The sequence below is a fragment of the Ambystoma mexicanum genome, chromosome 5p (assembly GCF_040938575.1).
Source record: "Ambystoma mexicanum isolate Mex_15411 chromosome 5p, UKY_AmexF1_1, whole genome shotgun sequence".
NCBI classification, from domain to species: domain Eukaryota; kingdom Metazoa; phylum Chordata; class Amphibia; order Caudata; family Ambystomatidae; genus Ambystoma; species Ambystoma mexicanum.
In genome coordinates this window covers 1074241451-1074529808 of record NC_090930.1, presented here as the reverse complement: position 1 = coordinate 1074529808, position 288358 = coordinate 1074241451, and positions in this window count along the sequence as shown.

The following is a 288358-nucleotide window of genomic DNA, read 5'->3' as shown; positions in this document are numbered from 1 at the left end:
TTTTTTTCGACATTATGACTTTTTACATTAAAAGTATAGAATGTCGACATTATTATTTTCGACATTATTTTTTCGACATTTTTGTCTGTCGACATTTTTTTGTCGACATTATGACTATAAACCGGGATCCTCATCACTCATTGATCAATAATTACCAAATCGTAGGAAACCGCACACACACACACCCTTACATGTGGTCGCGACCTAGGCCAATCAGTGTCTGCGAGCGGCCGCACGTGTTGTTTTCGTGCTCCACCCCCTTTTCTTCCGTAACGTAGCTGACTGCTCTCGCACTTGTCCAGCTACCATTCATTGCACCGTCAACACTAATTTATCAAACCTTCCCCGCGCACCTGTGTAACACCTCCCGCCTCATGTATTCAGTTCCTCCCCCCTCCCTCACAATTTCACATTGCTTGTTGTGCGTGGCATACTCACCAAGTTCTCTTGATGCGGGGCCGCTCGACTGCGTGCACCCCTCCAAGCGGCTCGCCACCTCCCCTCGTCTGGACCACGTCTGGACACTCGCCAACCGCGGGCGGGATACTTCTCAACCGGCTCCCGAAGGCCAATATCCGGATTGCGCTGTCCGGTCTTCTCGCAGTTCCGCGATGGTCCTGTAGTCCTCAAAAGGGGGCAGCGGCAGAGGGGGCTGCACCGCCGGGCCTCCTCGCAACAGGAGTACTCAGAAAAATAAAATAAAAAGCAGACCTCAAACAGATCTCAGCAGTGCCTCCAACTTGACGGGGGGAAATTCTCCCGGGGTCGGATGGGCCGTCCGCGGACCTCCGGGCAGGGAGGCCCCAACTCCTCCCGTATATCCCAAAAAATGAGTATGAGACACACGCAAGAAGCAAGGTGATTCTGCTGTTTATTAAACAAACGGCAGGGATGGGTGAAGGATCGTACGCGTCCGTCCTGACACTCTCTTTTTAATCGTGAGGCTCACAGGCCCTTTTTACCTTAGTATGACGCACTACTTGCGTCACCTGGGAAAGTTAGCAAAAAACCTATCGTCACTCTGGATTGGCTCCTCGAGTGGTAGGGTTAGTATAGCATACGTATAGAGAGCGTTATTAGTGGTCGAGGGTTAGTCAGGTGGTATACTTGGGTTGTCCCTTCAATTTGATACATGAAAATTGTTACATGAAGACCCCTGAGGATTGGCTAATGTTAATGGCGTCAGTGATAAGAGCCCCATGTTCTGATTGGTCCACTCGCGAGCCCCCCAGTCTGGGACCATCGCTGTTCCCAGCTCGCGGTGCACCTGTCATTTGCAACAATGTATCACTATGGGTATGTGCAGACAATGTGAGGATTTATTCATATGCTGGAAGGCAGACTACTCCCACCGCCGCAGATGTCCATTGAGTCGCTTAATTGTATCTGCCTGTGTCTTGAAACGTGGGATCCAGGCGCCTCCCTCCTCCTGGGCCTGGCACCCTGTCAGGTTCGGCTTGGTCACGTGAGGTGAGACCGTGCTTGAGGCAGAATTCTGCACAATTAATATTGCATTTTCCACTGTGTGCCTGGCTTAATTTGCAGGTGTGGCCTTGGCGTCGGCTTGCGGCATGCGAGTTTGCAACATTGTGCCCTTGACTGTCTGCTCTCGCCGGGCTCATTCTGCAGGGTCAGCAACTGTACTCTTGCTCATTCAATGTTCATGGAAGCTCTTGCTTGCGGCCTACTTGGGCCTGGTGCATAGGTGGAACCGTTTGATACACAGCGCTTTGGGTTATGGTGTCATATTGCTTTATCCCCAGTATCAGGTCTTCGTTATATTTCTCATTGTAATGCATGGGTTTAGGAGAAGCGTGAGCAAGCATTTTAGATGAGTTCATTGTGCGTCTTGCGTTTCTGCATTTTGAAAAGCCTATGTGAAAAATAATAAAGATGCGCGCCGGTGGGTGTGTCCGTCACCTACGTCATAGCACTGAATATGTTCTTCATGTGGATTGGTGTGGGAGTGTCCAGTGTGCATGTTTGCACGGGTGTGCTGACCGTTGGCTAGGTCGTCATGGCATCTCTAACGATGTGTTGATTTAGTGTTGGATGGTTCAGTGTCGGCATGGGCAGGGCAGGCGGGTGGGCACGCGGGTGGGCACATCCGTATGTTCCTGTACCAGGGTATTTGGTCGTCTGGTAGATGGGCAAACTCCTCTCGTGGCGGGTGCCTGGGCCGTGATCCTCTAGGCCAGGAGTGTGAGGGGATTGGTGGGAGCCTTTTGTTCCATTCTCCCACTTCATTCCTCTATTATCGACATGGTCAACCACACCATCTTGATCAATTCACTCTGTGAGAACCTGGGCATCCTGGATCAAGCCCTGGAGTGGATGACCTCCTTCCTCTTGGACCTCCCCTCCATCTGCGGCGGTGGGAGTAGTCTGCCTTCCAGCATATGAATAAATCCTCACATTGTCTGCACATACCCATAGTGATACATTGTTGCAAATGACAGGTCCACCTCTGTGGCGTTCTCCAGGGCCCTATCCTCTCACCCTGGTTTTTCAACCTCTACTTGGCCCCTTTGTCCCACCTGATCTCTACCTCTCCTCTAACTTACAGTGTTAAGCAGATGACACTCATTCCTTCAGGCTCCCCTCAGCCTATTCTCCTCTCTCGCTCATTCCTGGTGTCATCTTCAACTCCACTCTCACTTTCTCTCCTCACATCTCAGATGTTGCCAAGAAGTCCCACTACCAGGTGCACCTCCTCAAAGGGATCCTTCCCTTTCTCACTTTCCCCCAGAGGCTCACTGTCTCCAGAGCTCTGGTTCTCTCTAGGCTAGACTACTGCAACAGCCACTTTCTCAATCTGCCTTCCTCTACTCTCCATCCTCTGCAACTAATCCAGAACAGGACTGCAAGACTTATTCTTGGCCTCAAGCCCAGGGACCGTATCTCTCCAGCCATGAAATCTCTCCACTGGCTCCCGGTGGCTGCAAACGATCAAGTTCAAGACACTTTGCATTGTCCACAAGTCTTTCTGGGACTGCGATCGGCACTACATCCAACGCTCTCTTAAAAAAAACTTGCCTCTCGAGCCCAAAGGGTTAGATGCTTCTCCAGCCAGAGAGTGGGGGGGTGTATCCTTCTCCCCGGCAGGTGCCTCTGGAATGGCCTCCCTGCCCCACCCAAACTTGAGCCGGACCACCTGAAGTTCAAAACATTCATCTTCTCCTCTGCTTTTTCTCTCTCCATCTCTCTCTATCCTCTGCTAGCCTACCTGACCTACCTGTCTGCTGTACCAACTGGTTGCTTTGCTACCCTCAGTCTCACTGAGTCCAGGCTCTTTCTTGATCAGTCACCCTTGCACTGCCTCTGGGCCTACCACGCAGTTACGGGCTGTAAGTGTAACTGTAACCCTACAGTCCCTCGTTGTCCTTGCACTACCCAGAGCCACGCTACCCTGGCTGCACATACTCACAGCATTGCTGCCCTGTTTTCTTGTCCCCTCTCCCTTGCACTTCTCGTTCTCGCACTTGCACAATCTGAATGACACAAGGCTTAGTAAGATCATTTGTCTTGTCCTCCCTCTGTCTTCCTTCCCTTGTCTTGTTGTGCCTAAAAACACTTGTGTACAGGTGCATTATATATGGCTTATCATATCATATCATACCATTTTATCACAGATGCCCAGAAAAATATACAGTGCCGCAGTAAGAAATGGCTAGACTGCAATGCCCCAATGCCACTCTAGCCAGGAAATTACACTTAGCAGGACTGCTTTGTCAGAAATGTCCAGTTAAATAAAGTCATACCGAACTGGGGAATGACTAGACTGGCTGCACCAAAATGCCTCTCTAGTCACTAATACCACATATCATGCCTGCTTAGCATGGACATGGACGACCATTATGATTTATTGTACAATCCCACCCTCCACACATCCCCTCTCCCTCCCACCCCTACCCCGACCTCCAAAATCAGCTAATTCGCCCAGAATTACCTCCACATCCCTCTTCCTTGTCCCAGTGCTTATTTATGAGGCTCCTTGCCTCATTGGTAAGTACATGGATTAATAAGAGTGGGACTAGGAGTAATGAAGATTACAGGTAGCTAAGTCAGGCATTACCTTCATGTACCTCTACCTCATCCCAGTACTTGTCTATGAGGCATGGTGCCTCATACACAAGTACTGCCTCATACACAAGTACTGGGATAAGGAAGAATAGGGCTAGTAGTAATGAAGATTACCAATAAGTAATCAAGGCATTAAACACAAGTAGTGGTGCACCACCATTGAGCTGACTGGGCTTCAGCACTCCCCCTGCTCCCCCACTGAAATTGTGGGCTATGTTGACTTGACCTGGCTGAAATACAGAGCAGTTGCTGGACAGAAAAGGACACAGATGTTAAACAGCACCTGGGTCTCGCTGTTAACAAGCACCCGGCCCAGCAATGACTAATGTACAGCATTCCACTGTTAGTACCTGCATTCAAATGCCACATTTTTAAGCAATTGAAATTGTGATGTGGGTGTAGTACTTTGTAAGGATATTTGGCGTGTTACAGCACAGAGTACAGCACTACGGCACAGGTAGCATTTTTTTTATGCAGCACCACCACATGGGTGTGGTGCATTGCTATATGTGTTGCCAGAGTAACATGGACATATAAGTAAAGACAGGCTATTCAGTCAAAAACGATTTTTACATATAAGATGCAAATCTATTTTTACAGTTAAAAGCACACATGTGCACATTCAAAATGCACACTATTTTTCACCTGAAATGCCTATGTTGCAAGAGACACATTTGAAAATTATTAACTAACCTTATTAATAACTAACCTGACTAATAAAACTTCATTTAACATAACCCACTAATAAAAATGGGTCTCCACTGCAGAATTAGGCCTACCCTGAAAGTGAACTTTTAAACGCACATTCATTTTTTTTTCTCTGCTGCTCTGTCCACATAACTACAGGAAGCAAAGAGCTCGAAGGAACAGGAAATCAGTTTGTTACAGTTTTTACTGTAGAAATGAGCCATTGTGTAGTGAGGGAGGAGATGACATGATTGATTCTGATTGGAGCAGCGTCATAGCAAGTATCATGCTAGAGGCTGTGATTAGAGTTTTGCTGGGGAAGCTTGAGGAGAGGGGGAGATCAATCGAGATCTTGCAGAGCTGGGAGAAGGACCTGTTTCCTGGCTGAAGCATTCCTGCTGCAAAAGCTGAGAATTCCAGGCAATAACCCCGGTTTGAGAACAGCAGACGCTTGTTTTCACTGGGGTTAATTTTCAATGCAGCCAAATTCAGAAAGAGAATAGCCGGAGAAAACTCATGCTGAACAGATAAGGTAATTACAGAAGCATGTGGGAGCTGTGCGAAAGTGTGCGAAACTGTTCAGTCACTGTATTCGAGGGAGTCCCAGTCACTTATCAGCATATTTAATGTTACCAATTGAACATGTTCTCGCAGCTCTCTGTTCATTTTATCACAAATAATGTTGTACCATTTCATTTATTTCTGTAAAAAAAAGTTAAACTGTGTTTAAAAGAAATTTCTATAATACAAAAATATCTGAAAACAGATAGCTAGTGTGTATTATTTCTCTCTTTCATTTTGCATGGGAAAAGGTTTAAACGTGGATAGATTTTTAAACAGTGCAATTGTCATTTTAAAACAGATGTGTGCATGATTATATTCAGTATGGACAGTTGTGAGTGACTGTTTGTAGCATAGCTTGTTGGAGGTACATGAGCCAACGGGAAGAGAGACTCTCTGGACATAGTTCCATACCGTATATAAGGTAGTGGAAATTACCACAAAAATACCGCAATAGCCCATGGTGGCACACAACACTAACACTGAAAATGTGGTATCCCTAAAATGAAGGCCTGAGGTCTCTCTAGTGATCAAGAACAATCTAGATAAAAAACAAGGGATGTTGGATATTGGGGCCACAAATAAACCAACCACGCAAATTACCGTGCACATCTAAATAGGTCTGAATTCTGAAATAATGCAATGTATTATTGTTATGTGTGACCCAATATGAATACAGAGAGTGATTATTGCTAAAGGTATTTTGGCGGTAAGAAAATACCGCAAAGCCCCAAATATCCACAAAATACCCAACAACTTGCATGCCAGAGGAGTGATTGGAAGGGTAGAGAGGGAACAGGAGACCAGTCATTCTCACAGCAGTCCATACGTGGGTGCTTTCAGACTTGAAGGAGAGAGTTAACTGCTTGTAACATTAAAGCTGCACTAGAATAATCTCATTAAAATGTGTAAAGAAGTTAGATGCCCCCACACAAATAAGTTTGCTCCTCCCCACCACATGTGAAGTTAGTGCCTCTCCCAACATTTGAAGGGTTAGCCCCCCTGAAATGTAGGTTTTGTTGTACCCCTGAACACAAGTACACACACCATTCACCAAATATACACACACACACACAGCCATCCATATATTTAAGTGTGCACTCTTCCACCATACAGGCACACCAAGGCAGCCACCCGTACATTTAAGTGTGCAACCTTTCACCATACAGGCACACACACCCAGGCATCTACCCATACATTTAAGTGTCCCCCCTTTCACCATACAGGCACACCGAGGAAGCCACCCATACATTTGTGTGCACCCATTCACCATACACTCACACAGGCAGCCACCTATACATTTAAGTGTGCACCCTTACACCATACACTCACACAGACAGTCAAATATATGTTTAAGTGTGGACACTTTCACCATAAAGGCACACCCAGGCAGCCACCCATACATTTAAGTGTGCATCCTTTCACCGTACACGTACACACGCATACCCAGCCACCCATACATGTGTGTGCACTCTTTCACTATACACTCACACACACACACACGTCATGGGGTTGAGGGGAGCCATAATACCTCAAAAATAAATAGTTTCTTTTTGAAGTCACTCTCACTGAACCATAACAGAAATAATGGGCCTCATTACGACCCAGGCGGTAAGGGGTTTAGGGCAGCGTAAACAGCGCCGACCCTTACCGCCTGATTCTGAGGTCCCTTAGCGCCATGGAGGATTTAACACCTGCTTATAGCAGGTGTTAAAATCCATGGCGCTAAGGGACCTTGTTGTTAATTACGCCACCGTAATTTACGGTGGCGTAATTAACGCCTTCCCCACTCCCATTATGCCCTATGGGGCAAAAATGGGAATGGGGAAGGGTAAATGGGGATTGGGGACTTACCGCCCCGCCAACCTCGGAATGGGGCGGTAAGTCCGCCAACCACCATGGCGTAAACATAGTTTACGCCATGGTGGTAAAGGTACGACCCAGGCGCTAACTTACCGCCTGGGTCGTAATGAGGCCCAATGTCTTTATGAAGGCAGAGTGACTTCACAAATAAACTAGTTATTTTTTAAATCATAGGGCTTCCCCCACTGCATGACATGGAGGCCTCCAGCCTAAGGTCGTCATGTCATGGGGCGGGCGGTAGCCCCCTGACTTCAAAAGAAAGTTTCTTTTTGTACTCACTCCGCCTTCATAAAGAAATTATTTCTGTTACAGAAATAACTTCTTTATAAATGCAGAATGAATACAAAAAGAAAATGTTTTTTTTAAAAATGTCGTAAAAAAAGAAAATCTTTTCTTTTTCACTCCAAGTCGGGCCCCCTCCCAGAATATGTGGTTGCAGGCCCTGTTACGCCCACCCCCATACTTACCCTGCAGTGGCACACTGAGTTGTGTGCGGCTGACTCACTGTGCCCCTGAAATGCCTGTTCCCTTTCACTTCAGTGTCCTTTCCCTTTTTTTTGTATCTGTAAGCAGTCGGGTGCAACCCCTGCTGACATTAAAGTGAACAAGGCCCTCCCAGCCCACGCTCCGCTTGTTCACTATAATGCCATTCGAATGGGAGTTTTGATCGTAATGTTCGTATTGCAACTAATTTTCGATCAAATCTCACATTCGAACCACTTTTTCTGGTCCAATTCGGTAAACCGCTCTAGGACTCTCTGGCTCACTCCTCGAAAAGGAGGTTTTTAAGGACTATCATGAAGCCAGTCACTTTTAGAAAGTCCTTGATTTCATTCGGTGGGGAGCCAGGCAGTTATGGGGTCAGTATCAGGATATATATACTGCCAGGTATGGAGTGGGATAGCACATGAAAGGACTTACAAGAATAGGGAATATGAATAGCGAGCAATTATATGTGGATATACATCCCATGTGAAGACAGTGCATGGAGGTAGGCTATGCACACAGGATGTTGCAGAGGGCATGGTAGAAAAGTTCAGTCAGGTGTTAACAAAGGAGTAAAGACAGAATCCCATAAGGAGATTGAAGCAGTAATCAGCCTACTGAGGAACAGTAGCAATTAGTGTTTTGGTCAGTGAATGGAGAGGCAGGGACAGATTTTATAGATGCAAAGGCAATTAAGCCCGGCAAGTGCAGCAGTAGAGGATTTGCATAGATGAAGTTTCAGTTAGCTGTCAAAGGGAAACCCCCAGATTGTAAGCCTTTTGAGATGGGGTGAGGAGGTGAGGGAGAAAGATTATAGGAGTCATGAAGTATGGCATATGAGGCTGGGAGGAATATAATTTCACGTTTTGAAGAGCAGAGCATCAAGCAACAGTAATGAATAGCAGATAGGCATCTAGTGATGCCAGGGGATAGTCCAGGAGTGAATGTGGAGAAGGAAAGCTTTTGGAGGCAATGAGTTTGTAAAGTCTTCTCTAGATGCCTCTCCCCAGGCACCCACACGGACTCACTCAGGTGTAACACGCAGCGAGGAGACGGATACGAGAGGATGCAATGAAACATGTCTTTATTGATTCAACTCTCCTTAGGAACTGCATATCTCCTCCCACCTCCCGCCCCTCCCCTCTCCGCAACTCTGTGGCCCCTCACAAGTGACAAAGGAGTACTTGCAAAGTTTTGAAGTCACACCCCCCAGTACTAAACACAATGACGTCTCTAATTCATCTCCTCAATCAAACGCCAAGGCCGATTACAAGCTCTCTGAGGTGTGCTTGTCAGTCTCACAGGCTCAGAGGCCTCGTCGTCTTCTGGACCGAAGGGGGTTCACTCACCATAACAGTCTTCTCCATCTCCTTCATAGGGTGAGTCCCACCCTGTGATGCTGGCATCTGAAATGGGGGTGAGGTCTGGAATGATGCCTGGCATTTGTCTAAAGTGTGAGGAGTTCTGGGTGATGCTTTTCCTCCCTCCTTTGGCTGTGATGAGGGAGCCCTTCACATTCGTGACGTTCAAGGGCTCTTTGTCAAAAGCGGCCATCGCCTTCCTTCCTTGTGGCTGACGTGCTATGCCAATGTCTCCAAGTTTGAGGGTACTTGGTTGAGCTCTCCTGTCTCCATCAGCCTGCTTCTTCATTTGTTCCTTGCACCTTGAGTCTTGCTCTAGCATTCCAGCATCTCCTTTGTAGCGTTCGTTGGGGCTGCTTGCCTGAGACAACCTGGTTTGTATGTTCTGGCCGAACATTACTTCGGAGGGTGTCTTCCCAGTCGTGCTGTGTGGGGTATTTCGATAATCTCGTAGTAGCTGGTATTGTAGTTTCTCCACTGGTTCCCCATTCAGCCTACCGATTTGTACGTTCCTCTTCATGTTGCTCATGAAACGTTCTGCTGTGGTGTTCGCTTGCGGCCACAGTGGTGTGATGCGGCGATGGGCAACACCCATGTATTCAGAGAAGGCCTTGAAGTCTTGTCCTGTGAAAGGTGGTCTGTTATCTGATTTTAGGATGTGTGGGATGCCATATGTGGTGAACATCCTGTCAAAGGCAGGTATGGTGTGGTATGCAGAAGTTGATAGCACTATCTGTAGATCCGGGAAATGAGAGTATTTGTTTACGACTACGAGGATGTGTTCACCCCCTTCCAATGGTCCGAAGTAGTCTACTGCAATTTCGCCCCATGCTTTCTCCGGAAGTACTGTCATGCACCGGGGTTCTGTCTGGCCGTGTGTGTGGGTTGATGACTGCACAGGTGGGGCAGTTCTGGAGAAGTTCTTCCACCTGAGTGTCTAAACAGGAAAACCATCCCTTTTGTCTGAACATCCGTTTTGTGAATAATATGCCTCTGTGGCCTTCATGAGCTAGGTTTAACACTTTGCGGCATAATGCTCAGGGAATTACTAATTTGGCTCCTTTCAGTAGGAGTCCTTCGGGTGTCTTGCTTAGTTCGTCTTTGACGGTCATCAGACAGGTGATGTCTTGCTTTGTTCCCTCACAGGTATTCTTCCCCGCCTGTTTAGCTTGCTTCCAGTGTCCTTTTTCAATGCCTCAAAGGATTACTTGCAACCCTTGGTCATTTTCCATTTCCTGTAAATTGTGGTGAGGGTCCAGCCCTTTTGGCCTAGTGCCTTGTACGATGAAGTGGATGTATTGATCCACAATGGAGCAAGTGATGTGAGGTTCTGTGGAGGGGTGTTGTGACAGGAAATCCGACAGGTTGTGCTCCTTTCCTGGTCTGTGCACTATGTTGAAACTGTAGCCCTGCAGCCTTAATGCCCATCTAGCTATTCTTGGTGGCATCTTGGCCTGCAGATTCCCATAGAGGAACAGCAGTGCCTGATGGTCGGTCACGACTGTAAATGGTTTTCCATATAAGAAAAGATGGAAATGCTCTCAGGCCCACACCACTGCTAGTCTCTCCTTTTCCGCCTGCGAGTAGGCCTGCTTCGTCTTCGAGAGGATCCGGCTGGCATATGATAGGATGTGCCTCAAAGTGCTTTCTTTGGTGTATATCTACGTCAGGGTGGCACCTAGGCCAACAGGGCTAGCATCTACCACCAGTTCGTGTCTCTCTTGCAATTGAAATAAGACATGTTCTTGGTGTCCGATATGCGTTGTTTGATTGCTTGAAATGTCTGCTGGCACTCCTCTATCCATGTGAAATCGGCATTCTGTTTTGTGAGAGCTCTGAGGGGCTCATTGACGGAGGCAACATTTTGTATGTAGTGGGTACAGTATCTGGCAAGCCCGAGAAATGAGCGAAAATCCATTACATTCTTGGGCGGCTACCCGGATGAGTGTGTTATCGTGCTGCTTCTGGTCTTGTCCAAACACTAGTATATCGCCGCTATAGTTCAAGCAATTTTGTATCTACTTTATTACGTTGTGAATCTCAGATTGAAAAATATCAGCTGCCGATGAGACTCCGAAGCTGAGCCTTTTACACCTGTATAAACCTAAATGAGTGGCAAAAGTGGTAATGTACCTGGAGTTTTTGCTCAGTTCCAGTTGATGATATCCCTTGTTGAGATTTAGTTTGGAGAAGGAAGTGGCGCCATTTAATAGATGCACCATGTCAGTGATGCGTGGGGCTTGGTGTCGTTCTTGCAGTATGGCTCCATTCGGTCTGCACATGTCCACGCATATGTGTATGTTTGTCGAGTCCCTGTTTGGTACGGGGACAATGGGAGATACCCATGTTGTGGGTCCTTCTGCAGGTTCAATAATGTTCGCCTTGAGCAGTTTTAGGAGTTCTTTTTCAACTTATTTCTGTATGTTTATCAAAATTCCTCGATAATGTTGAGCCACTGCAGGAACTCTTGGGTCGATGTGCAGTACTATTTGGCATTCTTTTAGTTTTCCAAGGCCCTTGAACAGAGCTATGAAGATTTGTTACATTTTTGCTGTTGGGTCCACATATTTATGGACCATCAGTCTGTATAATATGTGGATCAGGCCCATGTCATTTGCTGCCTTGTAGCTTCGGATGCAGCCGCTCTCTGTGGCACTCTCAAGTATGTGCATGGGGATTTTCTCTGACTGGCCTTTGTATGTGCATGTTGCCATAAAAAACCCTTTGCATGGCGACTGTGACTTTGATCAGTATGGGTAGATATGACATTTTGCTGGTTCGAGATGCAGGGCTTGCAGTATGATGTCGTACACCTCCTCGCTAATGACTTTGACAGTTGCTCCAGTGTCAACCAGGAACTCAGCTGCAGTCTGATTTATTTGAATGATGAGGGTTAGGCTGTGTTATTTTGCTGTTGGGTTGCCTAGTGCGTATATGTATCCTTTCCTCTTCGCTTCTTCTCGATTACTCCTCCGTGTGTCCTCTCCGGATGACAGACTTGACTTGCTGTCCGATTGTGAGTGCTCGACTAGATACCGTATGTACCTCCTGGGTTGTCTTCTCGATCTTTTCGGTGTGGGTTTGTTCTCCCGCCAATCACTTGACGCGTTGTCACGTAGCCTTCTCTCTGATTTTTCTTCCTTGGGTCTATGCTGGGAAGGCTCGAAGATCTGGCTGGATGCTCTCGGAGGGCTGTGTGCCGGTCTGTCTCTTACAATGGGTTGTTTCCCTTCACCCTGCATCTGACTTCAATACATGCGGTACACCGCTTTGAAGTGATTGGGCCTCATTACGAGTCAGGCGTTAAGGGTTTTACGGCGCCGTAAACGGCGCCGACCCTTAACGCCTGATTACAAGGTCCCATTGCGGGATGGTGATTTTAATGCCTGCTTTTTGCAGGCGTTAAAAACCATGCCGCAAAGGGACCTTGGTGCTAAGTACGGTGCCGCAATTTGCGGCACCGTACTTAGCGCCTTCCCCATTCCCATTATGCCCTATGGGGCAAAAATGGGAATGGGGAAGGGCCATGGCGGAAGGGGGAATTACCACTCCGCCAACCTCGGAATGGGGTGGAAATTCCCCATTCCGCCATGGCGGAGTCGGAGAGTTACCGGCATGGACCATGGTGCTATTAGCTATTAGCACCATGGTCCATCCGCCAGGGTCGTAATGAGGCCCATTGTCTCCCCCACAGGCTGAGAACTGTTGGTCAATGGTGGGGCATGGGCCCTCATGTGGGATTCGTAGTCGCACCTGTAACAGAACAATTCGCCATTGCCTCTTGGTGGCATCTCTAGCTTGTTGATACTTTCCCTTTTGCCATGAGTTATTTTGATTTCACCCCGGCCTTTCTCTTGTGAAGCTAGGGCTGCATCTGAGCGTGCAAGACGTAAAATTCCCTCTAGCGTGCGTTGTTTCTGTAGTAGTCTTTTTCTAAAGTCTGCACATTCACAACCCACTATGATTTGGGATCTCAGTGCTTCGTTGTTTGAGCAGTTGTTGAAGTAAACATTTTTCATTTTCACTTTTAGCCGCATGACGAGGGCATCCATGGATTCTCCCTTTAACTGCTTTGTTGTGCAGAGTACATGTCTTTCGTAGTCCACATTTGTATGTGGAGTGAAATAGTCTGTCAGGGTCGATTTTAGGTTTGTGTACGTGTCCTTTGTGTCGTTAGAGAGCTTATCGACGATGTCTCTGACATTAGGGCTGATGGACAGGGTGAGGAGGCTGTGTTTCTTTTCTTCATCTACAGGTCCAATTGCCTTGATGCACACCTCAAAGTCTCTAATCCATGTCTTCCAGCATGACCCTCGGCTGCTGGATTCAGTCAGGTCGAAGTGTGTGGGTAGCTGTGTGATGAGGCTATCCTGCATTCTTGTGAGTAGGGTTGCTGCAGGTGTGAGTGTCATTGTGAGTGTTTCATCCCCCGACATTATTGGCTTGATGGTGCTCACTTTATTTCTTGTGCTGCGGTGCTTGCCGCCCTTTCCCCTTTCTTTTCTTTTTTTTTAAGTCATCACTTGTTTCCAGACTGGCGTGCTTTCTTATGCAGTCGCACTGCTTCCTTCCCATGCTGCAGTTCTTCGTCTGCCAGCGGTACCTTTGGATCACTTGTGTGGACGGAGCCGTGCTCCACACCCTGAGGGATCGCTGAGGCTGTGGCTCACGGAAACACTTTGTCGCCAGTGTAAAGTTTTCTCTAGATGCCTCTCCCCCGGCGCCCACACCGTCTCACTCAGGCGTAACACGCAGTGAAGAGACGGATACGAGAGGATGCAATGAAACACGTCTTTATTGATTCCACTCTCATTAGGAACTGCCCATCTCCTCCCTCCTCCCACCCCTCCCCTTCCCAAAACTCCCTGTCCCCTCACACGTGACGAGGGAGCACTTGCAAAGTGTTGACATCACAGAGTTGTTCTAGGAAGGAAGTGCAGTGCGTGAAGAGGAGGGAACCAACAGCTGTCCCTTGGAGCACTCCTACTGAGATGCTCATGACAGTGGATGGTCCAGGAAATATGAAAAAAGTTATCTGCCAGAACCCAAGATGTGAGACAGTCTGAAAGGACAGTATCAAACAGCACAGATCGATCCGAGGAGAAAACGAGGATATATCATAGGTGCTGTGGAACCTGGATTGTAGGGGGTTACTTGCTAGCTCTTGTGCTACCACTTTCTTAACCAGACATTAATAGACATAAACAATAGATTTCAGGCACACACTAAACCGCCTGTCTGCATTTCTGTGTGTTTGCCCTTCCTTCAAAACAAAAAACAGACTATGGGGCTCATTATGAGTTTGGCGGTCTAGGAAAAAAGTGGAGGTAATACTGCTTACCTCCATTTTTTCTACACTGCCAAAATACAAGTTTGCCGGTATTACTAGACGGTAATACCAGTGTTTATTTTAGGTAAAATGAAGGAGTTACCTTGAAGTTGGAGGTAACTCCTCCACTGTACTTCTAAAAGTCACTGGTATTACCATCCAGTAATCCCAGCAGAGGTAATACTGGCAAAAATCCGACTCCATTGAATGGGGATTAACACCGACAAAGCGCCACGTGGTATTATCACTGGATGTAATGCTTCCAGTGGTAATACTGCCTGACCAAGTGGCGGTATTGGTAACTCCGTTTGCAGGTATTCTAGAGGATTTACCATCAGAATACTGGCAAACTCGTATTGGTGCTGTATGTCCAGTTTCATTATAAAGGGCACCAGGTAAACTCTAGAGTGAGCTAATCTTACCACATCAGCCATTACACAGAGATCCAGAGGAAGAAACTGTTTCTTCCCTGCCTCAAACATTAGCACACTCATTAGATAATTCTTGAAGAGCATGTTTTAAGTAATTCCTAGACCTAAGTTTACTCTTTCCATGACACAATCTTTTAGACGTATTAATAGGGACACTTTATAAGTCATAAGTCATAAAGAGGAAATCTGACCTGGCAGCATCTACGCATACCTGAAAGCCTAAAGGTATTCAAACAGGTATTCACCTTGTATGTAATCAATGACTTTATTCTACATACTGATTTTACCATATATAAATATTCAGTAGAATTCGGTACTCTTTGTGTTTACAAATTTGCAAAGTGCTCCTTGGCAAGACTCTCTTCGACAAGCTATATTGATCCTTACAGGATACCATGGCAGCCTTCCAAACTCCATTACTATTCATCTAAGTTCGATCAGATACATGTCTATGTGCTGATGCCTCTGAGACAGAAAGCACAAACCCGTGTATAGGACTATAACAATAAGGCCTGTGATCTATGTTGACCAATGTTAAACCCTGACATTTGTGGCAATGCAACCATAATGAAAAATGCATGAGAAATGTATTCCTGCACTAACCGATTAAGCCAAATACGCTGCTGATATTTATTTAGTATAACACATTGGTATATCAATATAATTGTACTTTGCATATTAATCCGATCTGCTGTTCTGTTGATTCCTTTGGACACACATATTCACCAGAGGAGTGGGCAAATATTTTCTGTGGGTTGAAACTTGTGGGGCAACTGTCTTAGGATAGGAAAAGGTACAGCATAAAAAAGGATGCCATATTGATGTTCTAATTATGTTGAAATGCCCACTTGCAAATACGATGTGTAAGCAATCATATGTTGTGCAATTTTGGAAAGTGTGAAAAAACAAAATCAATTGTAATTGTTTAAGAAATCACATGCACAATATTTGTGTTTTGCTTTGAAATATGTGTTAGTTATTAGTCCTACACATGTATTCTGTGTACGACATTTGAGACTACATGGATTTATTTGTAAGTTTAGCCAGTATCACTGGAAAATCCTGTTGAAGAGCTGTGTAATGACACACGTATCCAAGTGAAATGTGTTTCAAACTCCAGCTTTGTTATTGGTTTATGGTGAAGGGATTGGCCAAATACCTGAAAGATTTAAGGTGTAAATTACAATCGTTAGGGAAATTTCAGTTGCAAACTGTGCCACAATGGTGTGCCACAATGGTACACATTAAAGTGTGGCTTTCCTGGTTTTTAGCACCTTAGACAAATAGAATTTTAAATCATAAGACAAACACCTAGTATTGGTAGTCCTTGTTCCTCTTTGAACACCGTATTTTAAAATAATGTCCAAAGATTGGCCAACACAAACGTTTCATTTCTAATCCTAACACGTTTTTCAGCCTTCAGACTACACTAACAACAAAAGGACTCCAAAATGTGCCCAAGGAATGAGTCCTCAAAACCTGTTCTCAAATATGCATCCACATGCTAATCAAAACAACAAACAGCAAACTGAAGTTTACAGTTTGACTCTCCTTCTGTCTCTACTCTCGCCATGTGATTTAAGACCCATCCCAGGTATTCTGTTACACAGGATACTCTTCTTGGGTCGATCTGGCCTTTACAATATTCAATTGTTGCATCTCCCCACCTTCAGATGTATGGGATACAAAAGAGGTATATCCCAGACATTGTTTTGACTAGTTTTCATGCAAGGTCCCTCCTAGACCTTTGGTATCCCCACATTCACCTCCTGTCCCTCCTGGACCTTGGGGTTCTTCAGAGTTCACTCCAGTTCCCTTCTGGACCTTCGCATTCTCAGGATTGTATTGTATTGTATTGTATTTGTCGTTTATATGGTGCCTTTTTTCCATTTGTATGGCCTCAATGCGCTTTGTGGTTGGAACGCCCCCGGTGACTGCAGTCCATGTGCACGAGGTTCTAAGAGTTTAAATCAAATATGCTTGTGTGCATTTTTGCCGGGTTAGGACTTAGGTGGGCTGGCTAGGCTCCTGTAAGCTTCCCAGAGGCCAGGCACACCGGTGGGTTCTGTTGGTGGATTAGGATAGAGTTCTAGTGCTGAAGATTCAATGTGTGCCCAGTTAAACCGAATTTTATTTTGTTGGTTGTCCCTAATGCAGAGGTGTTTTGATACATCAGGGGTTTCAGTGTGGACGGCTACATGTACTGCTAGACCGGAATAGCATAGCCATAGCTGCATTCTAGGGTGCATGCATGTGTGACTGTGCCAATGGCCTGTGTCCACAGATGTGGTGTAACATATATGTACCGTAGGCTTGGGTGGAGTTTGACGGCAGTGTTTTATCTTGGTCCAGTGTGATTGGCTGATCTCACTATTTGTGGTCTCCCTGGAATGAATGTCTGAGCAGTGGGAGAAAGCCTGGAGTGATGACGGGCCAGGGTTTGAGGGGAGGACAATAGTTTGCTACAGTGTGCCTCTGTAAAATCTGCTGGCATCCGTGGGCTACTGGTGTTTGGGAGAGTTGTGTCTGGGAAGGAGGAGTTTGTCACCGTGTGCTGCTGCAACTGCTGCCGGCATCCGTGAGGTATTGGTGAGTAGGATTGTTGTGTTTGGGACGAAAGAGTCTGTCATGGTGTGCCGCTGCAAACATGTCCAGCATCTGTGGGGTAATGGCAGATAGGAGTGTTGTTGTGTATGGGTCAGTGTTTCTGTGTGCATATTGAAAGTGCAGAATGGGGGGCGGTTTCAAGAGGAGCGAGAGAAAAGACAGGTTTTGAGGGCCTTTCTGAATGCCAGGTGATTGTCAATATTGTGGATGTAGAGGAGTAAGGAGTTCCAGGTGATCGGCACTTGGATGGAGAAAGAGGATCCGCTGAGTCTGGAGGAGTTGTACTGTGGGACTACTAGGAGAGATGATGTGCCAGAGCCCTTGAGGCGTGGTAGCGGGTGACTTTGTCTTGAAGGAATTCCAGCCCTGTGTTGTGGAAGGCCCAATGGGTGATGCACATGGCTTTAAAGGTAGTGTGTCGGCCAATAGGGTGCCAGTGGAGGACTCTCAGTTTAGGCCAGATGTGTTCTCTGGGAGGTAGGTTAATGAGCAGACGGGCTGCACCATTTTGGATTCTTTGTAGTTCCCTTAGCTGAAACGCAGGTGCACCTAGTTTAAGGGAGTTTGCGTAGTCTAAGCAGGAGTGGATGATAGAGATGATGGTGGAGAAACAGTGAGGATAGGTGAGGTAAGGGAAGATACACCTTAGGCTGCGTAGGTGGAAGAAACAGGTTATGGAGACATAGCTGAATTGTTGGGAGAGGGATAAATATGTGTCCAGCCAGACTGCATCCAAGGTTTTTCACAGACGTGAAGGTTGCTGATGGGGGGCATCGGTATTGCGGTCAATGATTAGGTTGAGGGAAAAGCTATGTTTTCCACAGACAAGGATATCAGTCTTCCCAGGATTGAGGATGAGATGCTTGGTCATCATTCAGTAGTCAATATCCGAGAGACATGATGACAGATTTGGACGGTAGGGTCTGGAGATTTGGGGATTTTAAGGACAGTCTGTGTAGTTGTAGCAGGTAAGATTGTGGGAGCAGATGAGTGCGGGCAGAGAGTTTAGATAGATGTTGAAGAGCAGGGAAGGTGGGGATGATCCTTGTGGGACCCCTTTTGCTACTGGTCGTGAGCTGGAGCTGAACGGGTGGAGGAGCATTATTTGTGAACAATTAGAGATGAAAGACGAGATCCAAGAGAAGCTGTGTCTTTGATTCCTTACGAGTGTAGCCTATCTAGGAGGATGATGAGAGCAATGTTATTGAAGGAAGCAGAGACGTCAAGAATATGTACAGCAGAGACTTATGCATCAGCTGTTCTTTTTAGGTTATCCCAGACGGACACTAGGGAGGATTCTGTTCCTCAAAGCGGTCTGAAGCAAGATTGTGCCGGATGGAGGAGGTTGTTGGCTTGTATGCTGTGTGGTCAATCAGTTTGTCCATGAAGCGGGTGTTGGAGATAGGCCAGTAGTTCTGGGGGGGTGAGTTGGTTGAAGTGTACGTTTTTTGAGGAGGGGTTTGATGTATGAGGGTTTTAGGGCTTCCGGAAAGTTCTTAATGTTCAGGAGTGGATGAGGATTGAGAGGGCGATACTGCGTGCACAGGTTGAGGCTATAATGTTTTTGAGGAGGTTGGGCGGACAGGGGTCTTCAGGGGCACCTGATGGGCAACTTTGTGCTAGGAGCGAGAGGAACTCATGGTGAAAGGGGTGAAAGTTTGAAGCAAAGCTGGGGTTTGATTGGGGGTAGGGCTGTGGGTGGGTCAGAGGTGGGGGCATGTGTTCCAATTTAGAGATGATGACCGAGTGTCTGTCGATAGCGACATTGTGGAAGTGTTCTGACAAGGTGTCACATAGGGATTGGGAGATGGGTGGGGAGGCGTTAGAGCAGGCTAAGGAGTTGAATTTGGAAAAGGTTTATAAGGAGGTAGAGCACCCATTCAGGTGTCAGGGTGGGCTGGGAGATGGGTGGGAACACAAAAGAGGGCAAAGTAAGCTAAAGGCACTGTTAATTAAACTTTTTATAGAAAAATGCTGTAGTGGGTGCACACGATGTTAAAGCACTCACCCAGCTGTAAAAAAGCTGTTAATTCCACACTGAGCATTGCAAGGCCTTGGGAAGAATGCCCACTTATGTGTCGGGGTGGGCTGGGAGGCAGGCAGGAGCACGGAAGATGGCAAAGTAAGCTGAACAAGAGCTGCAATGTGGCAAGGCCCTGCTAATGCAAATTTGTATGGAAAAATGCTGCGGCGAGCGCACAAGATATTCAAACACTCACACAGATGTAAAGAAACTGTTAATGTCACGTTGAGCAGCGGCAAGCCTAGTGGTTGTCCACGGGCAAAGCGCCCAATCAGGATTCACATGTCTCACCTGGAGCTTGACTTTCTTGCGTAACTCAGTATGAGTATGACTGGGTATGCCCCCATTCAGAGTCCTTTTCAAGCAGCAGATATCATGTCCAACTCTTAGCATGGGTCTCAGTCCTTTCCTATCTGTCATTAGAGGACAATATTTGTCTCTGGATTTCCAACTCTCCCAAAGACTTGCGATGAACAGTTAAACCCATCTGGTCAACCTTCTGACTCCATGTCTTCCAGGGCTTAGCAGCTCTCCACCTCTCCTTCCTGCCTGTCCAGGTGTACACTTCCTTCCTCCGGGCAGCAGTCCTTCCAGTATACCTCTCAACAGCTATGCTTCCTTGTAATGAGTGAGTCCCAGTTGTACATCTGCTTCTGTCAGGTACAAGACACTGCATTTACTTTCCAGATCCTTTTATATCTAGCTGTGGAGTACTTTTAGAGGTTGACTAAAATTGGTTATTTCCCAAATGATTTTATTTCCTTCCCTGGATTGGTTCTCCTTAATTACCCTGATTTTATGATTATTAGATAAGGTTGGTAATTGGTTTATGCTTTAATAGTTTCTATTAGGGTTTAATAGGAATCCTGAATTGTCATAAGCATCCGAGGTGTGCATTGCCTTTTGGAATGCTCTTCCTTGAGTTTGGCAACACACCAGCTATCTGCTGTCTCTTCTGCTGGATGCAATGACTGCTGCAGTGAGGGCGGGGGAATACATGGTCAGAGATCACCCCTCTGTTTGTTTTCTCATTCCAGTCTGTACGCCAATCTGCTTCTTTATGGTGCATTCTGAGGAATGCAGTTCCCAGATGTTAATTGCACAGGGCTTTGCTTGAGGCCAGGATATGGTGTCTCTGTTGGGACAGTGAGTCAATGAGATTCCCCTCGTTCATATTGGGTAGGGGCATGGCACACTCCATCCCCTTGGTCTTACTCCCCTCATAAATGATTGTATTGAGTTCCTCCAACTCATCACGCAATCTCTAGTCTCATAAAAAATGCCTGGGGCCCATACGTATGTTCATGACAGTGGTATTTAATGACTGAATAGGATGGAATTGTACCACAGCATCCAATGCAGCAATGGTATCATTCTAATAATGACAAGAAAAGCATGCTAGGAGAGTCGAAAGTACATTCCCCCTTTTGACGTGCAGTAAAGCATGATCGTAATCACTCATCCATGTTTCCTAAGTGCAAGCAGAGGTATGCACTGTCCTGTCACACGATCATTGCATTTCCTACTATACGTTTTGTTGCTCGGATTGTTGTAAAAATGTCTCGGCCTCACAGGATTGTTTCAGGTTCACTGCTATGCTCACGTGTTTTCTTGTATTTCATCTGTACACTTACAGAGAGGCACATCTCTGACGACGGCTACTAGAATATGGCACCTGCTAGTTTCCGTAGGTGTTGGAGTGATTACTTTTCTTGTGCCCCGAAGCAATAACAATCATTTGTCAGGTCAGATGATAGGCACGGGCCATTCAATGTTCTATGGGCCCTGTAAATAACGGTGTGCTGTAACCTAGTTGAACCCTCTTGCTCTGGTTCCACTGCACAAGAGAGCACTGCCCGCTATGTCTTACATCCCTGTGGAAAATATTTAAGCACATCAATCTCAGCCAGTTGTGGGGGTGTGTATGGAGGTTTTCTGGCCTACTTGTATAATCTGATTCCTGGGTTCCCTAACTGTTTATTGAGGTTGATGGTGCGGTCTAGCTGTGTTGACATCAGACAGGAGACCAACACCCACTTTCCTTACATCCTGGCAAACAATGTTTTAGCACGTCGAGCTTACTTTTGATTAATGATTATAAAGGTCCCTCGTTGGACTATTCAATAAGTAGGGAGTTTTGGTTGTGCGCCCATTTCACTTTGAATGTATATGTTTTACTTGAGCCCATGATAATTCGGGATGGTCGTTTGCATACTCATTCGCTTGTCATGAAGTATGTGCCATACCTGTGCAAGGCCTTCCAACTTTCACATATTGACTTGGCTTCTGCAGGTAGCTCGGTGCACTCACATCATCATGTATCACAATTTAAGTGTGCATGCCAATTGCTTTTAATGATGCAACACGGCTCAATCTGTGCGCACTGTGGCATAACCTGTACAGTGTAGTGTTGTTGCCCTAACAGTCATGGCTTCACCCCAGATTCCTATGCATTGTGTACTTTCGACGAATCGTAACTAAACCATAGTTGGATACGTGTGGGCTCTACAATTGCCTTTTTGATTACCCAGGGCATTAATATAAATGTGCCAGATTGTCTATGAAGAAATCTGTCTGCCTTAGTTTAAGTTATGCCCGAGGAAATCTTAATGTGTTCATCCAATAACAAATTTGCTGCTGTTACAGGAGAGCAAAGCACAATAAAAATACTAGAATGCAAAAAAGAATATGCTTTTGTGAAATGCAGACACTGAAATATAACCCGCACATTCAAGAGGCATCCACCAGGAGTGGTCATTCAACAGAATTCAATTTACAGACTATAAGCTCCAGATATTAGCTGAGGAGTTGATGAACAGGCACCAAGGTTATTTGGCAACCAGTTGGACAGTGTTATCACTACCGGCAGCCCTATGGGAAAGGTACTCCCATGAGTGTGGGATCTCCTACCCAGTAATCGCCATTTAATCAAAAAGCAATGGAATGGTCCAAAGCTTTGAGTGAAGGGGAGCCAGTGCCAGCCCAACACCTCTCAAGGAGTACCTGGCCGTAAACTTGCTATGATGGCCTGAGAGGAGAATGTGGCCCAGTAATCAATTTCTATTAATTCCTGGCCAGGATATTGTGATTGCCACCTCTAGGTTAGTATATTTACATTTGAAGGCAACCGGCATAGTGCTTCTACCATATTAGTTGTGTAGCTTCTACTGTGCACATATACATATTCTATGTGGAGTTGACATATTAAATGCCTACAAACATCACAAATGTGTGCAGCCAAAATAGGAGATGCAAAACTAGCCAACGCATCTGCACAGAATCAACTATAAAAACTATACAGAATCAAACATTACAGATGCAAGAGACATACAGTTGCAAATCATTCATTGTGGTATACCTCATCCAATACAAGCAATGTCCACAAGGAAAGTATGTTTGTGAGTCTTGCAAGGAACTACTGAAAAGAATGAACCACCATCTTGAACCACAAAACAGAAACAGTGTTGGTAAACACTGCGCACAGAGTGGGCATACGGTGCATAACCTTTCAGTGATGGTACTGAAAGGTGGTCTCTTGAAAACCAAACAAAGAAGAACATGGGACCTCAAATACGTAACAATGCTCAACTTGAAAGGTTCTGGTCTGAACATTGACACCGGGTTTATGACACGCTATTGAGCCTGGTGTTAAAGTATATTTCACATAATACCTCCTGATAACGAACATTGGCCTAAGTGCATTCACATCGCACTGAAAATCGCATTTAAATGAACCTGAATAAGGCTGACTATGCTTCCATTTTAGAATCATCCGCCATTTTGTTTAACTCCTGTTTTTGCCTCATGTTAAACTTTGTGTTTGCAGCTGCAGCAGGGAAAAATCATTTTTGCATTGTGTCAACACAGATAAACGTGTTGTGGCTGCTGAGAGTGTATTGTTTGTCCTGAACTAAGAAACCTTGGAGCTAAACTAGAGTTGAACTGAACAGTAATTTAGATGTTGCCTGTACCAATAGTGTCATCCTCATGCAAAAAGTGAATAGAATGCTGAATAGCTAAGACTGTGTACCTTTGCGGAAATCTTTCTTATTCTTCCTTGCAACTGGACTGACTTTAAGCTTGAAAACAAATGTTACCATTGTGCTATGTGTGCAGAAAATATTTTCTAATGTTTGAGGAAAACATTGATTCTGTATTAGCAATGTGAACCCTAGTGAATTATTAACATGAAGATGGGCTGGATGATGTAACCAGGATTGTGGCCAAGTGTATATAAACCCATGACTTTGTAATGTCCAGCACTCTCCCCCCTCACAGTGTCTGCTGGTACACACTGTGAAGCGCTGAGAGCCAAATAGCTATCTGCATATTAAAATTGTACATGTACTTCTGAACTCGTGACTGGCGTATTTCATTTTTGGTGGTACTAAGCCTCGATATTTCTTTGGTCTTTCACTGGGACCTTCAAGGCAACCACATCAAGAGCACCTTAGGATGACCTGCCATTGCTACCTTTCATATACAACATTTGGACACAGTGTTTAGATCCCTGAATGGGAAAGGACAAAGGCATCATGTACAGAGATGTTGGATGTTTCCGTAGAAATTATTGGCAACCACTATCGAATAAGAGGCATACCTAGACAACAGTGTACAACATTTCACCATTCCTACAGTGGTAACATATTTTGATATTTGCCTCTTTGTTTGTGTGCCAGTAAGGCACTGTCAAACATGAGGTACAACTAGAATATATTTGCACATGGTACCTTGGAAGCATAGGGTATATGTCTGTATTGGTTCCACCATATAGATTCAATACTAGGTATGGAGACTATTCTGCCCAGGGGGGTTACTTATGAAAACAAAATTACAATTGAATAGGTCCAGAAAGGATTTTGCTCAAAATACTCATACTTCTTATCACCCTCTGCATCAAAAGAAAAAAAAAAACAAAAACAAAACACTCTATATATATATATATATATATATATGTGTATATATATATATATATATATATATATATATATGAAAAAAATATATTGATTTTTTATATAAGGTTGTATGAATTGACATCAAATGGACGTTTTTTAGAAATATAATATCACACGGTCGCTAACCAGATGTACAGATAAAAAATAAATATTTACATCACACACGGCCACAGCATTTTTGTGGTATAACAGCTAATTTGTGTGTGTGAGACAAACTCAATCACAGTCGTTGTTTGTCAGAACAGTTCACAAAATAAAATACATAACAAGACCATTTAACATAGTGACAACAAAACGCAGTTGTGAAATGACAATAGTTCTCTTTGTGGTGGACAGTGACAGTACACTGTAGTTAGGGGTAGTGCATCTACACCGGGGTGTTTCAGCCGTTTAGGTGGGCCTGTTATGCCTCATCTTGCACACGGCCTTCATCAGGACAGGATGCTGTACGGTGTGAAGTTTGTGCTATGGGTAATTATTTCCACAAGCAATATTTATTGAGATCTGCTAGCCGTGGTGGGTATCTTGGTGAGGTCCTCTTAGTAGAGGATTATGCCTGTGTAATCTCGGTCTGCTGGGTGATTTTAAATTGTTCGCCCCGTGAGGAAAAAAACCTGTGAGACTGGTCACACGCGGCGAGCCGGTCGAGCGAGCTGCTTAATCGCGAGGTGCTGAGTCACTGTGTTGCTCGGGGGGGCCTGGCAGAAGAGCGTTAGTAACATTATGTATTTTATTTTGTGAACTGTCCTGACAAACAACGACTGTGATTGAGTTTGTCTCTCACACACATATTAGCTGTTATACCACAAAAATGCTGTGGCCGTGTGATGTAAATATATATTTTTGTCTGTACTTCTGGTTAGCGACCGTGTGATGTTATATTTCTAAAAAACATCCATTTGATGTCAATTCATACAACCTTATATAAAAAATCAATATATTTTTTCATATATATAGTGAATGATTTTTTTTTCTTTTGATGCAGAGGGTGATAAGGAGTATGAGTATTTTGAGCAAAATCCTTTCTGGACCTATTCAATTGTAATTTTGGTTCCACCATATGCATACAATACAATAAGGCATACATCACTCTGCCCTATTGTACCACCCTACCACAGCATGAAGGCTGCAGAAACACGTATCATACTCTGGCATTATTTTATTCCCAGCACAATGGTGCACAGTATGTGTGTTTGTCCGGTTGGGGATTACAATCCCTGTAAACATCTATGTGGCTATGGCTGGTAAGGAGATGTTGTAGTTGGAAATACGTGAGGGCTGGTTATAACATTGGACAATGAAGGCCACCGTACATGTGAAAAACCTTACTGTGCAGGAAAAGTGTGGACAATCATATTGTGCCTTTGAATCTAGACTTTTGGAATTTCTTTACAATAGCAATGCTGTTGTTTATACTCGGTTCCACTTAAACATGTTGCGCTTAAACGTTTGGACACATTACATGCAACACATTGGTTGAACAACATGGCCCTTCTTGAAATGCAAGAAATGACTATGTGTCTGTTTAGTTACCATTGTATGGCCCTTTAGATTAAGGGGCTTTGCAGGACTGATTTCCTTGCATACTTCTTTGTGGGGCCCATAGAGTTTACAGTGGGAGAATCCCTTGACTTTCTTTCATGCAAAAGTGATGTCCAGTTCTTTGTGTTTTTTTCTTTGACGCTCCATTATTGTGTGACCACCACATGATTAAGAAGTCTATGGGACTTCAAAAGCTAAGCGAAATACCATCAAAGCATAATATTTTCAGTTAGTGCAAAATAGTTGTCTCGGGAGGATAGCTCAGGGGCTATGTTCTCGCCTTGAAAGCAAGACAACACTGAGCAACAGAGGCTCGATCCCCCGGTCGTGCTTAGAAACCTCTTGGTATTAAGCGTGTTATAAATAACCTATCATATCATATCATAAGCTATCAAAACTTGGAAGTTGTTTCATTTTAAAACTGGACTAACAGTAGCCAAACCCCTTCTCTCTGCATGCCTTAAAATGTAACAATCAGTGAATCATAAATGCATTAGAAGCTCCAGTGAAACTAACCCCATCACTGTGTTCATGTACCCCATAGTAACAATGCTTGTTAGCTGATCAATTTAGTTTTGGTGCAATAAGCATTTTATTAGCACTGACGGTACTACGAGTAGGGCATATTGTACTGTATACTCTCTAATCAGAACTTCTTCTGCCTGGCTGTTCACTGGATCCGGCCCATTTGCTGGGATGTCTACTGAGAGAGTAATAGAAGAGAAAGATAAGCTTACCGTGGCTGAAGCCACTGCCACAACAATGGCCATGTCACCACCACACCTTCTGCCTACAACGGCAACTCTGCCACCAGCACCCTTATATCAGAACATGCCACATCACCACTTGCAGGTCCAATTGCAATCATCCACATACATATGTGGGAAGATTGGGATGGTGGGGAAGATGAGGATGGTGCCAGACACCGCAGATGATACAGACATGGCAGGGGAGATTGCACTAGATGCTGGCAACAGTGTTCATCCCGTTAACATATCCTCTCCCTCATTAGAGTCCTACGAGGGTGTTGTGCTTTTGCAATAGTTGGTTGAGCCATGCATGTTGTATTTTATTTATTTATTTATTCGCATTTGTTTTGTATTTAATTACCCCCGTGAGTGCTAAGGACGAGATTGCTCGCCTTGGGTGCATGGGAAATACCATTAGGATGAATGAACAAGGATGTCATTTTTTATCAGAAATTACTTACAATAGCACAGTCACAGATGGTGACGGCAGTGCTGTGATGGGTGTCTGCATAACAGCAGATATATGAGAACAAATAGTGAGCCAGTTTATGAAGATGTACAGCAAACATGGGGCATATACTAGGAACAAAAAAAACAGAACTATATATGCATGTCTAAGAAACAGGGGACTTACAATGGTAACATTAACCTAAAGGGCCAAGAGTTTAAACTAAAAAGGAGTATTACACAAACATTAACATTACAGTGTCATATCGTGATAGAATGATTAGTAAGATTAAGCAAGACAGCATGTGGTGACACTGACGTTTTTTTTTTCTCTTCTTGTTTTCAAATAATGAGGGAGTTGTCACCTGCCATCCACAATATCGACAGACAGGATAGGGGACACACACAGTTCTCCTGCAAGGCACCGAACCTAGTTGCTGAAAACAGTGCCAAACAGAGTAGGAGGATGGAAGTGGTAACACAAGCTATCTGTTATGGATTTGACATTGGTTCCTTTGCCCTTCAGTAAATAGAGAATGCTATCACAGAGGTTGCTTTGGGTTTGGCATGCAACTCTCTGACGTTAACTACTTGTAGGTTATCGTCCATCTTAAATGACTCTGTGTTAGTGAGGGGCTGAAGGTTGTGTTCTGCGAGAGTAGCTGTAATTGTTCCACCCACTAACACCGCCCATGTGAAACAGCCCCTGGGGAAACTAACTTGGAGGGGCGGTGGGTGTTGGGGTTAGGATGGTGGTACGTGTGTGTGTTTGTGTGCTCTCACGTGCACTTTGGAGGTTATTGAGATTACGGTTGAGGAAAGAGATGGGGTGTTCTGGGTGTCATGCTGGGGTTAGAGTGGATGATTCAGGGTGTGGGTGTTTGTGTATCCGCTGAAGAGTTTGTTGGAGCAGTTTTTCAGGGAGGAGGGGAAGTGCATCAGGGATAGGTGTGGAGAGGAAGACATGGGTGTCCTATTGAGTCTTGTTGGAGTTGATGTGCAGGGAGGAAGGGGGCCTGTACTTGAAGTCTTTTTGGAATTAGAGGTGTGTGACATTTCTTTGTTTTGTTGTGGTTAAGTTAAGGTTGAGGGAGGAGGAGAGTTTAGCTGTTAGATTTGGGTCAACTTAATACGTATTTTTTTAACCGGAAATTGCTGTTGTTCATGGTTTTCATTACGATAAAATGTTCCCGATTATATATTTTACAAAAAATGTAATAATGACTTCTTGCCATGTTTTGGCAATGACAGAGCTGCCCGCAACATGTGTTGCTTTAACATCCTGGCCCACTAGGTGCACATCACCTGCATACTGCAGTGCATGTGAGTGGTCATCCACATGCTCCTGTTTAAAACCTGAGGGAAGGGGCAGACTTAGGTCACAGAGCATCCAGTATTTGTTGGGCTATGTGACTGCATGGCTATTAGACATAATCATGAAGTCAGATGTATGGACATGAAAATGCTCACACTTGTTTTTAATGCCCAAGTTAGCACCAGAGGCCATCTGGATCTTTCTGTTACTGGATACCTGGTTGCTTGCGTTTAAGGAGCACAAGTAATGTCAATACAGACAGGGGTGGAATGGGTAACAAAAGAGGCCCTGGAAATACTTTTCAACGTGGCCCCATGTTTCACATTTTCAGCAAGCCCAGCCCTTTTCCTATGAGAAAATGTGAAAATAAAGCAGGTTGCCACATAAAAGAGGCCCAGGTTGCAGAGGCCTACCAGGAAATCTCCAGAGTGCCCCATGGGCCAGTCCAGCCCTGCATGCAGACCCAAACCGAAATAATGTTGAGGAAAGAAGCGAAATAATGTTGAGGAAAGAAGCGAAATAATGTTGAGGAAAGAAGCAATGGCAAGGAAGCTGGCTTTTGCAAAATTGATTTGTCCTCAGGTTTTCGGGAGGGAGACATATCTGTGAGAATGGCGCAAGAAGGCATCCATGAGGACAAACAGGGAGGTTGGCAGCAGAGCACGTGATGAACTTCAAAATCATGCATTAAACAGCAAGAGGCAACCAAATATAATCCATGTCTTCCAAAAACCTGTGCAGTAGGACGGGGTACAACATTTTTATTTGGAGAGACACTCCTTTACCAAAGCACTCCTTATACTAAGAAGGACGTATCATGAGTATAATATTATATGAAGGGTTTCTTGAAATCAAATGTCAAATTCCTTTTCTGCTTGGCATTGTTTGAAACAATATATTTGAACATGTATCTTCATATTAAATGACTTACTTTGTATGATTGAAAATGTTACTTTGAAAAATATTAATTTAAAAACTGGTACAAGATCAAATCCTCAATCAACTCCTAGAATGTATGAGTCATGGAGCACCTTTTACAAAAAAAGCGATAAACCTGCACAAAGTATTTAGCACGAGAGACAACATTGCCGGAGAGTCTCTTCCCCTGACTGGAGGGAACAACCAGTCACCTTTGATTTTTCTTCGCCCAGGACGCAGTGGTCGAATTGCCCGTGCAGAGCACCTCGGCAACCGGATAGCCACTACCCCTGTACCGTGACCAAAAGGTGGTGCCTTGTGACGGAGCACTCCGCGGCTGGCCTCTTCCCTGGTGGTGCACCGGACTTCACTTTCCTTCGACGACGAGATCATCTCTACTCTTGGCAAAGACCCGACGTGCATCCACCACCAGGAACAACTGCCCCCGCCGGAGCTGTCTCTCCACAAACAAGGTACCGTGTCCGCCTGGCTTCCCTTTCTGCCGGATAGAGTGAGATGTCTTAATCCTCGCCTTTCCATTGGGTCGCCTCCAAGCTTTCTTTAACTAGTTGTTCTGAACTGGTCCAATCTTTCCATAACAATTTGCGATAAAGACTCGAAGCGCATTTCCACTAAGATACTTTTTGGGACATACCGCCTTGCCTCTCTCCGAGTGGGCCTGGCCTCTGAACTTTGGAATCTACAGTGGTTCCTGTCTTCTTGCTTTGCATTTGTTCTTAAAAATATTGGTATCGAGTTGATTTCTTAACCCGCCTTTTCTCTCCTGTCCTAACGAATACTAGAGTGCCATCTAGGTTAAAGCATACACCTCTGTCTGCAAATAAGTGATGCCGTTGAACCTAGACTTGTCGAACTATTGTTAGGGGGATTGATATTTCCTTCGTATAGTAATTGTGATTGAAATTGTTTGCCGTATTAGTGCCAGAGAGTTTTCTATAGATGTGTTCTTATAAATAAAAAACTATATATCTTTACACCGAAGCCTTGTTGCGTGTTTGCTTGTCTTACTGTGTAGATTGCCCTATTTTGTATACTCCACATACTGCCTTACTCTTCTTGAGGGAAGTCTGACTGCTCAGCCACAGCTACCAAGTGAATCTGTGTGGTACAGACTGCTACCAAGTGGGTTTACTGCCAAACACCTGCAGTCCTAAATCTTTTGCAGTGGTCCCAGAGGGAACTGCACAGGTTTCCACCTAACACTCTGTACCCTTCGTGTTGATACATGCGCCAATTCTGGGCCCAACCTTCTAGTTATCTTCTCACAATGAACTGCTGCATGAAAAAAACATGTGTGTGTGGCCCTGCTGCTAGAAATCAATTCCTTCTATTTATTAATTCTACCACACACTTTTATTCATGACCCACAAGCCCTGTGGTCAATGGGGGCACTGTTGCACTTCTCCTATTGCTGTATTTTGACATTACCATGACTTGAGTCACCTGATGCATCATACTGTGTCCTTCACAATCACTGTGTATTCATTATTTTATCATCTGGGAAGGCACCTGCTGTCTGGACAGCAACTTAATGCCCATGAGAAAATACTCACTTGCAACAATTAATTGGACCCCGTTTCGCATCACTTTCCATTCTGACCTTTGCTCTATGAGCTCCTCTGCCCGACACCGAAAATAAAATTCAATTAAACAGATACTGCGCCCTTTAGCTAAAGCATGATACTCTGCCATTTTCAACACTGGACGTCTCCAATATGGTGTCCTCTTGTTCCCTGCAGCAACCAACAATGCTACTTAACATGGTCCTCCCTATATTATAAAACTAAGCCCCACCTACATGCCATTTTACTTAATACTATAGGTGTACTAACCAAAGTTCCCTCTAAAACTACTCTTCTACACATGTGATTTTCTGCTCAGCCCCCCACCCTACCAGCTCCCTCATGTGTGCCACAACTATATATGTATATGTGTATTACCCGGTGGTGTTGTCGGAATTGAAACAATATTATGCCTCCTATCGCAACAATTGTATGAGTATTGGCCTACGCCAAGTTGTCTAAACATCATATGCGAACAAACTCCACGGCAAGGTCTTGACCTTAGAGAAAGTAATGTAAGTCGCCATCTTGGATTAAACTGCCATTTTAGGTTCTTTTGTTATATGGAAGTCACACTGAACATCAAAATGGAGGCCGAATGACATTCTGAGCAAGATTCGGGCCGTTGTGACCTCTGTACACATGAATAACTAATATGCCTGCAGGCCACTTGTCGGGGTCGCGAACTGAGACCTTGTCCTACCGTTGACCTATATGTAAATGTACAACTATATCAGTGAAACTAATCAAAATGCATATATTAAAGGATTGACCTGGCAAGGAACCCATAGGCCCGGCTCACGGAATGGTTAACCCGCGAGAGAGTTGGCCAAGGGCTGGACAAATCGTATAAAAAACCCAAGTATTCCAATGTGCGGTCTCTCTCACTAACGCATTGAACTCTCGTTGAAGTTTGTTATGTTACTCTGAGAGCCGAATAGCTATCCGTTTGTCAATTGACTTTGATAACTGTTGTAGCTTTTAAATAAAGCACTTGTATGTTCTTTGTAACCTGTGTTGGTGTGTTTCTTTTTGGGCTTCCCAGCCTCAAATTATTTCTCTGTTTCCACAGTCGGCGCCCGAATAGGGACCCTCAAGATTGATGCCGGATCATTGAAGGTTGACGCAGACTATCGAACCGGGATCGGACGGTGTGATACTGTGGGCCCGACCGAACGAGACGCGATACCTCGGCAGCGCTGCACGATCCGATCCTTGGACGATAGTCGTGTGGTCTGACACGGCATCTTGACGAGGGTCCATTTTTGAGGCGGGTAGATTTTTCGAAACCACCAAACACAAGGTAAAATTTGTTAGGTAAGTTCTTTGGTAAACCGTACGGTCCTCCTTAGGTTTGGTCAGGTGTAGTCGTGACCCGACTCTTAATTTAACCCTGACAATTTGAATTTGGCGTATTGTATCGGCAGACACAATTATTGACCAGGTAACACCAATTTTTTGTGGAATGCCTGGGAAATTGTCTAGCTGCTTTAGGGCTTTGTTCCGCAGTGATCGACAATCTTTGGAATTTAGCCACCCGGCACCACAGGAGGGGTCACCGGCATGTACTATGTACTGTAAGTATGGCATTGGAAGTATAGTATTTAATGATATTTGGCACAGACAAACCAGACATGCCTCTGAATTTCAGTGGCCAATCAATGGTAGTTTCGAGATCCCCCGTATTGAATACCTAGAATCGGTCTTGCTAAAAAAGAAGGCCAGACCTGCAGCATTTGATGTTTTGCAGAATTGGAAAAAAGAAGCATTGCAGCAGCTTAAAAGTAGGGATAAATATGTACGCCGTCATAAAACAAATGCCGAAAAGGCATTGTTATATGATAAAGAAAAACATTTAGAGTCAGTTAAATATATGGATAGGGCCTTTTCAATCGGAATCCAGAAAATGTATCCCTCTAAAGATTTCCATGTTTCTGAAGAATTTATTGAAAAATTGTTAAACGAACGAAGGCCTGGTGCCTCTGCGCCACCTCCGTATGATCCTCTCCCGGGTGCTCTGCCCATTCCTGCTGTTGTCCCTGCTGTTATTCCTGTTCCCCCTGTACAACCTATTGTTCCTATTCCTCTAGTTGTTGTTCCTCCACCTATCGCACCACCCCTTCCTCCCGCGCCGATAATTGCACCCTTATCGAATTTGCCCGCACCTCTGCTCCCGAGTGGTTCCGTATTGACTGAAGTTGATCAAGGTGCAGGGTCAAAGATTGTCACTCGTAATACTGTTTCTGTAGACAAGAAACGGGAATTGTTTGCGTGGGATAAGCACTGTATGGAGAAAGGTGATCAAGTTAATGTTTTTTCCACATTATCAAATTTGAACAGTTTTCCCGAGAAAAATGTTTTTATCGAAGGTTTGGGGACTCATTTATGTGTGATGTGGGGTAGATTACAAAATTCGGATCTCCCACAAGGGGTGAGGGATCTAAATACTTTAGCACTTTCGAGGGACACAGAGAAGAAAGTACATGGTCATGTTGAAAGATTGTTTGAGTATAGGAGGGACTTTGAAAAATCACGAGATGAAGATGATGAAGACGACAGTATGTATGTACAGAAACGGTTCCTTCCGTGTCGTAGATCAGCACCTGAGGAAGTACGAATTTGTACCAAAGATGCGTTTCAATGGATCTCGGATTCATCGATATCGCCAGATGAAGCATATGACACGTATAGTCAATATACAGTGGAAATGCAAAAGAAGGTGATTCAGGTAATGGTACAGTACCTGCAGGAAGAATGTGTAAGGAAGAAGGTTAGTTGCCCTATAGAGTTATTGGGGATTTGTAAAAGGGCTTTTTCGCCCAATACTTCTTCGACTGCCTTAGCGCTCGACCTGGCTCTGTTGCTTAGTCAGCGGTCGGAGTTACCTATATCTCAGTTGCCTATGAGAGAGGTTCCTCCGACATTTGTCCCAAAGGTTGAGATTCCCGCTAACGCTGGGACTGGTGCACCCGCTGTGGATATCCCTGCGCATTATGTATCGCAATTTGTTCACGTCCCGTTTTCACGACAGGAAGTGAACACTATTAGACAATCAATTCCCGATATTAGGAAAAACCCGACAGGGTTTTACAAAGAGATAGAGTCCGTTTTGCAGTCCTCTGTGTTCACCTTAAGTGATATTGACTTGCTATTCCCTGTACTCCTACCCGTAGATTTATGGAAGCAGGTTCGGACAATAGACGATGTGCCAGGGTTGGGAGATACGTGGGCTAACATGACTAGGTTTGATGGGGAAAGACCAGCTGGTGAGAAACCACCTCAGGTAATACTCACTTTGCCTGATAGAATTGTCGCAAAATTAAAAACTATAATTCCGGAGAAAATAATTATTTGGGACAAGCTTACGGCCTGTGTTCAAGGAAAAACTGAAGGCGCCACCGAATTCTTTAATAGATTCAAGCAGGTATTTTCTGACTTCAGTGGACAAGACTTGGGTACAGAGTCTGGGAAAAGGTTGTTCGTGGACAAATTTGTAAGTGCATTGTTACACGACATCCAGTCACAGATTATGTCCTCTGAGAGCGCTTGGCAGGCGAAATCTCAATCTGAAGTTCTGCACATGGCTCAGTATTATGAGAACCGTGTTAATAATGAAAAGGAGAAAATAGAGAAGAGCAAAGGAGATCTGAAGACTAAAGTATTGTTGCAACAAATTGTTAGAAACCCCAGAGGAGGTACGATGCAGACCAGAGGTCAGTATGTCCCAAAAGGAAACGCTCCTTTGGGTTCTGTGAATATTAATCAATGTGCCTATTGCCGCCAGGAAGGTCATTGGCAAGCACAGTGCCCCGTCCTTCGACAAAGGTCAAACAATGCGTTTGGGAGTATGGGTAGACGACCTAGAAGTCGCCCTAGAGCAGGGGGCCCTGATAGAGGTCAGTTTTCACAAGATCCTCAGCAACCTTTTTCACAGGAAAATCAGACTTTGAGTGTGGATGCAAGAAACATATTTGATCACCCTTCTGCTGCCTACCTTTCTGAAAATCTTCCTTCCGACGACATTTTATTTCGTTAGGACTGCCCGAGGCAGGGTTTGGAACCTTCACCTATTCCCGTTAATCAGAAAGGTCCCTACGTTGAATTGTTAGTTGGGAATAGGAAACACCAGTTTTTGATAGACACTGGAGCACAGAAGTGCTCCATTGATCATTCGCGGGTTCCAAACATTCCACTGTCAGGGCAAACAAATGTTTCTGTAGGGTTTTCTGGTATACCAATTGTTTGTCCGGTTTCTTCACCGGTGTCTGTTTCTTTGGGTCCCTTTATGGACCATTGTCCCTTCCTTCTGACTTCGAACTGTGGAGAGAATTTGCTGGGGTTAAATTTGTTGAAGAAATTGAATGCAGTAATTCATTGTTCCTCTGATGGAGTACGGCTGACGGTTTCACCACAGCAACTTCCCAATTCTCAGTTTCTGATTCGACCATTGCCTCCTGAGTTTAGCGTTGTTCCGGAATGTTTATGGGCAATTGATGACAATGATGTTGGGGTACTAGAGATTGTGCCCGTTAAAATAGTTTTGAAGCATGGAGTTAAACTACCACGCATTCCGCAGTATAAAATATCAGTTGAGGGCGAGCGTGCTTTGAAGTGCATTGTCTCCGATTTTGTGCATCCTGGGGTGATTGAGGAGATTACAGGTAGTTTATGTAACAGCCCGATTTTGCCTGTATACAAGAAAGGCGACAATGCAATCCCATATCGGTTCATAATTGATCTTTGTGCTATTAGCAAAGTCGTCGCACCACAATTTCCAATTGTGCCTGATGTAACAACGATACTAACAATGATCCCTGCTACGGCTACGCACTTCAGTGTTGTGGATTTAAAAAATGCTTTCTTTAGCATTCCTATACACAAGGAGAGTAGATATTTGTTCGCGTTCACCTTGGGAGGATGCTCATTTACATTTACTCGGGCACCTCAAGGGTATACTGAAAGTCCAAGCATTTATAGTAGAGCTTTGAAAGAGCAGCTTATACCCTTGAATTGCCACCTACTTGTACACTGCTTCAGTATGTCGATGATTTGCTTTTGGCTGCAGATTCTGAAAGTGCTTGTAAAGAAGGCACTGTACTGTTGCTTGTTCATCTAGCTAAAAATGGTCATAAAGCTTCGCTCAGAAAATTTCAATATTATTGTCAGGAGGTCGCCTATTTAGGCGACCTCCTGTCAAAGGAGGGGAGAAGATTGACACCTGAAAGAATAAAACACATTTCTGGCATGTCTGTTCCAAATACACAGAAGGAAGTCAGAGCCTTAATAGGTATGGCCTCTTACTGTAGGTTGTGGATCCCGAACTTTTCACTAGTGATAAAACCGATGTTGGCTTTGACGAAGAAGGGCATTTCTCTGCCACTGCCATGGAAATCGGAACATCAACGATCATTTGAGCTTATCAAAACCGCGTTATGCTCTGCACCGGTTCTGGGTACTCCAAATTATGACAAGGCCTTTGTGTTGTTTGTGCATGAATGTGACGGATGTGCTTTGGCTGTGTTAACGCAGGAACATGGAGGGAAGAATAGGCCGTGCGGCTACTACTCCTCCGCCCTTGATCCTGTCGCATGCGCTTTGCCTAGATGTTTGCGAGCTGTTGCTGCTGCCACGTCTGTAAAACAGAGTGAGGGAATGGTCCTAGGCCATGATTTGATTTTGATGGTACCTCACTCTGTAGATATCCTATTGAACAAAACCCAAACGCAACACCTCACCTCTGCACGGCTAACAAGGTATGAATTAATTCTGTTTGCCCCTCACATTCAAATTAAGAGGTGTTGTGTTCTTAATCCGGCTGAACTTCTACCTTTCCCACAAAATACTGCTTGCGGTGACGAAGAATTACATGACTGCCTGTATACCACTGAACAGGAAACGAAGGGCAGGATAGATCTTATAGATACTCCTTTGGGCAATGCGGCAGGGGAGCTGTTTTGTGATTGCTCCTGCTTCAAACTTCCAGATGGTACATCTACAGCTGCTTACGCAGTTACTACGTTGAGTACGGTTGTTGAAACTAAGAGAATTTCGTATAACTCCGCGCAGGCCGCAGAGATTATAGCGTTGACTCGAGCTTGTGAACTCTCCGGAGGGTGTATAGTAAACATATATTCTGATAGCCAGTACGCCTTTGGGGTGGCTCACAACTTTGGGAGGCTCTGGTCGGAAAGAGGGTTCCTGACCTCACATGGGACCAAGATCCAGCATGGTCCCCTGATAGTGCAATTGCTCTCGGCACTCTCACTCCCTAGGCAGTTAGCGATCATGAAATGTGCAGCACATCGTAAGGTCATAGATGATGTGGGAAAAGGGAACGCTTTTGCTGACCAGATAGCCAGGTAAATGGCTACAGACCTTAGCGCAGACATGTATGCTCTAAGGGAAACAAAAGATGCCTATGTAATGGATGAAGGTATTGGGTATGTGCGAGATATTCAAACTGATGCCACAATAGAAGAGTCTAAAAAATGGGCTGAAGGAATGGGGAAACTGGATGATGATGGGTGTTGGGTGGATACATCTGAAGGAAAATGGTTGCTCCCTGATTCATATGTGCTGGCAATGGTTACGATGGCATACGGTCCTACGCATGTGTCCGCTCAACAGATCACGAAAATGCTAGAACAAGTCTGGGTGAATGATAAAATTCTGAAGACTGCACAACGACATGTTCAGAATTGTATGATTTGCTTACAGCACAATGTGGGGAAGGGGACAGTCACTCCAAGGGGAAGCTTTGGGCCCCCTTCTGTTCCCTTCGAGGTCATCCACTTTGATTTTATTGAGATGGAACGGTGTAACAATCTAAAATATGTTCTTGTGATTATTTGTGCTTTTAGTAAATGGGTCGAGGCTTTCCCCGTTAAAGATGCTACTGCCATGACCACTGCAAAGACTATGGTAAAAGAATTCTTTCCACGATTTGGGCTTCCAAGGGTAATTTGGTCGGACAATGGTCCCCATTTTGTTGCAGCAGTAATTTTGCAGATATGCACAGCGTTACACATTGAAAAACGATTTCACTCAGCTAGACATCCTCAAAGTGCTGGGTTGGTAGAGAGACATAACGGTATCTTAAAGAATAAGCTTGCAAAAACATGTGCCGATACCAAATTGAAATGGCCAGATGCCTTACCTATTGTATTATTGGCCATGCGTACCACACCTCAAACTAAAACCGGGCTTTCTCCATTTGAGGTAGTAATGGGGAGACCTGCTAACATTTGGGGTCTTCCGAAGCCTAAAGCCCTGAGGGAGGTAGAAAATGTAATGCTTGTAGACTACTGCAACCAGTTGACAAAAACCTCTATTTCATTTATCATCAGGTTCACTCAGCCTTACCTGTACGGTACACGGGCCCAGGACACGATATTCAGCCTGGAAGTTGGGTCCTAGTGAAGGTCTACGAAAGGTCTTCCTGTCTCGCTCCTCGCTGGAGGGGACCCTACCAGGTGCTGTTGGTCACCCGGACAGCAGTGCGGGTGGCTGGGAAATAACACTGGATCCACACGACGCATGTCAAGAAACTTCCTGACCCGACGCCACACGTTACAGAAGAAGCAGAACCCCTCGCTGATGCTACAATCTCTGATCTTGGAGTAGCAAACAGCGCTGTGAGTGCGTCAGAGAATTTCTCTGAGCCCGTGGAGCTTGGGGAACAGTCCATTTTGTCTCCGCACTCTTTGGAAAAGTCACTTCCGGAAAACACTGTTTCAAGTTCTGCGACTTCCATCGCCTCCGATACGTCGCTTCCCTCAGGAAGTGACAAAGCTTTGTTTTTGGATCAAACAGTTTTGGGTACCACCAAGTACGACCTTCGGTGAAGAAAATAGAACCACGGTACAGGTTTTTCCCTGCATTTGGAAAGAAGAAGTGATTAAAAGTTTTCTCTTGTAAAAGAAAGTTCCTCTCGAACAAAAAAGGGATTCTGCTGGCAAGGGTTGGGAAGGACTAAGAAGTTGCGCGACCGTAGTGTCGCCAGCAACGAACATTGGGGTCGTCCATTGAGAAACTGCAATGCCTGCCACCTCCACCGCTGCTCCCCGCACTGGACTTGTGAATAAGGGGGTGCCCAACTAAGACAACGAACAATGTGCCTGGGCCCCGAAAACGTATTGCAGTGTTGTGTTAATAATACTTGGAATTTGCGTAATTACTGCCGTAGGACTTTGGTACTTCGAAGAAATTTACCTTCTGAAACCTCTACTGTCAATTGAGATTGTACCTACTGCTTTGACTCCCTCTGTACACCTTCACACTCTGTCACCTAGAGATTCCCAGCATAGACGAAAGTATCATAATAACACTTTAATGATAGTAATGAATGCAATGCAGGCCATTTTTAATAAGAGTAATTGTTGGATTTGCACTCATTTACCGCAACATGGAAACAAGGGGCTAGGATGGTATATTCACCCTTTACCTTTAACGACTGCTTGCTATGCCTCTCTTATAGCACTATTCTTTGGCCGTTGGAATGATAGCATCTCAGGGAACTTTGATGGAACTAATTTAAATGATTTTGAGAAACGTGAATTGACTCCCCTGGGATGCTCGCTTTTCGCAAATAGAAGTAAACCCAATGTTGCTTCTATTAGGCCGTCTGATAAACTATCTTTTCCCTTTCAAACTCTAATTTCCTTTAAAATGGCTCTGATAGGCAATAAGGACGCCGTGCCTCCTTCCTACTCTATTAATCATAGCCCTGATTCAGTCCCCTTTTGTGTACAAAGAAATGGCACTCGGCCAATGGGAGATTTTGAAGGTTGTATAAACATTGTAAATTTGACTGGAGAGAACAGGCCTCTGTATGTAGGGGGCCTGTTTATTTCATTTGTGGTAGTTTAGCATTTCCCTGGTTGCCCAAGGATTGGCAGGGAACCTGTTATTTAGGAATCCTGTTACCTGGGGTATTTATAGCTAGTACATTGGAGGTTTCTAAGGCTCGCCCACGGCGGGACGAGAACGGAGATACCCCTGGGCAAGTATTGGGAGATATAGCAAAATCAGTTGTGCCCTTTTGGGGACAGATAGCAAACTCTGAAAACATTAGGGGACTAGCAAGAGTACTGGAGAGGACAATCAACCGGACCACGAACATACTCTACATTATGACACTAGAACAAAAGGCAATAAGACTGGTAGCACTCCAAAATCGAATGGCATTAGATGTCATTTTGGCAGAAAGTGGTGGAGTATGCAATTTAGTGGGGTCCGCTTGTTGTGTTTTCGGTCCAGATTCCTCGCCGATGATTTTCAAAGCAATACAGAACCTGCACATCCTTAGTTCTGAAGTGCATGTTCCTGTGGGAGATTGGAATATTAGCACCTGGTTCTAGGATTCTCTACGATCTTGGGGTTGGAAGGTGCTTTCTGTCATTCTGGTTATTTTGGGGATCCTGCGATTCCTTTGTTGCTGTTTTCAATGTCTACCTAGAATATGTGTAATGCTAGGGGGATGTTGTGCTCAAGCAGTGAGCACAGTAGGGCACAGAATGTATGCCCCAGATACAGCATCTAAAGAGTTTGTGCTACAAAAGGTTCTGATGAACGACCTAATGGCTATAGACATTACAGATAATGATTCAGGATGTATGGACAATAATGCATGGAGTTATTTGCAGAAGTATTAGAAATGATATTAGCACTTGGCATAGGCCAAAAGGAGGGTCTGTCGGAATTGAAACAATATTATGCCTCCTATCGCAGCAATTGTATGTGTATTGGCCTACGCCAAGTTGTCTAAAACATCATATGCGAACAAACTCCGCGGCAAGGTCTTGACCTTAGAGAAAGTAATGTAAGTTGCCATCTTGGATTAAGCCGCCATTTTAGGTTCTCTTGTAATGTGGAAGTCACCCTGAACATCAAAATGGAGGTCGAATGACATTCTGAGTAAGATTCTGGCCGTTGTGACCTCCGCACACACGAATGATTAATATGCCTGCAGGCCACTTGTCGGGGTCGCGAACTGAGACCTTGTCCTATTGCTGACCTATGTGTAAATGTACAACTATATCAGCGAAACTAATCAAATTGCATAAATTATAAGATTGACCTGGCAAGGAACCCTTAGGCCCGATCCCAAGAATGGTTAACCCGCGAGAGGGTTGGCCAAGGGCTGAACAAATCATATAAAAGACCCAAGTATTCCAATGTACGGTCTCTCTTACTAATGCATCGAACCTTCGTTGAAGTTTGTTACGTTACTCTGAGAGCCGAATAGCTATCCGTTTGTCAATTGACTTCGGTAACTGTTGTAGATTTTAAATAAAGCACATGTATGTTCTTTGTAACCTGTGTTGGTGTGTTTCTTTTGGGCTTCCCGGCCTCATATTATTTTTATGTTTCCACATGGGGACTAGTCTATTGTGATCTCCGACTGTGTCTCTGCCAATGCTGATTCCCTGTACACCCCCACCGCTTGCAGGCAGGCCTCCGTTGTGTCCTGGAGGGCTGGCATGGCTTCCCTCATCTCAGATTCTATCTCCTTCACTGCCCTGCAAGACTCCTCCAGGATGGCAGCCGGCACAAGGTGCCAACCTTTCTTTCACCTTGGCCCTGGACCTGACTATTGCTGCATCACGTGCCTGCTGCCTCTCCTCCTCCTGCTACCAAAGAATGTGGGCCTGGGCCGACAACAGGGCCCGCAGGTGCTGTTGTGCCTCCTGCCTCACTTGCATCATGTTTGTGCCTGCTTGCCTCCTCCTACTGATAATTCCTTTTCAGGATTTGCCTCCTCACTGTCACCTTTTCCTGCTGCCTGGCATTGAGTGTGCAGTGCAGGTATTCCCTCTGATAGGATGACATTCTACGTCGGGGGAGTTCAGCAGCTTCATGCCCTCTAGTGCCTGGTGTACCTCCACAGCCTATTGCCTGTAGGCTCCTGGGCAGACTCAGTGACAACCTAATGTGCCATTGAATGGACTTCCACCTCCACCAGGGACACAGGCACATCCAGACAGTGCAATGGTGAGGCAGGTGCACAGACGGCCATGGTGGTAGTTGGCATGGAGGCCTCAGTGGAGTATCACTGGGGCAAAGGTGGGGAGGATGAGGAGGAGGCCATTGCAGTGGCCTGTCCCGAGAGAATAACAGAAAGAAGTGCTGCTGCCAGTTCTGACAGGAGGCGGCCCATCAGCAAGTGATGCTCTACAAGCTGCTCACAAGATGCTTGCGCAGCATCACACACAGAAGCCTGCCACCTCTAGCCACCCATCAGCAGAAGCAGCACCTCATCCCAGATGGCCACATCCGCTGGAAGTACAGTCCCTGTCTGGGTGAAGGCATCAATGAATGTGGGTAGGGATGCAGCAGATGTCCGTGGGACAGGAGGATGGGCAGACCCCTCTGTGGTGCACTGCACATCCTCCTGTCTCCGGGCCATCTGGGCAGCCTGCACACCCTCCACGGTACCCCTACATGACAACGTGGCCAGGCCTGCTATGGTCTCCTCCTCCTTCTCCTCCATCAGCCAAGATACCACCAATGATGTCACCATGGGTTGAGGTCCCTGTGTGGCAACGTCAACACCACCCAGTCCCACAGCTGCCAAGGTGTCTACCACAATGATGTAATCCTGGCCCACACCCTCAGCAGCATTGCCCGATGCATGGGACGCTCCCCCAGCCATAACACCCTCCATAAAGGTGGAGACAACCCAGCATGGTGGGGCTCTGCTCCTGGCTCTGGGGGCCTTGTTCCTTGCTTTCTACTCCACAGCACAGCTCACACCGTCTTTGTCCGCTGCAACATCTGTGAACAATGGAACAAAGAACATAGTGATCAGTCAACAGTGCCAATGCATGTATAGTTACTACAATAGTAACAGTAGCATGCAATCAGCATGTGTCAACTAGCAACTGCCACACATGGCCCACAATCAGAATGTATACAGTCACACAAGTGTAGGAAAAAAGATGAGTCACAATGTGGAGACATACATATGTGAACCCATCACATTGACGTGTGGCCACATACACATGGCAGCAACTAATTCCACATTAAAATATCAATACTGCAGTGACCCAGGTGTATACTGCAGGCAGGGTCATGGGACGGGCACCTGGCCACATGTGTCTTTCACACCATAGGCAATTCGCCATCCAAACACATCTTGCTGCATGCACCCCTGACAGTCCGACATGAAAGAATGAAGCACGTTCATGCACCTGTTGTATTCCCCCTCAGTCAGTGGCCTGACAGATCGCAATGCTGTTCCCAATATTCACATGCACTTAATTGGCCTTACCACATATCCATGCACATGTGTCAGTCTCAGCTGTTTAATGGGGATGATGCAATCCTCATACGCAATTGAACAACCCATAGAGGAGGTGTGCATGAATGTACCTCAGATGCTCACAACGTCTCAATCTGGCAACTCTTCCTGCCTGAGGCCTTGCTGTCTGCATCTCACATTGCATGTACAGGAGTAAAGTCTGTCACCAAGAATTGACATAGCACATCCCTACACCTGTCCACTTCACAGATGTGTGCCATCACATATGCCCAGTATCGGCATGAGGCAGCATGCCATTTAAGAATTGTACAACACACACACTGTGTGAAGAACATACTTGCTCAAATCATGCATTCCCCTGCAGGACACACAAAATATGTTGAAAGGTTCTCCCTGTGGGTTCTCACCAGCAGCCTGGATCCATGCCTGCAGGTCAAGGACCTGGGCATGGGTAGCTGGATGAACCCTCTCCAGGACCCAGAGGTGAAGGCATGGCATTCGATGGCGGGCTGCATGGTACACTTCCACAGTAGCACCTGCAACGAGGGCACCATTCACCTTCGCCTGGCTCTGAATCCTCAGGTCGACCCACTGCTTCTTGGTGTGGTCCATGGTATGGACTGCCACCCACTCTACCTTGATGTCAGCCGTGATGTCTGCTATGATCTTCTGATGCCAACAAGTCCAAAGCTGCTGCTACAGGTTGAAGAGGACATCATAATGGCCCAGGACCCGCTCACCCAAGATGCCATCTTCTAAAGCAGTGAAGTTGACAGCACTCATCCTCGACTTGGGGGTGCTGGTTGATGTGCCAGAGAGTCTCCCCTTGAGGCTGGAGGTGAAGTTGGTCCCTGAAGATAGGTGCTGTGGAGCTCTGGTGGTGGTACTGAGGTGTGGAAGTCCCAAGAAGGCAGATGGCAGGTGAGCCACAGGAGAATAGGCTATAAGGGAACTTCAGGCTCTCCAAGGTAGTGACAGTGATCAGCAGCCAGTCATGCACTATCAGGCAGCAGGAGATGGTGAGACTTGAATGCAATATAGAGCAGGGGGAGACAAGAAATGGCACGAGGTAGGAGGAATAGGTGTCTCTCATACATGCACGAGGCAGCAGTGTGAAGTTCAGATGAAGGAGCATATGTGCATAATTTACCTGCCACATGCAGCACAGCTACACGCTTAAATGTGTATATGATGTTCGCTCCCTTGCATGCGCCGTGGTGGAGACATTTAGAGGGCTAAACATGCATATCGTGTAGTGCACAGAGACAGAGATTGTTATGGGGTGCAACGTGCATTTCGCAGTGCTGGTTATGTTTTGGGGGGTGCCTCTTGGAGTATGCACCCATATTTATGAGTAGCTTGCCCTAATTGCACTCTGAGTGGGAGGGCTCCACAGAGAGCAAAAGGACAAGGACAGGGAGGAGGGTAGAAAACAAGACCACCTGCTACAGGTGGTGGTGATCCTACAGGTGCCCCTGCACCACCAAGGTCCACAGGGGGCAAGAGGGGCCAGCCTGCAGAGCACGACTAGGCATCACCCAATGAAGAGGCACAGCTGAAGCAGAAGGGGCCTTCAAGGAAGTAATGCTTTTCAGATGTGGAGTTTACAATCCTCACTGATTATGTCGATGAACACCAGGTCAGCCAGTACACTTGGGCTGGCAGTACCTTTCCTGTGACCCAGTGGTGGAGGATGTGCCACGAGATCGCAGACCACATCAATGCCTCTGGTGTGGAGAGGTGCACTGCGGTAGCGGTCATGCGATGGACCAAGGAGAACCTTGGAAGCAATACAGCCTCTGCCCAGGCTACTAAAGGCAGATAACCACATGTGGATGAGCTGACTTTATTTGAAGAGGTTGCCAGGGGACCCATAAGGGGGGAGCAGGTGGAAGGCATGAACACCCATGCAGCGACATCAGGTGAATGACATGTGTGCATGTCATATCTGCTTTCATCTATGCATGATATACTGTCAAACGTTGGTGTACAGTTGGCCTGGCTCCTCCTCACCCATCCATGGATACTGTAGTAATGCTACCATGGTCACTTCCATCACCTGTTGTGCATTCCAGGAGGTGGATACTTGGTGTCCATGCGTGGTTGACATTGATCTCACAGTGCACATCACTGTATACAGAATGTTAATGCCACGCCAGGCCACCTATGTGTTGCAAGGCAAGACACATCTCATTGGACACACTCACAGTGTCATGTGTGTGGATAGTGCATTATGTATGCAAATCATGACTCACAGGGAATTACACCAAGGTGTGGATTATGTCAGAGTCAGACTATATATAAACAATAGATCAGGTCAACCTTGGTTGTACAAAAACACACACAATTGCACAGTGATTTAGAACATAAAAATCTTATTTTGCATTACAAGTAGGCAAAAATGTCACATGTGGTGATTGAACCGAATACATTCCCTATACAAGAAACAGATACATCTCTTTATAAATAGATCGGCAAAAGATATCACCGTTAGGTGACTGACAATATACATCCCCTTGTGAATTATGTAGGCTTTAACATTGGTATAAAACTAAACAATGGATAATTTGTATCCCGTGTCTGCTGCAGACACAAGCTATCATAAATAGTCGACACGTCTGTATTTCGGCCTATAAAGCAGTTGAGCAAACTATTGCTATCAACGGCCTTCATCAGGCCTGGGAATTGTTTTCCAGGTTCTTGACAACCTTTTCTGTGGTGTGACTCATGCTTCCATTTAGTTTGCACAGTCTATCATGACGCAGTCAAGTTTGGGCCATGTAGTCATTTGGCTTGGACTCCTCGTTGTGCCCCAGTCAGGAGATCGGGACAGTAAGGTGCTGGCGGGAGGGTCCTCTCTGATCCCCGGACCTGCTTGAATTGGTCCTAGGTTTTCCTGAGAAATGCTGCAGTCCATACCCGTTCACGTCTGTAGCACGGCTCAGTCATCTATTCACTGGCCTTGGCCGACCAGTGGACATGGGTGAGCAACAATGTCAGTGCAAAGACGCATGAGGGTATGTTTCAGACAGGAGTTGCAGTGGCTGGCCAAGTGATGTTTGAGTGATGTTCATTCCACATTTTGACTGTCAATGGTTCATTGGCCATGCAAGTGCACACTAGTCATGTTCATGTCGCACTTTCCTCACACATGATTGAAATGCATTTGAGCATGGCTAACCAATTATCTGTCTGAGGGCAATGTTGCAAATGGGGTTACGGAGTTTATGGCAGCACATATGTCTGCATTCAGGTTTGATTCGAAGAAGTACATGTGAGACTTCCACATGTTGCTTGTAGACAAGGTTAAAGTAGACTAGGAGGCTCAGCAATGATGCAAGGACCACCATCTGTCCACCGGTGGGACTTCCACACTCAAACATTTCTATATGTATGCATTGTCTCATACTCCTCCGAAACATGGCATGTTGCAGAGCCTAATATGCACCAACTTGATTGCGCAGGTCATCAAATGTCAGTCACTGTGCCTTTCAGGTCACAGTGGTCTCATTTGCAATGTGTAATCTATGTGTGGCTGGCCCTATTGTATCTATATGCATTCTAATTCACGTATGCACATCCCTTTTCTTGCATCACTGAGGCAGGTGAGTGGAGATGTGCCCCAGCGACCCCTTTGTTTTGCCCAGGTTTGTTGAGCTAATTGCCCCAGGCCCCGCATACCCCATGACCCCATCTTGCCCAGTATTGCTTTGATTTGGAGGCCCCCAGCCCCGCATCCCCCCGACCCCATCCTGCCCAATATTACTTTAATTAAAGTGCCCCCAGCCCCTGCGTCCCAGCGTGATCCCATCCTGCCCAATGTTGCTTTGGTTTGGGTGCCCCCAGGCCCTGCGTGCCCCCGTGTCCTCATCTAGCCCAATATTACTTTCATTTAAGTGGCCCCTAGGCCCCCAACCCCACCTTGCCCAAAATTACCTGAATTAAGCACCTCCAGGCCCTGCATGCTATATGTATCTCCCCCGCTCCCCTTCCTGGTCTGCGCTCCCGCCTCCCGTCCCACCCCCACCCTCTGATTGGCTGTGCTTCCCGGTGCATCAAGTCCAGTGACCCGCTCGTCCCCTCCTGCTTCCCTTTGTATCGCTGAGGCAGGTAAGTGGAGTTGTGCTCCTGCGACCCCTTTGTTTTGCCCAAGTTTGTTGAGCTTATTGCCCCAGGCCCTGCCTCCCCCCGCATCCTCATCTTACCCAATGTTGCTTTGGTTTGGGGGCCCCCAGACCCTGTGTGCCCCCGCGATCCCAAAATGCCCAATATTACCTGAATTAAGCGCCCCCAGTTCCTGCGTGCTGTATGCATCTCCCCGGCTTCCTTTCCTGGTCTATGCTCCCGCCTCCCGTCCCACCCCCACGCCCACCCTCTGATTGGCTTACTCACCTGGTCATAACTAGCCCACCCAGGGCAGCCCTCTGCCCGGCAGCCCCTTCAGCTAAGGGCCCCAAAAACAAAGGGCGGCTCCAACAGAGGCAGCTCCAGAAAGTATCAGCAGGTGTCCACAGGGGAAGCCAGTGAAGCCAGCAACCAGCCGTCAACCAGCAGCAACCAGAAAAAGTAAGTGTTGCATGTTTGGGGAGTAGAGCAAACGGAAAACCCTGCCACTCAACACTACCTTTTGAACACTAGCCTATGCCAGACCCAGACAGGATTGTGAATGTTAGCAATGCCGCACTTGGTTTGAACTGTGAACATTAGCCTGCGTTGCATCTAGATATGATTGTGATTGTTAGCAACGCCACACTTGGTTAGAGCTGTGAACACTAGCCTATGACAGACCCAGACAGGATTCTGAATGTTAGCAACGCCACACTTGGTTAGAATTATGAACATTAGCCTGCGTCGCATCTAGATGAGATTATGAATGCTAGCAATACCACACTTGGTTAGAATTGTGGACATTGGCCTGCATCGCGTCTAGATGGGATTGTGAATGTTAGCAATGCCACAGTTGGTTAGAATTATGAACATTAGCCTATGCCAGACCCAGACAGGTTTGTGAATGTCAGCAATGCCTCACTTGCTTAGAGCTGTGAATATTAGCCTGCGTCACCTCTAGATAAGACTGTGAATGTTAGCAGTGCCACACTTGGTTAGAACTGCTCCCCATGCTGTTGCTATATATCTGTATCCCCCCTCCTGTCACTGTAAGCCCAGCCCCCTGTATCATTGTGTCCATGTGTCTCTCTGTTCCCTGCCATCCTGTTCACGTGCCTGGTCTCGGACACTTTAAAAATAAACCATCATATCACATCACTACACTTACTCTCTGCTATACTCCATCATTCAACTAGAACACAGCTATATCCTGACTAATTCGGCCTAGCTGTTCACATATGAACAGCTAGGCCGAATGAACACCTCATCACCCTAATAAAACACAGCTAGCCGAGCACATTCCGGCCTAGTCGCTCATATATGCGTTTTTCAGGCCTAACGCAGCCAGAGCCCAGTCTGGTGTCCAACCACCGGGCGGCACACATCCAACTGATATCTTCAGCACCACAGCTAAAGCTAGCATGCAGCTACCATCCGGCAATTACATCAGCTGCACACATATCTGGTGCATCCACGCACCTTGTGACTCTATCTCTCTCTACTGACCAGAACTACGGTTCTGGATGGCGTTCAACCTACCAGCGCTTTGAGGTCATACCAATGATATATAGAGCGCTATATCAATGCCAAGTAACATAACATATTCTTCCAGGTAGTCATGGCTCTGTAAATTGTTCTCTCTCTTTGTGCAAGTGATGATGCAGCAGTTGAGGTAAGGGAGGTGGTGGAGGAGCAGGATAAGGCACAACCATCCACCAGTATAGTCCGGGGTGCTGTGCCAAGTGAGAATCTCCACGTGCTTCAAAACATCATGATCAGGACTGCCGACTGATCTGATGATGCTGTCAATTTGGATGTGGAGGGCATTCTGAGGGACATGGAGGAGGGTCCACCAATGAGTAGTCTGGATGCCATTGTGCTCCTTGAGTTCCTTGGGGCAGTTGAGTCTGAGGAGGAGAGCCAGGACACCCAAGCACTGGCACTGGGAAGCCCTGCATCAATGGTGGATTCAGTGTCTGCAAGATTGCCTCCACCCATAATGGAGCCAGCAGCAGAGGCTGGTGTCATTCTGAGGGTTGCAGACTGCCAGCCAATGACAGTGCACTCACTGCGACGGGCCTGGGCTACGTCATCCCGGCTTGGTAGATCGTGCATACATGGTGAAAGTGTGCCTGCCAGACACTTCGAGTCGAGTGGGAGGAGGAGTTGCTGCGTAAAAAGTGACTTACGGGGCAATATCCTGCAGGAGATGGGCAGCGACATCCATCGCCTGGCTGCTGAACATGTCTCTCCTCAGCTGCTGCACACACTAATGAACAACATCTATTGTACCAGGAGGGGAGAGAGGACATGCAACAACTGGGGATTTGTGTGGCTGTTTCGGGTCTCAGGTAATCCCTGCATGAGTTTTTGGCCTGCGGGGATGTCCAGCAGCAGGTGATGGACACTTTGAGGGAAACACTTCATGTGGAGGTGTTAGCCTCAAGGGAATACCAACGTCAAGATGTGGAATCCCACAGTAAATGCCTGCAGGCAGAGATGTTGTCTTTAAGGCAATCCTGGCAACAAGAAACAGATACCTTGAAGCAGTCGCTGGATGATTAAATGTTTACTACAAAGGACATCCACCACCAAGATATGTCTTTCTTGAGACAATCTCTCAAGGTGGAGTTTGAGACATGAAGGGTCAGCATGCATAATGACTCTGTGACCACTCATGAAATACATCACGGTCAATGGATTGGGACCCTCATACGTACATTCCTCTCACGAGTGGCCATGGCCAATGAGGAACAGGCTTTGTCACAGCATGGTAAGAGTGCACCATCTGAGGTTCCACCACAGGATGGTGGTCCCAGTTGAATCACAGTGTTTCCGTTGGCCACGTCCACACACAAACACACCCCTATAATCTTGCCCCTGCCACCTCTTCTTCATGCACCTTTGTGTCCAGGAGTCTGTTTAGGGGGCATGATTTTTAAACTGATTTATTAACATTATATACCCCCCATTCATTGTGGACTATTTTAGTTTTCTATTTGGACTGTTGCTCCCATCCAAGGTGGAATACATTTCCTTTCTGTCCATGTAGAGGCTAGACTGTAATTGTTTTTTACCCCCAGCAAAGGTGGACTATATTTAATTTTTGTCCAAGGTGGACTGTGTAGTAATTATTATCCCTCATGTCAGTGCCGTTGCCCTCTCGAGGGCATTTCAAGCTGGAGGACTGGTCACGTGGCTGTGCTCAGTGGAGTCAACCGATGTGGTGTTGTGGACTGATGCAGCCTCAAACATACAGGCAAACATTCCATCAAACATGTTCAGTTTTGTATGACTGACTCCTTTAGCTGGTCAAAACACATGGCCTATGTTGTTTCAGGTATCTTGTATCATCCAGTGCCCACACTCACTGAGAGGACCCTCCAGTACAATATTTCCACCCATGTCCCCATTAATTCTCTCCTCATAACACCAATTCACCAATTCCAGGCCCATTGTTAGGTAGAGGTGGTGAGTGATTCACAGCACCACAGCTATACCAGCAGGTAAGGTTGTGCACTGTCAATTGTGTTCATGGCTGGTGACATATACACTCCTATAGTGACATGCTGTGGCACACATAGGGCTTGCATGGATGATGTAATTGGTCACTGAAGATGTGAGTTGGTCTATATGTCTGTGTGTCTACTTGTCTCCCTGAGCAGCTATGCATGTGCTTTGGGTTTCTGGTGCACATCCTTGATGTGCTGCTTGGAGACAGTATCCTTGCAATGTTCCCGTGCACATGCTTTTGGTGAGAGCTGATGCAGTATGCAAGCTTAATTCTTGTGTGGCACTCCATTTACACATTTACACTGCTTGCATGTCAGCCTTGCATGCCGTCACCTGCAATGTGTCTTGCACAGGAGCCACTCCGTGATCATGGGACGACTGACCTATTGGATACTCTGGTAAGCTCATGGTAGGCCTCTGCGCCCTGGGCCTCCTTTGCCTAGTGTTTACACTTTTTCTCATGGGAATTGGGTTGGCTTAGCAGTTGAAGTGTGATATTGGGTCACTTTGGGTATCATTTTCATGACCTATTTTGGTTCCAGTCCGAACCTGTTTCATGGGCATACAAAACACCTGACAGTCTCATTCTTCATAGGTGGTTGATCCAGTTGACATGTATGCATGTCGTTGATGTGTGTAGTGTCCGGTGTCTTGCTGGTGAGGTCCAGGTGTTGGATCAAAGTATGTCTTTCTAATGTGTCATGTTGCTGATGTTTTCTCATTAATATGGTCAAGAAATGTTGAGGGATAGGGGTGTGTTACCTTACCTTTTTATTCATGTGTGTGTGTCCTGTGGTTGGCTAATTTGCTTTCTGGTATTCCTGGAAAGCATCTTCATGATTGGATTGGGGACATATTGCTGATGTCAGAGACATGCATTTGGAGGGGGTGGGTGGGCAGCTGTTGAGTTTACCCATTGCAGGAGCACATACATGGCAGTGGTGTGTGAAGGTGAACAGGTCCAACAGCAATTGTGCGGAGGAAGACATCATGAAGATGGCAGTCAGATGAGCCCTTTCTTGAAGTTGGTGCATACGACTCAGGGGTGCACATGGTATGGTAACATTGTGCCTGAGGGTTGGCTTCACTTTGTTTAGGATTCTGTTCCTGTGACAATGATACTTTTATTTCCAGTTGCTATGACTGTGTAGGTGGTTTGTTTCACTTGATGTGATGGATGTCACAGGGTGGCCTTGTGGTTTTCGTGTTATGGGCCACACACAATTTGCCTCTCAGAGACACATATTATAATGGTATTGTTATGGGCAAGGTGGACTGGCCCAATTGCATCTTTGAAGTACATCTGGGATGTGGCTTCACTGCGTGTGCTCCACAGGGGTTGCAATTCAGGTGAAGCATGTTTGTACAACCTGATTGTGTGTATCCTGTCCCTGTGTCCTTTGGCCTACTAAGGGAAAGTGTGGTGCCCGTGGATGAGGGTGTTGTCCCTCCTGAAGCTCTACTGTTATACCACATGTGTGACAATATTTTTCAGGACACAACATGACACAATGATCATGCATACTACATGAGGCACATATAGCAATATGCCACCTGAGTGATCAAGGAGGCAGAAGCTTGACTGAACAACACAAATGTTCACTCAACTATGGCCCTAGTGGGTATGTGTGTTATGTTGTAACTTGCCTCACCTGGGGCGGACAGATCCCTGATGGGTGTTAACTGGAGTGTTTGTTTGTTTGTTTGTTTGTTTGTTTGTTTTATTCACTTTTTATGTGCGCCAGACCCTGGGGTAGCAGGGTGCAGCGATAAGAAAATGCAAACCTTACATGGTTACAATAATGGCCTGAAATCACAAATAATTACATAATATACAATGTACAAGGAATGGTCAAATTGGAATTGCATAAAATATACAGTGGAGATAGATGCAAATGATTACAGTGGGATGTAGATGACAGTTCAGCTGAGGTCAGTAGAGGTTAGGAGCTGAATAACATTTTTCTGAAATGGAGGTAGGGCAAGTCCACTCTTAAGTCTTGTGGCAGTGAATTCCAGGTTTTTGCAGCCTTTACAGGGAAGCTATTTCCTCCGATCGTGGTGAGTCTGAAGTTAGGTATTGTCAAGCAGTTGGCGTTGACAGCTCTGGTCGGTCTGATAGATGTTCGCCTATGGAATTTGTCAATCAAGTGTCTAGGGGCAGAGTTGTTAAGGGCTTTGTGGGTCAGAGATAGCATCTTGAGTTGTATTTTATTGTCAATGGTCAGCCATTTGTGATGGCGTCTAGCGGAGGGGATATGGGTACTTTTATTTATACCTAGTGCTGCTCTCAGGGCATTATTTTGTAATATTTGTAATCTTTGAATTATTGTTTTATTAGCTCCTGAATATAGTGCAGTGCAGTAATCAATTCTGGAGAGTATTAAGGCTCTGGCCAAGATTAAGCAGCTATTATTGGAAAGGAATGGTTTACCAGCTCTTATCAATTTGCAGGTGTAAGCCGTGGAGGAGGCCAAGGATTTTACCTGTTTATCAAGTGATAAGGTGGAATCAAGATAGAATCCAAGGGTTTTTACATCCTTGGACACTTGGATGATATTCCCGTCTATATTGAAGGAGGAGAATTCCTGGCCTAGTTTTTTGATATTGGCTTGGGAGCCCAGGATTATCAACTCATTCTTATCATCGTTCAGACAGAGGCCATGAGTAGCCATCCATGCCTGGATGATAAGATATACTTTGTTTACCAATTCCGTCTCCTTTTCATGATCCCCAGAAAGCGGGAGGAGGATCTGTGTATCATCTGCATAGTTAGTGTAGGTGATACCGAGATGGTCCAGATCATCAAATAGGTGCTTGGTGAAGATGTTGTATAGAGTTGGGGAGACACAAGAGCCCTGGGGGACACCACATGAGATGGGGGTGGGATCTGCCGCTGCTGAGGGAGAGAAGACTCTCATGGTTCTTTCACTCAAGAATGACTCAATCCATTTAATGGCTTCCGGGGAAAAGTGGGCGGCAGAATCCAGATGACTACAAAGGACTTTATGATCCACTAAATCGAAGGCGGCTGAAAGGTCCAAGAGTAGCAGGAGTACTGTCCTACCTTTGTCCCTCAGCTCATCGATTTGGGATTTCAAATCAATTAGGGCAGTTTCTGTTCCATGTAACGGACGGAAGCGCGATTGTCTCACTCCTAAAAGGTTATGTAGTTCAAGATGTTTTTGAATTTGGTTATATGCAGCTTTGTCAAGTATCTTGAGAAGAAACGGTACTGTAGTGATGGGGCGGTAATTAGTAGGGATGAGGGGGTCTAAGGTCTGCTTTTTAAGGAGGGGGAGCACCCAGGACTTTTAAGGTTGGCCGGGATGGTGCCTGAGGCAAAGGAGGAGTTAATCAATTTGGTGATAAAGGGAGATAGTTCTCTGGCAGCGTCCTTTATTAGTTGCGCTGGGCAGATGTCACCTTTACAATTGGAAGGTTTAAGTGAAAGGATAATTTTTTCTACTTCCAAGGTAGTCATTTTAGAGAAGTGGAAGGAATTGCCATTCACCATTAAATTATTGGTGTGAAGGCATTTTAGGCGAGTCCTGAATTTTAAGCGTTTCTTTTTTTTGCTGAATTTTATTTTGGAGTGTGATGATTTTATTTGCTAGGGCTAGTTGGATATCTGTGCACCAGGATTTATCCTTGGTGCAGGTATCCTGTGTGGCAATAGGGGACTCGAGTTCCTTTAGGATGGAAAAGAGCTCTCTCATGCTAGAATTAGATGTGACTATACGATCATCATACGAGTTGCGTTTTGCCTGGCAAACTTCTTTTTTGTATAACGAGGAGAGAGAGGTTAATTTGGCTTTGTTGCCAACTGAAGGGCAGAGCCTCCAAGTGGTTTCGCTTTTTCTTTTCAGGATACGTAGGTCTCTTAGCTGTGGTGTAAACCATTTGTTTAGATGAGCTTTGGGTTTGCTTGATCTAAGTTTAAGAGGTGCCAGTTTATCTAGAGTAGAAAGCATAATATTATTGAATTCTTGCACTAAGGTTCTAGGATCTAGATTTTCTGATAGTACGTTGAGGGTGGGTAATATAGCTGGGATGACTTTCTCTGCAGTAATGCATTTTTTATTTCTTGTTAAGCAAGGGGGCGCTAGTAGAGGGGCCATGGTGTTGGGTATGGCGGTGGCTAAGTTAAAGGACACCAATGAGTGGTCTGTCCAGGGTAAGGGCATTTTGGAAGAAATAGTGACTGAGCAGTTGCAGTCTGCCATCCAATCTAACGTTCTCCCCTTCAGGTGTGTGGGCTTGTCAACTTTTTGAGTTAGGCCTAGTGCATGAATCATGTTGGCTGTCACTAAGGCATTGGTATCCGTCCTGTCATGGAAACCTAAGTTAAAGTCCCCAAGAAGGATTAGTTGAGAGCAAGGTTTGAGATTTTTGGTAAGTAGTTTATGGAGATCCTCTTCAAATGTGCCTAACAGGCCTGGAGGTCTGTATACTAGGTGAATAGTGAGTGATTGATTATTATTTATCTGAAATTTGGCAGATAAGGCTTCACAAGTTTTAAGCGATTGGGTGGGGACTACTCTGAGGGCGAGGCTCGTTTTGGCGATTATGGCGATACCACCACCTCTTGCACCTTCTCGGTCTTGTCTGACTATTGTGTAACCATCAGGGATGGCTAACATAAGCGAGGGCCTGCGGCATTATGTAGCCAGGTCTCAGTAATCGCGAGAAAATCAAGATTACCTTCAGTGATTAGGTCGGCTATGTCAAGCGCATGGGCGACAAGTGATCTCACAATAAGGAGTGCTCCTGCGATGGGAGGGGTCTTAGTGATGTCTGTAGCTTGGCTAGATTGAGTGGTAGATGTGTTGGATGGCTTGGGTTTGTTATTATGAATTGGGCAGGCCTTGGAATTAGGTGTGGGAGGTTGCTAAGGTAGCCTAGTATGGCTCGGTTTGCTAGTCTGCTGATCGTTAGTTTTGATGTTGGTAGGGGGGTGAGACCTACGGAGAGGTTTGTGCAGTTTAGTGGTGAGAGTGGGTAGGCACTGTCCCCGGCAAAGTTGGGAATGGCTGTTTATAGTTATTGTAATTTCTTGTGTTTCTGTTTGCATGTGACTGCTTGTGTGTGCATGATAGTTGATAATCACGGATGAGCCACGTGTTGCCAAATGTTCCAGATGCAAGGGCCTGGGATACTGGTGAATGGTGGAAGATGTAGCTGTCATGCTTGCATCCTGGGTAATTGGCATTGACATGCATGATGTGTCCCTTGGCATCACAGATTACCTGCACATTAATGGAATTCCTATGTTTCCGGTTGCAATATATGTGCTTAGTCTCTCTGGAGGGGCTTCAGCACTACAAGTTTGTAGTTGATGGCTCAGAGGCACATGGTCAGTGTGCAACTGCGTAGAATACCTTGCACACTCTCTGCTTTGCCTGCAGTGTGCGTGGCATGTTTATGTGCTTATGTGCCTATGCACATGTGCTAGGGCGCAGTGCAATACCTCGTGGAGAAATCTGGATTGTGTGGGCTGTGATATGCCCCCACTGATGGATGTGGTGTAATAGAATGAAACAGTGGCCAGGCAGTGTAAGGTTGCTAGTACCTTGACCAGAGGTGGCACAGATTGTGAACACATGGTGGGTGATGCCAGGTCATTCTCCGACTCCCTGACCAAGTCTACTATGACATGGGGAGGGTAGAGGTATCTTATATTCACCTCCTCGTCTCGCATCCCAAACAGTGTTATTCTAGCCCTCCTCGTCCACCTACTTTCATGCAGTTGGATCAGTGTTAACAATGCAGGACCCGGCATTTTGGCAATCCTAAATTAGTTGGGGTTTCATATCGCTTTTCATACCTGGCCTTTCATTATGCTTTGTGCTTTGTGACAGCTTCAGGATGACGATAAGATAAGTTTCCTTAGGAGTCTGACAGATTCTGCAATATATTCTTTGAATAGGGTTTACTTAGCGCTTAATGGTGTGTGTTGGTTGTTTGTATGGTGCCCTGCTGCCCACGCCCAGGTTCTTTCTCATTTTCCACAATTAATGAGGATATTGCATGTTCTGCACCCTTTTTCCTTCCTTGCCCTATCTTTCACGCAACATGCTCCTGCATAGCGTGAAGTAGGAAGGGCCAGCTCAAAGTTGGATTTGTGAATCGTGTTAATTCATTTTGCCCGGCGCAAAGTTTACTTTTGCAGCTCAAGCCACTTTGCGCTGTGCAAAACCTTTTGTAAATGAGGCCCATGGTGGTAAGCATGTATGAATAATATAAATCTGAGCACAGTTGTGTTTAGCAAACCAAAAAAAGGTGTACAATGTTTTTATAAAATTGACATTTGAACTCCTTTTCGTGGTTTAAAGTTGAATAATTTCGAAGTACATCTTTTTTCCTAACATTAAATTTAATCAGCTCCTTTGCAAACTGAAGACCTGACGTGCTTAAACCACACCATGAGGTATAGACTGCAGGTAAGGTGATAATCCCCTCTAAGCCAGGCTTTAAACGCCAGTAACCACCCACACTATGCCAAGGGAATGGCGCAAATGAAAGGATGGATATCACGGTAAAGGCACAGGTAGCCACATCAGCTTCTTTGTCTCCTCAATCAGTTGATAATTGTCATTAGCACAGTGGTCAATGTCAAGGGTGTAAACTTTTAAATAACTTTTCTTTGATGAAAAGACATCTGCTGCTGATTCGATGACAAGAAAGGAGGCTCATATTATGCATTTAAATCTTTACTCTGAAACCACAGCAGCAAAGAAAAAACGTTTACAAAAAAAAAAGTTGTAACAAACAGAAATACATAGAGTTCAATGTCAATGTAAGAGAGCTTCCCAATCCATCATGGAGGACAGGTTATGCCCTGCAGGAGACTAATGAGCAGGGACCCTTCCTTATTTAAGTCCATTACTCTAAACCCATTCCCTCTTTCTTTGCTGCTGACACCACAGCTAAGTCACCCCTTTCAGTTGTGTCTTGCATGTTAGTCAGTGGTAGACCTTAATAGTACATTAAGGCCTTAAAATGTATAAATATAAATATGTTTTGTGAATTTAATATTTAGGTTACCTTTATTATGTGAAAGATGTTTTACTGTTTGAGGGCATTGTATCTGAGAGGCCGGGTGCGGCTGTTGCTTTATTATATGTGTTTTTTGGTTAAAATGTGTTCTAACATTGGGCTTATAGGTTGGCTGCTGCCACCTGCAAGTTAAGTTTGTTATAATGGTAACAAATGTTTCAGCATTTGTTGACATAAAGACTGATATTTGTCAAGCCATTGTGCTCTTATTACTGAATATAATATTTGAGTTTTGGGAAATGAATATTGAATATGCACTACACTCGCGCTGCTAATTCTCTGGTTATTAGGAGCGTATTAAGTTTAAACCCATGCGAGAGCTGAAACTTCTGCTTCAGACACGATGTGCACGGGTTTCTGTTTCTGTTTCTTTCATGTTGAGCCTCGTGATTTATGGGGCGGTTATCCTGAAAGAAGCTGTGAAGCTTCAGGCCGGCGCAGGGGGGTCTTGTTTGTTTTCTTTGACCTTTTTTATTTCACTTCATGCACTTTATGAGGCGGAGGTCCTTGGGCCTCCTTGTTTGTTTAATTTGGGAAGACACTTCCAGGTATTATAGAGGATTGCCTGCCCTTTTATTGTTACGTGAGCATTGGTCTGACAAAAGCTGATAAAGCTTCAGACTCAGCGCCACGGACTTGTGTTTATTTTAGAACGCCTCACTGTAAACAGTTGCCTGAGAATTCCAGGGGCTGTTGGCTGGCCTGCCCTTTATGGTCACACACAAGCTCATAGGACGCAAAAGCTTCCTTTTCACTCCATAAGCTGGTTAGCTCAATGATGAAGCTGCATGTTTCTCATGCAGGAGGACCTGGGTTCGGTTCCCGTTATATACATTTTAAAACATATATTTTAATTCCATATTTTAAACAATGAGGACTTTTAAATTTTTCTTTGACAATAGCCTGCAAGAGGCGCTGCCAGTATGCAGTTTCTTTTAGCGCTGCATATGGAATAGGGGATTACCTTCACTATAGGTGGGCCTTAACTTGCTTGGTTTCAGGCGTTGCCTTGGTTCTACTGCGAGGTTCTCCCTCGTGTACTGCTGGTTGACACACCCTGCTGGGGTGAGCAGTTTGGGGTGCACTTGCTCAGTGTTTTCCTCCCTTAAATCGGCAGTTTTGTTTAGGTGCCGCATATGGCAGAGGTCATTATCTTCCCTGGAATGGTGCCGTCACCTGCTCGGTGGCAGGTTTTGCCTGGGTTCTAGTGTGAGGTGTACCCTCGTGTATTATGGGTTGCCACACCCTGCTAGGGTGAACAGTTTGAGGTACACCTGCTTGGTGTATTCCTCACTTAAAGTCAGCAATTTTGTTTGTGTGATGCATATGGCATTGGGGATTACCACAACTATTTGTGTGCCATAACCTGCTCGGTTTCAGGTTCTGTCTGAGTTCTAATGCAAGGTTACCCCTCGTGTACTGCTGATTATCATGCCCTGCTCGGGCGAGCAGTTGGAGGTACACTTGCTCAGTGTATTCCTCCCTTAAAGTTGGCAACTTTGTTTAGGTGCTGCATGTGGCAGTTGTCATTATCTTCCCTGCAGGTGTGCTGTCATCTGCTCGGTGGTAGGCTTGCCTGTGTTCTTCTGCGAGGTGACCCCCTTGTATACTGCTGGTTCCACACCCCACTAGGGTGAGCAGTTGAGGTGTACTGGCTCAGTATACTCTTTTGCTAAGCAATAGGTTTAAATGAGGCCTGGAACACAGTTGCGTTTTCAGAATTGTCAGTAGGTATCACTTTCTATAAGGGCCGGGGTTCGGACCCCTGTGAGGGCATAACCCCTCTTCCTTGGATATTTTATATATTTTTATATTATTTTATATTATTTATTTAGTACTTTAAAGAAAAGAGTGTGTGGAGGTAGTGGTAGACATACCCATGTGGGGGGTTGTACCTTCCTCTCTGGCCATCACTCTGGTGTTAACCTTCGTTTCAGTAAAATTCTGTCGTCCTTTACCTTAGCTAGTTTCAGGACAATTCAGTCCTTTCCTTAGGTTTTGCTTTCCCCAATAACAATTGCTCCACCCAGTACTCATGCTGATTAAGCTGCAGAATTTTTCTCTCGACATAAGGAGGAAAAAATCATACTTTCTGCCCCTATGGAGGTCTGCAGGGCTTGAGGCTCTCTTTTGTGGGGACGTGCTTTCCCTTACTATTTGTCCCATTTTAACATTCATTATACTATTGGACTATTGGTGGAGACAAGGTCAGCTCGAGGGTAACTGTTCAGTTTTGTTGCATGGCAAGTTGAGCAACCATGTCCTACTTGGATGGAGTGTTGGAAACACTTGCTGGTATCAGATGGACGAGTTGCCAAATAATAACTTTCTGGCGCCTGCCCCATGGTTTTCTTCCTGAAACTTGGCCTGTTGTTCAGCTAACCGTTTAGCAGTGTGTTACAATTTCTCCTCTGCTCAAGGAGTACAAGCAGTACCCTCAAGAGAGTTGTTTAACCTCTTTCGTTATTTTTTTCTATAGTGCAGAAAATAGGGTGCTGGCTTTCACATCCGTGCTGACCCTACTGATGCAGGTTCCTAATTTAGAAAGGTCTAAATCAGTCTTTCATCCTGCTGCAATCGATAAGAGAACACCTCACACCACACACCGTTGATAGTAGTGATGAGCAACACACATATGCCTGAGGGTTTGTAGCACTATAAAAGTGTTATTTTGCTATTGGCAATGTGCTTAATTTTTTTCCTTCCCCTGATTCCTTTAGTGGCCAGTCAGCCTCACACAAATACAGAGACTCAGACCTCAGGGTTTGAGGGGCAGTGGTCCCAGTATTCTTTCACAACCTTTCATTTACGGGGCATTAATAATTATCCCAGAGTCCTTTCCCCCTCATTCCCCTTCCCGCCATCCTTGGGGGAGATTGCATCATAATATTACACCTCTTGGAGTAACACCCGATGGTTTCCGTCTTTCGTTATACAAGAGTTCTGGCTCGTGACCAGTGCAGACTCGCACTGAGCATTTCCCTCCCGTCAGTTTACTTTCCTTTGCGCTAATTTCTGGTATTTCAATAAGTTAAGTGGAGCCCTCACACGGTCAGGGGGTTGGTTACAAGTGCAAGAGTGTAATTATTTTAAGGGTGTAAAGCGGGGCTTTAATGTGGCCCTCAGGGTAGCCTTCTTCGCAGTTGCAATGTTTTCCTTAGATAAGTGGGGGAGGGTTCTCCTCCTTTGGGAAGGCTCAATATCCCTTGGTGGGATAATGGGGTATGGGAGTGCTACTAACCTCCCATCCAAGTTATTACGACCCTCTATCACAATGCGTTCCAGCGTCTCTACATTAACTGTCAGAAGGTGTCTGTCAATGCGATTCCCAGAGGGCTGGGATATATTTAGTTAATGACTTGATTCTCCTAGTCACTTGCATAGCAGGTGGACCTTTGGGTTTTTCACAGGAGTTTGCTTTTGCAATAAGGTGCCAGCTCAGGGTGCTGTGAGCTTCAAGGTTCTTCCAATTGGCTAAGATAGAGGTTAGTCCTCTTCTGGTGAGCAACTTCAGTTTAACTGTTTAATGATCAGTTCTTTGCAGTTTAGAGTCTTTGTTAAGACTTTGGGATTTAGAGGTCCTCCTTCAGTCAGTTTTTAATCCTCTAGGGGAATTATCAACCATGGAGGAGGGAACAAGGTTCAAGCACCGGGCATATCTCCAAGGGGGTTTAGGTATCACTATAATTGTAGCGATTGAATGTAAGATACATTTTTTTCTCCTTGCCAAGTTTGGTCTCTTAAGCATCAGGTTTTTGTAAATATCTGCCTTTTGTCATGGTAGCAGAGTCCTTCTTCAAGAGCTCGGGAGGTCTGAAGGCCTCTGTGTTGATGGTGTGACAGGCTTAGCTTTTCAGGTGGCGCCTCTCTCTTCCATTCTGCTTCTGCCTCCAGAAGACATACCTTTCCTTAGTATACGCATATGTCTGAAGGCAATTGTGTGTTAAGTCTATTGCTTTTCAGCTCCGCTCAGGATGGGTCGTCCTATTACAGATTAATAAAATAATCTTTTACTCCCATTTTACATTTTATGAAGATTTTTCTTTCCCACTTGGTTCCCCAGTGTAGTTATGTGACATGCCTGTTTCTAATGCGATATCTTCCTTTAATGCATGGATGGAACCTACAAAGCTTTCACCCCTAAGGGGTATTTTTTCTTTATTTTCAGGAGAGCTAAGTGCTTATCTTCTTTGGTTTGCGGTCTAGGTTCCGAAAGATGGTATGAATTTAAGTGTTTTAAATGTTTTGATTGGACAACAGAGGAATTTATTGTTCCGATGGGTTTTGTCCTAACCTATTAGTATAGGAAAACTTTGTTCAGTGTTTTCCCCCCTCTTTTTAACCAGTTGGTTTTGGTGGCCTGTAAGGGACGCTGGAATTGGCACATCTTCCAGTTGTTTTTTCTTGCAGTGGATTTGGCTATGCCTTATAAGACAGTTATTCGGCCAGCTTAGTCTTGGGCAATTCTCTTGCGGTCAACTGATTGATCTAATGAAAGCATTGAAAACGTTTTCTTCTCCTATTATTTCATTATATTATTTTATTATAGTGTCTCTATCTAATTGATCATGTTATACTAATGGGATGCTAGGGCTTAGAACTTGCATAATATGAGCCTCCTGTCTTGTCATAGAATGGCTAATTCCCCACACTAACGTGAGATGGGGGTTTAGATTCTATTAAAGACAATGAAGCGATTATTAATACCACCCACCCACCCTTGATATGATATGATATGACAGTTATGACACCAGGGGAGTTGCAAGGTCTGGAAAAGACCCGGGGCTAAACTGATGTCGGACCTGTTGGGACTGCGGGCTAGCTAGTCTTTTGGCTGTAGCTCCTGAGATTCTATCTGGGGCTACAACCAAACGATCAGGGGCTATAACTCCCTTAGCCCCCCCCTAGCAACGCCCCTGTATGACAAGCATGTAAACAGGTGTTTCAAGAGAGAACATTCTTTGGTTTGTTGTTCTTCCCATCCACCCACCCTTCTTGCTTGTTGTTCTTACAGCTACGAGTTTAGGTTCTGATGAGGAGTGTGGCTCGCAGTTCCAAGTTATGGAGTGCATAGTGCGAGAGCTTCGCTGGATTTGCCTTCATCGTTTATCATCCGATCTGTGCAGTGGACGTCTGGTTCAAGACAGCTACAGAAAGGGAAATTGGGTTTAGAGTAATGGACTTATATAAGGAAGGGTCCCTGCTCATTGGTCTCCTGCAGGGCATGACCTGTCCTCCATGATGGATTGGGAAGCTCCCTTACATTGACATTGAACTCTATTTAGTTCCGTTTGTTACAACTTTTTTGTTTGTAAAAGTTTTTTCTTTGCTGTTGTGGTTTCAGAGTAAAGATTGAAATGCATAATAATCGCCTCCTTGTCTTTAATAGAATCTAAACCCCCATCTCACATTAGTGTGGGGCATTAGCCAGTGTCCCTTGGAAACTAACTCAAGAAAACAGGTCTGATTTATACATTTGAAAAGGGCACTTGAAAATGTAACCCCTTTTCTCTTTCCATGGGGAAGAGTTAGGACAAAGGCAACTATCAGTACAGCTGGAAAGACCAGATTAGTCAGAAGATGTTTTTATTTTGTTATTCTCAGGGTGTCGGAGGGGGGAAGAAGAACGAGATGAGATGAGGGGAAGGGCGTGGTGGGGGGCTTTCTAAGTAAGGAACGCATGCATTGTTCCAGTTTATGACGCAACGTTGTGCGCATCTTTCTTGTCTGAGAATGCCGCAGCTCGTGCTCATGATGCAGGTGCATGTTCACAGCTCCATGCTATAAAGCTACCTTGATTATCTCAGACCAATCTTTTTTTTTTTTTTTCTGTTAGTTTTCCCTCCACTTAAACCCTTCAGGCGTTGGTTGGTCTAAACCGCTTCCCTCACTGTTCAATATGGAGACGGTGTGCCAAAAATAGTCAGTGCTTCTTTTTGGTTGCCATTTCAACCGTGTTTACAATTGACGCACAGCTGCTGCTCACACAGGTGAGCCATTAAAAGAAAGAAAGGCAGTTAAGGACTCCATCATTCCCTGCATAAGACCGTTAGGCGGCCATCTTTCTTATCACTTGTAGTGCTCTCCACTTTCTCGTTTTTTTTTCTCCAAAGAATGAAACCAGGCAACATTTTTATAGCCATGAAGCAATATCGGGGAGGTGTCAAACACAACAACTGATGTGTTTGCGTACGTAGAGGGCATAGGTTTGGAAGAACATACCTCGCCACTGCCAGAGTTTATTATACGGTTATACTCTGGATTGAACTCTAAAATATTGTGAAAAGAAATCAATATTGCATAGTTTGAGAAGGTCAAAGTTCATTGCCCCGCAAATGGCTTCTGTAATTTCTGTGAGAGTAACCTTCAGCTCGGCTGCTCGCTTCTCGGCAAGCCCATCGCTTCGGTATTTCTTACGTGGCAAGCCTTGCTGGAGGGCATTTCAGATTGGATATGGAGAAACACCATAAATTGTGCGGCTCCTCTCCATTATTGTAAAACAAAACCTTGGAGAGCTTTACGGAGTCTAGCAGAAGCTGTTAACGAGGGTTTATAAACCCAGGACACAGCAGCATGAAATAAAAGTATAATAAAGCAGACGTAGCACCGGTGCTAAACTCTTTTATAAATGGTTCTGTTTAATGCTGGTTATAAATGTTCCGGCTGTATAGAAATGAATTCAATCTTTTGAATATATTTCAGCATATTTTATAACCATGCTCTGTTTCCATTCCCATATGCTCATATTTGCATTCACATCACAGTCGAGTTATGCTGCTTCCGGAGCCTGGGCAGCACATGCTCTCTCGTTTCCGAACATCATTGGCATCAACTATTTTTGGCGGCGCTATTTTTTCGGCTGGTGGTAAATTAAGCGAATGCACATTTTGGAAACATTACTAAGTGAGAACTTGATCGGCGCGTTTGGTGCTTAGCCAGCTTTAAGGAATACCTTCAAGGTGTTATCATTGTGCAGTCAAATGTTGAAAATTGAACAAGCTGCAAGTATTTTTTTTTTTAATAAGGGACAGTAGGTGCTTTTAAATAATACCCTATTGACCGAAGGGGGTCACTATCCAAGAGAGCACCTGCCCCTCCTACCAGAAATTCTTTCCCAGGTTCTTCAGAAGCTGGGAGTGGGAATACAGCCTCTTTAAACAGAGAAGGGTCACCCTAATAAACTCGAATATGCGGGTTCACAGTACTTTTAAGGCAAAAAATGAGAAAACATTTCTTTGAGTCACGTGACATCATATTGCTGCAGGAAACATGGCTGGTAAACCCAATTGAGATAGAGGGTTATACATGTCATTGCCTGTCTGCTTCCCAGAAAGCCAAAGAGAGGCCGTCAGGGGGTCTCCGGATGTCTTTTAAAAATGTTACGGTAAATTCTATTATTTCCATTTTTAACAACATAAAGGGAATTCAGGCATGCAAAATGTGCTTAAAATGTGTTATGCCAGATCCGGACCTTATTGTCATCAATATTTACTCGAACCCCGCGTGTTCCGATCTTCAGGTCTTTCTTGCCCTGTTGGCCTCGTTATTGGGGAGAGTTCAATTGGACTTTGGGGGGACTAATATAATTCTTGCAGGAAACCTAAATACCAAATGTATACAACAATCAGAGGGTAAGAAGAGTCCAGGCTCTCAAAAAAGATTGAAGGGTAAGAAGAGTCTAGGCTCTCAAAACAGTTCGAAAAAGAGGTGAAAATGTGTGGACTTTTTGGATTCCTGGGATTTAAGGATGTTACGTTGTCCATCTGAAGGTGAGACAGCCCCTACCCCTACGCCAACATGGCATGGGGTAAACTATCATCTACGCTAGACTATATCTTTGCTTCCCCTGGTCTGTTTTTGCGACCCTCTTCCTTGGCCATAAAACATGATGGAGGGAGTGACCATTTGCGTCTTGAGCTAACATTTCCAGATCTGTTAGCCACTTCCTCAGATACATTTTCCCAAGGCGTAACAGGTAACAAGGGTAAAATAAGGCTGGTCAAATACAAGCATGGGGGCACAAAGTCAACTGAACAGTCACCTTCAGAGGATACCAGATAATTTGTGGCAAGAAAACTGCCATCGGTCTATTTACTAAGTTTCTTTGCTCTGTTTTGCCTCCTGAGGAAACTTCTTCCGGAGACAGACAAAACCATGCGCATAGTTTTGATGAAGAAACTCAGAGAAAAAAGAGGGAGCGCAGACCTTGATCTGGTCACCGACAAAAAAGAAGCTAAACAAATAAACCAAGAATACTCTCACTGGTCTAGAGGCCGTAGAATGCTCTGACTTCAGCAGGATGAAGAAACTATGATGCGGCTGGTAAAATTGAACAATTCCAGAGGTTTTTGGTTGGTGATTGGTCAATTGGAAGCCAAACATAACAGCACTTTGTGTAATTTGGTATCGGAATCCAATTGGGTAGAAAACCTGTCAGAAATGTTCAAGTATCCAAAGCCACTCTTGTATCATGTTGACCTGGAAGTCCCTTGGTACCTGCACTTTGATGAAGGGAACATTTTGGAAATAATATCCAAATCGCTGGTCTCTCGAGCTGCAGGCCTGAATGGTCTTACGTACCGGGTCCTCAGAAGTGAGACAGCGCTCTGGGCCAAACTATTATATCATCTCTTTAGGGGGATACTTCAGCAACATGAGTTTGCAGCTTCTTGGAAGTCCGCCATAGTCATACCTTTCTTCAAGGGGGGCGATTGGTTAAATCTGGCGAACTATTGCCCGATCGCCCTCCTTGACATTGACAGTAAAATCTTTATGGAGCTCCTGTTGAACGCTCTCAGCCAATGGGTGGATACCTCATAGATTTTGTCCTGTAACCAGACAGGTTTGAGGAGGGGCCTTTCCACTACCTTGAATGGCCTAATTTTAAACCTGGTCTGTGAACTCACCATGGTCAAGGGTGGCTCTCCAATCTACGGGGCCTGGGTTCACCTATCAAGAGCATTCGACCAGGTTGACAGAATGGTTCTCTGGGACAAGTTGAGGAGAAGGGGGATTCCGGAGACGCTGCTGTCAATGCTGATCTAACTGCATAGGGACACTACACTGCAGGTGCGCCTTGACGATCAGGGACATCTTTCAGAACTGGTGAGAGTAGAGAGAGGTGTAAGACAGGGCTGCCTGGGGGTAGCCCTTTCTTTAACTTGTTCTTGGCAGACATGGGCATTTCCTTAGAACCAACTGCGGTGGCCAGCCCGACGATCAATGGGAGGAGGATCCATTGGCTGGCCTACGCAGACGACATAGTCTTGCTGGATAAAACAGTGATTGGTTTGCAGTGTCTACTGACTAAATTGGGTGAATATGCAAAATCAAACGGGCTGTCCAATAATCCTCTAAAGTCCAGGATTGTAGTGTTCAAACACACGCATAAAACGATCCATTATGCAAAGTGGGTCCTGGACGATCACATCATCCCAAGAGTAGAAGAACTAATCTATCTAGGCTGTAAGATCTATGCCTCACCACCTATTTATAAAGTAGAGTCCGATGTAGAGAAGAAAATTTGGAAGCTCATCCCCCAAATGAAAAAATTATATGGCTGAGTGAAAGCTAATGTAACTATACCGGCAGATTATTACCATACAGCAGAATACGCTCTATGGTGATAGTAGATTCCAGCTCAATCACTCGAGATCTAGGCTTCTATCTAACTTGGAAGCAGGAGCCAAGGAGATGCTTGTCAAAGCAGACACAGATATCCAGACACTAATCACTAACCCCAAGAGTATTAAAAAAATAATTGAACTTGCTGATTGGATTGAGACAATCAGAACATTGATGAACTCAGTTCCTACAAATTCCTTCCAGAACATTGACAAAAAACTGGGGGTTCTCCCAAGATATTTGGTCAAATTTCCTGGTAGCCAGGTAATGAAGAATTTCCTTAGATTTAAGCTTGATATAGTACACACAGGGGAAATATTGACCTTACGAAATCAAGGGATTGACACCCAGAAATTGTGTGGCGTTTGTGAGTCCCTGTCAAAACAAATGTTGAAGCATATCCTGTGTGACTGTGAGGGATCTTGGAATGTGAGGTGGGCATTATACAGAAGGTTTGTCGACCAGGATGAGGGGTTGCTTTCAGACTTCTTTTGGAGCAGAATCATCTCTGGGCATGAGCCAGCTCTTACATGTGCCACTGTGCAGGTTCTGGAAAAATATAACATTGTTCTCTGAGACTTGATGTTTCCAAGGGCAACAGCTGAGTGGAAGAGCATTTATAGCTAATTGAACTTCACTTTAGTTTGGAGAAGCCCAAGCAAAAGAATGTTATCGACAATTGCTTTGTTCCAGATTGGAGTATTTTTAATGGGTTTGTAATTTTGTGAAGGTTGATAAATTGTTTTTATTTTTTTTCTTAAACAAAGACATTTTCTCTTTTAGTAAATGTTTTGTACCATATACAAATAAAAAAAATAATAATACTCTGTTGTTCATAGAGAATGCCGTATGCTGCTGTAGTTTTGCCCGTTGATAGCAGTGTAGACTACAAGTGCAAATGTTATCCACTCAATAGTACTCAGTTTGTCCACTTCAGAAGGATGGACGTTTACATGGGCTCTGTCAAGCTGTAACCAATCACTTGCTAATTGAGTACACAGCTTTGTAATGAGCACATAACTCATTGTTACCTGATATCAGTATGTTGCTGCTTGACCCACTGAAACACGTTTGGCATACATTTAATTATCTATACCACTGAGAAGTATATTCAGTAAATGCAAATTATGTCAAAAATGTCCTCTTTGTCAGCTGCAGTTGTAAACTCAGCATCATGTCTACTTTTGCACTATCCATGGGAGGACTATGGGCTATTCCCTTCATTCCTAAATTGATTCTGTTTTGAAGTGGCATGAATATATAGTTTCACAGTATGGATGTTCATTATTGCACTAGCTTTACCCAGCATATGATACTCTGATCAAGTGTTCCCACTCTCTCGCCTCTCTTTCTCTCTGTGCTCTCTCTCTCTCTCTGTCATCTATCCCTGACTCTCTTACTATCTCCACTCATTCTATTCCTGCCTCTTTCTATGTGGGTAAAGTTGCCTAGTCAAATGCTCAATTGCTAGAACCACCATCAGTGACAGCTGCACAACAAGACACAAAACACTGATTTCTTTTTTAATAGGGCATGTAATATATAGTTAGACTATCATTGTGTTGTGTCTCTTTCAAACTCTATTTTGTTTATTTTGAATGATTACTTTCAGTATTTACAGCAAGCAAAAGGACAATGTTACAATTTCCTTACTGAGCAAAGCACAATATCAAAACCAATAAAATCATACCCATTCTTTTCTGATGATATGCTCATGTTATACTCTTTTTAAATACGCCTATGGGGAAGGCAAAGAGGACAAATAGCACCAGTGAGGTTTCCAACCTGCTATCCATAAAATAAAAGATAATTTTGAAAACATAAGAATTACAACAGATTACGTTTGACATATATATCTATGATAAATAATTATGATTAATATTGTGGGATGTATTGACCCAACTCAGCAGTACTTCCCCACATCACCAAGCTGCGCATCTGCAGTCACCAGTAAAATGGCTGTGCTGGCTCCTGTGGGCACCATGGCACCAAAACTGTGTTTTTCAGCAACAAAAAGATGGCTGCACCACCTTGCCAAGCACAAATTGGGCAGGATGGAACAAGAAGGCACACTGAGGGAGCTTGCCAGTGTGTTCTTACATATACAAAAAGAAATAGAGTGAAAAAACAGCGCTGCTTTGCTGCAAGCCCAAAATTCACATTGAAAAAGGGAATATGTCACCTCTAAAATAATGCTGCTCTGATGAAATTTTTCCCTGTTTTCACCAAACTGCTTTTATCAAAAAGACCCTGTCACACCCAGCCATATTCACATTGTTCTCCATCAAAAAAGAGCATTATTCCTGAATGACAGGCTGTGCCAGCCAAACCTGAGAACATCAATAAAAGCTTTCCTTCAGCTGTACGAGAAACGCTTAAATTGTGCTACAAAACGTCAAAAATCACTGTTTGAAAAGAAAATCAGAGCTTTCTGTGCACTTGTCAATTCCAGGAGACCTTTCCCTTGTACAGACTGTTGTGTACAAGAGACTAACTATGGCTGCAAAACAATGTAGGAATCTAGATAGAAAAAACGGATTTGCAAGAAAAATGCAGTTTTCAGTCCCCACATGTTAAATGTACTTTTGCAAAATAAAGGAAAATATCTGTTTTAAAAGAGCATGTTGGATAATGCCCTGCCCTTATCTAGCAATGTAAAGGGGATTGTGATGTGGAAATACATGTCTGAGATGGTTCTATTCAGCAGGTGTTCTTCCAATTCAGAGCAAAAATAAATCCAATTGAATTAAACTGCAATGGCTGCCTGGGGGGAAGTCAGCCCACAAAATAGGTTTCTGCAGTGGCTACATGTGGGGAGAACCAGCCAAACTGGTGTTCTGGGAGGATGCTAGCAACATAAGAACCCCCACAGTAAACTCCTTGAACACGCCAGTGATAATTGCTTGGTTGGACAGACTGTTGTCTGTGCTCCAGCCCCTTACAATAGACTTCTAGGACACTAAAGTGCAAAGTGAATATTCACATTTCCTCAGGATTTCCACCAAAAAGCTTCAAATGAAATCTCTGTGACAACCTGGGGTAGGGGGGTAGCCTTGGAAAGGCATGCCCATACATGGATAACAATACTGACATTTGTTTCCAAAGACTTGGGGCCTCATTATGAGTTTGGAGGTAGCCAATGCCGTTTTTCGACTTTGGCGGGCCCGGTAATTCCCATTCTCGGGACCCGGACCAGGTACTCCAATTGTCAGCGTCCAAAATCTGGTTCCTGCACAGGAAACTGCTAAGCTCGCAGTGGTGCTCCACCCTATAAAGTATTGACATAATTGAGTACAAATACATGCTAACCCCGTCCAAAATGGAACAAAGATCTAGAATATAACATCACAAAATCTTACCTAGTGTGTCCAATTAGTGACACAACTCAAAGGGTGAGTATACTGGCACCTACAGCCGTTTTGCGCTATGCCACAAAAGTATGATGCATCCCTAAATAACAAAACAACAAAAACCAATCACTAAGCTATATATTCGGGCGAGCATGAGTCTTAAAAATAGGACACCCACTGCACCCATTGTGGTCACAGCGGTATTACCATACAGAAGCCCCATTGTTAATGCAAAATACCAAATATTATGCTCCACCTAGGTGGAGCTGGCCACACAGGCGCCAGTACACTCACCCTTTGAGTTGTGTCACTAATTGGACACACTAGGTGACAATTGGAATAATCAGCCGATCCAGTTACTATAAAAAGGAGCGATGGATTATCTCCTCTCCCCTTTTCCATGTTAAGGTTAGTGTTTATCATCTTAGTAACCTTCCTGCCAGTTGGGTAAGCTTGAACACATAGGTAGAGACAATATGCAGCCTGCCTTCTTTGAATTTGTAGCAACTATGTGGCCACCATTTTTTTGAGCAGACTCTGCACTAATGCAGCCAGCGAGGTTGAGCAGCCATTTGCTCCATGCTCACTATTCTTAATCCTAGAGTTTCTCATGTTTGTGACATTCAAAATGTTTTGTGTCGTTTCTGTCCATGCCCCTATTCCACTGTACTTTAGGACATCAATTCATGATGGTTGCACTTTTCCTGTCTGACACCTACGGTCTACTTTAGAGATATGTACTCTGGGTGGCTGCAGGTTTTTGTTTATGTTTACATATTGGTCTTTAATGATATTCCTATTGTGTATTTGGTTTTCATACATCGTTTCATGTTGTCATCAAGGTATATGGGATTCACGAGTTTGTTTCCCGCTTTTCCTTTTAGAATGTAACTTTTATCTCCTGAAGAAGACATCACTATAATAAAGTATTATGTCGAAACCGGTAGAGAGAAACCTGTGATGAGGTCGTGGTTGAAGACTCTTGGGACCCATCTCAACTTTTTGGCCACCTTTATTACCTATTGTGGCCAAGCATATGGATTTCACATTGTTTTCTATAAATAATCCAATTGATGAATTATATGACATGGTTTTTATAGATGTTATACTTTATACCCATTGGTCTTTTGTATGAGTGGATTGATGGTTGATGGATTTGTGTGGATGAATGTTTGAACGATTGAATAGTATGAATTTTATTATATAGATGTGTTCTTAAAAGTTTTTTTCCTGCTATGTAAATTGTCACCATAAGTGCAGATTAAATCATGATTTGTTTCATATATTTAAATTGTATCAGGTTTAATAAAATCCCTCGATACCTACTTTCAAATTGTATCCTCTGGATGTTTTTCCGTGATCAATTGTTATTTTAATACCCTAACCCAGTGCGTGGGGTTCACTGTGTCTTTCAGAAAACACACACTGAAACACCTGACATACCTCAACACCTCTGCTACTAGCATACGGCGACTACCAACGAAAAAGAAATCGGTATAGCTGGCCACACATCGACTCTCTCAGAAAAAGCACTCTATCGGAAACCACCAACAGTGCCCACATATGTGCCTGGCCTCTCTTTGGGCTGCTTAGTCGAGCCTAGCCAGCCACCCAAGTCCTAGACTGGCAAAAATGCACACATGCATCTCCTAATCTAAAACCTTTAGAATTTTCCAGCACATTGATTACGGTCACTGAGGTCGTTCCAACCAGAAAAAAGTGCATTGAGGCCACACAAGTGGGGAAAGAGTGCTATATAAATAACCAAATAAATAACCAAATACAATGCAATACAATACTGTTGAGACAGTGTTGTGCTGTTTGCTCCCAGCGTCCCACGCACAGCGAGTTATCCAGGCCTGCTGAAGAATCTGTTGCTGCTTTAAAGATGTGCTCCTCTTTTCCAAGAATTGTCTAGTGGTGGGGAAGAAGGAAACATTGAATCCTGGGGCACTACGAGATCATCAATGGACCAGACGATGACAGCGACAAGGAGGAGTGAGTATTGTACACTTTCATTATATGTTTGTGTGTTTTCTCTTCCGCGAAACCACCTAGTGGTGGTGAAGAAAGAAAGAAACATCTACCACAACCTTTCGGCAGTAAGATGAGGATGTGTAAGTAATGTACATCTAAACTAACATGACCTTTTCCTTTTCCTTTCACAGGCAAAGGTCAATAGATAAGGCTTGTACACATGTTGTCTTAACTATTCTTGAGACTGATGAATAAAATGAGTGATTCTACCATATCTGAATGGAACGATGATCCCGGACAAAAACAACAAAAAAATCAGTCATTCCATTTGGGTCCAGTGACCAGTTAGCAACAATGTTTAATTTCTCTCTCCACAATTATATCTGTGTCTCAGGGTAAGGATTGCTGTTCAGGTGCTCAATTCCCAAAGCACAGAAGGAATAACTTGCCTTTCTCTCATGTCTGATTGTAACGTATTCTCCACTTTATGAATTACTTAACCCAACTGAATAATGTAGGGTGTCATTTTGCTCCTGATTTTCAAAGAATCCCTTACTATAGTAGCTTGATTCATCATCATTCATTGAAGGCGATCTTTACAGCTAGTGATTCATCTTTTATTAAACACAAGTCCCCGAAAAGGTTTTGTCAAACCTAAAGCTCATCTACGTAGATGCTCACCCCTAGTTATGTTTATCTAAACACTTATAAGGTAATGGTCCGCTGGATATTTAGGTAGGATTTGAGAGAAAATGTCATGCACCATATTATCAAAGACTTGTCTATCTTTCAATCCTGCTTATGAGGCACAGAAATACAAATTGTTAAGCTGACGGGTTATACATGTTCAAGCTGGCCACTAAGCCTAGACTACTGACCAATTATTTCAAATGTACAAGGGTCTGATTCAATCAATTCCCAGTTGATTTAATGTTATGTAAATCTCCTGTTTTCATAGCATGTGACACACACTTTGCTACTCTTATTAACTAGTTTTATCTTGATTAGTATTGTAGAGATTTTTTGTTTCTTATGACTAATTCTTCTTTCATAGAATGTATGACTAATTTTGCTTAAGGTTTTGATTGTATAAAACCAAATGCAAATTTTAAAAAAAATATATCAAAACTCAATTGCTGCAAAAATTGAACTGTCCCTACAAATGTACTAAATGAAGGGGTTTTCCTGAAAATGTATGGGCCATCCTTATTGGATCATTTGTAAACCTGATTGAGTACGATTTTTTCCTGATAACAGTACTTATCTCATTTCTTTCCTTGTGACAGTAACCATTTGGTTGAAAAGTAGTATGGCAACTCTTCATTGTTGTGGATTATTTTTATCTACTTGAGCATCTGTCACCAGTTTCAGAATATTGTTTTAATACTGGTTAAACATGTATCTCTTGGATGCAAAGTCTAGTTGGATTTAACCTTTTGAATTATTCTATCACCAATCCTTTATGTGATGAGCTGTTTAGCCCATTGATGATCCAGCTAATGATTAAAATATTAATAAATTGGGTTCAATATCCCATCCATGCATCCGCTTGATTGTCCCTGTACCTCCTCCACATTTGCCACAAAGACATTGCTATCCCACTCTTGAAAACATTCCCTATGAAGCTTTATTTACTTTCAGCCTGTATCCCATTCTTACATATAAAGATAGGTTTCCAGGACCATCCATATTCTGCACAAGCGGATTGCAAGACTAGCCTGCACTACCTTTGCTTCTGGCACCCCACACAGCCTGCCTGCCTCCAACCCTGGAACAGCCCAGTGCCCCAAGCCAGGAGCCTCTAATATTCTGCACAAGCAGATTACGAACCTAGCCTGCGCTACCTTTGCTTCTGGAGTCCCGCACAACATGCTTGCCGCCACTCATGGAAGAGCCCACCGCCTCAAGCCAGGAGCCTCCAACACGCAGCACAAGCAGATTACCAGCCCAGCCTGCGCTGCCAGCCTGTGTTACCTTTGCTTCTGGCGCCCCAAACAGCCTGCCTGCCTCCACTCATGGCACAGCCCACCACCTCAAACCAGGAGCCTCCAATATTCTGCACAAGCAGATTATCAGACAAGCCTAAGCTACCAACTTGCCACTGCCCCAACCATCGCCTCGGACAACAAACATCTCCACCGACACGCCCTATACCCCCTTCAGACAGCCAACAATGACTTACCGCAAGTACAATGCCCTACAATGACCCTTAATAGAATGCTCCCACCACTTGGCAGTGCGCACCCCTACATTCATGTGCCTCCCAATAATTCTCCCACCCAAAACCATAATACACAACTCCCTTCTATGATACTGCACAGCAAGGACCCTCAAGCAACATCTGGAACAGGTCTCCCACAAGCAGTAACTTCCCCATCCATTCCCTCCAGTACTAAGTCAGCCCTACCTGCCACATCTACACCACACCACGCTAGTTTGCCATGATCAATGCCCGATCTGTGGTGGCCCACGCACCAGACATTGACATCCTGGCCATCACAGAAACTTGGCTTATGCTGGCCTCCGGCTCCTCTCTCTCCAATGCCGTGACAGCTGTAATGGACCGCTTAGAAAAGGTGCTCCTTCACTACCACTCAATTCTCCCACTGTCAATCCACCTCAGATAAACTCAAATGCTCACCCAACTCAACTATCAACCTCTGCCTCATCTACCAATCCCCAGGGCTAAATGATTTATTCAAAAGGCAACCTCGCCCAACTGATTCTCCTGCAACCTTTAACCTTCCTCCCAACTCATCACCTTGGATGATTTTAATCTAGGTTTTGGCGATGCTTCGCACTCCTACACAGTTGACCATATCTATCACTACGCTGGGTTGCTCACAAAGGATCTGCAACTCCACATATGTATGTGGCTGCCAGCTACACTGTCTCCTAGATCACAATTGTGGCATTTGCATGATTTACAACACATCCTGCCCATGGTCAGACCACCACAGCATCACCATCTACATCCCTGTGCCAAAGAATGGTGCCAAAACAAACATTCCACTGCCTCCAACATCTCCTGTAGTACCCGCAATCTCACTAGCACTCGCCTACTCCCCTTGCTAAATCTCCCATCCCTCTTCCCCAAGACACCAAAACCGTTGCAAACCAATACTATGGATTGCTAGAACAAGCCACTGAGCCTCATTAGGAGTGTTGTGGTAAGGCAACAATGGCGCTGGTAGTGCTCCCGGCTCCGTTGTTACCTCGCTACAACATTCTGAGTTTGCTCGCGGGTGCCGCTCTGGACGCCTGGTCAGACCAGGCATGAAGAACGGAACCTGCAGGCAGACCAGGATGGTAGCAGCGGTACCGTTATTAACAGTACCGCTGCTACCATCCTCCCCATTCCCTTTGAGCCCCATAGGGGCTCAAAGGGAATGCCCCATAGGGTCTCAAAGGGAATGGGGACGTACCAGGTCTGAGTCCCACAATTGGGAATTACTGGGCCCTTAAAGGTCGGAATGGCCCGGTAAGTCCCCTTTTGCGGGACCCGGAACCGAGTTTGGGGGTAGCCATGCCCTTATTAAGGGCATGACTACCTCCAAACTCATAATGAGGCCCACTGACTTCTTAGCTCCTCTTAAAGCTAACAAAGCCAAAAACACCAGCCACTGTGTGGGATGTATTGACCCACTAGGCTCTGTCCTGCGACATCACTATGCGCTGCTTTCACCAGAACCAACAAAATGTCAGCAAAAAGCCCTATGCACGCTAAAACCTCTGAGAAGTGTGCAGTGTGACCGGAAAAATTGGATGCCAACCTACTTTGCCTGTGTCAGTGGTAGAACATGAGACCACACTGCCAAAACCTGTCATTGGGCTACCCACAGAGGGAAATGGAACTACCTGAAAGGCAGTGCTTCACTGTGAGGAAAAACAGAGTGCTCTAAAATCCTTTTTTCCTTGGCTGTTGAAGTTGCAAAATCATGGTTCAAAACATCAGGAAAGATCCAACATCCTTGCTGGGTGTTACTTATTTAAAGAATCCACATAAGCACACAATGTTAGGAGAAGCAGAATTCATCATAGAATATTCACATTAAAAAGTGTGCTTGTTTGTGGAAATCTGTCAGAATATGGGCGCAGTACCGTCACCCACCTGTATGAAAGATGTCAGTTAAGTGCATTAGAAGTTAAACTTGTGCATTAAAATCAAATTGTTGAAATAAAGTGACTTGCCATTAAAATCAATATAGGTTGCCACTATTCAATTTCTATGTTGTAAAAAGACTGGAATTAGAGATCTGTGTGTCTATTTTTGAAAATGTAAGTTTATTTTATCAAAGATAAATTTAAACAAGTTGGGTTTTAAAGTGAACTGATACCAGCCACAGAACTTCAAAGGCAAATTCCACAGCGTACCCCAAACAAAAGGTATCTTCCATTTGCTCTCTGCCCCAGGAACACTCAGTCAGATGCTAATGAAGGGGGAGGAGATTTTGCTCTGTTGCTCTAGGGAGAGACAGTAGACTCCTTGTATTGAAAAGGTATGCAAATTCAAGTGTCAACAGAAACTCTTGCCAGCAGGAAGAGAGGCCTGGATTGCTCTTGGCCAGACAGATATGTGTATCCTCAACACACAAAAAAGTATATGTTTTTGAAAAAGACTGACAGAGAACTGTGCAAAATGGTAAACATCTGTAAAATATAGTGTTGTTAACATGAAAATCCTGGTCACATTTTGAAACCACTCAGAACTCTGTGCTATGTGCAGGGACATGACTACAGAAATGGTGATTTTGTAGCAATTATGATGATGCTAGAAATATGAAACTTCACAGGATTGTGCCCAGATGACATGTGCATATATGTATAAAAAGGTGGACTAATCTGACATTGGGTACCCTACCAAAAGCACGGAAAACTGTCAAATCTGAGCTAAAGCTCCCACCGAGATGGAACTCGGATGGATACTTGATCCACTAAACCTGTGATGTAAATATGTTTTTGCTAGCAAGTTGGTAAAATTGTAAATATGCTTTATATGAAAAATAGAATTACTGTGCAGAAACAAAGTGGAGGTTAGCCCTGGATTGTAAAATACAGCATCATCATGACACCAGATTTCCTTCTCAAATCAGGAGAGAGGACAGACCCCAACCAATAGGATTCCTACAGGGTGTGCCTAGTATAATTCAGCCTACCTACCCCTTTGGGAAATACATAAATAGAGACAGCTTAGGACCTAGATATACACACACACATTCACCCTTCAACTGATTGCTTACGGAGCACTTTGCAAGTCCAAGACTCCAGAAATCTGAAAGCAGAAAAGCCCAATTCCAAAGCGGAACCCTTCTCAGCTTGGCCTTTAAAATCCTGAAACCAGATTTTACCCCAGACCTCCAAGGGGAAAAAAAACAAAAAGAACAGCTTGGCTGTTCTGTTTCTGCTTTCTGGTTAAGAATTCTTGCTAGAATCCAGAGATCCAAACCAGTAGAGCAGAGCTGTAACCAGATAGCTGCAACCCAGAACCAACCCGTCAGATCCAGTCCAGAGTGCCGTGCAGTGTCCACAGTGCTGTGCTGAGTGCAGAACCCGAGCGCCATGAATCCCGTCCAGTGGGCTAGCAGAATAACAGTCCAGAAATCTTTGACCAGATCCCTGACGGGCCCATTCCAAATCGTAGTAGTGAGTATCTATAGTATAGAATTGTCCATAGCAAGTATCTTATTCAAATCTTTTGTCTTACCTGAATCTTTCTCTCATCTCTATAGTCCTTTGGTAATGGTAGCGATAATATCATCTTTGCCCTAATATATTTGCTGAAGAAAGACAAGTGTAGAAACCATCCGGAGACGTCACTGGATAGGTGGCTTGCTGTTGTGTAGCTTGTGGCTTCATAGACTCCCTAGTGTAAAGAAAATATTGTTTGTAATGTTCAAAAGCGCATCTATCATTTGAAAATTCTGACTCTTTCTAAGAAAAACCGACCTCTGTTAAAACCTTCATAACTTCCGTACCGTGTACTTTTTCCAAAATCGAGCTTCTTGCTCGCTGAAAAGTTTGCCGCACATTTTTCGTTTGCTCAATTTCATCACGTGTAAAACAGCTGTTCTTTTCATCCAACCTTAGAATTAAGTGTTCAATCTGCTAGTTATTCAATCATCATTGCTAGTGTTTATCTGAAGCGATACGAAGCGGCTCCCACTAGTTTTGAATCCAATTTAGTGAATTAAATCCATTTTTCAGTGTTTTTAACCATTCATTCAAAGCCACATTCAAAAGCATTTGACCTGTTTCCAATCATTCCTGTTTCTCTCTGCATTTGCTGGGGGAAATTGGGATGAATACTGTATTTGTTGAGTTTGTATTCCTGAAACCTGTTTTTTCTCCTTCCATCTCTTTATCTTGCATATTGGGGGGATTGAGTAGTGTGCAGGGGTGAAGAGTGACATTGCGTTTGACTGAACCCACACAAAGTATTATTCTATGCTGCATTATTTTTCCTATCCATACTCCATACTGATTAAAGAGATTGTTGTTTGTGTTTGTAACACCACCCATTGGTGATCATTGTATAAATATTAAATAGTGTGATATATATATAGTGAAATCTATAAAATAAATCTTTTTAACTTTGCAAAACAGCCTGCTTCCTGGTTCAGTGAGACCGAGGGGATTCAAAGAGAGGGGCGTGATATAAGGGTACCTCATTCAGAAAATAAAAGAATTTATAGACATTAATAAATAATTAAGGGTTCTAGCTGTGCATCACATGCTAGGCATTGACGTAGGTGGAGTGCTGGGTTGAAATCACTTACAAGATTGGGGGCTCATCGCAGGATTTCTGAATTAGATATACCACTTGTGACGGTCTAATACAGTGTGCTTACTAACGGGGTACATAATCCCTGTTGGGCTACCACACTGTGTAACACTGTGAAAAGCACCCCTCAATAGCAATGCTCTAAGGAATTGGTCTGTTTTGCAAAAATAAAATAAACTTCTGTAAGTCAGGAAGGAAATCAATATTTCTAGACTGGTGACTTTGGTAGAAATGAATATGGCTAAAGAACACCTATTGCATAAATTATTTGTAAGAGGTGAATGGACAGAGCAGGATCAGAATGTGTGGGTGCAGGCAATCACAGAACAGATCACTGCAACAGGGTTAGACAAATGGCAAGACCAGGGTCCATTACATGTGGCCCTGAGTGAACTATATATGGCCCCTAAGGCAAAGGAAGAGCAAAGCAAGATTGCCAAAATAGCGGCATATCTGTACCTACATATTGGAGCAATACAGGACAAATATGCAGAGGGCCAACATCTGGCAAACAAGCAACTGCAGGCATTAGAAAAGGCCTACACTGATCTGCACTCTGCTGAGCAGAGGCTACAGAGGAGCCAGGAATCAGAAAATGAAAGTAGGCAGTACCTAACTAAAAATAAAAGAAGACATGGATATCCTGCAGCAGGATAAGGTAGAACAGGATACCAGAATGCTGGCCTTGCAGAAGGAGTACCAAGAAAGTTTGGACTCTCTACTGCAGAGCCAGAAAAAGCTGGAACAGCAAATCAATGTTAATAGGGCATGCACAGAGCAGGTAGTCAGACAGAGAAAAAGAAGAGAGTAATACATTAATCCTGACATCTGGATACCCAGGCAGAATTTGATGAAGAGCGCCAGAAAGCTGGTGTGCTCCCAAGACAGAGGGATGACCTGGCTCCACAGAGGAATGCTCTTGCTCAGGAAAGGGACACCTTAGGCTAGGAAGTCTGTTATTTAAAAGAGAAGACAGAAGAAAATCACCTGGCCCTTCAGGGACTTGGTGACCTCCAAAAAGACCATGAAAAATTGTAAGTGCACACCAAGAGGGTGGAAGATGCCCTAGCAAGGAAGGACCAGGCCAGTATGGACAGGGCTCGGGAGTTAACCCTCCTGCACCAACGACTGGCCCAGTGCTCTAAAACGACACAGGAAGCACAGAGAGAAATTTAGTCTCTCTGTGATAACAATGACAGGCTTCATAGACAGGTAGCCATGCAAGAGATATTGATAGAAACCAGCAAGGCCTTGATAGAGGAACAGAAAGCTCAGATTCTTGCATGGCAACAGGGAACAGGGGCTGAGAGGGATGAGGTTCGCTGGGAAAGGGAAACACCTGCGCATCACTTCAGGATCCATATTACCAGACGCCTTCATCTCTTCCAATCCCTGGACTCTGCCAAACCCATGTCCACTGGCGCACATGAGCCAAGGGCCCCGGGGATGCCAGACTTCAATCCGAAAAGGAATATGGGGCTCATAGACCAGCACCTCCCAGGAATGGATGGGCGGGCATCTCGGTATGGGTACCCAAGTACTGTCAAATTTAGTGGGGAACTCCATGAGAGTAGGTCCACTAAGGGCATCCTGAAAACGTCTGCCTAGCTAGGACAGTGGGGGGGGGTACTCATCAAATCCTGGGAGCAAGGAGGAATCAGAAGACTCCTCTGAGCGCCCCAGGACACAGGAGACTAGGTCTCCACATTCCGCCAGCCGTTCCCAGACTCGCAGAATCCGGGAGAGCCTAGAAGACCAGACGGGCACCTCTGGGCGCAGTGCCTTTGAGTCAGAGGAGGAGTGGACCAGGGTCACCCGAACCAAAAAAGCCAATAAGGTAAAAAAGGGCCTTGCTCAAGGATCCTCTAAAGCAAATCAAAGCTATAATGAACGTCATCACGCCCTATCATAAGCACGTGAAATATTCTGTTAGGGAGCACTTAGAGTTCTTTGAACAGATGATGGAAACTTTCCATTTGAAGGATAGCCAAAGCTGTATTCAATATGTGAAATGGAACTTCTCTCCAGAATACTCCAGCTTCTTTGCGGGGCTGGAGGACCAAAATCACTCTAGCTGGTCCACCTACAGGGCGGCCATCTTGAAGCATGTTTCTGTGCACAGAAATCCTCAGGAGGCTCGCTAGGCAGCCTACAACTTGCAATGTGGGGAAGATCAGACCCCACAAGAACTTATTCAGGAATTATAGCGTGCCTTTGCGCAGACCACCAGAAGGGTGCGCACTGACAGCAAAGAATGTGTAAATACTTTTTTCCACGCTCTCCCCAAGTACATCATGACCCAGCTAGTGAGAGACTTTCACGAGAAAAGATCACTAGACTGGGTCATTAAACAAGCCACACAAATTTATGAGGTGCAAAAGCCCATAGAAAACAAAAATATTCCAAAAAGCCCCAAACCAAACAACACCCCTGCTGCTGCTAAGGTGGAAGAGGTGAAGGTTGCCCCCATTTCAGATTTGGAGATGGGGGGCCTAAAGACCTGCCTGCACAAAATCAGAATAATCCCAAGCCCAGAAGGCCCTCCGGCCAGTTACAAACAGGGAGCCAGGGAGGTAGTCCCACACATGGGGCCCCTAACTCCCCAGACAACATCAGCCCACACTACAAGGGGAATAGACCCATCCTGGGTTATGTGTTGACTCCTCCAGGCCAAGGAGGGGTGATCCAAACAGGCACCAGCTAACCCAGGGAACTTCCCTCCTCACTTCCGCCAGGACGGTAGTAATTCCCCAAATCCTGGACAGAACTTCTTCCCCAGGTACCCGCAAAACTTTCTACCCCAAAACAATCCAATCCTTCTTTCCCCACTTTCCTGAGCCCAGACAACCCAATCCGGGAGAGGGGGGGGGCAAGGGTGGAGGGGTACCCACATTTCCCAAACCCAGGGTATTTTCAGAGAAGGAATAGCTACCCTTCCCGGGATCAGCCCTGGGGAGAAATGAGAACCCCGTATCAGCCTGAGCCGGTGTCACAACTAGAGCGCCAGGTCCAAAACATGGCACAGGATCTGGGTCGCATGCTGAGGGCTCAACAGAACCCTCAGATGAGCATGCCGGCGCAGAATGCCTCAAACTCCGGACATGGTGCTCCAGAGGAATAATGGGGGAAGGACCCCGACAACCCACCGGTTCCCAGGGAGGAGGCACAAGGGAAAGGGGGGTGTAAAGCCTTGGAGGAAGCTTCCTTCCCCATTTGTAAAAAGCCCCTGGAAACCCAGGAACCAGAACCAAAATCTCCTGCCCCTGAAACTCTGCCACCCAAGGAGCAGAGGGGGGGTAGGAGAAATAAAGAGCCCAAAAAGACCCATTTTGAGGAGAAGGTACAAATCTTCCAATTTTAAGGAGAGGGGTCCTCAGAGGATCCTGGGAAAAGGAACTTCTCCTTCAGAGATGGGAAACTCCTCCCAAAGAAAAATGTGTCCCAAAGGATCAAAATCCAGACTGGGTAGATGTGGGGACTGAGCTAGCGCCGCCCATCGTCCAACCCCAGACTCAACAGCAGGAAAATCCCTTGGTTCAAACCCATCCTGGTAACTGCCTCCAAAAAGGGGGGGGCAGCCCAGAACCAGGGGAACCCAAAACCTCCCCCATATCTAGCTGTCACCTTTTCTTTTCAGATTCCCAAGACTCCCAACAGAATTCTGCCCAAATCTCTTCTCTATCCGTGTCCAAAACCAAGAAACTAACCCAACAGTTGTCCAAAAATGTACATTATCTGTGTCCCCTTGAGGAGAAGGAGGGAAGATTCTCTGCCCCGGTCCAGATACAGGGGCAGGGTACAATTTGGCACTGGTGGACACTGGATCCCTGTCAAAAAGTGCCTTTGATAAACTGAATTCGGGAAGGGGGGAGAATTACCAAATTCCTCTCACCCCTATTCCTGGACAACTTCAGAACTTCGACAGGAAGGAAATTCCCGTTGAGGGGATTGCGGATTTGGATATTAAAATTGGGCAACGCAAGGTGAAGCACCCGGTCATAGTTGTAACTCCAGAGGGCACCCATTGTTTACTAGGAAATGAAATCCTGCGCAGGTTGTCCCCCCTAATAGATTGCATAAATAAGGTCCTCTGGACCCAGACTAGTAGACCAATAAAATTAAAACAGAGTGTCAACCATGTTAGTTTAAATGGCTCATGCCACATGGTTGAACAAAGATCTGACCAAGTAGAATTTCACTTCCAGAATAACCAAATCCCAGACGTGACCGTAATAGCAGTAGGACAACAAACTGGTGATGGCGGGTCCTCTCTATTTTTGAAAATCAACCTTCCGTCCAGTCTAAGGTGGCATTCCACACTGGAAGGAAACACTCTGAAATTCTTTACAAATTCACAATCAGACATTACCACTCCTATAGTTCAGAAAGAAGAGAAATCAGCTCAAAGCCTGGCTGATATTCAGCAAATTGGAGAGCAGTTGTTCATCCCTGTTCAGCTAAATGAAGGGAAGGACTCTGTTCTCGCCCGAGTGTGTGTGAACAACGGTAAGAGCTTCATCAGCCAGGCCATGTTCCGCAAACTCCCAAAAGATCCAGCCATTCCCACATTTAAACTGATAGACAAATGGGAAATTGATCTGGAAGCACCCAATTCCAAACATCTCCTGCCAAGCAGGTGTATGCTCAAAATCTCCATAGGAAACAAGAGCATAGTCGATAATTGTTGGGTCATGCGAGACGTCACTGCTGCCTTTTACTTAGGCAGTGACATTCTCAATCGCTTTGCCATTAGTTTGGACCTAATAAACTTCAAAGCTTGGTCCCGATTATCGGATAATCCCATGGGCTTTGATGACACAGAGAAAGCATTTAGGTCAGCTCAATTGCTGCCTTATGCAGTTGAAATTCAGATTGGAGAGGAAGTCATCATCCCAGAAAGGACCCGACAATTCTCCCTGGAACTGAAAGTTAAAAGAGGACACAAATTGAAAAACCCTGATGCCTATATTCAGCTACGTGCTTCTCTCCAACAGCAAGGGTTGGGAGTAACCCCAACACCACTAGTCAATATAGAACATGACACCATTCCAATAGAGGTGGATAACACCGACTTAACAAGTATCACTCTAGCCGCAGGCACCATTATTGGAATGGCAGTTGATGACCAACATTTTTTACATAGATTTAGGCAATGAACTGTTAGGACCAATCCCCAAGGACTGTTTTGACAGTGATAGTGATGACAACACAACACCAGACAGGATCTTAACCCGGCATGGGGGGACGTTCCTGGTGTACACTTCCTGCCCCTATGGCAAGGAAAATGTGACTTGTGACTTCAGGAGGGATGAGGTGATTTTCCAAGTCCGCAAGGTCTGCCTTCCCCACCTGAAGCCACAAGTCCAAATCAGCACTCTGACCAGGGACTTCTCCACCCAGCTGGAGGAGGCAGCTGAGATAGCAAAACCGGAAGTCTTTCCAGGCTTCATGCAGATGGTTGAAGAGAGAGTCAACCTATCTGATGGCTGTGAGACTCTTGAGCAAAGGCAAAAATTGAAGTTTTCTTGGATTTTCAAGCTCTCTTTACGGTGGACTCAAATGACTGTGGTCGCACCGACATCCACACAACAACAATTCCCGCGGACCCTGGCATGACTCCAGTGTTTGTGAAGCAATATTGCTTGCCTCTCGCATCAATGGAGTCCCTTACTGAAATAATTAAGAACCTTGAGTCCCGTAGGATAATCCGTCCAGTACACAGCACCTTCAATAATCCGGTGCTGGGGATTTTGAAGCCAAACGGCCAGTGGAGACTCTGCACCGACCTTCGGGAGCTCAACAAACGGGTCCATACTTCCCAATGGCCTCTTCCCTACATTGACCAAGGGCTGGCCCAGATCCAGGGGTCACAGGTATTCACTGCAATAGACCTGACCAATGGGTACTGGACTATACCTGTCAGTAGGGAGGACCAATACAAGGTGGCGTTCACCTTTGGGGGGCAGCAGTACACATGGACCCGGACTCCCTTCGGATACAGTAACTCCGGCAATGAATTCAACATTTTTCTACATAAGGCCATGCCCGATCTGGGTGAAAGGGGTAACCTGGCCTATGTAGATGATGTTCTCATCAAAAGCTCAATTGTGGAAGAACACATAGCTGAGATCCGTTATGTTCTGACACAGTTGAGGGCCGCCAGAGCAAATCTTTCATTTCAAAAGGCACACTGGTGCAGAACCCGTGTCAATTTCTTGGGGCATGAGATTACTCCTCTGGTTCGCTGTCCCCAGGAAACGAAAGTGGAAGCACTCCAGAATTTGAAAGACCCCACAACTCTGTGGGAACTAAGGAGCCTCCTTGGACTGACTAATTATAGCAGAAAGTTCATTGAGGGCTACGCAGAGATCACAAGACTCCCAATCCATCTTTTGAAGCGGGGGTCAAGTGGGAGTGGGGTCCAGAACAAACCGAGGCAGTAAGACAACTCAAAAGAAGCCTCTCACAAGCGCCTTCCCTAGCTTTCCCTGTCAAAAACAAGGAATTCTTCTTGGAGACAGGGTTCGCAAATACATACTTGACTGCAGTATTATATCAAAAGCATGACAAGGTCAATAAAGTAATCTCCTATGCAAGTACAACTTTATCCTCTGTGTAGGAAAAATTCAACGACTGTGAGAAAGCACTCCTGGCAACGGTGTGGGCATTGAAGAATTACCGCCCGTTTATCCAGGGGGAACACATCATAGTGGAGACTCCACACCAGCCTCTGCAATATCTCCAAAGTGACAGAATCCGTATTTCCCGAATTACTTCCTGGATTCTGTCACTGCAAGTCTTCCCTGTGGAGGTCAGATATGGCCAAAACAAGAACAGTCCCCTCGCGCAAGGTCTGGCTGACTTGCTTGATTGTGCCAGAGAAAACTGTCTCGAGGACGAAAGTCTTAAAATCAAGGACAACATGGAGGCATACCTTAATTCCCCACACAAAGTCTTTGAAAAAGACAAGTGTGAGGGAATGCCCACTGTCTATGTGGATGGATGCTGCTACCATGTTGACAACAACGGGGAAAAATAACTTGTGGCCGGCGTAGGGAATGCATGGGTGAACGAAGCCCCAGAACCCTCTGCTGGGTACAAGATTGGTCCCTGAAGTAGTCAAGTGGCAGAGTTGATGGCTGTGAATCAAGCCATCCTCAATGCTGTCCAACATGAACTCCACAAAAAGGTCATAATCACAGATTCGGATTATGTACGGGACGGGTTCATGGAGCACCTGGTCAACTGGAAAACCAGAGGCATGCTATGTGCTAATAATAAACCATTGAAACATGGAAAATTAATTCAAATATTGATGATCTGGTCACCTTGAATGGGATGAACATCTACTGGAAAATGATTAAGGGTCATTAGAGGGACCAAAAAAAACTGAAAATGACCTGGCTAATCAGCTGGCCAAAACCGGAGCCATCCAAGAGGATCTACTTAAGATTGAGTCTCTGTTGGGGGAAATCCAGGTCGCTGCTATCACTAGGTCCCAGACAAATGCTCACAATGAAAACTCAACTGCATCATGGAGTAAGGAGACCCCAGATGCTGATTTGATTACAACTCAAAAAGGGGATCAAATAATTGGAAAGTTTCATCAACACATTGAGGAGCCTGAGAACTTTCCCCTGACGGATACCGATTACATTGGGAACGAGGACCTCAGAGTGTTGATGAAATGTCCAAAAATGTTCCAAATCCAAGACGGTTTGTTGGTAAGGAGATCCGTAGCTGGCCATGATCAGTGGGTGGTCCCTACCTCATTCCGAAGCCTGATGTTAAGTCACACCCATGATGCGGCCACAGCCGGTCATAGGGGGTTTCATACAACACTTGAAATCTTAAAAGAGGTTGCATACTCGCCACACATGGGGCAGGACCTCGACCAATACTTGAAGGGGTGTGTTGTGTGTGCATAATTTCAGCCAACATCCCTCACACACCGTGCACCTCTCCAAAAGAGGGGGATGACACTTGCATGGTCAGATTTGCAAGTCGATTTTATCGGGCCCATGATTCACTCCTCTAGGGGGAATAGGTACATATTGACCATGACATGCTTGTTTACTAAGTGTGTGGAAAATCTCCCGGCCCCAAATTGCAAGGCAGAAACAGCAGCTGCCCTGATGATCAACCACATCTTCTCGCTTTTTGGACTACCCCAAAGGATCGAGTTAGACCGAGGTAGCCACTTCACTAGCGAAGTATTGACAAAGATGTGGGAGATACTTGGGGTCAAAAGGAAATTACACATTGCCTACCGGCAGCCTCTAGTGGTGTAGTAGAGAGATACAACAAGACAATTGTGAGCATATTAAAAAAGTTTGTGGCAGATTCTGGGCTAAGTTGGGATATTCGATTACCCCTTGTCCTGATGGCCATCAGATCTACCCCTTCATCTGCAACTAAAATTTCACCGTTTGAGCTGATGACTGGCACAGGATGGTGCTTCCCCAGCATCTGCTCTACAGAACCCAAGAGCAGACATTGATCAATGCCTCCACAACTCATGAGTATGTTGAAAATCTGAGAAAACACCTTCAACATGCTTTTGCCTATGCTCAGTGATATCTAGAAAGATCTGCAGACAGCATGAAGACCCACTATGACTTGAAGACTACTAGAAAAGAATACCATGTAGGAGACCTGGTCTACTTCCAAAGGAATCAGGCCAAACAGCACACATTTTTGCCTAGCTGGAGGGGTCCCTTTCAAATTGTAGACAAAATCTCACCAGTCGCCTACAAAATCTGTATCCCCAAAGGCAGTTTGGCAGATGGGGAAGATAAGTGGGTCCATATCAACCAACTAAAGTGTTGCCATCCTAGGCACAATCTGCAGCAACTAGATGATTCTTCAGGGACCCCAAAGGGGGTCACTCCAGCTCATTAGAATTCCCACTATAAAATTATTCCATCTGTATAATTAATAAGTTGCCAATAGAAAGAAATTGTCCTGATATGCCAAATGTATGTGTCTGCCCCACTACATAAATAGTGGGGGGGGAATGTCTACAAATATGCTTTTGCTTTGTCATCCTAGAATTGAAAACCATGGAGACTAAAACCAAGGAGGACCACCGAGGGACCAGAAGGAAAGATCATAGGGGCCGGGGTATCACTCATACACCCATTAGAAATTGGTGAGGAGAACCGGTCGATCCACCACTGATGGGAGAAGCTGATGAATTTTGACATTTGGACCATAAAGAAAAGAAAATGATTATCCCAGTCTCGCGACTTCTCGTGACGGATGGCCAACGCAAAATCGCGAGGGGGGCTTGTGGGATGTATTGACCCACTAGGCTCTGCCCTGCGACATCACTGTGGCTGCTTTCACCAAAACCAACAAAATGGCCGCAAAAAGCCCTATCCGCGTTAAAACCTCTGAGAAGTGCGCAATGAAACCGGAAAAATTGGATGCCAAACTACTTTGCCTGTGTCAGTGGTAGAAAAGGAGATCACACTGCCAAAACCTGTCATTGGGCTGCCCACAGAGGGAAATGGAACTACTTGAAAGGCAGTGCTTCATTGTGAGGAAAACCAGAAGTGCTCTAAAATCTGTTTTTCCTTGCCTGTTGAAATTGCAAAATCATGGTTCAAAACATCAGGAAAGATCCAACATCTTTGCTGGGTGTTACCCGTCACTTATTTAAAGAATCCACATAAGCACACAATGTTAGGAGAAGCAGAATTCATCATAGAATATCCATATTAAAAAGTGTGCTTGTTTGTGAAAATCTGTGAGAATATGGGCGCAGTACGATCGGCCGCCTGTATGAAAGTTGTCAGTTAAGTGCATTAGAAGTTAAACTTGTGCATTAAAATCAAATTGTTGAAATGAAGTGACTTACCATCAAAAGCAATATAGGTTGCAACTATTCAATTTCTATCTTGTAAAAAGACCAGAATTAGAGATCTGTGTGTCTATTTTTGAAAATGTAAGTTTATTTTATCAAACATAAATGTAAACAAGTTGGGTTTTAAAGTGAACTGATGCCAGCCACAGAACTTCAAAGGCAAATTCCACAGCGTGCCCCAAACAAAAGGGATCTTCCCTTTGCTTTCTGCCCCAGGAACTCTCTGTCAGATGCTAATGAATGGGGAGGAGATTCTGCTCTGTTGCTCTGGAAGAGACAATAGACTTCCTGGATTGAAAGGGTATGCAAATTCAAGTGTCAACAGAAACTGTTGCCAGCAGGAAGAGAGGCCTGGATTGCTCTTGGCGGACTACAACTTTGGGGGCGGGCCAGACAGATATATGTATCCTCAAAACACAAGAAAGTATATGTTTTTGAAAAAGACTGACAGAGTACTGTGCAAAATGGTAAAAATCTGCAAAATATAGTGTTGTTACCATGATAATCCTGGTCACATTTTGGAACTACTCAGTACTCTGTGCTATGTTCAGGGACATGACTACAGAAATTGTGATTTTGTAGCAATTGTGATGATGCTAGAAATATGAAACTTTACAGGATTATGCCCAGATATCATGTGCATATATGTATAACAAGGTGGACTAATCTGACATTGGGTACCCAACCAAAAGCGCTGAAAACTGTCAAATCTGAACTAAAGCTCTCACCAAGATGGAACTCGGATGGATACTTGCTCCACTAAACCTGTGATGTAAATATGTTATTGCTAGCAAGTTGGTAATATTGTAAATATGTTTTATATGAAAAATAGATTTACCGTGCAGAAACAAAAGGGAGGTCCCCCCTGGATTGTAAAATACAGCATCATCATGACACCAGATTTCCTTCTTAAATCAGGGGAGAGGACAGACCCCAAGTAATAGGATTCCTAGAGGGTGTGCCTTGTATAATTCAGCCTACCCACCCCTTTGGGAAATACCAAAATAGAGACTGCATAGGACCTAGATACAAACACACATTCACCCTTTCAATTGATTGCTGGCGGAGCACTTTGCAACTCCAAGACTCCAGAACTTTGAAAGCAGAAAGGCCCAATTCCAAAGCTGAACCCTTCTCAGCTTGGCCTTTAAAATCCTGAAAACAGATTTTACCCCAGACCTCCAAGGGGAAACAAACCAGAAAAGAACAGCCTGGCTGTGCTGTTTCTGCTTTCTTGATAAGAATTCCTGCTAGAATCCAGAGATCCAAACCAGTAGAGCAGAGCTGTAACCAGATAGCTGCAACCCAGAACCAACCCGTCAGATCCAGTCCAGAGTGCCGTTCAGTGTCCAGAGTGCCGTGCTGAGTGCAGAACCCGAGCGCCCTGAATCCCATCCGATGGGCTAGCAGAATTCCATTCCAAAATCTTTGACCAGATCCCTGACGGGCCCATTCCAAACAGTAGTAGTGAGTATCTATAGTATAGAATTGTCCATAGCAAGTATCTTATTCATAAGTAATCCTATCCAAACTCTTCTATCATCTCCAGAACTGCATTGTAGAAAATCTTTTGTCTTACCTGAATCTTTCTCTCATCTCTATAATCCTTTGTTAATGGTAGTGATAATATCATCTTTGCGCTAATATATTTGCTGTAGAAAGTCAAGCGTCTCGGCAGGTAGAAACCATCCGGAGACGTCGCTCCCTAGTGTAAAGAAAATATTGTTTGTAATGTTCAAAAGCGGTACTATCATTTGAAAATTCTGACTCTTTCTGAGAAAAAATGACCTCTACTAAAACCTTCATAACTTCCGTACCGTGTAGCTTTTCCACAATCGTTCTTCTCGCGCGCGGAAAAGTTTGCCGCAAATTTTTCGTTTTCTCAATTTCATCATGTGTAAAACAGCTGTTCTTTGCATCCGACCTTAGAATTAAGTGTTCAATCTGCTAGTTATTCAATCCCCATTGCTAGTGTTTATCTGAAACTATACAAAGCGGCTCCCACTAGTTTTGAATCCAATTTAGTGAATTAAATCAAATTTTCAGTGTTTTTAACCATTAATTCAAAGCCACATTCAAAAGCATTTGACCTGTTTGCAATCATTCCTGTTTCTCTTTGAGTTTGCTGGGGGAAATTGGGATTAATACTGTATTTGTTGAGTTTGTATTCCTGAAACCTGTTTCTCCCCTTCCATCTCTTTATCTTGCATATTTGGGGGATTGAGTAGTGTGCAGGGGGAAAGAGTGACATTGCATTTGACTGAAGCCACACAAAGTGTTATTCTATGCTGCATTATTTTTCCTATCCATACCCCTTCTGATTACAGAGATTGTTGATTGTAACATCACCCATTGGCGATCATTGTATAAATATTAAATAGTGTGATATATATATATTGTGAAATCCACAAAATAAATCTTTTTAACTTTGCAAAACAGCCTGCTTCCTGGTTCAGTGAGACCGGGGGGATTCAAAGAGAGGGGCGTGATATAAGGGTACATCATTCAGAAAATAAAAGAACTTATAGACATAAATAAATAATTAAGGGTTCCAGCTATGCATTCCACGCTAGGCATTGACTTAGGTGGAGTGCCGGGTTGACATCACTTACAAGATTGGGGGCTCGTCGCAGGATTTCTGAATTAGAAATACCACTTGTGACAGTCTAATACAGTGTGCTAACTAACGGGGTACATAATCCCTTTTGGGCTAAAACACTGTGTTACACTGTGAAAAACACCCCTCAATAGGAACTCTCTAAGGAATTGGTCTGTTTTACAAAAATAAAATAAACTTCTGTAAATCAGAAAGGACTTCAATATTTCCAGAATGGCGACTTTGGTAGAAATGAATATGGCTAAAGAACACCTATTGCATACATTACTTGTAATAGGTGAATTGACAGAGCAGGATAAGAATGTGTGGTTGCAGGCAATCACAGAACAGATCACTGCAACAGGGTTAGACAAATGACAAGACCAGGGTCCATTACATGTGGCCCTGAGTGAACTATATATGGCCGCTAAGGCAAAGGAAGAGCAAAGCAAGATTGCCAAAATAGCGGCATATCTGTACCTACATATTGGAGCAATACCGGACAAATATGCAGAGGGCCAAGATCTGGCAAACAAGCAACTGCAGGTATTAGAAAAGGCCCACACTGATCTGGACTCTGCTGAGCAGAGGCTACAGAGGAGCCAGGAATCAGAAAATGAAAGTAGGCAGTACCTAACCAAACTAAAAGAAGACATGGGTATCCTGCAGCAGGAGAATGTAGAACAGGATACCAGAATGCTGGCCTTGCAGAAGGAGTACCAAGAAAGCTTGCACTCTCTACTGCAGAGCCAGAAAAAGCCGGAACAGCAAATACATTTGAATAGGGCATGCACAGAGCATGTAGTCACCCTGCAAAGCCACCTAGACAGAGAGAAAGAAGAGAGTAATAATACCCAGGCAAAATTTGATGAAAAGCGCAAGAATGCTGGTGTGCTCCAAAGACAGCGGGACGACCTGGCTGCACTGAAGCATGCTCTTGCTCAGGAAAGGGAAACCTTAGGCCAGGAAGTCTGTTATTTAAAAGAGAAGATAGAAGAAAAACACCTGGCCCTTCAGGGACTGGGTGACCTCCAAAAAGACCAATAAAAATTGTTAGAGCACACCAGGAGGGTGGAAGACGCCCAAGCAAGGAAGGACCTGGCAGTATGGAAAGGACTCAGGAGGTAACCCTCCTGCAGCAAAGACTGGCCCAGTACTCTAAAACGACACAGGAAGCACAGAGAGAAAATAAGGCTCTCTGTGTGAAAAATGACAGGCTCCACAGACACGTAACCATGCAAGAGAAATTGATAGAAAACAGCAAGGCCTTGATAGAGGAACAGAAAGCTCAGATTCTTGCATGGCAAAAGGGAGCAGGGGCTGAGAGGAATGAGGTTCGCTGAGAAAGGGAAACGCCTGAGCATCACCACAGGAACCATAGTACCAGAGGCCTTCATCTTTTCCAATCCCTGGACTCTGCCAAACCCATGTCCACTGGCACACATGAGCCAAGGGTCCCGGGGATGGCAGTCTTCAATCCAATAAGGAATATGGGGCTCATAGACCAGCACCTCCCAAGAATGGATGGGCGGGCATCTGGGTATGGGTTCCCAAGTACTGTAAAATTTAGTGGGGAACTCCACGAGAGTAGGCCCACTAAGGGCATCCTGAAAAACTCTGCCCAGCTAGAACAGTGGGGGGTACTCATCAAATCCTGGGAGCAAGGAGGAATCAGAAGACTCCTCTGAGCGCCCCAGGACACAGGAGACTAGGTCTCCACATTCTGCCAGCTATTCCCAGGCTCGCAGAATCCGGGAGAGTCTAGAAGACCAGATGGGCAACTCTGGGTGCAGTGCATCTGAGTCAGAGGAGGAGTGGACCAGGGTCACATGAACGAAAAAGGCCAATAAGGTAAAAAGGGCCTTGCTCAAGGATCCCCTAAAGCAAATCAAAGCAATAAGGAGCGTCATCACGCCGCATCATAAGAACGTGAAATATTCTGTTTGGGAGCACTTAGAGCTCTTTGAACAGATGATGGAAACTTTCCATTTGAAGGACAGCCAAAGCTGTATTCAATATGTGAAATGGACCTTTTCTCCAGAATACTCCAGCTTCTTTGCGGGGCTGGAGGACCAAAATCATTTTAGATTTTCCACCTATAGGGCGGCCATCTTGAAGCATTTTTCTATGCACAGAAAACCTCAGGAGGCTCGCAAGGCAGCTTACAACTTGCAATGTTGGGAAGATCAGGCCCCACAAGAATTTGTTCAGGAATTAAAGCGTGCCTTTGCGCAGACCACCAGAAGGGTACTTACTGACAGCAAAGAATGTCTGAATACTTTTTTCCATTCTCTCCCCAAGTACATCATGACCCAGCTAGTGAGAGACTTTCATGAGAAAAGATCACTAGACTGGGTCATTGAACAGGCCACACAAATTTATGAGGTGCAAAATCCCATAGAAAACAAAAATACTTAAAAAATCCCCAAACCAATCAACACCTCTGTTGATGCTAAGGTGGCAGAGGTGAAGGTTGCCCCCATTTCAGATTTGGAGATGGGGGGCCTAAAAACCTGCCTGCACAAAATCAGAATAATCCCAAGCCCAGAAGGCCCTCGGGCCAGTCACAAACAGGGAGCCAGGGAGGTAGTCCCACAAATGGGAACCATAACTCCCCAGACTACATCAGCCCATGCAACCAGGGGAACAGACCCATTGTGGGTTATGTGTGGACTCCTCCAGCCCAAGGGGCGATCCAACCAGACACCAGCTAACCCAGGGAACTTCCCTCCTCACTTCCCCCAGGAGGGTAGTAATTTTCCAAATCCTGGACAGAACTAAAACTTTCTACCCCAAAACAATCCATCCTTCTTTCCCCACATTCCTGAGCGCAGACAACCCAATCCAGGAGAGGGGAGGCCAAGGTTGGAGAGGTACCCACATTTTCCAAACCCAGGGTATTTTCAAAGAAGGGATAGCTACCCTTCCCTGGATCAGCCCAGAGGAGAAATGAGAACCATGTATCAGCCTGAGTGGGTGCCACAACTAGAGCGCCAGGTCCAAAACATGGCACAGGATCTGGGTCACATGCTGAGGGCTCAACAGAACCCTCAGATGAGCATGCCGGCGCAGAATGCCTCAAACTCCGGACCTGGTGCTCCAGAGCAATGACGGGGGAAGAACCCCGACAACCCACCGATTCCCAGGGAGGAGGCACAAGGGGAAGGCGGATGTAAAGCCTTGGAGGAAGCTTCCTTCCCCATTTGTAAAAAGCCCCTGGAAACCCAGGAACCGGAACCAAAATCTCCTGCCCCTGAAACTCTGCCACCCAAGGAGCAGAGGGGGAGTAGGAGAAATAAAGAGCCCAAAAAGACCCGTTTTGAGGAGGAGGTACAAATCTTCCAATTTTAAGGAGAGGGGTCCTCAGAGGATCTTGGGAAAAGGATCTTCTCCTTCAGAGATGGGGAACTCCTCCCAAAGAAAAATGGGTCCCAAAGGATCCAAATCCAGACTGGGTAGATGGGGGGACTGAGTTAGCACCGCCCATCATCAAACCCCAGAATCAACATCAGGAAAATCCCCTGGTTCATACCCATCCTGATAACTGCCTCCGAAAATGGGGGGGAACCAGAACCAGGGGAACCCAAAACTTCCCCCATATCTAGCTGTCACCTTTTCTTTTCAGATTCCAAAGACTCCCAGCAGAATTCTCTTCTCTATCCGTGTCCAAAACCAAGAAACCAACCACAGTTGTCCAAAAATGTACATTATCTGTGCCCCCTTGAGGAGAAGGAGGGAAGATTCTATGCCCCGGTCCCGATACAGGGGCAGTGTACAATTTTGGCACTGGTGGACACTGGATCGCAAGCTACCCTTCTGTCAAAAAGGGCCTTTGATAAACTGAATTCGGGAAGGGGGGAGAATTACCAAATTGCTCTCACCCCTCTTCCTGGACAACTTCAGAACTTCGACAAGAAGAAAATTTCCGTTGAGGGGTTTGCGGATTTGGATATTAATATTGGGCGACACAAGGTGAAGCACCTGGTCATAGTTGTAACTCCAGAGGGCACCCCTTGTTTACTAGGAAATGACATCCTGCGTAGGTTGTTACCCTTAATAGATTGCGTTAACAAGGTCGTCTGGAGCCAGACTAGCCGACCAATAAAATTAAAACAGAGTGTTAACCATGTTAGTTTAAATGGCACATGCCACATGGTTGAACAAAATTCTGACCAAGTAGAATTTCACTTCCATAATAACCAAATCCCAGACGTGACGTAATAGCAGTAGGACAACAAACTGGTGATGGGGGGTCCTCTCAATTTTTGAAAATCCAGTCTAAGGTGGCATTCCACACTGAAAGGATACACTCTGAAATTCTTTACAAATTCACAATCAGACATTCCCACTCCTATTGTCCAGAAAGATGAGAAATCAGCTCAAAGCCTGGCTGATATTCAGCGAATTGGAGAGCAGTTGCTTCTCTCCAACAGCAAGGGTTGGGGGTAAACCCAACACCACTAGTCAATATAGAACATGACACCATTCTAATAGAGGTGGATAACAGCGACTTAATGGGACTTAACGGGTATCATCTAGCCGCAGGCACCATTATTGGAATGGCGGTTGATGACCGACATTTTTCCATGGATTTAGGCAATAAACTGTTAGGACCAATCCCCAGGGACTGTTTTGACAGTGATAGTGATGACAACACAACACCAAACAGGATATTTACCCGACATGGGGGGAATTTCCTGGTGTGCACTTCCTGCCCTTATGGTAAGGAGGATGTGACCTGTGACTTCAGGAGGGATGAGGTGATTTTCCAAGTCTGCGAGGACTGCCTTCCCCACCTGAAGCCACAAGTCCAAATCAGCACTCTGACCAGGGACTTCTCCACCCCGCTGGAAGAGGCCACTAAGATAGCAAAACCAGAAGTCTTTCCAGGCTTCATGCAGATGGTTGAAGAGAGAGTCAGCCTAGCTGATGCCTGTGAGACTATGGAGCAAAGGCAAAAATTGAAACAAGTTTTCTTGGATTTTCAAGATCTCTTTGCGGTGGACTCATATGACTGTGGTCGCACCGAAATCCACACAACAACAATTCCCACAGACCCTGGCATGACTCCAGTGTTTGTGAAGCAATATCGCTTGCCTCTCGCATCAATATAGTTTCTTACTGAAATAATTAAGAAAGCCTGGCAAGACCATCACGAAAAGTGTCAAATTATTGCACCTATAAATTAAAAAAATGTAATTCCAGTTGCAGTTAGTCATGTTGAAAAGGAAAATAAACATATGGGATCCCAAACTGTTGACGTGCCCTTGCTATTACATGGTGTTCCATTCACTTTTGCACAAATACTGCAGCGCAAAGATGTGCAAGGAGAGGCTTCTACAACCTTGCTAGATGTAGATAATACTGAGCATAGAGAAATTGTGAGGTCACATCATGAAAGACCTAGAGAAATTGAAAATACATTGGTGCAGATGCAAATTCCCGCCATGAGTGAAAACTTGGTAGTAACAACGCCTGATAGTCCTACGATATTGGTCAATCTTATGGAAAAAGATGAGAACAATAAGATTCAACAAGATGAGGTAGTTGTTGATTAGAAATTCTATTTTATGTCAAGAAGAGCCAAGAAAAACCACTTAAAAGCTCTAAAAAGACCTCACAAAAATAAAGGAATCTCCTTGCAAGCAGCAAAAATCATGCAAGAACTTTCAAACAAACTTTCCTCGGAACATATAGAACAAACAAATCTAAAACAGGAGGTTATTCTTGTGGCCCCAGAGGATCTTAAATTAAACTTAAGTGAGTTAAATGAGGAAAGTAAAACTGCACTGCAACTAAAGGCACGAAGATCTCCAAACTGTCCACTGAATCAAGATGATAATTTAAAGAAAAAACAACATTCAAACTCAAATTTAATAAATAAGGAACAGGCGGAAAAGCCAGCTAAAGGTCGAATGGGAACGGAAGAGCTGCTTCGAACTGTCTCCATGAAACAATCCAATCTGCCCTTTTTTTCAAGGAAATATCAATAAAAAAACTGATAGCTTCAACAGCAAAACACAGTCAAAGGGAATTGTTGATAATCTAATAGAGGCATTGCTGCAAAGGGGACAGAATGAAAAACAACAAAAGGTGGCCTCATCTAAGGATGTGTTCGAAAAAATTGCCCTACTTATAGAATCAATTCCGAAAGAGGAAGCTCCCTGTTTAGATATTCATATCAAAAAAGGGCAACTGACGCAAAATAATCATCAATTAAAGGACACACATCAAACCGCAAATATTCCAACTTCACAAAAAATAGATGTAGAAGTGGAGACGAAAGTTGCAGCTATAAAAGAAAATGATAGTCCACAAATGGAGGTTCTACCAAAACTTGATCAACAAGGAGAAGGAAATTATCCGGATGGAGAGAAAAAGTATCCGGAAGAAGGAACACCTCATGAGGGTGCAGGAGAGGATGGATCGAGTCAACCTTTAAGACAGTTTCAGTATATACCTGAAGATATGAAAAATTCTATAGGATGGATTAGTGATAGTAAAATCAATGGGACGGTACGTATCAATAGATCGTTCTTAATGAATGCCCTATATAAAATTCTGTCACTCAGAAACTTGGTAACAAATGATATTGAGTGGATTAGACTGCCAAATGTGAACAATAATAGGATGTTGTCACAAATGAAATCTCCTATAATTGCCAAGCTGATCTGGAACCATCAGATTGACCTTTTCATGCTCCGTCTGGAAACGATTGGCTTTACTCACACAAAAGCAGCTATGGACTTTCTTGAATATCAACTCCCCCCTTTGAAATCAACTAATGACTCTTTGCAAACATCACTGGGTCAAAATCAACCCAATAAAAAAATGATGTAACAACTCTCGGCCCTTACAAATGCCCTAAATGGGCTGAAATGGCTTGAACCTTTGATTAATACAACAGTTAATATGAACATGCCGACATCGACATCATAAACTCATGACCTTAACATAGTGTCATGGAATTGTTGTGGCTTCCTGAATTTAATTAAATGGAGGAAATTGGCAAATACGAATTCCTTGCCACACATTTTATTGATTCAGGAAACCATGGCTAGTAAAAATGTAGCAATTGATGGTTACGTAGTATTGTCACATCATGCGATCAAAGGAATGGAGGGGAGACCTATGGGCGGATTAGCAATTCTGATCGATCTCAGACTAAGTTTTACCATCAACAATGTGTATAAATCTGACTTATTCATCTTAGTGAATATCTCATTTAAGGTGAGATCGAATAAAAACCTTTTTTTGATCTCACTATATTGGAATCCATGTAAACTTCAGATTAATAAAGCATGTGAAAACCTTGGTGAAGTTTTAAATGAGGCGCTTAATCAATCTCCAGGCGCGGAGATCCTTATTGGAGGAGACTTTAATGCCTTCATAGGGGCAAAGGCCACCAATAAGGGATCGGAATCATTATATCACTTAACCTCCATTCAAAAAGGCAATTCCTGGCGCAAATTTTTTAGAGCCTGGAATATTCACCTAATTGATTATGCTGACACTCACAGTAAGGTTACCTGGAAAAGGGGTAGATATAAATCATGGATTGATCATATCTTTTCAACAAAGCATTTATCAGGCTGTCTTGCAAAAGTTGATACTGTTAAAACGGACTTTGGCGATCATACCATGATAACTACGTCCATTCCAAATTATTGGGTGTTGTCTCCCCCTATAGCTCATTTAACACTAATTAAATGTGTTAGACCATGCGGTGTGATCAACTGGTCACACTCGACCTGTAGGAAATTCACAGCCCTAGTGAATAAAGATCTCTGGAAAGAAACCAATGACAATTGTATTAATAATGCTATAATGTCCAAATGGAACCGTGACATAATTGCTCTGCATCTAGGGAATATAGCATTAAGTCATTCAGAGCAAGAGTTCGAAAATAATAGTGGAGGTGACTTTTGTAGGGAAATTGAGATGTTAAAAAAAAGAAAAATACCGAATTTAGGATGGTAAGGAAGTCCATGGGATGCAGTATTACCGATTATTCTGCTTAAAAAAAAATAAGATTATAAGCTATTATAGAAGAGAAGTAAAAATGCTTCAGGCAACATTTAAATTAAAACAACATCAAAAAATAATAAATTTAGTATGTAATCACAAAACTAAAGATATTTGGAATATTATAAGATCTATAGACTCAGGACCCTCCCGTGATTTTGAATCGGGAATAGATAGTGCAACATGGACTTCCTTCTTTCTTTCCAAATATGCATTACCGGCAAATTTTAGCTCATGGAACAGTCCACCTGAATGTGACCTTATTCGTGATGCTTGTCCATGGGGAAAAAAAGATATTTTCGAGGCAATTACAAGACTAAAAAGCTCCAAATGTGCAGGCCTGGATGGACTTCCACCTTGTTTAATTAAAGATGACCCATTATTGTGGTCTTCTGTCTTTTTCACTACATTTCAGGAAATATTTAGATTAAAAAGGATTCCTGACTCTTGGTTGACATCAATTATCATCCCTCTGCATAAAAAACGTCCAATGGACGATCCGAATAATTACAGACCAATCGCGATCATTGATGTTGGGCAAAAATATTTGCGTCACTGATTCTGCAAGAGAAGAAAAGGTTTGCTTACAGTAATGATTCTTTGAGTCCATCTCAAGTAGGGTTTCGCAAAGGGATGCGGACTCCCTTAAATGCATGCCTAATGGCTCACATTATTGCACATGCTGTAAGACCAAACAACAGTCCCATTTTTGTAGCTTCTCTTGATTTGAAAGCAACATTTGATGGGGTAATAAGAGGGTTACTCTGGGAAAAACTACGCAAAGCTAAGTTCATTACACTCATTGAAATGTTGCACTTCAATACCAACTTCAAAGTAAGAATAAACCGGGATGGTACCGCAACCCATGCAATTCCCTCGTATACTGGTGTAAAACAAGGATGCAATTTGGCCACAATTTTATTCAACCTTTATTTAGCAGACATTGGCGAGCTATGGAATGCAGATAGATCCTTTGCAATCCGTATTGGCGACTTTTCACTATCATGGATAGCATATGCAGATGACATTCTGCTTTTTGACCGTACACAATCGGGTCTGCAAGCAAAACTAGAAAGTTTTGTTCTCTATTGTCACAATAACAATCTTTGTGTTAACCCGCAAAAATCCAACATTATTATCTTTTCAAATAAGAAAAAAGTACGACAATTTGTATGGAAAATTGGCAGCTCTCCAATTACTATTACCATGAAATTACCGTATCTAGGGTTTATACTATCAAAGAATATCTCCTATGAAAGTATTAAGGAACGAATAATTTTGAAAATCATGCCATTAAAATGCCAGATGAAAATGTTGCTCCAGAAATTGTGTACATTTTCATTGTCTCCACTCTTAGAATTCTATCTGAAAAAAGTTGAAGCCATCTTGCTTTATGGTGTTGAGCTTTCCTTACATGAGTTGGGACCCCTTTTAGATCAGCTACAGGGACAGATCTGGAAACAAATATTAGGGTTACCTTCCTCTTTACCCAATGCATTAATTAGACATGAGTTGAGTCTCAACTCGCTTTCTTCCAAACATAACTGGCGTCTACTATTGAATTTTGCAAAAAAGTTGTTTCCAAGCAAAAATTCTTTATATATTGGATTGAAAGAAATGTTAGTAAAGAATAATCTCAAATCAATAGTTCTGTATAAAAAAAGAATGTTGGCATTATTAGACAAGATTAATCTGCCTGTTGAAGACCTGGAGCTCTTTCAATTTAAAAGTAAGAAAAAATTAATGAAATGTGATTGGGCTGACACATGTATGAAAATGGAAAGTTATACCTCTTTTGCAGAATATCGCAAATTTTTGCATAAACAGAAACCTTTCATGTTGTATCACAATGCCCTTGTTCGCATGTGCGGCGAACCTTCTTGCTTTTTCGACTCGACTTATTTCATACTCGAGTGAGAACAAAACATTGGCATAAAAATGAATTGGAGAATGACAATGAAATATGTAGATTTTGTAATCAATCGCAGGAGACCTTGAAACATCTATTTCTTTATTGTAATTATTTTGAAAATCAACGGTGCATGGTTATCAATGCGTTCAACCAAGCCTGTACAATTTCTGCTAGAGAATGGATATGGACAAAATGCATGTGGGGAATCTCGGATACTTCTCTTATAAAAACAACTAAGCTTGCTATGATAATTGAGAACGAAATCATAAAAACTTCTTAAATACTTAAATAGAAATTTTTTTGATAATATATATCTACTTTGTGGAATATGGTATGGTTTTCGGCCTGTTTTGTATTTATGTTTAATGTACCAATTTTATGATGTTATGAAATATTTGTAAAGGTCTTTAATTGTGACTAAAAACAAATAAAGTTTAAAAAAAAAAAAAAGAACCTTGAGTTCCGTGGGATAATCCGTCCAGTCCAAAGCACCTTCAATAATCCGGTGCTGGAGTTTTTGAAGCCAAACGGCCAGTGGAGACTACGCTGACCTTAGGGAGCTCAACAAATGGGTCCATACTTCCCGATGGCCTCTTCCCTATATTGACCAAGGGCTGGCCCAGATCCAGGGGTCACAGGTACTCACTGCAATAGACTTGACCAATGGGTACTGGACTGTACCTGTCAGTAGGGAGGACCAATACAAGCTGGCCTTCACCTTTGGGGGACAGCAGTACACATGGACCCAGACTCCCTTTAGATACAGCAACTCTGGCAATGAATTCAACATTTTTTTTACATAAGGCCATGCCCGATCTGGGTGAAATGGGTAACCTGCTCTATGTAGATGATGTTCTCATCAAAAGCTCAACTGTGGAGGAACACATAGCGGAAATCCGTTATGTTCTGACACAGTTGAGGGCTGCAGGAGCAAAACTTTCCTTTCAAAAGCCACAGTGGTGCAGAACCCGTGTCAATTTCTTGTGACATGAGATTACTCCTCTGGGTCACTGTCCCCAGGAAAAGAAAGTGGAAGCACTCCAGAAGTTGAAAGACCCCACAACTCTGCGGAAACTAAGGAGCCTCCTTGGACAGACTAATTATAGCAGAAAGTTCATTGCGGACTACACAGAGATCACAAGACCACATATCCATCTTTTGAAGGGGGGGGTCAAGTGGGAGTGGGGTCCAGAACAAGCCGAGGCAGTAAGATAACTCAAAAGATTCCTCTCACAAGTGCCTTGCCTAGCTTACCCTGTCAAAAACAAGGAGTTCTTCTTAGAGACAGGGTTCGCAAATACATGCTTGACTGCAGTATTATATCAAAAGCATGACAAGGTCAATAAAGTAATCTCCTATGCAAGTAAAACTTTATCCTCTGTGAAGTAAAAATTCAATGACTGTGAGAAGGCACTCCTGGCAACGGTGTGGGCATTGAAGAATTACCGCCTGTTTATCCAGGGGGAACACATAATAGTGGAGACTCCACACCAGCCTCTGCAATATCTCCAAAGTGACAGAATCCGGGCCGGAAATGTAAGTAATTCCCGAATTATTTCCTGGATTCTGTCAATGCAAGGCGTTCTGTGGAGGTCAGATATGGCCAAAACAAGAAGAGTCCCGTCGCGCAAGGTCTGGCTGGCTTGCATGATTGTGCGAGAGAAAACTGTCTCGAGGGCGAAAGTCTTAAAATCAAGGACAACATGGAGGCATACCTTAATTCCCCACACAAAGTCTTTGAAGAAGACAAGTGTGAGGGAATGCCCACTGTCTATGTGGATGGATGCTCCTACCATGTTGACAACAACGGGGAAAAAGAACTTGTGGCCGGCGTAGGGAATGCATGAGTAAACGATGCCCCAGAACCCTCTGCTGGCTACAAGATTGGTCCCCGAAGTAGTCAAGTGGCAGAGTTAATGGCTGTGCATCAAGCCATCCTCACTGCTGTCCAACATCAACTCCACAAACTGGTCTTAATCACATATTCGGATTATGTACGGAACGGGTTTGTGGAGCACCTGGTTAACGGGAAAACCAGAGGCATGCTATGTGCTAATAATAAACCATTGAAACATGGAAAATTAATTCAAAATATTGATGATCTGGTCACCTCGAATGGGATGACCATCTACTGGAAAATGATTAAGGGTCATTCTAAAGCAGAGGGACCAGACAAAACTGGAAATGACGTAGCTGATCAGCTGGCCAAAACCAGAGCCATTCAAGGGGATCTACTTGAGATCGAGTTCCTGTTGGGGGAAATCCAGGTCACTGCTACCACTAGGTCCCAGACAAATGCTCACAATTAACTCTCAACTGCACAATGGAGTAAGGAGACCCCAGATGCTGATTTGAGTACATCCCAAAAAGGGGATCCAATAATTGGTAAGTTTTATCAACACATTGAGGACCCTGAGAACTTTCCCCTGACGGATACCGATTACATTGGGAAAGAAGACCTCAGAGTGTTAATGAAATGTCCAAAATTGTTCTGAATCCAAGACGGTTTGTTGGTAAGGAGATCAGTAGCTGGCCATGATCAGTGGGTGGTCCCTACCTCATTATTAAGCCTGATGTTAAGTCACACCCATGATGCGGCCACAGCCGGTCATAGGGGGTTTCATACAACACTTGAAATTGTAAGAGAGGTTACATACTGGCCACACATGGGGCAGGACCTCGACCAATACTTGAAGGGGTGTCTTGTGTGTGCACAATTTCAGCCAACATACCTCACACACCGTGCGCCTCTCCAAAAGAGGGGGATGATACTGCCATGGTCAGATTTGCAAGTTGATTTTATCGGGCCCGTGATTCGCTCCTCTAATGGGAATAAGTACATGTTGACCTTGACATGCTTGTTTACTAAGTGGGTGGAATGACTCCCATCCCCAAATTGCAAGGCAGAAACAGCAGCTGCTCTGATGATCAACCACATCTTCTCGCATTTTGAACTACCCCAAAGGATCGAGTCGACCGAGGTAGCCACTTCACTAGCGAAGTAATGACAAAGATGTGGGAGATACTTGGGGTCAAAAGGAAATGACACATTGCCTACCGGCAAGCCTCTAGTGGTGCAGTAGAGAGATACAACAAGACAATTGTGAGCATATTAAAAAAGTTTGTGGCAGATTCTGGGCCAAGTTCAGATATTCGATTACCTCTTGTCCTGATGGCCATCAGATCTACCCCTTCATCTGCAACGAAAATGTCACCGTTTGAGCTGATGACTGGATGAAGGATGGTGCTTCCCTAGTATCTGCTCTACAGAACCCAAGAGCAGACATTGATCCATGCCTCCACAACTCATGAGTATGTTGAAAATCTGAGAAAACACCTTCAACATGCTTTTGCCTATGCTCAGTGAAATCTAAAAAGATCTGCAGACAGCATGAAGACCCACTATGACTTAAAGACTACTAGAACAGAATACCATGTAGGAGACCGGGTTTACTTATACAATTTCCAAAGGAACCAGGCCAAACAGTGCAAATGTTTGCCTAGCTGGAGGGGTCCCTTTCAAATTGTAGACAAAATCTAACCAGTCGCCTACAAAATCCGTTTCCCCAAAGGCAGTTTGGCAGAGGGGGAAGATAAGTGGGTCCATATCAACCAACTAAAGTGTTGCCATCCTAGGCACACTCTGCAGCAACTAGATGATTCTTCGGGAACCCCAGAGGGGTCACTCCAGCTCCCTAGAATTCCCACTATAAAATGATTCCATCTGTATAATTAATAAATTGCAAATAGAAAAAAATTGTCCTGATATGCCAAATGTATGTGTCCGCCCCACTACATAAATAGCGGTGGGGAAATGTCTACAAATATGCTTTTTCTTTGTCATCCTAGAATTGGATACCATGGAGACTAAAACCAAGGGAGGACCACCCAGGGATCGGATGGAAAGATCCAAGGGGCCCGGGTATCGCTCCATACACCCATCAGGAATTGGTGAGGAGAACCGGTCGATCCTCCACTGATGGGAGAAGCTGATGAATTTTGACATTTGGACCATAAAGAAAAGAAACTAATCATCCCAGTCTCGTGACTTCTCTTGATGGATGGTCAACGCCAAATCGCAAGGGGGACTTGTGGGATGTATTGACCCACTATGCTCTGCCCTGCGACATCACTGTGCACTGCTTTCACCAGAACCAACAAAATGGCCGCAAAAAGCCCTATCCACGCTAAAACCTCTGAGAAGTGCGCAGTGAAACCGGAAAAATTGTATGCCAACCTACTTTGCCTGTGTCAGTGGTAGAACAGGAGACCACACTGCTAAAACCTGTCATTGGGCTGCCCACAGAGAGAAATGGAAATAACTGAAAGGCAGTGCTTCATTGTGAGGAAAACAAGAGGTGCTCTAAAATCTGTTTTCCTTGGCTGTTGAAATTGCAAAATCATGGTTCAAAACATCAGGAAAGATCCAACATCCTTGCTGGGTGTTACCCGTCACTTATTTAAAGAATCCACATAAGCACACAATGTCAGGAGAATCAGAATTCATCATAGAATAGCCACATTAAAAAGTGTGCTTGTTTGTGGAAATCTGTCAGAATATGGGCGTATTACCGTCGGCCGCCTGTATGAAAGTTGTCAGTTAAGTGCATTAGAAGTTAAACTTGTGCATTAAAATCAAATTGTTGAAATGAAGTGACTTGCCATCAAAAGCAATATAGGCTGCCACTATTCAATTTCTATGTTGTAAAAAGACCGGGATTAGAGATCTGTGTGTCTATTTTTGAAAATGTAAGTTTATTTTATCAAAGATAAATTTAAACAAGTTGGGTTTTAAAGTGAACTGATGCTATCCACAGAACTTGAAAGGCAAATTCCACAGCGTGCCCCAAACAAAAGTACCTTCCCTTTGCTCTCTGCCCCAGGAACTCTCAGTCAGATGCTAATGAAGGGGGAGGATATTTTGCTCTGTTGCTCTGGGGAGAGACAATATACTTCCTGGATTGAAAGGGTATGCAAATTCAAGTGTCAACAGAAACTGTTGCCAGCAGGAAGAGAGGCCTGGATTGCTCCGGGCCAGACAGATATATGTATCCTCAAAACTTAAGAAAGTATATGTTTTTGAAAAAGACTGACAGAGAACTGTGCAAAATGGTACAAATCTGTAAAATATGGCGTTGTTAACATGAAAATCCTGGTCACATTTTGAAACTACTCAGAACTCTGTGCTATGTTCAGGGACATGACTACAGAAATTGTGATTTTGTAGCAATTGTGATGATGCTAGAAATATGAAACTTCACAGGATTATGCCCAGATGTCATGCACATATATGTATAAACAGGTGGCCAAATCTGACATTGGGTAACTGACCAAAAGCGCAGAAAACTGTGAAATCTGAACTAAAGCTCTCACCGAGATTCAACTTGTATGGATACTTGCTCCACTAAACTTGTGATGTAAATATGTTATTGCTAGCAAGTTGGTAATATTGTAAATATGCTTTATATGAACAATAGACTTACTGTGCAGAAACAAAGGGGAGGTTCTCCCTGGATTGTAAAATACAGCATCATCATGACACCAGATTTCCTTCTCAAATCATGGAGAGGACAGACCCCAACCAATAGGATTCCTAGAGGGTGTGCCTAGTATAATTCAGCCAACCCACCCCTTTGGGAAATACATAAATAGAGACAGTTTAGGACTTAGATACACACACACATTCACCCATCAACTGATTTCTGGCAGAGCACTTTGCAAGTCCAATACTCCAGAACTTTAAAAGCAGAATGGCCCAATTCCAAAGCTGAACCCTTCTTAGCTTGGCCTTTAAAATCCTGAAACCAGATTTTACCCCAGACCTCCAACAAACCAAAAATGACCAGCTTGGCTGTGCTGTTTTTGCTTTCTTGCTAAGAATTCTTGCTAGAATCAGAGGTCCAAACCAGTAGAGCAGAGCTGTAACCAAATAGCTGCATCCCAGAACCAACCCATCAGATCCAGTCCAGAGTGTGGTGCAGTGTCCAGAGTGCCGTGCTGAGTGCAGAACCCGAGTGCCCTGAATCCCGTCCGGGGGCTAGCAGAAGTCCAGTCCAGAAATCTTTGACCAGATCCCTGATGGGCCCATTCCAAACAGTAGTAGTGAGCATCTATAGTATAGAATTGTCCATAGCAAGTATCTTATTCATAAGTAATCCTATCCAAACCCTTCTATCATCTCCAGAACTGCATTGTAGAAAATCTATTGTCTTACATGAATCTCTCTCTCATCTCTATAGTCCTTTGGTAATGGTAATGAGATCATCTTTGCGCTAATATATTTGTTGAACAAAGACAAGCAGGTAGAAACCTTCCGGAGACGTCGCTGGATTTGTCGCTGTGCTGTCGTGTAGCTTGTGGCTTCATAGACTCCCTAGTGTAAAGAAAATATTGTTTGTAATGTTCAAAAGTGCATCTATCATTTGAAAATTCTGACTCATTCTGAGAAAAACCACCTCTACTAAAACCTTTGTAACTTCCGTACGTGTAGTTTTTCCACAATCGCGCTTTTCGCGCGTGGAAAAGTTTGCCACAAATTTTTCGTTTGGCTCAATTTCATCATGTGTAAAACAGCCGTTCTTTGCATCCAACCTTAGAATTAAGTGTTCAATCTGCTAGTTATTCAATCATCATTGCTAGTGTTTATTTGAAACTATTCAAAGCGGCTCCCACTAGTTTTGAATCCAATTTACAGTGTTTTTAACCATGCATTCAAAGCCACATTCAAAAGCATTTGACCTGTTTGCAATTATTCCTGTTTCTCTCTGAATTTGCTCGGGTAAATTGGGATTAATACTGTATTTGTTGTGTTTGTATTCCTGAAACCTGTTTTCTCCCCTTCCATCTCTTTATCTTGTATATCGGGGCGATTGAGTACTGTGCAGGGGGAAAGAGTGGCATTGCATTTGACTGAACCCATACAAAGTATGATTCTATGCTGCATTATTTTTCCTATCCATACTCCTTCTGATTAAAGAGATTGTTAATTGTAACATCACCCATTGGTGATCATTGTATAAATATCAAATAGTGTGACATATATATATATATTGTGAAATCCATAAAATAAATCTTTTTAACTTTGCAAAACAGTCTGCTTACTGGTTCAGTGAGACCGGGGTGGATTCAAAGAGAGGGGCATGATATAAGGGTACATCATTCAGAAATAAAATAACTTATAGACATAAATAAATAATTAAGGGTTCCAGCTGTGCATCACATGCTAGGCATTGACTTAGGTGGAGTGCCGGGTTGAAATCACTTACAACCGCAACACATGGTTCACTGCTGACCTCAGTGTTATCCACACAAACAAGAGGGCAGCTGAAGCCGCCTGGCAGAAAAACCCTACAACGGTCACCAAAGCCCGTTTTGCCAACATATCCTTCCAATACAAGCAGGCCGCTCATTGCACCAAAGTATCCACTTTCAATAAAAGAATAATTAATGCATCCTCTAGTTCCTAAGAACTGTTTGCAATCCTCTGTGAGCTAATAGCCCTAGCTACCCCCACCTGTGTTTACAACACAGGCATTGATACATTGTAAACTGTCTCTTTTTAAAATGTTACAATATACATGTACAACTGAGCAAAACATATAATCACAGCCTCAAATAATAATTCATATTGTTTTCCTAGTGTGCTCTTTTGAAACACCCCAATGAGAAAGAGAGAGGGGCCAACTAGCACAACTAAGAGTTTCCGGCCACGTGTTAACAAATTACAAATCAATGAGATGGGTAAAATGAAATGTGTGACGAGTTTGCACTTCCTCAGCATAGGAAATGTGTTGTGTCATCCACCTTGGTGCAACAGGACAGACAGCATTCCTTGACTGCCTACCCGCCTGATTGAAATGATTGTAAAGAAGGACCAGTCAATTATTTAATTTGTTTATTTGTTTAGTCATTGGAAACTTCATATTGTGTGATCAAAGGTAAATTCATCTTAAACATATGGAAAACCCTTATTGTTCACTCCATTTGTATGTAACCATCAAAGCGGTGGGTCATATCTGTTGAAAATAAAATAGGGCCCCGTCACTTTACATTTGATGTGATCCTCAAAATCACTAAAGATCCAAATGTATAGCACAGGTTGAGCAGGCCTGGTCAGTGCATTACTCTCAAATATCATCCTACATATGGAGTGTTCAAGATTGCTTGCTTTTATTATCCTCCCCCCTGATACTGAAATTGCTATTATGTCCTGCACAGCATGTTTGCCTTTCCTCATAAAACCACTATGATGTGAAATATGACACACCTACTTTCTAAATTTGAGAAATGCAAAGAGGGCATGCAATTTCAATCTAGTACTGTATCAGTGTAAAACCATTAACAATGAGATGGTAGCACACGTTTGTACTGTAGCACTGTTTGCAGCGGATACTAGTAGATGAAGCATTACAACTTTAAATAGGCCAGTATATACCCGGAAACATAAGCATCAGGGATAGCATTGGAAAGTAAATCACTTTCTATTATAAAACATTTGCCTCATTACGAGGCTGGTGGTAGCTGTGCCTGCATTACAGGCATGGCTGCCGCCGGTATTCATTTTTTTTCCGGTGCCCAGAAATGGGAAATTACCGGGTCATTAAGGCCTTACCAGACCCGGTATTTGCCCTTTCCTGGGCGCCGGAAAACATTCTTCCCCATTCCCATTTGAGCACCATAGGGCTCAATGGGAATGGGGAAGTCGGATGCACCTGCACCGTTTATAAGGGTGCCTGTTCATCCGACATGCTGTGCTCGTGGGTGCCTTTCATTCCGCCAGGTCAGACCTGGCAGAATGAAAGGCACCCGCGAGCACAACTCGGAGTTTGCCGATCCGGATACAATGGTACCGGCATGCTTACCGGTACTGTTGTATCCAGACCGGCAAGCTCGTAATGAGGCCCACGTAATCAAGGCGTCAAAACACGGGTTAGAAACTGTACTCGAAGCAAATGAAAAATTCCACCAAGTATCTTTTACTTGCACCTGTGCCAGAAAAGCACAGAGATACCACTGTAAATCATGGTTTCATTAGTAAATGCTGTATCTGGGAGAACCGTAAAGAGCAATGGTACTATAATACATCTCATGTCAAGGGAACAGCATGCTATGCTCACAGCCATATCTGCACATACTGAGAATACTGCTATATTCTTTCATGAAATCTCCACAGAGTGAATTCAATTAAGTTTATATTATTTTTACTGGGACAACCATGCCATTTTAATGAACTTCTTAAGGCATGGGTGTCAATCTTGTATGGTGCATTAATTATGGGGCAAGTGCAACTTGTCATTGCTTATGTGCCCTCCACAACAGTAAAGGCAGTTTGTCAGGATACAGCTATATTATGGACCTGAGAGGATGTTTTGACGTATTGTTCATTGTTCACCCGAAATGGTCCATTATTTGACTTGGAGCAGAACTATTTTAGATCCAAAATATCACACCGATGCAGTCTTTGGAAGACATCAGGAAGCCACCAGGACTTACCACTTGCATAATGAACTAGGGTAAAGGGCTTACTTTTCTGCAGGTGGAGGTGGAAATGCTTACAAATCACTGGGATAACTGCTGGTTAAATTGGGCAAGATAAAGACTCACTATATTGTTGAATTATGTATCACCTTTTATTCGGTAAAACATGATGAAAATGAAATGTTTGGAGTTTGAATATAATGCAGTTGTTTTCATGCCCAGAGTAAAAGGCAGCGTGTTACACATGTACAGTCCAGTCATTATGGTTATTGGTTTAAAGGCTGACATGTTATTTGTAGCCCCTTTGACCACTGAACGCACCTTTTTCACTTGACCAATTATTTTGTAGCAAACGTCTTTTCAATTAAGCACTGCAGAGATTGCAGCTGCTGTGACACAGTTCATTCATCATGTATTTTATTTATTTATTTCATTTGAAAGGCGTGCACAAACCCTCAGGCATCAGGGTGCTAAAAAACAGTAAAATGGAGCTCCCAGGTGAGAGCAGGGCATAGATAATGTTTACATAATGGTTACATAGTAGTTGCGTAAACAGTTGCATCAAGGATAAAGATACATTGTAGAGCGAGAGGGGTACATTAATTGAACAGCCACGTTTTGAGGACTTTGCGGAAGACACAATAGGAGTCTTCTGCTCTTAGGGCATGCAGGAGGGCGTTCCATTGCTTAGCCGCAATGACATGGAAACTTGAGCCACCGACTTTCATGAGTTTGAATTTAGGTTGTGCCACCCTGTGGGTATAGGGAGTCCTCGTGGGCCTGGTTGACTGAGATTTGGAAATTGTATGAGTCAGATATAGTGGAGTGGATTTGGCGATATACTTTTGGGTAAGAGAAAGTGTTGTAAAGGCAATTCTTTCTTTGATCGGGAGCCAATGAACAACTCTACAGGCGGCTGAAATGTAATTGGAAAACGGAATGCTAAGTGTAGCCCATAGGCTGTTGTTTTGGATGATTTGGAGTTTCTTTACATTGGAGAATGAGGTGCCTGCAAAGTGTTTAACCTGGCACCCTCCACGTCGTGGGCGATGGTTAAACAATTTTTCTGCCGGCCTTAATGAGCTTAGTTGAGTAGGCAGCCACAGAAGAGATGGTGCTGACCTGGTGGGACAGGGAGAGCATGGAGTAAAGGTATACGCCCAGTATTTTCACCGCCGTAGAGACTGGGATCTCAGAGCCATCAATGTTCAATGCATAGTATTTGGAGTCTAACTTTCTAAGGACTGCAGCGGAGCGAGTGATTAGGAGTTCTGTTTTCTCATCATTGAGGCACAGACCATGGGTTGTCCTCCAGGCTTAGATTGTGGAGTAGGTGGAGTTCAGGGTGGCAGCATCATCAGGAGCAGCATCATCAGGAGCCAGGAAGAGGAAGGAGAATTTGTGTGTCATCGGCATAGTTGGTATAGGCTACGACGAGAGAGTCCAAGCAATCGAAGAGGGGCTTTGTGAAAATGTTATCGGGAATGGGCAAAACAGATAACCCTTGGGGGACCCTGCATATGATGGGGAAGGGGATGATCCGGCACTCTCTGCAAAGACTTTCATGAGTCTTCATTCCAGGAAGGAAGTGATCCATGACACTGCTTCCTGTGAGAAAGAGGCAGAGGAAGTAAGGTGGTGGGAGAGTATGCTGGGTCGACAAGGTTAAAGGCAGCGGACAAGTCTAGGAGGAGAAACAGGGCAGGTTTCCCTTCAATTCTGAGCTCATCCATCTGATTTGTTTAGTTCTAGAAGTGCTGACTCCATGCCATGTCCTGGAAGGAAGCTTGATTGGCCCATTCCTAGAATTTGGTTAGACTCAATATGACGTTGGATATGAGTGTAGGCAGCTTTGTTAAGAATTTTGAGGAGGAAAGGACCCAAGCTTCCTTGAAGCAGAAGGGTAGCACCCCTGCAGTGAAGGAGGCTTTGATACAGGCTGTGATGAAAGAAGCTAAGGCTTCTGCACAGTCTTCGATCAGAGGGACAGGGTAAGCATCCCCTTCGCATTTGGATGGCTTGAGGTTTAGTAGGATACATAAGGTGTCTTGTGTGGCGAGTTTTTTAAGCTGAATGGGGGGCTTTATGGAGTTTTAGAGATGGGGCATTTAAATTCCTTGGCACAAGTGAGAATCTGGTTCGTTTAGCAAGGGTATTCTTTTTGAGCGTGCACAATTTAAAATAGCATGTCCTTTTTTTAGATGGTATCGTGCCAGGTGGCATCTTTAGTTAATGTGGGGGCTTGGTGGCCTGAAGTTTCCAGTACTCTGAGGATGGCGAACAGCTCCCTGAGTGAAGTGGCTTTGGCTTGGATGATGGCCTTTTTTTTAATTGTTTGGATCTGTTGGAGAATTTTATTTTGGTTGCCAGAGAGGGGTCATTTTTCCAACAAGTTTCTGCAAGTCTGTTTTTGGCTTTGAGGGACCCAAGATCAAGGGTGTACCATGAGTTGATGTGGGCTACTGGTTTGGCCTTTTTTAGGGTCAGGTGGGTGATAGAGTCAATGGCACTGGTCAAGGTTTGCAGAATAGAAGTCCGCCAAGTAATTGGAGTCAGTGGAATCCAGTAATTCAGTGTTGAGAGCAGTGAGGAAAAGGGAGAGGATCTCTTAAGTGAGTTTGCGTGAACTGTGGGCCCAGGAAGGTGGCAAGGGGGTGGTGGCTGGTTTGGTGTGTGGACTGGTGGGGAACGAGAAGTGGTCTGACCATGGGCAGGGAGAGGTAGCTGTGATGGAGATGTTGCAGTTGGTGTTGGCTATTTAGTCGAGTGTTCACCCTTAATTGTGAGTGGCTTTGAGTATACTTTGCTGGAAACCAAGAGTGGTGAGGGTGCTGGTTAATGAGGAGGCAGATCGATCTCTAGGGTCATCATGGCCATAGTTAAGGTCTCCCAGGGGCAGTATCTGTGAGGAAGGCTTGATATTGTCACTTAAGATAAAAAATCGGTCCTCTTCAAAGGAGACGATAGGGCCGGGTGGCCAGTACATGAGATGGACAGTGATAGTGTTGGAAGGGGAGGTATTGAGATTAAGGGAACGGATGTCAGAGCTGATGTTGAGGGATTAGTTAGCTTGTCTGATTTGAAGATGGTCTTTTGCTATCAGGGCCACTCCCCCTCCTCTAGAGTTCTGTCTGTCAATTCTGAAGATGGTATATCCTGGTGGTATTGCAAGGGTGCAGTTGACACTGAGTGGCAGTTTGTGCAGGAGAGTCTGCTTACTGTGTCCATTGGGCGAGGAGGAGCTAGCCTGCAAAACCCCTGACTAGACTTGGAGCAGACACAGAGTTGACACTCAGTTTCAGTCTGTGCAGGAGAGTCTGCTTTCTGTGTCCATTGAGAGAGGAGGAACTAGCCTGCAAAACCCCTGACTAGACGCAGAGTGGATGTGGAGATGAGTTGCAGTCTGTGAAGTCCGTGTCAATGTGAGCGTGGAGGCGTGGAAGCAGTGTGGTCGGTGGCATGGCCACAACTGTTCACCATAACCCTAATGCCTTTGCCAACATCAGCATAGAATGTATATCGAAGATGTGGGAGGATCAACCATAAACCACCATGTTGTTTGCTGGAAATGGAGGAGGAAAGACGATCCAAGAAGCACCCGCCAGGGTCGTAATGACCCCAAATGTCTCTTGTAATGTTGCTGAAAATGGTTTGACAAGCGAGAAATTAAATGAAGTAATACCCCCTAATGCCTCCCCTCTGACATCTCAGTCAGTGGTGGATATTCTTGAAAACAGTTTGCAACTACTGCAAGATGAGACCCAATATAGTTATGTTGCAGAATCACTACCCCCAGTAGCATTTATATTACAGAGCGAGTTCCTTCTGGCCCTTAGTAAATAGTCATTGAAATGACTGTACAGGAGAAGAACTTGAGCATCAAACTGAGTAGCAAGGGTGAAGGAGGGTACGGTAGATCTATTGAAATTGAGCCAATACTGTCACACTCTGCAGTCTACTGCTTTACGGTGCTCAAGCGATGTCCGTCAGTTACCACAACTGGGGTGCCGCAGAGTGTCAGTACAGCTTCGAATCAAGAAGATAAAGTGGCAGGATTGAAATTTAGACCGGCTCAATCAAAAGAGTTGGCGCAGCAAGTCAAGTCCAAGATGCTTCAACATATGGGAGCTTCAAATAAGAATATTGTAGTCAATGGCCCCAGTCATGTAAATAAAAACAAATGGAAACCAACGGACCTAACATCTACAGCAACTGCTTTATTAGAAAGTCAACTCTTTTTTTATAGGAAGAAACCATCAAACAGTTGCAATGGCAGCAAGGGTGCTCCGATGGTTCCAAGGAATGAGGGTGTAAGTCGGAGCCAGCAGGATGAAGTTTCAGATTGTGCTCACTTGGAAAGTATGTTGTCTGTTGATCCGAACCCGACTAGGGTTCAAGCTCGATGGAGGTGAGTCTAAAGTGTAATGGCCATTGGGAGTCTTCATCTATATGTAAATCAATCGGCCATACTCAAACCATTGAGCCAAAAGTCTCTGCCTCTATGGTCGGGAGGAATGAGCAGTACTTTTCCAACAAGATAAGACAATCTTTGGAGATATGGGTGGCTGATCCAGCAGCAAGGGATAAAGGGGATTTACTATTAAACATATGCCCACCCGGATACCAAGTTACCCAATTGGAACAACAATGCACTAAGTCTCTGGAACATGAGCCGATTAGGAGTAAAAATAACGTCAGCTCTAAAAGAGCTTGGATATCATCAAGTCTGGAGGAAACTACTATTGCCCCCACAAAAGCATCTGACCAAGCAAATTTCACGGAGCCTGGACAACAATTTCAATGAGGTACAGAAGAAGTGAAGGCTGGGCCGGCAGGCCACCAAAGCCTGGACGCTAACTCTATTGCGGCACTATCTATCACTCTGGCATCATTTATGAAATTGTGTGAAAATATAAGTGATCAACTAAAGGATCAAACAACCATCATCGCAATGATGCACACCAAGATGCTGTTTGTTGAGGGTTTTATCACAGTCCAGAATCAGCTAGATAATAGCTTGGCCAGGTTGTCGAATTTACTACACACTATCCTGGAGCCTATTATTAGGACAAATCTAACAGAAGAATGCCAGGTGTGAAACAGGACACAATGCCACCATCTTTGAACCAAACTATCGACTTAACTGATGGTAATAATACTACCTTGAAACGATGTAGGAAGAATGTAAGCACTACTAGCATCATGGAGTTATATAGGGACCAACTAGGATAGTTGCAACTACTTATCCTTTCACCTGTGTCCACCGGTGTTCAGGAATCCCCCAAAAGTATGGAAATGCTACAACTAGTTGCACCTACCTTTTTGGATTGTATCTTAGAGAAATATCAACTTGAAGTCTGCCAGGCACCATTGCCTAACACTAAGAGTAGCTCTAGGGTGGCACTACCGATGGATCCGGAAACAAGGGTAATGAGACCAGGACTAACAAATTTCAAATTTGACAATTTCAAGAAACCCAATGAGGCCTCCATTTTTAAAACGACAAAGGCAACTACACAAAGCCAGAGTCAAAAGGAGCCTACATCAAAACAGTTAAGGTCCTAATTGTCTAAAGAGGCAGCACTGATAAAATAAAAAAAATAAACTTGTTCTTGGAAAGCAAAGATCAAATGGAAGCCATCCCTTTATTAGAAATCTCACCGTCCAGAAATAAGTATAACCGTTACAACAGGAAAAACCAATGGTCTGGCCATTACCACCTAGGTCGACAGAACCAAATGTCTGTTATACACAGGAAATGGAAATCAAGCCCTCTCAGAAATAAGACGAATTAGCAGTGGAAGACCTGCTGGATTTGTCTACATATACAGTGATATAAGGAGACATTACAACTGACTCCATATCATCAGAGATTGAACAGGGCCAGTGCACCAGGGAACCTACCGCTGGAGAAACAGAAGTGGGTAGTGATGAAGAATCTACTAATGAAGAGAACAGTGATGGTCAAGAAGGGACATCACCTTCTTATGAAGAAACAAGTCTTAAAATCTCAACTCAAGTTTTTGGATCTGGAAGGGTGCATACATCGAAGACCAAATGGGAGCAATGAGATCAGGAACAATGAATCTGAGAAAGACGACTGTGAGAGCTGTCGATTGCCCGCATGAACGGACCTTCATCTCTTCTAACATGACTGTAAGCAAGAAGACGAGGATTTACAAGCCACTTAGATCAGAAGTAAGAGGAATTAAACTCAATGAACTAGGTGACCTACCTGGGCAAGTGTTGAAAGGTCACAACAGTTGGAAAGAGAGTTACATGCCTACCCCCTTTAGTAGGGCGACTGTGGCTACAGTAAAATGGGGAGAAAATGAGGCCTTGGAAGCACTTGAAGACATATCACCAAGGTTTAAAATGCTGGAACAAAAGAGGAATGAAGTCCAAATAAGATCAAGATCAAAGCTACTGGACTAAAAGAATCAGCCAAAAGTAAGAAATTGTCCCTAAGAGGACAAGCGGAATCTTGGTCGAGGCGCCAACCAAATGAAATTACATTTGTTACTTGAGCGAATATTGCACCTGAAAGATGGCTTGATCTTAAATCGAGCAAACGTCTTAAGATTATTTCATCATGTATCCAACTTAATGGCTCATACAGCATACAACCTTGATGTTATTTAATTCCCGGAAGAAGATAGGTAGGTATTGTTTATATCATGTTCACATCTTACGTCCACATTAGTTAAACAACCTTTGTTGGAAGAGGCCCACCTACCACTACCGATGGATTCGATTTGACGCCAGCAGATCAACCGTTGTGCAAATTGGAGGAAGATCAAACTAGAAAGGGGAACACCACAGGAACTAGAAAACAGCTTTACAGTGAGGGGGAAGCTTTACACCATCAGAATAAAGGAAGGAGCGGAAACTGAAGAATTGCCAGCCTTCAAAAAGAGAGGCATGAAAAAGAAAACTGGGATTGGTTTGCAGGGGCCCTGGAAGACAAGCACAGACATGTATAATGCTGGGAGCCAGCCGCTAACAACGAATTTGTCTTCGCGAGTTGTAATACTCAAGGATTTCTCCATCTTTTTAGTCCAAGTGAACTCAACCATGGCTGCGTCATTCGCCCACACTAGAAGGAAATACCATCTACCTTAACCCGGCTATAAAAGGTCCCAAAGGTAGACCTATGTCAGGACCGGTAACAGCCATGAAAGTCAGGTGCAATTTCACCTTACATAACTGTGAAAATACAAATCCATATATTCAGTTTGTTACCCTAAACATGCGACTAAAGGTGACCACCAGACAAACCCTCTTGATCATTTTCAACCTATATTGGAATCCCGATATGAGGGAGACTTGACAATTAACAGAAATTGTAACCGACAAAATGGATCAGCTCACAGAACAGTGGTCAGATCCTTGGTTTATCATCAGTGGAGATTTAAATATCCACTGCTTCTACCATGACCAGTACATAATAAAGAGTGCCGATATTTAGGCAGGTCCGGCTAAATTAGGAGGCTTAGAGTGGCGTAAAACATTAAAATCCAGAAACGTCGATATCCTGAATAAAAGGGCTGCAGGAGCTATCCCATCACAAGCCACTTGGAACGGTAGAGGAAATGGTCAGATCTTAGATTATATTTTTATGTCAAGAAATATGGTCTTGCTGTTAAAGTCGCTGGAAGTGAAGACGACAATCGCGAGTGATCATAGCCTGCCGAAACTCACCTGCTCTCCTGTGACTAAACACCAAAGGGATGATCAGCTTGGTGAATTGGCAGTGAACTTCGGCAGAAATAGATTATTCATTGATTCAGCGAAAATTAAGCTTCTGACAAATAAATGAAGAACTCTTACAGAGCAGAGGTGCAGTAACAGTGCGAGACATCCAATTAATCATTCTATAATCCTGAAGGATTTCGAAGTGTACACGAGATCAGGCAGCAGAAACACGTTTTGAAATCGTCATAAATATGACCTTCATCTGGCCGGCCGGAACATATCTCTGAAAGCCAAAATACGTGACCTCAAGTAGGAAGATACACTCGAAGCCCAGCTTGCCATCAAAATACTAGCCCAATATCACTGAAACTGGGTTCGTTCGCAAAGGCAGGTGCTGCTTCAAAATGACTCAGTAGCAATGTTTGGCACGATTGTGTAAAAAGAAATGGGAGAAACATGGAGCATAATTAATTCCATTGATACACCACAAGCCACTTTAATCATAAATGTTGTAGCTCCTGGGGAATGGCTAACCCACTTTACAAAGCTTTTTGAGTTCCCAGATTACTCTTTTACTCAAGATGGACCCTTGTCTGGCAGCACATGGAGTTTATCCAAGAAATATGAAGATATGTTAGAATTGATCAGGAAAGCCAGCAATTCAAGTGTGCTGGGACCAGATGGAATGTCAAATGTAATGCTCAAAAAAGAATTATTGCAACATTTCTAGCTGACCACTTTGAGCATGTCAAAAAAACAGGCCAGGTCCTGGTGTCTTGGAAGTCTTCAATGGGGGTATCCATTTATAAAAAGGGAGACCATTTGGACCCTAAGAATTACTGACCTATCGCCCTAGTGGATGTGAGAGGTAACATTTTTGCATCACTGACATTAAATCCGCTATCAATATGAAGCAGTGTATCTGGCCATCGAGACATTTGGCAAGCAGGATTTGTGGAATGTATCAGCACATCTGTCAATGTGTTCCTAATAAACACCCTAAAGGCAAGAGCACAAAAATGGAAAGAGGAGAAAACCTATATGGCATTCATCAATCTAGCGCAAGCTTTCGTTTCAGTAAATAGATCAAAACTATGGAAGAAACTTGAATGCTGTGGTTGTCCTGATGACGTTAAAGAAGCTGTAAAAGTCCTTTACAGTGATACTACCTTTAGGGTCCGATTGAACAGAAGGGGTCTTTTATCTGATAAAATCATCAATGTCAAAGGCCTGGAGCAAGGTTGACCCTTGGCGCCTGATTTATTGAATCTGTTTATTTCGGACGTAAAAGATGCCTTGGCTAATCTCAGGTGCTTCCCCCATAATCTTGAGAATGTGCCAATTGGTAGACTCCTATAAGCAGATGATGTGGTCCTGATGGACCAAACACCAATAGGGCTGCAAAGACAACTAGATGCCCTTCAAGAATACGTGGAGGAGAATGGACTAGTTATCAATTCAAAATAATTAAGAACTCTAACATTCAGTGTGAAATGTGCTGGTAGACATAATAGCAAAAAGAACTGCTTGTGCATTAATGGGGAAAAGGTAATTGAGGTCAACTCCATCACTTACCTGGATATGTGCTTGAATACTAGTTGCAGTGACGCAAAAAGAGAACTGATACTAAAAGGCAAAGCAAAAACCCTAGCGGCACAAGGAAAGATGCTGTTAAAAAAAATCTGCAGATTTTCCTTGACCCCATTGATTTCTTTTCATCAAATGAAAGTGATACCCATACCGTATGGAGCTGAAGCTTCATTTGTTCTACTGGCCCACACCTGGTCGAGACTGGAGGGCATATTTTGGAAGAGTGTGTTAGGCCTGACCAAAATTACCCCCATTCAAGTGATTAGGATGCAACTTGGGTTGACCTCACTACATGCTATAGTGACATGGAAATCACTGTCTCTTTACCAAAAGTGTGTCCTGCCTAAACCGCCTGGAGGTTTCTCCGTGCTGATGACAGTCATGCGTGATAATAGTGAGAGCTCCATAGTTGAATGGAAAACTATCTGTCAGGCTATTTTAGCAAAACTTGAAGAAACAGAGATTTGTCCAATTAATAATCCCTCGGGCACCAAAATAAATCTGTACATGCAGGGCTGGATTATTACTCAGCAGGAGAGACAGGTCTGTAAACTTTATGGTAAGCCATTACAAGAAGCCCAGAAGCTTAATACTGTACCAGCCTACTTGATGACATTTCCAAACTGCCACATTAGAGGCCAATGTATGTGCTTTCGCCTTAATCTGCTTCCGACAAAGGAAATATTGCGACCTAGAAAATCTGAAAAGTGGTCAGACTTGACGTGCAGACTTTGCCTAAAAAAAGATGTGGACAAAACTTTGCAAAATCTGGTTATCTTCTGCCCGGGCCTATGAGATATTCGAACTAATGCCTTTGACAGTCTTATTAAAGAATATGATTCAAGGTCAGCTGCTAATTTGTGGACGATGTTCACACAGGGTGGTCAGATTCTTAAAGGGGATTTTCCTAAAAATTGAGGAGACTGAAATTAATGGATAAATGTTAAAGAATAAAGCAAGCAGAACTGCAGTGGTATTGAATTTCACCACTTTTTTTTATAGAAATGTGTAATAGGCGTTGTATGTCTTTTTTGTGAGATTTTTTACCTTTTCATTTTTGGGTTATTCTCTTTTTTTCTTTTTCTTCTTTGCGATGTCACAAGACAATGGTATAAGGTTTTACTTTGCAAACCATACACCTATAAAAAAATAAAATAGTATCTAGTCGGAAGCCAGGTTTCTGTGATGGCTAAGGTGTGAAGGTTATTCTTTACTAAGAGGTCAAGAATGTTGAGGGCATGCGCCGACAGCGAGCACACATTGATTAGACTTAGGGCTAGTAGGGGGGTGAAAGTGGGTGTGGCTTAAGGATGGTTGAGGTGAGCTTGGGCTGCTTGAGGTGGGCTTGGAGTAGGGCGTGTTGCAGGTATTAGTTGCACAGGAATCATTGGCATCAGTCGGCATATCATTGCAATTCAGGGGCATGGCGCAGGCAACATAGGAATCATCGGCATGAGTAGGCATATCATTGCAATTAAGTGGCATGGTAGCGGCAGCCTCTGTGTCATAAGTGACAGTGGGCACTGGGGGGGGCTGGGCAGCAAAATGAACAAAAAGGTATCATAGGCAATGGGCACGGGTTATTGCTAACTGGTAGGTAGGAATTGTTCCAAGGATGTCTCTTGGCGGTGTCAGCGCGGTTCGGTGTATGTTGACTGGCCCTGGCAAGTTTAGGGGAGCTGTGGCAAGGCATACCTTTGTTGGATGAAGAGTAGTGATTGAGCCATGTAGGATGGACCGCAATGGTAGTGGCACTGGTCGCACTAATTTTGTTAGCCACACGTTTGATGTCATGGCTCGAGCCAATGGAAGTCGAGGCATGTTTGTTTGCAGGGGCGCATTGTTGACCCAGAGGGAAGCTGTGAGGTTGTGAGTGCGAAAGGCAGGGGGAAGGTAGACATCTGTATTGTGGCATCGTTCTGCATCCAATGAGCTTATTGCATCTGAAGGTGGGCATGGGATTGGCAGGGAGGTTGAAATCGTGGCAGGTACGGGCTGAGAGATGGCGGTTGCGAGAGGACGTGCTGCAGGGAGCGAATATTGCTGGATGCAAAGGTCTTAACCCTGTATGAGGTGTAAGGGAATTGGGTGGTAAGGATATGTGAAGAAATGCATCAGTCGTTAAAGGAGCAGGTGACATGACATTGAATGCAGGTGCAGGGAGTGAGACTGGCAATTATATGTTACGCATGATCAAGGTGGGGAGCGTACGTACATGCAGTAAGTTGGCAGTATCCAGGTCCGGACAGGGGCAGAGGGATTCCTTGGCCTTATGTGTGGGCCTTCTGTGGGGGCTGGCAATGCATGCTGGCTAACAAGAAGCTGGGAGACAAAATGCAAAGCTGCCCTATAGTCACACACTGTAGGCGGGCTGAGCAAAGGGCCTGCATCTTCCTTCAGACGGGTGGCTGCAGCAGCTGCTATCTTGGTCTGGTGTGGGTTAGTGTTTTGTTGTAGCAAATCAGGGCTACCTAGCAGTTTCTTCTCCTTCTTCTCAGGACGAAGCTGAGAGGTAATGCACTCCTGTACATTGTGTTGAATGAGTGGCGAGACAGGGAATTCCTTGGGCTTATGTGTGGGCTTACAGTGGGGGCCAACGAAGCCTGCCGGCTAACAGGAAGCTGGGAGACAAAAGGCACGGCTGCCCTATCATAGCACACTGGAGGCGAGCTGAGCAAAGGGCCTGCATCTTCCTTCAGATGTGTGGCTGCAGTAGCTGCTATCTTGGCCTGGTGTGGGTTAGTTTTTCCTTGTAGCAAAGCAGGTCTACATAGCAGCTTCTTCTTCTTCTTCTTCTTCTTCTTCTTCTTCTTCTTCTTCTTCTTCTTCTTCTTCTTCTTCTTCTTCTTCTTCTTCTTCTTCTTCTTCTTCTTCTTCTTCTTCTTCTCAGGATGAAACTGAAAAGTAATGCACACCTGTGCATGGCGTTGAAGGAGGAGCCAGACAGGGAGATTACCTGGCCTTATATGTGGGCCTTTGGTGGGGGACAGCAAAGCCTCCCAGCTAACAGGAAGCTAGGAGACAAAAGGCACAGCTGCCCTGTCGTCACATACTGGTGGCGGGCTGAGCAAAGGGCCTGCATCTTCCTTCAGATGTGTGGCTGCAGCAGTGGTCATCTTGGCCTGGTATGGTTTAGCATTTCGTTGTAACAGAGCAGGACTACCTAGCAGTTTCTTCTTCTTCTTCTTCTTCTTCTTCTTCTTCTTCTTCTTCTTCTTCTTCTTCTTCTTCTTCTTCTTCTTCTTCTTCTTCTTCTTCTTCTTCTTCTTCTTCTTCTTCTCAGGATGAACCTGCGAGGTCATGCACTCCTGTACACGGTGTTGAATGAGTGGCCAGACGGGGATTCCTTGGACTTATGTGTGGGCCTTCGGTGGGGGCCGGCAAAGCCTGCTGGCTAACAAGAAGCTGGGAGACAAAAGGCACGGATGCCGGTTCATAGTGATAATACCGAATACCAAAATCTCGAAAACCAAAATTTCGAAAACAAAAGGCCGAAAAAAAAAATATCGAATTTTATTTTATGACAGTTTTTTTTTCGAAATGGGGGGGTTCCCCCCCAACCCCCCTTTTTTTGTTTTTTTTATTTTAACCATTTTTTTTAATTACCTGACCCCAAAAACACATATAAATAAATTAATAAATAATTCGATATTTTTTTTTTCGAGATTTTGGTTTCGAGATTTTTGACATTCGGTATTATGTATTCGGCCTTTTGACTGACCACCACGGATGCCCTATCGTCGCACACTGGAGGCAGGCTGTATGAAGAGCCTGCATCTTCCTTCAGATGGGTGGCTGCAGCAGCTGCTATCTTGGCCTGGTCTGTGTTAGCATTTGTTGTAGCAAAGCAGGGCTACCTAGCAGTTTCTTCTTCTTCTTCTTCTTCTCGGAACGAAGCTGAGAAGCAATGCACTCCTGTGCATGGCACTGAAGGAGGGGCCAGACAGGGGGATTCCTTGGCCTTATGAGTGAGTCTTTGGTGGGGGACGGCGATGCCTGCCGGCTAAAAGGAAGCTGGCACACAAAAGCACAGCTACCCAATTGTCACACACTGGAGGCGGGCTGAGCAAAGGGCCTGCTCCTTCCTTCAGATGGGTGGATGCAGCGGTAGCCATCTTGGCCTGTTGTGGGTTTGCGTTTCATTGTAGCAAATCAGGGCTACCTAGCAGTTTCTTCTTCTTCTCAGGATGAAACTGAGAGGCCATGCCCTTCTGTGCAAGGTGTTGAATGAGTGGCCAGACAGGGGGATTGCTTGGACCAATGTGCAGGCCTTTGGTGGGGGCCGGCAAAGCCTGCTGGCTAACAAGAATCTGGGAGTCAAAAGGCATGGATGCCCAATCGTCGCACACTGGAGGCGGGTTGAACAAAGGGCCTGCATCTTCCTTCAGATGGGTGGCTGCAGCAGCTGCTATCTTGGCCTGGTGTGGGCTAGCATTTTGTTGTAGCAAAGTAGGGCTACCTAGCAGTTTCTTCTTCATCTTCTCGGAACGAGGCTAAGAAATAATTCACTCCTTGATGCCGTTGAAGGAGGAGTAAGACAGGGGGATTCCTTGGCCTTATTTGTGGGCCTTTGGTGCGGGCCAGTGAAGCATGCCGGCAAACATGAAGTTAGAGACAAAAGGCATAGCTGCCCTATCGTCACACACTGGAGGTGGGCTGAGCTATGGGCCTGCATCTTCCTTCAAATGGGTGGATGCAGCGGTAGCCATCTTGGCCTGTTGTGGGTTTGCGTTTTGTTGTAGCAAATCATGGCTACCTAGCATTCTCTTTAAAAGGAGAAACAGTGATCTCATGAAAATGTCTTAATTACAGGAAAGAGAGGTAAACGATAATATTATTGTTCAGTGTTAAGAACCACCATGAAATGTGTTTTCTCTTGTATGCTACAGTCCTCCCAAACCTAGCCTCACCCAGTATTAAACACTATGCAGCACTTACTCATCTTAATCCTTTATTGTTATCTTTTTTTGGTACACTTGTTTATAGTTCAAAAACAGACACCAAGCATGTGTGGTAAATTCAGAGTGTTAAGAGTCATTGCTGTATTTCTTTAACGGTGTATCCAGCATCAAAAGGGCCCTTTAACTTTGTCACTCATCTCTAGCCCATTTTTATCAGTGTGCAGAACCAGGATAATAGAAACTAAAGCAGGGCTATGTTGCACAACATTGTTTTAAAAAATGTATTTCAAAGTCACAGTGATAGTAGGATAGGGAGCACAAAACCCTCTAAGTATGAAGTTTAATTGTTCCATTGACCACCATAACCACGGATGCTTGCCTCAATAATTACAGTTTCTTGACTTGGTCTCCCAGGTAGACAGAAATATCCCCATCTGAGAGATGCAAATGCACACCTTCCATAGCTAAGTCAAGAGGCCATGCAACCTCAGTGTGGTACTGTATACTTTTCAAGGGTTTATACAGGATTCCATATCAGCAAGGCACCATAGTCTGTATTACAAGAGCTTGTAAGAAAAACATCACTGCAACACCATTACTTACTCACATAACTTTTGTCATGAACCTATTAAAATAAGTTAAGCAGTGACACAGAAAGTTGAACCAAGCAGTATAATAGCTATGACCCTCGGATCACTATTTGATATATGAAAGATATTTGCAGAAGCCAACTGTTACACTACTCACACTGGGAAAAGATAAACACAGTTTGAACCTAGCTCCAATGTGGCTTCTGTTTTTTGTTTAGATTAAGTTTCTGATCCTCTAGTGTTCCACCACTCTGTCTGGAAAGCAAACTAATATGCTTAACCACTACATCATGCTTCACAAAGGACTGGGAATCATCTAAGGGATGCCATCAAGTGCCGACAATAGTGGACAGCAGACGGTGTGACATGTTGTATATGCTAAACTTTGTGCAACTAAGCCACAATAAGCTCTAGAAAATTCAAATAAAATATAACATCAATATGCTGAATATGATGCAGATATTACTGCAGCTAGAAAGATGCATCAGAAGAAAATCTCACACATACATCAACTTCAGACAAATCCTCAATGGCTCTGCCATCATAGGAGAATAGAGAAAACAACTTATCAGAAAAGAGAACATCACAAATTAAAGAGAATTAAATGTTAGCAAACCCTAATTGAGATATGCAGGACAAATGGCACAGGGGAATTCTCGAATTTGGCAAAGGGAACTTATGCTATGATCAAAACCATTGTTGAGCCTCAAAAGCCCAGTGGGAAAAATATATAAACAACACAATAGGCAGGCTAAACTCTGCTACACAAAGTGATAATATCATCAGTCAGAATTGGAATTTGATGCTGACCTTACATCCAAATACAACTAACATCATCATAAAACTTAGTGAGTCTAGAGCACTAGGTCTGGCCGAAAAAGAGTCCAGCAATGTGGGGTGCATTACTACAACTGCAACGATTGTTCAGGGACATTAGCAACGTGAATATACCCCCACCCCCTCCCAGCTGGACACGGTGCATCATAATTCCTATCCATAAGTGTGGGGACATTAACAAGCCACATACTTACTAAATATTATCTATGTTTGATGCACCTGCTAACATCTTTGCTAGAGTATTGTTATCTTGATTAAATTAGTAGATCAATACTCAATAAATATTAGCACTAAACCAAATAGGTTTTCAGAGAGGCTCATGGACCATGACCAACATAGTAGCCCTGGTTACTACAATACAAAGAGCCTGGAGACATCATAAACAAGCTTTGTATGTCTCTTTCATTGATTTTATTTCAGCTTTCAACACTATAAACGAAGAATGCTTATGGCACAAATTACAAGACTGGGGAATACAGCTAGGGCTATTGAGCATGATCACAGTATTACACAGTAACAACACTGTGAAAGTTAGAACCAGTAAACTGGTGAACTAACTGGTACTTTTTCCACATATAAGGGTCTTAAAAAAGGCTGCATTTTAGCCCTTACATTATTTAAATGATATCTTTTGGATCTGCCCACTTGTCTAAAGAGTGATACGTCCCACCCACCAGCATCATCCTCCACACGCCTGCAATGGAAGCTCATGCCGATGATCTGGTACTCTTGGACCTTACTCCTCATTGTCTGTAGCAACAGAGTGTATGTTTGGGTCATTTTTCACAAGAAAACGACCTGGACATTAATATCAGTAAGACCAGGATTATATGCTTCTTCCCTAATAATAACAATAGGAAAGCAACATTTTCATGTTGAGTGAGTCTCAATATATACATATCTTGGTGTCTTCCTTGACGATATAGTAATATGAAGACAGCAATTGGAACACATCACTAACACAATAAAACAATCTCTCAGAGGCATGAGGAAATGTTCATATACAAACTGTGGATATCCACCCAACTCATGAATTACCATATATAAAGTCAAGATTATTCCAATGTGGTTATATGGCATAGAAATTTGCGGAAGCTGATACAAAAAATAATTACAATAACTTCAAGGGCACTGCCTGCATGCTATAAGCAATATGCCTAAAAGTCTACTGGTTGCCTTGCTTCATCTAGAGTTAGGCATTTGTTGAACACAGACAACCACACTAAAAAGACGCCTAGTTCTATACTGAGAGATGGAAACTTCAGAGCCAAACAAACTGATTAAGCTAGTGACAAATTATCACGAAACGGTGGATCACTCATACACACACTCATGACAACATCCTCAAAGAAGAGAGGAAGAGGTGTCAAGCTAATAATCTGCTACCATCATGAATCAATGCAACTGCATTTAAAACAGCGGTTACATGCCATACAGAGATTATATGTTGTGAGAAAAGCACTGCCTATCTTGCCTTATATTCACCACTTCTTATAATAGTTCATGCATAACATAATATGCTGAGAAATACCAATGCATTTGAATTGAAGTATTGTTTTATAAATGAACATGAGATGTGTACAGTAAGAGTCGTTTTATATGACTATATAATACAATTAAAATCAATGTGGCATGTATCTAGGATCAATCAGTTGTGAGAAAGAACTGGGACAGTTATTTGTATTTCTTTGTATTTTAATTTATTTGAAGAACAGGAATCTCAATGTCGATCAGAAAAGAATTAAAATAACAATACAGATGTCAGAGGCATTCCCATGAAGAGTGCTTGTACAATAGCGCAAAGATAAGAACAAGTGGTGAGCCAGTTTATGAGGATATAAAAAAGTTAGATCTACACCAGGGACAAAATAAAACAAACAAAACAATATTTACAAGAACACTGGTCACATAAAAAGATTCCATATACCTAAGGGGAAAGTGCTTCAAACTAAAGAGGATTGCTATATAAATATACAGAAATACATTATTAAGCATCTCTGGAGGGAGTGGTGGGTTAGCTAGGATGCAAGACGGTAATAAGAGCTCCCTATTTAGTAAGTAAGTGAAGCCAAGCTTTGAAGAGATCCTCAGTTGGGCTGGCTTTGATTATGATGGGTAGTTGCTTCCAGTGGAGTAGGGCATGTAGGGAAAAAGAGCAAAAGTGAGAGGAAGCACATGGAGGGTATTGGACAGTGAGGTTGAGTGGAGAGAAGGATCAGAGGGAACGAGATGGTGAGTAAACAGAGATACAATTAGACAGGCAATAAGGAGCAAGACCATTCATAGCTTTGTAGACTAGGAGAAGGACCTTGACAAGTAAGCGGTTGGCACAGAGAGCCAAACAGCTTGTTGTCAGTACGTAGTAGTGACAGAGGATATGGGTAGGTTGTACAGAGTGTGGCAAACAAAGGTGATAACATTGTCCAAAGGAAGAAGTTGCAGAGAGGAATGCCCAGGATTAGGCTTCAGCAGTAGTCATATTTTCTGACTAGGAGGGTGGAGATTCGAATTTCTGTAGAGTGGTTAGGAAGATAGCAACAACTTTTCCAAATGTAGAGGTGGTTAATACAAGCAGCAGTGGTAGTGATAGTGATGAATTGTTGCAAATGTAGGTTGCTACAAGAGACAACCCCAAGATTGAGAGCCTTGGGTGAGGGAGCAAGAAGGTCATGTGGTTAGGACATAGGAGAGTGGAAGGTAGGGATGACGGAAGGGATGGTATTGGAAGCAGGGATAATATTACTGCGATTTTTGAAGAGCTCAGCATGAGGCATCGAAGAGCCATCCAGTGATGAATAGCAGTGAAACAGTTTGTAATCTGTTCTGAGATGGCTGCCATGAATGGGGGAAAGCTGAACAAAATTTGAGTGTCAGGAGCAAAAAAGGTGATAGTGAAAGCTAAAGTATATAAGTCTTCCTAGGACAGATGTGTAGAGGGAGAAGACCAGAGTTCCAAGGACTGATCCTTGGTGGATGCTGACAGAGAGAGGGGTGTGGTCAGAGGTTTGTGAGTTCCAAAAGATTTTAAAGGATTGATTTTCCAGGTAGGAGGGGATCCAGGCAAGAGCAGATTTGTGAAAACGAAGGTCCTGGAGAGTTTGGAGGCGACAGGAGTGGCTGGAAGTGTCAAAAGCTTCAGAGATTTCCAAAATGATCAATGTAGAAGAGAGTTTGCAGTTGGCAGCATCAGAGAAACAGTTTGATACTTGCATAAATTCAGTCTTAGTGGAGTGTTTAATAAAGAAGTCCAGAGTGAAGTGGATCCCTAAGTCCATTATCCTTAAGGTACTTAGTAATCCGGTTGAAGGCCACCCACTCAAAGACCTTTGGCTAATGGGTACGGAGAGAAACTGGGTGATAGTTTTATGTATATTTTGGGACATTTTGAGTGTTTCTTCAATAGGGGTAAGAGAGTTGCAGGTTTGGAAGGGAAGAGTCCAGAGAGTGAGAGACAAGAGCTCAGAGCGGTATGGGCAAGTGATTGAGACTAAGTCTTTGACCATTTTGGAAACAAAACGGGCTTCCCTTGTGAATGTTGGATGATAAATCAATAGGAGAGGTAGCGGAGAAGTGGTTGAGAGTGTAAAAGGTAGCGAACGAGCTGGTGGACAGAAAGAGTGTTGGGGAGGGAGAGAGATGAGGGCTGTGAGAATGTCATTCATTTTTGATATTTAAGAGGAAAAGTAGTGAGTAAAGTAATTAGAATAAAAGGAGGATACAATGGACATTAGCTTGGGAGATGCGAGCAGAGCTTGGAGGGTGGGTGAAGATTTCCGGTGGTAATTGCGAAGGACGGAGATTGGGTTTGTGTAGTAGTAGGATTTCACATAGTACAGTGCAGAGGTGAGGGCAGCAATGGAATATCTTTAGTCTAGAAGTAGAGAAGGGGTCCAACATGTATGTCAGCTTCACAGGTAAGAGCTCTTTTTTACCTTTGGGTCTGAATTTCTGAGGGGTTCCTAGGCTTAAGAGGAAGATGGTAAGGTGTGAATGTGTGAGCATGATAGTGTTCATCAAATAGAGTCAGAAGTGCAAAGTCAAAAAAAGCATGGTCAATGAAAGAGTCATAAATAATGGAGAGAGACAGGAGAGAGGTCCTCAGAACATCATGGTAAGGGGCTAGAGAGTCTTGCCTGAATTTCCTCTTAGTCATTGGTGAAGAGATATGTGGAGTAGAGGTGGAGGGACCAAGATGTTTAAGGGAAGAATGGAGTGACCAGAGGGTTAATGAAGAGGTCAGAGGAGGAGTGTGACTTAGAGAAAAAGATAAGATCAAGAGAGTTCTCACCAGACTGGGTAGGCTGCTTACAGTTGGAGTTGAGGGAGTAGGAAGATAGGAGAGAGTTAAGTTCAAGGCAGATATCTGAAAGACACGCTTGGTAATGTGAAAGTACCCCTGCATGAACATGGATGTTGGTAGGAAGTGACTTAAGGAGAAGGTTTAGATCAGGGATTTTTTGGAGAAGGTTTAGATCAGGGATTTTTTGGTTACTCCCGATTCTTTGTTCTATAATAGTAGTTTCTTGGTTTCTTGACTGCATTCTTCTGCCCTCATCTCCTGCACATGGTGAAGTAACTTATAAAACTGACAGAAAATTGGCCCACTTCGACAAAAAAAACTGGCCCAGGCTAGAATATTGCGTTTTTGGTTTGGACATTGCCCAAGTGCCCTATAAACCAGTCCCAGCTTTGGTCCTCTCCATTCTCGTGGAGTAGTTGATCAAACGTGTCTAGCTAAATGATTAAAAAAAGAGAGTGCTAAAATCAGAGAGAAATGAAGTACATACATAGCTGACTTTTTACGAAAAATAGAAGAATATTATATTTGAAAATGAGTGAAGAAATCACTATTTATTTTAAGAGTACTTATGGAAAACAATTGGCGAAAGCAATGGCAGAATATTTTGTGCATTTACTAAGCAGGAAGGAGCATGAGCGATTCACGGGATGGGTGAGATAATGAGCTTGGTAAGTGCACTTTTAGCTGTCTGAGCTGAATTCCTTTAAAAGGTCCACATTGGATGTGGTACTTTCGTAAACTGATTGGAGGGTGGTGCCTTAATGAAAACACAATAACCTCCACTTTTCCAGATCCAATGGGCTCTGAAATTCTGAAACAATTGGTGGGTGGGATGAAAGAATCCATTCGCTAATGTCTCATCAGTTTATGTATGAACCTATAGCCATAAATTAAATGTCTGTGATGGTAACGTTTTTAGTTTTGGTTATTTGAGGGTGCTAAAGCACCAGTAATGAGCCATAACTATTGCATTAGAGTACAGCACAGAGAAGAAGACATGTGAGGAGGGACACACAACTCATAGTTATTGTTTGGTTATTTGCTCATCTATTGAATGCACATGGCCATGGTTATCTTTGTGGCCATTTCCATTCCCTACTGCCCCCACCTGGGCCAAAACACATCCTCTTGGGATCTACTTGAGATCTATCATGCAGTAGCATCAAACTTGCCACTGTTATTTCTGAGCAGTTGTTTGCGAGTTAATGGCTTGATTGAAGCTGTAAATGCACTGCTGGTGTAATCAAACTGTCTTAATCAGCATGCCTTCAGAAACTGCATTAATACCTGTTGCATGCACTGAAGTCACATTCAAAACAAGCATTTTGTATTTTGAGGACTTGAATAATGGCATATTCAAAAGAGGAAGAGTTGATGTCAGACAGGGGCAAAAAGGCAGTGTTGAGGGCTATATTGATAAGGAAGCCCACATGACACCCTACCCACGAGGCCAGGGAGAGGCGGACAAGGTTATATAGTTATTGTGGAGAGCTGCTAGTATAGAAGAGTCATGAGGGGAGGTTCAGGTTTCTGTGAGAGCAAGAGTGAAAATTGAGGGTGATGAGAGTCAAAGTGGTCAAATATATAGGGAGACTTGTTTCAGAAGGATTGTGCATTCAAGAGGCCAGGTGGAAGAATAATAGAAGTTGAAGGAGAGGAGCAGGCATTGTGTGGTAGCTGAGGGGGATAGATGGAATTGAAGATCCTGGAGCCACAGGTGTCTCTAATTCAAGGGTGCAGATGCAAGGGGGAAGGAGAAAGACGGGGGGCAGGAGAGTGATGCATAAGTAACGCCAAGTTGATGAATACTAAGAGACAATGGAAGGAGGAATTGAGCAAAGTTAAGATGCATGATGAAGAGTAGAAGAAATAGGCAAGTGAACGCAAAGAAGAAATGGTGCAGCCCAAAAGAGCAAGAGTGTAGGTGGGTCAGTGGAAAGGGAAGGGGGGATGGTTGGCTGAGAACAAGCAGATTTAAGCTCTGATTTGGTCTACAATGGGGTTCTATGTAAACAAAAGGCAGTTAACAGGCCCATAACAACAATATGCTGTGGTCCTGTGAAGTAACAAATGCTATGCAGTGAATGGATACCCAGTGGGTGGAAGGATACCTGTGCATGGAAGCAGAAGTCATGTAAAATCCTGGCTTGAGCAAGGGTCCTGCCCCTAAGTAATTTCTAGCCCCAACAGGCCCACACCCGGAGCTGACTTTTTTCTGCTTTTGGCTCTTTGAGAACATGCCGAGCTGGATGCCCAGGAGAGACTGAATAAGGGAGGTAGTTGTGTCACAGGTCCTTTTGGGAGCCAATGACAGTACTCAAGATTACTTTGGCACTTGTAGGCAAAGTCCTGGGTGCTGTAGGCCTAGGGAGCTTCAATTTGCAGGCACACGCTCTTTGTGCAAAGTAGCATGTGGCCAAGAAAAAGAATGCAAAAACAACTCCAGACCGTCACATGTCCCTCTGGGAGCCAATCACAGTGCTCTATATAGCTTCCACACTTGTAGGCAGAGGGCTGGCTGTTGTATTCCATTGGAGATGTGTTTTGCAGGCTTTACTTGCAGCATTAACAAAGCCAACAGTTTTGGATTGTGCTTAGAATTAGCCATTTTGTTCATCATCCCTGTCATATGCCCAGGTTATCACATATTTTTCCAGCTGTTTCCATCTTATGTCAAATAGTGTCATTAAGGCAATGCTTATAAAATGCCTTTTTCATGCCTATTGTGAGGAGTCAGTAATGCGAGGCATACAACTGTTTGATGATTTATCAACATATGCCATTTCATTCTTAAAAGAAATATGTTCAAAATGCCTCATATCCATACTCAACAGAGGATTTCCCTGCCTAACTAACGCTAAGGGGAAACACTTGAATGCAGAATAACTGTCACTCACACTAAGCAACAAATGCACAAAGAAAATATATGGCAATATAACATAAGATGAACAACAGTCACAGGGCCTCATTCCGAGGTATGCCGGTAGCCATGCCGCTATTGGCGGCATGGCTGCCGGCAAAACCGCATCCGTGTCCGTGTCCGTGTCCTCGGAATGAGGACTTACCGGACCATTCCAAGTTCGGATGGCCCGGTAATTCCTCACTCGAGGACACGGACACGGTTCATCCCCATTCCCATTTCAGCCCCCATAGGGCTGAATGGGAATGGGAGAGGGAGTAAACAACGGGCCATTACGAGATGGCCCGTTGTTTGCTCCCTCTTCCCCTCGCGGGACCCGGTATGCACGCCTGGTTTTCCCAGGCGTGCTTAACGTGTCCCGCGAGGGGACCTCGTAATGTGGCGGAATGGGTTGAACGGTGCCGCAGCCTTTTACGGCGCCGTTTAACCCGTTCCGCCAGGGTCGTAATGAGGCCCACAGTCTCTGAATAACCTTCTTATGTCCTGGGTGAATTGCCTTCCCCAGGATTCAAAGTCAATTGTGTTGGTGTTCAACCAAAGAAATAAATGCCTCAAATCAGTTCTTGATATTTGAAAGTCAAGGTAAGAGTGTGTTAGCCAGAGTTCCAATGATAGCAAATCTCTTCTCTTTGGTGAAATATCCACTTTCCACTTCAACTAAAGAGCACCAATGGTAATCCCAACCATGATGCTTTGTCAACTCCTCAACAAAACCTGCCACCGTTCAAAAGAAATGCAACATCCACCACTATCAGGGATTCACAGATATTGGTTAACAGTTAATATTTTCTTTGTAACAGTTTTAGAATTGATAATGGTATGTTTGTCAGGATGACTTCTCACTGCTACTGCTTCCACTTCAACAACTTCACTTCTACTACTTGATTCATTATGAGAACAGTCACCTTCATCTCACAGTACTCTACTTTATTGAGACCGCTACGATGTTGCATCTCCTGACAACCAGATATACCACTACAGCTTCAGTACTTTGGACAACTACCACAGCTTCACGATTTGTACTTCTAGAAAGGCTTCGACAAGATACACTTCAAAGTACTTCACCAACTTCAAATAGGGAAGGCACTCTTCCTATGAATAACACTCTTCAAAAGTTGCAGCCTCATTTCCTTTCTTGTCTGTCTGCCACAATAACAAACTGGAGTTGCTCTTAAGACTCACTTCGCTCTGTCTTCCACAGTCTCCGGCCCTACAGGTTGTGTCAATTCCAAAATAGTCTTTATAAGCAGCTAGTTTCTCTTCCCGAAATATACCTGCACCTTTCTGTTAGTTATCAGCCCAGGTAATTACCCAGAACCCTTGATGCCACTCTCTCAGCTTCAAGTAATGCTTGCACACTTGTATTCTAGGCCAATTACACTGTTATTAATTTCACTGTGCAATTAGATTGCTTTTGAACTCTGAGAACGGCTGATTTCAGTGTTAATATTGGAGGACTCTTGGCTTGGGCAATACTTGTTCTCTTATTCAATAGAAAATACACTTAAATGTCTTATAAATGAAAGGTGCACTTTAGAGCTTGGGGGAACAGGACCCTCTCAGAACAAGCAGGTGAAATATGCTGTCTCCATGTTCCAGCGTCCCTCTTGTACTCCCACTTCTTCTTGGTTTGACAGCCTTGTGAATTCTTCTGTTTTATACTACTGCTACCATTCCCATTCCAGTGACAGATTCAGCTCCTTTCTCTCTTTCCAATTGCTGCACATGATGAGGACTTGTATACTTCCCAGGTTCTCTCAGGTGTGGGCTGTTAGGCTCAATTGCCTGACTACTGCAATGTCATGCCTCTTCAGCTCTCTTCCTTATCCCAGTACTTATGGGATTATGTGACTTGTTGTCCCCTTCAACAAAGTTATCTCTTAAACCAATTGTGTTACTTTTGAAGGTAGATTTATTTCCTTTAACCTCATTAAAAGATGGACTGTTAGAATTGGTTGTTACAGAGGAAGGCATTTGATTTAAGGCATTTTCTCTAGATCCGTTTACACTATACCTTTGGGAGTAAGGAAGGTGTTTATTCTGAAATATCCAGAAAGATCTTTCTGTCAATGAATCTCGCACAGCCTTAACAGAACCCATACCCTGGGTTACAGGTTTTATATGATGGTCACTGACATTATAATGAAAATATACCATTACTTTTCATGGCAACACAAAAAGGGACTTCCTTTCAGAGGACAAATACTACGTCTTATCCCACGGGATCTCCTCACCACCCTGGGCCCTGTCTCCTCCCAGGTGATCCACCCACAGTGCACCACCTCCAAGTTCAGGATCAGGAACCATCTGCCTTTCCCTGGCCATCGGGAGGAGACCTTAGGCAATGTTTCACTGAGGGAGCCGTCAGATTCTTCACACCGCACAAACGGCAAAACGTTTTACTTTGCCAATGCATCTTAATAGTGATGGCAAGCTTGAAATAACAAATTAGACATGTTTGTTTCCTCAAATGTAAACCAGATAATTCCATCAGTTCAACTTTGTCAAGACGGGCTGATGAGGAGCTCAATGGTGCACTGTGGTCACTGAATTCCAGTCCTCACTTGATATTCTTTTGGTAATGTGATCTCTGAAAAATCAATTTGCCTTATCGTTGAGGTGTTTTCACTGTTGGAAACCTAAAGTTTACTTGGGCCTAACATTGGTTTTCAGCAGGTTGCTGACCAAAGAGTTTAAGATGTTACGACAGTATTTTCCACATACTGTGGTGCAGAGCATGAGCGAAGATCTTGAATGTGTGGCTCCATGTCTTGAGGATCCCACTTGGGTTATATTTAGACATGTACCAAAGAGGCTAACTGAACCTAAATCAAAGTAAACATCAGGACCCAGTCCCCATCTGAGGTACTAAAAAAGGCCTAGAAAGTTGCATATCCAATTATTGCCATTTCATTCCCACTATAAACTCCCTATTATTCTGACACCATATATGAAAACTGTTTTATTCAGTACAATCAGAAGTACCCATTCTACAAACGGGTTCTGTAAACAGACATGAGAACACTGGACCCTGAAGTAACCTGCACTAAGAATGGGCGCATGTGGTTGGCTGACATACCCCGGTGCAGACATTGGGGAGAGGCGGGAGGTGGTGTGCTGCTGCATACTGGGACCTTCTGTGATCTCTCCCACCACCTGTCGTCTCACCCTTGTGTGGAGCACTTTGCTGTTGTGCATTGCAGTGCAAATCTATTGGAAAGTGTGCATCCTAGGGTCTGGACCTCGAGTTGTGTTCCTCGTGTCAGGACCTGTCCTTCTACGACCACATTGATTTTTCCCAGATTTCAGGCAACCGTCTCCTGTGTGAAGGTGCTTCTTAAAACCAGGGGAAGGGGTGGGGTGTCCAAATGTCATGTAGCTAGAAATGTCTGGTGGTCCTAACATGTAACTATTCAAAATGTGGTGCATATTGGTGAAATGGTGCAGAATTGTAAAAAGAACAACGCTTCTCCAGGCCACAAACAAATGTTGACAGGTGCTTAAATCTGGGGAATGGTGAGGGATGTCCACCTGTCATGTAGCCAGTAATGTCTAGAGTGTGCTAACAGGTAACTATGCACAATTTGGTGCATATTGGGGACACTGTGTGGAATTGTATAAGGAACAACGCTTTGCCACAAACCCATAAACACATTTTGACTTTTGCTGAAATCCAGGGAAAGGGGTGGGATGTCCAAATGTCATGTAGCAAGTAATGTCTGGAGGGTCCTAACGCAAACTATGCAACGTTTGGTGCAGATTGGTGAAACAATGTGGAATTGTATAAAGAACAATGCTTAACCAAAAATCCTGCCACAAACAAACACCTTTTTACTTTTATTCATATAGATCACATGAAGTACTACTAAAATAATTTGTAAATAAAAATATACCATTGGAAGATGTGCAGGTAGGCAATTTATTCTCCATAATGGATGCTGACACTGTTCCCCAAAATGTTCTCCCCATAGATGGTACCAATAGATAGTTCCATTAGCAACAGTGCCATAGGAAATTGTCTGCGATTTCAAGCAAATACAAGTTGCTGCTTGTAGCTGTACAATTCGAAGCTACGTTGTACAGATAGTTAATACAGATGGTATTATTGTATCCCTTCCCATGCTGGAAGCTGGACCAAATTAGTAGTTAACTATAAGGGGAATTGACAGCCCAAGGTCCACTCAATAGCAGTGAATAGATGAATGTGGAGTGAGAATTGTGTGAGTCCATGGGCCTCATTCCGAGTATGGCGGTAAGGGATAGCGGCCACCGCTAACGAGAGCGGTGGCGGTAATCCCTTACCGCCATACTCCGAGTTCCCTTTGCGCCATGGAGGTTTTAACACCTGCTTTTAGCAGGTGTTAAACACCATGGCGCTAAGGGACCTTGATGTTAATTACGCCACCGTAATTTACGGTGGCGTAATTAACGCCTTCCCCACTCCCATTATGCCCTATGGGGCAAGAATGGGAATGGGGAAGGGTAAATGGGGATTGGGGAATTACCGCCCCGCCAACCTTGGAATGGGGCGGTAATTCCGCCATCCACCAAGGCGCTGCCGGTCCGGGTACGGCGTCAACCAAGGCGTTAATAGCGCCATTGGTTAGCGCCGTACTCGGAATGAGGCCCCATATATTTAATTACCAGATCACAATTTAGCAAACAATGTGGGAAAGTCTTTATTCAAAAGACACACCAGCCTGTGTGCTGTAAACAACTCATGAGGACTTCAATCACATACAAGCTGTCTGTACCTGCCAACTCCGGAACATTCTCTAATTCAATATATCGCTCCCTGTAAACCCAACCTACTGCTGTAAGGCATGTATCAATACATTTTAGGATATTGTCCAGTTAGCAGTGATGAACTACATACCCATATATTAGTACAGTAAATTATGTGCTTTGTTGTGGTATCATTGGCAAACATAGGGCCTCCTTATAAGTGTGCTGGTCCAGAAAAAAATGGCAGTAATTCCGGCTCTGACATTTTTTCCGGACCGGCACACTTCAAGTTTGACGGTCTGGGCCAAGTATCTACCAGAAGCCCTGACCTGCTAGGAGTTCAAGCCCCTACCGGCAGTCCTAAGGGACTGCATGGGAATGGGAACTTACTGGCTCTCCGCGCCTGTAACATCCCACTAATACTGTGAAATCCGGTGGTGGAGACAGTAAGGCAGGTTTGCCAGTGTCTCTCCGGAATTACCAGCGGGATCCCAGCAAACCTATAATGAGGGTCATACTGTCACGGACATACACAAAGTATGATGTGACCACTGAAGATGAACAGTCGTGAAAACACAATAAGGAAACCAAGGGGTATATATCAAGCTATGACGTGGTGCTGGTATACTGGTTGTAAGTGTTTAAGCAGCTTCTGGCCATCACATGAAAGGACATTTATATGCTATACATCACAAGAGACATCTGTACATCAGAAATCGTCAAGTGATCTGCAGTGGTAACTATGCAGATTTAAGTTAATTCATACCTAATATATATGTACACAAAATAAGCAATGCACTAGTATGTAAGCAAGTGAAGTTTGTTTTTAATGAGCACAATATAGAGATCACTCAGACTTATGTTTCTCTCAAAAAATAGGTTCTTCAGGGTCTTTCTCTGTACTATTGTCAAAGAATACTCAGAAAATACAGATTGCAAATAGGCAGACATTTACATTTTGTGTCGTACATAATAAATGTGCTCCCTCTTTTTTGAGGAGGATTTTTCTCTATCACAACCTGGTCAATCTAGGTGGGTGCTAACATTTCATTGGTGCTTGAATATTCGTTTCAAGGTTCTGTGTATTTTCATGACTTAAATAGTAGATAACAACAAAATGGTCCTCAGTCGATGTATTTCGGGGTTAACCTTACTGAGTGAATACACCTCAGTGTTTTTACTTCTCCTGATGTGTACTGGGGTGCTCTTCACAGCGTCTGTATGTTACAGTGGGTCATAATTGAATAGGAACAAGGGATACCGAGTCTTGTATTGAATTTTGTGAACATATTTTCTGTACTCAGAGACTGGCATGAAAGACATGAGTTATGGCAAGGTGTTCATTCACAAAGATTGCTGCAGGACATGATACCTGCTCACAAATCAAGCACAGGCCTTGTTAGGCGGAAACCTGTGCAGTTCCCTCTGGGACCACTGCAAAAGATTTAGGACTACAGGTGTTTGGCAGTAAACCCACTTGGTAGCAGTCTGCACCACACAGATTGACTTGCTAGCTGTGGCTGAGCAGTCAGACTTCCCTCAAGAAGAGTTAGGCAGTATGTGGAGTATACAATATAGGGCAATTCTACACAGTAAGACAAGCAAACACGCAACAAGGCTTCGGTGTAAAGATATAAAGGTATTTATTTATAACGAAACATCTATAGAAAACACTCTGGCACTATCACGGCAAACAATTCAATTACAATTACTCTACGAAGAAAACAGTTCAATCCCCCTAACAATAGTTCGACAAGTTTAGGTTCTACCAGCATCACTTATTTGCAGACAGAGGTGTATGCTTCAACCTAGATGGTACTCTAGTATTCGTTAGGACGGGAGAGAAAAATAAGTAGGTTACGAAATCAACACAGTTCAATACTTCACGGGAAAATGCAAGGCAAGAAGACAAGAACCACAATAGATCATAAAGTTCAGAGGCCAGGCCCACTCGGAGAGAGGCAAGGCGATATGTCCCAAAAAGTCTCTTTGCGGAAATGCGTTCGAGTCTGTGTAGCAAATGGTTATTGGAAGATTGGACCAGTTCAGAACAACACGCTAAAGAAAGCTTGGAGGCGACCCAAAGGAAAGGCGAGGATTAAGACACCCCACTCGATCCGGCAGAAAGAGAAGCCAGGTGGACACGGTACCTTGATTGTGGAGAGACAGCTATGGCGGGCGCAGTTGTTCCTGGTGGTGGATGCACGTCGGGTCTTTGCCAAGAGTAGAGATGATCTCGTCGTCGAGGAAAAGTGAAGTCCGGTGCACCACCAGGGAAGAGACCAGCCGCAGAGTGCTCCGTCACAAGGCACCACCTTTTGGTCGCGATACAGGAGTAGTGGCTATCCGGTTGCCGAGGTGCTCTGCACGGGCAATTCGACCACTGCGTCCTGGGCGAAGAAAAAGCAAAGGGGACTGGTTGTTCCCACCAGTCAGGGGAAGAGACTCTCCGGCAGGGAGATCTCCTCTGTCATCGGGAAGTGGTGAGTCGGTTCCGCAGGGCTCCACCGGAGGAGTCGTCGTGCAGGTCAGCTCAGCGTTACCCTTGTCGGATTCTTAGGTCCTGTGGCGACTTCTAAAGATCCAGTCCCAAAAGCCCTGCTTTTATGCAGAAACCCCCCTTTAATTCAGCCTAGCTGTCAATCAACACATGCTAAGTGGTGAGCGGGAATGCTCACTACTTGGGCCAATCACACCAGAGTGCGACCGGAGTTGGCAAGGCAACTCGGTCCAGGGTGCCTAAGCCCCCTCCCACACCCCTGTGGTAACCCAGACAGAATGGCACCACTTTGGAGGGTCTCTGTACAGAAGCCCGCCAAAAGTGAAACAAAGGGCTCAACCTTTGGTTTAGGAGTCACAGAGAAGAACACAGACGCCATTTTAAAAACCGAGTTCTGGCAGAAAATACCATCTGGTAAACTTATTTAAGATAAGTAAACTGATGGTATGTTAGAGATTAACGAGGAAAAGTATCAATCTCCAACAATGGGAAGAATCCCATAGGGTTATGTCCGGGGTCGAACATAACAAGTAGTTTCCACTGCCACCAGCCAAAACTCGACGAGGGGGGACGGGACAGTGCCCCCTCGAATAACAGACCTAGGAGTAATCAAATTACCCCTACTAGCACGTCCACAATAAGATGGTGTGTACTAGTTCTGTTAGTAAATTTAGGTCTAGTAAAGCCAATGGTGACTTTACATGCCCGGGGAGACAGTAGTCAGTCCCCGGGTATGGAGTCTATGGTGGAGGTCCGCTAGGACACCCCAGTGTTACGGCACATAGGGTGCGGTGTAACACAAATAGCAAAACATATGAGACCCTATGGAGTAAAAGACCCCATAGCCCATAGAACACATTGACATTCAAAGGAATTACACACATTCATGTCCAAGAGTGGGAGAAAAAGAGTCTCACTCTTGGCAGGATGGAAAAAACAAACTCCAGAAATCCAGCAAAGCTGCTGGGGGACTCACTAGGTTAGGAAATTCCGCCTAAACAGAGAATTCTCCCTAACACTCGCCCCCCCCAGACTAAGGGACAGGAGGATTTAATCCACTCCTGGAGGAATCTCATACCTCTAGTCGATGACATACATCCTAGAGAGACCATCAGCATTTTGGTGGTGACATCCTGACCTGTGCTCAATGGTGAAATCAAACCCTTGCAGGCAGATCGACCATCTCAATAGTTTTGGGTTTTCCCCTTTCATTTGCATTAACCATCTCAAGGGTTGGTAGTCAGTCTGAATGACAAAAGTAGAACCATACAAGTACGGCCTAAACTTCTTCAGAGCCCACATGATAGCAAAGCACTCTCTTTCGATTGTTGCCCACCTTGTTTCAGGATCCTTCAGCTTGCGGCTGATGAAGCAAACAGGGTGCTCCCTACCTTTCCCATCCAGTTGACTGAGTACGGCACCTATCCCTACATTTGAAGCATCTGTCTGCACAATGAAGTGTTGGCGGTAATCAGGAGCTCTGAGTACTGGGGCTTGGCAAAGAGCCTTTTTCAGGTTTTCAAAAGCCTGATTGCACTCCTCGTTCCATTTAACCTTTTTAGGAAATTTGGGCGAAGAGATGACATTCAGTGGAGAAGCTATGGTCCCATAGTTCTCTATGAAATTCCTGTAATACCCAGTGAGGCCTAGGAAGGCTCTCACTTGGGTTTGAGTAGTAGGTGTTGTCCAATTTTGCACAGCTTCAATCTTACTGAGCAAAGGCCTTATTTCTCCACCTCCTACCTCATGTCCAGGATAGGCTACCTTACACTGTCCAATTTGGCATTTACTCGCCTTTATGGTCAGATTGGCTCGTCCAAGAGCCTGCAAAACATCTCTCAGGTGGGTTACATGTTCTTCCCAGGAATTGCTGAACACTGCGATGTCATCCAAGTATGCCATGCAGAAGTCCTCCATCCCATTCAGAACCTGGTTTACCATCCGTTGAAACGTAGCAGGTGCATTCTTCAATCCGAAAGGCATTACCTTAAACTGGTATAAGCCAACGGGGGTAGAAAATGCAGTTTTCTCCTTGGCATGGTCTGTCAAGGCTATTTGCCAATAGCCTGACGTCAAGTCAAATGTGCTGAGGAACTTGGCGGCTCCAAGTTTATCCACCAACTCATCTGTTCTTGGCAAAGGGTGGGCATCAGTCTTGGTGACTGCGTTAAGAGCTCTATAATCCACGCAGAATCTAAGCTCTTTAGATCCGGCCTTTGGTACTAACACAACTGGGCGAGACCATGGGCTAGTAGAGGGCTCTATTACCCCGAGATCAAGCATCTTGCTGACCTCACCTTTGATATGGGTTCGTACGTGTTCTGACATTCGGTATCCTCTGCTTTTGACTGGCAGACAGTCACCAGTGAGTATGTCATGCTGGCCCAAGGGGTCAAGCCTGGTGAAAGCGAGAACAGAGAGGCAAACTGATTCAACATGGATTTGCACTCTTCTTGTTGCTCGGGTGTCAGATTGGAAGAGAGATTTACTCCTTCAATTTTTTCGTCCAAAGGCAAGCCTCTGAGGAGATCCGGAAGAGCTTCACTCTCTTCTTCTTCCTCGGATGATGCTAGAAGCAACGCTCCTACATCAGGTCGTGAGACATACGCTTTGAGTCGGTTGGTGTGGAAGACTGTCGGAGCCTCCTTGGGATTGCCCAAGTCCTCCAGATAGTTAACCTCTCTGAGTTTACCCACAACTCTGAAGGGTCCCATCCATTTGTCTTGCAAGGCCCTCTGCCTTGTTGGGATCATAACGAGAACGAGCTGGTCTTGAGTAAACTCAACCATGTTAGCCTTTTGATCGTGCCAGTGCTTGATCAATGCTTGTCCAGCTTTCAAGTTATCACTTGCTTCTGTCATCATGTGCGACATTCTCCTCCGGAGACCTATCACGTAGTCAGTCACTCTGACTGGCTTGGGGGAAGGAGCACTCTCCAACCCCTCCTTAATCAGGGCCAATGGACCTCTGACGGGATGACCATAGAGAAGTTCGAAGGGAGAGTAACCTACTACCTCCTGAGGGACTTCTCTATAAGCAAAGAGAAGGCATAGCAGTAGAAGGTCCCACTTACGCTTAAGGGGTTCCTCTAAAGCACCTATCATGCTCTTCATGGTTCGGTTGAACCGTTCTACCAACCCATTGGTTTGTGGGTGGTAAGCCGTTGAGAACTTGTAAGGAACTCCACAGGTTTTCCACATGGCTTTCATGTAGTGGGACATAAAGGTTGACCCCCTGTCAGAGCTTACTTCCTTAGGAAACCCGACCCTAGTAAAAATACCAAGGAGGGCCTTAGCCACAGCCGGAGCTGTAACAGTCCTCATAGGAATTGCCTCAGGATACCTAGTAGCATGGTCTACTACAACAAGTATAAACCTGTTGCCTGAGGAGGTGGGAGGATCAAGGGGACCAACAATGTCAATCCCTACTCTCTCAAACGGGACTCCCACAACTGGGAGAGGCACTAAAGGTGCCACATTCCTGGAGCCAACCTTACCAGAGGTCTGGCAGGTGTGGCAGCTCCTGCAGTGTTTTTCTACTTCGACCCCCATCTTTGGCCAATAGAAGTAGAGGGAGAGACTTTCCTTAGTCTTCTTGAAACTCAAGTGACCAGCCAAAGGAATCTCGTGGGCTAACTGCAAGAACTGTGGTCTGTTCTCTTGGGGTACTACAAGTCGTCTGTAGTCTCCAGGTGCAGACTCGGTCGGTTCACTGTAGAAGAGGCCATCTTCCCAGTGCAACCTGTATTTCCCAGGCTCTTGCCCTTCAGCCTGAGCTTCTGCCTGGTGGCGAAGACCTTCCAGAGTTGGACATTCTCTCTGTCCCTTACTGAAGTCTGCCCTGCTGGGTCCACCTTCTGCCAGTAAAGACTGCAGCTCAGGATGGTCAACAGGATCCAGATCTCCAATGAGTTCCTGGCCTTCCATTAGCTCTTCCTCAGAGTCTAATTCTACCACACAGGGTTGTACCTCCCTCTCAGCCTCAGCTGGAGGTGGAGTTAAGGGTGTAACTTTGGACAACCGCGGGGAAGACTGTGTTGGCTGCACTGAAATGCTGACTGCGGGTTTCGGGGTCGAAGTCTTAGGTTTCCCTTTTGCTTCTGATTTCTTCGAGACCGCGGCCGACAATTCCAGTGGAGCAGGAGTGATATCTTTCTTCATCATCTCCCCGAGAGTACCGCGCATGGTCCTCTCTCTTGCGGGTCTGGTTAGCTCCTGTAACCGTTTACTAGGAGGTCTGGGAGTATGCGATACAACTCCGAGAGTTTTCAAATTGTTACCCAACAGTACGCGTCCTGGTACCTCACTCTGTATGCTGACAGGTATCTTCACAGTCATGTCGTTACACTGGATGAGAACTGGTAATTGGGGAAGCATCTGCACAGGCCCTCCAGCTAACTTGGTGAGGTGTTTGGGTGCCTTAGCAACATCCTCAGCCTGAAAAAATGATTTATCCACCACAGTTATGCTGGCCCCAGTGTCCCTAATGGCAGGAGTCTCCTGACCATTCACCTGGACACTGTCCTTATAATACTCTTTAGTATTATCGGGGATCTAATTATAGACATCTAAATTCTGTTGTTCCCACAACCCCAGAGATACTAAAGAAACTCTGGCTGAGACTCCAATGGGTTTGTCAGCTAGCAGTAGAAAATTTCCACTTGCCATTTGGACTTCCTCCTCTGGAGCGAAGGCTAAGGAGACAAGCTGGACCCCTGAAGGTTTGTCCTTACATCTGGGATGTCCTTTCACGTGGTCAGTCGAGCCACAAACAAAGCATTTTCCAAATGCTTTTTGGAATGGTGGCTTGCTCTGGCCCCCTTCCGGTTTGACACCAGAAGACACATTATTCTGCTGTGGTTTTCCTTGTGGCTTACCCTTCTGGTTTTGTTTGGGGCCCTTTTTGGAATTTGGGTTATTCGAATTCTCTTTTGAGTCTTTTTTAGGCTGTTTTCCCTCATCCTTCTTCTGAGTTGCCCCAGAATCCATATGAGTAGCCCTGTTGGCAACCCACAAGTCAGCAGCCTTAGCCAGCTTCCGGGAATCCAATTTCTTCGAATCAGCCAAGAGCTGTCTGAGCTCAGGAGAACAGGCATCATAAATCGACTCCAACATAAAAAGATTCTTCATACCCTCATAAGTGTTCACTTTGTAACCCTTAATCCATCCCTCTAAGTTTTTCAACCCTTCACTCACCCAGGTAGCCCAAGGGGTACCATCATGCTTTTTGGGGGTTCTAAACCTCTTAAGATACTGGGAAGGGGTCTTCCCGAATCTAGCTATTAAAGCTAGTTTCACACTTTCGTAATCCGTCTTATCTGCCTCCCCCAGCTCCATTACCACATCAGTCGCAACAGGGGGGAGCCTAGAGAACAACCAGGGAAGTAACTCATTCCCGGTGATGTCCTGGAGGCCATGATTGTAGTCAAACAGTTTTAACCAATCCAACACATCCAATCTCGGTTCATACATACCCACTAATTCCTTCGGCATCCGGGGTCTTTTGGGACTGGAGCTCCTAGAGGAACCAGAGGAGAGAGAAGCATTTTCCACAGACAACTTTTTCATCTCTAACTCGTGATTAAGTTCTATTTCCCTGAGTCTTAACTCAGCTTGCTTCTGCTCAGCCTGGGCATTCATCCGTCTGAACTCGAGCTCTTGGTTTCGTTCAGATTGAGCCAAGAACCGTTTGTATTCTAATTCGAGCTTCATTTTTTCAAGTTCAAAATAAGCAGGGTTACATGTGGGACCTGGTATGGGCCCCGTAGGCACAGCTGGTAAGGCAGGTAGAGGAGCAGGGGAGACAGTTTCGTTAGCCTCTCCTTTCTCTTCAGCCTCTTCATCGCTATCATCACAATTATGATTTAGATCAACACCATCACTGTTATCTACATTCGCTGGAGAGATTGGTTCCTCTGAACCAGTACCCAGACTTTGGTTTTCAGCCAATCTCGCTATAAATTCTAACTTCTTGGCTCTTACAGAAAGATTCTCTTGCCTACAGAGAGCTCGTAAACTCTCAGTATTTTCACCGGACAAGGACTCTTGACTGTAAGCTTCCATAGTAGACATGTTTTTGAAAGTTGCTTTTTAGTGCGAAGCTTTGTGGTTAGTTATCCTAAAGTATCGAAAAACGCACTGCAAACTGTATACTCGATACAAATCCCACCGCTGTACACCAGTGTTAGGCGGAAACCTGTGCAGTTCCCTCTGGGACCACTGCAAAAGATTTAGGACTACAGGTGTTTGGCAGTAAACCCACTTGGTAGCAGTCTGTACCACACAGATTCACTTGGTAGCTGTGGCTGAGCAGTCAGACTTCCCTCAAGAAGAGTTAGGCAGTATGTGGAGTATACAATATAGGGGAATTCTACACAGTAAGACAAGCAAACACGCAACAAGGCTTCGGTGTAAAGATATAAAGGTATTTATTTATAACGAAACATCTATAGAAAACACTCTGGCACTATCACGGCAAACAATTCAATTACAATTACCCTACGAAGAAAACAGTTCAATCCCCCTAATAATAGTTCGACAAGTCTAGGTTCTACCAGCATCACTTATTTGCAGACAGAGGTTTATGCTTCAACCTAGATGGCACTCTAGTATTCGTTAGGACGGGAGAGAAAAATAAGTAGGTTACGAAATCAACACAGTTCAATACTTCACGGGAAAATGCAAGGCAAGAAGGCAAGAACCACAATAGATCATAAAGTTCAGAGGCCAGGCCCACTCGGAGAGAGGCAAGGTGATATGTCCCAAAAAGTCTCTTTGTGGAAATGCGTTCGAGTCTGTGTAGCAAATGGTTATTGGAAGATTGGACCAGTTCAGAACAACATGCGAAAGAAAGCTTGGAGGCGACCCAAAGGAAAGGCGAGGATTAAGACACCCCACTCGATCCGGCAGAAAGGGAAGCCAGGTGGACACGGTTCCTTGATTGTGGAGAGACAGCTCCGGCGGGGGCAGTTGTTCCTGGTGGTGGATGCACGTCGGGTCTTTGCCAAGAGTAGAGATGATCTCGTCGTCGAGGAAAAGTGAAGTCCGGTGCACCACCAGGGAAGAGACCAGCCGCGGAGTGCTCCGTCACAAGGCACCACCTTTTGGTCGTGATACAGGGGTAGTGGCTATCTGGTTGCCGAGGTGCTCTGCATGGGCAATTCGACCACTGCGTCCTGGGGCGAAGAAAAAGCAAAGGGGACTGGTTGTTCCCACCAGTCAGGGGAAGAGACTCTCCGGCAGGGAGATCTCCTCTGTCGTCGGGAAGTGGTGAGTCGGTTACGCAGGGCTCCACCGGAGGTGTCGTCGTGCAGGTCGGCTCAGCGTTAGCCTCGTCGGATTCTTAGGTCCTGTGGCGACTTCTAAAGATCCAGTCCCAAAAGCCCTGCTTTTATGCAGAAAACCCCCATTCATTCAGCCTAGCTGTCAATCAACACATGCTAAGTGGTGAGCGGGAATGCTCACCACTTGGGCCAATCACACCAGAGTGCGACCAGAGTTGGCAAGGCAACTCGGTCCAGGGTGCCTAAACCCCCTCCCACACCCCTGTGGTAACCCAGACAGAATGGCACCACTTTGGAGGGTCTCTGTACAGAAGCCCGCCAAAAGTGGAACAAAGGGCTCAACCTTTGGTTTAGGAGTCACAGAGACGAACACAGACGCCATTTTAAAAACCGAGTTCTGGCAGAAAATACCATCCGGTAAACTTATTTAAGATAAGTAAACTGATGGTATGTTAGAGATTAACGAGGGAAAGTATCAATCTCCAACAATGGGAAGAATCCCATAGGGTTATGTCCGGGGTCGAACATAACAAGTAGTTTCCACTGCCACCAGCCAAAACTCGACGAGGGGGGACGGGACAGTGCCCCCTCGAATAACAGACCTAGGAGTAATCGAATTACCCCTACTAGCACGTCCACAATAAGATGGTGTGTACTAGTTCTGTTAGTAAATTTAGGTCTAGTAAAGCCAATGGTGACTTTACATGCCCGGGGAGACAGTAGTCAGTCCCCGGGTATGGAGTCTATGGTGGAGGTCTGCTAGGACGCCCCAGTGTTACGGCACGTAGGGTGCGGTGTAACACACATAGCAAAACATATGAGACCCTATGGAGTAAAAGACCCCATATAACACATTGACATTCAAAGGAATTACCCACATTCATGTCCAAGAGTGGGAGAAAAAGAGTCTCACTCTTGGCAGGATGGAAAAAAACAAACTCCAGAAATCCAGCAAAGCTGCTGGGGGACTCACTAGGTTAGGAAATTCAGCCTAAACAGAGAATCCTCCCTAACAGGCCTACAATCACAGTCATACTAGTACATCATGTGAACTTTGAACACTTCTCAGAGCATACTTCTCTACCATGGCAACGGCAAACATGATGATTGGGTAGCTGTTACTGGATTATTTGGGTCACAATCAGTTTTTCTCTACAACAGCAGCCATGATGAATTAGGTATCAATGATAGTTTGGCTATGCTTGAACATTTTTAGCAATTGAGACTGAGGATATTTTACAAGCGTGTAGAGCACAAGTAGAATCCCAGAGGAAGCTTAGAGAGTACCACAAGTGGGCAAAATGGGAAAGAACAAGTTTGGGCAATTAACATGGTTTTAGCTTATCCATGCACACACTCTGCATCATCCAATTCCCACAAACACTTGTCAAGCCAGCTCCAGAATTTGAGATTCTGTCGACTTTTGTTTTCTCGTGAAGCTTATGCCAGCTAAAGTCTCTTAGACAATTTAAGTGGCATATGCAGGTAGGCCAGAGTTCAGCTGGGTAATCAAAACTGTCAAATCTCTCAGAGAGGTTTCTGTGGGCCCATCAACTGGCAACAATCTCTAGAGCCGTTCAGCAGCCATAAAGGCAATTGTGGGAATAGATTCCCAACTGCAAAAAATGTAATGATTTTCTACTCATGACTAGTATCTTGTCTGGACTCTAAAATATGGCACAACAAGTTTCAGCCATTTTATGTAATCCTCTGCCTCTAAACTATTCTACGATTATCTCCTAGCTACTGCTCACTCACAATAATTTCGATAGACATGCATGTGATGTAATGTGGCCACTATGATTCTCTCATACTTATTGACCACCACATGATGGCCGATCCTATTTAAATGTTCTATCCCTCCCTCAACTCAAAAACATATTAACCGTACGTTCATGTGCCAGATAGATAGAGAACGCCTTTAGTTGGAGGCGTGTACAAACCAAAATTCCTCCTTTTAAATGTAGATGTTTTTAATCGTATGCGATGCTAAAATTCATAGAGCAGACTCTCTCACACATGTATAAATGTCGGGGGCTCTCTTTCAGGTGATCAATGGGACCACTGACATGATGCTTGATGGGGAACTTAGGAGTGACAAAGGAATTTGGCCGAGCTCACTAAACCAATACACATGGTCAGAACATCATTTCAATTGGCAGTGGAATAATTACCATTTACAACAGCTTTTATAACATCTCTTGTCATTCCAGAACGTCGGTACTTGCCTACAAGATCAACACAATAGCGAATAGTAAAAAAACACACAACGCTAGTGGGATGAGCAGCAGCAGCAAGTACACATGATGGCATTCCTCAACCCGGACCGCTCAGCAATAAGCCACGTGCCAGGAATGACACCCTGGTAGCATGGCATGGAAGCCCTGCAAGACTGGCAATGAACTACATACATACACTTCCAACAATAACCTCCCTCTCAATTACCCGTTCAACCCATATCTTTCAACTTTAAACCACACACACCTGTAACACACTGAACACATACACACCAGCCTATCGGCTAAGCGATCAGTCTCTTCTACCTCTTATACTAACAACGTATGAACGCCACACTTCCCCATCCAACCCAATCCCAGTGTAGCCCACTCCAGCATCCACTCGTCCATCCATGCTCATCCATGCAGCACACACCCCATGTGCCCTAACTCAACCCACTTAGAAACTGACTAATGACTAGCACACACTGATACAATGCTTCCTTTTTCCATACATCAACACATTCGGTTTTTCATCTCCCTTTGACTCAACTAACTCCGATGTAATCACAAGAGACTCCCCAAATGACAGAAGGCATACTATGGAAGACACAGTTCATTACATTACCTCTCGTGTCTTGTATACGCGTTTTTTTTTACTGAGGTTGGGGAGGGATAAGCTTTGCTCCATCAAAATACACCTTGCAATATCATATACCCAGTTTCGGTGCATATCTCACAATTAAAGCGCTGGTCTCAGATGTGAGGACAGCCTGCACTTCTCAAGTTTTAAACCATTAGCAGGGCCGCCTTAGCCTTTGCCTTTCACTGCTCCGAGGTTGATCAATCCAGCTTAATTAAAAATGGGGTATTAATACCACCTGTTATTAAAGTGTTTACAAGCTGAAGAAATCCGTCAGGAAGAGCTGTATAAAAGCATAACTATTATTATTATTATTATTATTATTATTATTATTATTATTATTATTATTATTATTATTATTTCCAGTGATTTGTTTTCGTTTTCTTTTCTTAGACCATTTAGTGCTGTCACTCATATTTCCCCTCACTGATTTTGAAGAAACCAACCTTTTATACATCAGATGGCACTATACCATGCAATGAAACGCATAACTTGCCTTTCTATGCAAATCGCTCATTGCCTGCTCAGGGCAGCATCTCTCTATGACGCGGAACCCTGACCACTTCCCAAGATACAATGGGGGTGAACATCGGCTGCTTCTAAAGGTCAACTGTATGCCCCTAGTCTTGACGATGTCAGCTCTAGTAAATCGATTAGTTTTGATCAGCAATATCACGCAAGCGCAGCGTGCCCACGTTATCACATTAGGCAACCCTATCTAGAGATGCCATCATTGTCTTTTAATCACTAGAATTGCATTCTGATGTGCCCTTCGGAAATTCTCCAATCCATTTATAGCTTTTGCTAATTTGACTTCTTTGAAACATTATATACATTAACGTGCCACCAAAATAGAGCTGAAATTGCATCGAGGACGAGACGTACGGCTGTCCCTGCACACTATTTCTTATTTTAAATACATGTACAATTATATACAAGTATTAAAACTCCTTCAATCAAAGCCGGCAAATATTCTCCTGAGATGAGAAGAATTAATGTGTTTTAAATTAAATTACACAATCAAATGTTTTGTGTCTAGGCTCCGGACTGTGCTGAGGCATTAACCAAAAAACACTTGAAAAAAAGGCAATATTTTTAAGTTCAGTACCCAGCAATGGAGAAAACAATTTGGATATAAACTGACAGCTTCAGGCGGTATTAATTGAATTTAAACTCATTCCGGTGCACTTGAAAGGTTGTGGGCCTGATTCACAGAAGTGTTTTCTAATGGCGCAATCCCATTTGAAAACAGTCTGTGAATCAGGCCCTATATGTTTTAACAATCTTTACTTTGATAATTGAACATTTTTGTGGTTGCTTAGGATAGCTAATCCTTTTCTCGAGTGATGTGCTTAAAGACAAAACAAACAAATTATCAAATTGTCATAACTATATGCGCTAAGAAGGCAGGCTTTCCATGGTGGAAATAGGGGCTGCTAACAGCCAATAAAAATTCCATCTGAGGTATAACTAGCTAATGCCACCTTGGTCATGTGAGCCAGGCTGCTAGTGCCTTCTTTAAGAGAATTCAGCTTTGTGCTGTACGCAAACCCAGGCTTTGTGCTCCTGGGCACCTTCTCCTCTCCTACTACCTTCTCCACCTGTGGTGTCCCCCAGGGATCTATCCTCTCCCCCAGGCTCTTTAGCATCTACATTGTTCAGCTGTCACACCTCATCTCCTCATCCTCCCCAACTTCGAGTATTATGCAGATGACACTCAACTCTTTTTCAGCTTTCCTGCTGAATCACTGGCACCCTTCTTCATCCATGATTGTCTGCGTGCCATCCAGGCTTGGTGCTCTTCTAATTGTCTCTGCCTCAATGCCAGCTGAGATCATTACAATTGGGACCCCTGCTCCCTCCTTAATCCCTTCTCTCTGACATCCCACCAAGGGCCCTCCCCCTGCTCCTTCTTTTGAAGCCAGGAACCTTGGATTCATCTTTAACTCCTCTTTATCCTTCTTCTATCACATGCAGGACATTGCCAAGAAGTCCGACTTCCAACTATTCTTTCTCAAAGGAATTCTCCCATTTCCCACTTTCCGCCAGAAGTTCAATGTTTCCTGAGCCCTGGTGCTCTCTAGGGTTGACTATTGCAACAACCTCTTCCTCAATCTACCTTTTTCCACTCTGCAACCCCTTCAGCTAATCCAGAATAGAGCAGCAAGACTTATCCTTGGCCTTAAGCCCAGTGACCACATATCTACTGCACTAAAAAGCCTCCACTGGCTCCCAGTTGCTGCACAGATCATATTCAAATCCCTCTGCATCATCCACACGGCTGTCTGAGGCTGGGGACTACACTATCTACAACTCTCTCTTACCAAATACTCTCCTTCTAGACCTCTAGGTTCCTCTGGCACCAACTCTCTGTGTGTAAAGCGTTTCGCTAAACAGAGAGCAGGAGGCTATTTTCTTTCCTCAGCTGAACCCCTCCTCTGGAACAGCCCCCCCCCCCCCGCTGCATCTTGAGCAGGACCTTCTGAAGTTCTGAAAGCACCTCAAGACTCTCCTCTTATACTCCTCCTTCCCTTCTTCCTTGCTCTGCTAACCCCACAGTTGCTGTGATTGGTGGTGTCTTGGACCCGTATGCATCCTCTCACCCAAACCCCTGGAATCTGTCTTCCTCAGAACTTGCCTCTGCACACCCTCCGCACTGGAGATTCAAACTTTCCAACAAACGCGGCTCCTGACTGCATAGCACTTGCCTTACCTTGCACTTCATCTGTGGCTCACCCTCAAGCACAGACACCACACCACCTACCCCACTGCCCTCTTCCTTCCAGCACTTGCACGTTCTGAATACTCACAAGGCATAGTAGGTTTGGCCGTCCCTTCCCCCTCTGTATTCTTTTTGTATTTAATTGTACTGCTATTCCATGTTCCCTCCCTGCTGCCCTGTGGTACTTTGAAACATCATTGATTTGCTGTATAAGTGTCTAACAAGCAAACAATAAATAAATAAAATAAATAAATAAGTGTTGAATTCCATTAAAAACTGATCACCACCATTGACATAGAACATGAGTTTCCTTTTAATATTCAATGTGGCTGCATAGGTAAAGTATTGGCAGGGATGACCAGGAAAGACAAATAAGTTGGGGCGGGGGCTGGGGCAAGTGACAGGGAGATTAATGCTGTGTAGTAAGGTATATAGGGAGCATGTATGGGGCAGGTTGCGAGTGGAGGACAGGATAGGGCCCTCTTCATGCTAAACAAAATTGTGTCCTGTGAAAGATATGCCTGTGTCCTGCATGGAACACATGATAGCCATTGCTGTCACCCTTGATGGACACGTACAGGGCGTGCCTGCTTCAAAGATGATCGCTGGGCCTCTTTGATGTTGCATGCTCGCGTGCACGGTGGGCCACCTGAATCACTATGGCTCCTCTGAGAGTCACTTTTGGTTTGACAGCAGTCCTCGCTCCCTCACGACTCACCTCTCCTACTGTGATTGGCAGTCCCATCTCCGCTCTGCTTTCTTTTTCCGGTGCGGACAGGTACTTTATCCTCCGCATTGCAGCCCGATCCTCGCCATGTCTAGGAGGCCTCACTGCTTGGCCTCACACTTACTAACAGCAAATACTTACTCTTCTCTGCAACTGTTCAATGTGGGCATTACCCTCCAGTGCGTGCTTCCACGTTCTCGCAGCCGCTGCGTGCCACAGTGAAGATACATTCTGGTGCTCCACTGATGAGGAGAGGATGGGGGTCAGAGGGTGGGTTATCAAGTTATTATAAGAATGACATTTGGAAGGTGAGTACGTGTGTAAGGCAGGTCGCAAGGCGCCGCTGAAGGGCATCGGGTGAATCTACTGGAGATGGGTCAAAGTGTCCATTTAGAAATGACAAAAATCAAAGGAAATTTGAGAGGAGACTATTGGTGGTCTGGTTTAGATTCCAAAAATGAGGAATTGGTCAAGGTTGTTGCATGTGCATGTGTGGAGTAGCAGACAAGATGCCCAGGAATTTTGTGTAGCCTTTAATCCCTATAAGATTTCCCAGCATGCTGTGGGGGTTTGTTGCATTAGACATCCTGCGTTCAATCAGTGCTGACATGGGGTATGAAGAAATATGTCCTTGTGTTGATGATCTGTTCTCCAAGTGGGTGGAGATTAAGGTTGTTCGAGAAGCCAGCTGCAGGGCGGTAGTTGAATTTTTGGATCCAGTGTTTCAAAGGAGAGGATTTCCCAAGAAACCTGTTACTGACAATGGAGTGTAGTTGACCTCAAGAGTTATAGAGTCGTTTCAGGAAAGTATAGGAGTAAGTCATCATCGCACCTCTTACCCCAAGACAAATGGGGCTATGGAGCAATGCAATCACACACTTATGCAAGGAATCAGAATGGTGGCTGTGGCCGGCAGGAACTGGAGGAATTGGTGGACAAAAAGGTTTGTGCCTACCGTCTAGCACCACATGCCAATGCGGATCCCATCCCAATTGAGGTGTTGAGGAAGAGAAAGCTCCATACCACAACCTATCCACCATGTCTGCCAAGCTCTGGCTTTCTGGAATAGGATGATCATATTTTGAGGGAAAGTTTGACAATTAAGCATGAAGGAGACATATAATGTACAGAAACATGTGAGGAGAAGAGAGAAGAGAAGAGAGTGTGCTCAGAGTAAGAAAGTGTTTATTAGAAGACCAGGGAAATTCTGAAATCTGAGAGAAGGTTTTGGGTACCCCAGACTATTAGGTGAGTGTTGTGTGATGCTGTGGTGATGGAGAATGGTTGGGTATGGAACAAGGGAAAATTGTCTTGCAGTGAAGTGGGGAGGGAGTACCAACAAGTGGGTGAGGAGGTGCATTGTGTTGTCTAGTATTTAAGCTCATGCTTGCATTGTATCCACAGCATAGCATAACCTTTAAGCTCAATGTTTATTACCAATGTGAAATGTACTATGTAACTCGGTTACATCTGTAAACACATTCCTATGCTTGTGTTCATGACTAAGTCTGCTGTAAAAGCGCCACGATGCCCCAGGGCAGTTCTGTGCGCTTTATAAATGCAAATAAATAAATAAATAAAAATAAGCTGTGGGTGTAATATGTATCCACAGTGTGCTGTGGGGCAGTAATATCCTGAGGGGATGGATTCTGCTTTGGAGCCCTGAGGGTAGAATGTTTAGGAATGAAAAGGAAGAAAAGATCTAGAAGGGTCGAGCAGTCGGTAGAGTGATACAGGAGATGTAGAGGCTGGGGCCCGATTTACGCATGCACTTGATTACCGTTTATACAAAAATTAAAGGAGTTCTTTGTATCTTACCTGCCTGCCAGTCTAGGTTATATTACACTGATTATAAACTGGGTCATGGTACTGGGTGAAGATGGCATTTTTCTGGGTGGTGACCTGAATGTGAAGTGTGGTGAGCACAGGACGGTGGGAAATTTAAGTACATTCTGCTTAGATAGCAAAATGGAGTCTAAAGCATCGGATTGGAAGGGGAAAAAGTGGCTAGATTTTCTAGCAGAGTGGGAACTGGTCGTACTGAATGGAAGAATGAAAGGTAATATTCCTGGGAAACCATCCTGGCAGGGAGGGGGCCGGTAGGCAGTCATTGATTGCCTATGCTGTACAATGTCCTGACAAATAGAATTGCAGCAATTGGTATTATTAACCAAAAAGCAAGCAATCATGCATTGGAATTCCAGGGCCGTAAAATGGGTGGTCCTGCAGATGTGACTGCCTCACAGGCAGGTAACAGACTTTCATGGCCTGAAAGAAATGTTGCAAGGGCCTGCAACATGTTGTGGCATGAGCTCTGCATAAAAAAGGTTGACCTACAAGCGTGGCCTGTGAATGAAATAGTGTATTGGCTGTCAACGATTGCTTCTTGTGCAGGTAAAATAAAGGGTAAGACCATCTCTAAGTAAGGAAAATTAACTACCCATCCCTTCAACCCTGAAATTGTTAGCGCTAAAAGAGCCCTTAGAAACAGTTGCGTTCCTTGAGAAACTCTTTCCTTTCCCCCATCTCAGTTCAACGAGAAATATCTAGAGCAGAGAAACGGCACGCAGTAAATCTAAGGCCCCCTTTCAATAGAAGGTGGAGGAAAGTCATCTAGAGACTGTAGAGACTATGGACCTCATTACGACCCAGGCGGTAAGTTACCGCCTGGGTCGTACCCTTACCACCATGGCGTAAACTACGTTTACGCCATGGTGGTTGGTGGATTTACCGCCCCATTCCAAGGTGAGTGGGGCGGTAAAACCCCATTTACCATTTTACCCTTCCCCATTCTCATTTTCGCCCCATAGGGCATAATGGGAATGGGGAAAGGCGATAATTACGGCACCGTAAATAACGGTGCCGTAATTATCGCCAAGGTCCCTTTGCGGCATGGATTTCAACGGCTGCAAAAAGCAGCCGTTAAAAGCCATCCCGCAAAGGGAACCTTGTAATTAGGCGATAAGGGTCGGCGCCGTTTACGGCGCCGTAAACCCCTTAACGCCTGAGTCAGAATGAGGGCCTATCACTTACTTGGGATTTATATTTACTAAAACATAAAGGAAAGCGCACATCTTGGTATTCTGATAGGTAAATTGGAAAAACGGACAAACCAAGGTGTAGCCATTCATAAGCAATATGGCGCTTTCTCCCTCATACCGGCTGTCTCGCTTTACAGACAGAAGGTGATGCCCATACTTACCTATGGAGCAGAGGCACTCCTTCACTTAGAGGGGAAGGTATAGCCACTGATGGAGGCTTATATTTGGCTGAGAATATTAAGATTGACAAAGTCCCTCCCCACAGCTATCATCCGCCATGTGTTGCACTTGCCTTCCATGAGTTTGATGCAATGGAAATCTGTTTCCCCATACCAGACTTTTTTGACTATTGATGGACCACCTCCTTTCTCGATTTTGAGTGTCCAAGGAGAGAACGCTAAATGCATGGTTTATGGGTATGAGTGCGATGTTGCAGCAGCATAACGTTGATACTGAACTGCTGATGACAAATCAACTGAAAGCTAAGAGCATGTTGGAGAGGGCAGATTGTATTAAGACGAGTGAGGCTAGAGTCATTGATCCCTGGACTTTTGGATGGTGGAAGTTAAATGTTAAATGTTAAAGGTATTTGTATCGCGCACCGTCACCAACGGAATTGGTCCCCAGGCGCTCAGGCGGATCTGTAAACGGTAAAGGTGGGATCGGTTAGTAAGGTGAAGAAGGGAGTAGGATAGTGAGAGGAGTGGTTTTCTGTTGGCAGCTTCAACTCAGTATACAGCGGGTGCTGAGCGGTATCAGATCGGGGTCAGACCGCGTGTGCTGTTGTTCCGGCTTATGTGTTGTTGCGTTGTTGTGAAGTGCGTGCGGCTTGTTGTGTGAGAGATGGTTGTGTGAGTTTTTTGAGTGGGATAGGTATGCAGAGTTAGAGCTTATATTGTTTAGTGGGTTACCTGACCTTTGCCATGCTAACATTCATTGTTCTGTCTGAGTGTGACACCTGTTGGCCCTCACATTCCCATCTAGATGCGGCGCAGGTCAATGTTTGGGACTCCATCCAGGTGTGGTCATGGCAACCCTCACACCCTCATCCCAATGTGGCGCAGGCTACTGTCTAGAGACCCGTCCAGGTGTGGGCATGCTAACATTCACAACTCCATCTGAGCGCCACGCAGGCTGGTGTTCACAATTCTAGGTGTGGCACATGATAGCATTCACGTTTTTTCTGGCCGCGGGCATGTTATCCTTCAATCGACCCTATCCAGATGCGACGCAGGCCAACGTTTATCTAGATACGTCTGCCGGTCTGGATATGTTCGTCCGTCACATACGAGTGGGAGAGTCGCTTGGGGATTTCGTCTGGGTCTAGGTATGTGGTCAGTCTCTGCAGCCTTCCTTTGTGGCTATTTTCCATGATGTTTTATGCTCTGTCGGATGGTTGGTTATTTGGTTTGAGTGTTTGTCCGATATGAGAGTGGTCGAGGTTGGATTTATTTTCGTCATTGTTTTAATGTCTGGGCATTCTAGTGCATCTCCGTTGTGGTTACGCTTTGACGAGCCATGATTTGAGGAGTTTCCTGAATGCTAGGTGGTTTGTTGTATTCCGTATATTCTTAGGTGGGTCATTCCAGGTTTTGGGTGCCTGGTGAGAGAAGGACGATCCTCCGAGTTTTTTTCTGTTGTAGGGTTTTGGTTCAAGGCGTATGTCGGTGTTTGATCTTAGTGTTCTTGTCGGTTGGTGTAGGCGTAGTTTGTCGCTTAGGAATTCTGCGCCTTGTTTGTGTATTGCTCTGTGCGTGATGCACACGGCCTTGAACTTTATTCATTGTTTCAATGGTAGCCAGCGTAGTGATTTTAGCGCGGGTGTGATGTGTTCTCTTCTGGGTAGCTTGAGGAGGAGTCTGACTGCTGCATTTTTTATGTGTTGTAGTTTTTTTAGAAGTCGTTCGGGCATGCCCAGGTATAGGCTATTGGCATAGTCTACTCTGGACATGATCAGAGCGATGATGGTAAGTGTTTTGTTGGCGAATGACAGGAACTGTAGGATCCTTTTTGCTGCTCGCAGGAGGAAGACACATTTCTTGATTACCGAGTTTACTTGGGGCTCCAGAGTGAGGTTGTTATCCATCAGGACCCCTAGGTTTTTTACAGTTGATGATGGTTCTGGTGTGGTGCCGAGCTCTGTTGGCCAGGGGATGTAGTTGACGTCTCCTCCCTCTTTTGAAACAATCATTATCTCTGTTTTGCCTGGGTTGATTTTGAGATGGTTGAGGTTCATCCAGTTGAATATGTCGCGAAGGCAATTCTCTAGTGTGGTGTTTCCTTCCCAGGTTTCTTGTATGTTGAAGATTATTTGAGTATCGTCGGCATAGTTGTAGCATGTGAGGTCGTGTTTTTTGATGAGTTTGATTAATAGGTACATGTAGATGTTGAATAGAAGCGGGGAGAAGGATGATCCTTGTGGTACTCCGCACGTGGCGACTCTGGGTTTGGATTTGCAAGGTTTCATCCATATTGTTTCTGTTCTGTTTGTTAGGAAGGATTTGATCCATAGTAGGGCAGTGTCTGTTATTCCTAGTCCTTCTAATCTCTTTATGAGGATGGCGTGGTTGACAGTGTCGAAGGCTGCAGACAGATCAAGGAGAATCAGGGCGGTGCTGCTGTCTGAGTCTGCGTTTGGTTTTAGGTCGTCCCATATTGAGAGGAGAGCCGATTCTGTTCCTCTCATGGGTCTGAAGACAACTTGTGCCTGGTCTAGTAGGCAATGCTCTTCTATAAATTCTTGGATTATTAGGTAGACATACGTTTCTAGTAGTTTGGCTATGTAGGGTATGTTGGAGATGGGTCTGTAGTTAGATAAGTCCTCTACGTTTCCTGTTGTGTCTTTGAGTAGCGGCTTGATGTAAGCCGATTTGAAGGCCTGTGGTACTTTACCTGTTGAGATTGAGAGGTCGAGGAGGTTTCTGTGGTATTCCATGGGGGTTCCTTGTTTGAGAATTGTTTTGTATATGTCCGGGGGGCAAAGGTCTTCGGGAGAGCCTGACTTGTTGCTTTGGTTTACCAGTTTGACGAAAGCCTCAACTGATATTTCTGGGAAGTTTCGTAGCTTGTTTGCGTGTTCCTCGTCTGTGTCGGTGTGGTTTGAGCTGTGAATACTTTGTCTGTTTTGTATGGTGTGTTGGATGGAGGTTATTTTGTTTTTCTCTGAGGTCCTTGCAAAGTTTCGTCAATGGTATTGGCGTGTTGTTGCAGGCAGGTGGGTTTTTTATTTCGTTTATGATTTTGAATAGTTCTTTTTGGGCGGTTGGTGCTCTGAAGATTCGGTTGTTGTAGTTTCCTCTTTGCTTTTTGTATTTCCTTTTTATATGCGCGGATCTGTTGTCGGAATTTCAGTTTGTTTGCGGTGGTGGTGTTGTTCCTCCATTCAGATTCTAGTTTTCGGTTTTTCCTTTTCATGGTTTTGAGTAGGGGGGTGAACCATTTTGCTGTGGTTTTCTTGAGTGATGGGGTGAAGGGCTTTTCTTTGGCAATGTCGTCAAGGGTTGTTGCGATCCATGTATGAAGTAGGGCAACTTTTTTGTCTAGGTCTGCTTCTTCCAAGGTTGATGCTTGTGGTTTGCTGAGTTCTAGGAGCTTGGTTATGTTGGAGTTTTTTATGGTTCTCCAATTTCTTTTCATCATGACGGGTTGCTTTTCTTGTTGCTTTTTTGTCAGAGTGGTCGTTGTGATTATGAAAGGGATAATGAGGTGGTTGCTCCAAAGTATTTGAATTGGGGGTGCCGTGGTGATGAGATCCTTGTTGGCGAAGATTGCGTCAAGTGTATGCCCTGCTGAGTGGGTTGCTCCTTTGACTAGTTGTTGTAGGTTCATGGCTGCTAGTTGGGTGGTTAAGGCTTCTTGTGTGGTTGTGGTTTCTTCGTCGAACCAGATGTTGAAATCTCCGAGGATGATCAGATGATTGTACTTGATGGCTAGGGTGGTGATTGCTTCCGTGAAAGCGTCTACGAAAGTCGCATCGCAGGTTGGTGGTCTGTATATCAGTATGAATTTCAGGTGGGTTTTGGGGTTTACTAAAAGTCGTAGTATTAAGGTGTCGCATTTATCGATGTTTAGTGGATCTTCCATTTTGATGACCAGCTGTTCCTTGTGGATGATCGCTAGCCCCCCCCCTCTTTTGGATTTTCTGTTTGTTTGGATGCATTTGAAGTCTTCAGGCAGGCAGTTGTTGCGGGTGATCTTGTAGTTGTCATCTAGCCATGTTTCGGTTACAAATAGGATGTCTATGCCTCCTTCTGACAGGAGGTCGTATATTTCCGTTGAGTGTTTGGACATTGACCTTGCGTTTATTAGATTACAGTGGATTCTCTGTGTGAGATTTTGTTTTGAGGTTATTTGTTGCTCGAGTTTGTAATTGTCTGTTCGTGGAGTTTCCGCATTGATGTTAGTAGGATGAAGAACGGCGATAGCTGCTTCTTCATTGAAGCGGTCTAGTAAGTTGATAACAGAGCTGATTAGTCTTGGTGTTTCTGCTGTGATGCTACTCGGATGATGATTAGCGGTAGTTTCTTCATTGGATTCGATTGTTGGGTGGGAGGTGGCGTTGCTGGTTGTTGTTACTTCGCCGTATGGTGCGGGATGTAGTGGAAATCGATGTTGCCCCTCTGTTCTTGTAATGTAGGAGAAAAAGTGGATGAATGCTCTGCCCTCATATCTTTGGAAATTCCACTCAGCCCTCTTCAGGGACCTTCTGTTAAGATGCCATCTTAATATCAGGCCCACTCATTAGGTACAGTTGAAAAGGCATCAGATTGTGGTGGACAGTGCTTTTTGCAGATAATTCACTAACAAAGATCAAGTAGAATCACTGTTCCACGTGGTGATGGAATGCCATGCGTTAGTTGAACTCCAAACATTGCATTTTGGGGAACACATGGGAAAGATGGGTTCATTGGCAATGGAGGATCGATGGGACTGGCTGTTGATGGGTCAAAGGCAGGGGCTGGTTTTGGGAATGCTTACATTTGTTAATCTCTTATTGGGACTGAAGATGCAAACCGTTATAGACCATGGTTGAAAGATGGGAACAATAGAATTCATATCTTTGTGTTGATCATTCCTCCCTTTTGGAAATACTTATATTGTCTGTTCAACTGATGAACTGTGAAGACGTTGATTGTTACAGATACTTTTTTAGGTTTACTTTTATAGATTTTAAATCAGAGAGAAAACTGTGTAACATGTGATTGATTTTTTGAAATGATGATTTTGTTGGGAATGGCATGCTTTTTTCTTTTTTTTTCTCTCTTTTTCTTTTTTCTTGGAAATGTAATGTTTTAAAGGGATATGGAAGATACTGTTAAAGGTTTCTTTTGCTTATATATGTTGGCATGAAACCAATAATTCTTTAAAAAATATATATATAGAAACTGCATGGGTAGGGGGAAAAGAGAGAGAATGATAGGCAACTGGCAGAAAATGATTGAGGCCTTAATAAGTCGTCATTCAGGAAGCACATGGCAGATTCTAGTGTCCTCCAGGAGTGCTAGTGAACAGTTGATTTTGAACCCTGTCATGGAGAGTGTGTGGGTTATGTTCATCGAGTCCAGAATGTTTGATGTCGATGGTCAACCATGGGCCTGTGGGGTACTCTGAGGCAGACTGGCCCACTGAGTTCACCACAAGAAGCATATGTAATCATCTGCAGAACCTTAAAAACTCTAGGGCACCTGGTCCAAATGGTTTATCTGCTGCGTTACTGAAGGGAGACACTAATCTTTGGGCAGTTCAAAAAGGTTTGTGCTACTAGGACCACCCTGGATTCATGGAAAAAATCAATAAAGGTTCCAGTCCATAAAGCTGGTGATCAATTGGCCCCAGAAAATGACTGTTCATTGTCTCTGCTAGACATTTCGGGTACAGTGTTCGCTTTGCATGTTTTGGAGCACCTCCAGAGCTGGGTTACTGATAACGACATTTTGCATCCATTTCAGACTGGTTTTCGACCTGAGTCTAGTTCGACTCACAACATAAGAGTACTCGATACGATAGTATCGCAGGTAAGTACCTCTTCCTCTGCGTCGGTTTATATTGCCTTTGCCGACTTCAGATCAGCATTTGACGGGGTCAACCGATCCATACTTTGGAGGAGAATGTGTCGATGGGGGTGCCCGAGCTGGCTCTTAGAGATAATCACAGCCTTGCACACAAATACTTTGGCCCAGATCCGGCTTGGCGACCATGGTCAAATGTCAGACGTGATGCGAATTAGCATGGGGATGAGACAGGATTGCATGTTGGTCCCCCTGCTCTTTCCCATCTATGTAGTGGACCTGCTGAACAGGTTAATGGAGAGAGCGGTCTGTCTGCCCATTGGTGGGATGCTATATGCAGACGACCTGGCAATTTTCAATCATCTGCTAACGGGCCTAAAAAGTATGTTGAATGAGCTGGGGAGGTACGCAAAAGAGAATCAGCAATCAATAAACCTTAATAAAACCAAGCTAATGTTAGTCTCGACAAAAATAATCCGCAGGACTAAGCTAGAGACATCAGTAGTTGTAGTGGAGTACACCGATAGCTACAAATACATGGGACTTGAAATGTCAGTGGCCCGCGGTTACGCCTCCATAGTAGAGTCCATAGTAAGAAGGGATAGACAGCCTACATATATCGTTAGGAAATTTGTTTTGGCTCATGCTGGGTTTTCAATAGAGGGAGTGTTGTTACTTTATAAGCAACGGTTACGTCCATTTGTATTGTATGGATTGGAAGTGCTGTACCTGAAAGATATAAAATGGTTAGATGGAGTGGAATCTCGGTCCTGGAAAGTTGTTTTGGGGTTATCCAGTTCTACCCCAATTGAATATGTCTGTCTCGAGCTAGGACTGATATCCTTGAAATAAGAACTTTTGGTTTTCAGAGCTTCTTTGATGTTGAAGGTAAAGACAGATCCAATATGTAACTTGTTAGTAAATATGGGTAGGAGTTACGATCTGAGCAAGCTGGGAACAGGTTCCTCTCCCCAGCCGAAATTATTTCAGGAACTATGCATGGTATGATATGATATTGTATTTGTATTGTGCCCATACACAAGTGTTTTAAACACGAGCTCTGCATGATGATTGATTGGACACCTGCTTTTGACAGATGCTCTGTTTTTTTTAACACTAAAAGGGCTGTTTATCCGCCATCTGGTTAAATGGGACTGAGACCGTAATTATGACTGCCTTGTTATGCTAAAGGGTCATGTGAATGTGGCAAACGTGGTACACTTTTTTATGCAACCAGAACGCTACTTGCTGCTATGCCCTGACCCAGCAGGATGTAATTTCCAATTGCTGGGTAGACAGGCTGTGCTGAATCACCTCTCCCTGTGCTGCACTCCCATTGGTTGCTGAGTGTTTTCTTCCATCCAATCAGGGACCGGCAGGCTTCAGCCAGCCCTCTCAGCAAGGCCCACTGGCTGCAACTGGTTTCTTTCATCTGCTTCTCACTGCTAGTGAGGTCCTGTTTCCACCCTCCTGGCCATCTGTTGTTCTCCTGCGCATGTGGAGTTTGTGCCTGGCTGCTGACCATTCCATTAGGTCGGTGCACTTTCTGTGCATTACTGCACCTCCTGGGGAATTATTGAACCTGAAAAATCGAAATTTGAAAAAAAAGAAGAAAAAGAAAAATAGAGGAAATTTGCATAATATTGTTGGAAAGGACTGTTTTATTTGGCATTTTCATCGTGCAGCTATTTTTTAAGCTTTTTAATACCTGGAGCTGCATTGCTATTGGGAAAGCACTTGTTTTTTCCTCCTATTGCTGCTTATTTGACTGTTTTTTGCCCTTCCAAGATGGCCGCTGTGGTTTTCTTTGTTGTGTAGACAGGCTGTGCTGAATCACCTCTCCCTGTGCTGCACTCCCATTGGTTGCTGAGTGTTTTCTTCCATCCTATCAGGGACCAGCAGGCTTCAGTCAGCCCTCTCAAGCAAAGGTGCACTTCCAAGGCCGCTGTCTGCTCCCTGTCCGCTTCCAGAACGCTAATTGGGATCCTCCCTGCACCTTAACCACAATGATGCTGCCACCTCTCTCCCCTAAGAAATCCGGACTGCCTTGACTTTTCCACCTCCAGAACTATGGGTTAGTTCTCTCCTTATGGACTCACTTCTACTGCCTTTGACTATCACTGTTCTTTCTGCTTGTTGCTCCCATGTTGTCATCTTGCTGCTCAGTGCTTCCTAAACCCTTTGCCAACATCCGATTCCAAGATTGAAAAAGTCAATTCTTGCTGTTTTTGCTTTGTGCTAAAAAGTCAAATCTTGCTGTTTTTGCTTTGCTCTTCAAAGTCATATCTTGCTGCCCAGTGCGGAATTCTCTGTATTTTGCTTGTATACTGTTTCTTCTCTGTAACTTGCCAGCCCAGTGACCTCATCACTCTCTTTTGTCTCACACCTATCTGCCTTAGCCCCCCCAGTATCTCCATCCTCTCCTTACTTCCACTGCAATGGCACTTTCTGTTTCTCCTATCTTCTCCAACTGCTTCTCCATTGACTATCCTTCCCTTCTCACTAAGTCTGGTAGGAAGAAGTTCAAAAAGGATATCTTGGCCTCTAATCCTGATCTTCCTATTTCCGACACCTACTCCAATACTTCGGCCAGACAGACCCTTACCGACATCCTTTTTGTCGTTCCTTCGCCAGATCTATGGACTCCTCATATGGTCTCTGTGCTCTGCCCTCTCTCCTCCTCTCCCATTAATGGTGGAACTCGCTGGGAAGTTCTCATGGCTTCCTTCGACTCCTCTAAAGTCATCATCAATGTCTACCAAAATGGCACTGTCATGGTGCAAGGCCCTCAGGCCAATCTCCTCCTCTTTGATAGGCGCTTCCCTCACCTCATCAATTTCCTCTAATCTCCTGCTGTCCCCTCCTTCCCCCCCTTGGCTACCTTGCCCTCTCTCTCCTCCTCCTCCTCTGCCCCTGCTAGGGCTCTTTCTCCTCCGCAGGGCGTACCTCTGATCTGTACCCCTCCCCGGAAGGTCTTTAAGGCTGGCAACCTTCTTCATATTGCCACTCTCAACTCTCGCTCTGCCGTCAAACACTCCTCTGACATCTGCCACCTCCTTGAAGAACTAGACCTTGATGTCCTTGGTCTTACTGAGGCATGGTTCAAGGCCAGCTCTGTTACGAGCTTTGACACTCTCCTCCCTGATGGCTACAAGATCCTCTCAGCAACCAGATCCTCCCGGTCCGGTGGGGGGGGTTTTAGCCCTGAATTTTCCTGAGTGGATTCCTGCCTCTATCATTCCCACTCAGACCTACTTCTCTTTTGAATGCCTTGTCTGTAGGCTTTCTCTCTCGCCTACCCATTCTCTTACTGTGGTTACCATCTACCGGCCTCCTGGTCAAATCACCTCATTTCTTTCTGAGTGGGCAGGCCTCTCCTCCTCCCTCCTGGCCTCTACCACTCAACTCCTCCTCCTCGGTGACCTAAATATACATTTAGACTCTCCTTGCTCCTCCTCTGTACTCTTCCATGACCTCTGCGACTCCCTCTCCCTGTCCATCTTCCCCTCTGGCCCGACTCACTCTGCAGGGCACACACTCGATGTCTTGATCTCCTCTGACCTCCCCCTCTCCATCCCTCTGATCACTCCTCTCTCCTGGAGCGATTACTCCCTCCTCTCATCTCATCTCTCCCTCTCTTCCCCCCAAGCCAAGCCTACCCCAACACTGCCACCTACCTTCTCGGACATCCGGTCCATGAAGCGTGTGTCAGTTGAAGCTTTTGCCGCCACTTTCTCTCTCCCCCCCTCCACCTTTGGCTGTCTCTCATCCTGATACAGCCCTGTCTCTGCTCTACTCTTCAATTTCTGATACACTTGATGTTCTTGCCCCTATCATGAGGATCCGTGTGAAGTCCAAAGCCAAGTGCAATTCCTGGTATGACTCTGACCTAGCTACTCTTAAACGTAAGTGTAGGGCAGCTGAGAGGAAATGGAGGACTTCCTGTTCATCATCTGACAAACTGGCCTGTCGCCTGCTACAAAGGCAATGCCAACTCTCTGTCCTCACCAAGAAGAGAGTCCACATTCAAGCTTGTGTCTCTGCGGCATCTAACAACTCGGCCAAACTCTTTAAAATCTGCAAGGAGCTGGCCAACACTGCTGCAGTCTCTACCCCTCCTGTTGCCTCCCAGGCTCTTTGCAATGCCCTTGCCTCTCTTTTCATTTCAAAAACCCAGGACCTCCTGTCCACCCTCTCCACCAACACTCCTCCTCTTCCCTCTCCATCTGCGCTTACTGACCCTCCTTTCGCCACCCTACCACCATCCTTCTCGTCCTTTCCTCTTTTCACCCCTGATGAGGTTGCTAGACAAGTCCGATCTATGAAAGCCTCTTCAAAACAGGTTCATCCCTGTTCCTCTAAAACCATCAAGGACGACATTGACACCCTCTCTCCGGCCCTTGCTGATTTTTGCAACCACTCCTTTGCTTCTGGATCCTTCCCCTCTGAAGCACTCCTTTGTGCATCCTCTTCTCAGGAAACCCACAGCTGATCCTTCTTGTACAGCTAACTATCACCCAATTTCCATTACTCCCTTTCTTGGCAAACTCCTGGAAAAGTTGGCCATCTCTCAGCTTAACCTTCATTCCATTTCTGTTGGCTGTCTCCATGACCACCAGTCTGGCTTCAGAGCTGCCAGAAGCATGGAAACTGCTCTACTAAACATCCGTGAAGATCTGCTCACCAACCTTGACTCTAACATTCCCTCTGTCCTCATCCTCCTCAATCTCTCTTCTGCCTTCGACACGGTCAACCATACCATCCTGCTCAACCGTCTCCGTGAAAACTTGGGTATCACTGATCAGGCTCTGGCCTGGCTGACCTCTTTCCTCTCAGGTCGACCCTCCCAGGTCCAACTTGGGTCCTTCCTTTGATCTATCTTTCTCTCTACCTGTGGTGTTCCCCAGGGGTTTAACCTCTCGCCCTGGCATTTCAACCAATACCTGCCAACTCTCGCCCAATGCATTGTCATTTTCTGCTCAAATTTCCAGTGCTACGCTGACGACACTCAACTCATTTTCAGGCTGCCCTCTGCCACCTCCTCTCCCTCTCTCATCTCTGATTGCCTAACTGCCATTCAAGATTGGTGTGCCGCCAATGATCTTTGTCTGAATGCCAGCAAGACGGAGATCCTCCTCATCGGCACACCTTCACCATCCTTTCCCCTCACTCTCTGGCCGGCCTCCCTTGGCCCTCCTCCTACCCACACCTGCGAGGCTAAGAACCTCGGGGTCATCTTTGACTCCACCCTTTCCTTCTCCGCCCACATCTCTGAGGTCTCTAAAAAGTCAAATTTCCGACTGCACCTCCACCTCAGAGGTACTCTGCCTTTCCTCTCCTCCCCCCAGAAGCTCATGGTATCTCAAGCTCTGGTTCTCTCTAGCTTGGACTATTGTAACAGCCTCTTTCTAAATCTACCTGCCTCGCCCTCTGCAACTAATCCAGAACAGGACTGCGAGTCTTGTCCTTGGCCTCAAGCCCTGGGATCTTATCTCTCCAGCTCTGAAATCTCTTCACTGGCTCCCAATGGATGCAAGGATTAAATTCAAAACCCTCTGCATTGTCCACAAGGCTTTCTGGGGCCTGGGTCCAAAATACCTTCAGCTATCCCTCCGCAAATACCTCCCCTCTCGAGCTCTTCGCTTCTCTACCTCCAACTCACTCAGGGTCAGTCGTTTTTCTAAGAAACGAGCTGGGGGTAGATCTCTGTCTTCGGCTGGGGCCTCCCTCTGGAACAGCCTCCCTGCCACTCTAAAACTTGAGGAGAACCATCTCTGGTTCCGGAAGCACCTCAAGCCCTTCCTCTTTTCTTCTGCCTTCGCTCCCTCTCTCCCCTGCTGATCTGTTCTCTCTTAGCACCGTGCACCTGGCCACCCTCTGTCTTTTGGGCCCAGGTACCTGCTCATCCTGTCACCCTCCCGCACTGCCTCAGGGCCACCTCTTGCACTGGGGTCTGTATCTGTACCCATACAGCCCCCCCTTTTTCTTCGTGCACTTATCGGACCTACCCTGTCTGCTGCCTTAAACCTAGCACTTGCAAATTGCTGGCTGCATTGCCAATGTTTGTTGCCTTTATTATTTATTTATTGTTATTTATCTGTTTCTCCTCTGCTTCGCACTTTCCACCTCTCCCCCTTCCATGCACTTTTCCCCTCCCCCCTCTCCCATGCACTTGCGCGTTCCACTGGGCCTAGTAAGATCGCTGTTTTGTTCTCCCCTGTTCCCCTCCCTTGCCTTGTCGGGCTCTGAAACACTTCTGTATGAGCGCGATAGAAATAAAATATCAATCAATCAATCAATCAATTAAGGCTTCAGATTAACCAGCTGCTGGTATTAACCATGTGGGGCAATTGAATCTGGCGCCAGAATCCAGATACTGTAGAATGTGCAAGATTGTAACTAACTTAGAGTCTGCCAAACATTTACTCACTGAGTGCGCCCAAATGTGAACCTTTTATATGGTCACGCTGGGTCAATTTTTTCATGATTATAATTCTATAAAATCTTCAGACTTTGGGGCATTTTGTTAAATTTCGTAATCAATGCCAGTCAAATTGCCGCTAAATAAGGTATTGAAAATGATTGAGAAGTATCTGAAACATGAACGACTTAGGGTAGTCATATAATATGTGTGACATTTTAAGCCATGTAATGAATTCTGTTTGGTTTGTAGGATAAATTGTATGAAGATCGCGACTGTTTCATTGATTGACTGATTGATTTGTAATATGATTGATGTGTTTATTTGTATTATTAAATATATATATATATTCTTTTTTTACTGTGTTGGTAATGTTTGATTGTAAAAGTTCTTTCAAGAACTATGTACAATGAAGTTATTATTACTATTATTATTATTATTATTATCATTTCCCATTTATTTCTGATATTCTAGAAAGTTTGAATTGCTGCTCCTGTAGCATCGATTATCCATGCTCTTCTACCTCATACAGTTTAAGTTACATTTTTCAAAGCCAGGTATGTCATAGATTAATAGAATTTATAATACACATATAAATCAGAAAATCTGAAGATTGGTCTAAATGTGTTTCCTGGTAAAGCAATATACTAATTTGTTCCTAATACCACAAAAGATTTATAATTTGACATGTTTCAGTAAATGATATCAGTTTACAAACTAGCCGTAGTCCCACAGCACTATTGTAAGCAAGAGAAATCTGTCTACCAAGGGACCTTCCAATGTTAGGGTCCCTTCCCTTGATATGCACATGTGCCTAACCATACTTGCTGCACCATGTGCACAGCTTGGCTGGGTGTGCATTCATGCAGAAACATGTCCTTCAGTGCGCGAGACTCAATGATGTTGTGTGCCAGGTACATTGGCATGCACCCCAGACTATCATGAAGCAGTGGGCTGAACAACATGCCTGTGAGCGTGGTTAGGAGGCCTCTAACATATATCAGGGATCTGAAGGTTCCCACACAAATGACACAGTGTGAGGTGACATGCACCCTTGGGGTCACTGTCCTGCTCCCCCTTAAAGACAGGCATCCAATTACATATGGGGAAATGCTGTCATCACAACCACTGACACGTTCACAGTATTTTCACAAGTGCACCATTGGACTACTTCCAAAAGGAAGAGGGTGACGTCTGTGTGTGAGGCACCACCTGGGCCACCACAGTGGGGCCTCTAAATATCAGCCAGTTGCCATCTGGTGGATATTCTGTGCATTCCTCAGGGCTTCATTTCCGATATGCATGCTTCTGTAATTTGAATGTGTGCACTGGCGAACAACATTTGTTAATATTGAAGGAATTTTGCAGTGCACTGTGTTGTACCAAACGTTGACTTTAGCAACAGCAGCACATGGTATTTGGGAGGGAATAGCACTTTCATTAGTACCGCCTAAAACTCCACCAGATGGTGCAATGTACCTATACGGATTACATCAACATTTGATACTAGATTAATATGTTTCTACATTTAACACAAGTAATGTAAATATTAATATATTTGAATCTGGTATACCGGCACTAACACTGTTTTGGCCATTATCCAAAACGAATATGAAACACTTTGGTGCAACCCATGATGTCAATAAACTGATTTGTGTGTAATATTAGCAATTCCTAGTAATTTACAATGGTGAGTCAGAATTCCATTATTGGTCTGTCAGGGACTATTTTTCACTTCTCTTTTAAAATAACATGTTATATGAAATGCAGCTCTTCTACCCCGCACCAACAAGCCCCAGACCAATCACTCTGTGTTTAGCCATTTATCAGACCCCATGACCAAAACAAAGTTATTTTTTATGTGACCCTTCAAATGTGTTGTGACGCTAAACAAGAGGGACGCCTTTGATCATCAGTTTCCTTCTTGTAAGTTGAGTCGTTAAAGCCCTTTGGTGCTCAAATTAAAATAGATTATATTAATGGAGTGGGATAATACTCAACATCATGCCATTCATAGAATTCCGGCTCTCCGTCGTAAATTACTAGAAATAATTGACTTTCTATTGGCGTGGCACAGAAACTTCCAATTGGGCACTTTCAAATTTGAGTCAAGACTGTGGGCCTCATTACGACTAGTGCGGAATGGGTTTAACAGCGCTGGTAATGGTGCCGGCGCCGTTAAACCCACTCTGCACTATTACGAGGTCCCCTCGCGGGACCCGCTGTGGACATCTGGTTTTTCCAGATGTCCATAGCGGGTCCCACGAGGGGACCAGGGAGCTAACAAAGGGCCCGTAATTGACGGGCCCATTGTTAGCTCCCTCCCCATTCCCATTGATCCCTATGGAGGCTCGAATGGGAATGGGGAAGGATCGGGCCCAGGTTCCCTGAAGGAGGAAATACTGGGCCTTCCGAAAGCCGGAATGGCTGGGTAATTCCCCATTCATGGAACCCAGACCCGGACACGATTTCGTAATGAGGCCCTGTGACTTAATTAGTCTATACAGTGGTAACATGATGAGCAATGATCAGCAATCAAATGTAGGGATTTTCCAAGTGTACAGCTGTCATCAGGCAGTCTATGAGCTGTGGGTATTTCTATTTTCAATAATCCTGTAGTTCATTCTTTGACCACGGCCTTAGCTTTGTACATTGGCTTTTTCACTGGCAAGTTAATAGGGAAAGATTGGGTGTATAAATTGTGAAGCACTATTTATTGTATTAGTGATGGAGATTTTTTTGGTATCCTAAGTGAACATGAGGATGATGTAATGGCAATATTGCCGGTGCAACATGACGGGGGAACTGAAAGATGAGGGCAAACAGACAGCTTTGGAGGACTTGTCAAAAAGCAAAAAACACAAGGAGGTTGAGGGGAGAAGGGAAAGTCACAAATGGACCCTCACATAAAGGGCAGAACCCTTGTCAAAAAACAAACAAACTTGTGACTCCAAACAGGTACTGCTACCATACCAGGGTGATTAAGAACCAACTTTCATGCTCTGATCACCGATACCACATCAGCAAGCAGAAATAGCTCAGTAAACTAGGACCCAGAATCAATATCTTTTTCATAAGAAGAAAGATTTATTTCAAACGCATGTGCATTATATCAGTTTGATACAAAAACAATTCATACAACCCCTCTTAAGTTTAATCAGGAGAGAAGGAGCATTATACAAAAGTTTCAATGAAAACATTTTTTTGTTAAAACACCAGTTGTGTAGAAAAGCCACACTATGCAAAGCCGAGAAAGCATATTTCCGCAATTAGATCTCGTGCATGCAAAAAAGATCTAAAAACTTACGGACCTATACATAAGTGATCACATAAAAGATGTATTTGTTTCACTGTTCACCCACTCTTGACAATCATACCAATCATACTCACTCATGATGGACTTGTCAAAAAGTCCATTAACTCACCACATTTACCATTAAAGAAACCGGGCAGAGTTGTGTACTGTTTGCGCAGGATTTGAGGACAGTAAATTCTACTGTCATGCATTCAACCTACAGTCACATGCTTTACAGTTGTCCATGCATTTTCTGCATCCTTCTGGATCTCTACACACCCAGAGTGTCAGTATGTATTCACCTTTGACTGTAAAGAGATCAGACAACATAGTTTTAGTATTGTCACTCATTGTAGAAGAACCCAAAATATTCACAACATTATTGCTTAAAACAAAAACTCAAAACACATCTGCATCACAGCTTACAAAATATTAATTTGTTTTGCTACACTCGGATTATGTGACCCTCAAACAGTGTTTAGTATTGAATCCAGCCTTACTACTACCATGCCCAGCAGACAGTGAGTATCAAGACTGCCTCTTGACCACAACAGCAGCCTTCAAATCATATCAAGATTGGTTAGGAATCCAGTTGCAAAATGCAGATAAAGAATATTACGTTGTCTGCAAAGTGACACCTGAGAGTTGCAATCTGTATGTGTTGTTTGCCGCACATATAGTGATTGAACGCGCAACCAGAGCTCTTGGCATTAATGTGATCATGCACCCGAGCAACAGTCCAATCACGTCCCAAAGTCCATTGTAAACATCCCATCTTCTTTCTTTATATGTGGGCCTGCCAAAGACTCTCTTAAATCATCTCCAAAAACCCAGAATGTGGCAGTAAAACTCAGGTTTAATTTGTTTATACCGTGCCATAGCCCACAGGCTATTTAAAGTCTAATTTACTCAAACAGGGTTGTTTTCAGGCTTTTCCTGTATACCTCGTGGTTTGCTTCTGTTCGCATGGATATGGAAAGTTTATTCCAATTTGTTGCTGCAAATACAGTGAAAGACCTGCCAAATCCTCTTGCTCGTTTGATCTGTGATCTGATCAATAGATGTTGAGCACACAAGTGCAGGGACCTGTTTGGTACATATGTTCTTATTATTTGCTTCAGGTATGGTGGTGCCTCTCCATGGACACATTTATGGGTAAATGTCAATATCTGAAATTGAATTCTTTTTTTCAATCGGAAGCCAGTGAATCTTTTTGCCATTCTGTGATATGTAATCCCTTCTTGTTGTGTTGAAAATTATTCTGACTGTGTCGTTCTGGACTATCTGCAACTTTTGGATTTTCCCTTTGCTTGCACAGCTCAGTAAGGCGTTGCAGTAATCCAAGCGGGGCATAATGACGGCCCAAACTAGAGTTTTGTAGTTTTTGTGAAATACTAGTGGGTTGATCTGCCTTAAGATTCTTAGGTGGTAATGCGCATTTATTGTCACATATTTAACATGGGCATCCACATTTAAAGAGGCTTCATAAATGATGCCCAGGGTTTTTACCCTTTCAACCACGTTTATCACACAGGAGTCGATTTGAAAACTTGCGTAAGATGAATCAAGTTTTTTGCTAGCCTGAGGAGATCTGAAAATCATGAGCTCAGTCTTTGAGCTATATAAACATATCCAATGTTGTGTCATCCAATCCTGGATGATCGAGTAGATATCGTTCAGTGTTTGGTGTCCTTGGTATAGTACCCCCTAAGTTCCATGACTAGTTGGAAGTCATCTGGAGAGTTTGTAAAAAGGAAGCTCATCCTTTCCAATTTGTCACACAATAGTCTTATATAGATGCTGAATAATATTGGTGAGATATATGCTCCCTGTGGTACTCCAAACATGATGTCAATCGGGTCGGAGCAAGCCGTACCCCAACACATTTTGATGTTCTCTTACCTAAAAAGAAGTCAATTCATGCCATGGCATGGTCAGAGCAGTTTCCCACTTTAAGTAGGGTTTTGACATCCCGGCATGATTAAGAAGTTCAAACGCTGCCGAGAGATCAAATAAGACAAGCAGTCCAGTTTCCCCATCAACCAAATGGTGTAACATTGAAGTTTGCAGATCCAGTAAAACCGTTTCTGTGCCATAGTTCAGGCGGAACCCTGATTGTTTGTGGTGAAACACTGAGGTGGACTCAAAATGAGTCTGCGGTTGCTTCGTAGCTGCTTTGTCTAATAGTTCTAAGAGAAAGAGAGTATTTGTTATTGGGCATAAGTTAGAAGGATCCTTTTTACTAAACCCAGGTTTTTAACAATAGGAGTAACCACCACTTCCTTTATGGAGGCTGGAACGCTATCATGCGCAAACAAAGCATTTATAACACTTGTGAGAAATGGGGTGAAGATGTTAATATGCTTGAGGATGATATTTGAGGGAAGAGTGTCCCCGATGCACGCAGTAGGTCCAATGGGAGTCTCAGGAGGATAGCTCAGGGGCAACATGCTCATTTAGGAAGCAAGACGACACAGAGCAACACAGGTTCGATCCCCGGGTCCGCGCTTAGAAACCTCTGAGTATTAAGCGCATTATAAATAACCTATCATATCATGTTTGCAAGCAAGAGTAAAGTGTCCTCAATGGTTATCTTCCTCTTTACAGATCTCATTCTCAAGTATAGAGGATTTCTGTGTGACTCCTTGTGTGGTATGTATTTTTTTGGGAGCTGAAAGAACTTTTTTTTTTAAAGCCTTTTTGTACTTTCTGGAAGTCTTCCTTATTAGTAAGGGCCCCGGCTTTCTCCCAGGATCTGTACAAATGAACGAGCTTTTTGGTACAGTGTTTCTGCTTGTTCTATTTGGGCATCATAGTGTATACATTTTGCTTCTAGTATCTTATTCTTATAGTTTTTTTCTCTGATTTTCCATTTGTCTTTGTTCACAGCAGTGGGCTCCTTAGCCCATACTCGCTCCGCCTTCCTTTTATCCTGTCTGAGGGATTTTAGATCTTCGGTAAACCATTTTTGCTGTTTTGGGCGGTCTCTGATTATCTTTGTTCTGATAGGTGCAACTTCTTCTATCGGTTGAGAGATTCGAAGTTTATACTTTCCCGCTAATATGTCTGGGGAATCGGAGTCCGAGGTTTCAGTCATTTTAGCTTGCATACATGTATCTTGGTCCTCTGCTTTGCTATTGTTGTAGTTTCGGTTTGAGATTTTCTTAGGAGGTTCACGAGACAACCCCGTAGGTCAAGGCCGGACAATAGAGCATTCTATTGTATTATGGTTGGACCAGATGCATGGAATAGTGGAAAAATCGCAGGTTTCAATATTCTGAGTTGGCACCCAATCCAGTATGCGGCCTCCAGTGTGTGTTGGTTTGTCGTTTTGAATGATAAAACCTGCGTTAATGAGATATTTTTCCAACTCTATAGCTTCCTTATCCTTAATATCTCCCTGCCAATTATTCAAATCGCCTAGTAGTATGGTTGAGGTGTTAGGGTGATTTGTAGTAGTGAGGCTGGATATGAGATCTCCATTGAAAGTGGGCATGTCAATGGGTGGTCTGTAGAGTAAGCAAATGTTAATTGGGTGTCAGTGTCATTTTGGCACATAGGGCTTCACATCCAAGACATTCAATTTGTGATTAACACATTCCTATTTATTTTCTGCTAATAATAGCCACTCCACTGCCCTTTCCTTCTAAGCAATTTGTATTTATCATTTTGTATCCTATTGGTATGGATAGGTCAATGCTGGAGCCCCTGCTCTCTTGTAGCAATGTTTCAGTGAGGCATAATATATCAATCCTATTCTCAAGGGTATAATCATATATATCCAATGTGTGCTTGGGTAAGGATCTTGTTATAAGCAAAGAGAGCTTTAGGGAGTTTGAGGCAGGCTTGAAAATTGCCGTCTGTGTCTTTATGTTGGAAACTGCTAAAAGGTGTGCATGTTGAGCAGGCAACAGATTCAGCCCCTTAACTCCCTCTTCCCAAAGTGGCAGGTATGCAGCACACCCTTGTGATTTTCAATATGTTGGCAACATGGTTAGAGGTATATCCAATTCATAAGGCCAACAAACACGCTGTATTGCAGATTCGGATATGCAACTTTATTGCACGCTTGGAAGTGCCAGTCGGTATGAACAGTGAACGAGGCACACACTTCACAGGGAAAGCGATACTGGACCTCTGTAAAGTACTCAATATTCCGCAAAAGCTCATTTGTCACTATCGCTCCCAATCAGTGGGGGGGGGACAAAACAGCATAAGGATTTTCAAAATATGCACATGAACTAGGTTGATGTCCCAGGTTGATGTGGCTAGACATGCAACTGCTTAGGGTTGCTGCATTGTACCCATATGCTGTCCTCACTGGCAAACCAATGTGCTTACCGGAGGCTCCACGACTGCCACTGAGCTTTGGCAAAATGTCGCTTTTGGATGTTGCTACAATTATACATTGTCAGGAATTTGTCAAAGTGGTCAAATGCATCTATAGACCTATTCAGAAAGCAACACCGAAGGAACCCACAACCCTGTCTCCTCCATTTCAACCTGACTGCTGGGTTTTCATTAGAACACACCATAGAAGAAAATGCTTATCACAGAAGTGGTCCGGGTTACTACAAGGACCAGCCGGTTACAGATACAGTGGCGTATTGCTGAGATGACCCAGCTTGATCCCATGCCAGCTCTTGTCATCCAGCATTTCCGCCGTACGTTACAGCATTTGCAGATTCTGCTGCTAATCCTGTTTTGCAGGGTAGTTCTTTTCCTGTTAAACTGAAACCCAGTTGAGAGACATTCAACTGAGTTTTATATTTCTGAGAGACTGATACTTCAGCAAGACGTAAAAACAAAAAGGATGTTAGAAGCTGGCCATCTTGGCAGCATTGATAGATCATAGCAAGGCAAGGTGGGAATTGCAGGAATACATCATGGGAGTGCAGTGTTACATATTATGCAGGGTGTATCCATGAGGTCAGTGAATTCATGCTGTGTCAAGTGCCATCTGGAAGACAGAGGTTCTCATGAGAGCAGCATCTGATCCAGAGTGGGAAAAAGAAAACACAGTTTAAAAGAATGAAAAGATTACTCCAAAGTTGGCACAAAAGGTTATACAACTAGGGAGGTCTGTCTCGACAACACAAAAGACTAATCAGACCACCCACTGTTCTGCTCATCTATATTTTCTAGAGCAAGGCAAGTTTCACTGATGAGCAGTACAATGAATGACTGATGCCAGCATGAAGGAGGTAAACGATCCGGTAATAACGCATGATTAATTCAAGGGTGAGTTATGTTATCAAATAGGACTCTTAAAGGCAATTAAAATGATGATTGCATCAGCGTTCTGTCTGTCCTCCCCACCCCCCGCAGAGCGAGAAGTTCCAGAGGAAGAACGGTATACATGGGTGATAGAAATTCACACTGAAATGTCTGTGGGCGGATATTTTGAGAAGGAGTTGTCAAAGATTTGCTGCTGAATAGACCCAGAATGTTTGTCGCAAAATGTAGTTGCATGCACCTGAAAGACTGGAATTTGATTTGAGTGTTACATTATTGGCTATAACTGAGCTGCACAGGATACTCTGGCCTGCAGAACTGAAACTTAAGTGCATTTAATATATGAAATTTACTGTAACGGGCCAGCCATTGTCCCGTATCTTGTTAACAATCTGATGGGACGTTTATTTAAAGCGCAGAGCATGTTTGACATAAAGGAAGAACTACATGTATTGCATTTGATCAACAAAAAAAAAGTATGTTTAAAAGAAATATCACGTGGAGCAGCCACCCTCCATAGCACATTGAATGTATTGTATCAAGCCGCTAAGATTATAAAACTGACTGACTGTTAATTGTGGATAATGCGGATTATGGTGAGCATAATAACTATTCTCTGTTGCTGCTGCCATGAGCACTTCAATCACTCTTTGCATGTGTGCAATGAATGCATGTTTACCAGGCTCATGGATTCATAGAAATCGTACTCGTTGATGGCTTTCCAGAAGAATGATGACCTATAGATGCCTATGGAATCCACCAGTTTCTAACAATCGCAGGCAAGCAAAACGCAGAAAAATGCGGGCAGATTCCATGGGCAATCTAATGTACCTATGTTCTGAAATGTGGGTATGGCAGGCAGCATTTGTGGTGTTTGCATTATGTAAATACAAAAAAAGGGCTTTAAGGCGTGAATTGTGCCTTTTAAACACGTTTCGTGCACTTCTGTAGCAAGGGATGAACATTGCATTAAGATGTTTTTCTTTGCAATTAACTCTTTTGAGAAAATGAACACCATGGTAAGTCCATTCCTAGCCCTCTCCCACAGTGTCAGTATTTCAATTAGTAAGATTTGATGGCTCATTTAGACGTCCTCATCTGCCACCTTAAAATGGCATCCTTCTTTTGTAGATGTGTTCCCTTCTCCTACTGATGAGATGGCCCAGCATCATGACGACAGCACCAACCTTCTTTTTATGAAATGCTGTAAAGTCTGCGAGTGGCGTTTTATACTGTGGGCACATTTGGGAATGGAGCAGCTGCTGACAAAAAGGATTCTGGGAAATCAGCAGATCACATTTTATAAATACACATATTTTCTTTTCTTCCGCTATCAAGTGAGTGCTTTTCTCTCTCTGAGATAGTTCTACTGCTTGCATGTTTATTTCTGCTGATTTTCCTCGTTCCCACCATCTCCCCATCTGTTTTTGGCATCTTTTGAAAATAACGTTCTCAGTGTTTGTGTGTGTGTGTTCATCTGTCTATCCTCTACATTGCAAGGAGTGTTCTATGGAATCAGGACCACTTGTCTGTGTCAATTTCAGATTAGTCTGAACTAGCAGAGATCTAGAAAAGTCTGTTAATCACAGCCATGTCTATGTGTCACTTGTTATATCCCTGTAGCAAAGTCTTCTTTTTGTGATTTGAATCCCTCATTGAGAAACTATTTTGCCAATTTGAAACTGCATTCTGGAAAATGAATGTTACATTCCTGAAAAGGTAGATACAAGCTCCAACACTGGTGCCAGGCCCCGCTGCGCAACCACAGGTGCTTAATTGTAGGCTGGTCAGCTGCTTGGATATTCTGGGCAGGTTATCAAATTTAATTGATGCAAATGCACAGCCTTTTTGGCTTGTCGGCATACACGTCCATCTGTTGGGAAGGCATTGTGAATAATTACAAAGCAGCTGCCTTTTTCCACCAGGGTGGTAGCAGTTGGCAATATCAGCAACACGTTTGCATTAAAATGGAGCCTGAAGCAGCACTTGCCACGTCTGCATGCATTCACATATGTGTTTGATGCATTAAACCCTATTTGCATGTTATTCCAACACAACCTTGCTAATATGTGATTTAGAGATGGGCAACATTTTGGGCCTCCACGGTGGAGTCTGTATTTCAGGATATTTGTTCATAAGTAGACAAAGAAGCCGTATAAAAAGTGTTCCCCAAAACCCCAAATCAATCAAATGTCAGGTTATTTGGTCGAGCTGAAATTAAAGGATTTTCCTGGATGGATCAGTGTTAGAGGAACACGCCTCCTCTTCAAATTGCTCGCACAGCCTGGAGCGTGGCGGACAGTGTGGAGACTGTACACACTTGGTGAATTGAGGATGCAGTATTAGAACACTTTGCAAGCAGGAGGAGTTGCCTGGAGGGATAGTGTTAGAGGAACACATCTCCTCTTCAAATTACTCACACAGCATTGAGCGTGGCGAGCAGTATGCAGTCTTTACACACTCCGTGAGCTGAGGATGCAGTATTGGAACTGTTTGCAAGCAGGAGGAATTGCCTGGAGGGATAGTGTTAGAGGAACACACCTCCTCTTTAAATTGCTCACACAGCTTGGAGCGTGGCTAGCAGTATGCAGTCTCTACACACTTGGTTAAATGAGGATGCAGTAGTGGAACACTTTGCAAGCAGGAGCAGTTGCCTGTAGGTATTAGTGTTAGAGGACCACATCCCCTGTTCAAATTGCTCACACAGCATGGAGAGTGGCAAGCAGAGTGTGGCATGCGATGTGCAGTCTGTGGTGAAACCGTGACAGCTGCCGCAATGGTGTATCAGTGAGGATCTGCTAAGTCCCGCCAAGTGCAATTACAAACTGGTGAGACTGCTTGCGAGACTGCTAGACGGCCATAGCTCCATAACCAGAAATGAGTGGTTTGTTTATTCTAAATGCTCCTCTGAGGAGCTTTGGGCAGTGCCGCTTGTCTTATGTTTTCATTATTTGACACAGTGATCATCGTTTGTATGGCAAATTACCGTAATTGGACTAAGTGTAAACTTTTTACTGGTATATGACCTGAGGAGCGGCAAAACTAAAATGGCATCACCGAAGCAACAGTTCAATGAATCTGTTGCAGTACATGGGGCACCTACCGTTAACACTGACGTTGAAAAAAGTAAATTGTCACCAGTGTTCAAGAAACAGCAGGAAAAATATAAACGATCGCTGGCTCAAATTGTAGCAGTAATTGCGTGCTCTCCCAGTGTCTTCATGGGGGAAATAGCTGACACAGGCTCTGTGGCTACTGGATCCATGAACACGAATAATATTTTTAATGGACCAATGGTGGATGCAGCTGTGGTGGCTAGTAAATCTGTCAATGTTATAAGTGAAAATTTTAATGATGTCACCAAAGAGGTTTTATGCACATAGTGTTTACTACAACACATTGATTGTGAGGATCTTCTAAATTGTCCTCATAAGGATTTGATTTGGGTTGTGTCTATTTTGGTGCTTATAGTTTCTGAAGAACTGGCAAAGGGAGTGTGACTCTCTGTTGGTCCTCATACAAGGGGTTCTCCAATATGGGATGGAAGGGAGGAAGTCCAGCTGTACAGACCATCAGTGGGACACTCCCTTGACTCATCACCTAAAAAGTTTAATTCGCCCAAAGTAAATTATTGTGAGGGAAGGTGTCAAAGAGACCAATTTGATCGGGGGAAGGCAATTAGCTATGATTGTATCAATGAAGACAAGCGAAAATATATGGCTCTAATCACCAGATCTCATTTGAAAATGGTAAAATAGATGAAAAGGTGTTTGATGCATTATCGTTTTTTCAGTATTGACAAGAATATTTAACTCAATGGATAAGGGTTTCAATACCACACAGTTCAAGATAAGAGATGTCAGATTTTCACTAAAAGAAGTGTATGCAAAGCTTAACTTCCTTCCTGCATTTGGCCCCAGGTTAGTTAAGACGTAAACCTCAAATCCAAATCCTGTAGATATGAATGCAATAATATCTGAGGTGTTAAAGAGATGCGAGCCTGTCTTCAACACAAATCCTAGACAGGGAGATGGTAGGGGTCAACAGGCAACAGACAGCAGTCCCCCTTTTGTCACCTACAATGCAAATATATTTCTGGTATGATTAATATTTCTGCCTAATTGTCCTCGGTAACTTCGCATAGGTCGAAGAATGGCCCTGCCGATGATACTGATATTAAAGAATTAAGCAGAGCGGGTACTAGTATTAGAGGAAACGAACATTGTGTGGTTAATAAAAAAACAAAATCTATAAGATCATTCCCAAACAGTTTTGGAAGGGAACTAGAACATTACTGTGGGGCTGCATGCCATGGATAATCAAACACCAATGGCTAAATGTTAATGTTAATGTTAATGTTAAAGGAAATTTGTACCATGCACCATCACCACCGAAGTGGTCCTCTGGCGCTCTGGTGGCTCTGAAAAGGGGAGGAGAAGGGGTGGGTTAGTGGGAATAAGATGGAAAAGTGCAAGAGAGCAGTGATGTGCTGTTGGCAGCCTCAGCCCGGTGGGTCCATTGGCTGGGCTTGGGGTGTTTTATGGTCCGCAGTCATCGTGTTCTGTTGTGCAAGTCTATGTGTGGTTTGTTTTGTTGTTGCACTGTTGTGAAGTTCGTGCAGGTTGCTGCGTTTTAGGCTTGTGATTATGTTTGGTTATAGTTTGAGAGGTGTATGCAGAGGGATGGAATTGTTAGTTGGTTGATTAGTTGGCATTGCTGTCCTTGCAATTGTGGGATTCCATCTAGGTGCGGTACATGCCAACAGTCACATTTCTATCTAGATGCCGCGCAAGCTAACATTCAGAATTGCATACTAGTGTGGCACATGCTAACAGTCACGTTTCTGTCTAGATGTGACACAAGCTAGGGCTCAGAATCCTGAGTGTGGTGCATTTTAACAGTCACATTTCTGTCTAGATGCGACGCAGGCTAGGTTCGGAATTCTAAGTGACTAAAGGCTTTACTAAAAAAAAGAGATAATAATCTATCAAGTGAAATTATGCCTGCACCTCCAGTCACTCAAAGTAAGCGTATACAATGCTCTCTCATGGCTAAACCTTTTATGCTGAAAAAAATGTAAAGAATGTGTGGTAACACTTCAAGATTTAAAGGAAGGTTTAGACAAATCCATGATTTTCCCCTTTCTAACTACTCATTCAGTTGACTTAGATTCCATCCTGGTTGATGATGGGGCTCAATCCATGAGGCACACATAGGGGATTCTAGGTGGGGGTAGAGAAGACCTACCAGTTACATTGCCGATGGGTAAGGCAGCAGTGACTGAGGATCTTCAATTAATGCCTGTCACTCATTACCTTGTTCCAGTTACATTGCCTATGGTAAGATAGCAGTGACTGATGTTTCTCGATTAACACTGGCTGCTCCTTCTTTCGTACAGGCTCAAAAAAACACATATGAGGAGGGTAGGCTCTATCCACCTTTTCTCATGAAGGAAGAAAAAAGAAAAGTAATTGATCAGTAAGTAGGAGCTACTGAAGGCTCTATTGATAATGAAATTGTAAATATAATGAATGCTCAAGTGAAGCTATTGACCGTAAAGCCGAGGATAATAATTCAAGATATCGATATAGCCCATCGCTTAACATTAAAAACAAGGAACCTTTTAGATTACCTAAAATAATGGATGCCCTAGATCAAAAGGAAAGTAGCTCTGATGATAATTTATACTACTTGTTTCTCAAACAGGAGTTTAAGGTGAATGGAGCCTACCCTTTGAATAAACAATATGTGTTAAGATTATTCTCGGATATTCTGAAGTTGGTGTCTTTGACCTCAGAAGATCTCTATAGTGTAGAATGTTTTGACAGCAATCGGGTAGATACAGTGAAACTGGGCTTCATATCTAAGTTGATTAGAGACATAGGGCCTCATCACAACTCTGGCGGTAGCCGTGCCGTTAAAAATGGCACGGCTGCTACCAGAGTTGCATTTTTTCAGCACCCGTGAATGGGCAAGAACCGGGTCACGCGAGTTAGGCGGACCCAGTTATTGCCCATTTTCGGGTGGCAGAATCAAGGGCTCCCCATCCCAATTCTGCCCCATAGGGCTGAATGGGGATGTGGACGTCGGAAGCACAGGCACATTCAGAGTTCATCCCGGCGGGTGAAACGTTCCTGCAAGCAGAGCCCGTAGTATGGCAGTCCGGGAAGAACGGCACCGGCATGCTTACCGGTACAGTACTTCCCAGAACGCCATGCTCGTAATGAGGGCCATAGTTTTCATAGAGACCTCAACCCTGAAACATCTGGTTTATGGAATAAAAGATACATTTGAAAGTGTTTTTGAGGGAGATCTACTCAGAGTCACAATGAGCAACTAGGGACAGGGTTTTTTGAACCATTGGTAGTAAATGTAAAAACCAGCATTAATAACGGATCGTCTTGCTCATCCAACTTAACTATGGAAACGTATAAGGAGAGAACAGTGAATAATGACTGGTCATACATTATAAACACCCTACACAAGAACGGAAAACAAGAGGATAATTTAAATGGAACCTCAGACTCTAAATTGAAAGTACTTTCATGGAATATGCATGGATTTTCTCACTTGCAGGACAAATGTGATTTATGGGACGAATATGATTTTGTATGTCTTCAAGATACATGGATAATGGACTTACGAGTAGTGGATAGTTTTTCTATGCACTGTACCCCAGCAGGTAGAGGCCAGAAAAGATGACCATTTGGTGGTCTACCATGTGTAATGAGATATAATAAGGGCATAACAATGGAGAACTTGTGTGTGGATATAAATGATATTCTTGCTGTTAAATTGATATGGTGGGATGAACAAAATATGTGTACTAGTTTTTGGATTGGTTCTTATTTTTAATTTTAATCCAGGTGTCATTGAAGTGGATGGCTTATTAATAATTATATGTAAGGTTTAACTGTGTTTACACCTAATGAGGGCGTGATACGGCTAGTGAGTGTCAGGATTCACTACACTATATTAATAGCAGGAAAACGAAAGGGGTGGTGAAATTAGACAAAGCTGGTTATTGATCAGAAACAAGTCAGATTCTTGACACATGATGTTGATACATGGGAACATTAGGGGTGATATTCCCCCAAGTTCCACACGGAAAAATAAAAGACGACTTCAACATCAGATTATTTATTCGTATCAGAAGATATATTTGATCTGTAAATGTCATTCAAAGTTCTACACAAATTGGAGGGGAGTGATCATAGTCCACCTGACCTGTTGTTCTCATGGTCCAGTAGAAAACTGGAAAGTAATGTATTACCTTTCAGGGTGGAAATAAGAGAACAGGATCATGTTATTATGTGGAAACCATCATGGTTGATGCGATTTAATCAACTAGTCAATTTGTACTCTATTGGGGGTTGGTTTGCAAAAAGCTCCTCTATAGATTTTGTCCCTTATGTTTAAATATTTTTAGAGAAATTTGACTAGTTTAAATATTTTAAAAGACATGGGAAACTAGTTAGCTCGTGTACACAAATTTGACAAACTGACGCAATTAAAAGAAATCTGAATTTAAGAAAAGCATTAAGGTTTTCAAAACAATTATGGCATTGAAGCAGTGAACTCGACTGAAAAAATGAAACAACAGTATATAAATTGGTCAAAAGCCCATCAATACTTAACATTGCAATTGCAGAGGCCATGTTAGTCACCTTAGAATGGAAGAATGGTGCACAGTTCTGATTCTTAATTAAATCTTTAACTCCACAAGTATCCTTGCAAGCTCCACCGATCTCGTGCAAGGCATGGGAAGATCATTTTTAAAGCAATTCCTGTCTGCAGACATATTCAATCTCACAGGACACAATCGCTTTAGAGGGCAATAATGGCTGGTTTTGTTTGGATTTAGACAGGGACTCCATTGATAACGTGATTAGGAAATGTAAAATCTCCAATGCCCCGGGCCGTGACTGGCTATCAAATGTAAACTGAAGGTCATTGCCCGAATTGTGGGCCAAAGTTTTATACAAATTACTTCATCATGTTATGCACTCATACTTTATACCTTCATTATGAAAGATGCTCTTATAGTATTCATTTTTAAAAAGAGTGATCAAGCTAATCTGAAAAATGATAAACCCATCTCATTGCTGGATTTGTCATGTAATAATTTGTGGGATGTTTGTTTGTTTTAAAACAGTTACAGAATGGGGCTTTATCGATGAAGATTTTTGGATATTTATCAACCTGTGTTTAAGAAGGGGGTAAGCACAGCCTTGAATTCTCCTATAATCCAGTTACTGGCTAAACAAGCAAGTAACGCCAAAAGGAAAATATAAATGCCTTTTTAGCATTTGATTGCATTAAGAGGATATCCTTTGGAAAAATGCTAAAATTTGGATCTGTAGGGGCTCTGGTCTTAAAGATACGATTAGACCTGAGGGGATCATTTATAGACTGGGTTAGTACTAATTGGGGCTTATATCAAGACTGTGTGCTTGGCCCATTTCCTTTTACTTTGTATATGCTGGATTACAACATGCTTTTAAGGAAAACTCATGCACACCCACCCTAATTAGGCACAGTTTACATCCACGATCTACTATACGCAGATGGCATTGTGTTATTGGACTATATGCCTAGAGGGTTACGACGCCTATTAACTGCTGCTGTCCCTTGTAAGGCACTTGTTCTGCTTTTGATTATTTATAAATCTAAAATTATGATTTTGAATAGTAGGGTGGCAAAAAAATTGCTGAGAACAAATATGTATAAATGGTATATAAATAGGCAGTCATTAAAGAAAGTTCAAAGTTTTAAATACTTGGGGGTGTTTGTCACTGCTAACACCACAAAACAGATTTTAACTACATTTTCGAAAAGGCACTTATAGGCTCATCTATAGTTACTGTTATTGTTGTTATTGTTATTGTTTATTAATTTGCATCAAAACAAATTAAAAGATTTACATATATACAGTCAGCAAGTTCCATTTCGGCAAATCAGTTAAGGAATATACATATACACAGTCGGATTAGATAGGATCTGTGTAATAGAGGCAAGGTTAGTCATAGGGGTCATTGGAGCGTAGCCAGGTGAGTGTGTTCCACCTAAAGCTGTAGTAGGATTGGTCTGTTCTGATGTCAAGTGGGAGAGCATTCCAGTGTTGAGCTGCCTTGAATGGGAAGCTTCTGCCACCCGTTTTTTTTTGTCTAAATGTAGGTACCTGTAGGCAGTAGCAGTTGACATTCTGGTGGGGCAGATGGAAGTTTTTCTTACTATTCTGGCTGCGAGATAGGGGGGCTGCGTTATTTAGGCATTTGAAGGTGAGTGATGCCATTTTAAGTGAGATTCGGTGACAGATTTTGAGCCATTTGTGTTCTCTTCTTTTGTTGGAGATGTGCTCCTTGGATGGTAAGTTTAGGGCTGTTCTAAGGGTGGTGTTTTGCAATGTTTGAAGTTTGTCGGTGATGTATTTATTGGCTGCCAAATACAAGGCATTACAATAGTGAAGTTCGGAGAGTATTAGGGCGTTAGCAATGATGATGCAGCTGGCTTGGATGAGGAATGCTCTACTTGCACTGATAAGCTTGCACGTGTAAGTGGTAGAGGATGCTAAAGAGTTCACTTGTTTCTTTAATGTCAATGCTGAATCAAGGTGAAAGCCTAGTGTTTTCACTGTTTTGCCAACTGTAATAGTATTGCCATCAATATTGAATGCCGTGTAGTTGGAGCTGAGTTTTCTTAGGTTGGCGTCGGAACCAAGGAGCAGGATTTCGGTTTTATCATCATTCAGGCATAGGCCATGCATGGCCAACCATGCCTGAATGATGAGGTATATTTTGTTTACCAAGGCCGTTTCGGAGTCAAAGTTGCCTGAAAGGGGTATGAGGATCTGAGTGTCATCAGCGTAATTAGTGTATGTGACACCCAGACTGTCCAATTTGTCAAATAGGGGCTTGCTAAAGATGTTGTTTATGGTTAGGGAGACCCAGGAACCTTGGGGTACACAGGCAAGTTATTTTGATGGGGTCTGATGAAACCAATGAGGAGAAGACTCTCATAGAGTGATTGTCCAAGAATGATTGGATGCAGGTAATGGCCTCCTTTGAAAAGTGGGCAGCCGAAGCCAGGTGTTCGCACAGGACCGTATGGTCCACCAGGTCAAAGGCCACCGACAGATCGAGGAGGAGTAGCATAGCTGTATTTCCTTTGTCGTTGGACTTGTTGATCTGTTTTTTAAGATCAATTAAGGCTGTCTCAGTACCGTTCTGCGGTCTGAATCCAGATTGGCGGGCATCTTGGAGTTTGTGAGTTTCAAGATATTATTGAATTTGTAGGTATGCTACTCTGTCTATTATCTTTAGCAGGACCGGTACCATGGAGATGGGCCTGTAGTTAGTGGGAATAGCGGGGTCTAGAGTTTGCTTCTTGAGGAGAGGCAGAACCCATGACTCTTTTAGATTGCTTGGGATGGTGTTGGAGGAGAAGGATGCGTTAATCAATTTGGATATGAAGGGGGCTAGGTCCCTGGCAGTTTCCGTGAATAGCTGGGATGGGCAGTTATCGCCTTTACAGTTCGATGGTTTGGTTTGAGTGATGCAATAACCCTTTCTCTTTCTAGGATAGAGATTTTGGCGAATCTGAAAAGAAATCAGAATCTGAAAAGATCCAGGCCTGGTGGGTTAGTTATTCTAACATGAATGCTGGGAGGTGACTCAATTGTGGTTAGGGAGTCTTTTTTTAAGGCAATTTTAGTTTGGAAAGTTTTGATTTTATTTGTTAGGGCATTTTGGATGCTGGTGCACCATTGTTTGTCTTTAGTTATGTTATCGGGTGGGGGTATAGGGGATTCCTGCTCCCTTAGGATAGCACTGGTGTTAGAAATGGACTTGCAGATTGTTTCATTAAATTGATTTTTTTTGTGAGTAGGATTTCTTTTTTGTAGTTATTGGCGAAGAGTTTACGTTTCAGTTTGTTCTCTTCAGTAAGGGTATGGCGCCATTTAGTTTCTAATATCCTTTTTTCCATTCTTAGTTCTTTTAATTGGGGGGTGAACAAGGCGTTTAGGTGAGCTTGTTGTTTACTTTTTTTGCGGTTTTAGAGGGGCAATAATGTCTAGTGCTTTCTTAACAGCGTTATTGTAGCTTTCTACTAGGCGCTCTGGATGCAGGTTGTGAGGAAGAGCATTAATGGCTTTTTTGCTCTAGTGTGCAGGGGTGATGCCATCATTTTCTCTTTACTGATTTGTTTTTAAGAGCTAGTGTGAGGTCAATAAGGTAGTGGTCTGTCCAGTGTTGGGGAGTGGTTTTTGTGATGGTGGTATTACAGTTCAAGGTGATGATCCAGTCCAAGGTCCTTCCTTTATTCTGGGTAGGGGTAAGAACGTTTTGGGTTAGGCCATGTTCAGCTAGCATGTTGGCTATAGCTTGTGCTGATTTGTCATCAGGGTCGTTCAAACCAAGATTTAGGTCACCTAATAGTAGGATTTGAGAGGTTTCTTTTATATTATTGGCTAACAGGCTGGATAAATCTGCTCGAAAGATCCAAAGGGGCCAGGTGGCCTATATATTAGGTAAATGGTTAAGGTGTGGCAGTTGGAGATAGGCAATTTGGCTGTGAGGAGGTTGCATGATTTAAGAGGTGGTTGAGCTAGTGGTCTTAGAGCGAGGTTGGTTTTTGCTATAATGGCCAGACCGCCTCCTCTATTATTAGGTCTGTCCATTCTCGTTATTTAGTCATTTTCAGGGATGGCTAGCGAGAATGCTGGACCTGCTGCTTGATGCAGCCATGATTTGGTGATTGACATGAGGTCGAGGTTGTTGGAGGATAAGGTATCAGCTATTTCAGTGGCATGGGCCACTAGAGATCTGGTATTGATCAAAGCTCTGGATAGAATAGTTGTGTTGGGTGTGTTCTGGATTGTTATAGGGATGAGTTTAGGTTGGGTGGTGCTGTTGCAAGGTGTAAATAAGTTGGGGCATACCTTTGGGTGCCATGAGGTAGGTTTAAGTAGAAGGCTGCGGGCCATGTTATTGTGGCAGATCGGCTCATAAAGGCGGGGTAATCTGGCTCGAAGCCTATTGTTTCTTTCCATGGTCGGACAAGGTGTGTTTTTTGTTGAGGGCATGATTGATGCAACAATTGATATGGTGAGGTACAGTAAGGGTATGAGAAGGCACAGTAAGGTGGCCGTCTGAGTCTTGTTAGGGCACATCGTACAATATTTGGCAGTAGCCTATTGTGATGGGTTAATTCCCAAAAAGGCACGCAGTGGCTGGCAATGGGCACTTTCAGGGGTTCTCAGTGGCTGACACTAGGTTAGTTCATTATGCCACACAAGGGGTATGACAGGCAGGCTATTTTGGTAGGTTTTCAATAGCCGGCAATGAACAATGGGTGACTTCACAATAGTTAGCAACTTGTGACACAAAGAACTAGCAAAGATGGCAGGCAGTTTCGAGTGACTAGCAGGCGGTTATCACAAATTATGTCTGGTAGTGACAGCAAACAAATTTCAATTACACAGAAAGGTTTGATAGTACTAACATAATTATGGCTGGCATTTGGCGCAATGAGCATGCAATAATGCTGTTAGGGTACAGTGGTAAAAAATCATCAGAGCATGGAATGGCCTCGCTAGGGCAGAGTTTACAGGGGGTAGCAGTTACAGTTATGTCATAACACAGGCAGGGATCGCCAGTGAGATTCAGAGCGGATAGGCTTATCTGTAACTGTTAAGCAGGTGAGTTGCATGCATACATTCAAATATGCATACATCTATGCGTATTTCTGGTAAACTCAGCTAAGATAATGTATAGCGGCGCATAGGGTTGGCACGTGGTGTGGGCATAGAGGCCTCTGTGCAGTCAGGGTACAGTTGATAATAGTAACGTTTACAGTGGGTCAGCTGTCCCTGCAGGCAGCGTATACAAGGCGCGTTATTTGACGGGCAGGCAAACGGGCAGGCAAACGGCTAACTACGTATGGGTACTTACAGCAGAGATATTGTCCAATGGTAGAGTCTAGTGATGGTCGTCATGCACTGTCCAGCGGCGAACAGGGGCAAACAGGGCCTTAGATGGCCTTTGATGAGGCCGGCTCTTCCGCCTGCTGGTGGATACGGGGCAATTAGTAAACACTGGTTGCTTAGCAACCACAAGGGCGCCTAACCTCGTTGTGGCACCGCATCGCGCCTGACATTTTGTTTTCCATTTTCAAATGTCAGCGCTGATGCAGGCGAGTGACCCGATCTGCCCAAGGTGAAAATGGGGTGCTGGATGGGTAAACTGTGGCAGGACCTGGAGGTCACTGTATATCAGAGGGGGGGTCCATGACGATGGGGTGAGTCTCCTGGTCTAGTGTTATAGTTCTGCACAGCACAGATCTCCTTCGGTGCTGTAGAGGTGGGAGCTCCTGTCCTCGGTGCTGTATAAGTGGGGTCTCCTGCCCTCGCCACTAGATGGGGAACTAACGATTACCGGGGCAAACAGGGCCTTATATGGTTATGATGGTTATGATAGTTATGATGTGTCTAGTGGATCGCAAATTCAGGTGTTTTTCTTTAACACCAGCTCTTAAATATTATCAGCAGAAAATAACTCAGAAATTATGTATGGGACAGAGACTGTCTTAAAATCAGGCGACTGCAATAAGGTGGAGGCAAACATTTGGAAAAACGTGTTGGACCTTCCATAGGGGGTTCTCCTTCCCGCAATTAGACATATACTAGTTCTTTTATTTGTTCACTCTTGAGTGGACTGGTGTAGATTACAACTATATAGAAGTTATTTAGACCCTCCAGTTAACTCTCTATATACAGTGTTGAATGGAGTACTGAGTAAAACATGTACTGTATTGGATTTATGGAGAGACACGTGTATCAATCCTATCCTATTTTGCCCGCTTTGCAATAAGAAGACACATTTTGATTATGACTGCACCAATAACAAAGAGCTTTTATCTAATTTCATGATTTGTAAGCACATTGAGTATGATATTTAGGCCCTGAGTCATAGATTATTTGCGCCAAACAAAACGGGATTTGTGCGCCATTCTGCCTGCAAATCCCCATTTGTTAAACAGGGCTTTGCGGGCAGAATGGCGCACAAATCCCGTTTTTTTGCCGCAAATAATCCATGAATCAGGGCCTAAACCTTTTAACGTTTGAGAGTGGTTTTTAGCCAAATATCCTTCTAAAAGTACAAGGTATATGATGTTAAGGATGAAGCTAAATTTATTTCCAACCAGTGATGGCAGAGGTGCTAACATTTCTGCGAAAGATAGACTTTGCTGCTTTTGTAAAAATCAGGTGGAAACATTGGAGGATTTGTACTCAGACTGTAACAAGTTGATTGAAGTTCGTACAGATGTGTTTCCTAGGTTTGATTTGATTGGTAATGAAATAGTTAAAATGCACTTATGGCATTGTTTGATGTGTGATTCAAAAACTGTTCTGGGTATTGCCGCAATGAAATTTATAAATCTGTTGTCTGATGATGATTTAATGTCTTAATGTTTTAACTGTGAAAGATGATATTTGTTTTTTGGCTTTGTGTGAAATGTTTGCGATAAATGAAGCACACTAAATAAATAAATAAATACATTGTAAACAGGGCATTCATATTTGGAGTTTGTGATCGATCCTGAATGCAGAAGTAGGAGATGGGTAGAGATGTGGGGGAGAGGTAGAACAATTAAATTGGATTAATTTGTTAAATGAAGAAAATTAAAGTAGTCTTTAGTTGATAGAGAGGTAACAAATTGAAACAGGATTTAGTTGAAGGAGAGGCAGAGCATTAAAATAGGATTTTGTTGAGAGAGTGGCTTGAAGTTAACATTTGATTTAGCTCACAGAGGTAGAAAACTGAAATGAGCTAGTTCATCTTTTTGTGACAAGTAGAGGAGAGTACCCATAGGACCATCTTTCATGACATACTTGCACTTGAAGTAGCAGCTTGTGATGTTTTTAATATTGGTTAATTGGAGGGACATAATTATTTAAGTTAATAGAAAGAAGTGCAGTTAGGGAGTCCCAACCAAGCAAGAGGGCTTTTAGAGATGTTTCACCATGTGGAATTTCTTTAAGTAATGGGTTAACATGGATTATTTTCCAGCATACTTCTTATGAGAAAAGTATGTAAAAAGTCACACAGTTTACAAAACACATGAACAAATCCAATAGATGCCAGGTCCCTAGAAGTGTGGGGGATCATTTCTCGGGGCATTTTCCCAACGTGTTTGCCTTCAATATTAGCCAATATTCTGTTGTTTGAAAAGACAACATTTTCATGCTGGCTGCACTAATAAATGCAAGAATACCATCTTTGGAACATAAAAGTTTTTGCTTGGCCAATAATTACAGGAATTATGCTATAAGAAAACAAAACAAATTTGTGCAATTTTGCCAATATTGCATTGCCCTGGAGCAACCCGGCCGATAGCTCAGGAGCAATGCGTCAGAGCAAAACAGGTTCAAATCCTGGGCCATGCTTAGAGACTGGTCTCTGGTTTTAAGCATATTATTCAAGATTAATACATTCATTATGCCAATATCCATATGCAAAAACATACTCCTTTTTTCTTTGCCCATAATGGCAATATAAATTGTCATGCCAAGGTAAGATCAAATGTCTATAATGGATGTAACAATACAATTCAGACTAGTATCCCATGTAAGAATACTCACCATATTGGCTTTGCCCACAATGAACATAACTGTAATAAAAACAGTTCATACTGGATGCATCAATGTAGGCCTATATGCTCACGTAGGAAATTGCATCATGTTGTATGTGTCATCCTTTTCAAAATGTCTAGTAAAACATACCAAATATTGTGCACATTCTTGTCTTGGTTACCCATTATCACAAAAGGGTCACTGGCCATGGCATTTGGCCATAGCTAGTGGCCCACTGGCCCATAGTGGGGGAAAGTATTTTGTTGTGTGTCTTACAAACGTTCTGATATAATTAAGTATGACATTTTTGATGAAATGAAAAGAAAAACCTTAGTACTACAGGTTCTGTGAGGTGTAGCAAAACAAAACTCGTAAAATAAAATGGAAAAACCTTAGTCAAAAGAATGTATTTTGAATCTGTTCAACATAACAAAACCATTGAAATGTATTGAAATAACTTTAGTTGAAGTGATGTTAAGATGATGATTTAACTCCACAAATCGCTTGAAATTTGGCAAATGTTGGAATTTAGACCACCTTATCTGTGTGGTCCCCATTGTGCAACAGATGAGCACACTGATGATATCACATACAACACCCGCGAAGACATTACTAATAACATTACGTGATATCACATCATCAACGACGTTGCTGGAAACAAGAGCAAAGTGATGACATCAAATATGACAGAACTGATGCCTTCACATAGGATATCGAGGAAAACTACCTGCCTAAGTAAACAATTATCTTGGTCTAGTTTAAGACATATGTAAAACACTGTTTTGACCTGTAATTTATATTATTCGTAATACTGCATAATCCATCAATTTGTTTTAACCTTTTCCCAACAGGAGCAGCACTCTTGCCCACAACTGGGCCATTCTAATTTCCCCTTATCCTGGATCTCAACCCTAAGCAGATATAATAGAGATATTTCTTGAGCTCATTAGATCTTGCCACAGTATAAAAGAGGTGCGCTTTTTACATGGGCCATAAGTTAGAAAATCTGGCCGAGTCCTGCCCAGTTGTATTTAATAGGCAATCTTGAAGAAGCCCTGATGTCATTTTAAACCTTTCACCTTTCACCCTCCAAGTTGCATCAACAAAGGTCCATAGCTCTGAGGCAAAGAGTAGAGTGGACACAATTTGGGCTTGATATGCTTCAGTCAGGGGATGTAAACTGAAGCCCTCACATTAAGAGTCAAAACGCATGAATTTGGCAATGTTATTGGTTACCTCCTTCTGACGAGAACCCCATTTACGTGTTTCATAAACCAACACAATGGAGGATCAATGTATCATTGACAATTTCCATTTAATTGCTTGTTAGCCAACAGCTTAAGGGACAATGAGTTGGTGATAATAAATAGGACTGGCCTGAAACCAACCTGACAGAAATATAGAAAAGTTGTTTTTCCTCTTTGCACCTAGCAAGATCATTTAGCAAAATGTTGGCAAGCAAGTGTTGCTGGAAAATGTGATAACAATGTCAAATTGTAGATTATGGGATCTACAAATGGGCCATCTTTATGAATGAGTATTAATATGCTCCATTTCCATGAAATTATCCAACCAACATATCTCAAGACAAAGACAGCTACTGAAGCACCATAACAACTATATGCTGACAGTTTCAACTGTGTGCTTTAGTGCACATTCAGCATAGGAGCACTCAATCATTTCAGGTGGTCAAAAAAATGTAATTAATTCAGTAAGAGTGTGTGATAAATGTGATTCTGCCCTGCGGGAGTACAAGCACAAATAGCAGCTAAAGTGACTACGTAGCTCCCACCCTTCCACAAGCAAAGAGCCAACACCATAATAACGGCAAATCAGGCGCAGTTAAGAGAAATATCTCCTTTGCCTTTTGGGGTAGCGTGGTCTGAGGGAAGGCTATACTCTCAAGATGGGTGTTAATGTGGTTCAGTACCATCCCAAACAGTGAAGTGTGAAAGTAAAACACAAAGGAATGTCCAGTCAAGTTTCTATAAAAATGTACATATTTAATGAAACACACCATGTACAATAATAGCTAACTAGAAAAACACTACCCAAAGCCCAGCCCTGAGGACAGAACACATAATAGGTAATGATAGCAAGATGCAGCACTCTGAGTAATGCATAAGGGGCGTAGAGCAAGTCATTACCACAATGTTCTTGAAAAGGGTATGTTAGTGAATGCCTTATCAGCCTGAAGGGCCCAGAATGGACCATTATGATATGATATGATACGATATGATATGATAGGGTATTTATAACGCGCTTAATACCGAGAGGTTTCTAAGTGCTGACCCGGGGATCGAACCTGTGGTGCTCCATGTCGTCTTGCTCCCAAGGCGAGCACTTTGCCACTGAGCTATCCTCCCGAGACAATTAGCAATCAATAGTGCCTTTTTGCAGCTCTTGGTGGACCAGTAGTGCCAAACTGGATTTCTTGGTGTTGTGCAAGCAATTTGAAGATAGGGAGAGTGCAAAGTGGGCCTTCTTGGTAGCACTAGTGTTTTTAATGTGTTGATCAGTTCTAGAAAACAGCTCCAAGCAGTTGAAAGGTGAAAACACTAGGATCCCAGTTGTCTTAACTCTCAGGGTGCTGAGAGTCCCCCTCCAGGGACTTAGGGACAACATGGGTCCTTGTTCTTGGGCATCCAAATACAGGCGAGGCTGTCATACGACTGCAAGGGTCCTTCAACATGGTGAGGTCAAGCATACTGCTGTGGCTGACAGAGAGGCAGGTCTTGTTCCAGCAGCAGGTTCACCTGTGATAGTCCCTGGAGATGAATAGGCAACTAATTTTGCCTTTGCCTTGGCACACTTGCTTTCACCTCACAACTAAAGGTATCTGGAAAGGACTGCTTTCCCAGCAGGATCAATATCAAACCTTTTTCAAAGGTTGGAGTCTGAAAGGTGATTCAAAGAAGTGATGGGAGCCCCTTCTTTTAAAGGTAAATGTCTGCAGGTGATTGGACTAAAGCTAGCCTCCTTTAGGTTCAAATCATTGTCTTGAAAGCTGTGGACTGTGCCTTTCTGACATACACCCAATTTGCTTGGCACTAGCCGAAGTGGAGGGTACAGGAAGAGAGGCAGAGAGAAACAAGATGAATCCTTCCACAACTGTACAGATCTCTGCCTGTATACACTAAGGTAGCCCCCTTCTTTTCTCAATAGGATCATAGGCCTTTAGATATGCAGCCCCCTGGTGTGAAGCTACTCCCATTGAATGGATGTGCTCTTTTGATGCCTGGGCCAGGGCAGCTGCGTGTGTGGCTGTCTCTGGGAAAGGGCATTAACTACCCTCACTAAGAGAGAAAAGAAGAGGCAAGGCCATTCAGGTTCATGTTCTGTTACTTGGCAGGATCAGCCTATCTTGCCAGAAAACACATCACCGTCCACAGCTGTGCTGGCTCACAGAAATTGACACAAACACTTGCACATCAATGCAGCTGTTAAAGGGAAAAAAGTGGTCTCTGAACATGCTCTGTGCCACCGGTTGAGCAAGTACTGCAGATCAGGATACAGATGCAGCAGGGCACAAATACACACTATGCTTTTGGCATGGGGTTTATGAAAGGGGAAGAATCTGATCAGCAGATTACCCTTTCAGAGATGGAATTACCTGCATCATTTATCATTAATGCAAATCCAAAAGCTAGGGCTAACAAACCCTTGCCAGATGGGAATTCTTCAGTGTGGTTTTATATTACCAAGCTGGTCATTTGGCTCAGACGTGTGAATTGCTTGGCCATTGCACATCAGAACTATACACAAGCACCATGTAATTGTTGAGTTTGGATTATATTGAATCAAAAATCCCAGGATCTATAAATATGCCAAAACTTTTGGAATCATTATTATGGATTTCAGTAGTTTTGCTTTCATTTCTTAGTAATATGGCAAAACTCAGCACTGAGGGGAGGGACTCTGTCTTCTCCATTGACCACACAATCAAACTGTTGACTAGGTCCTAATGAATCTGATGATGCCAGGGCAAGTACGTCTGGCTGCGGTCAGTTTTTTAATGTTTAAAAAAATGATGCAAACCAGTAGGGTGTGGCATTCCAAACTCCAATTCTGGCTCAAAGCATCAGAATTCCATAATTATTGCAGTGCTGTATGACTTTCGAGGGGGTCAGACTTATTTGCAGAAAAGTTCTTTTTTATTTTGATACAAAGTAAGTAGGATTAGTATTATGAGGCTAATTCATAGAATCCAGCGCACAAGTAGCGCACGCGGCTGGCGCACAGCGTGCGCCTGCGATAGTCTGCGCCAGGCACGTGCGCTAAAACAGATTTCCGCGCACAGCGTATTCATGGATTTCAAGCTCCCAAACCAGCCGTGGCGCAGAGAATCGCAGCGAGCCTGCAGCAGCGCCAGTAACGCCCCCAAGAACGCCCTCGCGCAAGGAAAAGCCATCAAAATCGCTAAATCATCGCTAAGGGCTGCGCTAACCCTGCACCACTTCACAGGGCAGGCAAACAAGGAAAGAAAAGCGGGCAATCTTCAAATCAGGAGTACGCGGGAAGTACTACACGCGACTAGGCAGGGAACGTGAATTACAGGGGTACGCGGGAATCATCACACGCGAACAGCCAGGGTGCGTGTATTACAGGGGTAGCGGGAAGTTCAACACGCGATTGGCCAGGGTACGTGTATTACAGGGGTACGCGTGAAGTAGAACACGCGATAGGCCAGGGAACGTGTATTACAGGGGTACGCGGGAATTATCACACGCGAACAGCCAGGGTGCGTGTATTACAGGGGTAGCGGGAAGTTCAACACGCGATTGGCCAGGGAACGTGTATTACAGGGGGACGCGTGAAGTAGAACACGCGATAGGCCAGGGAACGTGTATCACAGGGGTACGCGGGAATTATCACACGCGAACAGCCAGGGTGCGTGTATTACAGGGGTAGCGGGAAGTTCAACACGCGATTGGCCAGGGAACGTGTATTACAGGGGGACGCGTGAAGTAGAACACGCGATAGGCCAGGGAACGTGTATCACAGGGGTACGCGGGAATTATCACACGCGAACAGCCAGGGTGCGTGTATTACAGGGGTAGCGGGAAGTTCAACACGCGATTGGCCAGGGTACGTGTATCACAGGGGTGCGTGGGAATTATCACATGCGAATAGGCTGGGTGGGCCCTCACAGGTGTACCCTGTACACCCTCCACGGCCCCTGCAGGCAGCCCACAAAACAGTGGACTACCCTGCACACCTGCTCATGTCCCCCTGCACCCCCATCCACCAGGGGCACCCTCCACCAGGCCCCCACCCATGTCTCCCACCACCCCCACCCCCCAGCAGTGCAGGGGCACCTGCCATCAGGCCCCCATCCATGTCTCCCACCACCCCCACCCCCCATCCACCAGGGGCACCCTCCACCAGGCCCCCACCCATGTCTCCCACCACCCCCACCAACCAGCACTGTGGGGCACGTGGCCAGCAGGCAGTCAGGCAGCAGCCGATGGCAGGTGGGAGCGTGCTCAGGGCTCTGGGGGACTTAAATTTGGCCTCCTGGCCAGGAGCCTGGTCTTTCGTGTTTGAACGCGTGGACAGCCTGATAGGGAGTGATTTTGCACGTGAAAACCCCACACTCAGCGAATCGCGCGAAAACCCGTCACCAGCATATGTGCGTCAATAGTTACCTGCACGTGCAGTGTCAAAGCGTGTGATTGGTGAAAATGGATCTACACGCAGGAGTGACAAAGCGTGTGATTGGTGAAAAGTGAGCTACACGCAGGAGTGTCAAAGCGTGTGATTGGTGAAAAAGGATCCACACGCAGGAGTGACAAAGCGTGTGATTGGTGAACATGGGCCAAGCACGTACACGCCGTAAGTGACGCTGTACGTGTGGGCCTGTATAAAAGGTAGTGTTGAACACCATTTCCTTGTACGTGCTTTTCGTGGAGAGCGAGTGGGTGAATTCTGTACTTCTTGTCGTTTCACACGCGATTTACTTCACGGCGTTTCCAGTTCGTACTCCCTGTTACCTCTGACAGCTTTTTCTCTTTTTCCTCTTGTACTGGTTTACCTGGGCCTGTTCCCTCAAACAGTGTCCCCTTCTACTGTTGTCCTGTCTCCTCAGACAGCGTACACATCTTCTTTTGGCGGGGGTGTTGCCAACCAAAAGCGCTCATTTTTCACGCTCTTTTACCTGGCAGACGGTGAGTCACGCACGTATCTAACATCTGTGCTTGCCCCGTGTGTAGCCTACCCCTTCAGAGGTCAATCTAGGCTGCGTGTGACACGCATACGTTCATTGTGTTACTGGATGCCACAGCGTAGTGCAGGGTTTTCCATCAGCACACGTGGTCTAGGAGGGGTATTGTGCACGTTCCTTAACTTTTTTGGGGTGCCTGTGCGTTGCGTGACCCGTCATCTTTCCCCAGGGGTGTCATATAGCCTTGCCACTGCACTAGGGTACGAATACCATCTGGTACCCAACCCCTTTGACACCCAATTGCCCAGGACAATTGTGCACACCGACTCCCATACGCACAATACCATCAGTGCCATGGTTGGGAGGCGTGCAAGCCGTAAGGGTGGCAAAGGTGGCCGAGCCACACGTGGTGGCCGTGGAGGATCCACTAGGGGACGTGGTTGTGACTTGCAGGGTGCCCCTGTCCCCCCCAGTCTGGAGGACCAGTCAGGGACACCCATGCCCCCCCCCCCCCAGTTGAGAGTCATGTGGCTGATACCAACCCTGATCAGCCCTTGTCGGACCAGGCCATTGTGGCACCAGACCTGTCCGAGGGTGATCCCATCGCTGACATCCAGGTCAGCAGGTCCACTGCACGTGCACCGGTGCACATTGGTGTCATCAGGGCACGCGCATCTATGCCAGATAGGTCATCTGCTGGCCCCCGTAGCCAGGGTGTGGCTCCATCCACCCCACCTCTCATACACCCTGCCAAGACTGTGTCGGTCCTAGTTCATGCACCTCAGATCAGGCCTGACCCCATCCCACTACCCCCAATGCCTGCACCTACTCCCATGCTGAGTGGGCAATCCCACACACCCAGTACTGAGTCCACCACGACTCCTGCCCCTAGTGTCCACAGCGGCGTAGGACACTCTGGATCCCCACCCCCTTCCAAGCGCAAGAGGAAGAGTGCACGTCCGGCACAGGCTGATGCCCCAGGCACGGCTGCACAGTCCGGCCCATCAAGGAAGCCAAGCTTCACAGACGCCGAACTGAATGCACTTGTTCAGTATGTGTCAGATCATGATAGGGAAATGGTCATCGTTGCAGGGTCCAAGACCACACATGCCAGACGCCAGGCACACTGGCAGACCATTGCTGACAGAATAAGTGCCCTTGGAGTAGTGAGGCGCACAGCTAGTGATTGCCAGAAGCGCTGGAATGACCTTAAGCGCAGGGCAAAGGATAAGCTGGCCTCAAGTCATGCCGCAACCTTGGTGACTGGAGGTGGGTCCCCAGCACAGGATATAGAACTCACACCACACGAGTCTGTAGCTGGATCCTACGTCACCGAGGGACAACTCCAAGGTGTGGGAGACCTCCCTGATTACGAGGCATCATCCGGTGAGTACACATGCATGTGTGTATTATCCATGTGCATGGTGTGTGTGTGAAGCATTCATGTTGGGTGCCTGTCAAGGGGGTGTGTGGCAGAGTTGATAGTGGCACCCATGTGCCTCATCCAGTATGTTCAGTGCAACACCATCTGGCCACAGCACTATCCCTACTGGCAACAGTGCACATATGGGCCGACACCATGGAAGTTGCCCTTGAATTGTCATTTTGTCACTACATTGTTGCTCATACTCCCCTGTCTATTCATCTGATGTCTTACATACCATTCCTATCCTTTCCCCCAGCCATTAAAGTTTCATCTTCACATGCCTGACATGCAATGATACCACATGCTAATGCGTCCTCTGTATATAAATGCCAACCAACATGCTGTCATACTGTGGATGTTGCCTTGACATCCACCTCCCACCTGTGGGCTTTGGTACCGTCTGGTTTCGAGCCCCATTCCCTCACACTCCATGCTGCTCTTCATGGTCTATCTTCCATGACTCCTACAGTTCAGACCATCGTGCCCTACTCACGACACCTGCTTGCCAAAAGTCAAATGAGGGCACCCTGCCCTCCAATGCGACCCACCCTATTGCTGACCAGTGCATCTGAGCCTACTCTAAGCTAACTCTCACTGACATCTGCTCATACATGCCTTTGCCTGTCCCATAGACCCTTCACATGGTCCCTGTCCTCTCTCCTTGCTCCTCTTCCACCATCATTGGTGGGACCCGTTGGGGTGTACTCCTGGCCTCCTTCCAATCCTCAGAGGCCACTATTGATGTGCATGGTAATGGGAGCGTCTCAGTCCAAGTCCCTTAGGCCAACCTCAATCTCCTTGAGAAATGCTACCCACATCTCATCAACTTCCTTACCTCTCCTGCTGTCCCCCCTCCTCTCTCCTCATCAATCCTGCACTGCCTCCCTGCACCCTCCCATGAACCTTCTCCGCCTCCCACTCCAACTCCTACACATGCTGCACCTCTGATCTCTAGCACTCCCCGTAAGTCCTCCAAGGCTGTCAACCTCCTCCACAATTACACTCCTTTCACTGCGGCTGCATCAGGCATTCCTCCGATATCTGTCACTTACATGAGGTTATGCACCTTGACATCCTTGGTCTCATGGAAACATGTCTGACGGCCAGCTCTGTCTGCATCCTTGACCCTCTCCTTGGCCCGCCACTACTGTGCAGGGGGGGTGTGCCCTTGGCTTCCCTGAGGGTATTCCTGCCACTGTCACTCCTACTTAGACCTACTCCACTCTGGAATGGCTTGTGTGAGGTCTCTCTCCACCACACCTTGACATTCTCAAACAGTGCGTACTGTGTCTGGGAAAACTGGTCAAATGTACTACTTCCTTTCTGAGTGTCCTCACCTCTCCTCCTCACTCATGTCCCCAGACACAGAAATCCTCATCCTTGGTGCTGTACGCATCCACCTGCATGCTTGTTGACGCCCCCACGTGACCTTTCTGTGACCTCAGCAACTCCCTCTCACCCTCTAGACTCCCGTCTGTCCCTACTCATTCTGCAGGGCACACTCTTGATGCTCTGATCTCATCTGACTTTCCCCTCTCCGTCCATCTCTGCACTCCTCTCTCCTGGAGTGATCACATTCTCCTCTCCTCCCAGCTCACCCTCACCACCCCACAGGCAAAGCCACCCTCACCACTGTCACACACCTTCTTGGTATTCCGACCCATGAAGTGTGTGTCAGTCGAGGCTCATGCAGCCAAAATCTCCCCCCCATCCAGCTCCCCCTTAGGCTCACTCCCATCCTGACAGGGCCCACTCCATGCTCCACTCCATGTCAGGTACACTGGATGTCTTTGCCACGGTCATGACCACCTGTCTGAAGCCCCATGCCAATGCAGAGTCCTGGCATGACTCGGATCTTGTGAACCCAAACCACAGGTGCCGGGTGGCAGAGAGGGAATGTCCTGCATCATGGCCATCCTCTGGCAAACTGGCCTGCCACATGCTCCAAAGGCAATAGCGCCTCACCCTTTTCACCAAGATGAGATCCCCAATCCAAGGGCACATATCTGCGGCATGTGACAACTCTGCAGGACACATAGAAATCTGAAAGGACCTTGCCGAGCCAGAAGCAGTGTGTACCTCCCCTGTCCCCTCCGAGCCCACAGCACTGCATGATTGTCTCTGTACCCCTATAGGCCACCCCCCCAGCACTTGTCTGCGCCTAACACCATCTGCCCTTGACGTCAAGTCCTACTTACCTTGTACAGCACTTCCAGCCGCCACTTCCCCTTGCACTTCATTGTGCCACCCACCCCTGCACTTGCGTGACATGAATGACACCAGCACCAGTAGGATTGTTGACTGGCATCCCCTTCTGCCCCACCACCCCTCAGTGCTCCGCTGTACCTTCATACATTACTTGACCGGTGCTTCACGAATGCAATATGAATCCTTTACAGGTGATGGGGAGGTGGAATCACATTGTTTACTGCATTTTTTTGATGTAGACAAGGCACTGTGCATCGTTGCCAATTCGGACTAGCAGATCCATGTACAACATGTATACTTATGGATGTGACGATGCAATGTCAGGACCAGAGTGGTTGAAATCCAAAAAAGTAGCCCTCCTCTCCCTCTTCACTTGGTGGCTATGTCACATGCCATGTGTGTGATGGCATGTGCCTTTGACATGCCAATCACCGGCCAATGTGTGATGGCAGTGCTAGGCAGCAAGGTGAGCAGGCGTTGCTCTCCAATCTGTACATTGTATGCCCTGAGCCTCCCCTACAGACCCAGTGATGGTGAATGCATAGGAGGTCTCCCAGTCATGTTGGACATGTGTCGTAGAACTACTGCCTCTGTTGTTCATCAGCCCTTGGTGCATGCCATGGTGCTAATGCCTGTTTCCATTTTTCTCTTTCATGTCTTTGCAGGGGACGAAGCACTTGTTGATGCTGGGGATGTGGTGGTGGAGCCGTCCCAGGAGGGCAACCCGGGCCGACCTACCACAAGTGAGGGACGTGGTGTGTTTGTGGGTGAAAACCCACAAGTGCTGCAGGCCGTGCTGTCGAGGGGTGTCTCTGGGGGTTCCTCCCCCGAGCAGTATTCAGGTGTAGACTCGGAGGATGACACCTATGTGCAGTCGCAGGTGAGTGTTCTTGGGAGAGAATCTCCTCTGTCCGACCCACCTGCAGCCGGGCCATTGCCCTCAATGGGGATGTCAGTGTCGGCAGATCAGCCTCCGGTGGTTACGGATGCAGGGCCACACCACCCAATCTCTGATCCTGTTCCTGGGGCTGCAGATCAGAGAGGGAATGCAGTCCTGCAGCCTGAGGCCTTGCCGGCACAGCAAGGCGCAGTCCGCCTTGCCCCAGGCAGGTGTGGTGCCCGTCAACGTGGTGGCCGTATGCCACCTGGCAATACCGTTTGGGAGCAATCCATCTACGGTATGGCCACCCAACAGGCAGCATCATCCGAGATGATTGCACAGGCCATGGATAGGGTGGCCACTTCCATTGTCCCCCCAGAAAGGCTGATGGAGCGACTGGAGCAGGCTACAGAGTCCATCTGCCAGGCACACAGGGAGGATATGTTGGCGTCCAACATGGACAGGCGGGCGGCACTGGCGACTTTGCGGGAATCACTTTCCATGGAGTCCCAGCGCCACAGGGAAGGCCTGAGGGAAGAACTCCGTCACCTCAGGTCGACCCTGTTAGAGCTTGAGGCTTCATCCCATAGAAGGACAGAGGAGCAGCTGGAGCGTCTGACACGGACGCTCTCGGCCGAGATGCAGGCAACTCGTGCGGAGGTCAGGTCATCCCGGGAGTTACTGCATGGGGACCTCCGCATGATTATAACCCAGAACCAGAACTACCAGACCCGCCTGCTTGCAGCCATGGAGGAGCAAACTCGTGCTTTGCGTGGGCTGCCTCCCATTGTCACACCATCTTCTGAGGCAGCTCCCCCACCTCCAGAGTCAGCTGCAGGGTCTGGCCAGAGCCATAGCGACTCATCTCCCACAACAGAGTAGCCGTGTGGGCCACGAGCCTATGGGGTGTTTTCCTTTCCCATGATCCACACAGGTGGATTGTGGCGTGCATCCTGTCCTCGGACCTCATAGGTGCCCCCCCCCCCCCCCCGCCGGCCCTTTCATGGCCATTTTTTCTCGTTTTTATTTTTATTTTGCAAGAGTGTTGCCTTGTGTGGGTACCTGGGCATACACTGTATTGTGGCTGGGCACATGCAGGCTTGTCCTGAGTTTGGTTTCGATGCTTGGGTAGCAGACATCCACACCCCTCCTGCTTCCGTTTCCATGGGCTTGCAAAGGGTGTGCCCAAGTGACAGCAAATTACACGGTGACATTGGACTCCCATGAGCTGTTGGCCAGTCCATAGTCAATACTGTGTAGACATTCATAGTGTTCATTGTTGTTGCACCTAACTATGCATGATGGTTTGATATGTGCCTCTACTTACATATGTTGCTCATGTTTTGCAGGTATTTCACACAGATCTTCACAAGGGCATACTCTCTGGAGTCAGACTACATGTCGGTAGATGTGCACTGACACTTTTGCATGGCGCCATCACTGTACATCTGGACGGTGAGGACATACCAGCAGAATCAGGTAATGAGACTACCATTGATTACATGCAATGTGTCTTGTTTGGGTGGGCTTCAGGGTGGGTTGGTGTGTAATTTGATAGAAAATACTCTTACACAGGTGTGTAGTAGTGGCTCCAGGGCGGTTAGCTGCTCAAGTGCGGCTATGTTCCATTTGGGGCACTGCTATTTGTGACACTGGTGTCATGTTGTGATGGCCAGTTTGTTTGCTGTCACATACCATGACATGGTGTCCTCAGTGGCGGGACTGTGAAGGGAATGGTTGACATGGCAATGTTGTCATGTAGTGAATCGCCTGTGGCAATGCATATTAGATTGATGGAGTTGTGTCTTTGCGTTGTGATGCATTGCTGGTGTATGTGTAGCTAGGGGTGCACACATATTGACACTTCCATGTTAACAATCTCAGGCTGATGTGTATCTGACTGTTTATTGTCAAGTAATTTTCAGACATTGTCAGGTAGTGTCATCATTGATTGTCAGATGGTATGTGCCAGAGCAGTGTGCACTAGCCAGCACTGTGATTCCTAGGTGAAGAAGTTGGCCACCAGTTGCGTACGGGCTGCCTCCCCCCGTGCCCTTTCCCCTCCCATGCGCAGCGGGCGTGCATGTGGTTGTGGATGTGGGGGCACCACCATGTCCACGGGCAGGCCCCGGCGTGTTGCAACGTTGTGCAGGACACATGCTGCCACTATGATCCTGCACACTATTCGGGGAGCATATAACAGCTGCCCGCCAGAACGGTCAAGGGAGCGAAAGCGTGACTTCAGCACTCCGAATGTGCGCTCCACTATGCCCCGTGTTGCAATGTGGGCTGTGTTGTACCTTACCTGGGGTGGCGTGGTGGGGTTCCGGATTGGGGTCATCATGTGGGGGCTGATAGGGTAGGCACTGTCCCCTGCGGAGGTGGTGATGGGTATCATTAGTGGTGTTGTGTCATGACCCAGTATCTGACATGCATGCATGTGCAGTGGCATTCATGCTCACCAAGCAGCCATGTATCTCCATGCTGGCCAGCCTCTAGGTCCCGGCATAGGGTAGACATTCTGTAGATGAAGCTGTCGTGGGTGCACCCTGGATAGTTGGCATATACTGATGTGATGATTCCCTTGGCATTGCATACAACTTGCACGTTGATGGAATGCCAGTGCTTGCGGTTTCTATAGATGTGCTCTGTTGCCCTGGGTGGACGTAGAGCCACATGTGTGCAGTCAATTGCACCAAGCACTTTGGGGAATTGAGCCACACCATAGAATTCCTGGATGCACGTCCGCCTTTCTGCATGAGTCCTGGGGAGATATATGTGCCTGCGGACTGATGGCCGTGCAGTGATGATGTTCAAGACCTGGTGTAGGCAGCGTGACTGCGTGGCCTGTGACACACCACCCACTATGGCACTTGTCCGCTGAAAGGATCCAGTGGCCAAGAAGTGCAGTACATTCAGGACCTTCTGCAGGGGGCTGAGTGCTTGGGAGCACAGGGTGGGTGATGTGAGGTCATCCTCCCACTCACTGACCAGGTCCAGTATGATGTGTGCTGGAAACCTGTACCTCCCATACACCTGGTCATCAGGCATCCCGAATAGGCTGGTTCTGGGTGTGAATATTCTGGCCCTGACTCTCCTCCTCCTCCTCCTTTGGTAGCCCACTGCCACTGCTGCTAGGAACGGTATGTTCATCCTGGCATCTGGCTTGTTTATTGAAAAGTGCGCAGAATAATGCCTTGCGCGTGTTGTAGGCGAGCGTGTGAGCCTCGCACCCCTGGAATCGAGTTCCCACTCCAATCGCGTGTGGAAATTCCCACGCAGCAGGCATACAGGTGCGCTGACGTACTTGCTTGTGTAAGTGGCCGCGCGCCCCTGAAATACACGTACATAGGCCAATGGCGCGTACGCGCACTTTTGGCCAATTACACGCGATGACACTCTGACGTGCAGTATTTCCACGTGTGCTCCGTCTTCACGTGCTGAGTGGGGAACGCCCGTGCGGATCACGTCAGACGCGCTTACGCGATGAGGGACTCTGGTCCAATAGAATCGCGTATGCGTGCTGACGCACTTACGCGCTAAGGGCCTTTCCTCGGATTTCACGCTGACGTGCAGGAATTTCACGTGCCAAATCACTCCGTATCAAGCTGGCCACCCGAAAACACACGGAACACCACGCTCCTGCCCAGAAGGCCGAGTTACTGCCCCCCCAGTGCCCTGAGCAGCCTCCCACGTGCTATCTGCTGCTGCCTGCCTGCCTGCCTGCCTGCTGCCACCGTGCCCTGCCATTTGGTGCCTGCACATCAGCCATCTGCAGGGGTCCACTTGCTGTGTCCACCCCTGCTGGAACTGAAGACTCCCAACTGGGATTACATCGCTCCACAGCCCAGCCCCAGGACCCAGTTGCCCACCCACACCTGCCTCTGGGGTTGCCATGTCGGGCACTTCTACATCTGGCACCAGTGGCAACCCCAGGCCAGAGGGGCAGAGGGGCACCAGCTTCACTGCCACCGAAGTTGGTGTCCTGGTGGAGCATGTCCTGGGGCAGTATGATGCCCTCTTTGGATCGTCCCGCGCCAGCAAGGAAGGACGGGAGAGGATCTGGGCCGACTGTGTGGTTGCCATCAACGCGGAGGGGGTGGCAACCCGCAACGTCTTGAAGATCAAGAAGCGCTGGGAGGACTTGAGGTCCAGGACCCTTGTGAAGGCCCGGCGCCTCGTGGAGGGGGGCCGGGGCCACATGAGTTCCATCCAGAAGAGGGTCCTGGAACGCGTACGCCCAGCACTCCACGCCCAGATCCTTGAGAGGGAGACCCGTCTGGAGTTGAGCGGTAAGTGTCCAAGCATCACTGTGTGAGACAGGGCATGTTGCGGTGTGCTGGTTCTATGATACTTGCCTGTATGTGTGCCATGGGCCATGTATGCATGTATGTGTGCTGGGACATCATGGTAATGCATGTGCGACCAGTGATGTGTGACCCACATGGTTGTTGCATGTGTTGAAATGCGGCATGGGGAGCACTATGCAGATTTGGGACATGAGAGCATGCCAGTCTCTGTACTTGGACATGGATGGGGGTGAAGGATGGGTGCTGATGCCAGGTACATATATGGTAGCCATGTCTGTGTGCCTGACCTGCATGTCTGTGACTTGTGCATGCCATGGATGCATGACTCATGTGTGTGACAATGCACAGATTCAGTGACGCACCCAACTTACCCTTGTTTTGCCTGTGTTCGGTGTGATTGGGGCCAGATGGATGTGACTGAGGTGAAGTGTGTGCATGTGATATGCATGAGCCATGATGCATGTGAGTTACATATCATTGAATGTTTCAAGAGTCAATTGGACATGCATGGAAATGTGCATGGCATGCACCATGCCTGTTACTGTGTGTGTTTTGCCTGGACTGACCCATGTGTTGTGGAGGGACATGATGGAAGGGTACTTTGACAGGGGTGCTCATCTGCTATTGCTTCCTGTCTAGGGGACCATTGTACAGTAGCCTGATGCTTGTGTCCTTTGTCTCCCTCTACGCAGCGGCTAGTGAAGAAGAGGGCGGAGACGGCGCTGTGGAGCAAGACGGCGGGGATGCCCCCACGTCTGCAGCGGAAGGGGTGGGTGAGCCCCCACAGGGGCCTGCTACGGCGGGAGACGGTGAGGAGCCATCCATGTTGGTGGTTTGCACAGAGGAGGAGGAGGCCGACACTGGTGCACACATGGGGCCTGGTGGGAGCATCCCTGCTGGTGCAAGTGGTGCAGTCCAGGGCCAGGGGCAGGAGGCAGCACAGGTCACCGTGGAGGTGCCTGTGCATGTCGCTGTCCCTGACCCTGTGAGTGCACCACCATGCACCAGCAGGGATGCCCCGTCCCAGGCCCGTCCGCAGGTAGAGGGGATGTCCATGTCAACTGACTCCCCTCCACCTGCGGCCGTGGGAACCCCTGGCCGCGTGGAGCAGGTCCTGATTGGGGTCGCGATGCGCACGGCTGTGATTCGTGATGCCGTGCGTGCTTCCCGGGAGGAGCACGCACGTCATCACGAAGTGCACCGTGCCGACGTGGCCCAATTGGGATCGGCCATGTTCGGGGGGTTCCTGCATGTGTTGGCCAATCTGACGGCCCTCTCCTCCTCTGTGCAGGCTATCCACCGGTCGTTCTCCTTGCCGTCTTCCGGCCCAGATGCCACCATGGCCCCCTGTGGACCTGCCCCGACCAATGCAGCGAGCTCGGTGGGGATCCCATCCCTGCCGCAGTTGGGAGTCGGAGGTCCAGCAGGGGTGGACGACACAGCAAGTGGACCCCAGCAGATGGAAGATGTGCCGGCATCATCGGGCAGGGCACGTGCACGACGGCGTCGGTGGTTACCATCAGCCTGGATGCCGTCGTGCTGGCAGAGGCAGTGGCGTCGGAGGCAGCAGCGGGCTCGACGTGGGAGGCATCATGGCTCAGGGCCATCAAGATCGGAGGGGCAGGCATCGGCCGGAGGGCAGGGCAACCCTGGCATGGCAGTGTGTTCCGTGTGGGAGGAGTTTGGCCAGCGGATAGGTGCGGAGCGGCAGCGGGCGGAAGAGGAGCGGCTCGCCATGGCCAGGGCGGAGATCTCCATGCATCAGGCATTGAGGCGGGCTGAGTGCCTCGAGGAGGCTCGCAGGGAATTTGGTGAGCACATGGGGTTGTCCCTGCGAGACCTCGGGGCCAGGACTGAGTCCCGCCTCCAGGACATTGACATGGAGTTCGAGGATGCCCTGGCCAGCATCACCAAGTGAGCCGCAGGACTAGCCCGCTGCCTTTGTATATAGTTTTTTAGTTAGTTAGTGCTAGGTTTCCTTTATTTCTTTTTATTATTTTGGACCGCTTGGACAATGGCCACTTCTTTGTACATATTTTTTTAATTAGTTAGTATTAGGTTTCATTAGTGGTGTTGGGCTCATGGACCCTTGAACAATCCTGTATATATTGTTATTTTTTGGGAGGTACATTTTTTTACTTTCATATTGTTTACACCATGTCGTAATGGTTTTTCTTTCATTTCATACTACATGTGTTTACTTTGGACAAAATCTATTGATTTTTCTATCCTTTGTTTTTTGGTTTCTCATTTTTGTTCCCGGACATGGACCTTTTATTTGCTTTGCCAGATAGTTGTAATAGTTTACTTGATATTTTTTGTAATACATTTTTATATTATCTTACACTTGTGTCATTTTTTCTTTGGTTTCTTACATGTCATGATATGGGTTTTGACATTCACTTGCACCCGTTGTGTATGTGTGTGTGGCGGACATGTGTTCTTTTGCATACTTGCCTTTGGGGTTGTGTCATGTGATTGCATTCACTATGTGGGTGCATGCAATCCTTGCCTGGGTGTTTGTGCTGGGTATGCTGGCCATTACTGCCATTATTGTGTATCGTCAGGACCAGGGGCCAGGGGGACATGGGTGGGGGCCTGGTGGAGGGTGTCCCTGGTGGATGGGGGTTGGGGGTGGTGGGAGACATGGGTTGGACATGGGTGGGGGCCTGCTGGCAGGTTCCCCACAGTGCTGGGGGTGGGGGTGGTGGGAGACATGGGTGGGGGCCTGGTGGAGGGTGTCCCTGGTGGATGGGGGTTGGGGGTGGTGGGAGACATGGGTTGGACATGGGTGGGGGCCTGCTGGCAGGTTCCCCACAGTGCTGGGGGTGGGGGTGGTGGGAGACATGGGTGGGGGCCTGGTGGAGGGTGTCCCTGGTGGATGGGGGTTGGGGGTGGTGGGAGACATGGGTTGGACATGGGTGGGGGCCTGCTGGCAGGTTCCCCACAGTGCTGGGGGTGGGGGTGGTGGGAGACATGGGTGGGGGCCTGGTGGAGGGTGTCCCTGGTGGATGGGGGTTGGGGGTGGTGGGAGACATGGGTTGGACATGGGTGGGGGCCTGCTGGCAGGTTCCCCACAGTGCTGGGGGTGGGGGTGGTGGGAGACATGAGCAGGTGTGCAGGGTAGTTCCCTGTGGTGTGTGCTGCCTGCAGGGGCCGTGGAGGGTGTACAGGTAATGCCTGGGAGCACACAGCCATTTCGCGTGTGCAACTTCACGCGCACCCCTGCAATCCACGTACCCGGCCATATCGCGTGTGGAACTTCACGCGCACCCCTGGAATCCACGTAGCCGGCCATATCGCGTGTGGAACTTCCCGCGCACCCCTGGAATCCACGTAGCCGGCCATATCGCGTGTGGAACTTCCCGCGCACCCCTGCAATCCACGTACCCTGCCATATCGCGTGTGGAACTTCACGCGCACCCCTGGAATCCACGTAGCCGGACATATCGCGTGTGCAACTTCCCGCGCACCCCTGAAATCCACGTAGCCGGCCATTTCGCGTGTGGAACTTCCCGCGCACCCCTGTAATCCACGTAGCCGGCCTTTTCGCGTGTGCAACTTCCCGCGCACCCCTGAAATCCACGTAGCCGGCCTTTTCGCGTGTGCTACTTCCCTCGCACCCCTGTAATCCACGTACCCTGCCATATCGCGTGTGGAACTTCCCGCGCAGCCCTGTAATCCACGTAGCCGGCCATATCGCGTGTGGAACTTCCCGCGCACCCCTGAAATCCACGTACCCTGCCATATCGCGTGTGGAACTTCACGCGCACCCCTGGAATCCACGTAGCCGGACATATCGCGTGTGCAACTTCCCGCGCACCCCTGAAATCCACGTAGCCGGCCTTTTCGCGTGTGCTACTTCCCTCGCACCCCTGTAATCCACGTACCCTGCCATATCGCGTGTGGGACTTCCCGCGCAGCCCTGTAATCCACGTAGCCGGCCATATCGCATGTGGAACTTCCCGCGCACCCCTTAAATCCACGTACCCTGCCATATCGCGTGTGGAACTTCACGCGCACCCCTGGAATCCACGTAGCCGGACATATCGCGTGTGCAACTTCCCGCGCACCCCTGAAATCCACGTAGCCGGCCTTTTCGCGTGTGCTACTTCCCTCGCACCCCTGTAATCCACGTACCCTGCCATATCGCGTGTGGGACTTCCCGCGCACCCCTGTAATCCACGTAGCCGGCCATATCGCGTGTGCAACTTCCCGCGCACCCCTGAAATCCACATAGCCGGCCTTTTCGCGTGTGCTACTTCCCTCGCACCCCTGTAATCCACGTACCCTGCCATATCGCGTGTGGAACTTCCCGCGCAGCCCTGTAATCCACGTAGCCGGCCATATCGCGTGTGGGACTTCCCGCGCACCCCTGTAATCCACGTAGCCGGACATATCGCGTGTGCAACTTCCCGCGCACCCCTGAAATCCACGTAGCCGGCCTTTTCGCGTGTGCTACTTCCCTCGCACCCCTGTAATCCACGTACCCTGCCATATCGCGTGTGGAACTTCCCGCGCACCCCTGAAATCCACGTAGCCAGCCTTTTCGCGTGTGCTACTTCCCTCGCACCCCTGTAATCCACGTACCCTGCCATATCGCGTGTGGAACTTCCCGCGCAGCCCTGTAATCCACGTAGCCGGCCATATCGCGTGTGGACTTCCCGCGCAGCCCTGTAATCCACGTAGCCGGCCATATCGCGTGTGCAACTTCCCGCGCACCCCTGAAATCCACGTAGCCGGCCTTTTCGCGTGTGCTACTTCCCTCGCACCCCTGTAATCCACGTACCCTGCCATATCGCGTGTGGAACTTCCCGCGCACCCCTGTAATCCACGTAGCCGGCCATATCGCGTGTGGAACTTCCCGCGCACCCCTGAAATCCACGTACCCGGCCATATCGCGTGTGCAACTTACCGCGCACCCCGGTATGCACGCACACGTTTATTTTTTCTCTCTGCGCGTGTGTGTGTTTGTGGGTACCCCTTTGTACGTCTTTTGTCCTGGAGGGCCACAGTATTGGACATTGATCATGTCTGTATATAGGTGCTATTTGTTGGCGCACCTTTTAGCGCACATTTCTTGCAGGCGCAGAGACGCTACCGCCTGCTTTCTTGTGGCGGTCGTGTTTGTGCCTGTTTGTGCCTGTGCGCTGCTTTGAGCGTGCGCTTTTTTGCCCTATTCTATTCCATGAATACGTGTTGTATGCGAGCGTGTGGGCGTTCCGCGCACTTGCCTCCTAAACTTTCCCCGTGCCGCCCACATTCTTCCCCATTCCGAGTGTTGTGCCCCATTTTATTCCCCATTCCGAGTGTCCCGCCCTGTGTCCCGCCTACTTTAGAGCTGTGCGCTGCGCTCGGAGTGATGGCGCAGTGGCCGTGGCGCACGACGTTGGTTGACCTGTGCGCCGGCCTGCGCCGCGCGTTTTTTCCGCGCACGTCCTCTGCTTTTCTTGCGCAGGGACTTCCATGAATCGACGTGCGCTGGTTTCCCTGCGCTTTGCGCTGATTTTCGGCGCAGCGCACGTATTGGCCCCTCTGCGCCGGGATTTTCGGCGCACATTTATTCCATGAATCGGCCTGTATATCTGTAAAGCAAAGGAAAGATCAAACAAAATTCCAACATATAAAGGTGTTCTCTCTCGTACACTATTAAGGAGTCCTGAAAAATTGGCCCTACTTAATCCAAACAAATTAAAGCTGATACACTCATCATAATACAAACATTAACATGCATACAATCATGTGCTAGATACAATTTTAAAGAGCCTTTAAAATGAATAGTGTAGGAAGCATAATTCCATCTTCAGAGATGTGCCACTTATGTCCAAAAATGTTAATCACATATATATGTTCTCTTCAAATACACTCAATTATCTGTATTCTCAGTAGCCCAGTATCAATTACACACTCAAATCCCATATTCCAAGACATGAATCACATGTATATCTGTTCTTAGATTAATACAGCTGTCTAAACTTATTTCCAGCTCTCCTTCCGCTCTCGTCCATATAGACCTTTCTGATGCCTTTGGTATAGTCAATCATGCCACCCTGATAAATCGGCTCCATGATTCCCTTTGGCATCACAGACCTGGCTCTGAATTGGTTTACCTCCTTACTCTTGGACTAAGCTTCCCAGGTTCCACTGAGTCCTTTTCTCTCCACATCTCACTCTCCACCTGCAAAGTCCCTCAGGGCTCTATCCTCTCTCCTTGGCTTTTCAATGCATACCTGGTCCCTGTAGCCCATCTGATTTCCACCTTCTCTCCTAACATCCAGTGTTATGCTGATGACATGCAGCTCTCCTTCATGATTCCCTACTCTGCCTCCTCCTCTTCCTCTCCTCCAGACTGTCTGTCTGCTATTTAGGCATGGTGGACAGCTAATGGTATCTGCCATAATGTCAGTAAGACAGAGATCCTTCTCATTGGGACCCATGCCCCCTCTTTCCCTCCCACACTATGGCCACCCTCCTTGGTCCACCTCCCCTCAACCTCCTGTGAGGCAAACAGCCTTGCTGTCATCTTCAACTCCTCTCTCTCCTACTCTCCTCCCACCACAGACCTTGCCAAGAAGGCCCATTTTCAGCTGCACCTCCTCAGAAGCATTCTCCCATCCCTCACCTTCCCCCAGAAACTCAATGTCTCCAAAGCTCTGGTTCTCTTCATGCTGGATTACTGCAAAATCCTCTTCCTTAATCTGCCTAACTCTTTCGTTCACACTGTACAACTAATCCAGAATAGGACTGCAAGATTTATACTTGGCCTCAAGACCAGGGACCACATCTCTCCAGCTGTAACATCATTTCACTGGCCCCAAATTGCTGTGAGGATCAAGCCGAAGACCCTCTGCATCATCCAAAGGCTTTCTGGGGCCTCGAACCCCTCCACATCCAACTCTCTCTCACTAAATACCTCCCTGCTAGAACCCTTTGGTCGTCTAGTTCTAACTTTCTGGAGATGAGATGCTTTTCTAAGCAGACTTTAGCCGGATCTCTTTAAGTTCTGATAGCTTCTTAATGCCTTCCTTTTCTCTTCTTCCTTCCTTCTCCCGCTCCCCTGCTAATGTTCATGTCTGCTTCTTGACTGGCTGCCTGGTTCCTTCAGAGTCTTACAGGGCACTAGGCCCTCTAAGCCAGTCTACTCCTGCACTTGATCTCCCGTGACTGCCCTCCCCAACCTGCACTTGCCCTTCTGGGCCCCTTCCCCTGCACTAACTTGCTGGGCCTTAACCCTTGTAGCCTGTCTAGCCCTTTATCTCACACTTAGCTTGTGGACCTTCCTTCCCCGGGATTATCTACTTTCCGCTGGCTCTGTCCATGTGGCCTCCCTTGGCACTCACTTTTCTTATGGGCCTTGACACCCTGACCAGCACTTCCAACCCTCCCATCTCCCATGCACTTCACTTTGCTGCACTTGCACGATGCAATTGTCACATGGCTAGTAAGATCAGGTCTAATAGGGCTGTCCAAAATGATGTACTTATGAGTGAATGACACATTAATAGTTTTTCTTTTTGGGTTTCTTTTGCATATGAGCCAATAGTTTGGCGTTGTTGTGATTAGAAATCACATTTGCAGTGATAGAGCTTTACGGATAATGGTCGCCGAGAGTTTCTATAGACTATTTTTACAGGTACTCTTATAAAAAATTGTTTATGAAGTGGGTGAATAGAACAACGTGAGCTATATTGAATTGTAGTTATTACTTTGGTAATTAAGTAGGTGTTACCTCTGTTTTATACAATATTGATTTAGGATCACAGAACATGATTGTTACTATCAGTCAGTAGAAACAGAAGGAGCATAACCGAAAATAAATCACAACAACATGGTCAGAAGCTTAATTTCATGCTGTGTCCATCTACGTCAGCCCCCGAGGAATGTCCAGCATGTGTTTGCAAAGTTAGGACAGAAACATGTAGGCCTAATAGAAATACATATAATTGTATATGTACATCACTGTGTTGAATCCAAGAACAGATATACATGTCATTAATGTCTTGGAATAAGGTTTTTGAGTATGTAATTGATACTGGGCTACTGAGAATATAGACCATTGAGTGTATTTGAAGAACAAATATACATGTGATTAACGTTTTTGGAAATTATCGTGCTGCCTACACTATTCATGTTTAAACCTTTTTGAAATGTTTTCTCCCACATGTTTTTATGCATTTTAATGTTTACATACTAAAGACTGTATAGGTTTTCATTCGGTTTAAGTAGGTTAATTTGTTCAGCACTCCTTAATAGTGTACAAGAGAGAACACCTTGAAATATTTTAATTTGATCAATCTTTCCTTTGCCTCATATATACAGAATGTGATGCCCAGTACGTAGGAAAGATTCCTTACCCCCGGTATTTAGGATCTGGGTTTTGTCTGTCAGATTATTGTCCTATGATTAGTATTATCCAGATAGACTTAAACTAGCTTTCACAAGGCTCATTAATGGCAATTTGGAACCCTTTTTAGTTGGTCGATGCAATCCACCCATACGGGGAACACATGAAAGAGGCTGCAGCCCATTTCGTCTGACTTGTTTTGATATATACACCTGAGAATTCAATCAAAATGTAAATGCTTAAAAATCCAAATATCTATATTCACAATGGGCAATTCATTATTTCTTGAGGATGGTGGCGAATTGTCTATTGTTCTTACATTTGTGAAAAAGAAAATTCCACTAAGAACAAAATGGGCCTCATTACAAGTAGGGCGAAAAGGAATACCGGGCACCGGTAATGACACTGGTGCCGGTAATCCTTTTGTGCCCTACTATGAGTTCCCTTTGCGGGATCTTCCTTAAGGACGGGACCCACAAAGGGACACTGGGGTCAATAACCGTACTGCAATTTGCGGTACCGTTATTGCCGCCTTCCCATTGAGCCCTATGGGGGCTCAAATGGGAATGGGGAATGGCCCTGGTGAATGGGGAATTACCGGTCCTTCCGACCTCGGAATGGACCGGTAATTACTCCATTCACCAGGCCGGAGTTGGGACGAGTTTGGAGGCAGCCATGCCACAAATAGCAGCGTGGTTACCTCCAAACTCAGAATGAGGCCCAATGAGTTTATAAAGTGGAATGATGTCCACATGGGATATTTTTAACCCGCTTTATGTAACTCTATGTGCTGCATACAATCCAAATGACAATATACATATTTTTCTAGATACTGTTGACTGAAACTTTTATCTCCAGGTTGGTCATTGCTATATATTGTTTGTTATGGCCTCATTATGTTTCTTTTGTTTCTTAATGTATATGTTGTTCTTTTCCTACCTACAACATGATGTGATGAAATGACTACTGCTCTTCAGGAGTATAGTGATGGATAATGGCTGACCCAACTACTTAACCCCACACTGCTACTAAACAAGCAGTGATCACACTCAAAGTTGAAACAGACAAAGCCGTGAAAGTATACATCTGGGACTGGACCACCTCGTAGCATCTGTTTCACTGCATTTGGTGAAAGGGCTGTTTTGCTGCATGTTATGCAATTCTTTTAGGGGGTATGCATGTATGCAATTCTTTTAGGGGGTATGCCCGATTGGGGTGGAACTGGAAATTGATTTCTAGGATATTAGGAGGGTGGGGGAGTGGTGGATGCATCATGGGAGAAGTGTATGGGGGATTGCCCCTCATAAACAAAGCCACAAAAATGCAGTAAAAATGCTAATGCAATCAGATTGTCCCTGATTCATACCTACTTCCAATTCCACTACAAAATGAGCAGTGATCCAAATCATAAACATGAAAAAGGCAAAACACAAAGCATGTACATATCTAGGTAGTAACGCCTGTGGAAAGGTTGTGCCTTCAGTAGCGATGTGAGCTGATAATAGTAGCAAGCCAAACATCTTAACTGCAATGATTCCAAAATATATGAAAATCCAATGAAGATTCTATAAAGATAAGGATTTTTAATCAAACAAATAAATGCCAGCAACTAACTGAAAATATTAGTAATAACCCACCGCTGTAAAGAAACAGCGACAATGCAAGCTGTTGTAGAATAGCACTCTGAGTAAATGAGCTGGGGTGTTCAAGCACTTAATGTGGCACCTGTCAATGTTCAAGCAGGCATCCTGTAAGAAAAAGACATAAAAGAGGGTTTAAAAGTCACTATGGTCTTAAAAGTGGACTAGGGGGACAGGGCCTTTAACAGGACATTATTCTTGTTGATGCAGCTCGACAGCATCAAGCATGGTTTTTCAATGTCTCGGCCCTTTCAATATGGGCCAGTTTTGATTCAATGTGTGTCAGTGACAGGCCCATATAGGCCTAAGCTTCGGAGCTCAAAGAAGCTGCAGTCTAGGCAGTGGTGTCATGCTAGGGATGCTAGAATACTCAGCAGTCTCAGATGCCGAGACAAAGGAGCTTCAGCCCTGGCATTGAGAAAAGTCTGAGATGTGGAGGTTGTTGGGCGTTGAGGTTGGATAGTATTCTGGTATCTCCAGTGCAGCAGCTTGCAATGCGTTGACGGTATCCCAACAACCATAAAGGTAGATTGAAGATGCAGGAGGAGCCAGGGTCTCTTTTTTTCCTTCTGTGGTTGCTGGGAGTCCCAATCAACGGTCTTCAGGACAGGATGAGTGTTTCTCCTGCACTTCTAATTATAGGATGCTTGACTGGCACCTTCAGGCGTTCCTTTACATCCAGTGACAGGGTCCTTGTTCCAGTGAAGCCACAGTGAGGTCTTGGTTCCAAAGCCTTCACACATCTGTTAATTGGGGATGGGTAGGGTACACATATAATCTCAGCCTTGGATGCCTTCTGTTTAACCTTCCCAGCAAAGGAATGTTTGATACACTGTATCCCCAAAAGAGCACTAAGTGAATCCTTCTTATCCTGTTGCAAGACCAGGGAGGAATCAAATAATAAGGGTTTGCCCCTCTCCTTCTAACAGCAGAATGCCACAGGGGATACGTTCAAAGCAAGCCTGCTGTCAAGGGCCCAATGGCTGTTGTTGTAAAATGTCCGCTTTGCCTTATCACATTACAAATCAAAGGGGCAGCATTCTGTCGATTGTTCCACACAGCCCCCTGTGAAGTCAGTCTGCCCTGACACATTTTTACATCAGTCCTGTCATAGGTAAGCCTTGTTCACAGAGATGGCACTAGTGTGATACCAGATTGATGTGGCTTTAATAATTTGGTGATACTAGCAGTCATCATGACATTATGACATTATGAGAATGCAGCTGTGTCTTATATTTACAGATTGACATGCCACCAGACTGTCTAGATTACATTTGAATTTAGATCAGTGGTTCAGACAGGTAAAATGCCATCTCTGCATGCAGGAACTTTGTGTCCAGGCAGATGTCAGGGATGCAGGGGTGACCTTTGAACATGCTCTGTGCCACTGCTGAGCTGGCTCTTAAGATTTCAGGAGACTGATTACAACAAGGGGCATACGCCCACTATAATTTTGGCATGCAGCATCATGAAAGGGGGGTGTCTGATTAACAGACCCCAGTTTCAGTTAAATAATTACACATTATTTTAACAATAAACATCAAAAAAGCTAAGGCTTTCACACCCTGGCAAATAGAATCCAGTCACAGCTGCAATGAATTAAAACATCACAATTAATTTACTGATATGTTCACCTCTTTGGGGTGGGTGGGTGTTTCTTGCTGTCCCATCAATCAATAGAAGCCACAAATGTCTGCTGGGCCCCTTGTGACCCACACATTTGTCCACTTAGTACAAGATTACTAGAAAGGGATGCTGTTGGAGTTGTGTGTAAACACCACTTCACCAATGTTCCAGGGGTTGGTGAAAGATTGAGGTGGAAGATATTCTCCAGGCCAGCATCGCTTGAAGGAAAATGTACATAAGATCATTTACTTGAATCCGTCACCCTCCATCTTGCATAATTACTCAAAACAAGAAGAGAGACGAAAATAAAAATACATAAAAATTAATGAGTGCTGTCACTTTCAAATGGATAGAGAATTTAACTGTACTTTCAGAGTTTCCTCGACTCGTTTCTTTTAAGTTAGACACGTTAGCTAATAAACAAAACAAATAAAACAAACAAAAAATAGGGAGTACCCCTTTCAGTCTAGATATCTTGCACCTCGCAGTTAATACTTCAAAATGGACTCGGGGTAATCTACCCTTTGACCTTCTTTGTGACGCAGCAACGGAAACCGTCACTCACTTCTCCTTTTGCCCCATGTATTATCTTCCAAGGAACACATTGTTAAAGCCACTGCTTATAAAACGCGGGATTCGCATTTGGGGACAGCCCGGTATTTTCTCAAAGTTAGCAATGACATAGAAACCTTTGTAGCGCTAGCGCACTGTCTCCCGGCAGCACTGAAACGACGGCGGGAAGGTGCCAAACTAGTTGTGATTTAGACATTTAGGCCTCATCCAGTACCAGGACCAACTTTGCAGTGACTCTGTCCATAGTCATTTTATGAGTGGCATGGACATGTAGTGTCATTTTTCTTTATTTTTATTTTATCTTTTTATTACTAGTGGTTCCAATCATGTTTAACATTTTTATAAATGTGATCTGCATCTATTCATTGGTTGAAACATGTATTCACAGTTACTTTGAAGCCATATATTTTGATAGCGTGTACATTTTGTTTGGCATGTGTTACACGATGTATTGTATTTATGTTAATTTTTCTTTTCATGTTTGTTTACCTTTGATGGCAATCATCAGAACGAAGTATTCCTGTTGTGTGCGGTTGAAAAATATACATGGTATGGTTTCATTCCACTAAAATAGTGGTACATGCTGCCCTATAAAATGTATGCTCTTGAATTTCAATAGCATGCAGTTTAAGCGTATAAATGCAAAAGGCAGGGAGTTTGAGAGACTTTACAGTACAGTAAATGCAGCGATGTTTAATAGGAAGGCTTTTCACTTTGATTTTTTTGCCGCTATATATAAATCGTTTTCTCCATTAGAGTAAGTGGCGGCATTCTCTGGGCAGCCTTGGGGAAATGAATCAGCCAAGTCGACTACTAATGAAAATGGCAGCCAGAGGCAAGGGCATTTATGAAGGATAATTATTGTTAAGATTATGAATATCAACTTCCTCCTGACATGACAACAGCGATTATATCTCACCGTGATATTATATAAGCATTGTCGTTTGAAATAAGGCATGACAGGATTGGATTTACTCTATGCTGCGTGTTGAATTGAATTACCAGAGCTGCTTCTCATGACAGAAATTTGCAAGGATGGAAAATGGTAAAATATGCAGATTTAACTCTCCAAATGAGCTAAGGCTGATCTGTTATTGCCAACAGCGGCAACGATGAAGGAGAGTACCGGGCCAATGTTTTCTGACCCTGTACCCTGAAGCTTCTCAATTCTTCACCACTGTTGAACGGATGTCTGCGGGAAGGGAGGGTTGGGGGTTTGTTCTAAATAATGCCAGCTTCCAGCACACTAACAGAAGGTATTTTGCATATCCCTCTGTAAATATATTATAGATGAGAATCCATTTTAACAATGCTCATTAGCTTAATGCGTAAAGCATAAACTAGATTCTTACAGGAAACAGTCAATGCAACAACAAACATTCTGTTGAATCAACACAGAGCTATTTTAAAGCAATAACACAAGAAGACTTCATGCCCTGGGTGGACATCCTGAGTCTGTGTTCTCTAGAGCTGTTGCACTAACCTAAGCTTCATTTTTCTATTCTTTTGCAATACACATGTTGTGTGACCCTTTGGGTGTCATTTAGAGTTTCCACTATTTGCAGACATGACCCTTTACAAATGTGGTACTTTGTGGCCCACCGACCGATTATGAGGTTTCCATCACAAATATAAAAAGGTAAAAAAGAGCACATACGCATGGGCTCAGAAAATACTGCTTGCAATCCTTTATTACTGCATGATTGTAATACAGGACACAAGACAGAAGCCATTTAAAAAACCAGAACCCAATCCATTCAGAATCCAACACTCCTAACGAACATCCACACAGCCTGGCATGTGCCGGTAGGAGTAGTAAAGAAGGCCAACAGTGGAAGGAGGATAATCACTGATAATGAGCTCATGGTACTGGTGGGTGTGGCCAGCCAGGTGCCTAGGACGTTTGGCCTCCTCATTTCATCAACTGCTCCCTTAAAGTAGTCAGTTGTATTGTTTTAGTGTCGAACTGTGACAGTGTCCTTCTGCTTACCCCCAACTTGTAATGGTTTATTGAGAGGCCACCCTCAACACAGGGAGTTCCTCCCCCGCCAGACTAAGTGTCACACAATAAACAGTTAATTTCAGTTCTTTTCTTCATCCCTATGTCTAATTGATCTAATACCCCTTGGCTCATTCCCCCTGAGCTACCAATGAGCCATGAACCAGGCTGGTGTATAGGACACATGGGTATTGTTTATTTGAATAAAATGTAAGGAAAATCACACTAAAATATCAAACACCACTTTATCCGTGGCACAACACAATAAACTTCTCTCAACATAAATCACACTAGTGAGTTGAAAAGAACACAAATCACATTTCTTTACTTTCTACAAATTTCACTTCAAGAAATAATTAAATTGATCAATAAATAAAGTTGTAGCACAACTAAAAATGTAGTGCTGTGCAATTTCCATTTTCCTTTGTGCTTAAAAGGTTAGCAGTAGGGTTTATAGATAGTGCAAATGCATATGGCAATTATGATTTCAGCCACACTTTTGGTTTAAAATAAACACAAGGGGGTTTAGTGGTTTGTTTTCAGCCCCCCACATACTTTGGTCTATGTTGGGGAAGTCAAACAGAAAAATTTGAATGATTTGGGAATTTTGGATTTCAGAACCCCCTCCTCTTAAAGCCTGTGTTGGGGGAGCAGGCAGTTTAAGGATTTTTTTTTAGTTTAGGGACAAAGACACCACTCTTCCTAAAGATGTCAGAGTCAACAGGACAAATGGCATCACCCAATTACAGTCTATAGTTTTCAGCACACACCGGGAATGAGCTTTGTTAATTTAGAATTTTGACTAAAATCACCCCAAGTGTCCCGTCAAGTGGAATTCATTAAATTAATATGTTTAGTCAAATAGGCTAAGGATCTACATACCCCCTCCCCACACCCACTATAAAGGGAACAGATCTAAGGCCAGTAGATCTCCCTACCTTTTGGTTAGAAAGGGCTCAAATCTACTAACATTGGAAACTTCAGTTTAAAGTTCAGAACAGCCAGCTGCATTTCAGGACCCGCTGGAAAGATAGGGTAGGGATCTAGTCACTCCACTCTCAAGGATGGCCTCCCGCTGCACACCATAGGACCTAATCAGCTTTTAGTCCTTCCTAGAAAGAGACAGCTCCAACCAGAGGCAATCTCTTCAAAATATCCCTTTGGTGTTTCCTAGCAGCTGTCAGATGCTAATTTTCAGCAGCTCTCCTGAATGGTACATTTCAGCAGCTCTGATGGTCATTTTTAGCAGCTCTGTCCCTTCCTCGTAGTACCTTACACTTTATATAGCAGCAATGGCACCATCCTGTTTACTATCTTGGGGAGTAGCCTACAAAAGTTTTTGCAAATAGTATTGGACTGTTACCCTTCTCTCTCCTCCCAACTCCAACCCATCTCTAAGGATTGGCTTAGGAGTCTGGAGCAAACATATGGCAATTCCCATTTGTAATCTCCATTTGTTCCCATGTCAAATTTTTGGCAAAATGTACAGGCCGATTCATGGAATTAATGTGCGCCGAAAATTTTGGCGCAAGCGTGCGAAAACATGCGATTCGCAGTGAAAGAGCGAAAATCGCAGTGCAAGTGCGAATATCGCAGGAAACCATCGCACATCTATTCATGGAAGTCCGTGTGCGAGTAAAATCAGGGATGTGCGCTGAAAAAGTGCGTGGCGCACGCGGGCGCACAGGTCATCTAATGGTGTGCGCTAAGGCCCCAGCGAAAGCGCACATAGCACGGCGCACATAACAAAAGTAGGCGGAACACGGGGCGTGACACGCGGAATGGGGAACAACTCGAAAAAATGTGGGCGTCACGGGGGAAGTACAGGAGGCAAGTGCGCGGAACGCCCACACGCTCGCCTACAACACATATTCATGGAATCGAAAAGGGCAAACCAGCGCACGGGCAAAGATGCGCACAGGCCCATACACGTCCGCCACACGAAAGCAGACGGTAGCAAAATGTGTTCTAACAAAAAGCACGTATACACAGCTCTGATGAAAGTCCCATACTGTGGCCCTCTAGGACAAATGACGTGCAAAGGGGTACGCGACAAACACGGACACCCGCTGTTTGAATAATCGCATGTGCATGTATTTCGTGGGTGCGCAGGAAGTTTTACACGCGATCGGGCCTGGGGGAGCGGGCTACGTGTATTTCAGGGGCTCGTGGGAAGTTTAACACGCGATCGGGCCTGGGGGAGCGGGGTATGTGTATTTCAGGGGCTCGCGGGAAGTTTAACACGCGATCAGGCCTGGGGGAGCGTGGTACGTGTATTTCAGGGGTGCGCGAAATGTTTCACACGCGATTGGCCTGGGTATGTGTATTTCAGGGGTACGCGAGAAGTTTTACACGCGATTGTCCTGGGTACGTGTATTTCAGGGGTGCGCGAGAAGTTTTACACATGATTGGCCTGCATATGTGTATTTCAGGGGTGCGCGAGAAGTTTCACACGCGATTGTCCTGGGTACATGTATTTCAGGGGTGCGCGAGAAGTTTTACACGCGATTGGCCTGGGTACGTGTATTTCAGGGGTGCGCATGAAGTTTTACACGCGATTGTCCTGGGTACGTGTATTTCAGGGGTGCACGAGAAGTTTTACACGCGATTGGCCTGGGTACGTGTATTTCCAGGGTGAGCGAGAAGTATCACACGCGATTGTCATGGGTACGCGTATTTCAAGGGTTTGCGAGAAGTTTTACACGCGATTGGCCTGGGTACGTGTATTTCACAGGTGCGCGAGAAGTTTTACATGCGATTGGCCTGGGTACGTGTATTTCAGGGGTGCGCGAGAAGTTTCACATGCGATTGTCCTGGGTACGTGTATTTCAGGGGTGCGCGAGAAGTTTTACACGCGATTGGCCTGGGTACGTGTATTTTAGGGGTGCGCGAGAAGTTTTACACGCGATTGGCCTGGGTACGTGTATTTCAGGGGTGCGCGAGAAGTTTTCCACGCGATTGGCCTGGGTACGTGTATTTCAGGGGTGCGCGAGAAGTTTTACACGTGATTGGCCTGGGTACGTGTATTTCAGGGGTGCACAAGAAGTATCACACGCGATTGTCCTGGGTATGTGTATTTCAGAGGTGCGTGAGAAGTTTTACACGAGATTGGCCTGGGTACGTCTATTTCAGGGGTGCGTGAGAAGTTTTACACACGATTGGCCGGGGGGAGCGGGTACGTGTATTTCAGGGGCTCGCGGGTGGTTTTATACGCGATCGGGCATGGGGGAGCAGGGTACCTCTCACCGTCTGCCTTGCGTGTAGAAGAACGCATAACCAACACCCACCCGCTGTGAAGTAATAGCGTGTGAACCCCAACGCCTGCAAAACACACGCACCGCACCCCACGAAAAGCACGTACAGAGCAATGGAAATCCAGATGGGATCTTCAAGCCCTGCCAGGGCAACACCTGTGCGCGATACGTCACAGATGCACTTACGCGCTAAGGGCCTTTGGACCAATGGAATCGCGTATGCGTGCTGACGCGCTTACGCGCTAAGGGCCTTTCCTCGAATTACATGCTGACGTGCAGAATTTTCATGTGCCAAATCACTCTGTATCAAGCTGGCCAAGCGTAAGCACACGGAAGACCATGCTCCTGCCCAAAAGGCCGAATTACTGCCCCCCAGAGCCCCGAGCAGCCTCCCACGAGCCATCTGCTGCTGCCTGCCTTCCTGCCTGCCTGCTGCCACCGTGCCCTGCCATTTGGTGCCTGCACATCAGCCATCTGCAGGGGTCCAGTGCTGTGTCCATCCCTGCTGGAACAGAAGACTCCCGACTGGGATACCATCGCTCCACAGCCCAGCCCCAGGACCCAGTTGCCCACCCATGCCTGCCTCGGGGGTCGCCATGTCGGGGCAAACACCATCCGAGACCACTGGTGATCCCCAGCCAGAGGGGCAGAGGGCCAACAGCTTCAGTCAGAAGGAAGTTGGTGTCCTGGTGGAGCTTGTCCTGGGGCATTATGATGCCCTCTTTGGATCATCACGTGCCGACAAGGAAGGACGGGACAGGATCTGGGACGACTTTGTGGTTGCCATCTACGGGGAGAGGGTGGCAACCCGCAACATCAAGCAAGTCAAGAAGCGCTGGGAGGACTTGAGGTCCAGGACCCTCATGAAGGCCCGGCGCCTCGTGGAGGGGGGCCGGGGCAGCATGAGTACCATCCAGATGAGGGTCCTGGAACGCGTACGCCCAGCGCTCCATGCCCAGATCCTTGAGAGGCAGGCCCGTCTGGAGTCGAGCGGTAAGTGGCCAAGCATTGCTGTGTGAGACAGGGCATGTTGCAGTGTGCTGGTTGTTGATACTTGCCTGTATGTGTGACATAGGCCATGTACGCATGTGTGTGTGCAGGGACATCATGGTCATGCATGTGAGACCAGTAATGTGTGAAGCACACGGTTGTTGTATGTGTTTAAATGCAACATGGGGAGCCCTATGCGGAATGGACACATGAGAGCATGCCAGTCTCTGTCCCTGGACATGGGTGGGGGTGAGGGATGGGTGCTGATGCCATGCACATGTATGGTGTCCATGTCTGTGTGTCTGACCTGCGTGTCTGTGACTTGTGAATGCCATGGATGCATGACACGTGTCTGTGACAATGTTCAGAATCACTGATACAGCCCAGTTATCCTTGCATCCACTGTGTCTGGGGTGTACGAGTCCAGTTGGATGAAAGTACAGTGAAGTGTGTGCATGTGATAGGCATGACCCATGATGCATGTGAGTTCCAAAACAACATTGTATGTTTCAAGAGTCCCTTGGACATGTTTGCTAATGTCCATAGCATGTTCCATGCCTGTTACTGCATGTGTTTTGCCTGCACTGACCCATGTGTTGTGGAGGGACATGATGGAAGTGATCTTTGACAGTGCCACTCATCTACTATTGCTTCCTGTCTAGGGGACCATTGTACAGTACCCTGATGCTTGTGTTCTATGTCTCCCTCTACACAGCGCAAAGTGAAGAAGAGGGCGGAGACGGCGCTGTGGAGCAAAGCGGCGGGGATGCCCCCACGGCTGCAGCGGAAGGGGTGGGTGAGCCCCCACAGGGGCTTGCAACGGCAGAAGACAGGGTGGAGCCATCCAGGTTGGTGGTTTCCACAGAGGAGGAGGAGGCCGCTACTGAGCCGCACATGGGGCCTGGTGGGGGCATCCCTGCTGGTGCAAGTGGTGCAGTCCAGGGGCAGGAGGCAGCACAGGTCGCCGTGGAGGGGCCTGTGCATGTCACTGTCCCTGACACTGTGGCTGCACCACCATGCACCAGCAGGGATGCCCCATCCCAGGCCCGTCCGCAGGTAGGGGGGATGCCCATGTCATCTGACTCCCCTCCACTTGTGGACGAGGGGACCCCTGGCCGTATGGAGACGGTCCTGATTGGTGTCGCGTTGCGCATGGGGAAGCACGCACGTCATCACGAAGAGCACCGTGCCAACGTGGCCCAGTTGGGAGCGGCCGTGGTCGGGGGTTTCGTACATGTGTCGGCCACTCTGGCGACCCTCTCCCCCTCTGTGGAGGCTATGCACCAGTCGTTCTCCATGCCGTCTTCCGGCTCAGATGCCACCAGGGCCTCCTGTGGACCTGCCCCGACCAATGCAGCCACCTCGGTGGAGATCCCATCCCTGCCACAGTCGGGCGTTGGAGGTCAAGCAGGGGTGGACTGTAACGCTCACCTGATTCTCGCAGAGGCACCGGTCTTGACTGGGCGACTACCGTATCTTCAAAAGTGATGTGTAGCACCCGGTTGGCTCTTTGGGCTGGACCTCTGTGCACTGTATGCCTGACTAGAAGAGTAAGATGTCTGCAGATAGAAAATATGGGATTAATGAACTGGGGTTATTGGGGTGTCCCTATCTCTTTCCTTTTCTCCTCTCCTGTAGAACCCCAAAGGTTAACGCTCTCACCTTAGGTAAGTGAACGCCGAGCTCTCCATCTGCCTCGGGGCAGGGTGCTGTAACCAGTTTCTTCACTGGATAGGTAGCGCAGGCCTCTTGACTTCAGAGGACTGCTGTCCGTCGTTTACTTCACGAACGGTGAGTTCCGATTATTTCAACTGTTTTTAAAAGTCTTTTGTAATGCTGTCTCTAATTTTGCAGGGTTCCGGCGATGGCGGTTGACTGGCTGAAGTGAGTTGAGGATGGACCCGTATGCGGAATAGAAGCGCCTGGAAGCGCGTAAGTAAGCGCTTGTTGCTTGCTTCACGATGCGCACTAACTGTCCTTTTATTTTGCAGGTACCAGTTCAGAGCTGCTGAAGGATGCCGAAATGCCCACTGAGTTCGGCGTGGATGGAGTAATGGCACGTGAGTATTTAACGTTACCCACTGTCTTTAAACGCACCTTCTTTTGTCTTACAGATGCGGGATGCAGCGTCGAAGGCCTCCGGAGCGTGCAAAGAGTTGGTAAGCTTTTGTCTTTCAGATGCCGGAATGCAGTGCGATGACCTCCGGAGCGCGTGAAGAGTAGGTAAGCCTTTGTCTTTCAGATGCAGGAATGCTGCGCGAGGCGTTGATGACAGCCGATGGACCAGGTAACCTGTTCTTTCTTGTCTTTATAGATGTTGCTGAAGACTGGATTCAGGATGGTAAGCCTCTTTCCTTTAGGCCCAGGATCAGATGCAGAAGACACGATGAGCGTTCTGCTGCAGAGGATGCAGAATAACGCAAAGCAAGATTCATCCATCGGGTGTGGTTTAAATAGCCTCCTGTAGTGCTTAGGTGTCTCCTTCCACAGCCACGCCTAGGTAAGAAAAGAGTTCCTGCTTTCCAGAAGAGTTCCAGTGTTCTGAACCTAGGGAGTGGCTCCTGCCCCACCCAACAGGAAAAGTAGTCCCAAACAGAAGAGGATCAGGGGTTCAACTGGCAGGTAAGTAAGCAGCATGGTCTGCTGCAGGTAAGTCCACCCAAGCATTATGAGCCTGGCGCTTGCAGCGCTGGGACTGGGCATATTTATGAGCCTGGCGCCACTGGCACCAGGACAGGGTCCAAAAGGTCCCAATTGGGACTGGCTGGCACTCGGAACCTGGGTTATGGGTCTGCTTCCAAGGGAGTTGGGTAAGTCCTGGCCTTTTGGAAGCAGAGATCATGACATGGACACACCAGCAACTGGACCCCAGCAGATGGAGGATGTGACGGCATCATCGGGCAGGGCATGTGCACAACGGCGTCGGTGGATTCCATCAGCCTGGATGCCGTCGTGCTGCAACAGGCAGTTGCGTTGGAGGCAGCGGCAGGCTCGACGTGGGAGGCATCATGGCTCGGGGCCATCAACATCAGGGGGGCAGGCATCGGCCGGAGGGCAGGAGAACCCTGGAATGGGAGTGTCTTCCGTGTGGGAGCGGTTGGGCCAGCAGATAGGTGCGGAGCGGCAGCGGGCAGAGGAGGAACGGCTCACAATGGTCAGGGCGGAGAACTCCATGCGGAGGGCGCTGAGACGGGCTGAGTGCCTCGAGGGTATTCGCAGGGAGTTGGAGCTGGACACTGCATTATCCCTGCGAGACCTCGGGGCCAGGGAACATGCCCGCCTCCAAGCCATTGAACAGGAGTTCGATGATGCCCTGGTCCATGACATCAACCAGTGAGCCGTCGGACTAGCCCGCTGCCCTTGTAAATAGTTATGTAGTTAGTGTTAGGTTTCCTTTGCTTTTTTATTTATTTTGGACCTTTTGGACAATGGACCACATTTTTGTATATAGTTTTTTTATTAGGTAGTATTTTTAGATAGGTTTCATTTCTTCAGTTGGGATCATGGACCCTCGATTTTTTATCTGTATATAGTTGACTGTTGGATTATAGTTTTTTTTTTGGATTTACCCATGGAGCAATGGTTTTCGGTTTTGTTTTTCCCTTGGATTTACTTTTTCGAACTGTGACTTTGGACACCTTTCCTTTGGATTATGATTTGTGGTTTTTCATTATTTTACGGACATGCTGCTTTTGGTTTTTAATTCCCATTGTCGTTTGTTTATTTTTAATTCCATTTATGTTGCTTTTAATACATTTTTTTCATCAAACTTCAATGTGTAGTATCATCTCATTAGTTTCATGCATATCATGATATGGGTTTTGACATTCACTTACACCCATTGTGTGTATGTGAGGGACATGTGTTCATTTACATACTTGCCATTGGGGTTGTATCATGTAATTGGCATTTCTAAGTGGGTGGATGCAATACTTTGGTGGGTGTTTGGCATGTGGAGGCTGCCCATAAGGGCCTGGGATCTAGATTGTGATGACGTGTTGGCTGGGGGACATGTGTCAGGGCCTGTGGGCAGGTGCCCCGCACTGCTGGGGGGTGGGGGTGCAGGGGGACATGAGTGGGACATGAGTGGGGGCCTGCTGGCAGGTGCCCCGCAATACTGGGGGGTGGGGGTGCAGGGGGACATGAGTGGGACATGAGTGGAGGCCTGCTGGCAGTTTCCCTGCACTGCAGGGGGGCGGGGGTGCAGGGGGACATGAGTGGGACATGAGTGGGGGCCTGCTGGCAGGTGCCCCGCAATGCTGGGGGGTGGGGGTGGAAGGGGACATGAGTGGGACATGAGTGGGGGCCTGCTGGCAGGTGCCCCGCACTTCTGGGGGGTGGGGGTGCAGGGGGACATGAGAGGGACATGAGTGGGGGTCTGCGGGCAGGTGCCCTGCACTGCTGGGGGGTGGGGGTGCAGGGGGACATGAGTGGGACATGAGTGGGGGCCTGCGGGCAGGTGCCCTGCACTGCTGGGGGGTGGGGGTGCAGGGGGACATGAGTGGGGGCATGCTGGCAGGTGCCCCGCACTGCTGGGTGGTGGGGGTGCAAGGGGACATGAGTTGGTGATCAGTAGTGCAAGGAGACATGTGCCTTTTCTGGGGGGCATGCCCATGTTGGGTGGGCTGCCTGCGGGACATGACCAGGGGTGCAGGGTAGTCCCCTGTGGTGTGGGCTGCCTGCAGGGGCCATGGACGGTCTACAGGGAACACCAGGGAGGATCCACACTGACAAATCACGTGTAGGACTCCCCGGCACCCCCGAAATACACATACCCTGCTGAAATCGCGTGTGAAACTTCCTGCGCACCCCAGTAATACACGTACTCTGCTGAAATCGCGTGTGAAACTTCCCGCGCACCCCAGTAATACACGTATCCTGCTGAAATTGCGCGTGAAACCTCCCGCGCACCCCAGTAATACACGTACGCTGCTGAAATCGCGTGTGGAACTTCCCGCGCACCCCAGTAATACACGTACCCTGCTGAAATCGCATGTGAAACTTCCCGCGCACCCCAGTAATACACGTAGCCCGCTCGCACAGGGCCAGTCGCGTGTGAAACTTCCCGTGATCCCCAGTGATACACGTTTCCCGCTTGCCGTGCTGGTACAGGGTTAGCGCAGCCCTTTGCGCTGGATTGGGGATTTTGATGGCTTTTCCCTGCGCGAAGGGCGTTCTTGGGGGCGTAACTGGCACTGTTGCAGAGTCGCTGCGCCACTGTGCGCCACGGCTGGTTTTGGTAGCTGGAATCCATGAATACGCTGTGGCGGAAATGGATTTTAGCGCACGTGGCTGGCGCAGGGATTCGCACACGCACACTGTGCGCCAGCCGTGTGCGCCACTTATGCGCTAAATTCAATGAATTACCCCCTTAGTTTTGTATCAAAAACGTTTCAATTTACTAGTACCTGCCCTAATATATATATTTTCCAATTCAGCAAACCAGATCGCAGGTGGATGGAATTGATATCACCAAAATTGCCTGGAAATTATCTAAAAAATGAAATATACATGTAATCAGTACGACTTATGGTTGCTGAGAAAAAGACCTATATTATAATGGTCCTTTTAAATTAATAGTAAATGTTCATGTTGGCCAAATGGTAGATCGCCTGCCTCCATACCATCTGTTCTCACTGAGCCAGTGTTTTTATTAGTCTCTTTGAAGTTGATTTCAACATGTAAATACCTGGGATGCACCAACTCGAGCATTTGGCCTATGCAGAACTGGCCTTTCAGAGACACCCAGTCTAGGGAAAGTCTGTTTTTGACACCTCTTAGCAGTCACACTTTATTTCAGTTGTAAACAGCTGGGGGATGTAAAAAAAAAGGTGTCCAGTGGGAGAGTTCTTTGTGAAGTTTTCCCAGAGCCCACCCATGTGTCCTTTGATAAAATGGAAGTCACAGACTGCAATTTCTAACCTCAGCCTTTATTTGTTGACATGCAGTGTGTTTTACTGATCAGGATTAACTTTGATCTTGCGCTGAAAGTGCAGGCCTGTTTCTTCAGTCATTAATAAAATACACTTTTTATTATCCTCTTTTCGTTTTTCTGCTGAAAAGTGGGTCTGAATTGTAATAGAGTACCCCCTTTTGATGGTTGACAGTTTCATTGAGATATTATGCATTTATTCCTCAGTTCACAATGTGTTGTGCTTTTCTGTTCTGCACTTTGATTACACATGTTTTTGCTTTCTCTGGATTTCCCTTGCAGAAACACACCCACATAGTCTGCCTAAATCGGCCCACAGGAACCTTTCATGGCAACCAGGCACGAGTTTCTGCCAGTATTTTGAATGTCTAGCATAATCGATCTGACTTTTTGTCAACACACACACCTTATCTTTTCCCTGACATCTTAATGTTGGCAAGGGACCATTTTTCTCATATTTTGCTTTAGTTTGCAAACACACATACAAATCAGTTTTTGTGTCAGTGTTTAAAAATCCAGTCTTTCATGTGAAAGGGACCTTTGAATGTCTTCTTCCTTTGTGAATAGATGCTGTTTTTCCTTTGGTAATGACAGGTAGGCCGTTTTCACATTGCCCTTCAGTTCTGTTCGCTCGGGCCTTTGATTACAACCCACAAAGGACAATAACACACATTAAGAATAGGAGGATTGTCCCCAAAATCCAAGTGTGGGGATCCTGATGGAGTATTAGTGAAACACCAAAAGGCCTTGGGCACTGGAGTTGGGAGTAAGCCTTACCAGGTAATGGGGCGATTGGAGCGGATGGCAGCTGCAATCCCTTAGCTCTGTTTTTCTGAAGGTTTTGGAACCCAGAATGTTGTTGGAGGATACAACACAGATGAAAGTGTAGAAAGCAGGAAGCAGGTTTTCACTATTTGTATGACTAGTGCACCAGTAATAACTGCTCATCCAAAAGGTCACTTCACCGAGAATTTGAGCAATGGTGCCACGCCTATGGGGGACATGACTGTTGATGAACATTTGTGCACAAGTCGCATAACCTTTCCTGACAGAGGTCTAGGACTGGCCTTGCACATCTCCTACACTGCTATTAAAAAAAGACTTAAGCAATTGACAGGGGGAATCCGATATTTTTCAGATCCAATTCTTCAATTTCCATATGGACATCCTAGGTCAGGTAGAGGCATTTACATACATTATACATAAACACACGGGAAGTGCTTTTAAATGCATGGAAAAGGCATGACTTGGCTTTAGCTTATTCGTAACAGGTCCAAGGGACTGGTCAGAGAATGGAAGGACAAAGTCCACACCTTTGTATACATTGAATGTTTTGTCCCGCTCGGGGCTGTAGCAGCACAAACTACTCCTGTATCGTCTACATTTCTAACTGTTTGTCAGCTTTGTAAATTTAAGTTCCTTTTTTTCACAAATCTCATGGCAGTGCTTTCAGGCCAGTCATGCTGAATTGAACTCCAAGCAATCACATGGGTGAAGGGAGATTAATAATAGATTAATCTATTTGTGAGTGTCGGCTGCACATCATGTGTGTTAGTGCCTTGCCCGAAGCGAACACAAAAACTACCTTTGTGACATAGATATTTCAGTGAGACTGGCAACCACAATATGCACATCATCTGCTATTTTTCGGAAGTCATTTTCCTTGTGAATGGATCCCCGTGTTTCAACCGTGCCAATGTAAACTAATGTCAATGGCTTATCTGCTTCCTAAGATCAAGTTGTAATCAGTCATAGTAGCAAAATGTCTCTAGTTCGAAGAATTTATCAGTGTGGTTAGAAGAAGTAGCCCCAATTCCCAAGGATTATTTTACAAACACAAATGCATTACCTCTGAATACGTAGCAGATTTCATATGCAAAAACAGCAACCGATTCATGAATTGTAGCTATACTTGGGCTACATGTGCAGAGGTTGTGCAGGATCTGCACACACGCATATGTGCGACGGAATGGCAGAAGGAAGATGAAATTCGACTTCTCCCTAAATTGGATTTGCAAAATGAGAGCAGCTGAAGAAATGCCCATGGACAGGGATTGCAAATGAGGGCCACTCCTGCAAACACAGATACATTTTGCTGGTTCAATTCCCCTTTGCGCACACTCGTTTTTTCGCAGTCATTTTATCGGGGGCTTCCCCAAAGCCCCACCTTCCCTAAACTCTTACCCCTGCCCCAACACCCTCCCCACCCCTTTTAAGCTCTTAACCCCATGTGTATTTTGACAAGTTTTTTTAAAGTCATTTCTTCGTAGAAAATTACTTCGAAAAAAAGAGTGTCTGCAAAAGAGAGCAGTGTATGCTGATTTACAAAAAAAAAAATCAAATCATTGCTGCACTTTTTTCTGGTCGCAATGTGTGCCTTTTCCTACCTGATTTGCATGCGGGATTTGAGGCAATCTGAAGGGAGTCATTTCACTTCCCTAAACGTGTTTTGCTCCCCTGAGCCCTGACCACTTTCAGACAAATTAGTGTGATTTCATGTTTTTCTCTCTTCCCATACGATAGAGACATGGTCTTCCAGATGCTATCGTCCTTTGTGAATCAGTATGCTTTTGCAGTTGCAATTTGGTTCCGGAGCAAATTTTATTCTCATCACATGAAATTTTATGTGAATCACCATGCAATCATAATTTGTATCTGACGGGGCATTCACAAAATGTGCTGGCGGCAGTTTGCAACTGGTCCACAGAAATCTTTGTGAATCTGGCCAAGAATTGTTATAATGTATTATTGAGATGCAACAGTCACGTGCCTTTCATTATTTTAGCTCGGGAGGGCCACAAAGGCCAGCAATGAAATTGTAATACTTGTATGAAAACTCAAGACACGGCTTAAAACTATTGTATGCGCTTCCTTGTGTGATGCCACATCAAACAGGGCACTGGTCTGTAAGCTGCAAACTCAAAAGTACACATGTTTATGAACGTGCTTCTTTTAAATAGAGTTAAATCACAAAACGTGTCTCTTTATATTTACTGCAAAATGAGCCAATACTTTGACATGTGATTTTTATACTGAGGCAATATTTGTTGGGAATATCCCATTGCATTTAGAAACACAGCAACTATGCACAACTTTAAGTTGGAAACTATCAGCCTCATTACAAATTAGGCAGTAAGTGGTAAAATTGGCAGTAACTGAATTACCGTCAATGTTACCACTACACCATATTTCGAGGTTGTGTTTTGAGTGTTTTGGGTGGAGGATTTACCTGTGCTGTCCACTGTGCTAATTACGCAAAAAGCCACATTGGGTCAAACAGACCCAAAATAAATGGGGAATTACACCGCCACCACCACTTTTAATCAGGCGGAAATTCTGCCTGACCAAGTGGTGATAACAGTAATTCCTTAGAGTGATTTTTTGGCAGATTTACCTCTGAACTTTCGCCTAACTCGTAATGATGCCCAATTGACTTGTTTCATCTCAACAGATAATGCTTCAGTCACAGATGCATGCTAACATAAATGTTGTTGTATTTTGCACTAAAGCTTTATTAGACATGCTTTGTTGCTATTTTAGTAGTTCATTAACATGGACAACATAGAAATATGTTACACTCAAAAAATCCTTTAGGAAAGGAATAAGCAGTTTGTATTACATGCATGTAGCATGCATGTGCAGCCCTAATTTCATGAACTAAGCACTTTAATTATGTATGTTTTTATTTATTTTATATACAGAGAGGAACAATGCTCTTTTGATCACAAAATAACATACATAGATAAGAAATCAGATGTGATGGGAAGTAGGAGCTTCTTACAATGGGGTGAGTTTGAGTGAGATTCTGGCCAGATCTTGGAGGGGAATACATGGAAGAGTCACTGGGAACAACACATGGGTGGAGTTACATAGATTAAGGATAACCAACATTAGACATTTTTAAGTGCACGTATGCAGTATGGCCCGCTGTGTTAGGGTTGTGACCATGATGGATGAAGTGCTAGAGTGAAAGCAAAGAAAGTGAGGGACAGAGGCGGGTTAGAACTGAGGGATAAATGTTGGGATAAATGTTATCTTGAAGGCAGATGATCACTAGTTTAAGAGTATAACTCGGAGGGGACGAGGTAGGCTTTTAGTTTGGTTTTGAACAAATCTGTGTGGACTGTTCCTTGGATGTCCGGGGGATGAGAACTCCATGCAAGTGGAGCAAGAAGAGAGAAATGGAATCGAAAAAAATCAGGAAATTCAGAAGAGACACGCTAGATTATAAGTTAGACATTGTTTATACGTGGAAAGCATATTATCAAGAAAGGGATAACCAAAGAGGACCAAGACCGGCTTGGAATAAGTATAAGAAGCTATCAAACGCAGCGTCAGTACCTACCTGATCAGACGCCTCGAGTGGAGAAACAGACAATACCGAAGTTCCAATGGAAGTTGAATCAGAAGAAAGAAGAGAAACTAGAGGGGCTAGTCAGACCCTGAGTACTTCAAAAACTCCTGCAGAAACTACACTTATCTCGTATTCTTTTTTAGACAGAATAAGACACGAAGAGGGATAAAGAAAAAACCCAGCAAGAAAAGTGAATCATCCAATCAAGAAAACCTAGTGGTCAACATTTCTAAATATAGATGATCCAAATTTGAATGTGAAACATTACAGAAAGGTATTTCATTTGTACCTCAGTATAACACTACCTTGTTGAAAGAAAAGATACCGTTTTTCAAACTGATGAGAAAAATGAAACTGAAATTGTTCTTCGATGGTGTCAACATCCCAGAAAACATCCAAATATTTGGAAATGAAACCCAAAGTACATTCACACCACCTATACAGAATTCCACATTGGAAGCTTTTCAAAAATTGGTACTAAAGGATTTGAAAAAACTTAAATTTCAGAGCAGACGAAAGGGAGAAACAGACATTGGACCAACTTTGGCAGAATCCAGATATTATCTTGAAACCAGCAGACAAAGGGGGTGTGCTTGTCATTATGGACACCGTGAAATATAAGATGAAAATACTAAGACAACTGGAGGACCACAACACATACTTGGACATTTTTGAAGATCCAACAGAAAAGGTCAGAGCAATAATAAATAAAACCTTGGATGAAGCAATGGACTCGGACATCATCACAGAGAAAACCAAAAGATTTTTGAGCAATCTATATCCATTTATGCCGGTGATTTATATATTACCCAAGATTCACAAGACCCTCATAAACCCACCGGGACGACCGATTATTGCAGACAATAACAGTCTGCTAGAACCTATTGCACAGTACGTAGATCAAAAGCAGGTCTTTAAAAGATCATTTAATCAAATCAGATTTTACTCAAATAAACAAACTGAAGAAGCAATATAAAGGCACGATTGCGTGCAATAACTGTAATTGCTGCAATAACATATTGAGAGGGGATTCCATTTGCCATCCATATAATGGACAATAAGATCTCATTAATGCACACATCTACAGTGATACAAACCCCCTGTGGCATGTATTACGTAGGACTCACCAGCAGGAAAGCCAAAGTAAGATGGGGGGAACATAAGTCTAACCTAAGGAATCTTTCCACTAAATCACCAGTTGCACAACATTTCATCGCAGAGAGACACACAATTGTACAAATTAAATGTGTCATTCTTGAATCAGTGAAACTACCCAGAAGAGGGTGGAACTTGATGAAATTGTTAAAACAGAGGGAGATATTTTGGATCGAAAAATGGACACTATGTATCCTCGTGGAATGAATATAGATTGGGATTTGAATTGCTTCCTATAAAACCGGAATCTGTGAAACAATGTGGTAACAATGAGCTAGTTTAGATTTGTTTGGCATGTACTCAGATATGAATAGTCTGTGATGGTATTATTTATGATATTTATTTTTTGTCTTTCATGCATTTGATCAATATTTATCACAAAGGGGAAGGACTGTCCATTTACTAAAATAATTGCTAAGTTAAGTATGGCGATCAACAGCAGGCTCCCAGAGAATCATCTTATGTTGTGATATAAAAACTTGTTTAATCAATGTATAGAATGCGGTATGTGATCAGACGTTTTCCCAATGTCGACAGAATTATTGTTTATAAAGTTAAAAGCAGTTTTTAACCTTGGGTCATGGGCAGAGAACATGGCCCCATGTATTAATGAACACATGAAATAGCCTTAGTGCTATTCCAGGATGGCGCCCACGCTCGTGACGCCATAGACACAGTAGTAGGCCAACTCAAGTATAGGAGTCTCGTGGTTACGTAGCAACCAAACCCGAGACGATAGAGAGGAGCTGATGAACGCGGCATCCACACAGCCTCGCTACGATCAAATAGCGATACCGAGGTAAATCTATATCATAGGCTACACATTATTTTTCAGTGTAGTTTTATACATTGAGAGAGGCATTAAGATTTATACTTCGCCTTATGATTGCCAACAGGGACTCTACAGGAAACATGCTTACCAGCGAGTGGATCGCAAGTTTGTACACAACGAGCTAACTTGTACACAACAAACGGGGAGTGCTGACCTACAAACAGGTAGGCAGTTCCACCCTAGATTGAATATATTTGAGTAAAAAGAATATCTGTGCCATCCCCTAAATATACGCACTACATATTTTTCAGGACATCGTCCTCACAATTCTTCCGGAAGACGGGAACCCATATGTGACCCACTACAGACCCAGACAGTTTAATTAATGCTATAGGTCGTGGTTAAGCATATTGTTTGTTTTCTTTAATAAGTAATAAGACAGACTGAACTCTGTGTGGCGACAGGGGGACCCAGCGCTATGTCATGGTGCCTGTTCCCCCTGTGCCACACCCTACATTATACTTGTTTGACACTGACATGTATATATTTTGCAGTGACCACTTAATCCTCCTGATTAGAAATATCAGGACTACACTCCAAATCCAGCACGAAGGTTAGTGCAATATAGCACCCATACGTGATTTAGCACTTGATTGGTAGTATATCATATCAGAAGACTGATTTAGCTTTTTTCTATAATTAATTACAGGAGAACTACAAATAAAAGTCACCCAATATTTAAACCTGAAGAAGGGCGCAACATGCCCGAAACGCGTAGTTAGATGAGAGGACTACTGTTATACTAATATTGAATAACTTTTGTCAACTCAAATATTGGGACTCATTTGTGAATTTTATCTCAAATTTGTATTACCATTGAAAGTGACAAGAACATATAATGTGTCCCTATTTTTGAAAGTAATTATTTGTGTGCAAAGATTTGATTTAATGTTCAATGAATTGAATTGGTGTATGATGTTGAACAATACACAGATATGATTTACATAAATAGAAAAACTGAAAGTTTGCATTTTTTGAATCATTGAAAATTTTGATATTCAAACGAATCAGTGCCATTGTTTTGCTAATTGCTGTGCCCCAGTTTATTCACCGTGATTGTGCAGTGAATCTTTCCAGGTTTCGGAAGTGAGAGGAAGCCAGGGAGGCTGCGGTGCCTCAAGGGTGGGTCGTCGAGGAGGTTAGGTACAGTGGTGCCTTACCTTAGATAGATCTGTCAACAAGGAGAAGACATTTAAATCTGGCCCTGTGTTGCATCATCAACCATCGAACTTGGTGACAAGAAGTAGGTGTGAAATGAGGAAGTTCAAAGACAGTCCTGGTAGCAAAGTCAATGATCTTGGCCAGAGGGCAGAAAGCATAGTTGGGGAGTCCAAAGAAGGTGCTGGTACAGTAGTCCAGTTTAGAGGAGACAATAATGTTTAAGAGATCCTTGGCGGTGTTGAAAGGAAGGAGATGCCTAATTTTCCTAATGTTTAGGAGGTTGTAGCAAGCTGCCATTTGAATTTTGGAGATGATGTCAAAGTGGTTTACACTATTTATGCAATAAATAACCCTGATTTCTTAGGAACAGCAACTTTAGTAAACGAAAGTCATCATACTGTAAGCATTCTCGCCTGCCTCAGACCGTGTGTGAACCTTTTGAGGACTTTATACGGTTTACTAAATGTATTACTTTACGCTGTCCACCAAGGTAACACTGTTTACATGTAAAAACGGTGTGCAGTCATAATGTCGACAGTCAAAATGTCGACAGTCAAAATGTCGACAAATAAATGTCGAAAAACAATAATGTCGACAAACAATAATGTCGACAAACAATAATGTCGACATTTTTTCGAAATTTTGTATTTATTGTATGAATAAATAAATAAATATATATATGACTAAGATGTGTTGAGTGTGAGGGGTGAGAGGGTGGTTGGGGTGGGTGTGGGGGGGTTGCAGGGGGGTGTTGGGTGAGGGGGGGTTGGGGGGGACCCCCCATAGTAAATTAAACTCTTTTTGTTTATTTATTTAGTGAAAAAAAAAAAAAATAAATAAATATATAATTAGAATGTGTTGAGTATGAGGGGTGAGAGGGTGGTTGGGGTGGGTGTGGGGGGGTGGCAGGGGGGTGTTGGGTGAGGGGGGTTGGGGGGGACCCCCCCATAGTAAATGATACTCTTTTTGGTTATTTATTTATTAAAAAAAAAATATATATATATAATTAGAATGTGTTGAGTATGAGGGGTGGGAGGGTGGTGGTGGGAGGTGTGGGGGGGGGGTGGCAGGGGGGTGTTGGGTGAGGTGTTGCTAGTTCTAAGTGACATTTGTTTGTCGACATTTTTTTTTCGAAAAAATGACTTTTTACATTATAAGTATAGGATGTCGACATTATTGTTTTTGACATTTTTTTTTCGACATTTTTGTTTGTCGACATTTTTTTTTCGACATTATGACTATAAACCGTAAAAACACAGCTGTATCAAAGACTTGGATAGAGGGACTTTGTTCCTTGCTTGTAACATCGCTTCAGTATGATTCCTGTAACACAGTCTGTAACACATTTTCAAATTGAAATACAGGTGTTCCTTTGGGTATAAGAGAACAGTGCTTGCAGTGAAGGGGGTTTTTCACTTCCCTTGAAGTCCTGTCCTGTCGTTAGTTTTTTTTTTGTCCTATTGCTTGCTTTTTTACTAATAAATTGTTCACCGATTCAACAGAATAGTCTGTGGTCAATTTTCTTACACAAAATATTTGGTGCATTCAATGTCAGATTCTTGCATCCCTGTGGCCAAGTCCAAGGGTTCCCGGGCAAGCCTCTTGGATCCCCATGGGCCCAGGAGAGACAATTTCATCATTGGGTAGAGCTGGTAGGAGGACCCAGAGACTCGGAGAAGGTGAACAAAGCTGATGTAGAAGAGCAGCTAACCGAAAATCATGGGTTGGTGAACACAGGTAGGTGCATCAGAGTATTGTCATGTCTTGTATAGGATTGTCTGAAATGGGTGAAGGTAAATGTTTGTCTCTGGTTAAAGAAGTCTGAGATCTGAAATTTTAAAATGTTTGTGATAATCCTTGGACACAGGACGGAATTTGTTTTATCTGAATAAGAAAAAGTAAAGACAGTTGTCCACCGGAGTTTAGAATAAAAAATTAAAGTGGTTAATCCATGCTCCCTACTGATTTAAGAGAACATTAGAATACTGCACCAGTCAGAGTGGTGGAGTATGGATCAGGAACTAGGATGAATATGCTCTGTATAAGTGTGAGAAAATATTCTGGATTAGAGCCCCATAATTACATGTCTTAACCCGTACCTCGACACTTGAAAATGTAAATGTGCAACTCAGTTGCAACCCAGCTTTATGTTTTACACTTTCCTCAATCTGTATGCAGGAGCTGTAACAGGCTTTGTTTCTACTGATAATGTGCCTTGTATTTGACTCTTGTCTACCCAACTCACTGAAACAAGCTGAAGTACTGCTCTGCAGGGGGGTAGCACAACGAGGGATATAGGCTGTGAACCAGCAGTATGGGAATCTGACCAATACCTGTGAGTGTCACTGAAATGTGTGCATGGGGGAGGAGCAGAGACCAAGTAGTGACACCTAAACCTCCGGATACATGTGGCAGAGTGGTCAGCTATGAGCCGTACCAACTCCGCCAGCCACTGGACACAATAGGCAGACGCAGTTTGGAACAGACCTGGATCAATAATAAGTCATACTCTGTCTTACCCTTGTGTGGATCAATAATAAGTCATACCCTGTCTTACCCTTGTGAGAATGGGTTCAGGTTGGTCTAGAAAAGTCCCACTTCCTCCTAAAGAAAGTCCTGCACACTTCATGTTTACTCACTACTGTCCCAAAGCATGCAAGTACCTGGATAAATGGCATGAATATACACTGTGTCAGTCACCTAGACACTTTCTTCAGGAAGATACATTAGACTATGATATGATATCTAACTTACGTAAGGCGTTACAAAAGAAAGGTGCACATCTACACCAAGGGCAATGGGACAGCTATCTTGACTGGTATAAGGAAGCTACTAAGAGACAGACTGAGTCTAAGACCCAGGCACTAAAAGACACCCAAGAACTGCTTCAGGAGAAAGATAATTCCCTGAAAACGGAGTACTCTAACCTGCAGGTACTGGCTCACAAAGCTGGGTGTAAACATGTATATCATGTAATCAAAGTGGAGCACCCACCAAAGGATAGTCCTGAAGATATTCTGGACACTTACAACCCAGCTATTTTAAATGTTGCACCCGATCATCTACTGGTTAGGCCATATTCTACCAAACCACCAACCTATCATCAGTCTATCTCAACAAACTCTACGGTTTGCCCATCCACACCTGAAATACGAGCCCAGCTTTCCAAACTTTTCTCACCCTCCTCAGCCACATTTGAAGGGTTCCCGGATTTGACAGCCAGTACCAGTCCTGATGCATTCCCACTTAGACAGTTACCTGGAGGTGGCAATACTTTAGTTACTGTGCATGTTCGCTGGAGCACTACCGATTTTTTTAATATCGTTCAGAGATTCCTAAAGCTATGAAAAGATTACATCAAGGTCGAAGAGGAGCTCATGGTTATAACAGACTATTCTCAACCCACGTGTGTTGATTTGAATCAATTGTTTTGTGCAGTGCTTCCAAAAGATATGTTTACCCTGCTTAACCTGTGCGCTAACTGACCAGATGAAGAACCCACCACTGCCTGACATTTGAAAAATGTTCCTGATAGGCTCATACAAACTATCACTGAAAATTGCCCTCGAAAACCAGATTGGTCTAAAATGAATGCATGCAAGCCAGGATGAAAATTATGCGAATATCTCAATCATTTGAAACAATGTTTTGAACAATACTCTGGGATTGTTGATGCAGCCCTTATAGCCATGGTGGCTCAGTTTGTTATGGGTTTGCAACTAATGGTATCGGAAGGAATTAAAGCAGTGCTAACAGGATGGGAAGAAAAGGGTTTGATAAAGGTGTTAGTATCTGCACAACACTTTCATGAAAAGGTCGAAAGACAGTGAGAAACTGCTGAAGCCAAACTTTTGCCATTGTAGATCCAGAGTTTACAATCTTCCCAAGGAAGGTGAGGGTTCCGTCCCACAGTAGGCGGGGAAGGGTGAGAATGGGGAAGTAGGAGAGGAGCACCCCAATCATATGAAACAGGCAAACTGCTGAGATGTATTACACAAATACATACAGTGATAAGTGCCACTATGCTGTAAAGAGTTTGGAGACTGAAAAGCCCGGTGTCTACATTGGTCTCAGTATTATGGTCAAGCGGGACAGCCAAACGTGGCAAGTGGAATGACAAGGTCTCAGCCTCCATCGTCACCACTTCAGACCAATGGACTGGATTGCAAGGGGTCTCCGAAATTGTGGTACCGGTCATATTGATTGATCCTTCTGCCATGTGGATTATGTTATTGCTGCTCAAAAGATTTCATGTTTCATTGACACTGGAGCATCACACCCCACACTAAAAGCTTCTACATTTCCACAAACCATGTATTCTGATGATATTGTTAATGCTGTAGGTATAGAGGGTACACCAACACCACATCCCCTGTCTACTCTGCTTATGATCACGAAAGGTCCTATTTTTGACCAACACACTTTCTTGCTGAGCCCCTGTGCCCCTGTGAATGTTTTTGGATTAGAAGTATTGTGGAAGCTAAGTTGCTCTATTTACTGTTCCTCTGATGCTTTATCCCTTGCCAACAGAGAGCATGAGGCGCTGGAAGTATTACAAGAAATTACCCATTCAAACCCTGAAGACCTGCACAACACTCCCTGCTAGCGACAGGAACTGATGGACTGAGTCCTAGTGAAATTATGGTCATCCCATGCAAATGACGGTGGTAATACTGCCAATGCTGAGCAAGTCAATATTACTCCAAATTCTGCCAAGTCTCTGCCATGTGTTAAAGAGGTTTACCGGCTTTTCCTGTTGTACCTAATCCAGCTGCCATCCTGTCATGCATTCCCTAATCAGCCAAATATTTCATTGTTGTAGATTTGTGTTCAGCATTTTTCTCCATACATATACATTCCAAAATATGTATGCATTTACTCATAAATCCACACAACACACGTTCACCTGGCTTACAATGGGACGGGTAGAAACCTTCACTCTGTTTTCCCATATTTTAAAGAAAGATCTTGACTTCCTTCAGTTCCCAGTACGGTTGGCGCTGGTACAGTACGTAGACAGTCTGCTCCTAGCCTCCTCTCCCTTGAACAACATGAGCAAGGCTCTCTCATTCTATTGACAGCACTTGCTGTACAGGGTCACAAGGCATCTAAAGACAAATTACAGTTGTGTCTGCCCCATGTGCAAAGCTGAGCCGTGAGATTTCAGCTGACGAAAGACATTTGTCCCAAGATCAGATTAAAGAGATCTAGAAAGTCTCCAAGCCCCAGACTAGAAAGAAGATGAGAGGGTTCCTCGGGATGGTCAGTAACTGCAGTCAGTGTGTCCCGAGATACGTATCCATGATTAAGTCACCTCAGATTCTCAAGCATGGTTTGACCCCCAGACTCATGCCATGGCGTCAGGCAGCAGAAGATGCCTTTTGTCATCATTAAGCAAGCACCACTAAGCAAGCACTTACAATGGCTCCTGTTTTACGTTTGCTGGATAATAGAAGGCCCTTTGTGCTCTACAGTGATGAGAGCTATGGGTTTGCTCAAGGTGTGTTGACTCAGTTACACACTGATAAGCACTGGCCTGTATCCTACCATAGGGTAGCTTTAGATCCAGTATCTGCAGGACTCACAGCTTGTCTACAAGCGTTTCCATTGCCACACTGTTCATAGAAAAGACAGACTCACCATTGCAGGGTTATCCTGTCACGACTGCAGTTTCACTTGCTGTGTTGTCATTATTGCTTAAACGAAAGACACAGCATATGTCGAATTTCCATCTTACCCAATATGAAAAGTTACTTATTTCTACTGCCAATGTAACTTTGGGCCAATGTTCAGTCCTGAACCCTTCTTCGTTGCTGCCAACCCCAAGGAATGAGAAATTGCATTACTGTCAGGTTGTCGTGGAGACGCTCATGTCCCCATGTTCTGATTTGTCAGATGTGCCCCTGATGCATCCTGACCTGATCCTCTTGGTGGACGGGTCTTGCATCCATGTACCAGAAGCTGGGGAAATAGTGTCTGGTTATTATGAATGTACATCCAATACCGACTTAGAAGCAAATCCATTACCTATGGCAAAAGCAGCATAGGTCACGGAACTCGTGGCTCTCACCCTTGGCCCAGGAAAGATCGGATTTGAGTATACCAACTCAAGTTACCCCCAATCGATGGTCCAGTGTATTTAACATTCACAGCTACCCCAATATTGAATGGAAAATATGTGCCAGCCTTATTGAATGCATTGTTACTGTGAGAATTGCATCACATGTTTGACGCACAATGTTGGGGAGCAGTACCCATGAGGCTGTCTGAACATCCTGTGCCAGTAGGTCCTTTCCTGCATGTGCACACATACAACATACAGCTAACCACATGCATGAACTTAACTTATTGTTTAGTTATAGTTCACATATTCTCTGGGTGGGTAGGAGCATACCCATTGTAGTGAACCAGACACACTGAGGTTGTTTTCAAATGTTTCGTTATTAAATCAAATAAGAAATGTCCTATCTATCCCTATTGCGAAGGTGATTTTCCCTGCCTAAAAAACTAAATTATGAGTGCTCATCAGTCATCCAAACAAACCAAAATGATGCCCCTCATCCAAAACTGAATTCTTTCTGCCCTAACACTATAGAAAAATAACTTAAATACCAGAGCACCGTGCCTCTGATTAAGATTTCACTTGACCATATTCAGGGGGTTTCTTCTCAGGGTAGTGTTCTTAGCTCTAATAAAAAAAGGATTTTATTGAAATTCAATGAAGAAAGTTCCTTAATCCTATTTGTACACTCCCAAGAGATTCTACAATTCATTGTATACATTTTATATCTCAACAGCTTTACACATATGCATCCTTCGAATATCCTTTCCCTAATTCCTTGTATGCTGTTCTTGTGGTTTCACCTGTAATAAGTTGAATCCTGCCGATTCTATTCCTTTAATTATTTTACCAATGTCTGTTACAGGGCCCGCTATTCCTTATGCTTGATAACACTCCTGGCTCTTGTCAATTTTCACATTTGGGTTTCTTGGCCCCCCGTGAGCTGCATTCACAGTCACTTCACTTGTTTCCAGGGGTCTCCCCCTTCCCTGGATAACCCTGATACCTTTTTCAGCAATGGGCAAGGGGTTGGCCATTTTGTCAGGGAAACGTCTCCTGGTTTTGCTCTTTTGTCTCTCAGCATTTCTGGTTCTCAACCTGCCCTCAATGGCAGTCTCCACGCACAGAGGAGGAGTGAAGAACTTATGTGTCTTGATGTGTTAGGTATCAGCGTCCATTCGCAGGCTTCAAGCCCAGCATGGCAACTCTGTGGTCACTCGTCAACCCTGTCTCTGCAGTGGCTGCACCAGTGCTCTCTTTCCTAGCCTTCCAGTGCCCATCTCTGCTCCTTCATTTCTCTCATGCTGCCTGCTCTGTAGCCCAGGCACGTTCCATCCCTCCAGGGCTTTCCTGCATCAGAGGCTCTGCTCTATGTAAGGCACTACCTGTCTCTCGCTGGGTTATTCGCCCCTTTAAGTTTGCCGCTGATGCTTAAAGGGAGTTTTATTCCTCTTTATTGGTTATGTGAAATCAATCATTGTGCAGGCCTATTAATTCCCAAAGGAGTGGATAGTGTTTCTCTCATGAGGAGTACCTCATGGGAATGGGAGTCCTTGTCCACAAGAGCAGAGTCACTCTCAGTGAGGTCACACTTGCCCAGAACTCTAGGGAGGATCTTCCTCAGTGGGTTCAGCTTCCTAGCCTCAAAGAGGCTGTCTCCTCCCTTGGGAGAAGGGCTGAATACCATAGATTATTCGCACCATGCAGAAAAGCAAATGTTTTAAAGTGGCTAAAAAGTTATTGGCAGAGTTCATACCCCGATTTAAATTGGCCCTCAGTATAGACAGTGACCGAGTTACCTATTGTACTGGTCATGTTATTAAAGAAGTGTGTAAAGCTCTAGGAATAGCTCAACAGTTCCATTGCACTTATCACCTCCGGTCCAGTTCACATGAAGAATGACGACATGGGGATCTTAAGTTAATGCTGTTCAAAGTGTGTAAAGAGGCGGGTTTTAAGTGGCCCCAAGCATTGTCCTTGGCTCTGTTTGCCATGCGCAATAATCCCCAACGTAAACACGAACCTTCTGCCCACAAAATCCTCACAGGTCAACCCATGAGAAAGGAAACTGCACCCCCACCAGCCGCTCATATACAAGGTTTGCCTTTAGAGGATGATACTCCAATATTGCTCCATGTTGATTAAAAGTATCTGATCTCTCCACGCTTAGGTCTGTAAAGCCCTGCTTCAACCAGCTACTGAACACTGCCATACTCCACAGACAGGATATTGGAAAGGTCCATCAGCAGAAATCTGCACTCCAGCCCAGGTAGTGTGGCCCATCACTGTCTTCCTGACTATGAACACTGCCATTAAATATGCTGGAATCCCGGCCTAGATCCATGCAGCACATTGCACAAGATCGCCACCGCCGCCAACGTCATCTTCACTTCGAACAATCTTGCTCAGCTTGGCTCCAGTTCCACCATGACCACTAACTCCTCCACTAGTGACTCTTCCAGTCATTATCCAGTGTCCGACACTTCCAGCGCTGCTGAAACAAAAGGGCCAGTACCAGAGGACAAGGGCATGGCCCTCAATCACTTAGTATGTGTACAGTCTGAAACAGGACTCGGAGCTCCTGAACCTCTTCCACACAGTGAAGTCTCTGTGGGAGCTATTGATAAGGTTCCTTTGTCATGCGGTCTAAGTCCAGGAAGTAACAACCCCAATTCAGACCTCTCTTCTGGCATACCACCTTCAGTGTCTGATCCCTCTGGATCACACAACACTACCCATGAAAGGTAAGCTTTGTGAACCTGTGTAAGAGTTTCTGAGTACCAATAGCTTTGAACAAAGTGGCAACTGGCCAGGTCACTCGCCCCTGGATTTGTCCCCTCAACAACAATGAATCCCCCTGAAGTGGTGGCTCACTGGCAGAGAGTAGAAAGCACTACTGTTGATTCTCCAACCCCTGTCAGTTGTGGCCCCTGTTGATATCACCTGATGGTTATTCTCTTCATTATAATGACCCACTTATGCATGGGGCTCTGGTACTTTGAATGCTTGGAGTTTAAACTCTTAGCTGGAACTTTTGAGTATGAACTGTGGACTAAGAAAGTCTTTGCTCAGTTCCCGATTTCTGTTAGAAAGTTTGAACATTGATATTCACTTTACTGCAACTTCGCCAAACCTATAATACTTTGAAATTGAAGTTCTCCCTGGTGAACCTATTTCATTTGTGCCCTGCACATTACCTGCCCTGATCAACTGAATCAAACTTTGTCTTCTAACAACAAATAATTGTGCTGGTCCTTCCCTCTGATTTTGGACCTGGATATTTGAGGATTTGCTCTATGTCTGGCTATATGTCTGTTATCATCGTTATTGTCAGAATACTGCTATACTATCATTTCACTGTGACTGCTGCTTTTCCTACCACCTGTCATGAAAATGATGGTCCCCTGTACATCCATGGGTTCACAGTGAAAACACTTACCTACAATGTTTCCATTTTTATTCTTACTGAGTGCTGGGTCTGTGCTCTCCTGCCTCGTGACTTATCCTCCATGTTCTCTTTTGCGCTCATTCCTTTCCAATGGGGGGTGTTTTTCTGGATCTTAAGTTGGTTACTAAGTCCCAAGGCCCAGGACCCTGTAGGAACACTCATTATCACTTGGGTTTTACCTTGCTGCTGAATTTCTATACACCAGACCAGTTATGCACCAAGACAGCAGTTCTCTGTCTTTCCTCCACAGTATTTGGTCTTGCATGTTAAACCAATGTGAGCCCTCTATTTATGGAAACTAGCAAGTGTCATTATTTCTTGTCCAGCAATACCAGTGTAGTGATTAATAATGTCACATTTGCTTTCAACCCTGATTTTAAATGTTCCCAGTCTGGGTGTGCTACAAATTGCAGAATTTATTTCATTTGTGGGGGCCAACCCTACCCCTGGATGCCCATTAATTGGAGAGAGAGAGTAGTTATGTGGGGTATGTTCTGCCTGCAGTGCATCATACTCCCACCTTTCCTGCTCAGCCCCACCAAAGGAGAAGCACTGCCTGGGAAAACTTTTGTCTGGAGTAGCATATCTCATCCAGCACTTGGGATTAATATAAACAGAGACCACTTGACTCTATTGTCACGGTTAGTAGAGGATATTTGGAAATGGCATGGCATGCTCCTTGACTCTAGTATCCTGAGAACAAGTAGCAAATCAAACCATGGTGCTCCAGGACTGTATGGCTCTAGGCATTGTCCTAGCCTCACAAGGAGGTGCCTGTGCAATCCTGAAGATTGAGTGCTGTACTTTCACACCCAGTTACTCAAGCAATATTAATGATAACGTACCAACATTCTTCACACTGTAAGCCTCCTTTACACCAGCCTGGAGGCTCCCTGGACATCTGGGTCTTGGCCTGAAGGTCTGTTGGGACCTCTGGGTAAATCTGTCCTGTCTGTCGATGGCTTGTAAGTGTCTCTAGTATCAAGCATGCAACACATGCTCTGAAGTCTTTCAAACTGCCCAAGTGCTTTACTGTCATGTTACAGAAGAAAAAATATGTTATGACATGCCAGGCTGTGATGTTTGGACCCCAAGAGATGTTTGTAATGAGACTGAACTGAAGGTTTCATAGGAGGGAATTGTTGGGGAGCGTCTGGAATTCAAAATTGTGTATACCCCTTTTGTATGCTGCTGCATTGTAATTTCAAGTAGGTGTTGCAAACTGCCACGTTTAAACAACTGTTTCTTTCTTATGTAAGGCTTTAGGCTTTACTGTGCATGCCTTTAAAATGAAGGCCCTATGCCTAGTACATAGCTATGTTCCCATTCATCTCTCTCTCTTTTGATGTGTTTCCTTTTTGGTATATAAGCATGTTTTAGGTTGCAGCTTTCTAAGGAAAAAGAGCATTAGTAAACAGAAGTCATCATGCTAAAAGCATGCTTGCCTGCCTCAGACCGTGTGTAAACCTTTGAGGAGTATATTCAGCTTCACTAAATGTATCACTTTATGTTGTCCTTCATGATAACACTAGCTTATACCAAAGACTTGGAGACAGGGGCTTTATTCCCTGCTTGTAACATTTTTTCGGTAGTATCCCATGTCATCTCTGGATGTCCCTTTCCATTGAAATGCATGTGTTCTTTTGAGTATAAGAGAACGGTGCTTGAAGGGAGTGGGGTTCTCACTTGCATTGAAGTTTCATACTGCTGTTGCTTTGTTTTTGATCATGTTGATTGCTTTTCGAATAAATTGTTCACCAATCCACCGGAATAGTCAGTGGTCATCTTTCTTCCACTGCAATATGTAAGGACAAAATAAATCGAACATAGAAAATTATTGGTACCACCAGCATTGGGAGCGTTGATATAGAATGAGGTAGCTATGGTAGTCAGGTTACTATGGTCTGTACAGACAGAGACCTGGTATTTAGACCCCAGGAGATGATGATGCCACTCAAGGAATGCAGTCTAAATGGCTACTAACTCATTTTCAGTGACTGCGTAATTTTGCTCTGCTAACATTTTATGTGAATAAAAGTCAACTGGATGAAAGAGGCCAGTCTTACCGCTTGTTTGCGACAGGACTGCCCCCAAAGCCACATCACACTCATTGGCTTCCACAACACATGGTTCCTCCGGATTAGGATGTTGTAGCACAGGCACCAACATAAATGCTTGCATTAAGGTGTGAGGTTGACATCATGGAAGTAGACACAGACAACAGATTCGAAGTGGAATAATCTTTTATAAAAGAAAATGTCAGGATGGAGTAAGGCCTAACTTTTCCTATACTAAGGTGGGATTTCACCAAATTAAGATAGCAAGGAATGTTAATGTCAGTAAGTTCAAAATGAAAATCTGTTTCCAAACCCTATACTTGCCCTCACAACTAATACCAAATAATGCGTAGGGACAACAACCATAACTCAAATAGTGTTCCAAACATAACCTTATGAGCTACATCCAGCTCTGGCTTATTTATCAGTCATCTCTCCTAAGTGCCAATGAATTAATTACACATTCCAATCTCTTTTCCTGTTAGCATTAGATGAAATACAGTTTTATAAAGGTTAGGGTGCTGTTCCCCGTGTTCAATACAGTTCCAGGGTTTGACAGTTCCAGGGCACCTCAACGTAAGGTTCCCTTCTCCAAGCATAATGTTCATATGAAAAGAAAAGATTCCTGAAGCTTTTGTCTTTCAGTTGAACTTGCATAACTCAGGGTCATTCCCCAAGTCTGATGTGTATCACTATTGACTTTCTTTTTCATCACAGCAAGCATTCTTGTTAACATAGATACATTTATGATCAAGGCGCAGTTTCAGACCACACAGTCCACCAATTACAGGTCATGCAACCAGGAACTTAGCATTTTCTCTGCCATCAACTTTTGGTTCACAATTAGAAGCTCCCTGGTATTGGCTCCATTTTAGACCACACGGTCCACCCATTGCAGGTGACGCAAAAAGGAGCTCCATTGCTTCTTTCAAGGTAAGTTTCATCAAACTGTTTCTTAAAATGCAGTTTCACAACTTTATCACCTTTGTTTCTCAAAGCCTTCAGTTTACTTTCCTTGTCAAGTTTCAATTCAGTTTTCATCAATGGTGTTCAGCGTACATCATTGTATTTAAAGCAATAGTTCATCTGGTTACAAGGATTGCTTTCATGTACTTTCATGTAAGTCTTTGCTTCTGTTTTCCAATTCAGTATTTCAACAAAGCCAGCTAACTTTTTTTATGTTCAATAAAGGTGGATTTTGCTCACTCCATTCAATCCAGTATTCACTATTTTTCTTTTATTATTTTCATTCAATATGATATTCAAATGAAGCAAATTGGTTAATTTCATTCAGTACGCTTAAGTTACTTTTACTTGTTTTATTCAGTTCTGTCTGTATTCAATATTTATAATGTTGTTTGTTTAATATAAGTAACATTGTCCGCTTCATTCAGTGCACAAAGTTATTTCATGTGTTTCATTTAGTTTGGTATTCAATGTATGTAACGTATTTGCTTTGTTCAATATATCACGTTACTTGCTCTTATTTCATTCTGCTCGGGATAGTAAAGTGGTTTGTTTCATTCATTTGACTTGTATTGTGTTCTCTGTCGTCTTAGAGCACCCTGTCCATTGCGAGTGTCCCAGACAATTACCCTGTCTTGGCGGTTACTTTACTCTGCTATCAGTTTCCATGGGACAGTCAAATAGCTGGTCGCGTCAGAATGCACTCGCCGCCTGGTCTGCGGAGCTTACCCTTTGCCTTTATGCACTGCCTGCTGCTCGCCTACCCAGCTGGGGAACCTCTGATCTGCATACATCTTCCAACAGGAATTCTAGGGTGTATGATGACATCCTGGCTTGTCAACTTCTCTTCCCACATGGCTTCCACTCAGGTCCTCTTGCTTCTGCTTCTGCCTCTGGTCTTGCCTCAGTCTTTGCCTTGCCTCTGATTCTTTTTTTCGCAGCTTGCCTTTTTATACACCTGTGGTTTACTAATAGGCTGCATGTGTAAGTTAAGGGTTTGACTTGCATGACTTGCCTGGCCATAATTAAACCAATTAATGGGACATGCCTGACCTTCAGGCTTCTTGTTCGTCTCTTTGAAAGCGAAGGAATCTTCATGGCTCCTAGTTGTCTGTACTTCGTCTCAGTACTGTCAAGCCTTTTATAGGGGGAGAGAAGTGGAACACATTTATAATGACCCATAAAGGTCGGGGGAAGATCAGGTTGACTTTCCTGAGGAGAAGGGGTATACCATGTCTCGTCCCAGAGGTACCTTACTCCCAATCCCCAAGGGTCCTCCACCCAGGTGATCCTCCCTTGCTTGTCCATCCTCAGGGTCAGGATAAAATAGCGTTGGCCTTTCCCTGAACACCTGTATAGAGGGTACAAGGGGAGTAGGAGTGAGAATACCCTCAGGTTTCTCACAGGTTTTAATTGCAATCCGCACCTTCGAGGACAGTCAGAACAGTTGTTCGTTCTTGATCAACAGGGCCAAGTGAGCCACGATACCAGAGAAATAATGGATGAAGCACTGATAGATATTTGCAAACCCTAAAAAAGACTGAAGTTCCTTCTTTACGGTTGTTGGTTTTGGCCAGTCCAACTCGACCTTGACTTTGTTTTGACTCAACTGTATGCCCCTGGTGGAAAATAAAACCCCCAGGAACTCCACTTTTGCAGTGTGAAAGAGGCATTTCTCTGCCTTGGCCTACAAAGTATTCACTCTGAGTCTCTGCAAGATGATCTTAAGGTGTCAGATATCCTCAGGAAAGTAGTTGACAAGGAACCAAAATGTCATCCAGGTATGTGATGACAAACCGGTCCAGGAGATCATGGAAGACATTGTTCATGAAATGCTGAAAAGCAGCAAGGGCGTTGCAAAGGCCATAGGGCATGACCCACTGCATTCCCACACTGCCATACTACGAGTTTGGCGTGAGGTGGAGGATTCACCCCCAGCAAGAAGCTGGAGATGAATCTGCTGCCTTACCACCAAAAATCAGCAAAATACCCTTGGATTCCTATGGACTAGAATAAATGGGGACTAAAACTGCCTACCACCACTTGTGATCTTGTATTGCAAGCTCCCAACTTCACTTGCAATAATTCCACTGGACCGTGTGGAGGTAACATTAAATCAGTTTGGTTGTATTTGGCAGATTTAGTACATGAAATGTAGTGTTGCCCTGAATTCACTATCAGATTGGTGAACAAAGGGGCAAGCCCCTTCCAGACAATGAAGTTTGTATTTACTTTCTTTGTTGTGGGAGGCCTCCCTTCCTCACCACTTTTTCCATTAGCCTTGGTTACAGACGTGTCTGGCGTTTCCTGCCTTCTTAACGGGTCACTTAGGACAGAGACAGATGCAATGACTTGACTGCCCACAAAAAAGACACAGGTTCTCCGCCCATTGCTGTTCCCGTTCCATACCTACATGGGCTCGCCTGAGTTATTGCTCCCAGATGGCATACGTGTCGGAGTACTAAAAATCAGATGTCGCTCTTACTCCTGTCTTTCAGCTATACGGTCAACCAGTTGCAAAACCAAATCCACCAACTCCAGGTAGGAATTGGGTATTGCGGGGAAAGGGCTGCCAATGCATCAAGGCTTTGCTTTGAGCCCTGTAAAATACTGCTGCTTCATTTTTTTCAGGCCACGATGTCTCCGCAGACAGTTGATTAAAACAGGGGATATAGTAGAGAAGGGTGTAACATTCTTGGGCCAAAGTCAACAACTCTAAATCGTGAGCCTCTGCTTTGCGGCAAGAACCAGAAATGTGATTCATCTTGCGACTAAGGGCATCAAAGTCCTCCAAAACAGTGTCATTAGCCTATAAAAGAGGATTGGCTCAAGATGCAATGGTTTCTCTTAGAAACAACAGGACAAAACCACTTTAGCCGTAGAGTTAGGAAAAGCCTTAAGACTACACAAGAAATTGAGTCTACACTGGTTCAGAAATGTGCAACATGTCGCCAGATCCCCCTTGAATCTTTCTGACGATGCCAGGGGGGAACGGCTTGGTGAACACTGCAACAACAGGACCCATGAGTGCTGGGCCATGCCCAGATGGTAGGGACATAGCAGCAGATTCGTAACCTGTTGCACCTGTAAAATAATTAGCATCAGCAGAGTCAGGCTAAGGATTGGTGACCATGATTCCATGATTAGTGAGTATGGCCAGTTACATCGAGTAGGGACAATACATTGTAAATCCAGGGAATTGGCAATCACCGGATTTAAACATGGGTACCAATATAGTTTTTTTTCCACGACCCAGGGATCGATCATTCCACACATTTTTTTTAATTGGGCACATACGTGATTGGCCCAGGGCTGACTGTTCCACTTCAGTACTGCTACAGATAACCCATTGGGTACCGGGGCCCTAGAGTTCTTTAAATTCAGGATATGGCAGTGAACATTGCCAGGGCTAAAATTGAGTTTCGAGGCAGACTTACTACTAAACATCATTCTCCCACCACACACTGAATCGTGCATACTATTTTCAACAAAGTTAACCCAGGTTTCTGCAGAGATAGGGTTTAGAATTGACAAGTGGTACGGCCGCCTAGCCTTCGATAGCAGTCTCCACATATTCCTGGGGTTATCGCTATTTAAAGCTGTAAAAATATGTTGACAATTAGAAATAGGGCCCGTAAGGTGCCTCCTATTTATCCAGTTTCTATATCGTGTTTTTAATCAACGGGACTGCAGCTGAAACATATACATGGAATTGGGCTTCCTTTTTAATTCCTGTAACTTCTTGTGCAATAAACATTGGCCGTATTAATTGTAATGTTTTAGGAATGTGTCTCTTTTTTGCCACTCATTTTGATACGCTTTGTGTTCGCACTGCCCCTTTCTTCAGACAATAATGACTACCATGCTTTGAACTCATCAGGTGAAGCCCAATGGAAGACAGAATACGCCGTATCAGCCTGCAATCGTAGAGTTGAGCAGGCCTTGTGTATGTCCAACCACACAACCCTATAACCCATGTGGTTAGAAATCAGCCCCACTGGGCCTTTAGGTTGCATTTTTGATTCCTCCATATCCCACGTTAGAGAAAGGGTTGCATGGTCACTAGGTGGCCTCCTACAAACATCAAGGACACTGACTGTTTCTAACAAAAGGGTATTTCTACATAAGTAATCGAGTGTGGCCTTCATCAATCCGAAATACCAAGTGGGCTTCCCAGGAATATCACCATGAGTTCTACCATTTAAGATATCCAGTTTCCAATCTCTCAAGAACACCGACCAACTGCAACCTCTTAAATTTACATCACCAAGAACCATTTTGCTATCCACTTCAATGGTCCTGAACCTGCCAGAGGACATGTGGTCCCCACATCTGGCATTCAGGATCCCCCTCCCCAGTAGGATACAATATTCAGATGGGTCCTTGACCCAATCAGTAATGGTGGTGTTTATCTATAAATAAATGTCAGCAGTTACACGTACCTTATGAGCGGGTCATATACGTTAATTAATAACAGACGGTCAGATGGAGATATTTTGTTAGATTTATAGGTCTGGTTAACCCCAATGCAATGATTAAACCACCAAACCAAACAGATGCCCTTTGATGCCCTTTTTCACCAGTGAACAATGTATTACAAATCCGTCCACATGGAAATTGCCTATGAGCCATGTTTCTTGCAGCATGAATGCAGTATGATAAAATAGATAATCTTGGGAGGAACCTTTACCAAAAAAATGTGAATGGCCTCTGGCGTCCCAGGAGGCCAGAGTGAATACTCACATTTTGGATCGCACTCAATCCCTGATAGCATACCATTCAACCACTGCCACCCATTTCATTATCAAAGTTGTGGGGAACATTTACAATATTAGCTGTAGCAGAACTCACTAATTTTAACACCAGTGCAACAATGTTCACAACTAGACCCAACTTAAATAGATGGAATTGCTTTACCTTATTCAAACCCCAAGAATTCAAGTGAGCTACATTGTGCTCTGATGACGGAGGCCGTCATGGGGAGGCCGTGGAGAATACATGCCATGCCACCACCCACAAACTTCACAGGTTCGATGAATTGGAAATCCCAGGAATTTAACAGTCGATGTGATGGTATTTTAGCAAAAGTTCTCAATAGTTCAGATCGATGCACATGCCCCTTTTTACACGCCTGCCCTTTCCTTCTAATAGACAATACACATATGTCAAAAAAATGGGAATCAACTCTAGACTGGCGGGCTGTAGCTGGCACAGACACAGGAGTCACAAGGGCCCCAGCCCTAGTCGATTTTCTTGAGGTGATCTCAGCAGATTTCACTTGTAGGACATTGTCACTGACCACTTGCAGGGCATTGTGACTGACCACAGACCCCTCCAGGTCAGACCCACATATGTAATTATCCTTTAGAAGCCAGCTAGTCAACGCCCCGTCTTGCTGGGATTGTCTTTTTCTTTTGTGAAGGGCCCATTTCCTAGCTTTCCTTAAATACAATCGTGGAATTCAGGGGGTGTATGAGATCGTCACTGGGTGCAGTTTCCATTGTAGATTTCATGACCACCACACTCTTATGTTTTGCAATTCTCCGGATTTCTTTATAAGTTTTATAGGTGAGAGGGGATTGAGTGGAAGCCGCATATGGGACTTGGGACAGCTCCAAGTCCTGTGATGAGACAACAATGGAAATGTTCATGTCGGGCGGGATCTGAGGCTCATTGGGGGCACAAGAAGTTTCACCACCCCGAACAATAGAAGAATGGGACAACATGAAAGACTGAAGGTCCCACATAAGCATACTTAGTTTGTTGAAGTCTTCATGAATGTGGCCACATAATTTTAATAGAATGTCTATTGCGAAGTGATGTACATCGCGAGAAACTTCATTACCAGTGTGAGACGATTACTCATATCCTGGCATACAGGAAATGCTATGAAACCTTATCAACCGATGGGTCGGCCTAAAAGGAAAAGCCCTGCCGTTTCTGGACAAGTGTATCCACTATTGTTATGGGGCCAGATTTACATTGAGGCTGCACTGTATTTTGAAGAGAGTAACATAGTTTCAATAATGAGTAACAACTGATGTCGCTGAAGGACCCGTTGGACTCCACACTCCCCTCACCCATATGGGTCAGGGCCTCCATGGGGAGATCATCTTTTTCAACACAGAGTTGGGCTGCCCTAGTCACACAACCTGCTTTGCTAAGTTTAAGATAGGCCATATTCTGTCCAACTGCTACCGAACTTTCTTGAGGGGGCTCACCGAGAGTGAAATGCTCAGGAATCCGTGCAGCTTCCACAGGGCTTGAGGCTTGGGACTCTCGATTACCATCTGCTTTGTATCTGTTGGACTTCCCATAGGGTTTTCCTTTGCAGGAATGATAGTTTGTGACTCTACCAGAGATTTTGCCTGGCATTCCGGTGTAAAAAGATCAAAGGGCAAAGAAAGCACAATTGAGCCCGTGGCAAATGGCAGAAAAGACAAGCAAAGCCCTGCAACCAATGCAACTTTTTTAGTAACTTATAGTACCTGCAGTAATGGATGCATGGCCTGCTCCTCTAGGCGTACACTCCAAAGTGCTAACTCCAGAGGCTCCACCTGGCAACAAGGCAGTATTAGCAGAATGACCTGGCTGATTCTGCCTCCAACAGCTCCCAGAGGCTCAGAAGCACAAGGAGCACGAAGAACACTCCTTGCCAAACTCTGTGACGCTCCACGTCCAGCTATTGTGTTTTCGGCTCTCTGCTCACGGCACCAGCAGTGAAAGGAAAAAAAGACTCTGGCAGTCTCCAGCAAGCACAGTATCACGAAGAACACTCGTCGCCACGCTCTACAACACACCAGGTAAGCACATTGTGTATGTAGCCACAATTCAAATTGAGTGGCTTATGTTCTGATAATGCAACATATTCCGGTCGGACTTCCCATTGATTGGAAGGAAATTGCAGTCACTGTGAGTAAGACCTCCGTATGGTATGTGCTTGCACACACGTTCACCTCAAACAACTGCATGGGCAGGTTCAGTCAAAACGACGCCAGATATTGACGCTTCCAATGAGGATTTGCGTGCTCAAGCTAGTCACCATGGCAACAAACAAGCCTTAAGTGTACTGTTGTCCAAGTGCCAAAAAAGTACAAATGTAAGTGCAATGTTGTAGGTACAGGACTGGGGCACTGCAGATAAAGTGGATGCTGGCAAGCCAAAAGGAAGTGCTAAAACATCCTATGGTGCTCATTGCACTTTTACAAGGAAAATTTGATATTTCTCAATCTACCTACGAATTCAACTCGCTGGGGCAATATTCTAAAATTGCAGTAGTGTAAAAACAAATTCGGTGCTATCAGGACGGCATTCATTTTAACCAAAAGATCACTAAAAATGCTGCATAACCGTGTGGGCAGATAGACAAACACCAAATAAGCATGAATATGTATATCAAATTTTAACTACAACAGCCACAAAAAAAAACAGATTATGCACTGCCTCTCTTAGTCATGATTATGTACAATGTTTTGTAATGGTTACTATATTTAAACATTTTAGGGAATACATTGTCTCATACACATGGACTACATGCTTTCGCAAAATATTGATGATGCATGTGGACCCCGAGCATTCTGTTTCCATCAACATGGCTTACTCCTCTCTCTCATTCAAACCGTCTCTTACGCAGTCTGTTAGAGAGATAACCACTGGACTTCTCTAGTGTTTAACATTTTCACAGGATTTCCCCTTCTGTGGGACAAAATGAGTTCCTCAATAATAGTCCAACGCAGACCACTAAATGAGTGTCCATGCTGGGGAAAATGTTCTATTATTCTGTTAGAGACGAAATTAGTCCTGATACATGAGCGATGTTCGGACAACCTTAGAAAAATATTAATTGTTTTTTGTCCAATATAGATCTTGTTACATGTGCAAAATAATACATGAATTACATTACTGGAATTGCAATTTGAATGGAATTTCAGTTCCCACTTGATGTTGCCATGTGTGTTGGAATTGAAAAGATATTATGCCTCCTATCGCAGTATTTGAATGTGTGTTGGCCTACGCCAAGTTGTCTAAAATATCATGTAAAAAAGACTCCGCGGCAAGGTCTTGACCTTAACGAAAAATTGTGTAAGTCGCCATCTTGGATTTAGCCGCCATTTTAGGTTCTCTTGTAATGTGGAAGTCACCCTGAACATCAAAATGGAGGCCGAATGACATTCTGAGTGAGATTCTGGCCGTTGTGACCTCCGCACACATGAATAAGTAATATGCCTGCAGGCCACTTGTCGGGATCGCGAACTGAGACCTTGTCCTATCCCTGACCTATGTGTAAATGTACAACTATATCAGCGAAACTGATCAAAATGCATAAATTATAGGATTGACCTGGCAAGGAACCCTAGGCCTGGTCCTAAGAATGGTTAACCCGCGAGGGGGTTGGCCAGGGCTGGATAAAGAGTATAAAAAGCCCAAATATTCCAATGTACGGTCTCTCTACTAATGCATCGAACCTTCGTTGAAGTTCGTTACGTTACTCTGAGAGCCGAATAGCTATCCGTTTGTCAATTGACGTTTTTGGTAACTGTTGTAGCTTTTAAATAAAGCACTTTGTATGTCCTTTGTAACCTGTGTTGGTGTGTTTCCTTTGGGCTTCCCAGCCTCATATCAATTTCTTTGTTTTCACATGTGTAAAGTACTTACTCACATTGATCGAATCACAGTCAGAACATTTCCCTCATGGATAATGGCCCCTGATTTGTGGGAACCCCAAATGTCTGGTAACATTAAATATCGGTGCTCCAAGTAAGTCTTGATCAGTCTCTGTTTAAGATTGCTCCCTCTTTTGAAGGAAAAGATCATCTTTTAACTTCTTAGAGTATGTTTGACAATGGCCCAGTTCTTTCTAACTGCTTGTTTCAACAATTCACTGTGTGCTGTCAGAAATCTGAGGGCATTCTCACAATTAGTCATACTTGGAACCACCCCTTAGAAAAGCAAGAGGAAGACAAGGCTACCTGATCCTGACCATGTGGGTGGACAAGTGAGGGAGGATGACTTGAGAGGAGGGTCCTTGGGAATTGGAGAAAGGGTACCCGAAGGTGAGACAAGGTATCCCCCCTTTCCTGATATTGATATTTCCTCTCCTCCCTTAGCCTTTATGGGCTATTTCCAATCTCATCCCATCCTCCCCTATAGAGCTCCCTTAAGTACTGAGAAGAAGAGGCAACTAGGAACAGTGCAGATTTTCTATTAGGAACACCACTCTGATACTAAGACGAACGGTCTGGAGGCATGTGGCAATGACAATCAGGCATGTCACACTAACAGACACAAACAAGGGGGGGTTATGGGAGTGTCTCTACCGGCCTATATCCTGGGTTAGATTCTCAACCAGAGTCTTTAGTTCACCATCCTGTCACAGAAGAGCAATTTCCACTACATATCGGTCTTTGTCCTGCCCAAGGCAGTCCAGAACGGAAATGCCAGGTAAGTCTCTTTTGAACAAGAGTACCAACAGCAACCCCAGACACTTGTTTCGGCCTGGTTGGGCCTCGTCAGTGAGGTGGAACTGCGCCTCTCTAGGAACAGTGAGCGAGGGTTCGACATCTGGATTACCCTAGTAACTTAAGGTGAAAACCCAAAGCTACTTAATATGCACAAACAAGGGCGGTCCTGTGATTGTCTCTCTACCAGCCTATCAGGAGCATCAGGCAATTGAGGTTACCTCATTTCACTTGCTGCCTGTTAGTAATAGAGGAGAGTATAAAGGTGGAATCTAGAAGCACATGAGAGGTGCAGTTGTAGAAGGAAAAGAGAACTGTAGAATAGTTGTGCTGTAGAGCGAGAAGCTGAGATGCTGACATGCTGTCAAAGATCCTGAGGGTCTTGCTGAGGCAACTGTGCAGGACTGGGTGCCTCTGCGAGGGAAGACGAACAGCAGTTGCTGCTAGGGTGCAGAAGCAGAGAGAAGCACGAAGGCAGGCTTGTGCTGAAAGATGAACCCGCCAAACTGACAATTTGCTTTTCCCACTCGTAGAGAAGCCACCAAACAGTTACTTTTGCATCAGGTATATTTTGACTGGGAACTGGAGTGCGCTTCTCGCCATCCCCCTTTTTTCTTACTGTGTTGGAGTCCCAGCCTCCAGAGGCAGCAGCACTGGGGTTACTGTGCCGCACTTTAGAGAACCATATTGATGCTTTACTCCCCTCCCCCAAATTTGGGCAACACTTGTGCACTAGGAGGGGTGTTGCTTCCTGGTGTTGCTTCCTGGTCACCTGATCTGGTAACATATTAACACTACACCTCCCAAACTCTCTAGAGACTAAAAGAGCTGCTAATTGGAATCACCTGAATATCATCACAGCCTCCCTGATGATTGTGTGTGACAAGAAAGCACTAGGAGGAGAGGAAAAACAGAGCAACTGAACAGCAGATGGGACCCAACCCTGTTAATACTTTTTCAATGTTTTGGGATTCAACCCTGTTAAAACGTGTTAAATTGTTTTGGGGTCTAACCCAGTTACTTTTGCATCAGGTCTATTTTGACTGGGAACTGGAGTGTGCGCCTCACCATCCCCCTTTTTTTCTTACTATGTTGGAGTCCCGGGCTCCAGAAGCAGCAGCACCGGGGTTACTGTGACCTACTTTAGAGAACCATATTGGTGGTTTTCTTCCCTCCCTCAAATTTGGGCAAGACTTGGTAACATGTTAACACTACAGCTACAAGAATCCCTAGAGACTAAAATTGCTGCTAATTGGTATCACCTGAATATCAGCACAGCCTCCCTGATAATTGTTTGTGACAAGAAAGCACTAGGAGGAGAAGAAAAACAAAGCAACTGAACAGCAGATGGGATCCAATCCTGTTAATACTTGTTTACATTTTGGGATTCAACCCTGTTAATACTTGTTAAAATGTTTTTGGGATCTTAACTGGTTACTTTAGGATCAGGTCTATTTGACTGGGAACTGGAGTGTGCGCCTCACCATCCCCCTTTTTTCTGTCTCACATATGGTATAAGAAGTGCATCTCAACTGAAACAGGTTGGGGGACCCTGGAATATGAAAAGTTAAAACCCAAAGCTTTAATCCCATCAGTTGCTGGTGTTAAACAATTGGGGAAAGAGTGGAGTACCATCACCTCTCTCGTCAATACATCCGACACCTCAGAGACCAAGATAGGTTGCCATCTCCTACCAAGGGACAGAATTTGACAGGTCATGTTGTCTACCAATGGGATGGGACCTACAGAGAGAAACTCTGATCCATCATTAGTTTCCACCAAATCCAACCAGGAAAACAAGATGGTGAGTCTTGAAAAAGAATGTCCAGATCAGATATAAATGCCCAAGTGTTAGAGGACCAAATGTCTCACCCCTGAGAGTCCAGAGATCAAGGATATTGGAGGGTGGCACTACGCGAACAATAGTCAGTTCACCAATGGGAGTAACATTCCATCCATTAGGGACCCATTCCATACTCCCTACTAGGAAAACAATAGAGGGGAATGGCTCTAATATATTTTGTCCTCAGGACGGAAAGGTAATAGCCTGGGAGAACATTGGCATCTCCTTAGATCTTTGGGTGGATCTCCCTGATAATATAATTATGTACATCATACCTCATGGAAGAAAATGCTTAAAAATGGTACCTCTCCTCCCATGTGGGAACTACATAAAGTTTGTGATATTGAACTTTTTCTCCAACCCAATTAAGATCAAGAAGGGTGACTTAATGAAAAGCTTGATGTATGAACACACAGGGGAAGACACATACTCAGTAAACACCAAATAATCTTCACATGTCCTAAGATCAGAAAATGATGGAATTAAAGACTTGAGGAAACCCAACACCTTCCCCAACTCCTTAATACCAATAGAAACACCCACTTCCTTTAAAGTTATAAACAAATATGCCACTGCTGTCCTCTCCTCCTCCGCTGACTATGAACCCTATGAGTGAGAAGCTCCTCTGTACTATTCTCTTGGAGGCATCTGTATCCTTTATCCTACCTGCATATAACCCTGTGATTGAGATGGAACAAGAAGAAAGTGAGAAACATCCAACCCTAGTACAACCTCGAGGCTTAGAAACCCCCTTTGAGTTGGTCAAGAAAAATCTAGATGTGGGTGATCCCAACAGGAGAGAAGGGAATGCAGAAATACCATTCTGTGAATTCCCAACTCTGCTGGAAATCAAAGCGGACTCCTCATGGGAGGAAATTGAATACTCACTAGAAAAGGAGACCTTATTCAATGACGACAGTGAGCCTTTAAACGTAGATTAAAAGCCATGTATCCTCTCTGATACAATGTTCCACCTAAAGTTAGAAGTAAATAAACAAGTGAAAACTCCACCTACTTCAGAGAGTGCCTTATCTGAATTTCAGTCCTTAGAAGCACAGGAAGGGAAAAGATATCAACAGGATAATTACAAGTTCCCTTGAATGAGCCAAACCCTCAGAGGCAGAAGATGAGCTTCCTGCAGGATATTGCTCCATGGTTTAAGACATATCAGAGCTATTTTTCTCAGAGAGCCCAAATCAGGGTCTGCTGGAACTAAAGACATCCAATAGTTCCAAAGACAGCAAACCAGGGTCTGAGACACAAAGATTAAGCGTCTTTTGTGTAGAAAATATGGTAATTCGACAAAATGGTGCCCCTTGAATAAAATCGATCTCACCACCACTTCAATGTTAGACGATTTCAGGCAAGATAGCCCGGAATCCTGTCTACTCAATCTCATGAGATGTTGACAGAAGGGGAAAAGGATGGGGAAAAGCTGGTCAAAAGGGGAAGGAAATACAAGAACAGGAGAAAACCAGACACTTTTCCTTATACCGCTAACACTACATATAGAGTCCCTGCCATCCTAAGGAGAAACATAATTTGGGCACAGTTGGACACAGGAAGTGAAATGTGTGCAATAAGACCAGAATTATTCCGCTAGGGTTGGAAGAAATTTGGGGAGGAGAAAAAGGTTGCGTCCATAGACGCATAGTAAATTATGATGGAGCACAAATTCCCCTTTCTATATTGGGGAAGAAATTACATCTCATGATTGCCATAATCGCAGAACTTTTAACCCGGTTAGTCATGGAAAATAATGTACTACACTTGGATTGGGGCTGGAGAGAGGGTACCAAAAGATGAGACATGGTATCCCCCCTTTGCTGATATTGATATACCCTGCCCTCCCTTAGCCTTTATCGACTATTGCTAATCTCATCCCATCCTCCCCTATAGTTTTCCCTTAAGTACTGAGAAGAAGAATAGGCAACAAGGAGTAGTGCAGATTTCCTATTCTAAACATCACTCTGGTACTGAGACGAAGAAGAGTGGTCTGAAGGCATGTTGCAATGAAGGTCAGGCAGTTCACACTAATAGACTCAGAGGGTCAGGCAATTGAGGATACCTCATTTCACCTGCAGCCTGTTACTAATAGCTAAGAGTATAAAAGGTGAAATCCAGAAGCACATGAGAGGTGCAGTCGAAGAATCAAAAGAGAACTGAAGAATTGCCGTGCTGAGGAGCATGAAGCCAAGATGCAGACATGCCAAAAAATATCCAGAGAGTCTTGCCAAGGGGACTGTGCAGAACTGGGAGGCCCTTTGAGGGAAGGTGTACAGCAGGTGCTGCTCAGGAGCCGAGGCAAAGCAAAGCATGAAGGCCGGCGTTTGCTGAATGAAGTACCCAGCGAACTGACAAGTTGGTTTTCCAGCTCGGAGAGAAGCCGCCAAACGGAGCTACAGAGACCCGGTAAGTGTCGAGAGACACTAGGAACACAGGAGCGTTTCCAGGGACCTTGCAATTGGCAGCGGTCCACGGAACTGGTGAAAATGATATTTATTGTATTGAATACTGTTTAAGCGCACACAAGTGAAATGCATTTATTGAATATCAAACTGCCTAAAAAGAGCTGCGTAATCACACAAAAGTGAAAACTGCATTTAGTGATTAACAAACTGCCTGAAAGGTGGTGCTTAAACGCACACAAGCGAAAACTGCATTTATTGAATTCTGAACTGCATGAAAGGTGCTGCTTAAGCCTACACCAGTAAAAACAACATTTGGTGAATACCAAACTGCATTAAAGGTGTTATTAATTTCCTGAATCTTGTGTGGCAGGAAAGTCATGGTTTCAGTGAAATTAAGTAAATGTTAGTTTTATGAAATACTGAATGGAAAGAAAGCGGTTGCTTGATTAGAATTTCAAGTGCTGAAGACTGCATAAACATTCTCGGACAATCGAGTATATCAATTAACCCACTATCAGAAAAGCACTTTAAAAATAATGTGAAAGTGAAGAGTTGTCTTGATCATTGGAATTGAACAACGGCTTTGGGGAAACCTATGGTTGTGTGACCAGTAATGGGTGGACCATGCAGTCTGATAACTGTAAATTATCCATTGGGTACATGCAGATTGTCTCAAATTGAATGGATGAAAGCAACCCCAGTTTAACAGCATGTTAATATCAGTTGCTTTGGTGTATGTGTGTCACTTTCAGGGTTGAGGTAGTGCACCTGTTTGCCACTCCTGAAAATTACTGCTATTGGCATAGTTTGACAGAAATCCAGATCCATTTGCATGGGCAATGGACACTCTGACAATTCTCTGGCCATCAGGTTTCACTTATTCCTTCATATCCTTCCTTCTCATACAACAGATTTTGGCAAAGTTCAAGAGGGAGAGAACAGTTCTCCTACTGGCTTTTCATTTGAAGACCCCTATTCTCAATTTTCAAGAATCTAACATAGGAACTTGTCCTTTTCCTGCGCCTAATCCCAATCCTCTGACAACCAAAGAAGGCATACCAGAAGCTATTCAATTCTGATTTTTGTCTTGGATTTTGAGGATTGCATGTTAATGAGATCAGGTATTTCAGAAGAGGCAGCAAAAGCTATTCAACTTTCTGCACGGAAACATCATACAAAGTCATGTACAGCCATCACTGAGCATTTTCCCAATGCTGATGTTTGAGTATGGCTCTTCACGCAGTGTTTGTTGAGGCTACTAAGATAATTGAGGAGTTGCTAGACAATTTCTAAACGGGTCAGTGTGTGCCAAAAGCAAAGGTACAATGGGCAGCATCAGGTATTTAGGCTTGCTTGTGGTAGGCTTGAAGAACTGGTATTCATTGGTCCCCAATTAAAGAAGGATTTCATCCTTCTCAATCCTCCCTCTGGAGTGTGTTTTGTCTTCCTCATTTGGATATGTCATTGGTTTTCAATGTCTCCAATTTAGACCTCTCTAAGAGTTACATTTGAAATGGATACTGTGCAAAACATGTATTTTTGTAACTACATCGTCTATTTATAGGTTGGGATTTGGGTTCTTTCTTATGCCTTAATCCTACACCCTGTGATAGTTTCTTTCCAAATATATAACTAAACTTCCCTCTGGATCAGGAAGTCATGTTACTATTGGTATGTTCCTTCCAATTATCGACTGACAATGCTAGTCTGCTGATTCACATTTTTCACTGGGAAGTACACTTACTTTCCAAAGTTGCGATAATTCTCCTTTCATTTGTCTAAATGTGGAGAGGTTTGATGTCCCCAGTTGATACCCTCAGCACATGGAACAAGTTGGTCAGTCAGCCAGTAAGTCAAAACATATTTATTCAGGTAAGATGTCCATAAAGCAATAATTTGCAACAATACATACTTAAAAGCAAAAAGAGAACCAGTTATTATGATATAATGACATAAACGTTGTCTAAAAAGATGCAAATAGATCTGATGCAATTAGTTATATATGAATAAGATAAACAAACCCAAAAGAAACACAAAGCAAAATCAAACAAATAAAATAAGATCAATTGCCAAATGTTACTAGTCTAAGTAAGAAGATCCCTATTTATTGTTATCAGAGTTGCTGCAATTATTGCATTGCTGCTTGCAATAATTTTGACATTGCCCACAAGATCAGTACGCCCACAAGACAAAAATAAAGGCAGGCCTACACTGCCATATGCCACTCGATTTTAGAGGTGGGATGATAAAGGTTTTTCTGGGCACTTTACATTTACTACATAGATAACGTAGAACGTTTCGGGAGTGTTACTAAAAAACAGATGCAAAAAAGCCCTGGCTCGCAGCTCCATTTTCATTAGCAATCTTGAAAAGACAATTCAATCTAAGCTAATCAATGAGACATCTGTCTTTAAGAAAAGGTCTGCACATCAGATAGGGCTCCTGTCCCAGTACAATGGATATAGCCCAAATTCCCTGATTCAGGGGTTTGGTAATTTCTTCGGCTTCTCTAGATATTTCAAACTGAGCTTTGAGGATCTGTATTAGCTCTGATTTCTGGTGGACGGGTGGGATGGCAACTACTTTGGCATTCCCGCCTTAAGCTTACACAAATTTTAGCCTAGTGATTTTTACTGAATTGTTCCTTAATCCTAAACTGTATATCAGTGTGTTTGATATCCAAGCCTGTTCATATGAAATAAGATTCAAATATAGACGAATGGGATTCAGGAAAATCTCAGTGTCTAGATACCCTGGCCCCATTTCTGAGTCCATTGCAACATTGGAGATGAGTTGGGAAGTCCCAATAATGGTTTACAGAATGTATTCTGAAAAACTTGGAGATGTGCTGCATTGTTGTAACCCATTTACCCGTGCCATGTAAACCAATTTGTTTCGACTTAGCAGTGTATACCCTATAATGTGGGTGAGCTGTAGAACAAGTTGGTCATTGCTAATGCCTGTGAGACAGCAGGGGTATCTCTCCCTACCTGGTTCAAGGGAGGTTCATGTGGGGAATTGCAGATTTCTGGTTGTTAGATCTTGTTCTTCACAGTGCTAATGTATGCAAAGCAGCCCTGCAGGTAGTTCCACTGACTTTGATCTTGCATTATGAAAGGTCAGTAAGGTCCAGATGTCATACGACAGACAATATCACCTAAAGTAATCTGCCTGACTGTTGAATGTAAGAAACATGGGTTTCAAAAAAGTTTAGGAACTTTAACATTGCTTGATTTTGGTGTTGCATGTCAGTACATGAGTGAAGTGTGGGATAGCCCTCATAAGGAGAAGCACATAAAGAGGCAGGTGACCGTTGGATAATGATTGGATTACATATGTTAATGTTGATGTTAAAGGATAATTGTACCATGCACCATCACCACCAGAGTCGTCCCTTGGCGCCCTAGTGACTCTGAAAAAGGGAAGGGGGTGAATTAGTGGGAATAAGCTGGAAAAATGCAAGAGAGCAGTGATGTGCTGTTGGCAGCCTCAGCCCAGTGGGTACGTTGGCTAGACTTGAGGTGTTTTACAGTCGGTATTCATTGTGTGCTGTTGTGCAAGTCTATGTGTGGTTTGTTTTGTTGTTGCAGTTTAGTGAAGTTTTTGCGGATTGTTGTGTTGTAGGCTTGTGGTTGTGTTTGGTTAGAGTTTGAGAGGTGTATGCAGAGGGGTGAAATTGTTAGTGGATCGGTTAATTGGCATTGCTGTCTTTGCAATTATGCCTAGGTGTGATGCTTGCTATCATTCACTATTCCATCTGTGTGTGGCATTTGCTAATCTTCAATGTCCTATCTAAATGTAAAGCAGACTAGTGATCACGATTCCATCTAAGTGTGGCTCTTGGTAACATTCACAGTTTCATGTAAGTGTGGCGCACGCTAACATTCACATTTCTATCTAGATGCAACGCAGGGTAAAATTAACAATTCCATCTAAGTGTGGCACATGCTAACATTCACAATCCTAGCTCGGTGTGACACAGGCTAAAGTTAAGCATTCCATCTAAGTGTGGCACATGCTAACATTCATATTTCTATCTAGATGTGACGTAGGCTAAAGTTCAGCATTCCGTCTAAGTCCATCCAAGTGTGGCACATGCAAACATTCATAATCCTATCTAGATGTGACGCAGGCTAAGATTAAGCCTTCCTTCTAAGTCCATCTAAGTGTGACATATGCTAACATTCACATTTCTATCTCGGTGCAACTCAGGCTAAAGTTGAGCATCCCATCTAAGTGTGGCACATGCTAACATTCACAATCCTATCTAGATGTGACGTAGGCTAAAGTTAAGAATTCCATCTAAGTGTGGCACACGCTGACATTCATAATCCTATCTAGATGTGACACAGGCCAATCTTCAAATACTCTCTAGGTGTGGCACTAGTTAACATTGGCAAGTAAGTTAATGTGGAATGCAATGCAACATTTACAGTCCAGCCATGAATAGATTTAGGCTGGTGGTCACAAATCTCTCTAAGTATGTATGGTGTAAGGCTATGGCAGTCTACATTATGGAAAGGGAAGGTAGAGCGGCAGGGGCTTTCTGGAGTAGAGTAATTGCTCTACACCCGACCCATGTGACACTTACAGTTGTTGTTGGTCTCTGTTCACTTCTTGCTTCATTGGCTTCCCCTGCTGACACCTGCAGACACGTCTGGGAGCCGCCAATGTAGGAGCCGACCTTTCCCTTGGTGCCCTAAGCCACAGGGGCTCCCGGGAAGAGGGCTGCCCTGGAAAGGTAATTTATGACCATGTGGACGTACCAATCAGGGGAGATGGGCAGGTTGGAGGGCGGGAGGTGGAGGGTGGGACTGGGAAAATTCCAGACACAAAGGACTACACCCCACGGACTGCACCATCTGGATGCAGCTCAGCACAGAAAAACAGGTTCAGAAGCCACAAAAACACTAGATAAAAACACCAGATTAGCACACAGTGCTCACACTAAATAAATAAATACATAAATAAATAAATACAAGATTGAAAAAACACTCACACCACTCCAATAGAGTACATAAAGCTGGCCAAAAACGGATTACAATCATCGTGAAACTACTCACTCAGCAGCAACCAGCCCCTAAAGATGCTTCCAAAATGGTTTCCCTGCCAGGCACAAACACACCTGACTTTTGCAACCAATTGCAAGAGGGGAGTGTGGGACTGGGAAAAGACCAGACCAAACACAGGACTACACCCCACGGACTGTATCCTCTGGATGCAGCCCAGCACAGAAAAACAGGCTCAGAAGCCACATAAACACTAGACAAAGACACCAGATTAGCACACAGCGCTCACCAAAAATAAATACATTAATTAATTAAGAAATTAAAATTAAAAAAAGATTGAAAAAACACTCACACTACTCCAATAGAGTACATAGAGCAGGCCAAAAACGCTGGCAAAAATGTGGCTCACACGGTACTTACTTGCATATGTGGTGGGACTGCCCTGGTATAAGGGGTTTACCCAAAATCACAGGCTACAGCCAAACGTATTACTAAGCTCTTCCTTGTACGAAGGATCACAATGACCCATACTTGGAAAACTCCTGAGGACCTGCTGATACCTGTCGTGGGTCAAAATATGGGACATTCTGGTAGCGGAAAAGGTCATAGCACCCAAGGAGGTATTACTGCACTGATTTTCAGATGTGTGGGCCTCAATCCTGGAATAAGATCAAGATTTTCCAGCTCAAACATTCAAACTGCAGCTTCCGGGCTGGCTTCTTCAAGACATATAAAGAGGGAACACTCCGGCTAATGCCGTTTAGTATTGTGGAGTTGGGGGTTGCGGTTCTTTATTTTGTGCTTTACTATGTGAATGTCTCATGACAAAGATGGAAAACTGTTCTGTATGCCCCATGTTTGCAACCAACCAAAATAGATTTGTTAAAACAACTTGTTATCCTTTGCAAACTATATGACCTACAAGTATTGCTGGGCACTTCTCTTGTCCAAGGTATATGGAATCTGACAGTCCTCCAGAAGTTGTGAAAACTATTGAACCTACAATAGGCTTTTTACAGGGGCTTCTTATAAAGAAATTGCTTAGACCTAGACCTAGAGGGGTCTCCAGGGGTCTCCAGGATTCGTCACCACCTCTATCACTGGAGCAGGTTGGGTTTTGGGTATCTTAATTGGAGTGGTTGTGGCAAAACATTGTACAGAAGATTTCACATTCTCAAGGTGTTTAGCCTAAGCTTTTCTGGATTTCCACGAGAGTTGAGAATTACCAGTCCTCAAAGGCCTAGATAGGGTTCCAACTTGTCAACCCACCTCTTCCTCAGAAGCAGTGTGGGTCCAAAACTTTATAAGTGGAAGTGAGATGGTGGAGAACGGCTTGGGCTCCCATTCTAGTTTTAAATTTGCCTTTGTTAGAGGTTGCCCAACTAACATACGGACAGTAGTGTCCCCTATCGAGGATCCCACAGATTTATAGTTGTCTCTTGAAACAGAACCTAGCCTTGTCAGAACGACCCATCTCTCCTATAGGAGCAGGAGTCACAGCTTTCTTACTAGGCCTTCTAATTAAAAGCCTATGTTAGATTTTTTTATTACTCTTTGTTTTCCAGGACTGGAAGTTTTAAAGGAGAAAACGTAATTCCTCCTTTGGGGTCAAGGAGGCACATTGCCCTCTTAGGTTTGTTAAAAACACCCAAGTTCTTTACATCCATCTGGAACACCTCCACTACAAGTGGATTTTCAGGAGTATCCAGCTTTAGAGTTTTAGGAACCACTTCAACTATAAGTGGGGTTTCAAATAGTTCAGCAACTTTAAATTTGACTGAAGGGGTCTTTAGTCTAAAGGACATATCACACAGGGTGGGTGACAGGAACACAAAGTTCCTTGTTAGCCCTAGGAATTGCCTCTGCATCAGGTGGTTGAGAGTCCAGGTTTTGAGATTCAAGGACCCCCAGCACTGCGTGAGGTTTCTGATGGACTTTTTACTTCAGCCTCAGCTGAAGGCAGAATCACATCAGAGACTTGAACAAAGGTTTTACACAGTGTTATATATTTAATAGGAACATTTACGTTTCTATCAACAGGATGAGCCACTTCCACTCTAGTTGGGTGTTCAAGAGGTTCTTCCACCTCAATGTTAACTAACTGGGATCATACCATTGACCTTAACCATGGTGTTGCACCAAGTTAGTGTTAGGAGAGAAGCATTTATGTTATGTTCAACCACTTCCACTATGTGGTTTTCCAGAGGCTCAGTCACCTTAGCAGCAGCTAAAGGTGGGGTCACAGGAGTGACTTCTAGCTTTGTGGGCCAAGGGGCTTTGACTAAAGAAGGCACCTGCCACCTTCCAAAGGATGGTGAACAATGTTCTGAATACATATGCAAACTTAGTTAAGCTTGGCGTCTTCCCTTGCCACAATACTCAAATACTCGCCTCCCAGCCGAGACTATTTTCAGTTGGAAGTAGAACAAATGTAATTTGTATCACATACATAATTAGTTAATTTCTTACAAACATGGCTATTCACATTTCCTTGCAGAATTATGACAGGTATAACTCTTTGAACAGTGAATAAAGTTTTACAAAATGTGCAAACGTTTGGGGCCCTCTCTACTGAGAAGAAACATGGGTAAAATAGCCTGCTATATGGGATGCATCCTACCCAGGTGGGCATACAACCATGTTTTAGCTCACTGTACCCTTCACAGAGGCTAAATATCCATTTACATATTAGGCTGGTCCCACCCACGAAAGCAGCCAGAGCCCCAAGTATATTGTGCCACACAGTCGCCTTTGAGAAGCACATCACTATCTGACACAACACACAAACAGACCAATCACTCACAGCATGGTGCCCGGCAAGGGGCATGTAGAGAGAGATGACAACAGGAAAGACCATATGGTTAATAGTAGCCATTACAAACAACAATTGTTGGTCCGTCATCATGGGTTATTGTGTACTCAGCTTGGCTAAGATATTGTGCATGGGCAGTGTTGTTTTAGTCTAATGGGACCTAATTTCCCCGCAGAACTCTATCCCATAATCCAAATCAGACAAATAAAATACAAATCTTGGACTAATTAAAACATTGACATTGTATGAAGTGATGGAAACGTAATAAGTTAAAAGTGTGAAACTATGTACTCCCATTGGGGCTGTCTTTTGGGAGGTGGTTGGTCAGACCCCATCATTACCAATGCTGTGACATCAAAGCCTGTGGATGCTGTGGTATCGCCAAACAATGATACATGTGCAACTCTGGTTGGATTGTAAAAGAACAACCTTTATATTATGTATACTGGTTGGGGAAAAGCCCATATGTTCTAAAGGTTTCGGTGAAGCTAATATGAGTTTCCTAACAGTGTATTGGTTAAATGAAAGCAAAGTCACGTTTCCTCAGAGGTGTCAAACACCGTCAGGGTTTCTCCTTGTAACATAAAGCTCGTTAACTATTCTATTTAATCTGTGTCTCTTCTGGGGACATCACACTCAATAAACCAATGTCTCAAAAGGATGGCCAACACAAAATTCCAAAACCTAGTCTTTATATGTGGTTAGCCTGCCAGCTACCCTACACTAGTAAAGCAATGTTCAGAGGTGTGGCCCAAAGCATCTTCAAAAGTTCATCCCTATTCTGGGACTACAAAACATAACTTATTTTCTGGGAAGTGTCACAGTCCAAGCTTCCATGATATCACTTTACTTTCAGCTTGTACTGAAGTCCTCTCCATAGTGGTATGTTGTAGGTTTCATGATTTAACAGCAGGTCTTTGCCTCAGATCTTGACTTTTTCAGGATTCACACCATGTCTCTCTTGGACCTCGACCTTCACAAGTTTGTTTTATGACATTTCCCTCCAGGACATCGGTCTTCTCAGCTTTCTCATCAGGTCCTTCTAGAACTTCGTTTTCTCAGCATTCACAACAGGTCCCTTTTTGGCTGTGACTTTCACAACAGGTCTCTCCTGGACTTCCGCAGGGTGCAAAACAAACCCCTTTGGATCATGCTTTCTCAGGGGCCTCATTACCAGTTTGGCGTTAATCCGTTGGTGCTACTGGTGGGGTTCCGCAGGACTCTAACACCTTTTCCGCCGGCCGGGAATTCTGGTGACACGGGGACATTACAAGTCCCAGCAGCCCGGGATATCAGGCAGTGGAAAGTGTAAGTCCCCAATCCCACAGAGTCCAATAGGACTCCATGGGAATGAGGACACAGAAGCACCAGCACCTTTTCTAATGGAGCTGGTGCATCCATGGAAACTTGGGGTGCTGGTACCGTTACAGCTGGCAGTTCAGACCTGTTGGGCGCAACGGCCCTAGCCTGCAGAGTTGTAGTGTGGCGGTCTGGAAAGGGTGCCGGTAAGGTGGGACCGGTAACCTTATTTCTGGACAGCCACTCTTGTAATGAGGCCACATTACTTTCTATGGATTAATTATGTGCCCCCTGCCCAGACCACGGCTTCCTCAGAATTCTTAACAGGCCTCTGCTGAACATTGGCTTTATCAGGATTCACAAAAGGTCTCTTCTTGAAATTGTTCTTCTCATTGTCCCTCCTGAACTTTTACACATGAGGTAGCTGACATCCTCCTGCCAAAGGTTAGGTCTTGCCTGCAGTTACCTTTGGCTCACAGTTGGATGGCCACAGGCTTAGGCCATTCCATACCCTCATGGTGGGGAAAGTGCTTCTTAAGTCTTAAGCACATTTGCTATTTGCTTGTTCCTCAGTCCTAATTTCTGGACTGCTGCGAGCCTGGCCTCTTGGATCCTCTTCCAGGTTGTTTGTATTTTCCTCCAGGTATCACTCCTCTCCTGGGTCTGGCTATCAGGGGCCTCTCTCTGTATCAGGAGAGAATAAGCAGATATGTCTGTCTCTGCTGGGATTTGCTTACTTTCTAATTCATCCTGGCCTTTTCATATTTAGTAAGCTGGGGCATTTTTTATATATACAGCTTTAACAGGCTATTGTTATTATTTTAAAGTTCAAATCCGGTTGGCTATTCTTCTGGGAGCATCTAATTCCGTATGTAAGAATTTTCTAAGTCATTTGTGGAACTTTTCTATCCAATCCCCCTTCGCACCATTGTGTCTGGTACCTTTACTATTCTCATCAAGTCTTAGTCAGTGGCGCCAACACATCTGTCCTTTTTCTGGTCTCTTGCCTAACCGCGGGCAAGAAAAGTTTGCAGATATGGTGTAGTGACTGACGTGTAATTAATTGACAAGTCCCAATAAGTTATGGGAGCCTCTGTTTCACTTTGAAAGAAGCTCACATTATGAATGAGATCCTGAAGTTCCCATTACTGCCTATACTTTTGGCAAAAAAAAAATATATAAGCATGTTTACCACTGAATGTTGCACCACTGACTTTAGAATTGAAAATGTTCAAAATGTTTGAGAAGGAGTTATGGCGCTAAAACTAGATAAAAGTGCTAATCCTGAATCCATTACATATAACAACTTTTGCTGAATACCTGTATTGTTCTTTTATATGTGCGGCGTTCCATCCATAGCATGCACAATTCTGCCTCCTAAAGATAGTTCCCATATGTTATTCATGTGCTATGGATGGAAGGTACGCTGCATTTGAAATAGTGGAGGAAAATGTCCACAGCTGCCACTGAACCGAAGGCTGCTATTAACTAGGATAAATAATGAAGCCAAACATGTACCTTTGTAGAGAATGAGAGGTGACACCATGTACACAACAACATATACTCTACTTATCCTCATCAATCCATGACCAACACCACTGGACAATACTTAAATCAGAATCACCTGCTAGGTCAGACTAATTTGGGTCCTCCTTTCAAACTCTTTTCCCAAATGTCTTTTCATTTTAGAGTGCTATCATGAATGCCATTAGATGGAAGGGACCAATAGCAGCCCACAATGAATCAAAAATAGAACTAGGATGAATAATACCAACTCATCTGAATAGATAACATCACAGCATGAATTATATTCTCAACTCAAAAACCGACTGGAACTCAGATGGTTTAGTCTAGCCCTTGATTTGCAACATCAACTTATCAAGATCCTCAAATCCCACCTCTCATTCTCAACTAACCCACTCACCTTCAAACCACTATCACCCAAACGCAACACACAGTCTCCAAATACATGAAAACTGTATGCATCCTACAACCACTTCCCCAACATTAACCTATCTAGAGCCACTCGGAGGTCATATCACATTCTGCCACACCTATAGTTTTATCACATGGCCCCTTCCACCTTCACACCAATGACTCTGCTGCCGCCCCGAAGCTGCCACCAAATAGATCTTGGATTTTCTCTACTGGATAAAACAAACACGAAAAAGTCACTGCCACGAGCCAGAAAGAGCAATACCGTCACACTGTCACTCAATAACGGAGTATTCCCAGCCTGGACTCGTCAATGCAATGGCCCTCATTACGACCCTGTCGGAAAGTAACTGACATGACCGCCATAGCGTAAATAGCGTTTCCGCCATTGCACGATGGAGCAAAGTGCGGCCAATTCCGACCCATCGGGCACGAGCACTACGCCATGGCGGAAGTGCAAAGTCCGCGAAGGCGAAAATGACCCCAAAACGGCCCATACCGCCGTCGTACGGCGCCCTAGGTGCAATTCCGCCACCCATCTTAGCGGTCACCGTAATGAGCGGTCAGCGCAAATTACGGTCACCGTAAATATACGGAAACGGAAGTAAAAACATGGGGCCGGAACTGGAAACAGGACGCCGTACACCTATAAAATCAGAATCCCAACACAACCATTAAAAACCGACCCTGAGACACATCCCAACCCGTTAGCCACCCCATAATAAAAAAGAAAAATGGGAAAAGTTGCTAAAAAAGCGTGCGATCGCAAGCGGCAGGTCCACTTCTCCCATGAGGAACTCACCGTGCTCACAGAGACCCTCCAGGAGAACGCTGCCGTCGTCTTCTCGACGCAAATGACCAGGGCGGCACTTGCGAACAAGAAGGACATATGGGCCCTGGTGGCACAGCGGGTAAGTGCGGTGGGGACCGCACCCCGCAACCCACAGCAATGCAGGAAGCGATGGGACGACTTGCGGATACGCGTCCGGAGCATACTTTCAGCCAACCGCAACATTGCCACAGCTACCGGGGGAGGATCTGATTCACCCATCAAGTTGACCCCCTGGGAAGAAATCTGTGCCTCCACCATTGGAATGGAGAGCATAGAGGGAGTCGGAGGGATGGAGAAAGGAGTGCAGACATCCGAAGAATCAGGTAGGTGGGCCAAATTAAACAATGCTAAATCCACAAAGTCCAATCATGTGAAGCACCATGTGTCCCCATAGTGCAATAGAAACACATGTCCAGGAGAACGTCCACATACATTGCCATGATAGCGCCCTGTAAAAGTCAGATTAAATACATAAATAAGTAAAAATCCTAAAAAACACCCTCTGCATGTGCAGCATGCACACCCTAACTGCAGGCTGCAAAATAACTGCACCCTCAATCCACACGAAAATGAGACCTCCCCCAAGGCCCTGACCCAAATCACCCTCAGGTACCACCCCAATGCATGTGATACATTGCCATCCAATTACAACAGACCCATAAATAACGCTTGCCCTCCTTTACTCCACCACAGGGTCCGAATCAAACGACGAGCTTCAGGACACCCCTACCAGCACACCTGCAAAGAGGGCCAAGACCAACGGCCAAAGACCCTCCACCTCAGCTGCACGGATCAAGACACGTCAGCAGCACGAATCGAGTGGCAGCACACTGGAGGGGACATCAACAGGCACCCCAGCAGCCAGCATGTCCACAACAGCAGCACCACAGGTCCCCCCAATGGATGCCACAGAAGGTACTGCTTCTGGTGGCAGCAGCACCATAGGTGACACTGCTTTCATGCCAGCATGCTCCGACACAGAAAACGGTGCTGTAGATGTAGGATCCATCCATGACCTGTCCCAATCCCCCTGTATGTTTCATCCCGTACACCATGAGGAAACCACGCAGGGGCACCCACAAGACGACGACTGGCCAACCCCCACAAGGCCTGTGGCAAGGCAACATGAGGTGATCAGCCCCTCTGGACACCACCGGAAATGGGCATGACCCAGCAGAGGCAACAGTCCCTCGAGCAGATGATAGTGCAACAGCAGCAACTGACCACGCTCCTCAAGGAGCATGCTGATGAATGTGGGGGTTCTAAGGCAGCCATTGAAACATCTACTGAGACACTTAGGGCAGAAATGGAGCGAAGTACAGAGACACTAAGGGCACAAATTGAGGGAAGCAACGAGAGCCTGAGGGGACAAATGGAGAGAAGCACCGAGAGCCTGAGGGGGGAACTGCATGCAACGTCCAAAGATGTATGTGGTGAACTTGCCGCTGTGCGCCGTGTGCTCACTGAGCTCTCACAAACCCTTAGGGACATGCATGGACGTGAGCAGGCAGAGACATCATCCGTTGCAAGTTCCGTCCAGGGCAGCCCCCAACGCAGATCTGGGAGGAACCTGCGCTCCACAGGCAGGGGTGCCCCTGATACCCGGAGAGGGGGCTTGCAATAGCGTCTGACCAATGACAATGAGCATCTCTGGACACTGGTGTTCTGGGGGGAGGTAGGAGGGTGGAGGGGGTGTGTAGGGTTCTTCCGGGTGGCGGGTCGATTGGGTGTGTAATACCATTTCACATTTGCAATACATATTTACACATTAATCCAATGAGATGTGTGGACATTGATCTTTGTGTAGGAGGCCTTTCTTGGCGTACAGGCCACATTGTGCATGTTCCGACACACACAGTGCCACAAGTCCCGTGTCCATGTAACAGCCACCAGGCGTGAGTACTAGAAGCATGCATCTATGATATTCTGACGAATCTCACGGGCCACCTCTGCCTCGCGGACTCCTTGAGGTGCTGCCACATCCCCACCCACATCATGACCATCTTCAGGTGCTTGCAGTTCTGCGTCAGGGGGCATGGCCACATTTCTACGTACGCACATGTTGTGTAGCATTACACATACCATGACCATCTTTGCAACCTTCTCATGGCGGTACAGGAGTGCCCCGCCAGACCTGCTGAGGCAGCGGAAACGAGCCTTCAGTAGGCCGAATGCCTGTTCTATGACTACACGGGTACGTGAGTGGGCATGGTTGTAGTCCTCCTCATGCTGGTTCTGTGGGTTCCGGATTGGTGTAAGGAGCCATCTCTTCAGTGGATACCCGGCATCACCTGTATGTGGACAAAGAAGGATGTTTTTGGAATAACATTGCTACGTACGCATCCCCCCCCCTTCCTGCCACGTCATTGACGCATCACCTACCCCACATTCACATGCATTAAATGAGACTCACCGAGTAGCCAGGATCGGTGCCCTGCGTGTCGCTCCATGTAGCGTGGTACTGTAGAGTTCCTCAAGACCATAGAGTAATGGATTGATCCTGGAAATCGGGCACAACAATGTGTAAAGATCCTGTTGGAGTCACACACCATTTGTACATTGATAGAATGATATTGTTTCCGGTTGCGGTACTGGACCTCCATGGCATGTGGGACAACCAATTCCACATGGGTGCAGTCGATGGCACCAATGCAACCCGGTATGCCGCCAAGTGCATGGAATCCCACTTTTGCGTTTGTGAGCTCCTGCTCCGAGCGTGGTAAACAGATGTAGTCGTCTGCGTGCTTCAGGAGGGCATCAAGCACTTGGAATAGTGTCCGTGGCAATAGTGGCTGTGAAATGCCATGCAACTGTCCGACTGTGTGCTGGTAGGTGCCTGTGGCCAGGAAGTGGAGTACAGACACCACCTTCAGTAGGGATGGGATGGCGGTTGGGCATTCTATCATGCTGACAAGGTCAGCGTGTGTCATGTCGACAATGGCGGTTATGGTGTCCCGGTCCAAACGGTAGAGGGTGCGGATCTGCTCAGCAGTGAGGTTGAACGGATTGGCACGGAGGCGTGGGATTGCGGGCTGCCTGCGTGGTGGTAGTGGCTGTGCTGGTGGGCCTTGCTGCCCCTGCCTTGCCCTCCTCCTCCTCCTCCTCCTGCGCCTCCTCTGTGCGGCCGGTTGTTGCAGTCGTTGGTGTTCGTCTTCTTCTTGAAGTTGGAGTACTTGCAGTGCTATCAGGTCCCCCAGGCCCAACATCGCTAGTCCTGTCGGTAGCATTTGGGAGTGGGTGTGGTTGTGGGAGGGGTTTGGGTGTGCAATTTATGTGTTTTCAGGCTGTATAGCCTCCACCTGTGGTGATTCATTTCACCTGTGCCAGCTGCAATTACTTTTGGGCGAGCACGTCCCGCACACAACGCTGCTATTTGACGCATGGCATCTTGCAATTACAATCATGTATATGATCCCGATGGCAGTGAAATATTGGTTAATATGTTGATTCTGCTATGGTCCCATTGTTTCACATACTATTTTTGCAGTCGCGGACAAACTTGTGAAGGGTCAGTGGAATGTAGTACTCGATCAACGGTGGACCCTCATGCAGCACTGTACTGACGTTCACCGACGGGCGGGGAGTCCCATTAGTGATTGAAGCCAGTTGCCATTTTCACACACAGCCGCACTACATAGATGTATTTGTGAATCCAAGCGTTCACAGATGCCTTTTCGACGTGATGTTGCAAATGAGGAATTCGAAGGACAGCGCTTTTGCTTTTCAACTAGCGGCGAGGAGACACCCACAGGTCTGACTGGAAATGTAACGTTCTATTGTTGAATGTCCTTGGGACAGGGCCCATGACGAGAATGCAATGATTGATGTGAATTGAATGGGATGCGCAATAGCGTGGTGGACGATGAGGCAGGACGTCCCCAAATACTTGTTACTTCACTACACTAGTGAACCGGGCAGGAGCACAGTGGATTTTGCAGACTGCATTACGCACAGACTCAATGGAAATTTCAAATGTAATGTGAGTAAATATTCAGGCGTTTCTATTCCGGGATGAGGGAATGATGAATGGATGCATGGACAGATGATTTAATTGAGAGTTTGTCATGTGCATGGCTTTTTGATATCTATCCCCTTCCCCTGCGCTATGTGATGCAAAGCTGCCATAGTGGGTCCATCATCTGTCTGCCCTTGTTGAACCCTCCCTGTCTCGACGCGCCTTCAAACACTTGTGTCTGTGCACGTTACTAATCACATCTAATGGATTCTGTTTTGACAGACGCATGCACACATACACTCGTTAGTAATAGTGTATTGAGCTCGATTTATGTCGTTATGATTCGCAAGTGATTTTTTGGTGACATTAATCCTTTTGAGTGTGCTAGCATGCATATGGTTGTATATTTAGTGTGTTGAATGAACTGAGTAATTCATATGAAGTTCGGATGCCCATGCTATTATTTTTTTCTTTTGGGTGACAGGTATCTCCTCCCCTTTTGCCGCTGCCATCTGTACGCCACTCCTGCAGATGGGTTTTTCACTCGACACCTGCAGCTTCGAGTTAATCAGTGGAGCACCATTACGATCTTATGGGACGATCGCCAATGGGCCACATGCCCTTACGCAGTACTAGTGGCTAGGAGCAACATATGTACCTTTCAGCTGGACTAGTGCCTACTTCATGGGACTGCCCTGCGGTTCTAGGCGCTTCCGTGTTGCCTTTTTGGTCGTAAATGTTGGCCCTGTGTACCATGAAGGAACAGGGCGTCACACAAGTAGAAGCTGGTCATTCATTGCGGATGCAGCCCACAGTGATGGAAATCATTTGGGAGTTAGTTTGCGAATAGCTGTATGGGCTTGGTGATTTGGATGTGCATTAAAATTATGTTCAGATATTGACCGTGTAGCCTTATTCTTTACTAGTGATGTAGCATATTCCGATTTGTGGCGCGATGTATTGTGAGATGATCTGCATTGGGTTCCAGCTTCTGAGTGGAGTTGTGTGGTACTGTACTGGCCGCGTTTGCCTACGAGGAGTTGTGCAATGTGGGCAGGGAGTGGAGTACAGGCACTCAGTAGGGCCATGTACGGTTGGTTCGCGAGGCCGTAATTCTCACCATGGCGGAAAGGTACTTTCCGCCATGCTTGATGGCGTTGAGTACATGTCCGCTAGGGTCAGAATTCGCGTACCGTTGCGCCATGGCGGAAATTACGGTTTTGCAAGGCGCGCGTGCGCGTGCTTGGTGCAGTTAGCGTTGGCGTTCACTACGGTGTCGCTAATGGCATCGTACTTTACGGTGACGGGTCATGATCGCAACGAGCGGTATTCGATGGCGGTATTTCATTTCCGCCTTCGTTTTTGGAATTCCGCCAGGGTCGTAATGAGGGCCCAATACATTTACACCTGCCCACCCATTATGTCACTTATTTCTAGCAGGGCCTTATGAACTGGGCTGCCAAAATGTCCGAGGTGGGATGTATAATTCCACTTTATATTACAAGACAGCATCATACGATTTACTTTTGCAAATTGGCCATCATTTTATTGATTAGCTGCTAGTGTTTTCTCTCAAGCAATTGTTTATATGTTTGCAGTTTTGGAAGCAGATAAGAGAGCAGTTCATTCCATAAAACATGAAAATGCACCAGATGAAATGATCAGAGTTGAACTTCACTGCAATATTGATTAATGTTTAAAGAATATCTGGCTATCTAATGCTTGGAGGAATCTCCAGTAACAAATGACATGTGTGCTCAACAAACTTCTATTGGCACACACACCCATGTGTGTCAATGGCATGGTATGGGACACCCAACAATGTTCATGTTTGAAGTTTTCATTTAGCAGAACGAGAACCCAAACAATGAGAGGTTTACTTTATGCCTTATTGGAAGATGGCACTTTCTTAAGTACTGTGGCTATAATATACCAAAAGGAGGGCTCAGAAAGAGAACCAAAGTAGCACAAATACTAATGAAATGCCATATTAATACAGTCAGTCACCACTGTAGTCAATGAATAGAGCAGTGCAACAGCAGCACATTATTTTGCTGACTGTGCAGGCCTGTGGGGTGACAGGATACATTAGAGGTCCTGTGGGTTCACCCCAGCCCTGTGCTTGGTGGTGCACCGTATGGAACTGCATACATGTGGTATCCAGCTTGGTTCTACCCATTCCCCAACACACATTTCTCATTCACAGAATGTATGTGACAAGATGCTATTGTTATCTGTCATCCATGACGAAATACCGCATTTGAGATGTCCTTGTTGAAACAAGACATGTCCTACAATGTGTTCTATGAATGCTCGTCCGGCCTCTACTGTGGTTTTGTGGAGTTGGTGGCATGGCTTCCACACACTGATGTTGTGCAGCTTGAGTTCAGCAAACTGTGCTTGAAAGATCCCATACAACGGTGGACGTGTTGCTTTGCTTTTCTCTTTTCAATCTGCAATAGCAGTATTGTCCTCCTCCTTCTTTCTACAATGTTAATGCTTTCTAAAACTGTAACAGTTTTTGATACATCAAGTGTATGTTCCCCATCATATGCATCGTCTTTATTAGTCTCAGAATCATGAAAGAAGGTAGATAGTGGTGGAGAGGGAGACCAGGAAAGCCCCATAACCTCTACCTCTTCACTGTGCGCTGTTCCTCCTAGTAGAAACAATCAGAACCAGCATCTACCACTTCAACCCAAGAGAGAGTGGGCTAACATGTCTATTGCTGTTCCTCTGGCTGCAATACCTGAACATGTAATATGGTCTCTTACACAACAGAGTAATGAGTGGCCAGAAATGCTGGTGCAATATGTGAAAGTGAATGTCTTTAATTTAGCACACCACTGATGCACAGTGCAACTGCTGTGGCCGATAAAACAGATCATCTAGCCACATTTCGATGTTTCACACTGACAGGGCATGTTGGCTCTCAAAGGAACTCCTTCTACTCCATAATCACAAGAAGACATTATCAGGGTAATTCATAGAATCCAGCGCACAAGTAGCGCACGCGGCTGGCGCACAGCGTGCGCCTGCGATAGTCTGCGCCAGGCACGTGCGCTAAAACAGATTTCCGCGCACAGCGTATTCATGGATTTCAAGCTCCCAAAACAGCCGTGGCGCAGAGAATCGCAGCGAGCCTGCAGCAGCGCCAGTAACGCCCCCAAGAACGCCCTCGCGCACGGAAAAGCCATCAAAAGCGCTAAATCATCGCTAAGGGCTGCGCTAACCCCGGACCACTTCACAGGGCAGGCAAACAAGGAAAGCAAAGCGGGCAATCTCCAAATCAGGAGTACGCGGGAAGTACTACACGCGACTAGGCAGGGAACGTGAATCACAGGGGTACGCGGGAATCATCACACGCGAACAGCCAGGGTGCGTGTATTACAGGGGTAGCGGGAAGTTCAACACGCGATTGGCCAGGGAACGTGAATTACAGGGGGACGCGTGAAGTAGAACACGCGATAGGCCAGGGAACGTGTATTACAGGGGTACGCGGGAATCATCACACGCGAACAGCCAGGGTGCGTGTATTACAGGGGTAGCGGGAAGTTCAACACGCGATGGGCCAGGGAACGTGTATTACAGGGGGACGCGTGAAGTAGAACACGCGATAGGCCAGGGAACGTGCATCACAGGGGTACGCGGGAATTATCACACGCGAACAGCCAGGGTGCGTGTATTACAGGGGTAGCGGGAAGTTCAACACGCGATGGGCCAGGGAACGTGTATTACAGGGGGACGCGTGAAGTAGAACACGCGATAGGCCAGGGAACGTGTATTACAGGGGTACGCGGGAATCATCACACGCGAACAGGCAGGGTGCGTGTATTACAGGGGTAGCGGGAAGTTCAACACGCGATTGGCCAGGGTACGTGTATCACAGGGGTGCGTGGGAATTATCACATGCGAATAGGCTGGGTGGGCCCCCACAGGTGTACCCTGTACACCCTCCCCGGCCCCTGCAGGCAGCCCACAAAACAGTGGACTACCCTGCACACCTGATCATGTCCCCCTGCACCCCCATCCACCAGGGGCACCCTCCACCAGGCCCCCACCCATGTCTCCCACCACCCCCACCCCCCAGCAGTGCAGGGGCACCTGCCATCAGGCCCCCATCCATGTCTCCCACCACCCCCAACCCCCATCCACCAGGGGCACCCTCCACCAGGCCCCCACCCATGTCTCCCACCACCCCCACCCACCAGCACTGTGGGGCACGTGGCCAGCAGGCAGTCAGGCAGCAGCCGATGGCAGGTGGGAGCGTGCTCAGGCTTCTTGGGGACTTAAATTTGGCCTCCTGGCCAGGAGCGTGGTCTTTCGTGTTAGAACGCGTGGACAGCCTGATAGGGAGTGATTTTGCACCTGAAAACCCCACACTCATCGCGCGAAAACCCGTCACCAGCATATGTGCGTCAATAGTTACCTGCACGTGCAGTGTCAAAGCGTGTGATTGGTGAAAAGTGAGCGACACGCAGGAGTGTCGAAGCGCGTGATTGGTGAAAAAGGATCCACATGCAGGAGTGACAAAGCGTGTGATTGGTGAAAAGTGAGCGACACGCAGGAGTGTCGAAGCGCGTGATTGGTGAAAAAGGATCCACATGCAGGAGTGACAAAGCGTGTGATTGGTGAAAAGTGAGCTACACGCA